The sequence below is a fragment of the Podarcis liolepis genome (genome assembly GCF_965112155.1).
Source record: "Podarcis liolepis genome assembly, chromosome: 11".
Lineage (NCBI taxonomy): Eukaryota > Metazoa > Chordata > Lepidosauria > Squamata > Lacertidae > Podarcis > Podarcis liolepis.
The window spans coordinates 33,647,306-33,935,663 of NC_139565.1; the positions used below are offsets into that span (position 1 = coordinate 33,647,306).

Sequence of the window (288,358 nt, forward strand, 5' to 3'; positions counted from 1 at the left end):
GGCCAGTGGGTGCCTGGTGCACAATTGCTTGGAGAACGCAGAAACCACTGGTCTTTTGGATGTGGTTGCTTGGATTGTGCACAAAGAATTTAGCGTGAAAATGTTCATGCATTCCTACTACCTTCTTTGAAACGAGATGTAAAAGAGACAAGGGGAGGGGCAAGCAAGAGTGCAAGGACTGAAAAGGTTGTTCTTGATCCAGCAAACCTTGATTCAGTGGAATGAGATCCTTACCCAGAGCCAGGAGTCAGCAAACTTTTTCAGCAGGGGGCCGGTCCCTCAGACCTTGTGGGGGGCCAGACTATATTTTGAAGGGGGGAAATGAACGGATTCCTATGCCCCACAAATAACCCAGAGATGCAATTTAAATAAAAGGGCACATTCTACTCATGTAAAAACACACTGATTCCCGGACCGTCCGCGGGCCAGATTTAGAAGACGATTGGGCCAGATCCAGCCCCCAGGCCTTAGTTTGCCTACCCATGCCCCAGACCATTGACTTGGAGAATGGGACAATGGGCTTATTGTGTAAAGCAGAGGCGGTTAACTTGTGGCCCTCTAGATGCCATTGTATCCCAACACCCATCAGCATGGCCAATAGTCAGGGAAGATTGGAGTTGTAGTCTAGCTCCAATCTGGGGGGGGGGGGGAAGGTTAGCCACCATGGTGGTGCAAGGGCCAGACAGTGCATATGTTCACTAAGACTGGCAAACTGTTTCAAAGACCAACCTTCACAAAGAAATCAACTAAGAAGGAAGGCAGGCATGACTCAGAAATACATGCACTTACTTAGCACAATGCCAAATGATTTTATTTTTTATTTTGTAATGATAGAGCACCTCTGCTTTGCAAAGTATATCCCCACTTTCAAATCCTTTGAAGAGTCTTTGTATTATTAGTTGGCTGAGCTGAGGTTCAGCAATTCTTCAGTTCCCTCTCCCCCACTTACCTTGATTTGTCAGCGAGTCTCAGGAATAACAGCAGTAATCCTTGTGCTGGTACCAACAAGATCAAAATGTCTGATCAAAATGTCTGTTGCAGTACAAATGGTGAAAAGCAGTGATAAAACCTACACTAGTGTATTTTTGTACAAAAGGACATATATATACTGTTTATTGAGAATAATCTCAGTTTACACAAGATTTATTATTTATATTTATATATATATATGGTATATTATAAAACAGATTTCATAAATTACCTGCATCTAATTGACTATGGTCAAATCAATTTCCCATTAAAAGTCAATCAAAAAAATTGACCCTGGTTAATCAGCTAAAAAGTTATTATTAGAAATGTAGAAAAAAAGTTATGAAAGTGTTTGCATCACTCAGTATTTGTTGCTCTTGGTTATTTGACTTGACTCATCAGTAGAACTTGACATTACATAGACTTAATTTTGAAGACATGCAATAAACAGAACATATCACAGTAGAGCAAAACAAGATTTCTTTGGTGAGCCAGAAGCCGATATATAAAAAAATTAACAAGGTTTCTAAAGTTCTTTCACAAAAAACCCCAAAACATTCACATTACACACCATACAAAATAGAATACAAATAGTGAAAAAAGTATTATGGGTATAGAAAAGGAAAGAAATGTACACTTCAAAACAGTGGTAGCTTTTTTATGAGAGACCATGATTCTTCTCAAGGTGATTTTACATTTCACAAAACTGGTCCCAGTCTGGGAACCCCTGGGCCTTTGTAAGAGTGAAGCTACTGAATGTGCAACAAAATGAAGCTATATATTGTTTATGCTCATTGTATACCTTTGGTGAGCAAGCTTACCTGCCAACTACCTCAGTCTTAACATGGAAGGTTAGCACACCTATTTCCTACAGCATGGTTCAGTTTTGCTTCTGATCATCACACAACAGGGCACCTGAAATGGGATATCACCACTCCTCTCCAACTCTGGTTTTTTGGCCAGACAGATATTGTGCATTATTGTCTTGAAGCTCATTTAATAAATGGCCCAGTTTCTTTTAGATTCCTCCATATTTTGTTTGCAGATTGTTGTACAGAGGAAATAAACTGTGTTAATCTATCATAGATTCACACATTATTTAATCAGTCTATGGTCACCACAAGTTCTCAGGGTGCATTAATTCAGCTGAAAGAGGTTTCAGGCAGTGGGAAACTGTAAACTACCTAGGGGAACATGCCAAAATCAGAGTTACTATTTGTTTTCTTACATTTTATCCTGCCTCTCTTCCATCATGGCACCTAGGGGCCCAGGAAGTCTTCCCATGCCTATTGAAGGGGTCCAGAGTTGCTTAGTGTCAGCAAAATGTGCCTTCAGACCATAACCTCGGACTTGAGAGGAAGCCCTTTACAAGTAAATAATCCACACCACTTGAGGCTGCATCTATATGAAATTCTAGCCGCACAACATTTATGTGTGAAGACACATTGCTGCACAAATCCAGGGCCAGTTTCTTGACTTGTGAGAGTACACATGAGCTCTGTTCACAACTATAGCTACATCACATACTAAACGTACACAACAGAATTGGATTATGAAGAGGTCAGTCTATCAGCTAGCCCTTACTGATTGATTAATGTTACCTTCTACTTACAAACTTCACATGTACTGATACAACTAGAATATTTTTCTTCTTTAATACGTTTTTGGAATTCAAAGAACAGAACATTTCAGATCTTTTCTTCTCTCCTCAACAAAGCTAAAAACAGAATATTGCAACTGGGGCGGGGGTTCTTTTGGGCCAGATAGGACCATACTTGTTCAAAGATCCACCATTTGTGCCTGACGCAGAGAGTGTACATTACATCCCTCTGCGCACTCCTGGAATGCCTATACTGCTTCTCTGATATCACCAGGCATCCATGCAGAGCAGACCCATTTTTGTGTGGTCAATTTTATCCCAGATAAAATCCAGAAATTGTCCTGTGTTAGACTTGATGCACAAGGCCAGATTAGAATGTCACACACTTGTGTGGGTAGTGGCAGCTTTGTAGGCGAGGAAGGCATACCAGAAATGTGGAGAGGGAAGACACACTCTTGCTCCCCAGGCATGGCATAGATCTGGAGATAAGATACTTCTAGCCCTTGAAAGTACCGACCCAGCCTAGCCCTTGAAAGTACCACTTTCTGCAATTAGTGTACCCCACCTGGCCATGGAAGATGAATCGAGAAGAGCTAAGGAGACATATCCCCTCCTTATACTAGGCCTGTTAGGCAGAAAAATCTACAATAGTTCTAGGAACACAGAGATTATTCACAAGTCAAGGTATTGATTGCTTACAAGTCACACAGCTCTCACTCATGATCCCATTTATTATATAGATATAGATATATTCTCTCAAGTCAAGTCAAAAACATTTGAAGCCAACTCTAGTTCTATCAAATGCATCAGGATGAGCTTGGAGGCTGAAAACAAGCTACCAAGCTATTTCAAGATAAAAAGAACATCCAATAAATTATATCAGTATGGCTTACTTCATTTATTTAGGTACGCTTCACAGCTGCAGCATTCATACACAAACATTCATTACTTTATAAAAGGATTAAAAATGGTTATATATATTTATATATACAAAATTATTTACTTTTTCGTTTGTTCGGGTTTTTTGTACAACAAAAGTTGTAGGTCTATCGTATCTCCATCTTAAAATGCAGAGAGCTGTAATGTAGACCCACGGTTAGTGTTGTAAAAGTCATCGTTAAAAAAAAAAGTGGCCCTGGTTGAGATTTATTGTATTAGCACTTATTATTGTTATTATTGTTATTGTTATTCCTACAGGCCCTCCTTGTCATCTTTTAAAAAAAAGTCCTCCAGGCAAGTCCCTTTTCAATCAGTGCCAATGCTGAAAAGGACGGAAGTCAAGTTCCACATTGCAGTCTTGTTCAGGGTTGTTCCTGCTTGCTGTGCTCCTTATGTGTAAGGTTTCAACACACAGTTCTCTATGGACCTCTGCTGGGAAAGAACAGCGTTCCTCTGCTACTTTGCTCATCTTCAGCCATTGCAACAGCCGTTTTCTCCCATGGTTACAAAAAGAAAAGAGAGAGCAGACTGCAATTTAAAATTATTTTCAGCCTGATGAAGTACCTCAAGACAAACAAACAAACAAAAAATGATTAAAGACCTCTGAGGCCAAATAGCCATAAATAAACTTGAACTTAGTGTGACATTTCATTGTATATACAGGGTTGCTGTTCTTTTAACGTAACACACATTAAAACACCATTAAATCATCTTATTTACATTATCATTGGTGCTAAAATGGAAGAGTTTTAATTATTATAGGACGCTGGGACAGGGACTCTAATGTTCCCTCATCAATGACATATGAACATTAACATGCTATAGATGGCTGGCAATGTCTCCCTTTTCGATTTTGCATTTGTAGCAATCACAGATGTGTGCTGAGAGTTCTGAGGTCCTTAAGTTTTCAAAAAAAATAAAAATGCTTGGTAATACTCCTATAATTGATTTTTAAAAAGGCACAGTTAAGTTAGGACTTTGGCTGGCATGGAAAACATCCCGCTTTTGCCAGAGTGTGTTCAGCGCCTTGAATCCTGCCATGTCCTGATCCAACGATGAAAATGTTTTGATGAATTTAATGAGTTTCCCTTTCCTGGTGAAGAATGTTTATAATAATATTTCTTAGAGTAAGTCCTTTGGAATGAGGATGCTGGAAACAAAAGAGAAAGAAAAGAAGGAAAATGTTGTAAGCATGCCAGCAAAACTAGAAGCATGATGAAGAGATGCACTGTGTTAGACACAGAACTCAGGTTCGGACATTTCCTGACCAGCATAGAGTCTTTGTGTGGTGGAGGAGAGGGCATGGAGGTAACATGGGTGTTCACACATTACATTCAACGAGGGTGCAGTCTGTGAAACTGGGAGCACAAATAGTTGAGCTACACACTCATACAGTAATGTATGTGTGTTGTTCAGCCAGTGTACAGTCTGTGTACCTGCCTACATAACAGCAGAGCTGTTCATATGAACAAGTGTACACTCTTTCACACAAATGTTTGTACAAGTGCAAAGACGGCTTGTACTGTATTCAGGGTAACCTGTGAACCATCCTAGAGTCACATGCAATTCGGGCTCTCTGTTTGGAAATCCCAATTGTGCAGATGTCCAATTTGCACAATTCTCCCACATCATAAAAATAAGACGATGGAATCAAATGAGCATCAGAATGGTCATACACCTGTATGGAACACCTGCATTAAATAACACTATCTACAGGGTAGAGTGGAGAGGTGTGTTGGGGCAGGGAATGGTCTCTCCTCCTCCATGCAAAGACATTTGACAGACTGGTGAGGGTCTAGCCTGAACCTTGCCAATCACAAATCCCTTTGCATAGGCAACTCACGATTCATGCAGGTAATTTTAGGCAAATCCCATCGTCCATTCCCTTGGCACCGGATGATTGGAACGTGGCGCTGGATAAAACCATCTTTGCAGTGGTATCTGATCAAGGAGTTTATTTCATAACGAGGCTTCATCTTCCCAAAAGTCTTTGCATTTTCTACAACTGGGGGCTGGCCACAGGCAACTAAAAGTACAAATTCAGACTTATTGTCAGTTTTCTTCCACACCATAATCTTGGACAAAGCTCCCTTCTCTCTCCAAAAAGCCCACTATTCAGACTGGGTTCTCATTCATTTTTAGAGAGTTTGATTAAAGGGGTGGGGACCCCTAGCCTTCATTTTTAAAAACTAAATTAGTCAATTGGAAGTATAACTTAATTTGATTACAACAATTTTCAACCTTTCCTAAATAGTCACTAGAAGTTTATAACATTGGAGGAAGGCTAGGAGGGCTCGTGTGAAATCTCACGGGAACATCGACGGCCGTTTGAGATGTTGTGAGAGCATCCGAGAACCAGCATGCTGAGATGACCTTGCCCCACAATCAAGGCACAGAGGTTAAAAGCTCTTTTCATGCCAGGTCTGCCTGGGTTACCCACCACGAAAGAGCTTTTAAGCTCTTTGTCTGATTTGGGGGGCAAGGCATGCCAGCTCCAGAAAACTAGGATTGCTCATGGGGGGGCAGTTCCAAGGGGGTACTTTGCATATAGGCATTTTTGCTCATATGAGGGACCCTTGGGACCAAACCCTCATGAGAATGAACTCTGCTCATTGAAGGATCTCACAAGTGGAACAACACAATCCTAAGCACATCTACTCAGAAATAAAGCCTATTGAATTCAGTGCTGAATTAAAATAAGTGGAGTTAGGATGGCAGTCATATGTCATTGCATTTTTCTCTTACACAGCTGAAACATGAAATTACAAGAAAGCTAAAGTTGGGATGAAGAATTCTTCTTAGAATGCATTCATTTGTTTCAGCACATTTTTAGTAATGGCATGGAGCCAGTTTCAATAACACAGCCAGCACTGATTTCTGCAGCACTAACATAGCTTGGCGTGCAATGAAATATGCTAGTATTCAGACATTATGACTTGCACACGTAAGTTCACAAGCCTGCACTTCTTGTGTATTTCATGTGGCAATTTGTGACCCTGGTCTGAAAATCTTTACCTGTTCCTTTCTTGCAAGTGTAGGTGAGATGATAATTGCATGGTACATCGTTCCACTGGCCATTCTCGTGCCAAATTATAACAACACAATCTTCTCCAGAAGAAAAGAAACTGTCTGGTTGGTTTGGTCTCCAGTTTTCATATTGCTGAAGAAGATAAAGGAAAAATACCAGAAGCATGGTTTAAGAGAAACTGAATTCAAGCAGGGCTTGCTAAGTTAAGGACCAATGAAGTGTAAATATTTCCTTCCTCCTCGTACTCCCAAGGAAAACCTGTCCTCTGAAGCTGCTATCTGCACTGGGAAGAAAATTTCCCAATAAGTCAATAAAGTGTTCCCTCCCAATGCAAATAGCAGCTTCAGAGGGGGGATTTTCATCAGGATCACAGTAAATGGGGAAGGGTTCTCCACCCATTGCTATTCCACTAATTATCCTTCCCCGAGTACCATAGCTCTTATTTTAAATTTTTTTGAAATGTATACATTAAATACTGTAAGGTAAAGGTAAAGGACCCCTCGATGGTTAAGTCCAGCCAAGGGGACTATGGGGTTGTGGCACTCATCTCGCTTTCAGTCCAAGGGAGACGGTGTTTGTCCACAGACAGCTTTCTGGGTCATGTGGTCAGCATAACTAAACTGCTTCTGGCACAACGGGACACCGTGACGGAAAACAGAGCGCACGGAAACACCGTTTGCCTTCCTGTCGCAGTGGTCCCTATTTATCTACTTGTACTGGTGTGCTTTCGAACTGCTAGGTTGGCAGGGGTTGGGACAGAGCAATGAGAGCTCATCCCGTCACGAGGGTTTGAGCCACTGACCTTCTGATTGGCAAGCCCAAGAGGCTCAGTGGTTTAGACTACAGCACCAAGCAAGGACACAGGAGCAGGAGCACCCAGCTGGTCTCCTGGCACTGATGATGCTGTGGCTGATTGAGAGGGTGAAAAGCAAGGCTAGGGAAAAGTCAGTGCTATAAGGCAGGTTGATCTGGCACTCCTTCTGCTGTGTTCACACAGTGCCAACCTCCCTCTCCCAGCAACAAACAGCAGGGGCAGAAGGCCAAGTGCCACTGCCATCCCCGTTGGCCACTCCCAATTGCAAAGATTCATTTAACATCACATTTAGGCCAGCCACTCCTCAGGGCAAATATGCATTTAGCATCACATTTGGGTAGGTCCTTAGTTTAGGAATCAGAAAGTTTTCAAATATATTGGAGGATTGTTTGTTTGACCTATTTTCTAATTTTTAAAGGTATGTTGCCATCACATCTTCTATCCCTCCCTGAAAATAGTGAAATACTTGTATTAATAACTGAGAAAGCTGAAATTTTAGTCAAGAGTCTAACATGGAAGCACCCATCAGAGATTTCCATGTGGACATTCTGTACTATCCAGTATGTACTACTACAGCCTTGTGTCTTGTTTCTCAATTAGCCCAGAGAGAGAAAATGCTTGCCTTGCCAAGATATCCCTTTTTCATTTCTGTAATGCACAGCATTAGAATATGTTTCAAAACATATTCAAAACATATTGGGAAAGATTGAGGGCACAAGGAGAAAGGGATGACAGAGGACGAGATGGTTGGACAGTGTTCTCGAAGCTACCAGCATGAGTTTGACCAAACTGCGGGAGGCAGTGGAAGACAGAAGTGCATGGCGTGCTCTGGTCCATGGGTTCACGACTAAACAACAACAACGTTTCAAAACTCTTTATCTGAATAAATAGGACTACGGCAGAATAAGTACTACATTGTACTATTCTTTGTCTTGCGTACAGGTACAGATATATGAGTGACCAGGAAAAGAGAGGGAGAATACTTGAAATCTTTTTAGCTTTTCTCTGTGGTGCTACAAAACTTTCATTTCAAGTAGAAATTAATGGTGGATAAAAATAAGTTTCTAGAAGAGCAAGAATCCTCATAAATACCTGGCACGTACCAGTCACTCTGTCCCTTAAATGGTCATAATGGCACAGTTCACAAGTGCTTTTATTTAATCTCAGTGCTTACTTCTTGGAGCTGGTCCACTTACATGCTTATAAAAAGTACAAATTGTTTTCCTTTAATTCTTTATCTAGTAATCCAAACATAATGTCTTTCTGAGAACATTTTACTAATAAAGTTAATGCATCACACAAAAGTGGTGCTTAATTATCCTGGCTGTGGAAAAGCGGGATATAGTATTTTGAATACTGTATAGTATTTTAGTGTCGTATTTCCTCCAGTATGTCAATAATAGCGTTTTATGTATACAGGCAAGTGAACTGTAGACTTCTAAATTGGGCTGCGTTAAAAGTATTGTCTGTGCCAGGCTATAAAACATTTTAATTGCCATAAGGCTAGGGCTACAGTCTTATGCTTACTTATCTGTGAGTAAGACCCACTAAACTACAGCGTCTTTTTTCCCTATATAAATATGCATAGGATCATTCTTTCCTGGTATCATGGTATAATACACATTGGTCTTCTAGGAGATTCTAACTAAACATCAGGAAGAACTTTCTGACAGCAAGAGCTGCTTGACAGCAGAACAGACTCCCTCAGGGTCCTTTCCAACTCTACAATTCTATCCCAAGCAATGAACTGACTTGCTTTCTAACCAGGTGCAAAACTCTGAATATAACTGCAAGAGTCAGGGCTTATTTTGCAAACCTCATCCAAAACTACTAAGTGACTTCAGTCACTCTGTAGCCAAGCCTCTAGGTAACACCTTTTCCTCCAATAGCTGAACATTCATTTTAGTTTCCATATGCTAGTAGGGGATGCTGGTGGTCAACTCCTGGCAGAAATGGCAGCCCTGGGATTTCAAGACGTTACATTCCAGCCAACAAAGATTCAAGAGCCTTTACATCAAGGGCCTGCAATAACAGCCGTGAGCCCTGGCTTGCATATGCTGCTGGCAAGGCCCTTCAGTCCCATGGAATGGATTTTGCAAGATTGCACCACATCCCCAGCCGTAACGTGCTGTTGCCTCACAGCTGATATCATCACTGTGCACATTTACTTTGGCTTTCTGACCCGCATGCTGCTTTTTACTAATGCCAGAACCACTTAACAGAGGAGGTTCCAGACTCCTGAAATGCTTTCTTAACTCTCCATGCTACACATATTGAACTTTTCCATTTCCTTATTTAGGCAAGCATCACTGATGGGGAGATAAGCCTTCAGAAACGGTTCCCTCGGCCCGCATTAAAACATGGCACAAGACAAGTGCATTGGGGGCTTGATTCCTCCTTTTACAAATATGGGTGGAAGTCAGGTTTAACTGATGCAGACCAGTTATTGGAAGATCCCAGCGCAGATGGTGCTCAGATGGCTCTGGTGAGGCAACTGCGGCCCTCCAGTTGTTGTTGGACTCCCAACTCCCATCAGTCCCAACTAACATGGCTAGTGACCAGGGTTGGAGAGAACTGTAGCTCAACAATATCTGGAGGACCACAGCTCATATGATCAAGGCAAGCTTTACATTTTGCCACTACCTGTGTGGCATCACGTGCTTCTTGTTGTTGGCATTCGTCTGTCTCCAGAGATAATTGAGCGCACATCTGGGGGTGAAGTCCAACTACTGCATTAGCAACACTGAAGTGACCTCCCCTGGGTGCCCTGCAGTGTGTATGGAGGTTCTGGGCTGCCTAGACAACAAGACCTCTCTTTTGGCCTTATTGATGTGGTCCAAAGAAAGCAGAGCAATATGTTTAGCATCAGCTAAGCTGCAGGAATTTTTGGAAGGCGGTGTGCAAGGCGCCATCCAGCTCTGCATTTGTGTAGAGTTTGCTCATGAACCTTTTCTTCTCCCAAAGATATCCTGCAAGGCAGTCAACATTTTCCTTCTCCAGGGGTACCAACTTGAATAAAATATTGGTGTGACCCAGGTAAGCCCTGCCGTGCATAACTGATCCCATCACACAGCACACATGCACTGTTTGAATGACAATGCCCATTAACTTTGGGAGGCCCGAGCCTCCTTAAATATTTTATGGGTGGGGTGAAGGAACTTCAGCCCCGAAGACTTGGCTCCTATGTCCTCCAAGATGTGCTACCTTCCCAGGTTGATGAGCCCCATCTGCCTCTCACTGCCCTCTACAGCATGTACAGAAAGTGTCTTCATAACTGTTAGACTGTCTTGCCCACCCAATCCGCTGGAGCCTGTCTTGGCATGCAGGGAAAGTCTCTAACTCACTGAGGGTTTGAGACCCATCAGCTACCCTCACCTGGTTTAGCCGGCTAGTCAAAACCATTTCCTGTGGTGTGGCTACTGTCACTTGCGGACAGCTTTTAGGAGCGATAGGTGAGAGCCGAGTGCAGGGTGAGGACCAAAGGTAGGCAAACTACCCCAAAAGCAGCACAATATACCCCCCCCACCAGAGGTACAACCCCTCCCTAGTAGGATGGAAAGTAATAGTAGATAAATGAACTTTCTGATGAGAAGAAAGGACCTCAATCTTTCACTAAGCTCCACAACTACAATCTGCCGCAAGACTTTAAGGGTTGGGATTTCGGCAACCCCAGTATCAGTTAAGTGATGCATGAGCAAGGCTACTAATGGGAACGTGATCCAGCTATATCTTTTAATAGATTTAGGTGAAAACGGACATCATTTCATGGGAGCTTCTCCTGGTATATTCATGGAAGTGTCTTGTGCAGAAGCTTTCAACTGATTTCCATCAACTAATTTCAACAGGGCTCATGCAGGCAACATTGCTGTGGTTTGTGCTCCATGTCTTTGTACTTTCTATTTTATTCTATTTCTGTATTCTTCAAATAACACATGGAAGAGAAACAGAATGTTTCATTTCCAGTTTTGGCACAGAACAATGTCTTATATTTTTGAAGCTTAGCCAGCCAAATGAACAGGCGGATACAAAAACAATACCCCTTTCCCAGTTACTTTCCAGCTAAGTTACATCTTTGTATAAATGAAGAAATAAAGTGTTATGCTTTAATAGATGAATGAAGCCATCAGCTAAAAGTCTCGCTTTTGTACTTAAATCAACCCAAGGATGATCCAGGTACAACAGCAAGCTTCCACAGATACAATGGCATGTGGGGATATGTTCTGTGTGTGCAGAGTGGTTCTGCTTGGGGTAATATACAGGGCATCAAGAATATGGAACAAAATGCACAGAGATCTTTACAGGAGTGATCCTCACATACAAGTGTCAACAGATGAGAACTGAAATGTGACATTGCCAATCTTCTAACAAGTATATACAACTTGTCCCTAAGATCAGCTTCCCTACCTGAGGACTGGAAAGTAGCCAATGTAACACCATTTAAAAAGGGGGGGTGGAGGGGAAGAGGACCCTGGAAATTACAGGTCACTTCACTTAATATTAGTCTCTGGAAAACTGGTGGAAAGCACTGGTAAAGATAAAACAGCATATGCCGAAGCAAAACCAGCATAGCCCAGGATGCTGAGCTAGATGGTTAGATGTTCTCAACAGATTTTTGGTACTTCCAGCTTTGACATCCATTTGAACCCAAGCTCTCCTGTACTCCATTTCCTGAAAAGCAAGTGGGTGCACGGCCGGCCCTACCATTAGGCTAACTGAAGCAGCTGCCTTAGATGACAGATGCTGTTGTTGGGGAATCCTGCTAAAGGGAAGGGAAGCTGGGTAAAATGGGGAGTGGTCATGGAAGCACCATGTTCAAAGCCCATTTCCCAATGCATGCAGAAATGGCACAATCCTATGGCAGCACATTGTCATCGGTTGAAGGGAAGGACACACTTTGCTCAACCTCTGGGCCTCCCCACAAGAAAAGAACAAAGCAATGGCTTGTGGTTGCTTCACCAACAGGGGCGTCTCTCTAAGTTGATTTGTTTACAAGCTTCAATTAATTAAATAGTTCATCAATACATTGAATTTGCAAGTTAACTGAACAAGAGTTCTGAAGCCAAAAACACACTGTCTTTGTTTTTTAGATGATGCAGATGTATTGTAGAAGGCACCAGCATAGAAGAGGCAACCCCAGTTTGGGAGAATTCCTCATTTAGGATGGTGCATGCTACCCATATTTTTCAAACAACCCTGTAAAGTAGGTTAAGCTGAGGAACATTAGCTGGCCCATGGTCACTATATTAACTTTATGGCCGAGGGTAGACTTAAATCTGCAACTCTCCAGTCCTAATTGGACATCCAAACTATAATCCCATGCTGGCTTTCACATAGATCTTTCTTGGTGAGATTCATTACAGGAAATTTAAGCTGCTTTCTGCATCGCCAACTAAGCACCACTTTCCAATAATTTATCATTCTTTCAGAGAAAGTATATACAGTAGTGTGGTCATTCCTTATTAGTTATAGGACTGTGTTCCTACTGCTACCCATTTCTATGGTATCTAACATTTTAGTTTCAGTTAAATTATACTGCTCCATGCCACAAGAGATACAGAAATCCTTTCTTGAAACTGCATTTAGACAAAACAAGATAAAAACAACAATTGGTTTTGTTAGCTGCTTGCTAAGTTTTGTCATTCACTCACGACGCACATCCAAAATATACAACTCTAGCTTTTCTTTCTTGAAATCTTTTGCATATATCCTAACCTATTCTGGCTTTATAGCAGCTTAGTTACTTGGGTAACCAATAAGTAATTCTCATGGCTCTTCAGTTGTTTGAATGTCGTCAAGGTGAATCTGTCCTGAACAGTATCTAAGCAATGCAATAGATACTGAATGATAACAGCTATCCCTTTTATCTCTGAAATCCCCACCAAGTGCCTGGGATCAATAGTTGGGATTTCACATTCCAGAGCAGTCAATGGGACAGAGTGTAATGAACCGCGACTAAATCAACTGCCAATGCAGAAAGCATAATTACTTGACCGTTGTGTGAGAATCCAATGAGCATCCAATATCAAGGATGTGGCTCTTTCTAATAAACAAGTCCCAAAATTAAGTAAGTAAGTCATTTAATTTTCAGCTTCTTTAAATGCTTCCTTAAGAGAACTGAGGTTTTCTTTCTCTTCCTTCCACTATCCCCTGGAAATTTTTTGTCTATGTGGGCAGGGGGAATGTTACAAGCCTTTCATAAAACCCAAGAAGCCAAGGACACCTTCAAAGCAAAGCAAAATAAGCCTAGCATTTATCAGTGAGTGCTTTAAAACTGAACACCGGAAACCTTCATTAACTAGTGTTGTCTTTCCCATAATCCCTCCTATCTATTAGGGGGAAAAACTCTTCCACTGAGGCAGATAAGACCTTTCAGGTTTTTATCTAGAAAGTGTGCTTCCTACACTGGTAAATTTCTTCTGAAGTTTATTTAGCTTCAAGTAAAGTCCTTCCACTGCCCACATGAACAGCTGGGTTGTCTGAAAGTTGGCCTATCAAGGGTGGCCTTAGTTTAGTAAGTTCAGACTGAGCTGATTCATAATGAGCTAAGCATGGCTTTGGTTCCACTGAAGGCAGCTTTTAATTAGTGTAACACTGCACATTGCCCATGGCACTTTTTAGATGTAGCAAAAACAAACATGGTTTTTAAATGCACACCTAAAGTGTGCAAGCTACAAACATTTTTATCAACGTGTACTATATAGGTGCAATGATAAGAGAGTCAAGAGACTTGTCAACCCAGAAATAGGTTGCAGTGTATTCAATGGGGCATCACAGTTTGCATTACAGGGGTAGCGAACCTGTAGCCCTCCCATCCCTGGTTGGGCTGATGGGATATGAAGTCCAACAAGAGCTGGAGAGCCACTAGTTCCCCAAGCCTGGTGTTTAAGATCAGTGCCTAAGTGTACCAGTTTGACAGATGTGTTTGTCTCCTTCACATGTTATTATGTACGTTCAAAAATCCTAAGCACACACAAAAACAGTGTGTTTAGGAGTCATGTGTTTGTACAGTGTAACCAGCAGGTTTTGCCAGACTTGAAAAAGTGTACAAACTCCACCTTCCCCTTCTGAATCAAGGCGGAGATGTTGCACAGAACAGAAGAGAGATATTCTCCCATCCCAACAGCTACTATTGACGAACTTATGTGTGCTGCCAATTCACACACAGAGGTGGGAAAAGACAAATGTATCATTGGAATTCCCCAGGAGGCTACAATGAATCAGGGGAGGATAGATCTAATCTAGTTGCATGGTTAAACGTGCCACTCCGAGTAAAAAAATAAGAGAGTTGATGGGAACGTTCAGAAAGCAGATCTGCATACTTTAATGCAGGACAGACAAAAAGTTATACAAGTCTCTACTTTGGATGTGCCACCCACATAAAATCTTATTAGCTCCCTCCTACTGGAGTCTGCTGATTGGACTAGGGTAAATATTACATGTGTACCTCAGGTACACTGAGTTTTGCACACCAGACACCTGAGAACCCTCCACATGAAAGGGCCTAACATGACTTATTAGGATGTGGGATACTATTAACTTTCTGACTGCATGCCAAATTTTAAGCCTGTGGATCTCTCAGCACATATATCTTCCGAGATATGTTTTCCGCATGTCTCACAATGATTTACTAGTATAAAAAAGTGCCTTATGTTAAAAAATTAAATAAAATGCTCTGAATTTTTATTTTGCTATTGGGGAGCAATCATTTGGGGATTTAAAGCTATTTTCCACCAAAACTTGAAGAGATCAGCTCAGTGTAAATGCTTATTCAGCGTCATGGAAAATCCCCACTAGATGGAGCTGTTTACTCGTTGCTGAACCAGGATAATAAACGCCCTTGATTAAAGGAGGTTAAGAGCTTTAATACACCGGAAAGATGTGATTCCTTTAGTGCTCAGCACAAATACCAAGGAAATCAATCACAATCTTCCCATTGCCTTCTGCGAGCTTCGTGTGCTTAATGGTATGGTGTCTCTAGCTGGGAGAGGAAACGAGAAGGAAGAACAAAGAGAGGAACTGGGTTTTTAGAGCAAGTCTTAATAAAATGCAGATTCAAGCAACTGGTTTTGTTACATCAGCAGTTTACAAAAAACAACAACAAACCATTCATCACTGAAGACTACACTCAAAAATTCCCATTTCAGACATTTGTGCCATAGTATCACAACAGGCAACAGGACCCACCCTACCATTAGACAAAGGGAGGCAACCACTTTAGGTGGAAAATACAGGGGAGCAGGCAGTGGCTACAAGGTGCTGAGTGACAGATCTGTGTGTCCCACACAGCCTGCTCTGCACCCTCTAAGCCCAGCTGCTGCCCTCTGTTGCGGATATGGTGGAGGATGCCGTCCTGTCACAAGTGTTGAAAGATTTGACGGCCACTCCAGTCAGCTTCTGTACATTGAATGGGATGGGGTGCCACCTTGCTTTTTGCCCCAGGCAGCAAAATATCTTGGGCCAGCCCTGTCAGACAATGAAGAAACAGCCTGCCTACCTATCCATCCTACACACTTTATGGGTCTCTGTGATTAAAATGGCTTTTCCAACTTGTCACAACTATAACATGAAAAACAGCAGACAATTCAGTTAGTGTATGTCCAGCTTTGCAAAAACATAATTAACAATTTAAAAAATCCGGTTATACCAAATGGCAATCATAAAAGCAGCACCTTGCAGCCTTTCCAAAAAAACAGGAAGAGGCCAAGGAAAGCAAGAACACTTCACAGTCTCAGGACAACCACCACAAAGGCCTGTTTTTCACAGCACATATTATTGGCTCACATGGCAAGGTTGGATCTGAAGCATGCAGCTGGTATTGGGAGATGCAGTCACTGAGGTGTATTAGTCTGAGTCTTTGAAGAACTGAGGAGGTTAAAACTAAGGCCTTGAACATTTATCCAATGAAAATAGGTACATCCTAAGTGGGACATTCTGGACTCAAATAAGAAACCGGGACGGCTTCTCTAAATCAGGGACGTTTCTGGAAAAGAGGGACACTTCCAGGCTAAATCTGCTTCTGCCTTCTAAGATTCATTTGTTCCAGCCCAAAGATTAAAAAACAAAGCAAAACGCCCATATATATATGCTGCTTGAAGGTAATGGGCTACCTTGTTTCACTAAGCAAAAAATACAAACAAATGCCTGTGTGAGTGGCGTCTTTACTAGTTTGAGCAAAATAAACACAATTTTGTCACCAAACAATATGTTTCAAGTAATTATAGTGGCAGGCTTTCCCCTCCTCTTCCTCAGACTAGGTCAAATGGGTATCTTAAATTGAAGCCGTACCAACCAAAAATGAAAATATTTGCTAAGTTTTAAAATCCTTTTATTCAAGGGTCCCAGGGGTCTTTGGCACAACAGGCTTTTTGTCTGCAGTCTGCCTACAGCACTCTCAAGCGGGGGTTGTTTGTTTTATTTAACTCTCCCAGGCAACTTTCTTCCATGGAAGGCTCACGGTCTCTCTCCCCTCCCCACCTTCCTTTATGCTCTCTCTGAAAGGGGCACAGGCACGGATTTGTGTAGGGTAAAACTGAAGAAAGAAAGAAAGAAAGAAAGAAAGAAAGAAAGAAAGAAAGAAAGAAAGAAAGAAAGAAAGAAAGAAAATGCTTTGTTCTTTTCGCATAAAGAACTTCTGTTTCCTTTTGTTGCAACATTGCCTCTTCCCATTGGCATCCTGAAAACCCATATTATAAACATGTGAAATGTGTCTGCATGGAAGGGAAGCGAAATGAGCATAGGTCTCTGGACAGTTTTAAAGTGGCAATGCGCCTGTTTCCTTGCTGCCAGCGAGCCAGGGGTGAGACACAATCTGGCTGCAGAGACCAGTCTGCTCGTTTAATAAAGCACTAATCTTGTGTAATGTGAGTGAGCTCACTGCCATACAAAGTACTAATTATCAGCAGCGTTTTCCAAAGGATATGAATAACTCCCCCCTGTGAGAAAGAGGCCCAGCGCACAACCCCGAGTAGCTGTAAGTAGTTAATCCATAACATGAATGGTTCCAGTGGACTCCTTTACAGCTTCGCCTGCTTGCAAAGGTCCCGAATAGCAAAATGGTAATCATCCAAGTTCAGTGGAAAATGTGCCAAAAACAATACCTGCTTTTTTTCTGTTTACATGGTTAGGCTTTGCTGATATCAAAGTTGGCACTCGCCAATCTAATTGAATTATTTGAAATGCAATTTCCCTACAAGGTTTTTAAACACCTCCTAATGATGTCTGAAGGGGGCTATTTACTCACGGCATGTGCGTATCTTTTTCTTCTTTTTCTTTTAAAGAATTCAAGTAATTAAAAGGGGGAAGCAGCAGAACTTTAGGAACTCAAACCTTAGAGACAGGAATTGTTTGATCAACAGATGCCCCTGTGTTTATATGATAAAGGCTTTCCCCCCAGTTTGGGCAGCAACCCAGGCTTGTCAAGACTTGAATCATAAAATTCCCATGTCCTTCTAAGGAAGCCCCAGGAAATCCAACAGGACTGAAATATGAAGAAACCATGGTCAAATCCTTTTGTAGTTCAGATTTCACATGGCACCATGGCTTGTACAGTGGTACCTCAGGTTACGTACTTAATTCGTTCCGGAGGTCTGTTCTTAACCTGAAACTGTTCTTAAACTGAAGCACCACTTTAGCTAATGGGGCCTCCCGCTGCTGCCGCGCTGCCGCAGTGCGATTTCTGTTCTCATCCTGAAGGAAAGTTCTTAACCTGAGGTACTATTTCTGTGTTAGCAAAGTCTGTAACCTGAAGCATCTGTAACCTGAAGCGTATGTAATCCGAGGTACCACTGTATAGGTCAGGGGTCTGCAACCCGCAGCTCCGGAGCCGCATGTGGCTCTTTTACACATTTGCCGCGGCTCCGGGGCGGATACTAGCGAGGGGAGGAGGCGCATTGTGGCTTGCGCTGTACTGGCTGTGAAGTCGCATGGGGGCGGTGCGTGCGTTAGTCACGCACCATCCCGACGTCACCTACCCGCCCGCCGTCAGATCGGACATTAAGGTAAGAAACAATATATGCAGTGTTATATTTGTTTTAAATGTCGCAATGGTTTTGCGGCTCCCTGTTTTTTCTCTCTTCGGAAACAGGTCCAAGTGGCTCTTTTTGTCTTAAAGGTTGCAGACCCCTGGTATAGGTAAATAATGACTTGCTTTAATTAGGGCTGCCATACATCGGAAGCACAGATTTTGGCAAAATTGCATAAGAATAACTCCAAAAATTTTGCAAAGAAAAAAGGGGGGGAGAGAGAGATCAACAACTTTGGGCAAAACTTAAAAAAAGCTCCTGAACAACTTTTATGTCCAACAGATAAAGACATTGGTAAGATTATTGTAATAATCTGCAGTTTCAAAAGAACATATAATCAAAATAGATGAATAAAAGAATAAGTTAAAATATGCAGGAAATGATAAAATAAATTTAAGGAACCGAAGAAAGAGGAAGAAGGAAGTCGAGGTTTGAAATGTTAGAACTATGGTTAAACTACTGAAATGTATATAAATGAAAATTATTTTAATAATAATAATAATATTAATAATAATACTTTTGTGTTCAGATTTTCACTTTTGGAAATATGGCAACCCTAGCTTTAATGGCTTGGCTCACGCACAGCACTAAGCCAAGTCTCAGCTCTGAAGCTGAGTACAGAGCAGATGGGAAACACTAGACAAGCAGCTCTAAGCAATGGTTTGCATATTTTACACCTGGAAGGTCACATTGTAATGTGGGGCTTATGGTTAGAACAAACCATGGTATGTCTAATATATTATGTCTAGACTTAGGCACACAGCTATTATTGCTACAAAACCTGGAACAAGGCGAATCAGGCTACAAGAGAGTCCAAGTTGGATCTGCTTGTGAGCTTTCCATAAGAACATAAGAGTAGTCCTTCTGGCTCAAACCAAAGTCTTGCTTAGTCTAGCATTCTGTTCTTTTAGTGGACAATCAGATGCCTATGGGAATCCCAGGAGTGGGACATATCTGGGGACACCGGGGATGAAACCTGAGACCTGAAATTCTTTTCAAAAGTGCTTGGCTCAAGAGTTGCAGCAAATTATGTCTTTACATTGGTAAGAAGTCTTAACTTGCTTTTGTTCATGAAGTTCAGTTCAGTTCATATGCAAACTCTTGCGGCAATTTTAATAAAGCTCCTTTAACACTAAGCATGAACCCTACAGAGAGAGCTATGTTTATATAGGAAGCCCTCCTGAATTCCAGACACCTCCAGGGTGCAAGATACTAGGAACTGCATTTCCCTCCCTCCCTCCCTCCCTCCCTCCCTCCCTCCCTCTCTCTCTCTCTCTCTCTCTCTCTCTCCTTTTTATTCTTGGGTGGTTTTCCCAAACTTTTTTTTTTTAAGCTTTTGAAAAACTTGAGGTATTACTGGTGAAATGCATGAAAGCAATTTAGTTTGGTCCATGAAGAATGATTCCAGTGTGACAGCTCGTGGTTGGCTCTGCAATGACCTAAGCATTTTTTCCTGCAAAGCTTTGCTTGTCAATGAGTCCTCATGGATTAGAAGCTTACTCCACTTACTGGAATTATTTTTGTTAACTTCATATGCATTCCAGTCAGGGTATGAAAAAAAAAAATGCAGTGCACAAGTCTGGTATTTTTACAGTTGTTAATTCTGGTAAATTGCCAACAGCTGATAATTTCCATGGGAAAAAGTAACCCAAGAATTCTGAAAATGAACAGGTAGACCCTTGATTCTTAATTACACTTCTCGTCTAACACATTGATTGATGAAGTATTCAGTTAACAATATAGCAGTTGATCCTTACTTGTACAAAGGCATTGTGCAAAGATACTACTACTGGGCAAAAGAGTGAAAAGTTGCCATTCAATGAAGTTATTGAAATGAAAACTTCACTGTATTTCAGCATGCAACTAGTTTCTCCTGATTCAAAGAAGTCTTCTCTCAAGTCTTGGTTCCAATGGGAATTTCAGGTGGAAGCTTTTTTTTAATAGGAACCATGCCCTCAGAGAACATATGTAGCAAGTCTTACAGACTTGTATATGAACATCTACTGATCTCTGATTCCCCCAAGTATCTCCTTATTTAAAAATGGGTAGAAGATTAAATTGGGTAGAAGAGAAGGGCAGCCAAGATGATCAAGGGTCTGGAAACCAAGCCTGATGAGGAATGGTTGAGGGAGCTGTGTATGTTTGGCCTGAGTAAGAGGAGACTGAGAGGAGATATGGTAACCATCTTCAGATATCTAAAGGGCAGTCACATAGAAGAGGGAGCAAGCTTGTTTCCTTCTGATCCAGTGGCTAGGACCCGAACCAATGGATTCAAGTTACAAGATTCTGACTAAACATCAGGAAGAAATTTCTGACAGTAAGAGCTGTTTGACAATGGAATGGACTCCCTTGGAGATTTTTAAGCATAGGTTGGATGGCCAACTGTCATTGATGCTTTAGCTGAGATTCCTCGATGCCCCTTCTAACTCTACAATTCTATCATTCTATGATTATGTTCTATAAATCTGTGATTCTGTATGCAATTCCCTAGACCCTAGCAATGATCAAACATTTATGAGCTGTAGTTTTTAAATAAGCTACAGCCACCAACTATACAAATATACCTGCTAAAAATTTCATTTAATTTATATTTTTATTTTCTTTAAGGTTCAAAAAATGGAAAAAAAAATTGATTTTTTGGGTTAAGAAACAAATTATTTCAACCAAAATTTATTTTTCTTCTAAGATTTGAAAGTAAGAGATGCTTCTCCACATGAGACAAAAGATATCACTACAGCTGGAAATTAAATATTGAATGGTTTGGAACAAAAGTACTATGCGATTGTTCTTGAGCTCAGGTACACCCCCCCAACTGTTACCACCCTGGGGCTTTCTTCCTCTGCTCATTTGCCCTTCCCAGTTTAACCAGTTGGAGCAAAGCTTTGTGATGGAGAATCCTTGGACTTCCAAAACAGCTGGACTAGATAATCTGTTTCCTCCAATACTATAAAACACGATTCAATTCTAAAAATATATATTGCCAGTTCTTGCCAAACAAATTGCCTTATATGGACAGCATGAGGAAACTGAGAACTTCCTCAATAACTTCATGAAAAAGATATGCACTGAAGCAACCCTAAAGCACATTCTATAATTTGCCATGGTAGTTTCCCATTAAAATGTTCTGTTCCTATGAAGAAGAAACCAGGAAAAGGAGAAAAACAAAAGCAGAAGTGACAGAAGAGAATTTCTGAAGACAAAGCTGACAGCAGTTGAAAATATTTCATTGTGCCAATTCATAATTTATTTCAGAACTCTGTGTTGGATACATTCATTCATTTATCTGTCTGTTTTGCCTACTAATTACACTTCCATATCCCACATTTTAAAATATACATTATCTTCTGCTTTTCCTCCATAATGGAGCCCAAGAACGTGTACAGGCAGTTTCCAAGCTATCACCCATCTAGGCACTGACTAGACGTATAAGCAAGGTTGTGCCTTTAGGCCAGTGTGGGATTATTCTTTCAGAGAGCCTCACAGTGACGTACATTGGATAACCCAGATGGGTGAAATCCATAGTGAAGTCCCTTTTGTTTGTTAGGCATCACTGCACTGGTTTCCCAGGGTGTGGCTGCTGTGACATTGCCAACAGCTTCTGGGAACCACAGGTGACAGCTGAGTGCAGGGTGGGGACCAAAGGTGGACAAACTACCCCAGAAGGAGCACAACGTGTCCATACCCCCGGAAGTACTACCACTCTCCTATCTATAGCAGGGATAGCTAACCTGTGGCACCCAGTGTTGGATTCCAGCTCTCATCAGCCTTGACTGCTGGTTATGCTGTCTGGGGATGATGGGAAATAGAGTCCAGCAACATCTAGAGGGTTGCAGGTTAGCCACTCTGGTATATAGAATAGCAGAGCTTTTCAGGAAAATACACAGTAAGTCATTGCTTAGTAAAACAACACAAGGAACTATCAGGTGAACTTGTTACTTCCTTCAGTTCTATAACCTGTGTCAGAATTCAGCTCAAAACATAGTGCACATTCATTAATTAGTTGGAAAAAGCTGTATCAAAATGTGCAGAAAAGATGTACAGTGGTGCCTCGGGTTACAGATGCTTCAAGTTGCAGATGCTTCATGTTACTGATTCCACTAACCCAGAAATAGTACCTCAGGTTAAGACCTTTGCTTCAGGATGAGAACAGAAATCACATGGCGGCACGGCGGCGGCAGCAGGAGGCCCCATTAGCTAAAATGGTGCTTCAGGTTAAGAACAGTTTCAGGTTAAGAACGGATTAAGTTCTTAACCCAAGGTACCACTGTAGTCTCGGCTCTTGACACCCTGCCAATGAAGAGGGCAAGCTTATATAGCCATGGTAGACTTCTTTGCTGCTTCTCATATACCCTAGTCCCCTGCCTTCCTCCTCTCCAAACGCTTGCACATTTCCACATCCCTTTAAATAAAAAAAAGGATGCACAGAATCGTAGAATTGTAGTGTTGGGAAGGATGGCAGGTTAAAATTATATTCATTGCAACTAGTGGAAGTTGGGACCAGTTCTCTTTTGCTGAGTGAGCTGGGAAGGCAGGAAGTTTACATAAGAAATGAATAAGAGCCCTGCTGGATCAAAATGAAGATCAGTCGAGTCCAGGATCATGTTTCCCACAGTAACCAACAATACATCTGTGGGAAACCCCGGCAAGACCTGAGTGCAATAGCATCTTCTGCTGTTATTTCCACGCAACTGATATTCAAAGGCATGCTGTTTAACACTTTGGGATGCATAAAATACTGGTCATGCTTAGAAGATATCCATTAATGTTAGCAATGACTGAATTAAGTTCTATTGATTTCAGTAGAACTACTCTAATCACTGCTAAATTTGGCTTTAATCCTGTTTGTATAAGCTGGAAAAAGCATAAACGTTATTGATTGTTTCTAAAGAAAAGAAGTGGAGGGAAGTGGTTAACAGAAAGGAAGAAAAAATGGGATGGAGATCAGTCGGAAAGAGGTCTGTTGGCAGATGTCCTTATCCTGCTCATCAAATGCCTTCTTTTCCTCATCTCAAAAAAGAAGCTAAAAATTTAACACTCGGGTTTGTTCAAAAGCCTGAATTAGGATTTCATTTCCTGGAGTCTGAAGATTGGTTCCATGCCATTCTTGGCTCTCCCACCCTGAGGTTTATCACATGTTTAATGCTGACTAGCTTGAAGACAGGCTGATCTTGCGAATACAATTCTTGGAGTGCTAGAATGCATTCAATCATGGGGGGAGGATAAACATGGTAAGTGGAGAACAAGGCCATTCAAGCCCACAATACAGACAGAATGTATGAGGCTTCCAAGAATGAGAAAAAAGGGGGTGGGAGGGTGCCCTGGGGAGAAACAGGCTCTCTCCTGCCACACGCCAAGAGAAACTGCTCCTCAAGGCACAATAAAGCACATTTGTTCCAGCAATAAAGTATGTCAGCAATATAGCACATTAAGAGAAGGAAAGAGTTGCTCCCCTTTTTCATTTTATACACTGTCACCTGCAGCAAATAGCAGCTCTTAAAGAAAAGGGTCCTTCAAACACATGCACACACACAAAGCCGCTCAAACCCTCCGGTAAACTCTAAATGGTAATCAATCAAGGCGGATTCTTCAGTGACTTCTTTCTGAAGCTGTCATGTGTGATAGTCAGAAGGGATGCCAGGACCAGACCTTTTCCTGGAGCCCTGACAACAGAAGGCAAATGGTCAGCGTAGCTCCAGGATCTGTGCACAGTCTGTGGACATGTTATTCTTCCACAGGCTAAAAATCATATATATATGTGTGTGTATATATATATATATATATATATATGTTTTCGTAGATTTTCACGGGTACAGGAATGCAGGTTTTGGTGTCTTCGGGTGTCTTCCCGTGTAAGAGTTGGGCTGACACCCCAACTCTTACACGGGAAGACACCCGAAGACACCAAAACCTGCATATATATATATATATATATATGCAGGTTTTGGTGTCTTCGGGTGTCTTCCCGTGTAAGAGTTGGGGTGTCTAGGCGACATTTCGACGAGGTCTCACTCGTCATCTTCAGGCTGGTGCTTTCGGCTTCTTGTTACTGGAACAGAGCAGGATCTCAGTGTTTGAGTTCCTATAAATACTGTTGAGGGGGTGTGGTGTATAGCCTCCAACGTTCTGGGCAGAGAGGAAGTTCCCAGGTTAGTGTGCCTTTTCTTCTTTTGTTCCTTAATTACTTGAGGGATATCTTGAGTGATTTCTTGAGTGATATTCTGAGTACCACTTAGGTGGGTCATTAAGTGTGGATTAGTTGCTAAAGCTTTCGTGTCTTGACCTCTTGAGCTTGTGAAGAGTTTTTCTGAGAAGATGGCTGTACTGCACTTAGTTGTGCTCTGGCTTGGCTTCGTGTATAGGGGCGAGCTGTGGTTTTGTGCCCTGTGCCAGCCAGATCTGTGTAGGGATTGCAGGGGGGTGCAGCATCCGGAGGTGCCACTATGGTTTGGCTACTGGATGGTGTCTGTAATTTATCTGTGGAGAGGGTCTGGGTTTGGGTCTGGTGTGGTTGATTGGTGATAGCGTTCTGTGTGCCATCACAGAACGGGAAAAGGGTATTTTTGACTTGGCTGAAACAAAACCCTGTTTTAAAAAGAAAGGGGCAGCTGAGTGAGCAGCAGTTTTATTTGCTTTACTTTTGAATTTATGCGGTATTTTGTTGCAAAGCATCTGCGCTTAGGTTGGAGAGTGAACCGACTTCAGTTCACGCTATTCCATCTGAGAATGTTCCACACCATCCCAGTTAGGGCCTAGCTACATGTGGCAGGAATAAGACGTCACTAGTAATCATGCTGTAGCTCTTAAAAAAATTAAATACCAGGCACAGGAGCAGGAATTGTTCCAAGGAGCACAATATGGGGTAGAGGGCAGATTTAAGCTTCCCCTCCCACACCTAGGTATCGGAGAAAATCCACACCACCACAGCAATTTGGGTTAGGATAAAATAAGAATTCACGTCAATGCCATTTAAGCCCTTAGAAAAGAACAGAACATGGAAGACTTCAGTTTCCAAAGCAGAATACATGCAAGGCAAGGACTTCAGTGTGGGACGTTGGGTGCCTATTCTTGTAGCTGCAGGTTGGCAGCCTTTGTGCAATGCAGCTGGGACTATAGGAGCCTCAGCGGTTTGTATTCATGGGGTCCACATGCTCCATTTCTCCCAGGAAATAGCTGTGTATTAAAGGCCCCAACAGAGAACACAGGAAATGTTAGTGCAAATGTTCACTCATCCAAGGCTTGCAGCTCACTGAAACACCTCAAGGACTGCCTCTCCCCATATAAAGTGACCAGGACTCTGCATTTATCATCTGAGGCCCTTCTTCGTGTGCCTCCTCACCATGCGGGATCTGGAGGGTGGCAACACAAGGGCGGGTCTTTTCTGCAGTGGCTCCCCATTTGTGGAATGCTCTCATCCAGGGGGAGGTTTGCCTGCCACATCTATTACAGGCACCAGCCAAAAAAAAAACATTCTTCTTCAACCAGGCCTCTGACTGATTCCACAGCCTTTTAAATGTGTTTGTGGGAGGGGGAGTAGTAGATAGGTAGCCGTGTTGGTCTGCCATAGTCAAAATAAAAAAATTCCTTCCAGTAGCACCTTAAAGACCAACTAAGTTAGTTCTTGGTATGAGCTTTCGTGTGTGTATCTGAAGAAGTGTGCATGCACACGAAAGCTCATACCAAGAACTAACTTAGTTGGTCTTTAAGGTGCTACTGGAAGGAATTTTTTTATTTTGACTGTGGGAGGGGGAGTTATTGATTTATTGTTTCTGTTTTTTAACTATTTCTTTGTGCTTTTGTCTCATGTTTTTATCTTGTGAACCACTCTTGTGATGAAGGGCGGTATATTCAGGTGGTTTGTGAAGATAAATGGTGGGCTGGGACTTCTGTGGAGAGTAGAAGTTGCGATTAAAACTTAGGTTCATTCATAGAAACTAGGGACTAGGGAAAGATCTAATCCAGGGGGCGGTAAGGTTTTCCTTGCCTGGGCAGAGATCCCTCCATGGGCTAGATCCCACCCCCCGCAATTTCCGGCGTTTGTGTCTGCGCAGGCGCAATTTCCAGAATCGCAAAAACGAGTCCCCGGTTTAGCACAGCGCGCAGGGACTCGCTGAGTGGGCAGCTCGGCTCTGGGGCCGGTTAAACAACCCCCATGGGCCACAAGTGCCTTAGGTTGCCGACCTCTGATCTAATCTGAATCCCTCCTAAATTTAAGCAAATGCAGCTAACCTGACGCCCTCCAGAAGTTGCTGGAGTACAACTGCCGCCACAATCTCTGGTCATTTGCCATGCTGTTTAGGGCTGATGGGAGTCTTTGTTTGGAAATCCACCGTTTGCATAAAGCCCATACAATGGTTGTGTATAAGCTACGTTTTTAAGTTGCTAAGGAAACAGCTACCACCATTTCTCTTACTTCGCCCTATTATACAAGCAAATGACATGTCTTTGTCCCAGGCATGCAATCTAATTCAGCTGGGTGGGGCAACAGTAGAAAAGAGTGTGAGCAAATGCTAAGATGGGATGAATTCAAGCATATGCCACTTTATTTTAGTTGGAGGTTGAAGGCAAAAGGGTTAAGGGAAGAGGTAAGTTCTGAGCTGGAATTTGAAAGAAAGACTGGACCAGGAGTAAGGAAAGTTATGTACAAACACGTGATGAATCACACTCATTGAGGCTCAAATCCAAAATTACCTTGGTATTATTATTGCCTGCCCTACATTACAATAATAAGAACATCAAACCATAGCAAATCAGGCTGGTTGTTTGCTAGGATATAGTTTTCTCCATTGTTCTCGCAGCCTGACCTATTTTCTTTTCTAAGAAGCAGTGTCACAAACAACTGAAACGTTTTCCAGATACTGTTTTATAGGTCTCTTACCAGCACGCTGCCATCAGTCCAGCGGAAGTCACTCTCATACATCTTATCGTTTAGGCCAATCCACTGGTAGTCATGCCCTATGCCTAAAAGGAAACAGAACCAGTGATTTTTTTTAACCAACTTTCCCATAAAAGGGGATTATCTCAAAATGAAAGTATTTTCATAGACTTGAATTAGCCTTCCTGTGTGTGCTTCAAAATGATTATTCTTTCACAAAGAAAATAAATGAATATCTGCAGCAGCTTTTTATAACTGAAATTATTTATTTTAAAAAAAACACATTGCCACCCGCCCAATGATTTCATATTTTGCTGCTGACTACTCTTAAAGAGTTGGATAGTTGGTTTGCTTTTCAGATGGCTGTATATGATAAAATACTTGACACTCGCCAGTATTTGAACAGGCTTGTGTAGTTTGTTACACGTAAAGAAGTAAAACTTCTCAATGCCCTTATGGTATCAGACTAATAATTTATCTATGAAAAAAGCAGGTGGAATTCGACATAGTACTAAGGCAATTGTTCCATCAGTGCATAGTGACAAATGTATTGCTCTGCTTTCCTTTGGACCACATCAGTGAGGATGGGGGGGGGGTCTTGTTGTCTGGACAGTCCAGGACCTTCATACACATTGTCCAGGCTTGTACTCTGAGGAAGTCACTTTGCTGTTGCTAGCACAGTAATTTGATTTCACCCCCAAAAGCACACTCCACTGTCTCTTGAGACAGACGAATGCCAACAACTACAAGCATTTCAGCAAGGAAATCTCCTCTCATCCCCTATTCCTGCATAGCCCCTAAAACTGTTCTAAGGCTTCCCCCAAGTTCCTCAAGAAGATTTGAGGAGGGTGTGTAAGAGGGGGAGAGGACGGGCAAGTGCAAATCCCCATGATGATAGTACTGATTAGTAGAATACCACCCATGGTCACTTATCTTGATCACTACTGTTGCCATTGGCTGTTATTTTTTACCCTGAATACAAATGTCCAATGACTGTGCTGATTTCACACGTACTGTGATCCAGCAACTTCAGTGCACATGCGGGTGCTCCATTGCATATTTCGCACCCTGGTGTATCAGGCTTTCCAGCAATTTAGAGTTGGAGAATGATGTGAGTAGATGACAGTAATTTAACCATTTTGTTATGTACCACAAATTGTATGTAGAATATTCCCTGGAAGAGGTAAAAAGCGTGTGTCACATTTGTATGAGCACATAGAAGTTGAATAATGCCCAATTGAAAACATAATATTTATATTTTTTTTTGAAGGGGGGGAAACCCTCACCCCATGCTGATTGTATTTTCTTGTTTAATATAAAAAACAGAAAATGCAATAAGCTACAAATACCGTATTTTTCGCCCCATAAGACGCACTTTTTCCCCTCCAAAAATGAAGGGGAAATCGGGGTGCGTCTTATGGGGCGAATGCCTGCAAGCCTCGCGCACCCGGCAGGAGGTCCCACCGGGTGCGCGAGGCTTGGGGCGGCAGCCTGTCGCCCGAAGCACGGGGAGCCCTCGGGAGGGCTCCCCCTGCTTCGGGCGAGTGTCTGCAAGCCTCGCGCACCCGGCAGGAGGTCCCACCGGGTGCGGGAGGCTTGGGGCGGCAGCGGACTGCTTGCGCGCACCTAGAAGCTTGGGGCCAGCTGAGCTCAGCCCGCCCCAAGCTTCTAGGTGCGCGCAAGCAGTCCGCTGCCGCCCCAAGCCTCGCGCACCCGGTGGGACCTCCTGCCGGGTGCGCGAGGCTTGGGGCGGCAGCGGACTGCTTGCGCGCACCTAGAAGCTTGGGGCCAGCTGAGCTCAGCCCGCCCCAAGCTTCTAGGTGCACGCAAGCAGTCCGCTGCCGCCCCAAGCCTCGCGCACCCGGTGGGACCTCCTGCCGGGTGCGCGAGGCTTGGGGCGGCAGCGGACTGCTTGCGCGCACCTAGAAGCTTGGGGCGCGCTGAGCGCAGCACGCCCCAAGCTCCTGGTATAGCGCAGCGATCCGCTAGCCCTGGGAGAGCCCCGCGGCTCTCACAAGGCTAGCGGACTGCTTGCGCGCACCTAGAAGCTTGGGGCGCGCTGAGCTCAGCACGCCCCAAGCTCCTGGTATAGCGCAGCGATCCGCTAGCCCTGGGAGAGCCCCGCAGCTCTCCCAAGGCTAGCGGACTGCTTGCGCGCACGCAGAAGCTTGGGGCGCGCTGAGCTCAGCACGCCCCAAGCTCCTGGATTAGCGCAGGGGTCCGCTAGCCCTGGGAGAGGCGCCCGGCTCTCCCACGCTAGCGGAGACCTTGCCGGCACGCAGAAGCTTGGGGCGAGCTGAGCTCCGCACGCCCCAAGCTCCTGGTGTAGCGCAGCGCACCTGGGGGGAAAATAAATTTTTTTCCCTTTATTTCCCCCCCCAAAATCTAGGTGCGTCTTATGGGCCGGTGCGTCTTATGGGGCGAAAAATGCGGTAACGAAAATGGCCACCATAAATATTTCCTTCTTAATTTTCCTAGTTATTTCTAATGTTTTACTGTGCCGAACTGGTGTGCCGGTTTTTCTTTCCAGGGATGCATATCCTCCTGAAGCAGTTTTTAGAAACATTTGAAAGGAAGGATGTGCCAAACGACTTGGCAGAAAATCAACAACCTGGTGACTTCTCAGAAGACAACACAAACCCAGAACGAACATGTGTTTTCTTCCAAGAATATATTCAGGGAATGAACATCTTACCCAAACATTAACACAGCTAATGATGAGCATTTTGAAATGAACCTCATGTGCATTAGCCTGGAATGAGAATTTGGATTTTCAGATAGCACCTGGGACTGCAACCAATGTCAGCCACTTGTAGTAGAATGCAAAGTGACTGATGCAGGCGTTCCTGCAAGCAATAGTATTTTTAAAGTGCCTGGAGATGAGACTGTCTAAACAGTGAGCCTAAAATAAAATTAAAACATTGGAATAAAATGCCTCACTTAATTCTTCTTCTAATGTCTTTTTCTCATGAACTAAATTCTTTAGGATTGTAAAAGATGAATCCCTCCAAAGATCAGCCATTTCTCCCACTCTAGCTAATGAGTTTGGCAGATCCTTAGAGCTGGGCTGAAAGGAACAAAGTAGCGGTCAAGGACAAAAGGTCCTGTTTTAAAAAGGATAAACGATAACACACATTTCAGAAAGCAAAACATAATAAAATAAAATATTTGGAGGCCTGGTTGATATTTTATTTTACAGCCATTTCCACTGCCTCCGCATCCTCAGCGTTGGATCAAAATGCCACATACGGTTCACAAAGAGCTGTTCTTCATGAGACAGGATGCTGGTCAGATGGGCTCCCTGGAGGCGGCACTCTCTCTCTGCCGCGTCCCACGTGCGCCGATGAGCAAAGTATTTGTAGCACTGCCCTTGGAACTTGTGCCATCCATAATCACAGGTTTCAGTATCTGCAACAAACAATTGCAAAACTCTTATTGTAAACATGGGTTGGCAATGCCCAGGGGCTGCCCATTGGCAGAGGCAACGCTGAAATGCCCAAAATGAAACATTCAGTGACAAGGGGACCAGACATTCTGCGTACAGAAACGCTCAAATGCTTCACTCAAAAAAATAAACTGAGTCTGTGAATAACATTTATGTAGTAAGTGTGTGCCTTCTGCAGATTGTTGTTTGGAAAATATTACATAACATCAACATTAAGGGGTGGGGGGAGACCATGGTGGTGAACAGCATAAAATCAGCAATAAAATTGCAACCATGAAACAAATACAAAATACATTACACATCAGCTTAATACACTGAAACAGCTGGATCACCCCTCAGGGTAAAGCCTGGACAAACAGGTGAATTTTAGGCAGGAGATCAAATGCCAGTGCTGTAGGTATCAGGCTGATGTTCACTGAAAGCATATTCCAAATAACATGATGCTACCACACACAAGGCCCTGATCTCAGTGAGCATAGAATGAATCTCAGGAGCAAACTAAGTATCTCTTTGATCTCCAACTTTGAAGAAGAAATTGTGCAAGACAAGGAAGTGGTCTGGAGAACTGAATTCTACTGAGGGTTAGAAAGTGAAGGCCCACTGGCAGAGATCACAACGAACTGACAGATAACCTTATTACACCCAAAAGCTCTGACCCATGAACATAAAGAGCTTCCTGAGGACCACAGCTCCCAAGGAAGTTGTATGCTTTCACCCAGGGGATTCTTCATCTGGGAACAACCTGGAGCCCCTGTGCTGAGCAAAGTCCAGGAACCAGCTAGATTTAGAGATAAGGCTACCAGTCCAGACATCAGCAGCCAAGTTCTAATGGGCTCTGAGCCTGCAGAAGTGACCGATGCCTTAAACAACAGATGGAAATGGAGATGTGCAAGACTTCGAGGAAAGATTCCTTGGAAGTAATGGTCTTCTCATGAGTAAGGTCTTCCTTCTGAGGACACTTCTCTTTGACAACAGTTGACAGAATTCAGCAGGACTTGGGCAATGCTATTCTACTAGAAATGTGCCTTGATTCTAAGACACTGCTTGCCCGAAATCAGACCTTGCCTGAGCCCTCATTTGAAATACATCTTGCCTGGCAAGAGACCTCAGACTGACCTTGGATTGGTTGCTGACTGTGCCCACAACAGCTCTGTTATCTGGAAGTTCCCTTGTGACCCAGGACCCAGCTAGGACAGCAACTAAGCCTGAAGATTTAATGACAGGCAGTGGCTCTCACTACACTAGAATCAGGACACTTTCTCATCTGAACAGGGTACAGGTTGCTTCTTCAGCAGAGGGAGCTGCTGCAGTTACATCTTCAAAGAAAGCTATTTGCATATAGAGCTTTTTGGATTTGGGCCATGGCTTGTATGTTTTCCAGATGCATACACTCAGCCATTAGCGCTAGAAAGCAGAAAGGAAATTCTACACCAGATGCCAGATACCACATTCCACGTGGAATTGCAAAAAAAAAAAAAAAGGAACAACCTCATCTGTGTCATTTAACGGCTTAGCTTAAAAGACTGTGATATCATTTTAACATTTCATAGGAAAAAAGACAGCATAAATGAAGCTGCAAGCCCTGCACACACTTGGGTGTCTGATCCACTTTAATTCCTTTAGCAAAACTATACCCTATGCTTGGTAGTTAAAGGTCACTTATTCCCCCCATTAACCATTGTTGAGTGATACAGTTTTAAACATACAGGGCTGGGAGGGTTTCCTGCACTCACACTCCATGACTAAACAAGCTCTAATCACAGCTAATGATCAAAACCCATTGTAATATCATTCAGACAACATGATTCACTGAGCAGAGATTAGCTGAGGATAGTCAGATTTACCCAAGTAATGTACATCTCAGTGAAGCCAGTAGCAAAGTTTCCATTGATTTAATTCATTCAGACTGTGGAAATAGATTTTGAAGCAGATAAAGGCAGAGGCACAGCTTTCAGATTTAACTGTGAAGAAAATTCATTCCTGATTCCTAACACTTTGAAAATGAAGACCCAAGGAAGTTCACTTCCATAATAAAAATGATGCATGAAGACTATTGTCAACTAATACTCAAAAACACTGCAGCCCACACCCTGACGAAGTTAGTCATGACTGTGAGTCAAGACAAGTGACATGGGCCAGCAAGCTGTACTTTTTCACATCTCCACATGTCTTCCTGATGCACATGTAAAGTGGTGTGTGTGTGTGTGTGTGTGTGTGTGTGTGTGTGTGTCTGTTGGTCTGTGTGTGTGTCTGTTGGTCTGTGTGTGTGTGTGTGTGTGTGTGTAATGTTTGTATCAAGTGGGTAAGGGAAGCAAAATCCCATCTAGAGCTGAGGGGACATGTCTTGGTTTTTTCTTGGAGGTTTTTCTTTTCTCACTCCTCCCACAACGAAAAAGAAAACCACTTTGCTGAATTTTCTCATATTTCCCTCTGCTATTTCTCTGTTATGATCACCATTTCCTCTCTTCCACACCACATAGACACACAATGCCCTGGGTATGTCCAGGGTGGAGGGTGTGAAGTCGCACTGTTGCCTCTTGAGGGGGAAAAGCCCCACACTGAGAAACTGTAGGAGAATTTCTCCTCTCCACAGAGAAATTCAGTGCATTGCCTGCCCCTGCCCAACTCCACCCTATTCCCCAACATCTCTGCCCACACACAGGATGGAGATTAATATTGAGAAACTACACATGTGTCAGATTTGGCCCCTCTTTTCCCCTATCTTATCATGCTGTGTTCGAATGTTTGAAGCACTTCCTACACACAAGCCCTAAAATCAGAAATGAGCTGAGTGGGCAGAATTATTATTATTTTTAAGCAACAGGTCACACTATGGGAGGGGCAATGGCTTTGTTCACCTCCTTTGTCATGTAAAAAAAGAAAAGATGCCCCCAGTTCTCAGTTGTCTGTATGTGAAAAGGGAAGACACGTGAATATAATACACATGGTTGCACACGTAGTTTGGTTCTAAATCTCATTGAAAGCAATGGGATTCGAGTCAGCTGCAACTGATTTGTTCCACTGGTTTCATGAATAACTTTAGTTGGACTGGGCCTGTGTGCTAGGTTTTAACATTGCAACAGGACACACAAGTTATAACTAGTGAGAAAGAAAAATTAGATCCAGGTGGATTTCTGGCCCTAATATGGAAGGGTCTTGTGTTTTTTCCCACAGCCTTCATAAAAAAACCAAAAACATTATTTGTGTTTTTCATTTTGGCAATGCGGTCTTTAAGAACTGATGACTGAAAATAGCCATGGAAAAAAATAACTGTTGTTGTGCAGTTCACAGATGCAAAGCTGGAGTACTACCTCAACAGAGATTAAGACCAGCCAAACAATAATAAAAAGGCCCCTGGAGGGGACCTTTTTAAATATATTAAATAAATTTAAGGGACTATTTTCTGAAGGCAGCTGTAAAACTGAAACATAAAATAATGAAATGCACGTTGTCTATCTTCACGTGACGGATGGTCCCGATAAGAACACACAGTAGAAAAGTGTTTGCATCAGCCTGTAATTCAATTTTGCTAAAGGGAAGCAAACATGAAGCTTGGCAACGTAGCACATTTTAATGGCTTCGTGTCAATTACACTGCCAGTACCGCAGAATCCCAGAGTGGAGTTGACAAGTGGCATAAAATTCCACTGCTGCTTTGGGTTGTGCCTGAGCCCTTTGCAGATGCGCTTTTTTAAAAACCATGCCTTGGGGCGGAGGGATGGTTCAAATCCAGTGAGGATTTACATTGAGAAAAAGAGTTCCATTCTAGCCTACTTCCTGACATAAGCAGGGAGAAGGGATATTTGGATATTTGGGGATGTTTCAACATATAACTTTCTACCAGCATTCCAAAATGGTACAGTCCCACTGCATCTTCTTTCCACAAGGTTGCACTCTACTAAATTCTGCCCACTGAAATGGATGTACCCAAGTTAACCATGTCCTTCCATTTGAATGGGTTTATTCTGAGCAGGACTGACATTAGTTACAACACATAGAATGGTGCTAATGTGAGGTCCGGATACAAAAAGAGGTCTTAGGTTTTTTTAAGTACCAAAGAGCCTGTTATACTAGATAGTCCATGAAATTTCCTGAATCAGTGAATAATTTAAATACAAATAATAATAATCCAATGTGACCCATGTGCATAGAGACGCTTCCTTTTACAACATTCTAGGCATTCATAGTTAAAATGTATTATATAAGAACTGAAATGTAGCTTGGCATGTTTATGGTGTTTTAAAAGCTGTTTCACTAAACCCAGGAGTCATTATAGTGCAGCAGTTCATTTTTATTTATGGAGGACGGGTGTTTTATATATTCACATCATCTCTTTACGATAACTTCAGCATGGATATTATTCTTCAGACGTATCTAAGTTATACTGTCTAGAGATTCTGAGCAGAGTTGCTTTAAAAAAAAAATTTTAGAGCTGTTGGCTTGTTTTTAACTGGTGCAATAATCATTTGACTATAACCCTTGTCTTGTTTTAAAAGTCCTCTGAAAATGCGAGAAAAGCAAAGTCTGAACCACAATTGCTATCAAAGTCACTGGGGTATAGTAGATAAAGCATTGGACTTAGACTGAGACCTAGGTTCAAATTGCCTTAGCCATGAAGTTTACTGGCAAGTCACTTTTTAGCCTACTTTACCTTAAAGGGTTGTTTTTAGGATAAAAACGGTATTACTTCATGGATGCATCTCTGATGTCCTTTGGGGAAACACGGAATACAAAATGTGGTAGGTAATGGGTAATTCCATTAACATGTCAACCTGCAGACCCATTTTTTAATTTCCATATATAATTAACATGTTCTGTATCATTTGAAAGATAATTTCCCAAAGTTCCATGATCTGGCAACAATTTTTCAAAATGACATTTTACACATGAGTAAAACAACCTGAAGCATGACATGCAAGATTACTCAGAATTTCTCTCTTTCTTTTTTTTAAAGTTTGGTTAAATACCTCTCTAAGAAAATAGAGAATTGGTTGATGATCCATCATTGCAGTGATATGGTTTTGCTTTTCATTTGGTGAAATGACAATAAATTTTATGTTGGGGGGGAATTCAGATGAGTTTAGGTCAGTAAAATGTATGTTACTTGACCATGTTATGTTAGTCACAAAAACACATACTTTTATTCCCTCAACAAAAGAAAAGAAACATACATGTTTTGCCTTTTTCTCTTCTTTGAGGTTCTTAACATTAATAAAATGTGGTAAGATATTAACTGAAATGTTCTTTACATGCAACATTTCTTGTGACCAACCTACCACCACAATTATGCATAAATGTTGCCATGTGTGTCATTTAAACCTCTTTCTAGGACTGTCATATTTTCTTCCCTGAGAATTTAATCATTATTAAGGGAGAAATCCTATGCACAAGGAACTGCCATAAAGCAAGCTGGTGCAAATTAAGCCGTAGCAAAGTTACATGAGATCCAAATTCTGGTGGAATCTACACACATATTAAAAACGCTATGAAAATGCTTTTTCAAAAAACATTTTGAAAAATACATTGAATTTGGCATAGCTCACTGTCACCATCTAGTGTCACATTTGCATATTGCACTTTACAACACATTTAAAATGTCCTATTTGCAGCTGTATAGCTGAGTCCTCTGTTCAACAGCATGGCTGCTGCTGCTGCTCTGCCTAAGCCTGGTAGAAGGAAAACGAGCCTTTAAAATAGTGTTATGCAGCAGGCTGGCAGGTCACATGGCTGAACTGAGCAGGCATGACATGCAGCCTAAGTCCCTCCCCCCTCCCGTTCCTGCCACCCCCCTGGAATGCCCCTTTTCGGGGGCTTACATTGGCCTTGGTTCAGCCAGCTGAGTCCCAGCTGAGCAAGTTGCACTTCTGTATCTTTCACTGAGCTAGGGACTTAATGTTGATCTGCTGCACCCTAAGTTGCCTATTCCAGCAGATCTTGCCAGGGCCTATTATATGTACCATCAGCGTAGATCATCTTACACAATTTTACAAAAGGAGACAATCAAGAGGCTTACAGTCTGAAAGATCAGTCAAGCAAGGGAAGATAGATATATCTTATTGCTTTTAGAAGAAAGGTAATATAATCATGTGCATAATATATATTTAGGAATCAGACACCCTTATTAGGTTAATTAGAAGCACCTATGGTTTTTAGAAAAGTGCAGAAATATTTGGCTACTAGATTCCTCACTGCCACCCCCTTTCTTGAAGCAGGCAAAAGCTTCTCCCGGGTTCCTCTCAGATGCATCAAGGAGGCAGATCTGTCTTAACCGACTCTCCCTAGGTAGGTTCATTCAGAGCAGAGGTGGAGAACAGTTTTGGCACCACAGGCCAAAGTTGATGTCAAAATCCCTTCTGCTCCCATCAGAGTGAGACTGGGCTTAAAAGGGAAGAAGAAGCCTTTGGGAGTCCCCTTTAAGCAAGACTATAGGCGGAGGGACTCCCAAAGGCTTTTGGAAGCATTTGCAAGCCTCCCTCCCATTAACATTGCAGTGAGATTGGACTTAACAGGGAAGGGAGAAAGAGCCTTTGGGAGTCTCCATCTCACTCTTTAAGATCGCAGGAAGATCAGGCTTAAAAGGGAGCGGTTGAGTTTGGGCACGTCTCCAGGTTGGAAACTGTAAGGCCCCTTGTTCTCACATCTAAAGGTATTTAAATGGGACTTGGGTTAGACAACCATTCAAATAAAGGATGCTTTCAAATAGAGGACTGTCTGCTATAAAGGAAGGCGCATGGCCACTCTAATCCCACTTTCCTGTCTACATGTTGTGCCCAGTTAAGCTGCCTGAAGAGTCCTGCTGCCAAGCAGGGTCCTGTGCAGACAAGCTCTAACTCCCCAAGATGGCTTCACTTCAGGGCCTGAGACGAAATGGGTTTAGCAAACATATACAGCAAAAGCTTGTAAATCTAATTTAGTCAAATGGCTTTCAGAAGTGGCATTGCTTCCCCCAGTCCTTCTCAGCTGTGGGAACTGAGCTAGAAGCTATTTCCAAATAGAAATGCTTCTTTCCTTCCCAAACTACAATGACTTCCAGAGCTGAGCCTGTGGGGAGGGACAAGAGCAATCACAAACATTTGGACAGGGAACGAACTCCTTTATAAAACGGAGCACTTTTGCTAACAAAGAAATCATTTATTTTCCTTAGGAAAAGGAGGAAGAAAAGAAAGGAGGAGGAAAGAAACCATCTCTGGCTATACTGCCCCAAGGAGGGTTGTCTACTCACAATTGCATCTGCGCAGTTTTGGCAGCAGGTTCACATGCACATCTGCATCTGGTAAACAGTGCAACGAAGGTTCAATTTTACTTAATGTTTTTATATATGTAAAGAAGACTTTATATAACACAGTAAGGCTGAGTTGTACTGCCAGGAAGAAATGGCGCCAAAAGCAAAACCTGAGCTATAGGAGCAGAGTGCAAGAGAAGAAAAAGAAGAAGACAGAGATGAAGGCAAAGACAAAGGAAGACCATAGCTTAAAGCACGCCTTCTACTTTGTTCCAACGGTCTTGAAATAAATATGCTGATTGTGTTGCATTTCTTCAAAATAACCACCCAATTAAAAAAGTCAAAAGCCAGTGTTAGATGCAGCCAAACCCAAAAGCAACATACCCAATCTATTCACACACCTCCATCTACCCACACATATACAACCTCAGCCACACACATCAATACCCCACATCTACACTGTCATTTTAAACTCCCCTCACCATCATTTGCCCTTTTTCTCATCCCATCCCTATCTGTGGTAGTTAGGGGGAGAAATGAGAATGGAACCTTTATCTAAGTGCAATTGCAAGGGACATACCATAATTGGAGTCCCCCAAAATAGGGGGCGTCTTATACATGGAAAAATATGGTAATTTTCAGAAGGTGGCAGCATGAGGGGAGGAGGGGGAAAACATTTTTCCCCTGCTGTCACCCAACCATCTCTCTACAAAAACTCTCCTCCCCATACAGTAATCAGGCTAAGAAGTAAGCTCCTGTTCATTTAATGGGATCTTTTTTAAGACTGCCACAGGGCTGAGAGAGGCTCTGGCCCTCTGGTAGCTCACCCCCCGTTTTACAATCTGATCTGACATTGAACACACTGAATCCAGTGTTAATTGCAAATAGACGGGGAACAGTATTCAGACAGCTTTTTCACAGATGAGGTCTACCCTATGGAGAAAGGCCGCAGCTCAGTGATAGAACATCAGCTTTGCATGAATAAGGTCCCAGGTTCAATCTTCAACATTTATAGAAAGGGCTGGGAGGGACCCCTGCCTGAAACCTCAGAGGGCTACTACCAGTCATTATAGATAATACTAAGCTAGCTGGACCAACAGCCTGACTCAATATAAGGCAGCTTCCACGATCTTGGGTTTCTCTGCCTATTGGAAGAGGTGAAGGAAGTGAAAGCAGTCAAATAGCAGGGAATCTTGATGTTTCCATATTTCAGTTCTTCCATCTCTTCCACTGTGACAACCAGGATTCACTGGCTAATGTCCCTTTCTTGGTCCTCATGTTCCCCCGCTAAGCTGATACTGACAGAGAAAATATCAACACTGGCTGAATGTCAACTGCCCTGCATACAATTACCTTATCTTCTTGGTACAACAAAAAGGTCACCTAAATCTTCTCTAATACAGTGGTGTCCCGCAAGACGAATGCCTCGCAAGACGAAAAACTCGCTAGACAAAAGGGTTTTGCATTTTTTGAGCTGCTTCGCAAGACGAATTTCCCTATGGGCTTGCTTCACAAGACAAAACGTCTTGCGAGTTCTTGCGAGTTTGTTTCCTTTTTCTTAAAGCCGCTAAGCCGCTAAGCCGTTAATAGCCGCTAAGCCGCTAATAGCCGTGCTTCGCAAGACGAAAAAACCGCAAGACAAAGAGACTCGCGGAACGGATTAATTTCGTCTTGCGAGGCACCACTGTATTAGTTCAAATGTTCACAAGCACTCAGAAATCCATTTGGCAAACAATTGTTTTTACAAGCCAACAACTAGTTCTAGGAAACAACAGAATCATTCACTCATGCCCTTTCGTGGCATAGGAATGCATGGTTCTGTACATTTTGGCTTTGCTTTAGATCTAATGAAATCAGGTTCATTGACATGTAATCAAAACTGCTTTCCAGACAGCGGTCCACATTTTCTTCCCCCATTGTCTGGTAGAATGGGCATGGGGTAGGGGCTGCCAATGAATGCCTTCCTGCGATCTCAAACCACTGCAGAACTTTCTGTGGAGGAAATTTAAATTCCAGAGTTGACTGAGCTGAGGTCTGTTTCAGACTGACAAACGAGGAAATGTTCACACTAAGCATTTCAAATACACTCTCCCTGGTTGGTCATAAAGCACAACTTAAAGCTACCATGAACTTCAGACTATTTCAGCGTTAAGGATTTGTTGCGGGAAGATATTTTCAGAAATATCCTTCTGCTGTAAAAACATGGGTCAAATTCTTGTATTAAAGAGGAGATTTCAGGAGACTTTTCCAGCCTATGCCAGACTACTGCAAAACTGAAATATAATGAGTGCTGGACCTAGTCCTATGCCTGAGGCTTCAACATTAACAAAACAAAAGCAAAAAAAAAGTCCCTTCAGGCTCATGGAATATTTTTAAAGCACTTGCAAATTCACAGTCTTTCGCCCAGTAGGCTTACGATGAAAGGCAATCCTGAAACATGCCAATGTTTATGTAATTATGCCTGGAAGACACTCTTGCTCTAGCTGTGAGTGAATCCAGTCAGAGCAAGATGGGGGGGAAATGGTATTTTCCTACATGTGAGGGTGAACGTAAAGGGGTAAAACCCACAACTTTTAAAACCTTCAGCTCATTTTTCATCCTGGAAATTTCCCTATTACCTTTGGACAGGCCCGAACCCATGCTGGAAGATTCGTGTTTATTCTGTAATACCACCTTTACAAATGAAGGGCAGGGAGGTAATGTTAAAAGAGTGCTGGAAAGCCCACAGCAACACTACGTAATTAACTTCTCCGTAGGGCCATTACGTTAGCCTGCTTGACCAGAAGACCCAGACACAAAAGGAAAGAAAAACATGGTGTCACCTTGAGAAAGGCTTGTTGAGTTTGTTAAGGACTCTCTCAGGTCTGCAGTGTTGGGTGTGTTAGCATTCACATGTATTACCATCACTGTACTTATTTTGTAAATGGCAGAAATGTCATATACCTTTTGAATTTCATGGCTTATGGATTCCACTGTTTACTTTTCTCTTTCTACACCAGGAAAATCTGTAACCCTCTGGATGTTTTGGGCTCCATCTACCATCAGCCCCAAACTGCATGGCAAATGGTCATGGATGATGGGAACTGTAGTCTAGCAACACCTGGAAGGCCACAGGCCTCCAATCCCATGGTTGGTGAACCTAAGGTCCCCTACATGGTGCTGAAGAACAACTGCATCATCTCTGCCCACTTGCCATACTGGCAGGGCATGAATCTTCCTTGGTTCATGGGAGTGAAGTGTTTCTCCACTGATATGATCTGAAGGACCTCATGTTTCCTGTTTTAATTCAAGCAGAACATTTCTAAAATCAATTCACATCACAATTCTATACATGCATTTAAAGGCCCATTGAATTTAGTATGTTTATTACCCAACAAAGTGGGTGCAGGATTGCAGGGATTATGGGAGTTGTAGTCCAACAATATCTGGGCACCCACAGGAGTCTCCCCTTCCCCCCCAAAAAAACCTCTACACCTGTGTAAACACACACAGAGAAGAAGAGACTTGCCAACTGAGGATAAGATTTATCTGATGAAGAGGCTTTGGTCCACAAAGTTATGTAACAATAAATTATTTTTTGTATTTTCTGTAGCAGACTAATACAGTTACCTTTCTGGAATCTGGAATAGCATCATCCAGGGACAGATTAAAGAACACAGATTAAAGAACCATATCCCAAACTTAAAACTTCATTTTTTAAACATCACTCTTGAAGTCAAATGTTGGAAACATAAGATGACAAACTAAAATCAAGCCCATAGGATTAATTTTCTACCTCGGTAAAAGAGACTACAGCAATTCCCACCCCCGCCCCCCAGTTATGACTATTTTCAGCAGGAAGGAGAAAGAAAGCAAAGCAACACAAGCAAAAGAAAATAAAAGCAAAGACAAATAATTATCCATTAATTGCCACCACCCTCCCAATAGAGGCCTGATTTGTTAGCAAATTTGCATATTTGATTCCATTGTAAGCACAGTGAAGTTAACTATAAATTTCAAACTGAACTCACCTTTCTCACAAAGAGCCCCAACGTAGCTTGGAAGACAAAGGCAAGTAAACGTATTGATGCCATCAATGCAGGTGGCTCCATTTCTGCAAGGGCTGGATTGACATTCATCAATGTCTGCCCAAGAAAATGAAACAGATATTTAGAATGAGGTATTGTCCTCACTTGCAATATAAAGGAAAGTTTACATGTATTAATAATGTAAAATAAATAATGTACATAAATTGATTTCAGATATCACAATGCATAAGGACCTAACGATTTTCTTCAACATTTGCACACAGAGTTCAGCAGCATTTACATCTCAGAATGTGCAGAACAATTCTAAACAAAATATACACACACCTGAACATTTTAAAGCATCCTGCATGACCGCTGGGTCTGTAACCTGCATCCTCGGTTTCTATCTCTCAGAACTTGTAGTAGTAGTAGTAGTAATTTATTTATACCCTGCCCATCTGGCTGGGTTTCCCTAGCCACTCTGGGCAGCTCCCAACAGAATATTAAAAACACAATAAAACATCAGTCATTAAAAAATTCCCTAAAGAGGGCTGCCTTCAGATGTCTTCTAAACGTCAGATAGTTGTTTATTTCCTTGATATCTGATGGGAGGGCATTCCACAGGGCCCTCCTGATATCTGATGAGTGCCACTACCAAGGAGGCCCTCTGCCTGGTTCCCTGTAGCCTCACTTCTTGCAGGAAGGGAACCGCCAGAAGGCCCTCGGAGGTGGACATCAGTGTCTGGGCTGAACGATGGGGGTGGAGACGCTCCTTCAGATATACTGGACCAAGGCCGTTTAGGGCTTTAAAGGTCAGCACCAACACTTTGAATTGTGCTTGGAAATGTACTGTTGAGGGAAAGAGTACTGCAGCTCATTCTCTCTCTTTTTTTAACCCTCAGAATACCTTTGTGATGTATCCCACCTACTCTAACCTGGGACCATGGAAAACTGAACTCCTATTCGGCTGCAATGGCTGCATTTCACATTATTGCGGTAGACATTGCCATCTGTTCCTACTGTCCTTGCCCTTTCATATCCTGGTGGTCATAAAAACATAATTGCAAACAGTAGGGGTTGTTTCTGGTGAAGGTTGTCCTGTGTCCCCCCAATCTATTATTGAGGTTGCTCCAACCCTCCAAAACAGATTGAGGGCACATGAGCAAGAGGAGAGGGAGGGGAAGTTCCGTTGCACAAGCAGAATTCCTTGTAAAATTGGGACAACTTCATTGGATACAAACATAGGAATCCCAGAGAAATTGGCTAATCCAAGAACAGTAGGATAACTGTTTACAGAGTCCATCATCACAAAGAGTCTTGCCATTACCACAACTGTTTTTGTCTTCATGCAATGTGACTGGCCTAACCAATCAATCAAATTAATAAATAAAAAAGCAAATTAATTAATTCATTCAGTGAATATGCTCATATATCAGCCTGCAATAATCACTCAGTTTCTTTTTAACTTCTCTTCAGCACATGTAGCAGTCTTACCTCCAATGTGCTACTAATCTGATATCTAAACTGGAAGAACTTTCAACAGGCTATTAGCAGCATTCAAACATTTGAGGCAGTTATTCTTCCTCATCCATTTATAAACACCAGATATTACCATTCATAAATATTTTTACAGGTTTTGCACGTGTATGAATTGCAGTTGATCATCCTAGTAGATCTCACAGAGATTTGCAAGTTTGTATACAAACTACCACATAAGAAAGCATACGGAATAAGGCACATTTTGCTGGTGTACTGGATACAAACTCCCATCTTCCCGTTGGCTTTTGTCCACTCAGCACAGTAAATTGGCACATGAAAATTTACTCCCATACACAAATTGCATTTGTGGATTTGACCGAAAATGGACAAAGTTGGTAAGCAAGCAAGAGTTGGCCTTGCTTGCTTACATCAGTCTGAGTCTTCTGGTACTGCAATACCATGCTCTGTTTTGCACATTGAATAATCAGATAATCAAATACCAACAAAGACTTTGCTTCTTACCTACTTCACACTGGTCACCACTGAAACCCGGCATACAAGTGCAGATGTAGAAAGTTTCACGTGGATAACAAGTTCCCCCATGCTGGCATGGATTACTCTTGCATGGCTCTTGGCCTGTAAAGTGAGTTCATTGAAAATTGCTATATTTTGCTAAAATTGCTTGTTGGGTGCTGACTCTCTTTCAGCAGAAAGACATTTCCTACTTTTCAGCTGGTTCTGTCAGATTTGCTATAGTTGCAGATTAGACAGAAACCAAAATCAATTCATCATAATATGCAGCAGTAATAGTAAATCAGCCATCATCCATGTTGGCAATGCAATCCTTACTCGCTGGTGAAAACAATTTACTTTCAGCAATATTTCATTTTCTTCAAATGACATTTTGTATTATTTTTGGCAACTGCAATATTCTACTGAGGATTTAGTTGGCATGACATGACAATTAATTATAGCCGAAAACAGTTAAAACATATGTGCACAGTGAGTGAAATATGCATTTATCTGAACGGGGTTAGTTTATGTGGAATGATTGGGTACACAGAACATGCATTCTTATACCACACGTCTTGTTTGTCATTCTGGATATTGTTTACATTCCATCAAGCCATAGTCTCATTTTGTTTCTTTATATGGTTATTGAAGTACTAACTGAATAAGAGGCCAAACCAATATGCATGTTTATACATTATTTCACATAAGATTACAAATATATAAGGCTCTTATATTATGTAAAATAGTATGCAATGAACCAATTTTGGTTCTGCATGTGATATTTGGACCAGTTCCTCATATGCATTATATCAAGATAGAACCAGGTATGATTACTTATGCTACATAAAAGTGCTTAGTGGAACTACTACAGCCATTTTCAATCATATCTATAGCCTTGCCATGGGAAGACTTCGGGGAATGTTTAAGACTATAATCTTTTACACATGTAAGCTACCAATATACAGAACCTCCATGGCAAGTCACTGTCACACATAAAACATCTTTATGACATGAAAGCAGCATCAATCAACAGGGAATCATATTTATATTTGATAATAAACACATTAAGAAGGTGTAAATCTGTCCTGTCATAAAGGAACAGATCATGCCCCCAGAGTGCCTCCTTTAATGATTTAATCACAAATACAAATAAAAAAAATCCTAAGTCTTCAAATTTATCTGTCTAGCACTATTCGTAATGCTTCCTGTCATGGTTGACAATGGGAGATCTCCACTAATGTCAAGGACTCATCCTTACATTTTAAAAACAAAACAACCACAAACTTTAAAAAGAACTTGAGACCAATAGTGTAATTTATCACAGCCATACCAAAAGTGCCACCAAGAGTACTAGGAAATCATCCATTTGTCATGTTCCCTCAACAGTGGGAGCTTATCACATGTAAAGCAGTTGTTCCAAATGCAGAAACCCACACCAACAGCAAATCCTATACATGCCTATTCAGAAGCCTCATTGGGTGGGGCTTATGCCTCTATAAGTGGGTATAGGATTTCAGCCTGAATCCCACCGTACCCCATGTACAAAAGAGTAAAATAAGAGAACTGATGCAGATTCAATGGGACAGGGAGAGAATTGCTATCCACCTCTTTAGTCAGGTGTGATTTTCTTTCATTCCAGGATTGGGATAAAATTGTGAATCCAGTCAAAATTACTATTAGTAAGACTCATTTTGTAGCCCCCTTTTGCACATAGGTATATCTGGCTGAAGACAAATATATCTGCATTATTATGACATATCAAAGTCTAATAACCTTAGAATATCTGTTAACATAAAAAGACTTGTTATTCTGTAAATATTCCAAAATTATTTCCCCATGTAACCCAAAGTTTCATGGCTCTCTCACACAATATGTCTTTTCTTCATGCAATCAGCCTTCACTGTTGCTGGACAATGAATGGGCACATGTTACATGTGAATCTGCCAAGCTTAGATACAGCCAAAAGTAATTGATGAGGGGAAAGGCACTTCTGCCAGCCATACCCACAAAAGATCCAATTCGCCTATTACATTTGTAAATGTGTCTGTGTGCTCAAAAAAGGTTGAGATTGCAAAGATTGATGAAAAATGTATTGTGAGACCTAACAGTAGTATCTTCAGAGTTTACTATATTGTATCATCAGGCCAATATTTTCATGTGAGTGAAGAACATTTCAGTAGTGGAAAATTTAACTCTTACCTGGTATCTGAACTGCTGTGCCTTCGACTGAACCCCCACCTGTGCCAATCAGGAAATCTGATCCATTAGTTACATCCAGAAGCAAAAGTGGTGGTGTTACAAGTTCAATGCTGTTTATGCCCCCTGTGGTTCTTGCCTGCTTAATATATTCGGGAGTGTTTTCAGAGCCTGGGTTTTTTGTTGCAGCATTAGAGGAAACAGTCGTTGGCTTCTTCTGCCCATCCAATGCAGTCTGGGTTTCCACAGTTGTGTCTACTGATGGAGGGGATGAAATTGGCCAAACATCGGCTTCACCATCAGTCCCAAATACTCCACCTGTTTTACTTTCATGTGGAATGGGAGACGGTGTGGTGCGTATCCATGGTAAGTCTCCATCAGCACTATTTTCATCTAACTGATTTAGCTCCTTCTCATGAGAAGTTTCTTCTTCTGAACTAGATTCTAAAATGTCAGTTCCTGGAACTATAAATGTTGTTGGCTTAGCTTCTTTTGAAAGAGACTCTCCAGGAGCAATGGTTCCTTCGACAATAATCACTTCTGTTGAACTTCCTGGCTTTTCCTTCATTTCTGTTACAGAACTAGGCACAGATTCAGTGGTCTTGCTTTCTGATACCAGTTTGGGAGAAGATGCTAATGGGAACTCGGTGCTTCCTGAAGACTCTTTCAGGGCAGGTTTGTAAGTTGCTGTGATGTCAGCACTAGCTTCTCTAAAGGTTTGTACTGGTGACAAATCATGCTTGTCATTGTCAACTGATGATGAAGTACTTGGCATTATGTCTTCAGGATACTCCGAAGCTCCATTGAGTAAATAGACAGTCACGGGCAACTTTGGAGTTTGAGTTGCAGAATGTATTTTTTCTGGATCTGTTTCTATGGATTTTGTGGCTTCCGTTTCCTTCATTCCTTTGTAGACCTCTTGGGTTGTTTCTTCAGACTTCGTTACACTTTGGGAAGCAAGTTGTACAGTAACTGTGCTTTCTTCAGATTTGTGTGTTGTCAAAGATTGCCATGGCTCAATGGGTAGGTATGGTGGCGTAGGAGCCACGAGTTTCTTTTCATCCATATCTACTTCTCCTTTTCCTGAAGAGTCTGCGGTAGAAGCAATTTCACTTTCATCAGCTATTGCTTGGTTGTCTGACAATGTTTGTAATTCAGCGTTGTCTTCTATTGTATTTTTGGAATCTGTATGTTTAGTTTCCAGCTCTAATTCTTTGTCCTTTTCATCAGTTTTGGAGCTGGTTGGCGATGACGTGGTAGATCTAACAAGAAGTGGCATAGTTGGAAGCAATGCAGCTATTTTGGGCAGCTCTTGAGTAACACCCGTTTCTGTTGTGAAAGGTGTGGCATCTCCTGAGCCCACATCATCTGATGTTGGTGTCAGATCAGATATCATGGGCTTGCTGAATATGAACTTACTGGTTACAGAACTCCCTTGACCATCTCCAAAGCCATCTGATTTTTCAACAGCTAAAGTAATTGTAGGTGTGGCAGTCTGAATTTCTGTTACAGAAGTATAAACGCTGTACATCGAGGGTCTCTCAGAGCCCACAGTTCTTTGTCCACCTATGTCTTCAATATTTGATTTCAAGTCATCAGCGTCTATAATTGTTGTTTCATCAGATATTATTCCATGCCCTACATCAATGAAGCTGGAAATATCCCCCGAATAATTCCTTTTGTCACCAGGCAGTGGGATAAGTTCCTCAAAGTCTTTTATGCTGTTTGTGGAACTTTCATCTGCAAATGTCTCTGAAAAGTCACTATCCGAGGTTGGTAGCATTTGTTTTTCTTCTCCGTGGGTGGGTGATGATACTAATTCTATTTCAGATCCATTCACTGCTTCAGCAAGGTCCACAACTTTTGAATTATTTTTGCCAGGTGTATGAGATGATGGTGTTACTATTTTTGGCAACTGGGTAGGTGATTCAGGATATTTTTCCATGGTGTCCTGCCAACCAGAACCTTCTCCAGATCCTTCGTGAATTGCTATTCTCATCATTTCAGGTTTCGAGGTGGGTTTAGGTTCTTTAGCAATTCCAAGAGTAGGCCTTCCAGGAACAGATTCAGGAACAGGAGTTGTGTCTTCATACATCACCACGTGAGAAGCTTCCTCTGAAATTCCATCAGTAGCTACCGATGTTGATAATGTTGTATTTTCCTTCTCCTGATAGCTATTTTCTAGGTTTTGAGAATTTTCAAGAATGAGTTGCTTTATAGTAGGTACTTCTGTGCCAATGACCCTAGTATCTAAGGTAGATGCACTAGGGGCTATTTTGTCTCTTCCTGCAAGCAACTCTACTGCTATAGTATATGGATATTTATTAACATTGCTGAAATCCTCATATTTTTCAGTGGGATATGTATCAGATTCTTTTATTTTTTCCTCTAAAGTACTTGCTTCTGAACTTCTAGGATGAAGAATGTCAAGACTTAATGTGCTTGCACTGACATTTAATATAGCAGAACTTATAGGCACAGTAGTAGATGGAACAGTAAAGATTGCATCTCCTGAACCTTGTTCTGAAAAAAATGGAGCATTACTGGTTGCCTTTTTTACTGGCTTGTACCCTGTAGACATGGAGGAAAGCTTGTGGCTGTCCTCAGTTGGGTAAGCATTTTGCGCCAACTGTTCTTTCTCTTCAGCTGCTGGTGAAGGGCTTACAGGTTCATCTGGAAATGTTTCAGACTCAATCGTGAGGATGTTATCATGTGAAGAGAGATTCTTTTGCACAAATTCAGTTCCAGGTGTGACATCAGTTTTTATTTCTTCTATGTATGGGATAAATGTAGAAACAATTGAAATTCCTGTCTGTCCAGTTAAAGGTTCTTTACTTTTAATGAAAGATTCTTGTGTTGCCACTCCAAAGGTCTGTACCATTTCATCTGATGTTTCAGCAGCATGTTCTTCATCAGAATTCATTTCATCTTCTAAAGGAGGGATTGTAGTAAAAGCTATTGTTTCCGATTCAGCTGGTGTTTCTCCTTCAGTGTTTGTAATTCCTGCATTCACTGAAGTGAATGTGGTGGTGTGATGACTATGTGTGTCTAACTTTGCAGGTACATCAGTAAACAGCATATATCTAGATGTCACGCTGCTACCTTTGTTTTCATTTGTTGTTTTTATAGGAGGTTCTGTAAAAGAATCTATGTCTCCAGAACCTTGTTCAATCAATGGAAATTTAGTATTTATTATTCTTTCTGTAGGACCACGAGTCACAAGTACTACACTACTTCTGTTATCTCCTGATTCCTCTCCAGAGCCCACATCCACCAGGTCAATTATCTCAGCAGAAATGGTTGGAGAAAAGTGTCCAGTGCTTTCTGGTTTGGCAGATTCCATTGTTTTGTTTATTAAAAACTCAGAACCTCTTTCTTGCAGAATAATGTTATCTTTCAATGGTGTAGGAATGCTGACAGAAAGGATTGTAGTGCTTCCACTTCCAGTTGACTCTACAGATGATGCCACACCAGATGTCTCAAACAAGTCAATTTTCTTTTCAGTCGCTGTAGAAGATGTTATCTCTTCATTGGATTCCAGAATAGACTTTTCACTAAATGGCAATTGCGTGACTGCATCCAATTCATGTTTTATAGGTCCTTGGTTATCAGTTATATCCTCTGATACTTGCACGTCAGTTTTAGTTTCCATGGCCTTTCTGTCTGATTCAGTACTTAACACTTGCATTGTGGGATCAATAATAATTGCATATTCCAAAGGTGATGAATCTGTGTTAAGAGTGTCTAGCTTCTTCACTTGTGTGTCTGTGCTTCCAGGTTGAGATCTCAATAGTAATGAACTCAATGTAGTAGCTATAGTGATAACATCTATTTTTTCAGTACCTGGGTCAATAAATGGGGAGTCAGTACTTACCACTTTGCTGGTGGGACCCCCCAAAAGAATGTCCATGCCAGGTTTCCTCCAAACATCTGTGGATCCATCCCCAGATTCTTCATCTACAGGAATTATCTTCTCTGTGGCCTCTTTAGTTTTGAGAGGTGAGGCATCTGTCACGGATACTGATTTAGTGAGAGTTATGGATTCTTGGCTCACAGATCTGACGCTATCATTACTAAACAGCAGCTTTTCTGCTTTAACAGTAGTTGAATACTCCTTGGTTGAGGAAATGGTGCTCTTATTCTCGTCCTTATCATCCCTCACTTCTTCGGCATTTTTGGTAGAGTTCAAAATCAATTTAGGAATAGTTTGGGTAGTAAGAGCTTCTACAGAACTCTGTTCAAGTGTAGAATTCATGTCTATATACAAAGATGCAGGAGGCTGGGAAGCACTAGGGCTGCTTTTTGTAGGGCTGTGTCTGCCAAGATCTGAGGAAATATCCTGAACAGGATTTTTTTCTGTTCTTGTCATTTTTATTACCGCGGTCGTAGGTTTAGCATTCTCTTGTTGAACATCTCCAGAGCCTTCTGGTATATTCAACAATCTAGGACTTCTGGTTGTTTCTATTGAACTTTCAACAGTAAGAAGTGCATCTGGTCTAACTGTTGATTTATATTCATCTTGTAGAACATTTTCAAGTGCTGTGCTGTCTTCTATGATTATGGAAGCAAACGTTGGAGCAAACGTTGTAGTAGAAAACCTTTCAGAAGCTTCTTTTGGAGGTGTTTTTACTGAGTGTGAAAAGCTGTAACTGTTTGACTCAGGCATGGTAGTAGAAGGGCCTGAATATTTTGTATTAATTACAGAGAAAATGCCAGGATGTTTGCTTAAGATTTGATGAAAACCTGTTTCAATTTGTGTTGATTTCTCTGTAGTGTCTGATAAAGGCTGGCCATGTAGAGATGTTATTTCAAGGATTGTATCTGTAGTAGAAACTTCAGAATCGCCACTAAAGGCCAGTTCCGTCATGATAGATTCTGCCGTTAGCTTCTGCGTAGTGGTTTCTCCTATAATTTCAGCAGATTCATTTGGCTGCATTGTGGCAGAGATCTCATTTTCAGACACTATGTTAGTATCATTGATGTGTGAAAACGTTACGTTTTTGGAATGTGGTAAACTTTCAATCTGGTCACTCCTTGCTTCTTCCGCATTTCTATCTTTAGGTGCTGTCGTCACCTGTTGCTTTCCATTGATAAACTGCAAAGCCGGTGGAGTTGTGACATCAGTAGTATTCTCGCAGTCTTCTTCGTCATCATCTTCTCCAAGATTGTATATTTCTGGGTAGAATAAAGGGTCCAAAATTAAAAGTTCTGCAGATTCCTCATCCGGCGTTGCTGTGCAGGGTTCATCTTGTGTTGAATCAGTATCTGTAGGGGGCTCGTCTATTTCATGATAACCAAATAAATCCCAAACTTCATGCACTGGATCTGCAAAGAAAGAGAGCTTTTAATAATATTTTTAGCAACTGGCTTGACATGGGCATCAACTGTCACAGTAAAACCAAATGCACTGAAAGGAAAAATAGATCAAATGCTCCCATGTGCTTCCATTAGTATCCAGCTATTTAAACACTCCTAATATTTCACTACCATGTTGTTGTTGTTTTTGTTGTACTGAGTCGTCCCTCCCCAAGTTTTGTGATAACATGAAATGAAACGAAATAAATATTTCAAAGTGCTTATTTAAACAGAGATACTATAGTCTACGAAGAAAGAGAAAATTGTCAACTATTAGGTGAATAAAGTATCGATGATATCACACACATAACTACATGCCACTGCAGTATGTTCTATAATAAACTAATCTTCCTTAGAAAGTTAGAAAAGAAAATTTAGAGTTTAAATATAGACAGCTTAGTAAAAATTAACAAATCAATTAGGTCTTCAAATAGTTCAGCATCAGTGTTTGAAGGGCATGGCCTTCTAGTGGCAGTACAGCATTCACTGGGAGAAGGATATAGCAAGGTGATAGAAAGATTTGAGACACTCTATCAGAAGCTATGGAGGGAAAGGAGATTGACAGTATCTGGGACATCTTGGAGACTATGAAGAGGTCCAGGGTGACTCTGTGAGCGATGATAGCATCTAGATATGTTTGGTCGGGATATGAAGCCAGTGGGTAGGTATGACTGCATTGAGAGCAAGATGGATGTGGGGAAAAGGACTTGCTATCTGGAGGTTCCTTTAATGAACTGACCAAGGTCACGGCTAACTGCCCTTGCTTTGCACACAACCTGCTTTATGGGCTAATGAAACTGAAGTAAAGGTATTACAAGCTATTTTAACATCAGGATTATTTTAGGGCACACCATTTTTTAATTACAGAGATGAAAGATAGAGACCTTTTCTCTAGTTTTGTCTCTCCAGCATTTTTTAATAAAATGAAAGTCTGGAGAGCTTTTATTGTAACTGAGAGGCCTGTAATACAAGGGAAGAAGCCCAAACCCTTCATACTGACTATAATTTTCACTCTGCCCTGAGATCTATTCAGGCATATCCAAATACAGCTAAAGTTCCCAGAACTGCTTTACCCCATGATAGTAGTTTCTTGGAAAAGCAGAAGACTGTGGAGTTGTCTTCATATACTGCAGTAAACCAACCAATCCCCCGAGGCTATTGAAAGCAATGGCAGCAAAACAAACTACCATGATGAGAAAAACTCAGGAATAATTTCCCCCCTTACCTAAACAATACCATCTTCAGTAATTCTGAAACTTTTTGTTTGTTTGTTAAACTCTCTGCTGCTGTAGTTCAAAACATTTAACCAATCAATTCAAAATTATAAACTGAAAAACTGGCCCCTCTACTGTGGGGCAGTAATGAGACTAAAAAAAATCTGGCCATTGGGTTACTTTTCTCACCTGGGAGACACATAGATTACTGGTTTAGTATAATTCATTTATAGTAGGTAATAACCCTGATGAAAAGCATCTGTTTTAGGCACCCAGAGAAGACATAAACATATATACATGTAGCCAACAACAGCCTACATCAAGTCTGCATTGATCTCCTTAAGCTTTAAAACATATAATACACACAAAAGAAACAATTTATAGAGATGCAATGCTCCAACATGATTCTGCTACAGATTTAGCATATTTAGATGATTTTAAAACCAGGTTCTCTTCTAAAACATTGAACAGTTGTTCACAACCTAACAGTTCCCCTGGGTGGATGGAATGGTATTGTATAGCATGGAGTTCTATAATATTACATTAAATACCTTCTTCATGCTACAGTTTTTGTAATTTGGCTGTGATCATCAGCTTTTCAGTCCTCATAGGTATTTGCCTTATGAACAGAGCTTGAATCTGTACCTTTTCTTTTACCTTTTTTCATTTTCTTTTGCTCCTGTCAGAGCACACATTACATCACCTAGGGTCCAGTTTCACTGCAGTTCTCTCCATTTGGACTCTCACTGCTTTGATCAACCTCTCCCCCTATAAAATGTATGACCACTGGAAATCTAGCAATCTGGTAGAGGGTTGGGGGACACCATCTCCCCACCACCACCACACACACACCCCTCCCTCTCCCTCACCTGGCTTGAGAGGGGCGGTTGTCAATAATTTTCAGTAGTCTCAGTTCTTCCCCAGATGAAGAGATCAGAAAGGCATGCAAGCCATCTAAAGGGTGTGTATCCATTCAGCTCTCATTTAGGGGATATGGAAGACTAAATTATGCTTCAGGATAATCCTGTCCTTCTAAGCTGGGCAACAACATAGATGAGGAATGGTCAGCAATTGCGGAACGATCAAGGTTTAGATAGTTTATATGGATAGCATCAGAGGGACGCAGGTGGCGCTGTGGGTTAAACCACAGAGGCTAGGGCTTGCCAATCAGAAGGTCGGCAATTCGAACCCCCACAATGGGGTGAGCTCCCATTGCTCGGTCCCAGCTCCTGCCAACCTAGCAGTTCAAAAGCACGTCAAAGTGCAAGTAGATAAATAGGTACCACTCCAGTGGGAAGGTAAACAGCATTTCCGTGCACTGCTCTGGTTCACCAGAAAGCGGCTTAGTCATGCTGGCCACATGACCCGGAAGCTGTACGCTGACTTCTTCGGCCAGTAAAGCAAGATGAGCACCACAATGCCAGAGTCATTCGCAACTGGACCTAACGGTCAGGGGTCCCTTTACCTTTATGGGTAGCATCAGCTTCAACTGGATGAAGATCTTTTGAGAACTGTTGGTTCTCAACTGTGCCAATTTTGGTCCTTGGCTTTAGCTTTCTATTGACTACACTATTTTCTTGACCTGCCATAGCTCTCTATAACCTTCCAGCTTTTACCTAGTAGAACTCAGGGTATTGCACATGATAAGAAGCTATATCACTAGACTATGGACCTTGCTGACCCTGCCACTGCTGACTTGTCAGTGATATTGTCAACTTGCCAGGAGGGGCATGATTATGCCAAAGCATCGTTTAGTCTTCCAAATTTAATGAATAATTGCTGTATGAATGCAGCCTTCAAATATCAATGATGAATTTCTGATCCCTCCATCTGGGGAAGAACTGAAACCCCTGAAAGTTGCTAACAGTTTTACTCCCTCTGGCAAGATGGAATTTGGAATTTGCCCAATGTCAGCAAGTTAGTTGTGGGGGGGGGGGGAAACATAGCTACCACTACATACACTTAAGTTAAACAAACCAAGCTATGCAAAAATTATTAACTTTTTTATTCTATTCTCCCCTCTCAGACTTATTTGTAAGCAGGCTGGCCAAAGTCAGAGTAAAAGTCAGTGTTTTTTGAAGTCCTGTTCACAATGTTTCCTAGCTGATGTATCCTTGTCAAAGCACTGTTATCTTTGGCTGTGGTTTAAAAGTTTAAGGAATATATTGCTGAACATTTTTCTGTTGATTCAGTCTTTCACACAAACACATTTAATCAAAGTACACTTTTTGTCCTCTCTTCAACAATTAAAAGAGAGATTTGGGGAAAAGAGAGATTTTGCAGCAGTAAGCCCTTCTTCTTCTTTTTAAGGACACATGGAACTTGTATAAAGCTATAAATTATTAGTCAACTCAGTTTCTTGAAGGCAGTGCTAAAGAAGAACTTATTTATTGTACAATTGGCTTGAAATGAGTTTAAAGTCAAGCAAGTTGGGTGGTCAGTCTTGGTATTGGAGTTTTTAGATTCAGTTACAGAACTGGTTTACAGCATTGCCTGTATTCCAGTAGAAAAGCATGGAAAAGCAGGTGAATGTTTTAATTAGCAGAATCTTCTCAAGTTCCAATTCTTGTCTGAAGGGCCCCATTTCAGACTGTCAGAATTGTTGGCTGAGACCAGAAACATCTGTGCAGAGTGGATGTTGCCAGAGGGAGCATCCTCACATTCTCCACTCTGGCTTCATCACAGCTTTGCAAATGCTTCTTCCAAGCTCAGAAAAGTCATTCATTCATTTCAGTTTAATGCATCTTCTGGCTCAGTGGTACACTGGCTCTTTAATCATATTTTGTTGACCTCCAATGTTTTAAATTAGCACCTCAGCAATATCCTCACTTCTGTCTAAATTATAATCTTATGCCATGTCAGCACTCTCAATTTTATTTTTCCAAAACAAGAAATGCAAAGCTTTTCACACCTGTCCTCCTTATACTGACAAATCTGGGTAGTTCTATTTGCACATGTGCAGTTCACACTTATCCGGGCCACTTACACACAGGTAGATGTGAACGAGCCACCATTTATACTGCATATCGCCAGAATTTGTGCGGAAATGAAACAGCTGGAAACAACTGGGAAAATGCACAATACAAGAGATGCAAGATGAACATAGAACCATTAATAGAATTGCTTCTTTTCTACCTTACGTATGTCAAGATTTTTCTTAGAAATTCCAGGAGATATATATTTATGAGGACAAATATGATGGACATTGAGTGCACAGGTGAACACTTTTGAACATGGGACAGGTTACTTTGGTCTGGGGTTATTTATACCAGCAGAGGTTAAGAATAATCTCTTCCTTATTTACTAAAGAGACCATTTATGGTAAGGACAATTATGTATACTATTGATAAGCTGCTTTCAGATAATATTACTGGTAGAACATTCAAAGAAGTAACCCTAGATCTCAAGGGAAATGGGGGGGGGGTGTTTTACTGTCACTTTCAGAGGGGTGGTGGTGGTTCTTGTTATAGAATTTAGCATTTCTTCCGCTTTCTTATGTCTTCCATTTCTGTTTAAAATTCATCATAGCCTTGTTTTTTATTATTCACTCATCTGTTGGCTGTAGATTTTCAATATGACTGTTAATATGGTTTTGGATTGTGCAGAATGGTTGCAATAAACTTAATATATATTTTAGGGCAGTTCTAAGAAAGTTTAAATTAATGCCACACGTCCTAAATGTTGACAATGGCAGTGCTATTTCTTTCTGCAGCTTTAGTTAATATTCAGCTGTCCAAGACTTTTATTTTTAGACTATAGTTGAAATCCTCAAACCGCTTACTCTGAATTGCAGTCAGTATAACTGCACTGGAGAAAGTGGCCTGAAGTAGCAGCTTATGGTGATTAAGTGAAAGATGTGTCATATATAAAAGTAAGTTATAAAACTATAAAGACAGCATTTTTTAAAGATTGTTCTGTCTCTGAATCTGCATGCATGTATACTGTGCAATTATTAGTACATGTAGTACAATTTTCAAAGACAAAAATTGCATTTCCATTGAAAATCACCAAGAGAGATTGATTTGCCATGCACTCGTCAGGTACTACAAAACTTCAGTTCTGAGAGTGGAAGAACCTTACAAGTTCCTATTCAATATTAGTTACAGGTAGGTAGCCGCGCTGGCCTGCCGTACTCGAAACAAAATAAAAAAATTCCGTCCAGTAGCACCTTAGAGACCAACTAAGTCTGTTATTGGTATGAGCTTCCGTGTGCTACTGGAAGGAATTTTTTTATTTTGTTTCTATTCAATATTAGTTTGGAATAGCTGTATTTCCCCCCTGGCTATGTGAGCATATTCCAAAGGGGCATCAAGTAAGGCCCAATTTCAATATTGACTATCCGAGCCTGCCACAGTCTGCACAAAATAAACTGAACCTTATGCAGAATAACTTTAGTCAAAGGGGAAGAGGCCCAATCCAAGCTGAGAAGACTATGGGAAAGTGTAACAAAGCTTGATCCAACTTGCCGTCTAGCTGGGTCCAAAGAGGAAACAATAACTGCACAATTAGGTATGTCCCTCCTTGAATTCTACAGCAAGTTCTGCCTGACCAGACTCTGAAAACCACCATCAAAACCCATTAAGGGGGGGGGGAAGGCTATTCACATAAATGTTGCTAATATAAAAGAGGACCTTTTCATACGTATGGGCACAAAGTAACTGACGGTTTCTTTGTTCTTAACTGCGCTGTGCTCAACCGAGCATTGACAATGATCAAGCATGACACTGTATTACTTTATTTTAGCCAGTGCCTAATTCTTTAACCACCTAAGCAGTTAATGAATGTGTCTTTAATCAGGGGTATACTGATTTGCCAAAAGAAAGACCTTGATTCTAGCATGCTCTCCTTAACTTAACCTGGTATTTTAAACAATCATTAAGTTACAGGATAAACCAAGGAATTTGTTAATGTTTATTCTCCCTTACTAAATGAATACTTCCACCTTGCCTTTTTTAGTCATGGGAATGATCCCATAACTTAATCCCATGTCTAAAAATGTAACCTTGGAAGAGTTTGCCCCAAAACTATATAGGTTTGCTGTGTGTCAGGCTTGGCAATAGCAGTGTCTTTCTTGGAAGTCCCCTCTTCCATAAACTGTTCCTAGCTTATGGTTTTAAGATCTGGCTTAACGAAGAAATCTCATAGTATTTCTTAGCATTAAACACACAATCCTATTCCGAATCATTATTTATTCACTAATATCAATATGCCAAAACATGTTTTCTTATGCTGCCTTCAATCAAGGAATTTTGCCCTTTTTGGCAAGAAAACTGTGAACACAGATGCACACCCACTCTCTCACACATTCTATGTGGGTATTATACCAAAACTATCTTTCCACTCTGGCAGCCTGCACACACCACTAAAAAATGAGGAAATTGAGGTTCTGGTGAGCTCAGCATCTTTTATATGGCATTAAATCTTGCCCTAAAAAAATCCTTTAATACTCTTTACAGTTCAGCATTGCATACAGGACTGGTAGGGTGAGATAAATACAAAAATGCATCCTTCAGTGAAGTGGTAGGATTACTGGGATAATGAAGCTTTAAGGATAAGTGAACTCAATAACAGGTCTCAAACCTTTACTCAGGTTTATCACTCCAGCCCATGGATTCCTCCCTCTGCTTGAACAAATTGGTTAGTGAAGACTCCTACATCATGTCTCCCTAATGGTTAATCATCTCCCAAGCAGGATTCAACATTCACTGACCAGCAGCACAAGGGTGAGAATAATGGTGGAAGAAAATGAAAACCCATGCAACAATTACGCTAGCAGAAGCTTCTTGTGCAGCCAGTTGTGCAAATTATTGTCACTGTCCATTTTCCAGGAAGAGGGTCACAGAAAAACCAAAGTCTAAATACCATAGTTCTTGTGGCTGGTTGTGCAACTATCCACAAATATCCTGGCTTCCTGCACTTTCTCTCACGCAAGCCATTCTGCTAGGGCCGCTAAGGGACTTTAACTTGGTGCTACAATGAACTCCTCCCTAAATGCTTACATGGCAGAAGTCAAAATGGCATTCAGGAGCATCAGCATCCTGATACTTAGGAATGCCCAAGTGAGCACAATCAGTTACTTATATATGTGCTGAAGACTGAAGTAGAAAGGTCAAGTAAGCCTTCTCAAAGCTAAAACACGTTGCACTTTACTGGCAGCGTTAATGGAGAATCCTGAACAGCTGGCTATGTGCTGAACTCAGAGGAAGGAAGTAGTCAGAAATGTATCCTTTCTTCAGCGAATACCTGTTGTTAATATCTCACTGGAGTCAAGGATATGGTAAATGTTAATAATACTTTAAAAATGTATTCATCATGTGTTGTTCAGGAAAACACTGCTGTCAACTTTACTGTGTGAGATTTATGCAGAATAAGACTATTCTATGTACCCTTGCTCAGGTGTAATTCTCCCAAGAGAACTTGCATCTGACAAATATTGTATAGGACTGGGCTTGAAATCAGCTCATTTCCTGATTAATCTGTCAAGATAAAAAATTGCACGGTGGAAAAAATATATTTATTTCATACTACCACCATTTTAATTTGAAATGAAGGGGGGACCAAGTTAAAATTGAGAGTAATGAAACATTCTTTCTCACTCTGGACTGTTTACATGTGGCTTTCCATGTGAAACTGAGGTAATGAAATTACCCACAAGCACTTTACTACCTTTAATATGCACGCATAAATTGGGCCTGACTTTTTAAAAAGCATTTATCAAAAGAACATGGTATCTCATCTAACATAGGTACTGAAAAAATGTCTGTGCTGCTAGTTCTCTAACAGTTATTCTCATATTTCCCCCCCCCCAAAAAAAAATGGGTGCCTAAAAATAGCATAATGCGACTAAGGATAACATTCTTGCAGGATTAACACTGCTATATAACCTAGTAAACGCCATGAAAAGAACAAGGGATCTGCCGAGGACAGTTTATTTGATCAACTGTGATTCTGACTGCTGGCTGTGTGTCCAATGGCCTTGTAAAGGTAACATTTGAATTTTGTTTTAAACGACTAAGAAGATACTTGGAACACTCAATGCCAAAAAAGTCATAACATAACTGTGATTCCCCATTGTATTCACATATATGGGATGTAGATCTGAATTCCTATATTGTTTGATGCCCAGAAGCATTATTAGGAAAATGATTTTTCTTGTCTAAATTATGCCAGTAAAGCTGAATGAATGAGTAAACCAACATTTGGATTCACAGCAGATAATAATCATGGACCTCACTAAATATTCGGTTGTAACTGCTTATGTCACAGTAATACACATTTATTCTAGATCTGTGACTCCATATGACCCATTCCCCCCTACCTAACCCCATAAATCATTGGGCATAGAGTACATTTTTTCATTTAGTAGGAGAGAGATAATGACCCACCAGCTTAGTTCCTAATATTTACTTCTCTAAATATAGGTCCTGTAAAAGTGGGTCACTGACTAGAACAGAACAGTCTTACTTCTCTTATTTCAAAAACGTTCCTGTAAAATATTTATTAGCTACATAGAGCAGTAATTTGTTTCCAGAAACTTGAACCCAAAATAAGTGATGTTACCTTTGCTTTGTAACTTTATTATGATGTTCTGCTGATTTTCCAAAAAGGGCAAGGCTAGATTAGAAAAAGGAGATGATGTTCCCACATTCACTCAGCCACTTCCCAATGAAACAACATAATAAACTTACAATGACAAATTAAGTCGTGACAACCCATTTCACCAAGGATCTCTTCATATGCCACCCCGTGGTTTCTTCCTGCAATGCTTAGCCGATGTCAGAAGCCTTACGCCACATAAGAAAAACAAATACTGTAGCTCAGCATCACCCTCCAGAAACTGGAAAGGAGTGCAGTGTGGTGCAGCTTCTCTGCAAGAATATAATGGGGGGCTTTGACAAAATCCTTACTGAAATCAAGATACACTACGTCCACAGCATTCCCCTGATCCACCAAGCTTGTAACTCTATCAAAAAAAGAAATGAAATTCATCCAGCATTACTTGTTTTTGAGAAACCCATGCTGGGTCTTAGTAATCACAGCATCCTTTTCTAAGTGCTCACAGACTGACTGTTTATCCTTTCTGTCAACCTGATGGTGATTTCAGGAGTGACAGACCTGGCAAAAGGGGAAGAGATTAAAATATGTGTGTATAGGAGATCCTATAAAGCTATGGTTTTCCCACTAGTGATGTATGGAAGTGAGAGCTGGACCATAAAGAAGGCTGATCACTGAAGAATTGTTGCTTTTGAATTATGGTGCTGGAGGAGACTCTTGAGAGTCCCATGGACTGCAAGAAGATCAAACCAATCCATTCTTAAGGAAATCAGCCCTGTGTGCTCACTGAGTGGAAGGACAGATCGTGAAGCTGAGGTTCCAATACTTTGGCCACTTCATGAGAAGAGAAGACTCCCTGGAAAAGACCCTGATGTTGGGAAAGATTGAGGGCACAAGGAGAAGGGGACGACAGAGGACGAGATGGTTGGACAGTGTTCTCAAAGCTACCAGCATGAGTTTGACCAAACTGCGGGAGGAAGTGGAAGACAGGAGTGCCTGGCGTGCTCTGGTCCATGGGGTCACGAAGAGTCAGACACGACTAAACAACAAATTCAGCTTAACTTGGTGGGGTTATTCATAGATGATGGATCTGTCTCTTTGAGAGGAGTGTTTTCATTTTACTATTTCTACTGCAGTGTTAATGTGCCAAAAATGGCTCTTACACTAATCACGCCTGATAAAGTACTGGACATTCCCTGCAATTTTAGCGCTTTCATGAGACTGGATGTGTTGAAATAGGGAGAAAGCGCTCAAAGTAGTATGCTATTAATATAATAAATTAGAGCTGCTGGTGGTGGCTGTAGTACCTCAATCTTTAAAAAGCACCATTTTGAAATTTCTATACCACTGCGAAATTTGTTTGAAAAGCAACATATACAAAAAGAGAGGAAAAAAGAGAAGCATCAAAAGCTTCTGCCCATACAAGGCTATTTGCATTAATGGTGCCAAATGCCACATTTGTTCTGAATTTGGTTTTATGAGTGTTGGCCCATTTGTTTTGGAACTAAAGTTCTCACTATGTCCAGCTATTTCCCCAGAGGTGACAATTAGCTAACATTTGCAGCAAGAATGGCAGGACATTCACATTTCAATAGTGCCTGAAGGAACAGATGACAAACTTTCCACATGTTCAAGAAGTGAAACATATTCCTCAATAGAAAACACATGTTAAGAGTTGCATCCATGTAAAAGGCGGAATAGGTCCTTCTCTATATGTACTTTGCAAAGGGCTTTTTTTTCTATTTCCCTATGAGAATAATGAAAATGGCATGATACCCATGAATAAAGTGACCATTCATTTGTTTCATAAATGCACAAAAAGCCATTAGGAAGCCTCAATTATTGTTTATAGGGTGATGAAGTTTCCTTGGCAACAATGCAAAAAACAGCAGAGACAATGTGTATATGATTTTGTTTCCTGGTGTCTACGAAGGAATCTGAGGAAAGATAATCATTCTTTAACAAGCTTCACAGAAACATCTTACAATGGACGGCAATGGACTATTGAGTCAATTGTTTAAGATTTTTTCAAATCTACAGTTTAGGCTGGCAATTAACATTAAGCAGTTTTCAAGCCTACAATTCACATTTTGAACAAAGGGCAGGAATAATCCATAATAGATGCTTTTCTCTCTTTCAAACACATACAATCGTTTCTCAAATAAAAAATGAGCTTATACTATCCCTGTGTTCACTTTGTTTAGAAAGGCGTCCATAGTGCTTGTAGAGCAAGTATAACAAGCAACAGGTCTTCCAGTTAGACGGATTTAACACAAAGTGGTTTCACTTGTACCAGTGAAAAAGTAAGTGAAACAAATAATACTTAGGAATGTGAGAGAGCCAAATTCTAATGTCCACTTCAGAACAAACTTATGTTCTCACTCACTCCACTTTACTTAGATTCTGATTCTTATCTGCTTTTTAAAATAGCAGTGGCCTATTGCCATATTCACCTCGGTAGTTAACACCTTTTTTTCAGATATCGCAGCTATGGTGAGTGAAAGCTAGTGGAGGAGCAAGATCTCAGCAGCAGACCCCCATCTCAATCATTTGTATGATTCAAAACAACAGGAACTATATGTTCATAGAGGTCTCTCCACTGGGAAGCCTTGAAAAGCAGGGTAGCCAATAGTGTGTGGATAGAGATCTAAACGAACACAGCTGTCCATTCATAAGTGCCATGCAGACACTCAACTGCATTCAGACAGATCCCTCTACAATATGTGAACTCATGCACCAAGAAGATCACCAGTAGGGGCACTTGACCTTTTAATTTAGTTTAACAAAGAAAGCTGTTCAGAAAATGTATAAGTCATGACATAGCACTGTTTGCATTGGTCCACTGTTACTAATTTGGAATGCCACTGGGCTGCTTATTAAAGCAACAAAGTAGCAGCAAATGTTGTCTCTCCCACCCCCTGTAAAAGGCCGAATTCAAGTCCTCTGCTATCTTACCTATACAGTGGTACCTCGGGTTACATACGCTTCAGGTTGCATACGCTTCAGGTTATAGACTCTGCTAACCCAGAGATATTACATCGGGTTAAGAACTTTGCTTCAGGATGAGAATAGAAATCATGCTCCAGCGGCAGTGGGAGGCCCTATTAGCTAAAGTGGTGCTTCAGGTTAAGAACACTTTCAGGTTAAGAACAGACCTCCAGAACGAATTAAGTACTTAACCTGAGGTACCACTGTAATGGTACGCCTTCTGCCCTCTCAAGAACTGTAGAATTTCAAGCAATCCCCACCCCCAGACTTCTCCAAAAGGTCTTCCAAAAGGCCACACACATGCACACACACACTTTTGTAGAAGACAAGCAGCACCATGAATTGGGGGTGATAGTCAACTCAAGCTGAGGTGAAATCCAAGTCTGACAATGGTAAAGAACTCCCAGGAGTCATTTCCTGTGGTAAAGCAGCAGTCAGTCACTGCACTGTGAGATAATAATGCAATTCTCCTCATTAAAGAGAGAGAGAGAAAAGAACTTGATCATTCAGAATATGAGAATTACTACAGCTGTCTTAGTGATTAACTAAGAAATTAACACTCACTGACAAGATGACAGCCTAATTACACTATGAGAAATACAGCTTTTAGACACAGAAAAGCTTGCACATTTAAAGGGAAAGCAGGCAGACAAAATCAAGTGTGCGTGTAGCAAAGCTAATACACTTGGAGCAAGGATTAAATCCCAACTGCTTCTCTATTAGGCTAGTTTTGCTTCGGCAGAGAAATTTGACGTGAGTCCTTTCAAACAAACAATCCTCCATGTGCCTTCTGATGCAGAGCATGAAAAGAGGTTCCATCTCTTTCCACATTCCCACACAAGCATTTATTTATTTTTTACTTTTCAAAATAAAACATCTATAAGCCTTTTCACGGTGCAAATATCAGCAATAAACAACAGCATCATTCAAGTCCATATGCACCAAACTAGCACTCACTGTTCCAAATGCTCCACATTTGATGCCCCAAATCTTGCTATATTGTGGAAATGAGGTCTCTTCCTGTATTCATCTTGTTTTGAAAGCCTCCCTCAGAAGCAATACCTAGTCTGCTGCCAAACATACAATTTTATGTCCACCAGTGATTTTTATTTTTAGTTTAAGTAGCTTCTCATACATCTGGTGCCACTGAAATCTGAGACATTTTTCATATAACTCTTAGGTTCTCACCATGTGACCTTTGATGTTAAGGTTTTTTAAAAAATAAATAAAATAAAAGTAAATACAATGTCCAATCTCAAAGAACAGTATTAGCCCTAACAAGGACACTTGTTTATTCCAAAGTTTAAGGTTATGTTTTAATCTGTGCATTCTGTGAAAGACTCTTACTTTCACTGAAGTTTTATACACTTATTACATCTTGGATGCAGAAAATAAGTGAAGTAAAAAATAAATGGCATGCTAAATGGCATTAAAAAGGCTGCAGTCCCTTTTCATAAAAGGTTGCGTTCAAAAAGTGATGGCTCCCTCTCAGCTTCAGACTGTTCGACAGCAGAAGGGGTCAAAAAACCAGACATAGCTGGTGTGAAACCTGGGCTCCCAGCAAGCCTTTCCAAGCATGCTAAGTAAACACTTTCCAATGCCTCCACAAGACGCAGGTGCGCAAATTATTCTCGACACAGACAGAAGTCATGTTTTCAGTATCCCCTCGGCTGCTGTTAAACAACAGCCTCACCTCAATCCCCCAGTATTTGTCAGCTCATAAAAAGTTTTATATGCTCAAGAAAAGTTCCTTTTTTCTTCTGCTAGTTCATTCACTCCTTGCTCTTGAATCATAACTCTCCATTACTGCTCCTTTTAAGCTGCACAGAAATGACGCGTATCTCCCCGCACCCCCAAGTATTGACGCAAGACGGATTCCACTTGCACAATACGAAAAGACTGTAGCATCAAACTGTTGGAGACTATTCCGTCCACCCTGTTGTATCATCATGTATTCAACAATAGTATGAAAGTTAAGTTATGGGATCCTGTTGAAAGAAATAACAGCCCCTGAGAAAACATAGCAGCATGCATAGCCATGGTTCCCTTTTTAAGAAAGTAAATTCCCAAAGGGTTGTCTCCCCATACACACATATTTTTGCTCATTAATTTGCACACCTGCCCTAGAACTCCTCATGACCCACACTAATGGTGTGCTTTATATATTCCTCATTAACTTGTACACCTGTCTCAAATTGCGTCAGTGCATGGTTTGCTTCTGCAATACATTTTCTCAGGAAAACCACCATATTCTAACACATATGAGGGGGGGAAAGAACCATTTTAATCCCTTCAGCAATATTATCAGCATATCCCTTATCAACATTTTTGTGAAGCTGCCAAAACAAAAAACGATTTTGGTTTTCAGCCAGATCTCAGTCAACCCCTTCGCCCCACAAGTGGAATTCTGTAACTACAACAGATATTTTGTACCAAACAATAATTGATATGGTGTAAGGAAAGAATAAATAAACTTCCAGAATAATTTCATGTTATGCTATATCAATAGAAAAGGCATGCAACATAGGGAAACAATCATATAGGTCCCAAGGGATCAGAAATAGAATATGGAGTTATAGGTTGTTTCTATGGTTCATGACATATACAAATAAATGCACACACACACACATAGGGTTGTTGCGACATATTCTTACCCTAATTTAGCAACAAATGGAAATGGGTCCTTTTTTACAATTATCTGGGGACATACAATTTTTCAGGACAATTTTTCAAATACTTTCAAGGAGTTTACTCTTTTATCCCTTGCTGGTGTCTGTCTTTCTGGCAAGCAGAATGTCCTGGAATGATGCTATGCCTTGACACAGCATTGTTCTGAGTGAGGTTCAAGGCGTGAGGTGGGGAATGGTAGTTTTGTTTCCCCAAAAAGCCTCATTTCCAGCAAACCTACTTTAGGTGTTAGCCAGCCACACATCCTAAGCCACCATTAGCCAACTCACAGAACTAGATTATACAACAACACAGTGTTCCTAAGCACCCTTCTCATGTGAGAGCATCATCTATAGACCATGTTTAGTTGTTTGGTACAAGGAATGACAGGACGCAGTGGGCGCTGTGGGTTAAACCACAGAGCCTAGGACTTGCCAATCAAAAGGCTGATGGTTCGAATCCCCGCGATGGGGTGAGCTTCCTTTGCTCGTTCCCTGCTCCTGCCAACCTAGCAGTTCAAAAGCACCTCAAAGTGCAAGTAGATAAATAGGTACCGCTCCAGCGGGAAGGTAAACGGCATTTCCGTGTGCTGCTCTGGTTCGCCAGAAGCGGCTTAGTCATGCTGGCCGCATGACCCGGAAGCTGTATGCCGGCTCCCTTGGCCAATAAAGCGAGATGAGCGCCACAACCCCAGAGTCGGCCATGACTGGACCTAATGGTCAGAGCTACCTTTACTTTTATCTTACAAGGAATGACATGATCAGGAACTTAAGATCAAGAGAGACTTCAAACACACTACCTACTGAAAACATCCCAAAGTTCTGGTCAAACATTTCTTTTGATTTATCTGAGTTAGACTTGTTACTGGGGCAGGTTGAACCACTTAGAGAACAAACATGAGAGGAATTGTGTTAGGTCTTTGTACTCACTCCGCAGCTTCAAGCCTGAACCCAGATCATGCGGTACCTTCGTGAGTGGCATCCATTTGGCCAATGAGGCCAGCTCGAAGGAAAGATCCAACTGGCTGTAATCAATGGTGTAATCATTGCAAGCTGATTCAGTAAAATAAATGCTAAAGCCCAACAATATGAATCATCCACCTGTGTTCCTTGGCAAAGTAACAAACTGGCAGCTGACAGGGATATGAAGGAGAGGGCCCAATGGAACTTGGTTACTTTCATCTCTATGGCACAGGGTCATAGCCTATCTTCTTGAAGCCTCATTCTTGCTGATAATAAATGTTTGAGAAAATTGCATGATGTTTTTGCTACTCAGGAATGATTACTACTGAATTCTTACTATAGTGTTAGTTACCCACCAGGTAATCCAACCAGGTAAAACTAACTAGTTTTAGCCCCACCCTCCCTTCAACACAGAGACTAAGAAGGAGGAAGCTGATAGGTTGTGAGGCAGAAGTGGGCATGTGGGGGCTGGCTAGAGAGAGGCTGAGGTTGGTGGGGCAGTCCCTCATTTGCCCTAACAGACCAGCCCACACTGGAAATTATAGTCTCTGCACAACTGGCTTGCAGATGCAATAATTTATTATGACTTGGGTAGAGGCCAGGAATCAATAATTAGCTTTGAGAATGGGATTCAGGGATTTCACGGAAATGGGGGAACTGGTAAGAGTCAAGAGTCTACTTTTGTTTGGCTGAGAGCTCCAAATAAATTACTTTCTGATGTAATTTTCAGCATTCTTTCAGTGAACTTGGTCTACCCACACATGTTCATTATGACACTATGTACAGCCAAGAGTGAGTGTGAAGTTCATAAAACAACAACTGGAAAAGAGTACTCTGTAAAGCTTATAGAAGTGCCCTACTGGTTGGAAAGAGTATATAAAGAGTAGTAAGGTAGAATTACATACAGTAAGCCTGCAACTTAGTTGCGTTTAACTTGTGTGCATTCAGCTTTATGCACGTGGCAAAAAAATAAAAATAGTAAGAAATTTAAATGGAGGCAGAAAAGGGGTGTGGTTCTGGGGGAAATGACTTTGGTAATCCCACTGACCTTCAAAAAATGAAACATGACTTTGGCCATTGAACCCAATTATTAGCTTTAGGCATGATCCCCGGAATGTATCCCCCGCATAAATTGCGGGCTTACTGTATGAAAAATTATATAAGACATGATATCCAATAAGCTTTCATTGCTATTTTCTCCAATAATGTTTCTATCTGACTTCAAAACATAGTTATCATTGATGATGTTAAAAAATCCCACAACGTCTCCTGTCAGATCTCTTTTCAGTTGACACATTGGCCTCTTTTCTTAACACAGAAGAAATCATATAACTTATTAGTGACAGTTGATATCTCTGTTCTGGATACCCACAAGATTAAAGCTGCATAGGCAGTGCCCTCAGCTAAAACAGAACAGAACAGAAGAAAACAAATGTTTGTTCTGATTACAACCTGGCAATTTCACACAATACCCTTTTCTTTCCCCAAATTTGATAGCACCCTTTGGCGTAAGCAAAGAAAAAAGAACTCACGCCTTGTTTAGCTGATAGCACTGCAGATGCCATTGTTAATAGCTACAGACTAATGGAATGTTAACACGCTCCAATGCCACACTCAGGAGTAGTAATGCATGGAGTGGAAGCTATGAAATTAAAATGCCTTGTTCCACAAATAATGGAAGTCAATTCAATGATTTGCTAGTATCAGATAGGAAGCTCTCATATATTATTGCTACATCCACAACTGATGATTTGCACATTTATATTGCCAATAGCTATTACCAATACCTCATTTCAAAAATATCAACTATTTCTAACATACAGAAGGGTAAGATAGTTTCATGCTCCAGACATAAAAGACACATCTTCCAGCACATTTTAAAACTACTTGCTATGGCCAAAGGTCCATCAGGTTGGGCATATGGCCCTGAGAAGCAAAGTCTTACCTGTATCATTGCCAGAGATAGCAACAACAAACACTTTTATGTCAGGCCTGCTTTCCACTCCTACGTCAGCATCTGAAGTAGAAGGAGCCTCTTCCTGAGACTCTAAAACCTCAGAGGGTGGTCCTGTAGGCTGTACAACCGCAGTAACACTCGATGATGTAAAATATTCTGTATCAATCTCTGGCTCTGCCGTCTTGCCTGTAAAATCATCATCAGTAGTAGTTTTAATGGGAGAAACAGATTCCTCAATTATTACCATGTCTTTACTCGTATCCTCGTCGGGTTCACTGTAAATTAAGGGTGGCTGTGTTTTGGTAATTAAAGGCTTGGATGGTGAAGTGGTCAGGGTCTTGTCTACTGGAGCAATGGTAGCTGTGGCTATGCCACTTACCACCGTCGGTTTACTTGTCACAATAGCCGAGAATAAAACTGGCTCCGTTCCTACAGCCTCTTCTGTCGTTCCTGAACCTTCTGGGCTATGAGTTGTAAGAGTCTCCACATGAGGTAATTTTTCAGTGACAGGAGCAGTAGCTTTAGTAGGAAAGGGACCTGCAAATCTAATTGTGGGTACATCCTTTTCACTTTCTGTGCTTGCCTTTCTGGGGGGAACACCCGTCGTTTTTAGTTCGCGTTCCGTGACAGCATCCATTCCAGGAGACAGTTCAGGTTTTGTGGCTGTTTCATAAACTGTTATTTTGACACCTGGGCCCAAAGCCTCAGTAGTTGCATATTTTCCTTCATATGCAGATCCTTCAGCAGTTAAGTCACTTTCAGGTGTCAAAAGCAATGTTGAAATCACTGCAGTAGTGTCTGGGACAGTAGCCAGTTTTTCCACAGCTTGATCTCTAGCACCAGGTTCCTCCTGAATAGCTGTTGTAGCCTCTGTTTTCGTACCTCTGGCGCCTGTATGAATAGTAACAGTGACCACATCTTTAGCAATTTTATCTACTGGAGTTTCAGAAATGAGGGAAATGCCAGGTTCTTCCTTTGCTGTTGCAGGAGTTACCATCTTTGTAAATATAATTGATTCTGTGCCTGATATGCCTGTTGAGGAAATAGTAGTGATTTGTCTGGGAATTCCTAAGTCTGGCTGATGCTCAGCAGAACTCCCTTCAGAAGTCCAGTCATATTTCTGATCGTCTGTTCCTGCAGTTTTTTCTTGTTGCATCTCTGGAGTAGGTGTTACTGTATCATGGTGCCTTGGCATGTCCTCTCTTTCAGCTTTGGGGAAAACCCCTGCCACTGTATCATTCACTTCTGTTGCAGTGGTTGTGGTCTTTGGAAACTCCACAGAGCCTAACTCAGAGCTAAATGATGTTTCATAGCTCTTTGTATATCCGGTAGTTAGTGGTATTTTGCTTTCAGATGAACTGACTATTACACCTGGTGTAGCTGTAGCAATCTCAGGTGAGAAGGTCTTTGACACTTTGACTACATCTGATTCTGAAACAGTGCTAGAGGCAACTGGCCTGTCATCGGGTGAAATATTGCCATTGTTATCGTCTTTTGTAGGTTCATGATGATCAGGGAACAGTTCTTTGGGGATGACAACGGTTGTCAGTTTTACGTCGCTTTTTGCTTCCATTGATTTTTTTGTAGGCTGGATGCCAGGATGTGTTTCTTCCTTTGTTAATGTAACAGAAGTTTTTGTTTCTACAGGTTCACTCAAGTTATTTCTCAGTAGAACGTCTACAGAAGTGATTATTGGTCCCACCTCTATTTGTTCAGTCTGACTTTCAGAGCTCTTCTCACTGAGGTCAGAGACAACTTGTGTGGGTGTGATCCCTACTAGGTCACTCGGTGAAGTATCTGTTTCTGTCACTTCTGATGAATCAGAAAAGTCTGTAACAGTCTGAGGTAGAACAGTGGATAAACTAACAATCTGCTTAGGTACCTTCTCTTCCAGTTTTGCCTTAGGCATTCCTTGTGTGACCGAAGAGATATGAGGATCAAGATTAGTTTTAGAAGCGATTTGTTCAGATAATAAATTGGAAGATCCGCTTTCCAAAGGTATATTCGGTTCAACAGTTGCAGAATCATTCGGCTTAGCTATAAAAAAAGACAATTAAAATGAATGTCATGCTTAATACAATATCTTAAATGTAAGAAGCATTTTTAATAAATTAATTCTGAACAAGCATCCTTTATCTCTACTGTATCTTTACTATATGCCAGTTGCTCCCAGAATGTATTTGCTGAGCATCTTGACCAGAAAGCAGCTGTAATTAAGCTAATTTAGTCCCACGTACTTCTATAGTAAAGCAATTCAACCCAATGTAGTTTAAATGAATTATGAACTCCTACTAGTCCATAGCAGTGACCTAAAAGTCTTGTATGTGGTAGTTTTCTGCTTATTGTAAATCGGTCATATGGAATCACTGTCACACAGATTCAAACTTTTTTCATGCTACTTCAAATGGGAATTTGCCCCTCCATGTTAAAATAAAAGCCTGTATTGGTTTGAATGGCTGATCATATGCTACATTGCTGGAGTTTGTAGACCTGGGTTCAATCCTGCTTAGCCACAAAGCTTGCCAGATGGCCTTGGATCGATATTTACTCTTCCAGCCCAACAGCTGCTAAAAGCAATGTTGTTGTTGTTGTTGTTGGTAAAATGAAATGAGGTGGCGCTGCTGCTCTTATGTTGATAAAAGTAATGCGTGTACCAGCACAAAATGGTGGTCAAGGCATCAACAACAATGATCTGAAGGTACTCCATACCAATGGGTACTGTCACAAAGAAAGCACTAGCTATAAGAACAAAACTGGATAAACCTATGTATGTTTCCCTGGGTTCCTTAGAAGCTGGGCAGGGTATACATGTGCTAAATAAATATGCAAAGGAATTTAAGTGGCTGCCCCATGGTCCACTGATCTGTGAAATGGCTCTCATTTTTGCTGACCTGAAGTTATTGTACTCCAGCTGCCTCCACTATCACATCTGAATTCAAACACTTTCTGCTTTAGTCATTTGTATTATACAGTGCAGTTCTCAAGGTAAGGTGGGACACCATTCCTAATTTGTATAGGCACCTATATTTTATGCATTATACCCTTTTTAAGCTTTAAAAAAGAGAGAGTAAAAATGTCAGATTCCACTTAGACACAACAAATAAAAGCCTCGGCACTTATTTCACTGTTTAAATTTCAACTAATATTTCCAGAAAATATTCACTCAGCACACTTCATCTACAATCAGGTTTCTCTCTAGTGGCAGCAATATATTAATCCAGGATTATTGCACCATCATTGAACGTTGCTTAATTAACAGCACAGTTCAGAAGATACAAGCTTTAAATTTCTAAATTTAACTTTTTTAAAAAAGAGAGAGAGAAGGGATGAATGAATGGATGTTAAAGCTGTACCGTCTCAAAGAAGATATTATCCGCATTTCATCTGCCTTTTGCTTAAAAGAAGATGACCTGCCCAGAGAAGGGTGTTTCCTTTCTAAAAGGCTCTGCTCCAGCTTTAACAGACTCCCTCGCTGTACAGATGTTTCACATTACTAAACTCCTAGAATCATATGTTCAATGGGATATCTTCTTTGTGCTCCTTCTAATGCAAGACATGAGGCAGTTTTTCCTAATAAAATATCCACATCTAATACAGCAAGAAAGCAAATTATCTCACCGACAGCTGCTTACATCAAAGTCTATCCTGAGTTCCTTTTTTTAAAAAAAATAGTGTTTTTTTTTACATTATGCACAACCTGAATGAAGCTGAGCAACTGGAAGAGGTTTCCATGCTTAAAAAAAATCCACATATTTCCTTTGTTTTTATATTAAAACAAACTTGTTCTTCATTGGATAACTTTTTTAAAAAGTTGGAGAATCATTAAATATTAGATCACAGAATAGTGTAGTAACACACTTGCTTCCAGGTTGCATACTGTGCAGTGCAGTGATTCTGATTAAGCTAAATAACATTTACCAAAAAGGAACAGATAAAACTGGGAGATAAGAGGAGCTGCTGCTTTAAAAGGGTCTCCATGATGCCTGTTATCTTTGTATGCAGCCATATGCATGGGAAATCAGTGGTCAGAGAAAATGGCCTAATTCCCAAAGCAAGCTACTGCACAGTAATTGCTCCCTGTCATAACACTGTGCCCTTTTTAAAAGTACAGCAATCCAGAGTGAGAATTGACATCCCCTTCTTCCCTCTGCAAACCCATGTAAAGATGGGACACTGAACAGTGTGAAATTATACCTCAGAATATACCAACCAAAAGGTTCAAGATGCGGAGCACATATTGGTTTGGAACCCCCAAGCACATTGGGCCACTTGTATAATCTAGAGTCACAATTATTGTGGTTATTAAATTACACGCCCTTCACTACCAGGTCTCAGGGCAGATTCTAGAGCATGGAGTGCCATGGTCGAGTCATTTCTGTCGAAAAGGGCCCATAGTTGGCTAATCATCAGGAGCTGGAAACAGGCACCCAGTCACCAAGGCCACCTGGGTTTCAAATAACAATGTTAGATCTATGGGTACCCCAAGCTATGAACCCGTACCATCCAAAACAGGCTGCCTTCCCACCTCCTGCACTCAAGAACTTGGAACACATAGAACTTCTTTCTGGCCCACATCCAGCCCATCTAGCACCTCAGCCAGCTCTCCTGATTCAGATAGACATATTGGTGACTGATCATTGTGCTTTACTGAAAACTGAGGGAGGGAGAAATAGCAGCATTCCTCCTTTTCTCATATTTCCCTCAGCTTTTCATTCTTGGTGGCTTTAGGGCCTGGCCTAGGGTTACCCAGAAAACTATTAGAGAAGCCCTGCGGGCTGGATCTCTTCCATCCCCTCGCCACACTACATTTTATATGTATGAACACAATGGCTACGTGCATTTAATGGTGAATTGTGGTTTATCATTATGAGAACAAGTCTAGGTAAGTCTTGGGCTCCTGCACTCCTCCTTTGTCCTCTGGGACAGCCACAAGAAGATTGGAAAGTGTTTGCTTCCATTTTCAATTAACCACAATTCAGCATTATGGACTGACCCCAAAGTGTATGCTTAACATTAACCATGGTTTGTTGATACAAGCCAGGTACGTACACTGAGGTTTGATGTTGGCTTGTTTGAGTGAAGCATAACTAAGGCTTACTGCAGTTTGCATGGATTTGGACGTAACACTGGTCAGTCAAAATCAGAAGAGAACGCTTCTGATCTCCTCCTCACAGCTGGTCTGGAGGGGTGGAGGGTGCAATCCTGACAGAGTTCCAGCTGAATCATGCTTCTCAGTAACACAAACGTCCCAAGAATTTCAATTACTTATTTGGCTGTGTGTGCCTAAAAAGTGTTTTCTTTTTAAAAAAAAAAAGTAGAGCAACTACAATCATTAATGATGTCCATAACTAGGCCTACATACTTAAAGGACCAGGATACTTGGGGTGATCTTCTACATGTGGTAACCCAGGACCAGCCCAGGATATTTTGCCACTTCCAGCAAAAAAAAGAAAATGTCTCCCCCTGCCCCACTGCCACAGCAATCTTTTCTGTCCCTGGTCTCCTCCTCTGACATCAGCCATCCTCCTCCTCTGCACCCATCCACCACCATGGCTGGGCACAGAGGTAGTGGCGGCAGCGGCAAGTAGCCACAGAGGTGGCGGCCATGGTGGCAAAGAGGGTGGCTAGGAGTGGAGGAAGCAGCTATGGTGGAAGGAGGATACGGAGGAGGAGGAGGAGGAGGAGGAGGAGGAGGATGCAGTGAGTGGTAGCAGAGAAGGTCAGATCTGCCACCTGACTCAACTGCCTCACCTTGCCTCATGGACAAGCAGGCCTTGCACTAGCCCCTTGTCTGCAAATTCAGAAGTTCAGAACTGATATTGCTTTGGGTTCCACCACCATATGAGGTTAAATTAACTACAAAAATAGAGGTTTTTCCGGTATTTAACTGAATCTTTAAATTCCTTCCCTAGGAAAAAATACCAGACTAGTTTTATTGAGAGTTTTAAGAGATCTGTGAAGATTCTGAAACATAGGAAGCTGCAATCAGGCCATTGCTCAATCTAGCTCAGCATTGCCTTGCATTGAATGACATCAGCCCTCCTGGTTTTCAGAAAGGAGTTTATCTTGAGATGCTGGAAGTTGAACCTGAGACCTTTTGTATGTGAGGCATGCTCCAGAACTGGTCGTGGATGCTTTTTAATCCATCAGGTTTGTGGAGGGATTATTTGTTTCTGTTTTATTATGAGATAGACTGTCCACAGTATTTTCTATTGTGTTGGCAGTCATGGCTGAAAAGCAGCATTAAAACCCCTAAGTAAAAGAAGGAAAAAAGAAAGAAAAGAAAGCAAACTGCTTTGGTTTTGTACACTTTAGCCAAAGCTTACAAAGCAATGGACAGACTGTGGTTGACTTCATTAGGGTTAGGTCTTAAGAAAGAGGAGGGAAATCTTCCAAAATACTCTTATGTCTGACCACAAAACCAGGATCCATTAGGAACAAATTGTTTTTGGCTAAAGTTGTGTTTTACTTTACTATAGTTAAGAAGAATCAGAATTCATTATAAGTCCCTCTTCACATTTTTCTTTAATGCTTCCTCTCCCAGCAAAGACTTTTTAATACACAAAAGGCCTTTTAAATAACAGTCCAGATTCAACATAAGCATTGCTAAGATTGTGCCCTACTGACGAGGGCAACAGAGGAAACTTTAGAAACTGAAATTATCCAACTGTCCCCAAAATCTGAATTAAGCCTTCTTGGTTGTACCCCCACCCCAGCTATAGAGCTCCTTGTCCAACAAGCTTAATTTGGACACCCTCCTCCTAGCCTTCAGGCAGCAGACAACTCTGCCCATAACATCTCATATTGTATGCTTTGATTTTGTGTGTGGTGTTTTATTGCATTGTTTTAAATGTTCTCTCTTTCTTTACCTTCTAACTTTTTTGCTTAGCACGCAACTATCATGTAGTTTTAGGGGGCAAAGAAGATGTGCTCATCATTCAGTTTTATATTGTATTTTAGTGTGTATGATTTTGTTCTCTAGACTAATTAGAGAACAAGATCATACACATTAAAAATATAATAAAATACAGAGAAACGTAAAATGTGCATGAACACAATGGTTCAGAAAGCCTTACAGCTGAGTGCTATATAAATTTAATAAATAAGCATATATATATATATATATATATATATATATATATATATATATATATATATTTAATAAATAAGTCTGCAGGACTTGAAATCTTTCTGCAGGGCCTGCTAGACAGAGCTGTTCCACCAGGCCTTTGGCCAAGGCACAGTCTGACCCCCTCCTTTGGTAATCTCATAGAACTCTAGCCCAATGGTTGCCATTAATTTGATTCTGAATTTACTTTAGAATGAATTGATTTTAGAATGTATTTCAATTACAGTGGTACCTCAGGTTAGGTACTTAATTTGTTCCGGAGGTCAGTTCTTAACCTGAAACTGTTCTTAACCAGAAGCACCACTTTAGCTAATGGGGCCTCCTGCTGCCGCTGCGCCACCGGAGCACGATTTCCATTCTCATCCTGAAGCAAAGTTCTTAACCCAAGGTACTATTTCTGGGTGAGCGGAGTCTGTAACCTGAAGCGTGTGTAACACGAGGTACCACTGTAATTGATTGTGATTCTATGTAAACTGTGTTACTTTGACTGTTGTTAGCCTCTCTGAGCCCGGCTTTGGCTGGGGAGGGCAGGATATAAATAAAATATTATTATTATTATTATTATTATTATTATTATTATTATTATTATTATCATCATCATCATCATCATCATTGGTGTTTTCTTGGAAGTTCAGTGGCACAGCAGCTGCTTTGCATGCAAAGGTTCTGGTTCAGTCTCTGGCATCTCCAGGTAGAGGTGGGAGAAGCACCTGCATGGAACTCTAAGGAGCTACTGCCAGTATAAATAGTACTGAGCTAGAAAGATGAATGATTTGACAATACAAACAGTATAAGGCAGCTTCTAATGTTCTGATATGTAATACTGGAAGCAATAATTCACTCATCTGCTGTATGAGCTATACATGCATTTGACGTTCACACCTCCATGCACAGAGAAGATGTACAAGTTCTGACTGATGTTATACGGGAAGTACAAAAGGTGGAAGTAACAAATCACTTGTACATATCTGCTGCTACCAGGGTGGTTTCTTTTCTCAATCAGAAACTCTTTCGACTGGCTTAATTTATGTCACTGACTACCAGATGGTCTAGACTACCAGGGGGCTAGACACTGCCATGATACCCTGTTAGGGAAACCCTCTATGACATTCTTCCTGGCTACTGTGACTAATAGCACAAACTAGATAGTCAGCAAGTTAAATGGGCTGCTTATTGTTGCTGGCATCTGTCTGTCTCGAGAGACAATGAAAGAATGTGAGGTCTTCTGATATTCAGGAAGCAAACAGGAAACAAATTCGTTAAATGATCAGAATACAGATTTGAGCAACAGGTGAGAAACTGTGAAGTGGAAAGAAGTTCCAGAGCTAGGACCACTATATTTTAGGTGTGCAATAGTGAAATCATTTTGGAACAATAGGGTTAGTAGTGTCTATAAAGGGCAAGGGAACTCTAGGCTCAGATCCTCAGAAGTCTTCTATTATATTTCGATAATGCCAGTGGAATTGGCTCCATACCCAAAAGAGAACATGAAAATGATTAGCATTTTAGAAAGCCCCGTGATTTCTCTAGGAACAAATCCATGATCAAAGTGGTTATGGTCAGCATTGTGAACTTCCCTTTTTTTAAAAAAAAACAACCTAAAACTAAAACTAAACACATATGGCATGATCCAAAAGAGTAAAGAGCATTTGCACATCTACTTGGGGCTTTCTTGGCACAGCCGCTTTCAGCTCCCAACATCTAAAACTTCTTTTTCACAGACTTGCTGCAAGTACAGAAAGCAATCTGGTAGTCCAGGAGTGAGAGAAACGAAAGTCAGAATGAAAATTATAAAGAAAAGCCCAGAGCCCTTGCACATCTGGTACACAGGGATATGGGGATCAGACTCACTATTTCAATTGCCTGCTTTTACTTGCCAAGGTCAAGGCCATATATATATATACTCCAGGCACTGCAATGTGAAATCAAATTAAGTGAGAGCTTAAATATAATTCCATTAGCGTTAAGTTATATTTTGGGTACTTATTAGAAGCATCATCCAGAAATAGCTGGACATGTAGGAGAAACCACTGGGGCTTTAGCCCATAGTTAAGCATTTGATCCCCACTCATATCAATGTGAGTTAAGAGCATCTAAACATTACGATTGTGTTTACATTAGTAGCAGATACCTTGTAATTTATCCTTACTGGAATTGGTTGTTCAGATTTTTTAAAAAAATTAAAATAAAATCAGGGCTTCAATTTCCTTAACTTAAAAGACATGTTAATTTTAAAACATTCATTTTGCTCCAAAGAAAGGTTTTACTCACAAACAGTTTCTTGCTGAGACACAAAGAAAAGGCTGTCTGCTTTGTTGACAGCAATGTTTGTTTTTTTTATAATTATTAAGACAGATGCCTTTTCTGGCAAAGATCCTGTGCTTTGCTGGATGTGAAAACACCAGCGTCTGGTTGGCTTCTCAGAGGCCTCCCCCCCCCCTCCCCGCCCCTCCTGATTTCCTGGCTTTGCTGGGAGTGACATTGCAATGCAAATCTTTACATCAATGGCTCCAGAATGGGGCAACTCCCTGAGTAAAGGGGTAGGAATTGAGCCCTCCACATTAGAGTAAATACATAACATGTGGCATAAAAGCAGAAAGGTTAAGTAAATGAGTACATCTCCTGCTCCAAAGCGAGGGGGAAAGGGGCACAGTAAAAGGGTGACGTCGTTCCTTTTTACTGTACGAACATCTGTTCTACAGACTTCAGGCGCTGCTGTTAGCTAGATGTCTTAGCCTCTGCTAGCTAGATATCTTAGCTGCATTTTGTCTTTCTGAGAAGTGAATGCACTGTTTTCTGTCCTCACCTCTATCCCCACAATTAACAGCCTCTAATGTGATATAGAAGGGACGCGGGTGGCGCCGTGGGTTAAACCACAGAGCCTAGGACTTGCCGATCAGAAGGTCGGCGGTTCGAATCCCCGCAACAGGGTGAGCTTCTGTTGCTCGGTCCCTGCTCCTGCCAACCTAGCGGTTCAAAAGCACATCAAAGTGCAAGTAGATAAATAGGTACCGCTCCGGTGGGAAGGTAAACGGCATTTCCGTGTGCGGCTCTGGTTCGCCAGAAGCAGCTTAGTCATGCTGGCCACATGACCCGGAAGCTGTACGCAGGCTCCCTTGGCCAATAAAGCGAGATGAGTGCCGCAACCCCAGAGTCGGCCATGACTGGACCTAATGGTCAGGGGTCCCTTTACCTTTACCTAATGTGATATAAATGGTTGCAATTATAAGCTGTCCTTTGCTTTTAATTCCAAAGGTATTCTTTTCAAAGAGGATTGGTCACTTGTCCAAGGAGTTGTATATGGGTATGAGCAGGGAGTGTAACAATTTAATAACGGGGGCAATCCAAGATGCCTGCACAGCTTGTTAAAGCACTCTTTCACATGTACAAAATGTTGCACTTTCCCTAGACATTGGCTAGCATTAGATGAACCTGATTCTCACCAGGTGTAATTCTCACAGGACACTTCTGTCCATGGAACAAAAGCTTGGACTTAGTTTACTTCTTAAGGTAGTCATGAAAACAATTAAAGCCACATAAGCAATCAAAGCAGGATTGAACCTTCCGCTCGTCAATTGGTCATCATGACGTGCATGTGGGTGGTCCTGCCCACCTCTCAAAGCTGGCCTGTGGGGGCGGGGGAGATAAAGATCTAGCCCACAGCACAAAGGGTTCCCCCACACCGCACCGCCAACACTAATGGGACAACTGTGTTGGGTACGACCCAGTACTGTACTGAGCAGAGCAGGGATTGCATGAGAAAAGAGAAAAGAACCAGACCCCTATTCAAGGCACTTAGCAGTTACAGCCAGTCCTCGTTCAATGAAACCATCAGACAGTGTGTGTGCTCGCAGCAATCAGGAAGAATCACAGGTTTTTCCTCAAAACTCCAAAGAAAGTAATGTTTCAGTCAAGCTTGTTAATCTACTATCTAACCCTTGGAAACTGCAATCAACCTTTGGGTGGCTGATCAAATGTTTTTCCAAGAGGTGGCAGATCACAAAGCCGAGGTTCAAGCCTATATCAACATTTCCTTCATCTCCACAATGAAATATCTATAGACAATGTTACTTCAGGAATTATTTCATCTGAGCTCCTTTGCTTGGTATGTAAAGCCTCTGTCAAGAGCAGCTTTGTTGCATGGCTGGTGGTGCCCATGACGGGGCAGTTCTCCCTTTGTATAATGCCCTCCCTAGTGAGGGATAATGCCTATCTCCCTCCTTCATGACTTGCAGGAGAAATTTAAAAGCATTCCGGTGTTACCCAGGCATTTGATGGCTGAAACACACTGTTCCTGGCAACCTTGAGATCACTGGCTTAGAATGCTTTTGACTGTTGTTGTTTTTTAAACACAGTCATACCTCATGTTACGTTTGCTTCAGGTTGAGCATTTTCAAGTTGTGTCCCACGGTGAAGTACTGGAAAGGGTTACTTCCGGGTTTCACCGCTCGCGCATGCGCAGACGCGCAAAATGACATCACGCGCATGTGCAGAAGTGGTGAATCGTGACCTGCGCACATGCAGATGCGGGGTGAGTTCTGCTCATGTTGCAAACGGGCCTCTGGAACGGATCCTGTTCACAACCAGAGGTACCACTGTAATGTTTTTAGTTCTTGAGTTTTTAATGTTTTATCATTACTGTGTCTGCAATCCTGGAGGAAGGGTCAAATAGAAATTGAACAAATAAAGAAACAATAAACCACAAGAAAGTGAATCCAGTAGATTGGCAGGTTATATTATGTCCCCTTTTTTCCCTTTAAAAAAATCGTGATAGTTATACATTCTTAAGCATTAAATAAACTTACGTAGAAAGCAGTAGGCATCAAATCTGCTGTCTCGGGGAGGGAAATATGTTTGATTCTCATAGCGATACAAGGTTCGCACTCCAAGCAAACCTCCGCCACACTGGATCCTTGCCACAGAAACAGGATAGCGCACACTGCCATCAGCCAACCAGCCATAGTCGCATTGGTCAAAGCCATTTCTCCAAGCGGCATGCAGATCACCAACAGAAGCGAGAACTGCACCGTTTGCCTCACACCGCTCTTTAGCTTCTTCAAAGGTTAGCTTGTTGGGAGAAGTGATATGGAAGACATCGCCTACAAGAAGAGAAACAAAGGACACCTTTACTTCTTTGCATGGGCGGCTGTGTCACATTCCTAAAATGTATTTTAAATGGGGGGGGGGGGAATTACTTCCAGGATTATTGTAATAATGAATTAATTATGTATATTTTTCCTTACTGGTCACACAGCTATAACTAGTTGGTTTGATGTATACTGCCATGAGCAGTGTGTGCATGTGCATAATACTATATACGGTAAATAAAAAATGGAACATTGACATTGAATTGGAAGCATGAATCTGCTGTGATAAAATGTGTTATGAGGATCTTCCTGCCCAGATCTCCCAATGTGTCTCTCCCCATTAAAAAAAGTATCCTATTCACGTAAATAAAATGTTCTCTTTGTCCATTCTTCCCAGCTGTCTCTTCGACCTTGGATCTCATTCCCTGAAGATTCAGGTCCTGTCCTTTCTTTCTCTCTCCCTCCACCAGATCCCTCCTCAAGTAACACGTTTTCCTGTAACATTTGGCTTAACTACTTAGTACTCAGCCCAACTATAACTATAACATCAATCATAGCCAACCTAAGTACCTGTAACTTCAGTCAGTCATTTACTCTTGTCCTTCCCTCTCAAACCCCATTCGTTTTGACTCTCTCATTGTCAACATTTAGATATAAGTTTCTTGCAAGCAGTAACATCCCTCCCTCTTCCTAAGAAACTTTGCAAAGTACTAGGCACCTTGATGGTACTGTACATATCATTCGTAGCACTGAATGTTATCACAACAATAAACACACGCAATAACATTCCATCATAGCATGACCAATGAACAGAACCTAAAAAGGGGGCATAGCGACTGGGATCACTGCGGATCACAAGAGGCAGAAAGTATGTTGAACCCCCACTGCCATCCTATCAGGGCCCAAATAATTTATCCAGTATAGCTAAATTTCTGCTATTCACTGCTGTGGGGAAATGTAACGTACTTCACTTGGGGTACACTGCTTCCTTATAAGCGACAGAACAACTCAGCCTCTAGCCTTGACAGTGGGTAGATCAGACATCTCAGAGAGAAGGAAGTGGGGAGCATGCTCCTGGGCTCCTTGCAATATACACAGAAGCCTTCTGTCTTCATATACCCTCCTCTGTCCATCATGATAATAGGCATCTTACTAACAGGAGAGAATAACAAGTGCCAAAGATTACTATAGAGGCACAGAGTGCTGGCTCCATATTTATGCACATGAAGCCAGAGATCCTGGGCTTTTGTCCCAAGGCACCTGACTAATTAAGGAACACAATGCCTCTGATAACAGGACACTATTTACTCAAGAGGACCACATCACAGCTGAAAGTTAAAACAAAAAACATAAAAAGGAAACCAACGCCAAGAAAACCAACGCTATATTTGCATGGCCATCCCATCATGTATTTTGTACAGATTCATGCTAATATGAACACCAAATGTTTGATTAGGTTAATGTGTCCAGATGTTGGCATCCAAACCAAGCAATTACACAATAACGTCTCAAAACTTCTAGCTTAAAAAACAGCTACTAAGCCAATTCCAGTTAATGTGTTGCCACAAAGAGGCAGTAAGGTCTTCAAAATACGCCATCTGCTTTGCAAGGAAACTACAAATCCATGTGTCAATATTAATCTAATCTGCATCTCAAGTGGTGTACACAGCCATTGCGACATGTTAACAAAATGAGCATTCAACGAGAACTAAACAATGGTTGTTTGAGGCTAAAAATGTTGAAACAACACTATTTAATTCTGCCAAATTGCAGTGGAATATATATGTTTTGTTCTCTTACTTTGGAGGATACATATGAATGTGCTTTCCAAGCCAATTTAACAGGTAATAAAAATGCTCTGGTCTCATTTCGGCTAGCAGTGGAATTGATGTCTGGTTTGGGAGATTCTTCATGTTTTATGAAATAATGATTTCACTACTGTTTGAGAGAGCATACTCCAAAGACTGTAAGGGAAGTCCAAAGTTGCAAACCTAAGTGCAATTATTTAGGGGGGTGGGGATCACTGAAATCAATTGCATCTTCTGAGAAAACATGTTTGGGGTCAGGGAGTGAGTCCTACTGAAATTGCTAGGATACATTTGAATACGGGCTTAGGTTAAAGTGCTGCTTGGGACAGGGTGGGGCTACGTTTCTTTCCTGACTTCCCAACACGGCACATTGCTGTTGGTTATCAAAAGACAATGGGAGACGCAAGGCAGCAGGGAGTTCAGCATGGTGTGGACACAGCATCAGAAGTGTTGGATTGGTTTTCTGCTGCCTTGCCTGTCCACCTATCAGCAACCAGCAGTGACGTATGGCCAAGAGAGCCCCACCCGCACTAGACCACCAGTTGCTTTAGGCTCAGCAGCTACATACAGCTGCATGTCAATCCTTACAGTCACTTCACTGGACTATATTACCACTTCAGACAAGATGCCAGGATCACAAGGTTAAGCTCCCTGCATATTTGATGTCTGACAGGCTAGGGCTTTTTAATGAGCAGGCTGTTCTTTCATGTACTGACCATGTACCATATCATAACCTCCAATATGAAGCAGCTCAAAACCAGGATGCCATCTTCCGGCGCTGAGGTCCCACATGAGTCAAGTGACCCACATGAGATCTCAGCCTCCCAAAAAGTGCTTTCTTCAGGCACAGCACCAGAAAAATACATGTTTTAGGGCACTGCGTAAGATAGCTGCCCCTCCCCCCAAAGCACTTTTCCAGGGCAAGTGTGCGGCCTGAAATCACACGAGATCACAGAGGCCATTTTGGCCACTGTCCTCTTGTGCGAAAAACAGAATGTTCCGGGGGGGGGGGTTCAGGACAGCTTGATGGGTATGCTATATGTGGAAATCTCTCCTTTACCATGGGAAATGGTGCAGTCCAGAAACAAGCTTGCAATCTCATACACTGTGTCTTATGATGACACACACACACACCCCTGCAATCTTCAGTTGTATAACCCAAGGGGATTATAAGATCTGTCTTGTTTCTATATGCTGCATCCCAGGCCACAAGTCTCAGAACGACTAAACTTTTAATCCTGACTTCCACAGGCGTAGCCAAGCTAGGGTGGTGTTTATCCACAGCTTCCCATTCGACAGCGTCAAGGGGAAAGATTATCTGGACCTTCTAAGCAACTTCCCTCAACAAGATTATGACTGTTAGTGAACTCAGTAAAAGTATTAAAAGTATAATCTCCAAAACCAGCTCTTATTCTCACCATGGCAGTGTTGCAGTCAACTTTTAAGTGTGGGGATTAGTTCTATCATACACTTTGAGGTGCTGAATTATGTATCTGCCTGAGCCAAGGTTTCCCAAACAAAAACAGTTTAATGTATCTCTCCCACATGTTCCAGAAAGACACAGAGAAAATCCATCTGGCAGGCTTGAGAGTGACGTAGCTCCGAGCATTAGAGCAATGAAGAAATACTTAGAAAGAAGTGGTGGGAGGGAGAATCAAGAGTTAAAAGTGGTCTGTAATGTTTTGATAGCTGGAATCCACACTGAGAGTAACTCAGCAAAATGATCCAGGCAAACACCAGGGCCAGGAGCAAGAGAGCTAGCTGTGCCCTGCAATAACAGGGGTGACATGGAAACCATGACAATCTTTGGATTGCAGACAGCAATGTGATTTCTGTTAGTTTTGGCCCCCTGTTTTAGGCTGATTGCCTCTGCCCCAGAGTCAAAGCACTCTAAGAATCTCCAGATTTCCCCTGTTGTGTGTATTTGCATTGCTCAGTTTAAAAAGCACCTGACTAAGCTGCTTTTTATTGCTGTTAAATGCAGCAAGATAGACTTGGCAGCCAAGCTTTCTCTCTCTCTCTCTCTCTCTCTCTCTCTCTCTCACACACACACACACACACACACACACACACAGATTCACCACAGCCTCGTGCCAAAATGCTTGAACTCCAAAGAGTTACCCTCTAGTATTCTATCCTCTGAGACTCAGTTCATATGTTTTGTTGCACATGAAATTTAATCAGGAAAGAATATTGTTGCACACCTGCAATGGGGTTTTGCCATTGGTCAGTGGCAGTTTGAATTACATCCAACCAGGGTCATTGGTATGTAGACCATCTGTGAATTGGTTTAAGCATGAGATTACCGTATTTAGGATCCTTCAGATAGAGGATCACTCCCCTAGCTGTACCAGGCATTGTGCTTCAGTGCACCTAACACTGTTGTTGTTGTTGTTGTTGTTGTTGTTGTTGTTGTTCCCTCACAGGACTCAATGCAGTTTACACATAAAATTGAGAACTGCTAAAAACATAGAAAATAGGGATGTGGGTGGCGCTCTGGTGTAAACCACTGAGCCTTGGGCTTGCCGATCAGAAGGTTGGCGGTTCGAATCCCTGTGATGGGGTGAGCTCCTGTTGCTCGGTCCCAGCTCCTGCCAACCTAGCAGTTCGAAAGCACGCCAGTGCGAGTAGATAAATAGGTACCGCTCTGGTGGGAAGGTAAACGGTGTTTCCGTGCGCTGCTGTGGTTCACCAGAAGCGGCTTAGTCATGCTGGCCACATGACCCAGAAAAACTGTCTGCGGACAAACATTGGCCCCCTCAGCCAGTAAAGCGAGATGAGCACCGCAACCTCAGAGTCGTTCGCGACTAGACTTAACTGTCAGGAGTCCTTTACTTTTTTAAAAAAACATAGAAAAGACTTATCCATATAGGGACTCTGCCAATCTCTCTGTTGATCACAAGCAAATCCAAATGACAGGCCAAATTGTTCAAATCTTTTCATTGTACCCTGCCTTTGGAATCTGACAAGGTTGAAAATCAGCCTACGAATGACCTGAATTCATTTGCTTTGGGAATCAATAGGCATACACTGGTTGTTTTTAATTGTTGTTTGATTCCATAAAACTGTGTCAAATTCATTTTTGTTAGTTTGTAACATTACTTTTTTTAACCCTTTTTTTCATCCTGTCTTTAATATGAATGGTTTCATCCTGATGCTGCTTGTTTGGCAGAGTAGTAATGGTGCAAAAGAAAAAATGCCCTTCTGCTGACTCCTGTGGGGCTCATCTGCATGCTTCTCTGCACACACATTGCACTCGGTGTCAACTTTGAATGGTTTCTTATATTCCTGAGTAGGCTCCCTGAAGCCAACTGAACAGCAACAATGCACACAGCTTAAAGTTTGCCAGTGATGATCCTTGTCCTAACTGTTTATTGGGAAGTAAAATCTCAGTGGGGCTTGCTTCCAGGTAAGTACAGTCAGCACGGCTGCCAAACTCACATTCGCTTTACGGCCCTTGTTTTCTCCAGAACTGAGGTCTGCAATTATTGTTCTTACCAATAGACTATTTTGCAACTGCAGTCTGAAGTCAACGAGTTTCCCTTGCTGTGTGGTGGGTTGTGAATACTCACTAACATACGTGTGTGTGTGTGTGTGTGTGTGTGTGTGTGTGTAAAAATCTGCAAGAAACATCTGGATTTATATTGCTTTTCTTGACTAAAAGGCGTAAAGGTGGATCATGGGGAAATATATGTTAGATTTCCCTTTACACTTCCATAAAATAAGTTTCCTACCACTCCCTTGATTACTTATTATATGGGCATAGTTTAATAGGATTTGAGGCAGGAGATTTTACATTCCATAGCTGTGTTTTGGATCGGCATCATCAGTGGGACATGGAAAATGGGCTTTTTTACAAGTCAGATTTTCCATTGGTTCCAGCCAGATATCAATACCATGTTTATCTAGGGGGTCAAACTAAATAAACATTCCTGAACTATTTGTTTACAAGTTGCCGAGAGTGGCTGGGGAAACTTAGTCAGATGGGTGGGGTGCAAATTAAAAATTATTGCTGTTATTATTATTATTATTCAAAAGCTCTACTTAGGCATTATTATGTCAATATGTTCTTTAAGCAGGCATATCAACAAAAACACCTCTGACAGACCACTCAGGTGCCCTTTCCTACCCCGTATTTGTTAATTAAGGAATTAATTAGTTTGCAATAATCACATTAAAGAGGAAACATGCAAACAGGGATCACTTGCACCCAGTTTCACAATTAGCTGCGCAGAATTCTGAATGTGAAAATATTTCTCTTTCTAATCATGCAGCATTCAAAGCAAAACAATTTGCCTTTAAGTCAAATTACAAACAATTATATTTGTGCATTTGAATGATTTTTACACTGCTCCTTCAGCAAAACTATTCAGGGCATTGCAAAATAAATAAAAGGCCAGTATGAAATATGAAATCACATATAAATGACCACCAGAGTAGAACAGTGTCGGGGAAATTCATGCAAATTGTATCTTTTCTTGAACAAAAGCTCAGCTCCTACACCTATAAATGTGGAGGTGATTTTTGAAAGCCCAAAGTCACAACACCATGCACCTTTGCTTGGGAATAAACACTACTGAATTCACTAGAACTTAACTCCAAGTAAGCATGCATAGAAACAGGCTATAAAAGGAGAAGCAAGGAGCTAAAATCACGTGTGCTTACATATATCTCACCCTGATGAATCTAATTAGTATGGTAAATTCACAACATATTTCCACATGCTCTCCACCCTGCTAATAATCCCATCTGGTGTAACACTTTGGCACTGGCATTTCACTGTCTAATAATATCCTTCCATCAGTTATTCTTCAGTTATCTGCATGTGCTCTCACTTAGTGATTAGTCCAACAATGACAATGAAATCGCTTATTGATTCGGATACTAGTAAACAATCGCGGTGACTCAGGTACGTGATGTTAAGAATCCAGTGGCATAATAACAAGTGCCAATGGCTTTCTTCACCAAGGTTTTCCCTACCTTGAAAAATCAGTCCAAAATTAAAATGCCTCCACCGTGAGGTTCCACAGGACACTATTTTTCCCTGAAGTTTTTTTAACACCTACATGTGAAGCTGTTAGGAGCAGTCGTTAGTTTTGGGGCATGGTGTCATTGCTACATTGATAGACAAGCAGCTCTCTTTCTCCATAATATATGAATCTGGAGATACTGTGCAAGCCCTGGACTAGCCCATGAATGTACTTATGGAGTGAACGAGGACCAGTGAATGCATGTTGAATCCTGGCAAGAAGGAAGCTCTGTAAGTGCTTCCTGTGTCCAGAAAGCAGGTCGCTTGTCTGTTCTGGTTAAGGCTGTCCTCCCTCTGAAGAAACACCTTTTTCATAAGAGACCCAAATGACCTCTGTGACCAGCAGTGTCATTTGCCAGCTTCATCTGGTATGCCATCTACAGCCGTAATCAATCCATGAAATGGGAACCTTGAGATTGGATTACTGCAATATGCTCTATGTGGAGCTGGCCTTGGGCCTGGTTCAAAAGCTCCAGCTAGCACAGATTGCAGCGACTAAATTGCTGAGGGGGAACGGGGGCAGATGGTCAATTCTTCTTAAACATCTGCACTGGCTGCCCACAGACTACTGGACCCGGTTCAAGGCACTGGAACTTTTTTCTTTTAGAGGATAAAATGAATACTGAGCTGCCATTGAAAGCTTAGGTCTATGCAAGGTTCACTACCATGATGTTTGGTTTCCGAAAAACCGCATATGCTTTAAATAAGCCCTCCCCATCCGGATTCCTCCAGATGCTCTGGGCTAAAGCTCTCAAAAGCTCTGACCATCGGCTATGCTGACTTGGGCTGATGCAAGTGAAATATACTTGGAGTCGAGAGTGGATTTCATGCTCTTTATTCAGCTCATAGTGGTGAGAAAGAATGGAAGTTCCCCCAGAATGTCTGCTTTATATACATTATTTACACAATGGGCCCCATGTGATTGGCTAATTCCGGGATTCTCCTGTAGGCCAATCAGGTTGCGGATTCACTTCCACCTGGAGCTGGATTGGGTGGCTCCTGTGGACTAATCAGAGTGCTGCATTTTGGATCCTATTCAACTCAGTACATAACACCAAGTTACAGTCCAAACCTTTTGGAGGGCATCAGGATGGGGAAGCCAGCATGCATAAAAAAAGATTCCGCTTACCATTTAAGGCTCCCACATAGCAATAGACATCATAGGTTTCATTAGGAAGACGATATCCATAGGTTCTGACTCCTTCCTTCCCCATCATGTCTCCATAGCATCCAACTCTTGGTTGCCTGATGGGATACCTGCAACAGAGTAAGTGGAAGTTTGTGAAGGTCACGTTTCATTTCCCCCCGCAGATGTACAAAAAAGTTTTAGGGTGTGCAGTCAAGAAGCAACTTGGTCCTCTCACCGAACGGTCTGATCGGACAACCAGCCCGCATCACACTGCTCAAAGCCATCTTCATAGGCTGCTTTCAGCTGATCAGGGCTTGCTATAACAGCACCATTCTCCACACAAGCCTCCTGAGCCTGCTTGAAATTCAAGGTGTACCTGCTAGTAGCTGCTCGGTAGTGAAACACAACACCTGCAAAGAAAGAAAAACCATGCTGGTCACTTGCGTGTCATCAACATCTATCATTATTAATAATATTAATATTATCATCATATTGCTGATGAAATTATACTAGCCTCATTAAGCAGTAAGCTTAGAAATAACATGGAGGAAGGATTTTAAAACTTCAGATTTTATTCTACATCACCAGGAATGTGGAACTGAAAACTAAATTTGGTTGACCTATCTTTTGCTCACTGTACTAATCTGTAAGATATGGGTTCCATTAAGTACTATAGTTAAGTACTGCATTTCTGCATTTCTGTTATGGCCTACAGCCAATGTGGAAATAAAACAGAATTGGAATTTTACCCTACTGAAATTTCTTGAAATAAAATAGACTGTCAATTTTCTATCCTCCACTCTGCAGCCCAAAAGGAATAGACAATAGAGCTGAACATATTCTCTCAGTGTTTGGGTTCAAAGCTTTCAGGCTCTTCTTAGATTATGTATGGGACTTTAGAGGTGTAGGAGTCTCATAGCCACCCCTGGAGTCCCCATCAAGTTGAGATTCAGTGAAGACAAGTCTTAGCTAGAGGACATATTCTTCCATAGCTGTCAACGTTTCCCCGTTTTTAAGGGAAATTCCCTTATTCTGAATAGAATTCCTCGCAAGAAAAGGGAAAAGTTATGTATTCTTCTCCCAGTTGAAAGATGGGCATATGTTTAAATCTGAAATGAATAAAGATACTTGCATTTGTAGACAGTGCTGTGCTTTATATGGCTGTGCAACAGCTATCTCGACATTTTCCATAATGAATAATTCCATACAAATGAGAAAACTTGTCAGACAACAGAAGTTAGAAACAAGGGTTTCTTTAAAGAGAAATAATGTATCTTCCACGATAGGCTATGTCACTAAACGTACATTGTAATTTTCAGAGACACTCTTAATTGCCTCTAACTGAACGCTGTTTGGACAGTTTGCAGAATTTATTTTAATTTTTATTATGACCAACACAAGAATAATGCACAAAACATTAATGCACTAGTGTAACTTTTGAAAGAATGCATAAAATTCAAGCCCACTTTGATGTGTAGGAGGTAGGAGTCATGCCAGTTCAGCAACTTAACTGGCTACACAAAAAGCAAAACTGGGGGAAATGGTCTTATATTCATAGAATCATAAAGCTGTAGAGTTGGAAGGGACCCCAAGAGGGTGGCATGTAAATATTTCTATAAATAAATAAAAACCATTATCTCACACCTTCCAGTGCATTTTCCTATCACCTTCTTTACTGCAAAATTGGGGAGGTCTGCTGCATCAGACTGCTAAATCTACTCTAACTGTGCAACCTGCATTTCATAGCAAGTGACCAAAGCCCACTCTAAAATACCACAGCCTGAAGCAGCCTCAGAATGTGGCAAAATGTCCTTTCTTCTGTTATGTGTATGTCTTCTCAATAACCTTGTGGCCCCTCCACTGTATGCATTACCTAAAGTGTTCTAACTCAAATAAACATTTAAACATGATTAACTAGGTGCAAGATTGCAACCCAAATCTTCCTGAAATTAGCAGGAGTTAGGCGTGCTTAATGGGGATACAGCATTTTGCTGTAAAACACCCCTTACTGTTTCCATGAATTTTTATGATAGGCTCTCTCCGTCGCTGAAAATGTGGAATGATTCCATAGAACACAAAGTTATTCCAAATGTATAATTCATCAGAATACCGTTGGGTTGCTAACATTTGGTCAAACAGTACTTGGAAGAGGCTTATGGCTTGGCATGGTCTTAATGTTATGAGAAGATGGCAGAAAGCCAGTTACATTAGGTGTTTACCACCCTGGAATTTCCCACATGCCATTTAAACAAATTTACAATCCCTTTCTCCACCCCACTCCACCCCACCCCACCCTCCACACAACACAACTATCTAAGTAACAGCGATAACAATGATAATATTACTATGAATAGCATTCTGCTATTATTTGATATTGAAACATTCATAACAACACTAATTGACAGAACTGCCATGCAGTGAAAAACCTTGACTCTGTTCCTGAAGGTTAAAGGTTCAAGACTCAGTGGGTTCCATAACAGATGGCCACCCCAGTCTAGACAGCTGTAAAAGAAGAAATTGATCCATTGCTTCACGTTAAGAAGTGACAATCAGGCATGCTATTGCTTATTTCTCTTCCCTTGTGAACAACAGACCACAGCAACTGGTGTCCAGGTTAATGAACTGGAAAATGGCTCCAGATAGACTTTGGCCACAAATAGGTGAAGCTATTGATCTGGTCAGCTTGCATCTTGATCTTCATTAAAATGTAATTTGCCAGCTAATTTGGATTTGTGATGCGGCACATTCCCAACTTGATGCAACCCAGTTTCAGTCTGTTATGCTCCACTGCTGCAGAGATACAAATGAGACAAATGAAGCAACATTTTCCCAGCTTCTTTCTGCCAGTGATTATTACCCAAGGGCAGGTATGCTTCCAAGGGGCTGAGATAGCGTCTTTTAAAATCTAAACAGAAAGACAGCTTAAAGCTTTCTGATATCTGAGCAAGATGGAATTAAAAACTGGGAGCATTCTGTTGGAACAGCCTAAGCATGTTCTCTAGATGATTACAGGAACTTGCAGAACATATGTCCAAATAAGGATCAAGCTTACATGTGAGGTGAAACATCCATGATGGAAACTCAAGAAATCTTTTTAGTTTACCAAAGGCAGCTGCAGCAGGACCCTGATTTGGAAGAAGGGTATTGCTGTGGGGGCAGGATACAAAGAGTCTTTTATGCCAGGTTTCATATCTCCTACCACTTCCTTCCTTTTATTTTATTAGTTTTTATTTCACTTATGTTGCAGGTGAACATGCTGCAGAGTGCAGTGTTGGGCTGGGCTGGGCGATATCTGGTTTTCCACATTGTGATATATCACCAGCTAAACATCACAATATACTGATATATCATGATGTCTGAAATAAGGATGGAGCTATGTAGAGGCACTGACTGGCTTCACAGTTTTCCCCGCATCATGATTTTTGCAGAGTACGCACTCACACATCATGATTTGCAATGTATTGTCAGGTCAAAAATTATGAAACTAATATCACAATATGGACTTCAAGACGGTTTTGCACGATATATCGATATATCACCTGGCCCTAGTGAAGTGCCAGTGCAAGTCTGTTCACCTCCCATCTTAATTTGCCCAGATCTACTCTATACATTTATGTAAATTTGCATCATGGGCCTTTACCACAAGTCCTGTTTATTGCTTTGCAATGTCTCTGATAAGCCCATGCCCCATGATGATTCCCTTGACTTACATCAACCCCTGAAGCTGCTCTTACCTACAGAGGGGGGACATTGCGAGCTTAGAGTGCCATCCTAGACTAAGGTTACTGGATTTTTTTCAATGAATCTGGGACACTTTTCAACTTCAATGGATTTTGTATGGGGATTTGTAAATCCGGGGACTGTCCCCAGGAAAAGGGGACGTCTGGTAAGCTAATCCTAGACATAATTGCTCAGAAGTGGGAGTTTTAATCCAGCAACATCTGGAGGGTCACAGGTTCTTGCCCTGTCCCAAAGTTTTCCCTTCCATGGCTGAGGCTCCACACCACCAATTTAAATACACCCAAAATAAACTGTAGTGAGCAATACAGTGGTATCTCTGGTTACAAACTTAATTTGTTCTGGAGGTCCATTTTTAACCTGAAACTGTTCTTAACTAGAGGCGTGCTTTTGCTAATGGGGCGTCTTGCTGCCGCTGTGTCGCCAGCACACGATTTCCATTCTCATCCTGGGGCAAAGTTTTCAACTTGAGGTAACTCTTCCAGGTTAGCAGAGTTTGTAACCTGAAGCGTTTGTAACCTGATGCATTTGTAACTTGAAGTACCACTGTACTCACAAAGCTGACAACGCCTTGAAGCAGAGAGGCAGTGGCAAACAGGGCTGCTCTGTGACTAGATGAAAACATTGGCTTGACCTGCCCCTGTGCCTGATCAACAGAAATCAGCAGAGGACGTTGATGGCAGTGATGCTGTTAAAGTGACAGGGACTGACAAACCACTGAAGTGGCAAATTATGTCCTATAACAGTAAGGAAAGTCAATACTGAATGGTCCAAAAATATGAAAACATCCAAAGCATTGTTCCATGGGTGCTATGCTTTCCATTGATATTCTCAAGGCCCTCGCCCAAAGTTGGAGAATCTCAGACTGGAATGTTATGAAGTGCAAAGGGTCTGCTGCTGTAGCATCATGCTGGTGGTCCGTTCATAATAGAGCAAGGATTTTGTTGTAGTTTTTTGTTAAGTGTAAACTTGGTTTCCCCCCACTATGTAACATCTAGAGGTGGGAAACTGAACACCTTGTGCACTGTTATCCCACTGTTTTCAGTGAGTCAGAATCCCCCAGAGAGTTCTCTCATGCATGCCTCACTGATATAAATGGGAAATGAGATTACCCTTCCTTCTCCCCAAGACAGACAGAAAGACACACACACACACACACAGAGAGAGAGAGAGAGAGAGAGAGAGAGAGAGAGAGAGAGAGAGAGAGAGAATTTTCTCTGTTTAATGTTAATTATTCCAACTTGCTACCAGATCAAATTCAAATGAACAGGCTAATATCCGTGAAAACAGCCCTTCCCCTATATTAGTCAGAGAGACACAAAGAAGGCTGATCTATTACTGACACGTTGAGTTAATGAGGTTTTAAAAGAGAAAATAAAAGCTATATATAAAAATAAAAGCTATATATAAAAATGTCATCTGCCACTGCCATCTCCTGGGAGTCTAGACCTAGAAAAATCTTTTGAAGTTGTTCTGAAATTATTGAGTTTTCCAAGGGACGTTTCTTTTGATTATGTGTTCTACTTGACATGAGTGATATATTGAGCACTGCAACTTGTGCCTGGGTAATGCTGGTTTACAAAGACAGCTGGAAACAAAATGGAACAGTCAGCCAAGCTGTCCTTTAAACTGATGACAGAGAAGAAAGACACAGTTTGATCCTCAATTTATCTAAAGGGTAACAAGGAACAGAGGCAGTATTTGCTTTATTGTTGTATACTCCCTAGTAGAAATCCTAGAACAAAAGCAGCAGGGTCTGTTCAGGCATAATAGTTTCTGCCCAATAAACGATGGCTGTACACTTTCCCTTTAGTATCTCCCCAATCACTTTGCTCGTGCATCAGACTTAAAAGACTCCCAGTGCTTGTTAAACCACGGTTTCCTGTTATAATCAAATCAGGAAACAGTGGTTTAATCTCTACTTACTAACTGCAATGAACCCAGAATCAGCTATCCTTAGTCCTAACAAGCAATTGAAGGGAGAGGGGTGATGGGGGAAGATGACATGTGGATACAGTGCTCAATCTTGGTCAGCAGTTGTTATGTCTGACACAACATACAGTTAATTTATGGAATTCACTGCCACAAGATATGGTGATAACTAGTATCTCAGGTGGTTTTAATAGGGGATTAGACAAATCCATGAAGGATGGGCCTACAAATGGCTATATGCAATGAACAGAGCCTCTAGGTTCAGTATGCTGCTAAATAACATAGAATCATAGAACTGTAGAGTTAAAGGGACCATTAGGGTCATCTAGTCCAACCCCCAGCAATATGGAATTTTCTTTATGAATGCTAACTAAGTTAAAGCTATGTAGGCTCAGGGTGGCTTCTTACTTTTAGCACACTCCTTTCTGTGGAAAGGCAGCATACAAATAAAATTATGATATATCATTATACTTGACTGATTTGAGGCAGTGGTTATCAATTTTTATTTTGTGGATATTATAGGACTCTTTAGTCCACAGCACTGATGCGCTTTTCAATTACAGTGCTCACCCCTGAGACCATGCCATCTGTCACTGAGCTAAATACCTCTCCCCATTTAATACTGCCATCATGGCTTTCCATAAATTCAATTTTATTTTCACCCCAGTAGCCTTGATTAATTCTGGTTAACTCCAATCACTCTGTTGAGGGTAGACTATATGCTTCTAGCTCTCCAGGCCAAATAATAAAGATTAGAAATATGATGCTATGCTGTGTAGCCTTGGAATGCAAAGGAAACAGACAAGCATATTTTGTTGCATATAAAAAGTCCCATCACTTATCAACCAGTTTGATGAAACGAGGGAGCTTAGTTGATCATTTGTGGTGAGTAATGCTTCCCATATTATTATTATCATGAGGAAGACATATTATCTCATTTCTGCACGCAAACACCACAGGCTTAAGAAAAACAAAGGGGGAAGTTCCCAGCTTGTATTCAACTTTGACCATCTTTTGTGACACAATCCTGATTCCTGCACAAAAAGCAAATGGGAACCTTCCCCTCATTTTCCCAGTAAAGTTTATACGATGGACGGATCAAGAACAGTGGCTAGAGATGTTGCAAGAGGTGGGGACAACACCACTGGACAGGGTTGGAAGTTAAGAGTAGTAGCTATGCAAGGGCACAGAAACAGAACATGGAGCACCTTGCCTCCTCAAGGAGCTCATTTGTTGTTCCCTTGCTGTGTAGTCAGAGACCTATATAAGAGTGCCAGGAAGAACAGACCTGGGAATTTTTGCAAGAAAAAGGACCCGAAACATCCTTCACTATATTTAGCCTTCAGCGTTGCATTTAGCTTGGTTTGAGTCATCTGCTTTACTCTACTCAGTTCTTCCTTGCCCCCAGCTATGTATGATGTGGATCATCTTGTGTGCTTCTAAATGTCTGCTTTTGTAGCACTATCATCTAGATTACATTATACATGTGATGAGGGCAGAAGAAATGTTCATATTTGGGGTTTCTGCATGCCGGTTTAAGTACTATAAATCTGGTCACATTCCTATGACAATAAAAATGATGAAATTTTGGTTTTATTATGCACCATGCAGTCATCTTTAAACTCATTTTTCCTGTATGAATTTGGCACCATAAGGAAGCTACTGTGGTGGTAGGTGTCAAAAACGATGCCTTAACAATTACCTGTGATTCTTGCATTGCAGGGAATTGGACTAGATGGTCCTTTGGGTCCCTTTCAATGCTACAACTGTATGGTGAGCAGTAAGAGACCCCCATTCCCTGACCTCTTGGCATTCCCTCAACCCATGGCCTGGCAGCTTTAGTCACACTGAAGTTTACATAAGCAATGATGTTAACTACAGTTAATAATAACTAAGTCTCTCTCTTAACCAACAGCCTCAAACTTGGGACTCAGCTATACAGCTGCAAATAAAATGTTTTAAGTGTGTTTTAAGTACAATATACAATGTGACACTAGATGGTGATGGTGAGCCTTATGGAAAATTCATTTATTTTTAAAAACGCTTTTTTAAAAAGCATTTTTGGAACATTTTAAATATGTATGTAGATTCCACCTTGGGCATCACTTCCTGGTAAAAAGGACTAGTGATTTAAATACAGTGATGAAGCAGTATTTAACTAATATTCAAGCCAAATAAGAGGAGGAGGAGGGTGCCATCCCATGTCCAGTTCCCGATCTCTTAAGCACTGTGGAGAGATTACAGCATTACATCTGATAAAAGTGACAACAAGTGATGGAGCCCAAACTGGGAATATTAAGAAGTATCATAATAGACAAGAAAATAAAAGAGCAGAGTAAGAGCAGGGTCTGCATTCAATGAATACAGGGGTTGCTTTGAATTTAGGGTGGGGAACCATCTCTCTTTCAAAGAAAGGTGAATAAAAGGAAACTCAGTATCTGGGAAGAAAGCAGAAAGTACTTCCAGACTGTCACTATTTTTGAGTAGGATTCGATCACATACTGGCATATTCAGTTTGTGAAATTATAACCAGTTAGTAGACCTTTCTACAACAAACGTGCTTTCCCCAAAGATCAGAACTTTTCCAATATCAATAGCAACAGGGGGAAAAACACTGGAAAATGTGGGATAACACTTGCTTTGATGCAACATCTTCTAACCTCCCCAGAAACAAATCAGAATGAATGGTCATTAAGTAACTGGTATCGTCACTATGCAAACCAATCAGGATGGACGCTCAATAAGCAGATGGTCTGGAAGCACCCAAAATCAAGGCAGGATCAGCAATCCGAGGCTTTGTGGTCAATTCTGGCCAAATACTAAACAACAGCTGTCTCCCACCATTGCTGTCCAGAGGCAAAAGATGGAGATCAACCAATGCCAGTAGCAATAGGACTTACTGGCAGACTACTTATGACAATAGAAGGAAAGGCCACACCCACCACACTCCATTGTCTCCTTAGACTGACTCTCCCAGGAAACTAGAAACAGCAGGAGTAGAAAGGGAGGCTAAGAAGATAATTGAGATGTAACAGTATCTTGCCGGCAAACGGGAAAAGCTTTGCGAAACATATTCAACATGCTAGTTCATTCATATATAATGATTCATTTTGTAATTTGAAGCTGATAAAGCAGATGAACAAATACAAAAGTGTAGTCTTACCATCAACGGCTAATGAGACAACATTTTGGGTATCTTCAATTCCATAGATGACATCGCAGCGGTAAACCCCAGCATCGCTTGCCTGCAATTTCTCCATAGTCAATGATGCATCACCAATGTCTTCCCAGTTGCTCGGAACAGACACCCTGTCTTTGTAGCCTCGCTCTAGCTTGACTTTCCCATTCTGGGCCACCAAAACAGTGGTTTCTCTTAGATCTTTTCCGCCTTTATCCTGTTCGATCTTTGACCACTTAATCCGGAAAAGTTCATTTGAACTGTAGTAGTTAGGCAAAGTAGGCAAGGTCGAAAAGAAGCAAGGGAGGATGACTTTTCCAGAGAGCGAGCCCTTCACCGGTGGGCTTTTTTCTGGAAAAGAAAATAGCATATAAGTGAGCTGGCAAAAGCTGATCTACACAAAATCAACAGAGACATAAAATTCAAGCAACAATAGCCCCCTTCTATTAATACAGCTGAAAGTGTGCAGCAATTGGTTGATTCAAACAGCTGTCTGACATGTCACATTGGACCATAGTTTAAAACTTTGGTTATCACTTATGGTTTATTTGAAGGAAACAAACCATGGCCCCAGGTTTGGGCACAGCCATAGGAAGAGAAGTGGAGGAGCATATTGTTTTAATGGCTTTTAAATTGTATTTTTGTATTTTATTGTCCTGTAAATTGCTTCAGGACTCCTTTGAGGCATGCAACATGATATATACATTTAATAAAATTAACATCTGGAAGACTGAAAGTTGCCTATCCCTCTTCTGAGTGAGGCCCTGTATGACAAATAGAGCCTCATAAAACCCAGCCACTGAAAAATATCATTGCGTTTAAAATATGGAATCTCAGTTATGGGGGGGGGGGTCCCCTTTACAGGAAGGAGTCACCCCAGGATAGCATTTCTATGTAATATAAACAGCAACCCATATACATCGGCATTGTCACTTGTTATCTTCTCATCATCCCTTTTGTCTTAAGTCATTAATTTAAATCCTTGGAGCAGGGCAGTCACTCAAACCCCTTGACACATTAAAAGAATGAGTACACAGCACATAGCCCAAGTTCTGCAACCAGGAACTGTGTGACTGTGGGAATGGCCCTACATGCACAAGAATCTCCTTCATGTGGGGGGTTCCTGACCACATGTGTACAGTCCCTTCCCACAGCCATCCTATCTGAAATACAGCAGGAAGAGTGGCCAATGGGTACATTGATGGCGGCGGTGAGAACCAGCCTGCACAGCCCAGCAGCTCCTGCACAACTCTTACGCTGCGTGAAAGGGTCTGTGAGAATTCCCTCATATTTGCAGCATAAGAGACCACAGTAACAGCAGCGATATCCAATGGCCAAGCCTAATTTCACTGAGCTCGATACAGGCTGGTAATGCAGCCCCTCTTTCCCATGGGGAATGGCCGGGACTGATACAGATTGAAACGAGGGTCCCTTCCTCACTCTCTTCCAGCAAAAGGCCTTGTCTGTTTTGAAAAAATGGGAGATTAATTCATACAGGCGGCAAGCATTTTAGACTCGTCCAAATGGCGCGCTATTGCCAACACATGGATCCTTTTGGGTCCAGAAAAGGGAAGAATGGGGGCAGAAAAGGGAAGAACAGAGTGGGGCACACTTATGCACACACTGCCGATATCACGCAGGGGCTGGGGACGGAACCACCATGCGAAATTATTGTCACCTGCATGAATTAGTTTCTTCAGGTCCCTTTATTAAAGCTTCATGTGTGTCAGGCTCCCTAGCAACACAGGGCAATATCAGATGTATGTATATAAATCATACCCAAGAGCCCTGACAATTGCCATTTCAGCACCATTCTTTGTCCCTTCGATCAACGGTCCGTGGCTCCGTGCAATTTTTAGACAGAGGTCTACCTCATGTGCTCACCTACTTCCTGGGCTCAGTAAATATTTTCAGCAGCACTGGCTCCTCCTGTGACTAATTTCTCCCTTCCACTGCCATGCCCTGTTGGTTTCTCCAACCTGTGCACAGGAAATGCCTACAGGAACTATGGATCACTAGGAGTTGTAGTTCTTGAGAGGGCATGACACAAAGGAGGACATACTCTCCTTTGTGTTTCAAACTACAAATCCTCTCTCTCTGACTCCACATTTACTCAGTAATTGAATGCAGACGTCAAACCAGGTGAAAGAGGTATATTTTGCTACAGATATTATACACAGTGATGGTTGGGAGAGAAGAAGCATGATGTTGGAGTTAAAACACACAACTCCAAAGACCGTTTCATCATGTTTTTTCTCTATGCGTCAGTGGCGGTTCTCTCATTCTCTGGACAGCCTAGGCCAGCGACTCGCTTTTCAGAATACAATGGTACCTCGGGTTAAGAACTTAATTCGTTCTGGAGGTCCGTTCTTAACCTGAAACTGTTCTTAACCTGAGGTACCACTTTAGCTAATGGGGCCTCCTGCTGCTGCCGTGCAATTTCTGCTCTCACCCTGAAGCAAAGTTCTTAACCTGAGGTACTATTTCTGGGTTAGCGGAGTCTGTAACCTGAAGCGTATGTAACCCGAGGTAAACACTGTATTACTTGTTCTACCCTAACACTGTTTCCAGAAAATCTCACAAGATCTGGATATCATGTATGAATACATGGAAATAAGTTTGTATAAACATCTTCAATGCACCATCTACTAGTTAACTTGTTTTTCTCCTCACAGAAATGGGCATGTAGCCCAGGCCTGGCCTCCCCTGGAGCTCTGGGCCTGGGTAAGCCAAATGTACCCACCCATCCTCTTGCTTGGGCCCTGCTGATAGTGCACAGATTTAAGTTTGTTACAGAATAAACTAGTGGTGCACTCCAGTAATGTCGGACTGCAGCTCCCATCATCTCTGATCACTGGCCATGTTGGCTGTGGCTTGTGGGAGTTGTGATCCAAAAGATCTGGAAATTTGGTTCATGTACCAGGCTCTCATCCTGACCTTTTGCCAGGTCGAGGTTGGTTTTTATTCTAAAATCGTGGTGCTGTTTTCTAGTGTATATAAGCAACCACTCTGGTTAGAACTATCGTATTGTTCTAACTTTGCACACTGCATTGCTAAGGTTTGCGCAATGTTTATTGAGACTCAGCAAAGTAAAATTTTAAAAGAATACATAATCTAGTAATTCTAAGCAAGTGTCGGTTTATTTTTAACATTTATCTAGAGGAAACAGCCACATTCCCATTATTTCCAGAAAAACACACTCCAGGCAACAAATCATTGCCTTTTAATTATTGCCTTTCCAATCTAGGGGCTTAACATATCACTGAAATAAAACACCCCACGGCATTTTATGGGAGAAGGGCCCAAAGAGGAAGTGAAAGCACGTGGATAGTCCCTGCTTGATTAAAGGACTTTTACAATGGTTTTATACATCTCCAGCTGCAAACACTTTACTGCAAAATGTTTCCATACAACAAAAGAATATCCTTAAGGGTAACGCTGGCTACTGTTCATCTAACCTGCTTGCAGCATGTCTGGAGACGAAACTTTACATTTGCTAACACTGAATGCCAACCCTTAATCCCTCATTAAGTTATTCAATGCGACTTGACAGCCCTGAATACAAAAGCGAACTTCGTCCTTCCTTTCTTAAAAGCCGATTCAAAATGAATTAATGTATTAATTCAAAACAATTGAGAAACGTAATATCTGTGCACTAGTGCTGGCCACCAACAGTGCTAAGCAAGAAATGAGCACTTCCGACACCTGCAAGTTATTTAGCTGTTTAGGAAACAGCATTGCTTGCATGTAGTAATAGCCAGGGATGTTTTATAAATGCTCATTTTATGTGTACGCTGAGAAATACAGAGCAGGTTGAGAAGATATTGCATACTAAGATACACAAACGAGAATACAGTGGTGCCCCGCAAGACGAATGCCTCGCAAGACGGAAAACTCGCTAGACGAAAGAGTTTTCCGTTTTGGAGGTGCTTCGCAAAACGAATTTCCTATGGGCTTGCTTCGCAAGACGACAATGTCTTGCGAGTTCCTGCTGGTTTTTTTTCCCTTCCCCCCCCCTTTTTCTAAGCCGCTAAGCCGCTTATCAGCTGATCCGATCAGCAGATAAGCCTCTAAAAGCCGCTAAAAGCCGCTAATAGCGCTAATCCACTAATCCTTCAATGGGCTTGCTTCGCAAGACAAAAAAAACCGCTAGACGAAGAGAATCACAGAATGGATTCTTTTCGTCTTGCGAGGCACCACTGTAAAGAAAACAAAGCACACAGGGCCATGATGGGAATCACAAGCTGTTGGGAATCCCAATTGGGGAGAGTATTGTTGCATTCATTTTTCATATTCAACTGGTTGGCCTCTGCGAGAACAAGGTGCTGGAGTCAGTAGCATAGCGTGGGCAGTTGCCCCGGGTGCAAATTTGTTAGAGGCACAAAATTCCTACACCCAGTGCTGCCTCAATACAGTTGCGTGTTTCCCTTTCTGGGCTTTGTTGAAAACGGCTTCTCCACGCGAACCAGGAAATGACCTTTCCAGACAACGGAACGACTCTTCTTTTCTTTTCTCTGCGGCTGCAACCTTCTGGGTGACATGGATGCCATTAGCCGTTGAATGTGCATGTGTACTCCCAGTGCTTTATTTATTTTAGGGGAAAAGGAACTGGTATTCACCATGAAATTGTTACAGTAAGTGCTACACTTTTAATATTTGGGGGAGGGGGGTTGCAAGTACTGCATACTCTTGAGTACAAAGCACTGCATGCACCCATCTTCAAATATCTGAAGAGCTGTCACATGGAAGATGGAGCAAACTTATTTTCTCCTGCTCTGGAGGGTAGGACTTGAACCAATGGCTTCAAGTGACAAGAAAGGTAAAGGTAAAGGGACCCCTGACCATTAGCTCCAGTCCTGACCGACTCTGGGGTTGCAGCGCTCATCTCACTTTATTGGTAGAGGGAGCCGGCGTACAGCTTCCGGGTCATGTGGCCAGCAGGACTAAGCCACTTCTGGCGAACCAGAGCAGCGCACGGAAACGCCGTTTACCTTCCCACCAGAGCGGTACCTATTTATCTACTTGCACTTTGATGTGCTTTCGAACTGCTAGGTTGGCAGGAGCAGGGACCGAGCAATGGGAGCTCACCCCGTCGCAGGGATTTGAACCGCTGGCCTTCTGATCGGCAAGTCCTAGGCTCTGTGGTTTAACCCACAGCGCCACCCGCGTCCCTTTTGACAAGAAAGGAGATTCCCACTAAACATCAGGGAGAACTTGCTGACAGAGAGACCTATTTGAAAGAGGAACGAACTCCCTAGGGAGGTGTTGGAGTCTCTTTCATTGGAGGTTTTTAAGCAGAGGTTGGGTGGCCATCAGTCATGGACTTTTTAGTTGTAATTCCTGCATTGCAGGGGGTTAGACTAGATGAGCCTCGGGGGTCCCCCTCTCAACTCTACAATTCTACGGCTCTATGAAAACACAACTATAACAAATTCAATAACCATCAGTTGCTCTTTCATGATACACAAAATCAGTTATGTGAAGCAACAAGCTCATAGTACCCAACAGTAGAGTCATCCACAATGCATGATGAACAAGCCTTCTGTTCAACACAGAACAAAAAATGACAGTGTAGCCATATATATATTCAACTATTCCATAATAGGCAGCCCAAAGTAGCTTTCCCTGGGAGTTCTTTCTGGTCTAGCTTTCAGATTAATCAACCAAACCTGTAACTGGGAAGAATTGGGGAAGGGGGGATAATGGAGTTGTGGGGGGTTTTTTGTTTTGTTTTTTTGTGTGTTTTTTGCTCCTGTAGCAGTTCATTCTCCCAATTCAGGAATGATTTATTGCCCTTTCTGCTGAAGTATCCATTTTAATTGGCAGAGACTTCTAGAGATAGGATGTTTCAAAGCAAAATAAATTTGCCTAAACCATATGTTCAGCTTGGCACTGCCACCTCTCCTGAGAAATGGGGTGCCGGAAATAATGATGCTTGTTTATATTTCGTGCAAATATTTGTTAAGGTCACTCATACACATTTAAAGTAAGTCTAGAGATGAATAAGAAAACCTTAACCAAATACTGTAGCATGAAATTGGCCAAATTAGTTTTCACCAGCACATCAGAAATCCTGCTTAGCCTTTCAGAGGAAGAAAGAAAGGAATGGAAACACTAAGCGATAGTTCACATGTCCAAAAATGGGTGAAGGCTTTGCAAGGACATGTGCTCACTCTCACAAAACACAGCAGTGTCGAAAGATGTGTAAAAATGCAGTGTACACTAGGGTGATCATTTATGCATCGCCACCAAATGAGGACACAGATTTGCATAATATTTTCGTGTACATATTTATATGTCCTCCACAGATGCAAATTTAGAAATAATTACCATAATTTAAATAGAAATATAATACATCTCACCATAATGAGGAAGACTAACCAGGTGACCTGCATGCCTACTCATTCTGCTGGTCAGATGCTAACGGCTGATGGGCAACTCCAAAGTGCCTGCTCTTTCTTTTGAATGTTTTTAAATCTTTAAACCCGACAGACTGCGCAATGCTTCAAATTCTGGCTAGCCCGGTGTACAGTGGTACCTCGCATTAAGAACTTAATTCATTCCAGAGGTCCGTTCTTAACCTGAAACTGTTCTTAACCTGAGGTACCACTTTAGCTAATGGGGCCTCCCGCTGCCGACGCGCCGTAGCCACGTAATTTCTGTTCTTATCCTGAAGCAAAGTTCTTAACCCAAGGTACTATTTCTGGGTTAGCGGAGTCTGTAACCTGAAGCGTCTGTAACCTGAAGCATCTGTAACCTGAGGTACCACTGTACAGATATTTTCACTGCATCTTGCCACGCAATGAATGTCTATCTGAGCAAGATCAGGGAAACATCAAAAAGCTTTCTGGGGTGGGGGGAGCTTTCCCTAGCAGGGCGAGCAGAATCAAGGAGAGGCGACCAAAGTCTGCAGAGTCAAAAATCTAAATCACAACGCATGAGGAAGTGAGGAACTAGGGCTGCTGTTTCAGCAGAGGCTGAGACATAACAGCTACTTTCTGAAAGCTAGATAAGTGCAAGCAGGCCACAGCTTCACAGTTCTGCAGCATTTATCATCATGCTGGAAGCACTACTGAGCCAAGTGGGAGAACATTTTTTAAAAAAAAAAAATGTGCTAGAGGCTCAGGAAGAAAGACCCACCAGACAGCTGCTGGGAGGTAAGCTTGGAAAGCTGGCCAACAACTGCCGAGACCCCAGCTCAGAGCATGCTTGCAAGGAAACCTAAGAGAATTGTTCTGTCAGGTAGTAAATCAATGGTTTTATGCTGCTGAAAATCACTGCTCTGGAGACAGGGGCTGGGAACCTCCAAAAACTTGTCCCCGTAAAAGTGTCTTAGGAAAACAGTTCTTTGCAAGTAGACCTAATTCACCGGTGTCTGGATCACTTGAAGACACTGAGGAGCAGCTCCTCTAAGAGGAAAAGTTACAATGGTATGGGTTACTTAGATTAGAGGTAAGGACAGCAGGACATGACAGGGGTGTATAAAACAAACCTCTCAGAATAGTGAAAGGTAGGGTTATTCAAATAAGATGATTGACATAAGGAGCCGAGGCGGCTTCTGTCAATCAGTGATGTATCGGAAAAATTGGGGCTATTGGCGGGCGTGAGGATGTGAATAGAAGAAACACCTACCTTCTGGAATGCACCCTCCAAGGTAATTCATGAGGCAGACTGTAAAGACCTTTACATCATAGAGTTGCAAGGGACTGCAAGGGTCATCTAGTCCAACCCCCTGAAATTCAGGAGTCTTTTGCCCAAACCAACAACTCCAGGATTAAGTCTTATGCTCTACTAACTGAGCTATTAAACTCATATATGCTTACACAAGCTATCCTGGACTGTTACTTTTTATTTTTGGTTAAGTACTCTTACTCAGTTTTATTTTCTCATACACCATTGTGTTTTGTTTTTGTTTAGTTTCTGGAAAATTTTATTGAATGTTGTTTCTGAATGTATATATTTTTAAATGTAAACCAATTACAGCAGTCTTCGAAAATCAGAAGGGCTGTCAGCCAGAGATAGAGCAGACTTGAGCCCCATTGGCGCCATACATTTAAAGCACTTTAAACAGTCATGGCTTCACACACACACACACACCCAAAAATCCTGGGAACTGTAGTTTGCTGAGGTGCTGAGAGTTGTTAGGAGATCCCTACTCATCCCATAGAAGTGCAATGCTTAGAGTTTCTTGTTTAAAAGGGTCGATCATTAAACCACTTTGTGAATTGTAGCTCTGTGAGAGGAAAAGGGGGCTCGGAACAGCACTCTTCCCAAACTAACACTGTTGTCATACCCTCCAACATTTCTCTGATGAAAATAGGGGCATCCCATTCCATAATGATAATTTTACTATTTATGCCCCACACATCTTACTGGGTTGCCCCAGCCATTCTTGGCAGCTTCCAAAATATATAAAAACATAATAAAACATTAAACAAACTTCGCTATACAGGATTGCCTTCAGACGGCTTGGGGGCTGGATAACTCCATACCCTACAAATGAAAATAAGGACGTCCTAAGGAAAAGTGAAACATTCTGGGATCAAATCAGAAACTGGGATGGCCTCTCTAAATCAGGGACATCCCTGGAAAATAGGGACACTTGGAGGATCTGTATTGTATAGCCTGGCAAGTATAAGGTTCTACACCAACCCCCTCCGTCTTTATCTATGAATTCCGTCCCATCACTGAGGGAGCCAAAGGACCCCACTCTTTAGTTAATGTGCACAAAACATATTGCAAAACAATCACCTCTTGAACATGTGGTAATAGTCTTCCACCCAGAGAGCTAATGCATTCAGTTGCTAGGCAGTTATAAGAGCTGTTGAGCTGTTTAATTAATTTAAAGGGAGGTAGTTATAGGCAGGGATCCCAGAGAAGCTATAAATTCTATATCCCACCTCCTGGAGCTCACAGTCACATTTTTCCCCTCTACACTGAATAAAATCTCTTCTCTTTTTTGACCTCCATCAGAATCACAGCCTTCCCGTATTCAAAGGACTCAGACCTCTGGGTTAAAAATCTGTGCTGTTAAACCTCATCTTGTTATCCATTGCAAAAAAATGTCTTTTTTTTTTTAAGATGCTCAGCACTTGAGAGGCAACAAAGACTTTTGCTATGACCATAATACCAACATACTTCATCTCTGCAGAACTTTGTCTCTGAAGCATGTATCTTAGTGTTAAGGTTTTAGTCTTACTAAAATTATTAAAAGCTGCAACTGGATTTCTTATGGGCAGTGCCAATCCTGTACAGTGGTACCTCGGGCTAAGTACTTAATTCGTTCCAGAGGTCTTAATTCGTTCCAGAGGTCCGTTCTTGACCTGAAACTGTTCTTAACCTGAAGCACCACTTTAGCTAATGGGCCTTCCTGCTCCCGCCGTGCCGCCAGAGCACAATTTCTGTTCTTATCCTGAAACAAAGTTCTTAACCTGAAGCACTATTTCTGGGTTAGCGGAGTCTGTAACCTGAAGCGTATGTAACCTGAAGCATATGTAACCCAAGGTACCACTGTATGTGTTGGATTTGTGACCATTTTGCTTATTTGCCTTCAGTAGCAGTAAAGCTCTGCTGGATGAGATACAATTGCCTCTGGTCTATTTTGGTAGATCCTGCAATGTGTTTAAGTTTTTATTCTGCTAACTATATGTTGGTTTTTATCTCTGGATAAATATGAGTAGAATTTATGACCATATTGTTAACTATAATAAATATAAATCTGAGCAACTCCCAGCCCAATGATCAGCTATGAAGGCACAGATCCATATGTGCTTGTTATACTATAACCAAAATAGAAAAACCTTAGAGAAAAACCTTCCACAAATTAATTACTCCAGGATATTGCAATGCCAGCTTGCAACCCAAAGATCCGCCCATGTCTCTTCAACAGCCCCATAACTCCCAAAAGGGATATTCTTCCTGTTCATGGAAGGCACTGTACTTGTATGTAGTCATGTTTGAGAACTATTCATCAGTGCTTTGTGGTCCAAATACACTCTAAGCACTATCACAAAATTCAGATAAGTGTGAGCTCTGAAGGCTATCTATGTTTCAATGAGCACATTAGCCCAGCAGACTAGATTCAGGCCACTTTATATCAGAATTCACAAATTTCCCAAGCATTCCTAATCATGTCTAATAAACCATTGAGGTATATCTTGGGTGAGTTTACATAGTAGTGTTCAAAGTCATTTAAACTAGTCTTCATTGCCTCATATTTTGATACAAAATTCCATAAATCAGTTGCACTTTGGGTGAAGAAATACAGCTTCCTTGAGCGAAGTAGTAAATGAAGCAGGAAGTCGCTGAAAGCAATCTTGGCTTCCAGGTGACAGTTCACATCATACAATACATATGCATGCAATCATCAAACGTGATGATTTACATATGGAGGACTAGGACAACATTTGCAAAGGGCAACAGAAAGTCCAACAAACTTATAGTTTCAGACCACATACAGTTTTTCCACAGAAGAGGCTATTCTTTTCTATAGTATCTACAACAAATGTTTTTGAAACGCACAGCTTCCCTCAATTTTTGCAATTCAGTTTTGAATATGTAGAAAAGAACAGCCCCTTAACTACAGTACTGTGTGAACCTCTTCTTCCCCTGTCCAACACACACACACACACCCCTTAGGTACACATAATGGGGTCACCAGCTATTACCAACATGGAAGTGCCTTCTGTGCAGGACTTTCATCAGATGTAAATCAGCCCTTAGGATCACCCCGTCAACGTATATAGATTGCGAGAGCAGATCTGCAGAAATATCCAGGTCTACCAGCAGAAACGTGCATGAGGTTTTGACAATGAAGGTAATAAATTGAATTCTAACAAAAACCTTTCTGTTCTGCCAGATGGCTTGTGGTCTGAGTTTGTACAGTAAAGAGAGGGAGGATGTAAACCAGGCATGGTGAAGGATCAGTTACTGTTCAGGCTCTGGCTGTAAATCATGTGAAACTAGGCAAATGTACATTCCATCTGCAGCAATAATATTTAAGAGGGCACATGCATCTGAATGTAGTAGCATGAAACACCCACAAACACATCAATACATGCTTCTTGTTAATACTCACTGGCCCTTTCGAAACAAATACCATAGAGCTAGAGGCAATAGCCATTCCACCCCTGAGGCATCTACAAATCTCTTGACCAGGGCCGGCCCAAGACATTCTGACACCTGAGGCAAACCACAAAATGGCACCACTGCGCCAGGGGAAAGGGGGCAGGTGAAGATTTACAAAAGGAACAAGTTGGGAATGAGTATATGCAATCTGCAACAAAGGGAAGCCAAGGTTGCATTCAGCGACTTGCTGCCATGTGTACTACTTCATTCAAATCAACCTTGATGGTGGGAATCAAAGCAGAGGAAAGGGTGGGGGAGGGGGACTGTGGAAGGTTGAGTGGGGTAGAAAATGAAGGGGAGCAGAAAAGGGGACAGCAGAAAAGGGGGAAAACAGCATTCCCTTTAAATTAGGTGAGGTGTAAGAGGCATACGTTAGCTGCTGCCTTAGATGAAATGGAGAAATCATGGAGTGTTGAGGCAGCTTCTAGGCACAGTATTGATATGTTGTGGTTTATTCCAACTCCACAATTCTATGATTCTATGATGATGCCATGAGAGGAAAAGAGAGAGGTGTAGGAGGAGGCTATATCTGGATAATCTTTCCTCCCCCATATGAAAGTTTTGGGGCAAAACCCAGCAATTTTGAGCCTCTGAAATGAGGCTCTCAAACAGATAATGTGGCACCGCTGCCTCGCTTGCCAGTTGCTCCCAAAAAGAAATTAAAGCAGCCATCACAAATGCTTAACTATGGTTGAATGCAAATGAGCAGTGTGCTAGTACACGCTGCTCAAAAGTCCCTGTGTTTGCTCTTCCACCACTCCTGGACGTGCTGCACTGGGAGCAACAAACCACAATGCTTGGCATCCAAGCCCAGGCTCGTGCTTAGTTTCCCCCAAATGAACCACAAGCAGCAGGCCAAGAACAAACCCTGGCTACCACTTGTGCTTTGTTTGGAGAGAAACAAACCATTAGTCTAGGTCTGAATGACACGGCAAGCCAAGGCTTGCGGTTTGTTGCTCCCAGCATGGCCTGTGAGCAAAGTGAAGAGGGGACTTTTGAGTAGTATGTCCCAGGACATGGCCCATTCACATGAAACCCTGATTAAAGATGCAATTGCTTAATTGTTTATCATGGTGTGGAAACCAGGCCAGTGATGAAAACCACTGATAAAATTACAACAGCAGTCGTCCTACAAAGAGCCTTATTATTTTCAATATAAATGTATTTTTGTTGTCGTAATTGAAATGGTAGATGGTATTTGCACATACCAGGGGAAATGTGGCAGGGAGGTTTTAAGAAAAACTGGGTTTTAATATGGAAAAATATGAAAGTGTAAGGCAGGTCAATTAATTTTGATTTTATACATTCTTCTTTCCTGTTAGGGGATTACACCCAGTTGCAAATATTTAAATTATGCCTCCATTTACGTCACACATACATTTAGCTTGCTATTAAAGGTACCACCTTAGCAACAGACAGGGCAAATCATGATGGAAATCTCCACCTAAGTGGAATATATAGTCCATAAAAGTCTGTCAATGGTTTAATCCACAAACCAGTTGAACCAACTGAAGCAACGTAAGGTACAGCGTTCTTTACACAGAAAACACTTCTGTGAGGGAATCACCATGCAATCTCTGTGTAGATGGTCACATGTGAATAATCATGTAGCAATGCGCATGTGTGAGATCACAAGTTGTACTTCTTTCCAAACAGCAATATTGTAACATCTGAAGTCACCATAATCCAGTCTGAGATTAGGCTGGAATCCTATGCTTATTTACCAGGTATTGTCCTGTTGGAACCTAGTGGGAAATGCTTTGTACTGTAAATCTAGGAGTTCTGGTTTAGCTACAATCAACTATTAATGCAGTACAGTGGTACCTTAGGTTACATACACTTCAGGTTACATACACTTCAGGTTACAGACTCCACTAACCCAGAAATATTACCTCAGGTTAAGAACTTTGCTTCAGGATGAGAACAGAAATCATGCTTGGGCGGCACGGCAGCAGCAGGAGGCCCCACTAGCTAAAGTGGTGCTTCAGGTTAAGAACAGTTTCAGGTTAAGTACGGACCTCCAGAACGAATTAAGTACTTAACCTGAGGTACCACTGTATTCGGTTTGCCAACGGACCAGAAGATAACAGGCCTGGTTGATGTGTGTGATGTGCAAAAGTTGGCGTATAATAAAGATAACCATTATCTCACTTCACAATGGCTGCACAGCAAACTGCTCTTATAGGCACAGCAGCAGTGGGTAGCTAAATAATTGACAAGCAACTAGCGTAGGCTAGCACCCCCTCTATAGGCCAGGCATAGGCAAACTCAGCCCTCCAGATGTTTTGGGACTACAACTCCCATCATCCCTAGCTAACAGGACCAGTGGTCAGGGATGATGGGAATTGTAGTCACAAAACATCTGGAGGGCCAAGTTTGCCTATGCCTGCTATAGGCCATTCTGGGTGGAGCTGGTGGAGGTTAGAGTCCAACAACATTCTGAGGGCACCATGTTGTCTGCTGCTGGTCTACAGTGACTGACAACGACTTCTCAAGGTTTCAGAAAATAGTCCCTCCTAGTCCTACTTGGAGGAATTTAGGAATGTCTGCATGCAAAGCATGTACTCTACCACTGAAGAACAACATAGGAATATAGGAAACAGACACATTGGTCCTTCTTGCTTGGTACTGGCTGGCGCTGGGTCTCCAAGGTTTGCTGCAGGGTTGTCTCCCAGTCCTACCTTGAGAAGTTAGGGATTAACTTGGGACTTTATTCAGCTCCCATTCAGAATATTAACTAGCAGTTACATGAGGAACAGAGTGCTCTCTCGCTGGCTAATTCCCCCTGGGAATATAATCTGAGAAGAGCACTGTCATCTATGTTCCCAACAGGAACTCTTGAACCTTTGCTAGCTCTTGCATGGTGCTGAAATGCTTCTTTGCCCCAACATCGTAGGTTGATAACGGCACAAGCTTTTACTCCTTAGTTATTTTTATTGTCAAGCAGCTGTTAAAGGCGCATAGGAACCCTGTCCAAAAAGGGGCGGGGAAGAAGTGGCAACCCTAAATAAATAAATATACAGAGATTTTCCTTCATTTCTGTGTAACTAGGAGCCATCAGGGCAAAGGAACTGCACACACAAATGCACATTAAAGTTATGAAGGTCAGACTAATTGCTTTAGAATAATTGCCATATTCCCACTGCCACAAAACATCAGGACAACTTCTCCAGTTCTCACAGAAGCCAGCTTCAGCAAATATTCCTGGTCCACAATGTCCTTACCTTTGTGAAGTGCACCTGTTATGGCTAAGGTCCAACACATCCATAAGAGATTTTTTAACATCTTGACCTACAAAAAATAAAAACACAAAATAAATTAAATGTACTCTGCTGTGGTCTAATAAAAGCTTCTAAGTAAATACTTGATCTGGTAATTATATATATTTATCAAATTACAGGCTATTTCGTTGTCTTTATTCTAGCTCTTTAGACAAGTGGTTCTATCCAGTGCCTTTCCATCCTAGTCACACAGACTGCAAGTGACAAGCGCCATTAACATAGGCGTTTCCCCATAACCACATACGAGGAATCTCTCTTCTGTCATTATGTTTGTTATGGCTGATGTGCGTATAACCTAAACATAGAAGTTGAATGGTGCTTCAGTATATATGGAATAATTGACAGTTTCATTTATTAATCAATTAAAAGTCATATTATTGAGTTTGATTGATTAATTGCAATTAATTAATATCCTTTAATTGGGGGACAACCCTCTGCCATTTTTTGCTTCAGGTGCTCTAAGTCACCATGTGTCAAGGGTGGTGAAACCCAGACTAGCTCTCTCTTTCATGCTATACATTTAAACCACTTACTGGTATATAGCACACAGCTTCCCCCAGAGAATCCTGGGAGCTGTAGGTTATGCTTCACAGAGCTACACTTCTCAGTGCTCTTAACAAACGACAGTTCCCAGAATTCTCTGGGGGAAGGCGTGTGCTTTCAATGTATGGTGTGTCCAATACCTTCATACTTCTGCATCTATCTTCTGACACTCTCCAATAAAGGCGAATGTTCTCCCTTCAAATAGTACTTAGCAGTGGAAACTCACACTCCACCAACAAAGCACCTTATAAACTGTGGCTAAATATAGTTTTGTGCTTGGTCCACTACTTAGGATTCCCTGCCACTTGCCCTTCTTCTGGACCTTGCCTAAACACTTTACTTTTTCCATCTCACCACTTCCTCTTTTTTCTTACTCCACAAAAAGAGCATATTTTATTTTGAAATTTCTATACTACAGGGAAAATGAGAGAAGCCTGATACCTAAAAACCCGACAACAACAGCAGCAGCAGCAGCAGCCAGACCATAGTCATATTCTGAAACCAGCTTTGTTGGTTTATGTACATCAGAGATGGAGAAGCTGTAGCCTACTAGATGCTGCTGAACTACAACTCCCATCATCCTGGACCACTTGCCATGCTGCCTGGGGCTGACAAGACTTTAAAAGTCCAACCAAATCTGGAGGTGTACAGGTTCCTCCCCTTCAGCCCAATCTAGATGGACAGATCAGGAGAGGCAGAGAAAAGGACAGGGGAAACATGATAAGGAATATAATGAGGAAGGAATTAGTTAAGACGATCAGTTTCTTTCTCTCTCTTTCTCTTGGAGTTTAGCAACAACAGTGAAGCAGAGGAAGAGCATGATGGTGTTTCCAGAAAACATTTCCTTCACATTCACTGCTGAGCTTAGATTTCCTGTATAACATGATCAGAACTGCAGGAAACAAATCACCCACATTCATCACTGTCAAGTAGTATTAGTAATGCAGTGGTAGTTAATTTGAGTTAAGGGAGACCTACAAACCCAAGGGAATCCTAAAACAAAGGACCTGGTGGTACACAACTAAATTTCTCCTAATTAATAATTTTTCTGACACTGGAATTTTGATAGTTGAGCCAATTAGCTGCCCTTCCTGCTATCTCCACTCTCCTGCGAGTCAATCCAAATGCAATTCCTCCCTGCTGGAACAAGTCTTGATGTGTCTCTCTCTAAATTCTGTATGGCTTTGCCAAAACATGACACTTGGATCACTCTTTTAAGTTCTGGGGTGCTATATCTATATGGGGGAATGGGCTATTCCTTTTTTTCTTTTTCTTTTGCTATGGTAATCCACAAGGGCAAGTTTTGTGTTGGAGAGAAGTAGCTATGTATACTGTACTGCAGTTTTTAATGGGTATGGACAGAGACTGGAAAACCAGGAGTTAGGGCTTGGGAGGCATAAATCTCTGGTCCATAGTAAATGGAGCCCAAATGCTAATCTCAGAACCAAAAATGCATATAACTCAGAGTAGTAGATTGCTGCTGAAAATGTACCAAGTTCATGTTACTTTCCAAATTTCCTCTGTCCCCGCTTCACACCATTGGTTGTCTCTGGCAGGGATGAAGAGGACAAAGACTTTTTTTGTTCTAATGCTGTAAGAATACCTTACCACCAGAGCTAACACCAAGACAACAAATAAAATTGACTGCAAGACACAGCATGACATTCAGTGTTGTATGCCAGAGTTATTTACATCAACACCAGCCCACCAGCCCCATTTTGATCCATGACCCATGCACAGACATTCCCCCAAACAGGGGTGTCTAACAACAAATCCTCCCTCCGGTGGATCAGTACCAGTACCATACCCTCCAACATTCCTCAGAGGAAAATAGGGACATTTCTCACTTCCCAACCCCAATTATTCCTCCCCACGCCCTGCAGAACATTTCCTATCAGAAGAAGGGTGATTGCTAGCACCACCAAACCAATGGGACACAGCACCCAGGCCCACCACCTCCATTATTTGATAGATTTACAAAAAGAAAAACACACCCCAACAAATAAATTTTAGAAAGGGGCAAGACTGGGCACAGATAAACAAAGCATTTTTAAAAAAGCATCAGAACTCCTTCTGCTCTGCTCTGCTCTGCTCTGCTCCCCCTTTCTTCCCACCCAGGGCAGCCTCTCCTCCTCTTTGCCCACCTCCAGCAGCTGCTACGAACTGCCCAAGGGAGGAGGCTGGCAGCGGCAGCCATGGAGAGGCCATGGATGCTCCTTCGTAGCCACTGCAAGCACTGCTTGGGACAAGCTCCATCTCCTCCTCCTCCTTCAGCTCAGTGGCAGCAGCACCAGCAGGGAAAATAGGGACATTCTGGGATCAAATCAGAAGCCAGGATGTCTTTTGAAATTCCAGGACAATCCCTCGGAAATCAGAACACTTGGAGGGTATGCGGTACAAGAGGTTAATGCTGAAACTGTGGAACTGTGAAACACCCCTCTATAGCAGATGGCAGAAATGATCTTCTCCATATAGAAGCCAGGGTGAAAAGCCTGGGGCACGATCCGTGCAAAAACTGTGGTTCCAGTTGACCAACCTCTATCCTCAGTTACTATTCTAATTGGATGTAACGCATTGCCGTTCATTGCAGTAGCACCCAGAGTAACTGGTTTTTAAATTGTATTCCTAGCCATATACTGGGAGAACAAATGCACCATATAGTGGTACCTCGGGTTACATATGCTTCAGGTTACATACGCTTCAGGTTACAGACCCCGCTAACCCAGAAATAGTACCTCAGGTTAAGAACTTTGCTTCAGGATGAGAACAGAAATCATGGCACGGCGGCGCTGCAGCAGCAGGAGGCCCCATTAGCTAAAGTGGTGCTTCAGGTTAAGAACAGTTTCAGGTTAAGAACGGACCTCCAGAACGAATTAAGTACTTAACCTGAGGTACCACTGTATTTGAGTCTACTTTTTAACCAGGTGCCCATAAGCCCTTTGGACAAAATGGTAGGCTCTTGTTGCAGCTGGAAGAGAAGATGCCTAAATGGCAGTCTGTATTTCAACTCCAGTTTTCACTCAGGAGTCTTTCTCTCATCTTGCTTTTAAAGAATACAATTTCCTGTTTTCACATGGTCGCTCTCACCCTTAACACATTTATTACGTGTTCCAGCTTGAAGAAAGCCAAAGCCTTAGGTAAAGTCAACATCATTTTTAAAATAATGTGAATAAAAATCACAGGGCATAGCTATACATTTTTAATATGGGTGGGTTTTTTTTAAAAAAAAACAATTAGTCAAACCGCCACTCCAGTTCATTAGCAGATAATAAGAAAACTTCAAATGTTCAGAATGACTTGGGAATCTAACCTCTGAGGGTGAATTTTTATTAATCCTGTGTAATATTAGCCAGCCGATTTCAGTAGCAGCACAATACATTCAGTGAGAAGGCATATTAAAAAAAGAATACTCCTGGGGTACTTCCCTCCTATTCAGGTGACTAGGCTGCGGCTGACCCAGCTTATTTCTAGGTCATTTGGAAGCAACCCAACCAGAATGAGGCAAGAAGTTGAAAATGCTGCATACTCTCACCCCTCTTCAACATATTGCCCTGCCAGTGGAGTTGGATGGACCCTGAACACACAGAATGCATGTGAAAGCTTCTTAAAGTGACCTAATTTTGATAGACAGATACGGGGCCTATCCAACCATTAGGCAGGGCGAGGCTGCTTCCTCAGGCAGCAGATGTCCGCAAGGCAGCACTTCTATGGTCAATCTTCCAGGGAACATGCACCAATGGGCAGAAGCATTCAAGCATCGCCAGTAAGTGGAGAAGTTTGTGGAGAGTCCTTAGGGCCAGACAGAGCTGTGTTTGGCCCAGAGGCCTGATTTCAAGCCACCTTCCGGTCAGGGTTCAGGACTGAGGCTGCCTTAGTTGATTATGTCTTTCACTGAACAAGAGGAAAGGATGGGTATGATCCATTTGATTCTCTTGGCTCTCGTGCTGAGGATCACTCATGCTGACATTCACACATTGAATGTCACTCTAAGCCATGGTTTGCATATCACAGCAACAAACCATGAAGGAGCAGCATGCTTATGCACATTCTTCAATCACCTTCCTTTCACTCTGCCCTGTCTACAGCTGCAAGAAACAAGCCACAAGGCTTGCCTTAGTGTTACATGTGAAATGGTCTCATGGTTTCCTACAAAATGAAAGCAGTAAGCCAAGAACAAAGCTTAAAGGAGGAGTGGCTGAGCAGCATGCGCCATCGTGTTGCTCGATCATGGTAAGCCATAAACTATGGCTTTTCATGTCATGTGGCTACGGCACATTATGAATGCACACTTTGGGGGGTCTACAAGCTGGAAAAGTACAATGTGTGAGGCAGCCTCCAATGAGTAGATGAGCAACCGTCTGCATAGCTCTGAGAGAGCATGCTGCAATTTCAATCTCGTATCAAGCCAGTGTGTGCACAAAAAATCTGAGCAAAAGAGATTCAAGGAGATGCTTCTTGGACAGAAACATGTCTGAGCTTGGAAAATGAACAGGAACAGCGTCTGTTAAGAGCTGTGACTTTTCCCATCCTTACGTTGCTTGTCAGAACTGTTTGTTCCTTGATGGAAGGAAGTTTTGCCTGTCCCCTGCTCCTTCCTCCGTTTTTCAAAGTCTTCTTGTTGTGATCAAAGATGTAATAAACCCTTGCTCCTTGGGCCGCAGAGTCTATCAGAGGCTTGTCTCTTCCTGTTCATCTGCTGTTGCTGCTGTGAAAGAGCCCTGGGGATCTCTATTCACTTAGAAGAGTCTTACTCCTTTTTTCAGACACAAAATGTGCAGAGATTCTAATCTAATCCTCCCCAAAATAGACATGCAGATGTTGTTCCTTCTGGTTTAATTAATGGCTAAATCCTACCCCAAGTATTTTATGTGAACTGAAGTACCGCAACAAGGTTGTAGAAAAAGTATAACAGGAAACAACCTCTACTGCTAGATTTGCTGAATCTACTTCAAATAACTACATTCATTCAAGCAGAAGGCTATAGCACTGTTTACTTTGATGCTTATATCAGGATAGTTTTGCCTTCCCATTTCCTGTTTCCAAAGGTTGGTGTCATTTTATCCATTCAGTTTGTTTAATTTACATCCCATCTTTCCTCCAAGGAGTTCAAAGTATCATACATAGTTCTCCTCCTCCCCAGGTTATCCTCACAACAAACCTGTGAGTTAGGTAAGGGTGAGATTGACTGACCAGTGAGCTTCATGGCAGAGTGGGGATTCAAACCCTGGTCTCCCAGGTCCTAGTCCAACAACCTAACCACTACACCACACTGGCAGCTAGACTTGCTCACTAGTGACTATGCATAGGATTGTAGTCTTGGTCTTTGAGAAGCCATGGCACTCTGGCATGTTTCTTGTTTTTAGTGAAGTTCGGATGGAACTATAGCTCAGTTGGATAGAGCATGGTGCTGTTAATGCCAAGGTTGCAGGTTTGATCCCCCTATGGGACAACTGTGTCTTCCTGCACTGCAGTGGGTTGGACAAGATGATCCTCAGGGTCCCTTCCAACTCTACAGTTCTAAGTTGAAAAGCCCAAGTCTCGGCATGGACTATATGGGCATAGACTCCAAGCGACCATTTCCTTACTATGCCCAGCTAACAAGCTATGATGGAAATTATTGCAGCAGCCCTAACATATACTTGCACTTTGTATTGTTCACTATCAACTCATCTCCCATCTTTTGAAACTCTCTGCTGGACCGTTAATTGCTGAACACTGATTAGTTTCACCATAAACGCTGCTGCTTAAATATTCTCCTCTCGGTTTAATTAACTTTGCCAGTTTCACCACATTACTGCCAGTTGATTAATTGCTCTGTTGCTCACAGTTGGTTAATTTCGGCCATATTCAATTAATCATAGTCTCTTGATGAGCTCATTATCGCTTGCTATGGACTGGCTGCCAGAACCTCAAAACGACTGACTCCCCCAAGGCACGCTTTGGTCCTTGCTTCTGTCTCTTCACACCATACTTAAAGTGTTCTCTGAAAACTTCTGAAAGGTTTGTGTCACATGGAAGAAGCCAAGGAGTGTCACACAGATCTACATACAGAGCAGAAACCTCCATAATTTCTATCTCACCAAGTAAAAAAAAAAAGAGCTCACCAGCCATGTGTGGAGCCAAGCACTGTCAACCTTCTGTTTTTGCTGCTTGACAGGAGCTGCAGAAATGAGTTATTGGCAGGCCTGGTAGGCTGTGCTCAAATTATTGGGTTACATCTTGTGCAGATTTGATGTGTGGATGTCGGGAAGTCAAGCCCTAGATATCCATTCTCCCCGTCACATATATATATATACAGTCATGTGAGGGAGGGGGAAGTGTGGATGGACCCTGGTTAGCTCAGTTGGTTAGAACGTAGTTCTGATAATGCCAAGGTTGCAAGTTCAATCCCCCTATGGGACAGCTGCATATTCCTGCACTGCAGGGGTTGGACTAGATGATCCTCAAGGTCCTTCCAACTCTACAATTCTATAATTCTATGGACCCACTGGCCTGTCTCCTCTTGCAGCTCCCTGTCACCTGCACACACTCACAGAAACACACAAAACACTGGTATTCCAGGGTTCTTAATTAGACAGAGAATGCATTCAGACATGGGCATTATTGCATTAGTTTTCCTGGTTACAATGCTAGTGCTTCTATACCAGTTTCTAATGTTCCTTTTACACTGCATTACCCAATGTGTTAAGGAACTGTGGCTTTTTCATCAACATACTGTACTGCCATGTCACGCTGAATTTCAGTGGGTGTGTTGTGACACAACAGTTAACATCACTGGACATGTTGCCACCCATTACACACATGTGGGCTACTGTTTCCCAGTGAAAATGTCAGGAAAGAACTGTAGTCAAGAATATTACCCCAGATTTCATCACATGGCACGATCCATGGAAAACCATAGGAAAATTACAGCACAAAGCTCCCACGATTTTCTAGGTTAACGAGGTTGCAAATGGATTTTTTTCTGGAAGCAATTAAAACAGAATGAGTGCTTAACTTCCATTGAATCCCGATTTTCAGAAGCTGCTTTTGCAACATGTGAAAGAGCACATGAAACACAGAAATTATCCAATAAAGAAATTGAGAACACAGAATAAAGTGTCATCTGAATGCAACCAGAGACTCTGCACAACTAAAGCAAGGAAACATTCAGTCACAGATGGACCTAGCTACCAGTAGTTTGTTCCTGCTCTAAAGGGTAGGACCCAAACCAATGGATTACAATAAGGGAGACTCCAACTAAACCAGAAGTGGTCCAACACACAGCCCATGGGCCACACGTGGCCCGCAAGGCTGATTTTGGGGGCCCCAGGGAGAGTACTGGGACAGGAGCCCTGGATGTGCCAAGGTGGTGGCTGCCTGCAGCGCCAGCAGTGCTCAACTCCACCATATTGTGTGCGGCTCTAGCCTTGCCAGGGCAGTCGCTGTCACCAGCCCAGGTGCTTCAGGGGGAGGATGGGCAGCACAGCCTGAGACCTCTGGGTATTGGGCGGAGTATATATATTCAATAAATAATAATAATAATAATAATAATAATAATAATAATAATAATTCTACAGCATTATTATTATTTTGCTGTGAGGCAAGCCAGCCTAGCAGACTTTTGGCCTGCTTTGGATAGATGGGTGGGTGGAAAGGGGTTCCTTACTCAGACCCTCCCTACATTCTAGAGCAGTGTTTCCCAAACGTTTTTGGGCAACGGCACACCTGTTTACTGAAAAAAAATCTCGCGGCACACCACCAGTAAAGCCCCGCCCCGTGACGTCAGCGCGCAGCGTCACGCCGGGAGGGACGCACAAAAGTGAAAGTTTTTTCCCTCGGCAGCTCCTCTCAGCTGCGCTCAATCCGCCTCGGAGCGCAGGAGCGATGCCTCTCTCTGGCTCTCCCTCCGCGCAGGCTGAGGGAGGGAGGGAGGGGCGTGTGTGACCCGTCTCTGCTGGGAGACCAAACCCAGCGAGGCAGAGTCGCGCGGAGGCGCCCAGGCAGCGCTGCCGGCTGCGAGGAGGAGCGCCAGGCAGCAGCAGGAGGCGCGGCCTCTCCTCGCCGCCGCCGCCCCGCCTCTCGCCGCCCGACTCGCCCGCCTCCCTCCAGGCATCTCGCGGCACACGAGGCAACGTCTCACGGCACACTCGTGTGCCGCGGAACACCGGTTGGGAAACACTGTTCTAGAGACAGTCCCAGATTTACAGAAGCCGTCCTGGTTTCTGATTTGATCCTGCAATGTCCTGTTTTCCCTTAGGAAGTCCCTTTTTTCATTGGAGAAACGTTGGAGGGTGTATTCGTAGGAGTAGAATGCCTTGCCCAAGGGCAGTCATTTGGTCAAATCTCTCTCTCCTTTTAGCTAACATGTAAAAAAAAGCGCCCCAAATTCATATTAAGGCAATGCCTTCCTTAGGCCAACTAGAATGTCACAAAAAGAGTGTGGAAGCTTTTGAGTTCTCCATAACTCATCATACTATGGTAAACAAAGGAAGTGTGAGGGAGAGAGAGTTGGCTGGTGGTGAAACATCTGGCAGCATCTGGTCTGATGAAGAGTTCTGAAGAACTCAAATGTTTGCACACAATTTTATGGCATGTTGGTTGGCCTAATAAAAATATTGCTCTACAGTGGAGTTTGGATTTCTTTTACTTATGGGCCAGTACAGTTCCAGTGAGTTCCAGCTGGAAAAAAGCTCTGGTTCTAGCATCTCTCAGGTGGGCACCATTGCCAGTCTAAGAGGACAAGGAAAGTGTTCGTGGTGAGTTCAGACACCATTTTTCCTATAAAAATACCACTGCTCCTGGGTATTGATATTTTAATGAATCTGTCCATCTCCACACCAGACATTTAAAACACTGTTATACTATTTTAACAGTTGTGGCTTCCCCCAAATAATCCTGGGAGATGTATTATGTAAAGGGTGCAGAGAGTTAGGAGAACCCTAATCTCCTCACAGAGCTACAATTCCCAAAGTTGTTTAGAAATTGCTCCCTCTTTCCTAGGGAAATTTGGAGAATTTAGCTTGCTAGGGGGAATTTCAGCTCTCCCATAAACAAATGACAGTTCCCAGGATTCTTTGGGGACAGCCATGCCTGTTTACAGTGCTACGATCCTGCTTTAAATGTAGAGTGCAGATGTAGCCTCTAAAGCGCCTGGAGCAGCCTTCTTCAGCCTCTCCAGATGTTTTGGACTTCAGTTCCCATCAGCCTCACCAGCACAGCCAAAGGCCAGAATGCTGGGAACATTTGGAGGGCCCCAGGCTGACAAAGTCTGTCCTAGAATATCTGCTCTCCATTCTTCAAGTGGGTCAAGTCTTTTTAAAAAGCTGTTAACAAGAATCTTCAAAACTACACAATAAAACTATTCGGATTCACCCCCCATCTATCGCCAAGTTGCTAAATATTCCTAAAATGTGCAAAGATATAATGAAGTATGGATCTTTCAAATGCATTTGCAGGGACACCTGTTAGCCGCCACTGTATTAAGAATCCTTCTGCAATAAGGCTGGCATGCAAAAACATGAATGTGCTGGAGGAACATCAGATTTAAATATTAAAGTTTGAAATGATAAGATACTCTTCCCACCCACCCCCAAAATTGTATCAGGGACACTCTTCCCGTTTTATGTGACAAGGAAATAGGAAGGATGTTTCAGATGATACAGAAAAGAGATGTCTACTGTATGTCCAGTGCACACAATCAGTTCTGAAAAGAGAAACCTATTTGAAATATTCCAGCACTGCAGGGAGTTGGACTAGATGACCCTTGTGGTCCCTTCCGTCTCTACAATTCCATGATTCTATGATTTAAAGAGACAACAAATGTCCAGCTCCTAGGCACTTTGTTATTGCACAAGGTTTGTTTGCAAGCACTCAGGTCAGCTTCAAATGGCATTATGTTCTCTGCTGCAACACTTGATGCAAACATCTCTTTTCCACATTGTGTGGGATATCCCTGAATGATGGAATATCTCAGAAGATCCGAGGATAAAGAGGTGTGTGAAAGCAATCCCACATGTTCACCCTGTTTCAGTACAGGGAGGACCAAATGATGATGAATACTGGCTTGCTTACGGGGGCCTATGCTGAACTCTACGTTATGCCAAACTTCTCCGATTCATATCACCGTCTGTCCCCATCTAGAAATAGCCATACACTGAGGCAGTCATCATAACATTCATGTCGTTGCAGCAGCAGCAGCAGCAGACATCCGTCTCCTTTCCTGCTAATCCTGCACCTGGAATGTCCCTCCATATAGAGAGCTCTTTCATTCTGATCATCAGCGGGAACATGGCCATTGATAGGCTGCCATGGGATGCGACAACATCGGAACTGGAGGGAGTCTACGAAAGAGGACTGCTCCCATCTCCACACAAAGGCACTGTCTGATCATTCCATCCCTGCAGGACTCCTCGTTTGCATATCTACCCAAGTGGTTACACCATTGCTGCCTATCCATCACTGAGGCTCAGTCCACCCAGACAAATGGCAGGTCCCCCTTGAGTTCCCAGCCTGGCATCTCTCTCAGCAAGGATTACTGAGAAGATTACCTGGGTCAGTGCATCCATCTTGACCCCTGGTCCTATTTGCCTTTGCACTCTGGACTATTTCAAGGTGTTTATTGGCCTCCTGTGATGTTTGCAGACTAGGACTTAACACATGATGATAAATAAGTACTAATGACTAAATCATATTTATGTACAAAGTCAGAGTCTGCATGGAGAACTGGGAGGGGGAGCAAAGTAGAAGAAGAATCTCTGTGCATTTAGAAACCCGCTGCCATGGCAGTGGAGGGTCATTCTGAGCCCATAATTTCCCATCCAAATCCTAGCATGACAGGGTCACACATTTGTGCACTTTGTGCTCTGTGGGGAACATGCTGTCAGGTTTGATAGAACTGATGCATTGCTTTGGAACACTGTGGTGTGGCTGAATATGGCTCCCTTTCAGCTTCCCCCCCCTTTGGAAAAGGGAGGTCTTGTGCCCCTTCCCTTCTAAACAGGTAACGAGTTTCATCAAATTTGACATCATCCAGCTGTTGGGTGTCTAGGCCATCACAACATACTTAGGGTACCCTTGAAATTCCAAGGGGGAGTCATGAAGCCCATTGACAGAGGGGGAGGCAGAGTCTATCAAGGAATCCTGAAGGCTCCAGACAGAGTCACAAGAAAAATTAGGCTCCAGAGCTTGGTGCAGGGAGGATGGAAGCAACATCAGCTGTGGAGAGCAATTCCAGGGATACCAGTAGCAAGGATGAGTTGTTGGGAGTGTTGCAATGGGTCTCTGTGCGACTGCTTGCAGGGCCTGTGTGTCTACATGTGGACAATTGGGGAATGTCAGCTGAGAGGATGTAGTTTTCCCAGGGTGACAACATGCCTTTGAGAGCTGGCAGTATGTGGATAAGATGTAAAGGTACAATTGGTCGGGTCAGAGCACTGGTACATAAAAGGCAATTTATGATTCAAATCTGCCCTATACAGGCAAGCTGGCATCTTAAGGAAGATGACACAAAATATATTGGTTGTGCTGCCCTGATATTTTCTATAGTACTGTATCCTCATTCCTCATGTTCCCCAGGCAGCTCAATGTACACAGCAAAAACAAGTGGGGTGGGGTGTTGCCATATCCCTGTGCTGTGCAATACATTGATCCTAACCACTTGTTGTAGAACAGGCTCAAAAGACAAGCTATGTTGGTTTTCAAAGCCAAAGAGAGAGAAAAAAAGCATTAACTGTGCTGTGATACTTGAAATTGTACTGGGATATATTTAAACATTTTTCACATGGCCCTGCTATTCTGAAGGCAACAACCTACTTCACTGGCCATTCCCAATCCCCACTACAATCCAGTTTTAGAAGTGGACTAAGACAAATCAACAACAAAAATGTCCGTCGCTGACGGTAAGTCAGGGTGACTAGATGGAGCCTCCAGATTCAGGGGCACTATACCTCTGAGTTCCAGGTGGTGGGGGATTAAAACAACGGAAGAGGGCTGTTGCCTGCTTCCCCAAAGCATTTGGGCGGTCCCTGTGGGAAACAGGATGCAGAACTAGACAGACCCTTTGCTTGGTCTGATTCAGCGGGCCTCTCTGTAGCACCCTGCTTGTGGTTAACGCTTAGCTGGAATGAAATATTCAACGCAGCAATAGAGAATTTAAAATAATTATTTATTTGTCAGACAAATAAATGAGAGGCACAGTGGTATATGGTTACCAAGCTCTGGCCTGGCCTCCTGCCATTATGGCCAGCACTTATATTCCCTTAATCCAGCCCCCTTTGCTCCTCCTTGGGCTGCCTCTGTCCAATCAGCCTGGTTGGATTTCCTATTGGCTGATTGCTATAACCAATCACAAAAAGATACACCCATATCCTTCTGTCCTTATAAGGAACACAAACAGCTATATATTGTTACATCTATAAATGACAAATAAGTAGTAATATATCTTACATGTGTCTCAACAAGGAATCTTAATTACCAGCTCACCTCTTGCCCTTCCTGCCCTATTGCCTTCTAAAACAAATGGTTAATCTTAAATTTTTATCTTAAACATATGTCAAGGATCTTGAGTTTTACATCAACATTGAAAGATATCCTTCATTTGAAGGTTTCTAAACAAATGTCTGGCAGCTAATATATCAGGACAGCATTTGATGGCGTCTTCTTGTCTGGCAAGAGGCTGGACTGGTGGCTGACTTAATTTCAAGATAAATACAACTCTTCTAGCATTTGTTAAATCCTTTGCATAATTACCAACATATTTAATACACAACACAGATAGCCTCTTAAAAGGAATAAGGCCTTTTTAAAGTAGAGAGAGAAAGAAAGAAAAAAGAACTCAGTTTAGAACAGTTTCAGAAGCAGCCTCTTCAGTTTACATCTCCCCCTTTCACCCTCCTTTCCAGCCTCAAAATAAAATAGGAAGAAGCTTCTTTTTCCCCAGCCAAGCCAGTTGCCTTTTCTCTCAGTTTAAGGAAGAAACAGCTTTAAAAAGACTTCCCAGCTAGATGCTTTAAAAAGACTTCCCAGCTAGATGCTTTTTCTCCCATTTACCTCTGGCCTTAGAAAATACAGCTCAAGGTTTTAAGAGAGGCCCATGGTATCATTTTACTGGGAGGCACATTGGCATTTTACTATTTACTCATTCCTAATCATGTTTATCTCTGCCTTTGTTATCTTCTATAACATGTAGGGTCAATGTCATTACTCAGTCTGTAATTTCAGCTTTTACGACTTTGAGAATTGCTTTCTGCTATCAATCAAAAAGGGGGCCCCTTGTCTTAGGAGAATGGCCAAGGTTTTCTCTGCCTGGCATTGAAACATTTGAAAATCTACTTTTGAAAATCTAAGCCCTCTTTAATATACAAGTCCTGATCAAACATTAATAAAATGCAGGCTTATGCCTGATGCCTCATTCCCCCCTTTCAAGCTCAAGGACCTTCATCCCAAGTGTCCTTGATAGCTTGACCTTCATCATATTCCTGAGGTAAAGCTCTGTATAGGGCCATGATATGAGGTAGAGTTTCATTTGAAACCATCTTGCTAATTGTACTTCTAAAACATGAAATGATACATGGCATCATACATAAAACCATTACCACTACTGTCAAGAAAAACAAGCAAGACAATAGTATCCCTTTGAGTCCTGTGACATTAGGTAACCAATTGGTGAGCCATCCCATATCCCATCCTTCCCATGTTTGTACTGGGACATGTGCTATATTCTCCATCTTTGTGGCCAACACACGGATTGCCTCACCATTATCTGAAATGTTAAAGCAACAGGCATTCCCTGTCAAGTTCAAGACTCCACATAGGCCTCCCTGCTTGGCAAGTACATAATCCATTCCCATTTTCAGCTGCAAAATGGCGGCTCTACTTTCATCCAATTGTTGTGCAATAAGTCTCAAACTCCGGGCCGTTGCATTGGTTACAAGTTCCACTACTGCTTGCAATCGAATTATTCTGTTTAGATTATAAATAGGATCCCGTGCCCCTTGTATGAGCTCACCAGGATTCCAGGAGGCAGGATCATAATAGGCTATAATGCGCTCTGGTGGCCAATCATCAGTACCGCTCCAACTTTGGGTACTTCCTCCTGCTATATGAGAAATATCAGCGTTTCTTCGTGTTCGCTTGGGCAAATTAGTAGGCATAATCCACATTGGTGGTAATACCCATCCCAGGAAACAAGTCCCACTCCATTTGGAGGGGAGTTTCTTGTATGCCCATTCTCCACATATCCACCACAACCATCGTGTCTGAGGTCTTTGGTACGTGGAGTACAGAAGGCGAAATAGCAAAAGAGGTAGAGAGTTCACAGTGCAGTATGTTAGATTGCCTTTTTCTGTCACAGTTATGTTCCATACCACTTTCCATGCATGAATAAAAGGAGGTGCACAGGGCAAGGCATCCCGAGTTCGATAGGTAGTATCGTGTGCCCAGGTATTCTTAATATTATCCCAAGTATAGTGACAATGAGAAGAGCCTATCATGGTAGAATCAGCTGCATCTGATGATTTATGTACACAGAATTCCCCTTGTACAGGTATAACTCGTAATGGTTTAGTTGAGTTCCATCCGGGAAAATTCTGTACTTCTGTCTGGTTTGGTATTTCGCTTACCATACCAATGGCATCTAATGGTATCGGTAATAAGGGCATACCTCCCTCTGAATCATCTGGCCCAAGAGAGCAAACAAGGCAATTGGTCCTATTTGCAACATTGGCTACCATTTCAGCTAAACCTACCCACATATTGTGGTCATGGTGGAATCCATATTTAGTCAATTTGGCCAGATTCAAGGACCCTTCCCCTTCCCAAGGGATCAGGATTAATAATAGAATCATGTTGATGTCTAGCATATGCATTCCTTCCACAAAAGATTACCTTATAGTGATAGCAAATAAATATTAGTCCCAATATAATTCCCCCAGTGACAGAAATGGGGAACCACCAAGACCAAAACATATATCCCGAGGATCCCCAATGAGTAATATCTCTGATAATTGTTCCACAAGGGGGTGGGCAGTCAATTAATTGTGTAAGAGAATCTTTCCTTTCACAATCGCTGGTTCAGATGCTCCTCAAGCTTCAGGCGTGCGCAGGTCAGCCAGCTTCCAGGTTGTGGCTGCAGCAGGCCGGTCGTCTAATGTTGCCCGTGACCTAGCCCGTTCCTGGTAGGGCTAGATACAGGGGTTTTTGGAGAGAGTCAGTTTAAGAGGATTAGAGGGGTCACCTTTGCACGTCCAACTGCCTTCGGACTTCTTCAAACGGGAGTGATGAATCCAGGGGGTCACCTCAGCTACCTTCACCGCTGTTGGAGTAGAGAGCAAGACGGTGTAAGGTCCACGCCACTTAGGTGCAAGTGGATCACGTTTCCACTCTTTCACCCATACGCTATCGCCAGCCTGGAACTGATGAATCGGCTCGGCAATGCTGCACGGCGTGCGCTCGAGGACCCACCTGTTAAGAGAAACAAAAACACGGGAGAGAGATTGCACTTGTCCCTGTGTCACATGGTCTCCTATTTGTTTAAGATCAGCTGGAATATCCTGAACAAAGGAGGGCGGTCTCCCATACAGGAGCTCAAAAGGTGACAACTTAAGTCTTTTTGTGGGTGCACACCGAACACGAAACAGTGTTATGGGTAACACATCTACCCATCCCAATCCCGTTTCCTGGGTTAATTTTGCCAATTGGGTTTTCAGAGTCCGATTCATTCTTTCAGTTTTCCCTGAACTCTGAGGCCTATAGGCTGCATGCAGTCTCCATTTTACTTGTAGGACTCGACATACTTCTTGTACTACTTGATCAATGAACGCTGGCCCATTGTCACTTCCAATGCATCTAGGTAATCCAAACCTCGGGATCAATTCAGTGAAGAGTCTCTTAGTTACCTCTCGTGCCTTTTCAGTTCGGGTGGGAAAAGCTTCAACCCATCCGGTAAGAGTGTCTACAAACACAAGGAGATACTTGAATCCCTTAGAAGGGACCAGTTCTGTGAAGTCCACAATTAGGCTTTCCATGGGGACATATCCCACATGTTGGATTCCAGGAGGTTGTACCGGTCCCTGCCTGGGATTGTTTTTAGCACAAAGAACACATTTCTGTGAAATGCAAGTTGCTAATTGTGATAGGTTAATAATATACAACTTCCGACTGAGACTCTCTCTGGTTGCAGTACCGCCAAGGTGAGTAGATTCATGATAATTTCTTACAATTGTGCCTGCTAGATGATGAGGTACATAAATCCTATTGTCTGGCAGGATCATCCAACCGTCCTTCACAACTGCTCCTTCCTGTTCAGCCCACTTCCTCTCTTCTGGGGTATAGTGAGGTTTAACTTCTTCTGGATCTACCTCTGGTATGAGGGCTGCTATAAATCCTCCCACAGGCTTTTGGGCTGCCTCTCGAGCTGCTTTGTCAGCAGCATGATTTCCTCTGGTTATTGGATCCCTTCCTCGTCCATGACCTTTGCAGTGCATTACAGCAATCTGTTCTGGAGCCCATACTGCTTCTAACAGGATTTCTACTTCAGGTCCATATTTCAAGGCCTTCCCGTGGGCTCCTATTAGACCTCTTTCTTTCCATAGAGCACCATGTGCATGCAGGGTTAAGAAGGCATATTTAGAATCAGTATAGATGTTTGCCTTACATCCGGCTGCCAATTGCAGAGCTCTAGTTAAACCTATAAGTTCAGCTTTTTGTGCTGAGGTGCCAGCAGGCAAAGCTTCAGCTTCCACAACTTCCTCATTGGTGACCACAGCATATCCTGCTCGTCTGGCACCTTCATGCAGGTAACTGCTACCATCAGTATAATATACAACATCTGGATTTTTCAATGGTTCATCTTTCAGATCGGGTCTACTGGAATAAACTTCATCCATTATTTGGAGACAATCATGTGATTCTTCATCATCTACCTCTGGTAGGGGCAGCAAAGTCGCTGGATTGAGCATATTCACTACTCGTAGATGAATCCTGGGATTTTCACACAATAGGCCTTGGTACCTAGCCATCCTTGGGTTCGTTAGCCAATAACTACCCTTATATTCCATGAGTGTCAAAACAGCATGAGGTACATTCACATACATTGTCTGGCCGAAGGTAAATTTATCAGCTTCTTTGACAAGGCTTGCAGTGGCCGCTACTGCCCTTAGGCATGGAGGCCATCCTTTTGCTACTGAGTCCAATTGTTTTGACAAATAAGCTACTGGACGGTTCCAACTTCCTAATCTCTGGGTCAGGACTGCCGCTGCAATCCCATTCTGTTCATGTACATACAGCTGAAAGGGTTTTTCCGAATTAGGCAGTCCAAGGGCTGGGGCCTCCATAAGTCGTTGTTTGATAACTAAAAAGGCTTGTTGCTGCTCAGGTCCCCATACAAATGGGTCCTTTTCTGCACCTCGAGTGCTTTCATGTAAGGGTTTGGCCAGACTGCTGAAATCAGGTATCCATAGTCTACAAAACCCTGCTGTTCCCAGGAATCCTCTGAGTTGTTTCCTTGTGGTAGGTTCCTTGATAAGGCAAATAGCTTCTTTCCTCTCTGGCCTCAATGCTCGTTGTTGGTGTGAGATGTCAAAGCCCAAATATTTGACCTTTTCTAAACATAACTGTGCCTTTTTCTGGGAAACTCGGTAGCCAGCTTGCCAGAGCAAGTGGAGCAGTTCCTCTGTACCTTCTTTACAGGTATCAAAATCCTTTGCTGCTAGTATAAGGTCATCTACATATTGCAGAACCACCTTTTCTCCAGGTATTGAGGGGTAACTTGTTAGATCCTTCGCCAAGGCAGTGCCAAATAAAGTTGGGGAATTTTTGAATCCCTGGGGCAATCTCGTCCAAGTTAGCTGGCCTTTTGTTCCTGTCAAAGGGTCTTCCCACTGGAAGGCAAATATAGGTTGGCTCTGTGGTGCCAGCCGGCAACAGAAGAATGCATCTTTCAAGTCCAATACAGTAAAAAATGTTGCTTCTGGTGGGATCAAACTCAGCAGGGTGTATGGGTTTGGTACATTTGGGTGCAAGGTCTCGATAGCCTGGTTTACGAGCCTCAAGTCCTGCACTGGCCTGTATTCATCTGTCCCAGGTTTTCGAACAGGCAAAAGGGGTGTGTTCCACTCTGATTGGCAGGGCTTAAGCAGACCATATTTTAATAGGCGGTCCAAATGTTTCTGGATGCCCTCTGCTGCTCGCCGGGGTAAAGGATATTGCTTTACAGATACAGGGGTAGCCATAGGTTTTAAGGTTACTACAATTGGAGCTATATTCTTGGCCATTCCTGGTGGGCTATTTTCGGCCCATACTCCTGGTGGCACCTGTAGAGTTCGGAGGAGCTTGTTTAACTCTGTATCCAATGTGGGTTGGACTTGCAGGGCTGACATTAGGCGCCATGATTGTTCCTTAGGTACGGAGAGGGAAATTATTCCTGCTGCCTTTGATGGCAATTTCATTTCTGGACCTCGAGGAGTGAAGGTGATTTGGGCCTGCAATTTGGACAGCATATCTCTACCTAAGAGAGGTATTGGACACTCAGGTATATATAAAAACTGATGGGTTAAACGATGTCCCCCAATCTGGCATTCCAAAGGTTGGAGGAAAGACCTCTTAGCTGACTGACCAGTGGCACTTTTAATGACTACACTTTTGGATGCCTTTTTCTGCAATAGTTCTGGGAGTACTGAGTATTCAGCCCCAGTATCAATCATAAAGTCTATTAAATGGCTTCCTAATTGGATCGTGACCGTGGGCTCCTGGAAGCCTAACTTTATGGAGTCCGGTCTTTCCTAGTCTTGGGTAAAATCCTCCTCTGCCAGTCCAATGACATTGTCCCTACTCCGTCCTTGTCCAGGTCTCTGATATCTTCCATCTCGGATCATTCCCCGTCCCCGTCCCTGGTTTCTTGGGCCGGAGCCTGGGCCTGGGCCTGGGCGTACTTCTTCCAACCTCAGGGGTTCAGGACATTCCCGCTTCCAATGACCCTCCTTCTTGCAATTTGCACATTGATTCCTTCCCAGTGGTGGATTCCTTCCCCGCCCTCTTCCTCCATTTAAGGGGCGGTAGTCTTGCTTCACTGCTGTGGCTAGCATTACCATCTTTTCCTTCTGCCACTTCTTCTTCTCTTGTTTCTCAGCCTCATCCCTATTCCGATAAACTCGGCGTGCAATGGCCATAATTTGGCTCATCAGCATCCCTTCCCATCCTTCTGATTTCTGAATTTTCTTACGAATGTCAGAAGCGCACTGGGCCACAAATGTAGCAGTAATCATTCTGCTGTTTTCAGGGGCTTCAGGGTCAAAAGGAGTCCATATACGATAGGCTTCTTGCAGCCTCTCTAAAAAGTCTCCTGGACTCTCATTTGGTTTCTGTTCTACTTCTGAGACTTTAGACATGTTAGTGGGCTTCTGGCATGCCCTGCGGATACCTTGCACAAGCGTCTGGCGGTAGGTGGTAAGTCTGGCCAGGTGAATTACATTGTTTGGATCCCAATTAGGATCTTCCAAGGGAAAGTTGTCTTGGAGATGACGGTCAATATTAAAAATATTTCCCACTCTGGCCTGCTCACGCAAATATATCTGTGCCTTTTCAATTATGTCTCTCCTTTCCTCAGTGGTGAACAGAGTATTCAGGAGCTGGCGGCAATCTGTCCAAGTAGGACTATGAGTATTTATTATTGAAGTCACCAAGTCCATCATAGCCTGAGGTTTTTCTGCGAAAGATGGGGTGTGTGTTTTCCAATTCATCAGATCCGTAGTTGTGAATGGAATGTACTGGAGGGTCGACGTTCGAGGTGGCCTTGGTCCAGGTAGCCCGTTAACCAGCACAGGCTCCTCAAGTGCATCAAATACTCTTCTGAGAGGGGCTACTACGTGATCTTTCTCTTCGCTTTGCTCTAGGGGCCTTAAATCATAGGGGATGGTATTTGTCCCAAGGCGTTCTTTTAGCAGCTTTATACGCCTGGCTGTATTGCTTGCTGACCGATTAAGGTCTCCCTGTAACTTCTGTAATAATTCTCTAGGACTTGGATGTACAGGAGTTTGGGGTAGGCAATCAGTTGTTTCACTAAAAGAGACTGTAGATGGAGTTCTACTGGGACTCACAGATGGAATAACCACTTCTGCTTGGGCTTTATTATAGGCCTCCAATGCCTCCTGAAGATATTTATCATAATCTATCAAGGAATCAAGTTCTGTGACTCCAGCCCCATTATTCATTCCACTTTCTTGCCTTGGGGTTACAACTGGTGGAGTGTTTGGATTAGGCTCCCTTCGATGTGGAGCATAGGGTGGAGGTGGAAGCAGCTCTTCCTCTGGTCCCTCAAAAATGGGTTTGAGTTTATTTGGCAAGATTCCTTTTCTAGCTTCGGCTTTTACAGCCAATAATTTGCATCGTTGGACTTTGCATTCCCTTATCCATGGAGGATTTTTATTTAATGTGCTCAGCCAGGAATCTATATATGAAAATTGTTCTGGGCACCCTCCAATTTCTTTGGCGATGTTAGACCAAAGTTTGCTTACTAAATTTATATCAAAAGTTCCTTGAGATGGCCATTCAGTATTTTGCTTCGGCCACTCTAATTCACATAACGTTCTCAGGCGCTCTGGCGTCATTTTGACTCCATATGCCCCTGAGAAGGCTTTCTTAAAATTATTTAACATACATTCAAGAGGTGTATTTTCCCCTTTTGAACCCCCAACTCCCATTGTATGGCCCTGTGAAGTATCCACTCAGTCACTCACACACACGCTTCGTGGGGTTTCTTGCCCAGATGGAGTCGCCTCACTGGGAACCGAAGTACTACCCACTCCACACTCAGGTCAGCTACAGATTGCTCTGTACTTTCTCACACATACAATGCGCTGGATACTTCACCACACACTACCTCCCAACTTCCCCTTTTCCCCCACCAGACCACCATCTGATATACCCAACCACCTAGCGTACTCAGTTCCCACTTACTGAGACGCAGAAGTTTGATCAAGACTTCTCTTCCTCCCAATTAATTGGAGGGCCAAAACCCCTTAGTGCACTTACCCCTGGTTGGTTCCGTTTCCCCCCGGTCCGTCGCCGCCAGTGAGCAGGGTATCAGACAGACGAGACTTCTGCGTTCCCCCTGGAAAAATTTACCAGTGCGCGCTTGGGTAAGCAGTTTAGAGATCCTCTCTCTTGTACCCTGCTCAGTAGAGCGAAGGGGCTGCGTTCCAGCAGACCACTTATCCGAGTCACAGGGCACCATAAAATGTAGCACCCTGCTTGTGGTTAACGCTTAGCTGGAATGAAATATTCAACGCAGCAATAGAGAATTTAAAATAATTATTTATTTGTCAGACAAATAAATGAGAGGCACAGTGGTATATGGTTACCAAGCTCTGGCCTGGCCTCCTGCCATTATGGCCAGCACTTATATTCCCTTAATCCAGCCCCCTTTGCTCCTCCTTGGGCTGCCTCTGTCCAATCAGCCTGGTTGGATTTCCTATTGGCTGATTGCTATAACCAATCACAAAAAGATACACCCATATCCTTCTGTCCTTATAAGGAACACAAACAGCTATATATTGTTACATCTATAAATGACAAATAAGTAGTAATATATCTTACATGTGTCTCAACAAGGAATCTTAATTACCAGCTCACCTCTTGCCCTTCCTGCCCTATTGCCTTCTAAAACAAATGGTTAATCTTAAATTTTTATCTTAAACATATGTCAAGGATCTTGAGTTTTACATCAACATTGAAAGATATCCTTCATTTGAAGGTTTCTAAACAAATGTCTGGCAGCTAATATATCAGGACAGCATTTGATGGCGTCTTCTTGTCTGGCAAGAGGCTGGACTGGTGGCTGACTTAATTTCAAGATAAATACAACTCTTCTAGCATTTGTTAAATCCTTTGCATAATTACCAACATATTTAATACACAACACAGATAGCCTCTTAAAAGGAATAAGGCCTTTTTAAAGTAGAGAGAGAAAGAAAGAAAAAAGAACTCAGTTTAGAACAGTTTCAGAAGCAGCCTCTTCAGTTTACATCTCCCCCTTTCACCCTCCTTTCCAGCCTCAAAATAAAATAGGAAGAAGCTTCTTTTTCCCCAGCCAAGCCAGTTGCCTTTTCTCTCAGTTTAAGGAAGAAACAGCTTTAAAAAGACTTCCCAGCTAGATGCTTTAAAAAGACTTCCCAGCTAGATGCTTTTTCTCCCATTTACCTCTGGCCTTAGAAAATACAGCTCAAGGTTTTAAGAGAGGCCCATGGTATCATTTTACTGGGAGGCACATTGGCATTTTACTATTTACTCATTCCTAATCATGTTTATCTCTGCCTTTGTTATCTTCTATAACATGTAGGGTCAATGTCATTACTCAGTCTGTAATTTCAGCTTTTACGACTTTGAGAATTGCTTTCTGCTATCAATCAAAAAGGGGGCCCCTTGTCTTAGGAGAATGGCCAAGGTTTTCTCTGCCTGGCATTGAAACATTTGAAAATCTACTTTTGAAAATCTAAGCCCTCTTTAATATACAAGTCCTGATCAAACATTAATAAAATGCAGGCTTATGCCTGATGCCTCATCTCCTCCTGCTCCCACCTAAGACATTCTTTGTCTGCTTCATGCATGTGAAGCAAGCAGTTTCATTGGCTGTCTTCTGAAGCTGATGTCATAGCAAACTAGGAAAGTCTCCCGCGGCACTCTTGGGGTGGGGGTGGGGGAACAAACCAGCTAATCCTGGCAATTGCTCGCAATGGTACCTCGCCCCACGGTGGCCTCTTTCCACCTGCGATTGCCCGTGTCCTCCCCTGCCACCCCCATTCAGCCAGGCCATGTCGCTAATAAAGCAACCCGCCTTCCGTAGCCGCTGTTGCAGACGACCTTAATATTCCGTGAGCGTCTCCGAACGCCAACTCCCGGGTCACCTCTCTGACTTTCAGCCCTTCTCTCCCTCTCTCTTTAATTCTTTATCTCCCTCTCTCTTTCCTGGCTCTTGTCGTCGTTAGACAAAAGGCGCCGGGCAAACTGCTCCGCAGCAGCTCCTAACTTCACACGAGACAGGCAAGGACAAAGGAGGAGCAAGACTGCCTCCCAGCTGAACCTCCTCAGTCCACGTGGCTCCGGGAGAACCAGACCTCCCAGGCTCCCGCTCCCAGGCAAGGGGGGAGTACGCAGGAGGCGACGCCCAGGGCGCGCCCCCCACCCTCACCACCCCAGGTCCTGCTCTGCTATGGGGAGTGGGAAAGGGGCGCATTGTGGATCCCGGATTTATTTTATTTTATTTTTAACAACAGCTGGCTGGGAGTGCTCAGCCTTTTTGCCAGATTCCTGGCTCCATCTCCATTGGGAATCAAATCCGAAATGTGACACGGTTCCTTCTGCCCCCGTTCTCAGAGGCGGGACCCATCTTCATCGGAAACTGCATTTGTGCAGAGAGTCTAGGGGGAGTCTGTGGGGATCTCTTCGCCCTTTCGCGCCCGACCGCTCCGGAAGAAAAGCGGAACAAGACTTTTCTTTCTCTCGCCAAAGAAACGTGGGATTCGTTGTCTTGGAGCGCGTCTTATTACGCATCACTCCGAGGCAGGCAGCTAAAAGCCTCGGATCCAGAAGATCCCAACTGGGGCTTCTTATCACGTGTTGGTTTCGTTTCCATTTTTGAAAGAACGAGAAAGGACTCGGGCCATTAAGTAGGAAGGAAGCAAAGATTCGAATCAAGGGAGTCCGCGTGGAATAGGAAAGGTGGTCAGAGGCAAGACTAACGGAAAGGTTGGGGGGCAGCTGGGGTTCCTGTTTCCAATGGTATGCTCCTCGCTGACATAAGACTAAGCAACTCGGGGTCTTGTACCCTGACGATACTCTGTGGCAGGGACTCGGAGCCGGTGGGTGGCCCGTCATCATTCCTGCCCATTGGTCATGCTGGTGGGAGCTGGAGTCCCGAAACATCTGGAGAGATACAGATACCGCTGCCTGGCTGCATGAAAAAGTAAATAAAGTCTGCCGGAAAGACTTGCCTCCTTACTTGAAAGCCCGATCCCTACTTCCAGATGTGTGCAGCAGGAAAGAACGCGCCCCCCCCACAGCACCCCCTCCAAACACACACACACACCCCGACTATGCTCAAGGAGTCAGTTCCCACGTGCATGCGGCTTTTTAAATCCAGTGTGTGAACTGGCTCCGCTGAAAATAAGAGTTATCTCCAAAATGCTAGGACGTGCCCGGATGTGTGAATATTCTCTTTGTGAACTGCAAAGGCTCATTCATTCACACATGCAAAGGCATCGCTAATCGCTTGATGCAGTCATCAAACTAGTCCGGAGTCCACGCCTCTGTATTATTACTTTTCACGTGCTCCAGACTTTCGCTCCGGCATAAATAAATAAATAAATTCATTGTGAGATCCCTGGCTCAAATTAAGCCGGTTCAAACGGAGCTTGAATGAACTGATAAATTATCTTTTCGTTACGATAGCAAAATTTATTCCCCACAACATTTGTGGTACGTACAGAACGTTTATTGCCTACGGTAATAACATTCCGTTCCAAGTTCAAGAAAAGTTGCGCATGGAAAGGAACCGTAAAAAACTTGCTAAATGATCGGGAAGACGGCTAGAAGGCATTAATTGGTGGTCTCTTGTGGCATTAAGAATCCCCGAGGTAGCGCAATGCGTGCAAGTATCGTGTTCTCCCTAGTGAGAGAAGATGCTTGCCCAAGAATACTTGTGTGAATGAACTTTCCCTTCCCCGCCTCCAGCCTTCCTTCGCAGTTTCCCCAGCAGGGGGAGCCGGGGGTCTATCAAAAAAGCGTCCGATTCCTAGATTTCCGACTTCGGGGTGGATGAGGTGAGCGCTCCGCGCTTTCAAACCTGCCCTTTCTACGTCCTGGGCTTTTTAAAGCGTGGTCCATCGGAACCCGAAAGGGACTGGAGCAGGAAGCTGCAAGCGGCGGAGCCCTCTTTGCAAAGCGGCCCATTCATTTGCTCAAGCAAGACTTCCTGCAAAATGGGGAAGAAGAGATTGCGTCCCGGACCCTGGAAGGAGGAGGATGCGCGGGGGCGTCTTTGGATGGGCTTTGCCCCGCAGCTCCAGCCAACTTTTTAAAAAATCTGCCAAAAAAAATCCCTCCCCCCCACACACACCCGGACTGGGAGGGGTGGGGAGTCTGTCTAAAAGAAAGCAGCTGCGCTGGGGAAAGAAGCAGTTCCTTGCCGAACCGATGGCGATGACATAGACTTTTCCTGCCGTGGAGAAAATCCTGACCCGCCGCCGCCCCACCCCCAGTGACATTTTGGAGCCCGCCAGAGGGGCTGGCGGTGGCTTGGGAAGTTGCACATCGCTCCTTTTGCACAGAAGAAACCCCGGAGGAGCTTCTCCCCCGGACGCAAACTCCCTTGTGCAGAGACACAGGCGCGCACCAAACGCAAACCCGAGCGGGGAAAGATTCTCTCCACCCCGCCCGCCTCCTCCTCCTCCTCCAGCACGCCTGAAACATAAGCAACCGGCCCGAAGCAGACAAAACAGCGCTCCATCCTCCGACACAACGTTTCAGTGCACGAAAACAAAACTCTTACTCTTTCCATCCCCTTCCCCCCCCCCGCACCACCACCACACCCACCCTCAGTTTTTTCCATGTTGCACATTCGCTCTTTCTGACCTGCCAAGTCTGAACTCAGTTCTGGATGGAGTTGCCTCCCCCTCGAGATGATGCGTTTTGCAATCTGGAGCAGTGGGTCAAGATTAAAGTTTGGGGGTTGGATTTCCTCCCCCCCCCCTTTAATCTCCCCCTCCCTCCCGCTTCCTCAAAGAGTTCTAGCCTCTTGAACTCCTTTCCAGCAACTCCTGTCGGAAATCTGGGTAGGAAACTGATAGAGACAGACAGACAGATGCCTCGCCGAAGCCTTCCTTGAGCATTCACGTTTCTTTCTGAACCAAATGCCGATGCAAAGGGAATTCCGGTCACTTCCCCAACGCTTTCCTGCTTCACCGGAGGGGCTTCCCCCGCCAGTTCAACGTCCCCATTTCTCTCCCCGCACACTTTAAAACACAAAAAAGGTGTCGGTAGGTGAGCAGGAGAAAGACGGTGGGAAGAAACGTGGAAATGTTCCCCAAGACCAGTTGAAGCCGGCTGGGGGTGCCAAGGGGAGGGGACGAGGGGGAGACCCCCTTTCCTCCTGGTCGCCTACCAGTGGGGCTGGAGGGTTTGTATTCTCTTTCACCCCCTTCTCCCGGGAGATCTCCCGAGACCCCCACCCCAACCTGAGGAGGAGGAAGGCTGCTTCCCAGGAATCCCCCAAGCCACCTCAGCGTGGCTGGGAAGCGGTCTCTCATCCTCGCCACCACCATCCTCGCGGGCTGTTCAAGCCCATTCAGCCGAACCTGATCAGTGCAATAATCATCGTAATAATAATGAAACCCACCCGGCTTTCTACCACCTCCTTCCTCCAGCGCCGCTTTGTGCATTCAAGCCCCTACAAAGACTTCTCTCTCTTTCTTTCTTTCTCTCTCTCTCTCCCCCCTGCCATTAACCGTTTGAGAGCCGCCAAACTCCCAACTCTACCTTGCCTGCCATTCAATTACTCCGGCCACACACACTTCCTCCATTCTTTTCACTTTTCTTTGTTCTCTCTCTCTTTCCCCCCCCCTCCCCAGAACTTGTGGTTCCCACCAAAAAAGAACCCTTTTGCTTTGCGCCCCAGATCCGTAGATTTTCTTTTTCTTTAAGTAACAATCCACTCCTTCCGCCTCGCCCCCTTTCCTCTTTCCCCAAACTCTTTGTTTCACAGGTAAACTGGAGTGGCCACAGCAGCGGAATCCTAGATGGTGGGAACCTTCCCCACCCGACAAATGCAGAAAATTAGAGGGGAGGGTATAGTTACCTTTTAAAGCAGTTTATTGCAGAGACTGGGGAAAAAATCAAGAAAAAAAGAACGATTGGAAAGGAGCACCAAAAAATAAAAATAAAAATCACAGCGTGCTTGTTAATCCAGAAGTGCCCTCATGCAAGCCCTGGGCTTCTTAGTCGCTGGTCCAGGCTCGGGAGTTTTTCTCCTCGTGACCCCCCCGGTGGTGAACACCTGATCCCCGGCTGTGGAAGTCCGGCTTGGGGAGCTGCAGGCACCCAGATGCACCCAGCCCGCTTTCCCTGCAAGTTCAAATGCGGGCTCCGCCACCCATCATTATTATATCATGGTACCGTCAGCGCTCCAGAGGAGGGGCCCTGCCCTGCCTCTCCGAGAGGAGGGCTCTTCCCTCCAGCGCAAGGCGAGGTTCGCCAAGGCAGACGAGCCCCGAGCCAAAGGGGGGCAGGAGGAGCAGAGCGGCGGCGGCGGCGGCTTCCCTGCGCCCGCCTCGCCACTGCCCCCTCCCACAGCCTCCTGCCGGACTCAGCAAGTCCCAAGAGGCTCGGCAGAGCGCGGCCTCCTTCAGCCCCTCGCCGGGGATGCCGGAGAAGCGACCGGGAGGCTGGAGCAGGGGACCTTCCCGCCTTCCGTCGCCCAAACTGAGAAAGCAACTGGTTTCAGTGGGACAAGGATGGAGACCCCCCCCCTCTCTAATATGTGCCATAGAGCATTCTGATTAACTAATTTTTATTTTATTGTATTCATAGCCCATCTTTCCTCCAAGGAGCTCAAGGGTTCTCTGCCTCAATTAAACCCCACAACAGTCCTGGGGGTCACCCCCTGAGCTTCATGGCCGAGAGGGGATTTGAAGCTTGGTCTCTCCCAGGCCCTAGTCCAACCCTCTTAACTACTGCACCGCACTGGCTTTCTAACCAGTGAAACGCCCCCTGTGGTGGGGTGTGGGATTTGGGGGTGTCGTGTGAACCCCTCCCATGGGAGGATGGGTTACAAACTGTATAGGGGTGCTCTTCTTGAAAAAAACATCGCCCCTGTTAAATTATGACCCCCAACCAGCCACTGTCCTGGTGGTCCATCTAGCTCAGTATGGTCCACACTGACTGGTAGAAGCTCTCCGGAAAGGGGATATTATCCTTTCTAGGATTTCTAATTAAACTGCTGTTTCCTGGGTTGCCCAATATATCTGCAAACTGAAGGAAAGCCTGTGATAAGGACAAAGTGCATTCTTCAAACATATCCACAGCACTTTATTATCTTCATATATCTGTGATGCGACTTAATGCAATCTGCCCATCTTATAAAGACAGTAACTTGCCTCCAGTCACTCAGAGTTTGGACTGGTAGGGCTTTAAACTGAGATTTCCCAGGCTTTGTTCTAAAAGTAGGGTTGCCATATTTCAAAAAGTAAAAACCAGGACACCCCAAAAGTTGTTTTGGTTTTTTTAAGGAAAACATGGACGTTTTTGAGCTTTCAATGCCAAATAAGCGTGATTTTTCAACTTACTCGCTGAAGATCTAGGACAAAGCGCTAACTTCCAGAAATTACCCCCAGATGCCACTTCCGCCTTTAAAATCCCAGCAATGTTTGGGAAAATCCGGACATATGGCAGCCCTCTCTAAAAGCCATCATCGTGGTGGCAGGCATGTGTGTTGTACTGACACTAGCTTTCTTAGCAAAGGGTACATGAAGTGTAAAGGGAGATGAGCATCTTTGTGTTGGCTAGAGCTCATGGGAGTTGTAGTCTGAAACAACTATAGAGGGCATTAAGTTTGCAAAATCTGATTTAGGGGATTCTGTAGCTGAACCATGCTTTAGTTTGTACTGGTCACACATACATGAAACTAAGGTTTGTTCAGTTATTATACATTGTACATGCGGAGAGGGAGCAAGACTGCCCCCTTCCAGCCCCATCTCAAGATTCCCAGGCGCGAGAAACCGGTCCCCCTCCAGATGTTTTTGAACTACAAAAGGCATCTTGCCTCATCATTGGCCATGATGGGTGGAGCTGAGAAGACCTGGAGTCCAAAAGCATCTGGAGGTTCCCCACCCTGACTTAAGATGCTTGTTTCCCCCCAACATCCACACATTCACCAGATGGGATGCTTATCCATTTGCTTCCTAGAAATATTTGTTTGTGGAACAAGACTGAAAACTGGTTCACCCGATACAAAAGAGCTCCACACAATGCGCCTCAACTGTTCCAAGGGATACATTCAAACAAAGAACTACGGCATGTGTGAACCAAGGCCTCCACAGATGCAGGTACAACTTTACTGGGAGAAGATAAATGTGTGAATACCAATAGTAATAGTGGTGGTGGTAGCAGCAGTAGTAAGTGGAAATAATACACTTGAAAGAGTTAAGTGTACTGTATCATTGTAATGTGGAAATCTCTTAGCATTGTGAAAATGCTTCTACTAACACACAATAAATATGAATAGGCAAGAAATGTTCTCTTCTGCAGGACACAAATTTATAATCCTAAAAAACAAGCAACTGGCCAATGAAAAACCATCTCCCAAGCCTCCTTTGTAATCTTCTCATGCCAGTAAAAGAGTAACATCCTAAACCCTCTCTCGCTTGAAGGGAGTTTTAAAGAAAAATACATTTGTAATTGTTAGCTTCATCCCTTTCTCTGCCAGAACTGTGGACAGTCCAACATTAACAGCTTTTCTCGCCAGGGGTGTTTCCCTCTGAGGTTTAGCAATCTCCAGCCCTTAACACTGGGGGGGGGGGGGCTTTTATAGTGTGATGTGGTCAGCTTCCCTACAGAGCTGATGCCTTCTGTTGAAGGTGGCAGTGGGTGCTCCTTTTCTCAGTGTGCCACCCCCTTTCCCATGGATATTCATGCTTCCCCCACCCCACCTTGCCCCGCTGATTCATTTGGCCTTGTGGCTGGATTGTTTGTTTCCCCTTAATTGCACTTGGAGAGGCTCACGCTTTTTATTTCTTGGCCTAGGGAACGTTGTTTACAGCAAAGGTCAAAGACTTCTGTTTTACATCATTTGATTCTGCACTTCCAGGTTTCTTGGATGTGCAGTAAGGTCTGGGTTTTTACCTTAGGGGGAGTAGCATGATTGTTACTTCCCTGCAGTTGCTACCTATGTCATCCCAGTAAAATTAAAACCGCAAAGTCATGTGGGAGGGGCTGGCAAAGTTGTTCTATCCCATGTCAATCTGGCCCCTTCCAGGGGGTGGGGCGAGGCTGCTGTAGCAAGTCACCATGTCATTATCCCCTCCCACATAATCTCTCTTTTAATAGGACCAGGGTGGAGTGGGAAACAGCTATGGGGGAGCATGAGATACGTTGCTCATGCAACGTAAGAACTGGCCCTAGAATGACTGTCTGGCTCTATTATAGGGATTCCCACTGAGGCCACATAGTAAAGGATTGGTTAGTGCTTCCATGTGTAGGCCTGCACTTAATTATTCTAAAAAGAGAGAGTTAAGACTGATACTGTTTTCTATCGCTGCTGCTAGATTTTCTGCTTGCCGTTAAATGTACTCCTGATCCCCTTTTCTGCTTAATTCCTGTACTTCACGATAAGACAATTTTTACACTTTATGATTTCCAGAGGAGCAGCCGTGTTAAGCCTTCCACATCAAAACCAAGAAAGTTGGAGCCTTGTGGCACCTTAGAGATTAACCGATTTATTATGGGAAAAGCTGTCATGGAGTACAGTCTACTTTATCAGATGCACAAAGTGTTATCCTGAGTCGTGGGTAAATATATATATATACCAGGGAAGTCCAACTCCCAATAGACTGTGATCTACCCATTGTCACTGGATGGACCAAAGTTGTTGAGCTTTTTGGGGGGAGAGGGGATCACTGAGGGGCCAGGGATCTACCAGGATCTACCAGGAACACCCTGTGATCTACCAGATGATCATGATCTACCTGTTGGACATACCTGAATTATATACCATGGTTGGGGGGGGGGATCGTAAAAAGTCAGGTCAGAGTGAAATGACATGCAGAAAAGTGCAGTGATAATTACATACTTAACAATGGTAATTCATAAAACATCTTTTGATGGCACAGATATCCTGGCATTGGTCAGCTAATTAACACATATAATGTGCTAAAATGCCTTTGTTTTGGTTAGATTCTTTGTTCTTGAAGGTCATTTACATAGTGTCCTGGAAAGCAGAAATGCCCCCAACCCTGCTTTTGAATACTACTATTCCTGATGTCAGATTTGTGCCCATTTATCCTTTTGCACAGTGTCTTTTGCATGGCGTTTGTCCTATGTAGAATGCAGAAAAGAACATTCCTAGGAGACACTGGCATAAGGAAGAAGAGTAGGAGAAGAAGCATGTGATGTTGTCAATGATATTATTAGGTTCTGTAATAGTGTTGTCAGAATATACACAGTGATGACTTAAAACACAGCTAGGTCATTCTTTTTCTCATTTTGGACTGAAGCTGGTCTTGGGGAGAAATGCATCAAATTGCAAATGGGCTGTGGCTAATGTCTTGTGTATACCACTTCCTAAAGCAGTCGTGGGAGTGCATTGGATGCAGAGAAAACAAGTGTCTGCTCAGTTAGATATGTGGAAAGAGTTGGCATCTGCAGTGATTACATTGTTGCCACTACTACTGTGTTGCTGTTTGTTGCCGCACACTTTAAGTTGACTTCTTGGGACAGAGTAGGGGATTTGGAAAATAGTATACCTTATTGACGCTGTGAGTTAAACCACAGAGCCTAGGGCTTGCCCATCAGAAGGTCAGCAGTTCGAATCCCCGCAACGGGGTGAGCTCCCATTGCTCTGTCCCAGCTCCTGCCAACCTAGCAGTTTGAAAGCACATCATAGTGCAAGTACATAAATGGTACCGCTCCGGCAGGAAGGTAAATGGTGTTTCCGTATGCTGCTCTGGTTCGCCAGAAGCGGCTTAGTTATGCTGGCCACATGACTTGGAAGCTGTACACTGGCTCCCTCAGCCAGTAAAGTGAGATGAGTGCCGCAACCCTAGAGTTGTCCGTGACTGGACCTAATGGTCAGTAAAGGGGTCCCTTTACCTTTACACCTTACCATTCTGGCATCAGGAATGGGCATTGTTGGGCATTTGCCAGTGCTCTGCAAGGAATCAGCTATGTACCTGGATGTCATGCCTCTCCATCCGTCGCTCTTCAAGGAAGTGAGCATTGACAAGAGCAAGGGATGGAGCCATTTCTCCCACTTTCCTTGATCTTTCCCAAATAATGGATTGGGTCCCCCCAAAAGGGAAGGAATTGAGCAGCAGTGGTGGCACCAAGATGGCAGGCCCACTTAGGAATGGGGGTCCATTGAAAGCAACTTGCTCAAGGTCCCCCTCCCCCACATACCTGAAGACAGCACCAAACTACCCAATTGTTTTTGTTCAATAGCATATACTACAAAAGTTCAAAGAGTGTATGCAATTAAGAGGTGCATACTAACCCTCTAAATCCTAATATTCCATGAATATTCTGGAAAACATCTGCACCTTACAACTATTGCAAAAATAAAATCTAGCACTGAACCACAGAGATGGAATGTGCCTTGAAAGTTCAATAAACTCTAAGCAAGCCTACCTTTGAAAAGTAGATGTACTGTGATACAGAAGGCAGCAATCGTAGGTTGGTGAGGTGGAGTTGGTCACTTGGCTTCTCAGCATGGAGGTTGCTGGTGGTAAGAGGAGGGGCAAGATTGGCAACAATGTGCCGCTCTGCCCTGTGCCACTGACCACTACAGCACTGTTTGGCAAATGGTACAGAATATGCCGCTGTCTCGGGCCTACAATCGCATTACATATACAACAGTCACAATATAAGAGAAAGCTCTGGGTGATCCGCACATACCACTTTAAGAATATTTGTGAACAAGAGTAAGCCAACCAGGCTCCAAGCTGCACACAAGTCAATTTAAAGACACATTTCCCTTCCAGGCAGATACAAACTCTTGAAAATCCAAACATTTAAGGTAAATGTGACATTATTGAATGCACATTTGTCTAATTTTGGTGGCTTCCAAACTATTTCTCCAGAGAGTAACATGCATTTAGGTAAGACATTCTGAAGCACGCTGTAATCACAGGAACAATGTGTTGTGTACCTCTAAACAGTGTTATTTTTCTAGAAAAAAAGAGGTGCTGGAACTCACAATGAACGCCTCCCTCGTTCTTATAGAATGGCAATGGCGCTCACCAGAGAGGTTCCAGAACTGAGTTCCCACTGAAAAAAAGCCCTGCCTCTAACCATCAGTGAAGCCCATAACACACTGGCCCTTCCTACACCTTCAGCTCAGAAGCTGCTCTAAGTTGTGGTGACTGTGTGGCCATAGACAACAGTCAGCAGCCACACAATGAGGTCACAGCCACTGTGTTTTTAAACAGGTATCCTGTAATTCCCGGTTGTCTCTTTCAATGAAAAATTATTTTTTAAAAATGAAAAACTCAAGACAATTTCATTCATTCAGCTCTTGTGGTTGCCACAGAAGCTGTGGCATGATGAATCAGAAGTTTTGCTTCCCTTATTATATTTTTACAACACGAGAGTTGCTTGGAAGCAAGCATCAATACTGTGGAGGAAATAACTTGCATTAACTCTTTCCTGCAAAACGTTGTGTGTGCAGATTTAAGGGTGGGATCTGTACATTATGCAGCTAATATGGAAAGTCGAGAAAAGTATGGGTCTGAAACAGGGGTCTGCAACCTTTAAGACAAAAAGAGCCACTTGGACCCGTTTCCGAAGGAAAAAAAAACCTGGGAGCTGCAAAACCATTGTGACATTTAAAACAAATATATCTTCGGAGCCGCGATCTGACAGCGGGCGGGAAGGTGACGTCGGGACAGTGCGTGACTAACGCATGCACCGCCCCCATGCACCGTCACAGCCAGTACAGCGCCCGCCACAGTGGCGAGTGTCGGGGCGCACAATGCGCCTCCTCCCCTCGCTAGTATCCGCCCCGGAGCCGCGGCAAAGGTGTAAAAGAGCCACATGCGGCTCCGGAGCCGCGGGTTGCAGACCCCTGGTCTGAAACTATTTGCTGAGCTGATATTTGGTTTCTTAATACTGCTGTGAGACACTCCTTTGGGCGGTGTCCTCTGTTCTCCCTACCCTCCAATATTTGGAGTAAATCCCACAGGATTTACTGTATTGCCTTTGGTTGCCGTGTTCTGCTTTTCATCCAAAGAACTCAGCGAATTGTCCAGTCAGTTTCCCACTCAGAAGGCTTACATGGCCAGCTTGTGAAGTATGGCAGTGTCATGTGCCTTTAAATTATTTTCAGGGACATTTACTGCCTTCACATGCATCACTCAGAAGGAATTGGTTCAAAACTGTGGCCGTGGTATACAACAAAAGGCATATCTATCTGTCTGTCTGTCTGTCTGTCTGAAACTAATTAAGAGCTTCTGCTTCTTCATTTGTCACACACACAAAAATGGGGCTGACTAATACATGAGTGCAAATGAACTCCTGCTCTCACAAAGTCCTGTGATCTTTCAGAAAGGCATTGCAAATTACCCTGGCTTCCTTGTAAAGAATGGAAAAGTTTCTGCTGAGGAGTCAAAAAGTGCTCGAAGACTGCAGTCACTGCAACTAGGGATAAGGACAGTGATATCGCTTGCTTCAGCTATAACACCAGGTCAACCATACAGTAAGACGAGGCAGCTGGCTGGAGTGACACAAAGCCAGCAGAAGCACAATCCAGTGGTCACCTGGTGTGCTAGAAGCAGCATAGGAACAGGCATGGGAACCAACGCCAAGGTTCGTGTGGGCTTCAGCTCCCACAGTAAAATATTTGAGGGGGCCGGGCCCCCACAAAGTTGATGGGCATTCCCATTCAAATGGTGTGTGTGATCGATTATGTGGGGCAGGGCTTACATGGGCCCCCACAATATTTTATTCAAGTTGACACCCCTGTGAGGGGCTCTTGCATTGCTCTGAACATGCCAGGCCCTCTATGCAATCTGAAGGGGGTGCTTCAGAGTCTTCTGTAACATCTTGGGAGTAGGGGGGAGGAAGGCAATATCCACTGTTGATCCTTTGTACCCCAAAAAAGTTCTTGAGCCTGCAAGTCAGCCAATAACATAGAAAGAAGCAAGATTGGAAATGCAGTCAGAGTAGTCATGGAGATTGCACTAGAGGGTTACATATGGAGAAATTTCTTCTTCTGCTGCTGCTTCTTGGAATAAAGGTCAACATGAGAGAAACAGTTTCGGTCAGAGTGGCAGAGTTACCCCAGAAAACAGAAGTAGTTCCATACGAGCATTGGGCCTGATTTGATTCAGCATATCAATTCTTTAAATTATGTGAACTGGGTAGGGCATTCACAGGTCCAGAACAAATTCCAGAGGGCATCTGATTGACTCCAGAGCTGCTGCTCTAGCATTTCCCTGATCATTTTTAAAGAGGTTTTTTGTTTGACTTCTGAAAAGCTTGAGGTTTACCCAAGCCTGCTGCTACACCCCGTGTGTGTGTGTGTGTGTGTGTGTGTGTGGTTTTTGCCATCTTGACTACATAATAAGCAATGATGCTCACAGCTTGAACATAAAAAGAGGGAGTCATTTAGCAAATAAGTAGTTGTCTGTATCAAGCATGTTTTATACATGGTAATTGTCATAGCACTTCTTTATAATTTTACAATTGCAATGAAACCGTACAGATACCTAGGAGAATGGTGTTCATTTGCCCTCACTACTGAGGATATAGTTGCTTGTACCTGTAGGAGGACTGGCTGCTGGGGGCCTGAAGGGCCCCGCCCTTGCCTCTTTCCACCTGGCTAGGGGCGGGGCTTGACAGGCTTCACAAGGATTGTGGCTGCTGCTTAGTACCAAGGACTCCTCTTTTGAATTGTTTTTAATTTTTATCTGTGTTGTTTTAGATGAGATCATCTTGGCTGTGAGCCCTGGAAGACCTGCACCCTGCCTTGCTGGCCCTTTCCCATCTGGCCTGGGAGAGTGGAGTGCTGACTGACTCCAGCTACAAAAGCTGAAGCTGCTGAACAGATTCTTGAGCTGGAGTATTGTTTACTGGGGGGGGGTGTTGAGAGAGCTGTTGCTGTTATTTAGTTTTACATCTTATGATTTATGTGGAAATTGTTTCCATTAGATTGTGTACTTTTTGATGTGTTTTATTTATTGTTTGTGACTTGTTATGTTGTTTGTAATTATGTAAATCTTGTCATGTTGTAAGCCGCCTTGAACATAGTTTCAACTATGGAAAGGCGGCATACAAATAAAATGATGGTGATGGTAGGAGGAGAACTTCAATGATCTTGATCACTACTGTAGTCACACATGCAGGTGCTCACATGGCCAGACGGTGGCCAGCAATGCATGACAGAACCAGTGTACGAATGACAGAGTCCCCAGGAATATGTGGGCCTCCAGGATTTCAGTCAGGGGATATCCACAGCCCTACTAGGGGATGCCAAGAACTGAACCTGAGACTTTCTGCATGCGAGGCAGATGCCATCCCACAAAGCTTCCCTTTCCCTACAGATGTACACTTCTGCTACATGGACACGCATAGGTTTTTGTGGAGGTTGATGCCATGTATTCAGTGAAGACCCTACACAGTCCTTACCCTTCCAGACAGTCTGTTCAATGAGCATTCATCTTGATTTGTTTGCAAGGAGATTAGATGATGTTGTGTCAAGCAAGTGTTGCCCCATACTTTCCATTTTCACATCACTATTCTTATTGCAAAATGCCCGTTCTTTGGGGGAAGCGTGCTCATTTCATAAGAGCGTCAAATCAGCCTGAAGTTTTCCATGATGTCATTGAATCCCACCCCAAAATAGTGGTTGTCTGGAAATGCCCTGTGTAAGTAGAAACTGAGTTTCATGTTATGTGTATTAACCAAAGGTAAAGTAATGATTAGTGATAGCAGCCCAAGATCTAGTGGGTTCTTTCACACCAATATGTGGAATCTATCCCTTCTATTATGCTCTTGACGTCACTGTCACCCCAGTTCCCTGACCCACAACCTCCTCAGCCTCTTGACCTCCTTGTTCCTTTTTCTCAGCAGCAACAGATAGTTCCTTGTCTCTCAACACAAACCTTATCTTTTCCCTTTCCTCACACCAGCTGCACTGTCTGTTTTTGTTATGGCTCTTTCATCTTAGCAATTAGGTTGGCTACTTAACATGCCATGACATCACTGCAGTTCAGCAAATGCCTGGTATGGAGGAGGGCAGCTGGGAAGGGGAACTCACAGACAAGTGATAGCTAGCCCCATCTACAAAAAAGAATGGGTCTGTGAGCTTTGACCTGTAAAGTTTTTTGCAGATCAGGACCCCAATTTATTCTGGAATGCCTCTCCTGATATGAGCCTCTTCAGATGCTTAGATCTTCCTCTGAGGGAGGCTCAGGGTGCTGACAAAGGGAAGGACCTTTTCAGTTGTGGCTCCTGTCTGTGGAATATTCTCCCCAGTGAGCGCCATCTGGCGTTTTCATTGACATCAGATGATGTTGGCCCTGTATGGATGATGAAATAAAATAAAAAACCCAACCAGCATTGATATTAATCTTGCTAGTCAAGTCGGTGCAAGAGGTTTGCACCTTGAAATCTCCACTATTTATTTATGACCCAGGGAAGCCTGTGTGGTTTACTCCAGATGTTGTTAGATTCCCACTATCAGCCTCAGCCAGCATCAAGAAGTAGTCAAACAACATCCATAGGGTACAAGATTGGTTGGAAAAGAGGCAACCAAAGTCTGACACACTTGAACTCACTCCTACCTACAACTTTACAGATACTCATGTAAAACAGTTATTCAAAATGTGTATTTTGAATAATGGTGTTAAGTTCTGTGCAAGTGATCTATATGCATTTATCCCACAGATACATTACTTCCAAATAAACACATACATATTGAATGCTAACTTTATTTAAAATTTCATCTGTCGTGACATGAAGTAATTTTTAAATGCAAGTTAAATAATTATTCAGTTCAGAGCAAAGCAGTTAGGCAACCAAAAAACGTTCCACTTGCTAGAAAAATAATAAAATGTGGTTCTCAGGATAAAAATCCTGAGATACCCATTTGTCCTGTAACATGCTGGCATGTCCACAGAAGGTAGAAATCAACAGACCCATTTGCTGACAAATTGAGAGCCAACATACAGAAGATGCTAAGACTTAAGTCATTTTTATTAGGCACCCTGAAAATGTCTCCAATAAGACTGGCCTCTACTTTGAGCAACATATCATCAATTTTTAAACTGGTAAGGTTATTAACTTAACTTTAAAATGATTCTTAGCTGCTGGTCAGGCCTACAAAATGAAAGCCCTAGAAATCAAGAAGTTAGCACTCTCCCCCTTCATATGTGCTTATTTGCTTTATTTTCCTCCCAAGCATTTCCAGACAGGGCCTGTTCTGTGGACCCTTTCCTGAGGCCCTATCAGCTGCTGCGCCTAAGCACAATGTAGCGATTAAAGGAGAAACCCTCAGCCTTCACTTTGAATTTCCTTGCATATGTTGGCTTAAGCCAACCCCTTAACCTTTCTGCAACATAGTTTTTGTGTGCACGTTTATGAAGCCTCTCTCTCCCACCGCCACCCTCCTTCGACTCCCCCTTCCTTCTTGACTGTAGATCAAACACTTCCATGACATATGGGCAAAGTATTTGCCAAGAAATTGCTCTTCTCACGATGGGAAATTGCAGCCCCGTTCCTCCCTCGTTTCACACACCATACAACAATGTCCAGCTCTCCCCACCCCCCCACCCCAGCAGCCCTTTCAGGCCATGCTGGGAGGAGAACGGGGATGAATGGGGGTAGTTTCGCCTTGCCACCCTCAAGGTCTTGTTTTTACAAGGCGATCCCTATCCTGCCCTCTGCCTGCCTCCCCTTTGCCTGTGTAATACGAAAGACATCTCTAACCTCAGTCATAGGGGACGAGGGAGGGGGAGACGTCGTGAAAAGATATTCATTATCTTTACAGTTCCCTTAATAGCTAGTCCCAAAGGCCTATTCAAAATATCATTAACAATGGAGCTCAACAGAGGTATAAATGTCAGAATATGACCAGGGTCAGACTCCTTTTTTACAGGCTTACGCCTCCCTTATTACGATTCTCATGTGCCTGTTTTATTCTTGGCTTTCCACTTCTGCATCTTAGTCACACAGCTTTTGTGCTTCCAATTGCATAGGCGGGTGGAACACCTTTGATTTTGTGGCAGTCCTGTAACATAAATAATGTGGTCTCAATCAGTGGGGTGCCCTTAATTTTGGTTTTCTTCTTGGAAGACGCCTGTGCGTGAATTTGTTTTATGTGTGGAAATCAGTGCATGCTGACCAACGAACAGTCTTCACCGTATGGCTGTATTCCGATGGCATGAGTATCAGAATGACCAGTAGATTCTTATCTGCTGCAGCCTTCATCCACCTTCACAGCTGTTGTAGCTGTTGTAACATACCACTTGTTATCTTCTGCTTGGTTCTGCTATTGAGGACTTTTTGGATCATTCTTTGTTTAGCTCTTCCCCCTTGACCTTATCGCCTTGGGTGACCCTACTGGGTCACCATGGCCTGTAGAACAAATTTTATTCCAGACTTCAGAACAAGAGAGCATGCAGAACTACTTCTTCTTCTTCTTTTTTATAAGTGGATATAACACTACAGCTCAGCCAGGGGTGCCAACTTGAATGAAATATGGAGGGGGGGCAGATATGCCCTGCCCCATCGATCACATGACACAGTGCATGGGCACAATTTGAATGGCAGTGCTCATGGACTTTGGGGCAGGGTTCAAATATTTTAATGGGGAGCTGAAGCCCTGTTATGTACGGAGCTGAATCCTAGAATAGGATCCAGAATGCAGCAGTCTGATTGGTCTGCAGGAGCCACCCAATCCAGCTCCAGGTGGAAGTGAATCAGTGCCCTGATTAGCCTGCAGGAGCAGCCAATCAGGCTCCTGGAGGAGGTGAATCCGCAACCTGATTGGCCTACAGGAGCAGCCCGGAATTAGCCAATCATGCGGGGCCCGTTGTGTAAAGAATGTATATGTAGCTAGACGTTTTGGGGAAGTTTTCATTCATTGCTACTATGAGCTGTATAAAGAGCTTTTTCCATAGGGAAATCACTGCCTATCTACCTCAAATAACTACTGATTTACAAGATTCCAATTCGGTTTTGAAACTTTTTAACCTTCTTACAACAAACCTTACCACTTTTTTTACATCACCTCCTCAAAAGGCGAAAGTGGCGCATTGCAGTGCTGGGGCCCCTTGGTTTAACACCTCTTGCAAACAAGCAAGATCCCTTCTTCGTTCCATCTATAATGAATACAAAAACTCTAATGCCCAAGCTCTACCATCCTCCTATTTACAAGCCAAAAGAGCATACAAACAGACTTTAAAGCTGGCCAAACGCGAGTGGCATCAAAAGCGTTGGCGAGCCTTGATAGCGGCCTCTAGATCCTGCAGACCACAGGAATTTTGGGCTCTGATAAACATAAGAGGAAGGAAGTACCCACTGACGATTATCCCTGCGCCCACATGGGAAAAATTCTTGAGTAAATATTTCTCCTTGGCAGAGGAATCCAACTCATCCACGGAATTCCGAGCCGACCATCTACCTTTGTGGCCCTCTACCGACCCAGACCTGATAATGGACTTGATATTAGATCTGAAAACGGGCAAAGCCCCCGGGCCGGATCTAGTCCCTGCTGAGGCTATTGTTGCGCAACCGAGGTGGTGGGCTGAAATTCTGGCCAAAGTCTTTGACGCAATTAATTCTACGGGGCTTATCCCTAGGTCGTGGAAGGAGGCCGTGATCGTGCCAGTCCATAAAAAGGGTCCCCCTGCTGACCCGGAGAACTATCGGAACATCAGCCTTTTGTCTATCATCGGGAAAATCTATGCAAAATTTTTGCTGTCTAAGCTGTCTCATTGGGCAAACGACTCAAATCTGATTGGCCATGAGCAAGCGGGCTTTAGGAACAATTACTCGACCTCTGACCATATGGTAATTATGTATCATCTTGCCAGAAAATATTCTGCCCCGAGGCGGGGGCGCCTATGCGTCGCTTTCATAGACCTAAAGGCCGCCTTCGACAGTATCCCAAGAAACTGTCTATGGAAGAAACTAGAGAGATGGGGCATAGATAGAAGACTGTTATGGCTTATAACCCAATTACACCACGGGTCGTCGGCTAGAGTGAGACTCACACCTGCGGGAAACCTATCCAACGAGGTCCCAATAAATAGAGGTGTGCGCCAAGGCTGCATTTTGGCTCCACTCCTCTTCAACCTGTTTATTAGCGATATGAAGCTCTTCCTGAATGAGTCTCAAGCCAACATTCATGCCCCCCGCCTAGCCGATTTTCGCTGCCCTTTGCTCCTATACGCCGATGATGCAGCGATCCTTTCCTACTCTAGAGTCGGTTTATGCAGAGCTCTAAAGATTTTTGCGGCTTATTGCAAACTCAACCATCTGACAATTAATCATGGGAAATCTAAAGTCCTGGTCTTTACCAGGTCTCGGAAAACTTACAGCTGGAAGTTAGATGGAGTCCAATTAGAACAGGTTTTCAAATTTAAATACCTGGGAGTCTTTTTTCACTACAACCTAAGCTGGAAGCCACAGATACAGTATTTACTAAACAAAGGGAAAACAATACTTTATGCTCTACTCCATTTTTTTGCGGCTGACGGAGCCTCCCACATCCCCTCTGCATTGAAGGTATACCACGCAAAAGTGGTTTCCACCCTCTGCTATGCTGCCCCGCTCTGGGCCCCTGGGTCCAATTTAACATCGCTGGAGACATTGCAGAATCAGTTTCTCCGTCGCCTCCTGAAACTCCCCATGTGTGTGAGCAACGCAGCCATACGTCTGGAGTTAAGGATTGCAACATTGGAGACTGTCACCTGGAAGCGAGTCTTTGGCTATTGGCTGTCCAGCTGGCATAGGCTTCCCGACCATTACCTTTTTCAGTGCCTCTGGCGGGACGAATTTGTTAATCCGTGGGTAGGAAAAATCCATGCCAAACTTCTGAGCATCGGAATTTCCCCAGCGGACTCCCTAAGGATGAACTTACGCTCAGCTAAAAGCCTCATTGAGCAAAGATTAGCAGACATTGAAAATCAACACAACCTTGCCAGAGGTGGGGGTGTCTGCTCCCCCAGGTATCACGGAATAACCCCACCACTTGACCTTCCATCATACATGTCATCTCTTTCATCAGTACCACACCGACTTGCATTTATTCGTGCAAGGTTCAATGTCCTTCCATCGAACCTGCTGAGCCACATATTTTCCAAGGGTATGGTGTCTCCGCTATGCGTGTGTGATGGGAAAACTGTTGAATCTCTTCCACATATAATGTTCAACTGTCCCCTACATAGCATAGCCAGGACTAAATTCCTGGGCCCTGCTTTACTGCGCTTGGTTGGCAGGCCTGTCGAGTCACACGCCGCACTGCTTTTGCAGGATACAGATCCTTCTGTTACTCTGCAGGTGGCGAGATTCCTGAATGCGGTTATCTCACACGCAAAAACCACCAAAAAACAACAACAACATCAAAATCTAATCGGACAGTTATGATGAGAGTGCATGTCGGATCTCGTCTTCAGTTTTCCTTTCCTGTGAACCGTCCCTTGGAGCTCTCCGGGCCACATCCTGTTATTTAGCTCTGCCCAATGACCCACCCTTGCATCGCAGTGTTCACCTTCTGTTGTCAGATATTTCGGTTTTTAAGCCTTTGTGCTTTTTATGTTTGTACATATTTTATGGGCTAATAGCCGTAAATAAATAAATGAATGAATTCATACTCAACTCCGAGTATATTTCAAGCCCCCTCATGCCCTAGAAGTTGGCTCCTATGAACCCAGGTTTGGCAACACTTCAACACAAAAGACCACTTTACGGAGTTCTGTACAAACTGATATGAATAGAAAGGTTTTTGGGGGGAGGAAGAGAGTTATTTTTTCTGATATTAATTCTGTTCTATAATGACAAGTTCAATATGTTCCAGGGAGCTCATTCTTTCAAAATACTTAAAGAGTGGGAATTCTATGTAAATGTGAACTAGTGATGTCTAGTTCTATGTAGCAACTATTGTTTTCATCCAATGTGATTAATTAATACAATTCTCCATTGATAAATGTTCATCTTAGTAAGAACAAATTAATTAAAACTTAACAGACGATACCCACGGTTAGACACACTGTTAGTAGATCCATTACAATTGATACTTAGATAAGTTAAGTCTGTTGATTTTAATGCATACCACCCACGACCTCCTGCAGTGGCTGCACCCAGATTGACATTGGGCCCCTCCCTCAACATTTTGCGCTGATTATTGTGGCCCTCACACCATACATTTAAAGCACATGGCTTCCCAAAATAATCCTGGAAACAGTAGTTTGTTAAGTTCACTGGGAATTGTAGCAGTGCAAGGAGTAAACAACAGGTCCCAAGATTGGGGGATGCTATGTGCTTTGACTGCATAGTGTGGGTATGAGCTGCATAACAGCAAACAAAATTTGTAGTGCTGACCTTTTCTCTTTCTTCATGTTCTATATTTCTGTTTTATGAAATTTTTAATGTTGTAAGCTGCCCTGAAAATGGGATATAAATGCTGTAAAAATTTAAAGATTGGTTTGTTTGCTTTTCTTTCATGTGCAGTACCCTAGCCCGGCATGTGCACTGCTGAAAAGTTATATATTACTTTCAACTAGTTATCTCAATTCCCTTATTGATGGTTTAATATTGTATCAATACAAACTTTGTTGCCTGTAGCCAGAGGCCACCACAATCACATGGAACACGATGTAGTCTGTGTGTAATTTTATTTTGATTGGTTGTGTTTTCATCTGTATTCTACTGATAGTATTATCTGCTCATATGTTCAGCTGAAGGAGCCAGTGATTTTGTGAATAATAGTGTCAGCATTGGATAGCCCTGACAAGTGCCTTTATAATTTTTAATCACTTAGACAGAGCTACGGGTACACACTAGTTTTGAGATGATCTTTTGGTTCTAGTGTGTTACTTAATAGGAAAGAGAGGGGGACACACTAAATATAGCTTTCCTTCTAACTATTAGTGGTAGCATTTCCCCCCTCAAACTGTATATTAACTCATATTTTCCCCAAATTTCAAAAAACAATTATCAAAATTCTGCTGACACAAATTTATTAAATGAAGCAGTTAAAAGACATATTTAATCATCAGATAAAACTTATCAGCTGACAAGCTTTATTTGACACAGTCATGAAACTTGGAAGAAAAAATAACTACATGCAGGATGCTATTGCGTCAACCCAACTAGCCTTTATCTTTGTGTGATTAGAGAGAAAAGTTCTCAAGCCAAGGTGTCTATGAATTCTAGAGGTCTTGTACCTTACAGGACACTCGGCTTAATATCTATCCCAGAAAAACTGATGAAAAGTGTTGTTGAGGATAAATTGGCCAAGCATACAAAAGAAAAAGCCTTGCTGAAGCAGAACCAGCAAGGGCAAGTCCTGTCTCAAGAACCTATTAGACTCTATAGACAGAGATGATCCAGTTGATACCGCGTACCTCGACTTTCAAAACTTTTTGACAAGGTACCTCACCCAAGACTCCCGAATAAGCTTAACAGTCATGGAACAAGAGGAGAGGTCCTCTTGTGGATCAGGAATTTCTTAAGAAGTAGAAAGCAGAGAGTAGGAATAAACAGACATTCCTCCAGAAATGCAGAAAAGTAAGTCCCTCAAAGAACGGTATTGGGACCTGTGCTTTTTAACTTGTTCAAAAACAATCTTGATTTGGGAATGAGCAGATGGCCAAGTTTGCTGATGATACTAAATTTTTCGGGGTCATTAAAACAAAAAGAGATTGCAAAAAAGAGCTCCAGAAGGATATCTCCAGAAGGATAACTGAGTTAATGGGTGGTAAAATGGCAAATGCAACCCAGTGTGAACAAGTGTAAAATGATGCATGTCAGTGCATAAACTCTTAATTTCACATATATGCTCATAGGATCTGAACAGTGACTGACCAGGAATGAGACCTAGGGATCATTGTGGATAGTTCTATGGAGGTGTTGATCCAGTGCGGGGCAGCTGTGAAAAATGACAGATTCCATGCTAGGGATCATTAGGAAAGAATCTAAAATAAAACTGCTGATCATAAATACAAATCTATGGTGGCCTGCCTAGTTTTGCTGCCTCCTTACCACTCATACTGAAACATTGCTTACCGGGGTCATGTGAGCTTCTGGTAAGATCTTGTGGGATTACATGGAGGCCTCCAGAAGCCTCCACACAACCTCTTGGGGCTCTCACAAGATCTCCCCAGAACCCAGAAGCCATCGCAGTTGCTTTTCTGATGGCTGCAGTGGTGTACTTGGGGAGGCCGCCCCTTGGATTCTACCACCTGAGGTGGCTGCCTCTGTCTACCTCAGAGGACAGGACACCCCCTGGGGAACACATCTGGAATACTGTCTACTGTTCTGGTAACTTCCTCTCAGAAAGGATATTGTAGAATTGGAAAAGGTTCAGAAAAGGGGAATGAAAATGATCAATCAGATTCTAGTGAATTATGATGTGGAATACAGAGAAGTGACAATGACTGTCTGATAGGAAGTAATACTAGGGTCCTGATCTACAAATATAAATGTGTTGTTGAGCTGTATGGGGAAATCCACAAAGGAGAATGTCACACACACCACCATTTTGTGCTTACGGGATAAGATGGGATCCCACTGGATTAGGGTGACTGACAGTTGTGGATGGCTTGGTAGAGGAACTCGCTTTCCATAGAGTCTTTTATTATTATTTGCTTATTTATTTAGTACATTTATAATGTACCTTTCTTCCATTGTGGAACTCAAGGCAGTGTACATGGGCCACACGAGTGGGTCACTATTCAGCTACTGAACAACTCTAAACCTACACAATGTACCTTCAGACCATGCCCTAAGAGGAATTTGCTCTAAACAAAGTGATGGGTTTTGATCCTGTAGCTCAATAATTCAGATTGCAGTATTCCCCCCCCCCCAGATAGTCCCTTGGAGTTTCAGAGGGAAATAAAAAAAAGTCCTCTTAAGGCTGTTCTGCCCCAGCATAAATGTTGGTAGCAGGGTCTTTTAGAAAGGTTAAAAATCATTCTGAGGTCCATGGGCTGAAATTTGGGCTAGTGCTCAATTGCATCTTAGTCTGTTAGTGGTCCACTGTCCAAAAGACCATAACTTCAAAATCATTTGCTTAATTGGTTAATTGGTTTGTTGCTTTGAAAGTTTTCACAATTGGACCAGATAATTGGACACATGCTAATATTGTGCAGCAGTTACTTTTTCGAACAGCCTGACTGGAAATCAAGTAGCAGACACGAAATAATACGCTGGTTGGTATAAGAAGCAATGGCACTTCTGCCTATCTCTGTGTCAGGTATAAATGATAGTCTGTTTGGCCGGTATAGAATTTGATCTGTATATTTAAAGAATAGGCCTTCTGTAGTTTATAGTGGGAGTCTTTAGAGAAGGGTTTAAAAGGTCACATGCTACCAGTTTCCTTCTGCACACCGGTCTGAATGGGAACAGAGCACAATCAAATGAGGGAGAGAAACTTATCACTATCAAGAGGTCCCAGTCACAGTGAAGTACTGTGTTAATCCTTACTGTCTCAGACTTCCTTTGATAAATTTCACCCCGGGCTCATATTATTTTTGTTTTGATAATGCAGAGACTGCACCACAAGAGTTGACGCAGAAGTAATACTGGACAATCAATTGCGGGTTTGTTCTTTCCCCTTTTACCTCATGCAACCAGACTTTCATAATTTACTATATAATGTTACCGCAATTGTGCAAATACTAAGTCTGGGTCCACACTGATAGGGAGGGCTCTTGAAACCAAGAAAAGCAGTGTGTCTGTCAGTAATCCTTTCCTGAGCCTCACTCTGCATCTGCTAAATGTTACAATAAATGGGAACTCAGTCCAAATATATGAAACTCAATGGAAAATGACTGTAGGGCCCAAATGAACTGGGAAATCCTCCTGCAGAAGCCCCACTGAAATAACTTACAAATACCAAAGGTTCCCAATCCATCTCTACCATATTTAATTTATTGGTCTTGTACCTCTTCCTTTATCTTTTGTTCACAGGTTTGCTTGTTTAAGTTTGTTTTTGGTCCCAGTCCAAAGCAGGTATACGTAAAAATATGCCCTTGTTATTTCGTTCGCTTCCATTGGGGAGCTTAAGGTAAAGGTACCATTAGGTCCAGTTGTGGCCAACTCTGGGGTTGTGGCGCTCATCTTGCTTTATTGGCGGAGGGAGCCAGAGTACAGCTTCCGGGTCATGTGGCCAGCATGACTAAGCCACTTCTGGCAAACCAGAGCAGTGCATGGAAACGCCATTTACCTTCCCGCCAGAGCGGTACCTATTTATCTACTTGTGCTTTTGAACTGCTAGGTTGGCAGGAGCAGGGACCAAGCAACGGGAGCTCACCCCGTTGCGGGGATTCGAACCGCCGACCTTCTGATCGGCAAGTCCTAGGCTCTGTGGTTTAACCCACAGCGCCACCCGCGTCCCTTCTATTGGGGAGCTTAGAGCAGTTTAAACATGGTCCCTCAGCTGATCTGCCTTCCATGTTGTCTCCAAGGCCTGAACTACTTCACTTAAGCAGTAAAATTGTGTCAAGAGATTTCAGACCACTCTCTGATCTTAGGTCCAGTTCGCAGAAAGAGCTGGTGTGTGAATAACCTTACACTTCAGGTGCAGGGTAGCTCAGTTTAATGTGGAAGAAATACATTTGGAAAAGAGGGAATATTTAGTCATAGAATGCAATCTGGAGTGGAATCCAGGAACTGTTGTTTAAATGTATGCCTTTGTCATATCCACGGCCCATTTTTCAACAATGGTTTTCAAAGCAGGTGGTAAGTTGTTGGCATCCGCCTGTCCTGAGATGCAAGGGAGTGTGCCTCTGGGGGTGAAGTCAAACCGCTGTGTTAACAGCACCAAAGTGACCTCTCTGGGGTGCAAGCTGAGCAAGTGTATGGAGGCCCTAGGCTGCCCAGATGACAAGACCCCACACTCAGCCTTGCTGGTGTGGTCCAAAGCAGAGCAACACATTTGGTACCAGCTTGGCTGTGGGAGTTGCAGAAAGGAGGCATATAAAGGCACCATCCAACCATCTTAGGGCCTCCAGATTTGCATAGGGTTTGTTCCTTTTCTTCTCCCAAAGATATCCCACAAGGCAATGGAAGTCTAGGATCAGACTTTTCCTTCTCAGATTTTGTAGTGCTGACCACTCTTAGCATTCCACTAAGTGAAGACACAGTAGATGAAATCTGGGTATTTCCAGAAAATTACCTTTGAAAACTGGGTTTTAACGACTTTGGGTTGGGGAAATAATACCTACATAAATTAAGGGAGCTGCAGGGGATGAGATTTTTGTCCACTAGGTGGTGCTTTATCTCTTACATTACCTACCATAATTATAATGCAATTATTTGAAGCTGATAAGGATTATCAGCAACTCTTTTATCTAGGTAATAATCACCACTGTGTTGCTGTTTTGGTAACTGGGCAAAAGGCAGAGAGGCCACTAATTAAGGTCTTATGCAAAGCTATGTTTCTTAGATTAGAGTATCTGGAAATTGCTCACCGACTCAAACTCTGTCCTTCAACTGCCACATTAAACACAAGTAAAGCCAGTGTTTGGTTAAGTTAGAGTCGCAAATTACTCTGTAGATTTACTAATTTCTAAGGCCTGGATTTTACCTGTAATTCACCCAGATGTCCCTACAAGACCAGGCAATGTCTGTGAGAAAACAAGAGCAACACCATTCATGAGGAAAACCTCAACCTTAGCTTTCAGAGAGTTGTCACCAATTTCTTTGGCTGGGTTCCTTTGTTTTTAGCAGCTGCAGGAGAGGCAAACTTTCAGCAGAGACAGCCCCCCACCCCCACCCCCCGCATGAATGGAGCAACCCAAAGTGTGCTAGCCATAGTCATTCCTGTATTAGCAGAAGCCAGGATCTCAAATGTTACTTTATTGATTGATTCAATTTCTAGGACTCTCCATCCAGACTTGAAGCAAGGGGAGGCGGGGATGCCCTGCCCACATATATACAATTAACGTGCAGTTAAGACATATGTTGAAAACCATGTTCTCCTTTTACAAAATACATGAGACAGAGATTTAATTTAGAAATATTTCACACTTTGCTGATTTTATGTAGAAAAGCTTGCTTGAGAAGTGCTATGCTAAAAATGAAACAGCAGCGTTTACAAGCACGTTTGGGCTGTACCCAACACTGTTCTGCTCATGCAGCAGATTTCTGCTTCTTCAGAAGAACTTCCCTCTCCTCTGCCCAGAAATCTCCCAGCACCTTCTTAGTCTGCTCCAAAGGGTTGGGAGAGCCTGTCGTGCGAGTTAAACTCTACTTGGGCAGCATATAAACCCAGTAAGTTCCTATACTAGATTTCATATTTTAGCATTTTATAGATTATTACAGTGGATGCTCAGGTTGCGAACATGATCCATGCGGGATGCACGTTCGCAACCCGCGTCTGTGCATGCGCGGGTTGCGATTCAGTGCTTCTGCACATGCGTAAAGCGCAATTCGGCGCTTCTGCCCATGCGCAGCCATGAAACCCGGAAGTAACCCGTTCCGGTACTTCCAGGTTTTGGAGGTCCATAACCCAAAAAAATGCAACCTGAAGCGGCTGTAACCCAAGGTATGACTATATGTTATCATTAATACTGTGTTTTCTTATAGGGTTCTGTAACACAGAGAGAGAATGGGTAATCCAGGCAAAGAAGTGCTTAATCCTGTTTCCAAGAAGGTGACACTCCCTTTCAAAATACAGTCGTACCTTGGATTCTGAACACCTTGTAAGTCTAATGTTTCGGCTCCCGAATGTTGCAAATCCGGGAGTGAGTGTTCCGGTTTGCAAAGGTTCTTTGGAACCCGAACGGCTTCTGCAGCTTCCGACTGAGAGCAGGAAGCTCCTGCAGCCAATCGGAAGCTACACCTTGGTTTTTGAATGTTTTGGAAGCCAAACGGACTTCCAGAACGGATTCCATTCGACTTCTGAGGTATCACTGTACAGCTGTGTCGTTTGGGCGTCTTCTGTCACCTATAATTCCTGCTAGATCTCTAGGTGGCAGCTTACATCCAAGAGTACTTATGCACAGCTAAGAGTGGCATGCAAACTGCTCCCATTCCAAGAAAAGGTCGACCTGGCCATGGTGACGTGTGCCTTCAGTTTCATAAAGATTAGATGGCTCTAAATAGGCTTCATATGTGGCTGACTTAGAAAAGTGAAACTTCAGCTGTTTCAAAAGGCTGCAGTGAAAGTCTTGACCACAGCTGACCCTTTGGAGCATGTGACTTCTCCATTATAGTGTCCAAGTGGTGGAACTCCCTGTCCCAGGAGATCCATCTGTCCTGGCCATGTTTCCTTTCACCACCTTTTCGGGATGCAAAATATTGCTCACTCCAATGTGTTTTCCAATTTTTTTAAATTTATCGCTAGAAAGTTAGATAGATAAAATGAAACACATGCAATATATTTCTGATTATTTTAATTTTTGAATTGTTAGCTGCCTAGTTCATTCATTGAAAACAGAGAGGAGGGATAAAGAATGCCCTTGGAAACAAGAATAGCAAATGATTTGCCTGAATCTTTTTGGTCCAAACCTTAGTAAAAGTCACCTTGAATGAAAAAGGGTGTATGATGCCTCAGAAAGAAATACAGTACAATCATTAGAGAAATAAGCACTGTTGTAATGGAGCTATGGAGGACATAACTTGCTGTCTTAAGTGGTAGTAGTAGCAGTAGTAATAATAATAATAATAATAATAATAATAATAATAATAATAAGGTTCAGAAACAGATTTTTCTACCTCATTTGCGATTTAAGAAGTAGGCCTGAGACTCTCCAACATAGTTCATGGGTAGTAATATTTGTCTTGTATGCTTTATATGTAATGACAGGTTGGGTTTGAGTTTGGAGCACTATTTTAGGTACAGGAGAGGCTTCCACTCAGAACACGTATCTGATCTAAAAAAATATTATAAATAAACAAATATAGGTAAATATTTCTTTTGGTATTTTGGAAATGTTTAGCATTTTCTGGAGACCTATAGCCCAGAAGCTATAGTCTGATCAGCTATATGTAGTAACTTTTAGAGGCAATCATTTCTTGCCTTGCTGTTAGCTCAGGTAATCAGACTCATGAGACGTTATTTTGAGTGTTTAGTGAAAACCTTAACTTTATAAAACAAAGCAAATAATTTCCAAAAGCATGAAGTGGAACTTGCAAGAACTTCAACCTTAATAAATGGAAATTGACACCAGGCAGGCAGTTTGCTGTACTCATTCAGAGCCTGCTTAAAACTTTTTTTTAAGACAAACCTATCCAGATATGTTGAAGCTGCATGTGTTTTATTTCTTCTTTTTTAAAAACTACTGTTGAATTTAATCATCTTTTGAATATGTTAATACCAATTTTTACTGGGTGGGGTTTCAATAAATTTTTATTTTATATTGTGGTAAACCACTTTGAAGTTTCTTTCTTTCCTTTTAGTCAACTGGTATATTCATTCTATTAAATAACTAAAGTAAGTAAATATGACTAAAGGATGTCATCCTCTACTTCCATCCAAGTAAACGTGCTTAAAATCTAGATGTGACAATCCATAAGACTATGGTCAGATCTGCACCATACATTTTAAGCACATCCCATGCATACTCAAAGCACACAGCTTCCCCCAAAGAATCTTGGGAAGTATAGTTTTCTTCACACAGAACTACAATTCCCAGCACCATTAACAAAGACTAGTTCCCAATATTCTTTGGGGACTATATGTTGGATGTGCTTTAAAAGTATGGTGCGGATCTGCCCTAAGCAAAAACTGGCATCCAGGTCTAGAGTCCGTTATTCAAGAGACCTGTAAAGTGGTACCTCGGTTTACTAACTTAATCTGTTCCGGAAGTCCGTTCTTAAACTGAAACCATTCTTAAACCGAGGCATGCTTTCCCTAATGAGGCTTCCGGCTGCCGGTGCCCTTCCACTGTTCGGCTTCCGTTCTTAGACAGAGGTAAAGTTCACAAACCGGAACACTACTTCTGGTTTTGCGGAGTTTGTATACCAAATCATTCGTAAACAGGGCTGTTCTTAAACCAAGGTACCACTGTATTGTTATTTTAAAAGATTGGTTGTCACGAAACATGCTCAGCTATCCCTGAAATAGTTACCTCTACTGCTGGAGAAGCCTGTTCATAAGATTTGGCACAGTTTACAAGGTTTACTCATTACCTTAGGTACATATTATGTTACTTGAATTTGTCATCAGTATCTCTTCTTTTTCCCTGGGCAAACTTTTTTTTGGTTACTCTAAAAACAAAGACCCCCCCCCTTGACTCATAATTTGTGTTTGAGTTCTCACACTGCATTGCTTACAGTATCCCAGGGCACTGATGGAGAACAGGATCCTATTCCATGTTGACGTGTTCCCCCAGTTTCCTCAGAGTTCAAATACTTTTGATGAGATGACTGTTTTCTTTTTAGGGCTTTTTTTTTAAATTCAAGGCACATTGCTCATTCATTCCCTGCATTCTATTTGTGGCTTATCATCTTCAATGAATGAGCCAGCATGGCAATCAACTTTAAAGTTATTTTCAGTTCAGATTTAAACGAAGATCTGAACCTGACTAAACTACAGTTTTCTTAGGGCTGGTTCACACGTGTATGCTCATCACTTAAAGACTTTTTGGTAGTGGCGCCCACCCTGTGGAACGCCCTCCCATCAGATGTCAAGGTTCAGGTTAAGAATGGACCTCCAGAACGAATTAAGTTCTTAACCCAAGGTACCACTGTAGTTGTTTATTTCCTTTATATCCGATGGGAGGGCGTTTATCGCATTTTTAATATTCTGTTGGGAGCTGCCAATAGTGGCTGGGGAAACCCAGACAGATTGGCAGGATATAAATTATAATTTATTAATATTATTATTATTATTACTGCAGCATCAAATGGCTGTATACATGAATAACTGTGCCACTGCATAACCAAAACTGAAGATAAAATCTGCCATTTAACTAATCTCAAGGCCACTGAAGACAGTTCTTCCATACTGTACATTCACTGATTTTACAGACAGTGAGAGAGATTGTGGCCCTGACCTCCACATGTCTGCTGGTCCTGCCCTTCTCCTGACTTTTACACATTTTGTAATGTCTGCATATAATGTCTTCAACGTGACTGGGAATGCTGCACGATTAGGGTTCCCAATCATGTGGAAGAGCTTATGGACATACAGCTGCATATGCGTAGAGACACTGTACATATCTATCACAGAATGTGCAGAAGTTGGGGGTTAGTCCCCACTGCACACATCCAGTGAACACATGGAGGAAATGTCTGAAAGGCTACAAACACTGACTATGGTTTCCAATAGAGTCAGTCCACACATTCAGTATGCATCATTGACCACCTGTTCAATAAGCCAAGGCATGAACAAACCTTTTAGTTGCACATGCAGTCCCTTTGCTCCTTTGCATGAGCAAGTGAACCAGCAAACCAGGAAGCATTCCGTTAACCATAGTTTCATATTTCACTCAAACCAGGAAACTCTGCTTTGTGGCTTTGGAACAAACCAGGACCTGAAGCCTTGACTCGAAGATGGCTTGTTCCAAAACTGTTAAACATAGTTTTCTGGTTCAGAAGGAACTATAGTTAACTGAAGACTGCCTTAGATGGCAAGGAAATCTGAAGACTTCCTGGTGGGTTTGCTCCCTCGTGGAAAGGAGCAGATTGTGTGGCTAAAAGGCTCATTCATAACTCAGTTTATTAAGCTGAGTTATGAACCACCAAACCAGTACATAATGTATATTTACGCGTGCCTTATGTGATAATTAAAATATACATAAATAATAGTCCTGTGGGTCTCTTAAATGTACAGTAATAACATTAATATGGTGCTTTTGATTTGCAAGAACCTTAATCGATTACATCTTGTTGAGAATTACAGCTATTAGGTAAGATGGCTCACTCAACAGCTAGAAAACTGAGAAATCATAATCTCCTCTGGGTTTGGGGCTTAGATACATTGCACACACACCAACCTCATCTGCTCATAAGTGTTTCCCTATTCATTTCAGCAAAGGGGGAAGTTCCCTACACATATTCCTTTGTGTAAAGAGAGTAGCATTGAGATGAATGTTGTTCTGTTTTATGCTTTAGTCCTTCTCTTCCTGCAAAGGAGCTCAAAAGAAACAACATACGGTTTGCAGGCAGTTGCCTATTAGGGCCAGATCTGTTTAGCTTCAGCAACAGCAGTGCAATGTGGACCTTGGTTCTCTGGGTCAGTGAAAAAGCCCACTTACCCAGAGCTGTGTATCTGCTGGAAAATATGTGGGGATTTGTTTGGCCATTTACTTACCTGATTAGGTTTATATATGGCTTTTCTGTCAACATAGGACAGCTTACAAATAAATAGTGGCAAACACAATAGGCATGATACAGAAGGAATAAAGGCAGTGGCATAGGAAGGGGGTACGGTGGGTGTGGGCTGCCCCAGGTGTCATCACTGAGGGGAGTGACCGCAGGGCCTGGCCTGCAGTGCGCCTGAGCCACACGTCTCACCTGGGGAGTGACGCAGTGGCTCGGGCACCTGCAGGCTCCGTGCTGCCTGAAACAGCAACGTGGGGCTTGCGGACTTCATGGAGGTTTTACGCAGCGTGCTCTGCCCTGGTTTTCCCCGCCCCGTGGGTGGCTTTCCCTGCTCCCCGAGTGCAGGGCATTTGCACCGCCCTGGGCACCCAAGCAGCTAGCTACGCCACTGAATAAAGGAACACGGTGGGAGTGTGAGAATAAGTGCATTCAAGTTCTTATGTAACGGCTGAAGACTGACCATGTATTTCAGGGATGGGCAAGAATGTTGTTAGACTCCAGCTCTTATCATCTCCAGCCAGTATGGCCAGTGGTCAGGGATATTTGAAGTTGCATTCCAGCAATATCTAGAGAGCCATAGGTTGCCCATCACTGCTGTATCAAATAGCCATTATAGGAGACCAATTGAGGAGCAGAGGTGCTAATGGCTGTTTGTCCCAGCCAAACCAATGGAAATATCCCACTGTCTTGCCTCACCCACTGAGGACTTTGGACCAAGAGGAGTCTACTTTATTTTCTGTAATGCATACACAGCTCATTCTTCACAGGCTAAGTCACATATTCAATTAAATCGTCTTGGGATTCCTGTCCCCACCCTTGAGCAAAATAGATAGCACCCCTCACAGACTGGTAGGGGGTTCAGTTCTTTCTGCAGCTGAACACGTCTCATAACAAGTATTGGGCCACATTTAGGGTATCTGTTTCTCTCATACTATGAAAGCATTTATCAAGCAGCTTTCCTTGGATGCGCTGCTTATGAAGACATATGGCAGCTTTAAAGATTAGCACGACTATAATGGCACAATACTTTGATTTAGTCCCTCTGCTTGAAAATATTTGGTTAAGTGCCAGCTCCAGCTATATATCTTTGTTCAGTATTGCTGCAAACATTCAGCCAAAGCAAAAGGGAATGGGTTATCCAATAGGTTTTCTCATGCCTGGAGCAAAGGATGTCATCTATTTATACTTCTGCATCTAGTGCAGATGCCATCTGGCTGTATTTCTAGATTATTCTCTCCCACCAGTGATGCTTGGTGAAGAAATAAAATGTAGTTTTCGTATTTAGACCTGGGATAGATTCAGGAGTGGAATCGTGCCTGTTGGTCTCATCCCCAGCCCTCTCACAGAGGCTACATCTGTACTGCACTCAACCACTTCAGTCTGTGGAACTGGCGTTATATCAGGTACCGCATAATACTCGTTGTACAGTTCTAAAGAATCAATAATTTAGTGTGGAAATACCTATACTTTGAAACTCTCTGCCTACTGATATCCAGTTATATTTGTTTATGTGTTGGAGCTGCGCATGGGATCAGCTGAACACACTGAATGGTGAGGCAACGCCAGTGCTGTGGTCTCATGCTACCACGCCACCCAGTTATTGAACACAAATATATATCCCAAAAGTGATTGAGCCAATCTGTTTTGTTAACTGAGGAGATGCAGTTTAACGCCAAATAGGAGTCTGTTTAAAACAAGCAAACAAAGAAAGAAAGCATAATACTGGACATGCCACATGCCTAAGACCTCAGATGTACCTGATGAAGTTCTTTGTCTCCTCGCCACATTTACTTATTCAAGGAGACGAGTGAAGCCAATACAAGCCTCTTCCCTTAATCTCAAATCTAGTCTCAGTTATAAAGTCTTTGAGAAATATTTTAATTTTTCCAACATAAACAAAATAACTCAGAGTGTAATTTTCAAGTACTTAAGTAGAAGTAAGTATTTGGTCAAAGGAGTGTGAATATTCTATTTCCACACAAACACACTGAAAACATGAAAATATTGGGGAATCACTTCTGAGGGAACAGAATTCCTGAGAATTGGTGTTATGATGCCAAAAGCACAGGTGCTCAAGTCAAATCATGCTTTACCCCAGGACATGAAGCTAGGAATTGTATACATATCTCCCTAAGGGAGCTGAATACAAACAAGTGTACTAGGTCAAGAATATCTGGTTTGCAGCCCAGAGGAGGAGGACTGGAGGGCACAAAAGGAGCCAGGCAGGGCATATGATCCCCATTATAACTTAGATGTTGGATGGAACTGGCTAGACCCTTATCTGAATGTGAGCTGCCATTTTCCTCTTCTTTAATCAGTGAGTATTCACTCAGAGTACAAACTGCAAGGTTAGGACCTTTAAGCAAAGGTTATGATAATAAACCAAGCCCTTTCATGAACATGGGCAGAAAGGGGGCCTTGGAAACCACCACGGTATTGTAAACAACCAAATGCAAGTTTACTTTAGTGACAGATCCAGATAAACAGAATAAGGCAGCTGTAAAAAGAATTCCCACTGAAAATGTGCAGTTTTCCACAAACTAAACAGATCTCCAATAAAGAAGCTACAGATTATTTAGATGCTGCAAAGAATCTTCCTCCAGGGTCCTTCAGATTTTAAGAGGAAGAGATACACAGAAAAAGCATGAAAACCCATATTTAGTCAAGGAGTCCTATTCAGTGTTGGCTACACACACATGCTTCTCTATCAAATAAGCCTGAAATTGAAAAGCTACCCTTTGTAAACATGGATTAGCTCAAGCATGCAAAACAAATTCCCAGCATTGAAATTAATTTCTACAATATTGTGAACTAGCAATGCAATCCACAGAACTCAGCCTCAAAGTCCAATCAGTGGGAATTTGGAGCGAGTCACTTCCTTATACTAGAGCAGAGATCCAGAGTTTCTCATTTTTCACCATAGTTCTCATAATTTAGGAGCCATCAGCCACACTGCAAAAACTCTTCCTGGCTGTTCCTACTTCCTACACGGCTGAGTGAGATCTCAGGAACCAGACTAGGTCAGGTATTTCCACCATTGTGCAATGCGATATACGTATTTTAAATGAATTGTTAAACTATTCGTTTAGTGATGTAGTGATATTATAATTATGCATTTAGACTGGGGTTTTTTATATATATAAGTTACTATGAGCATAAATCTGTGGAATATTCAGCATGTAGATTGTTGGCATCTATCTGTCTCGAGAGACAATGGAGTGCGCCTTTAGGGGGTAAAGTCAAACCTCTGTGTTAGCAGCACCAAAGTAACCTCCCCAGGGCCTAAGCCTGGGCAGTGTGAATGGAGGTCCTGAGCTGACCAGACAACAAGATCCCCCTCTTGGCAATGGTCTTGAACCCCTGGCCTGCCTGGCGGCAAGTCAGTATGTCAAGTCCCTAATCCAGAATCAACTCACGTGTCCAAAGTCCTGCAGAGATTCTGGAGCATCCAAGCTGAGAGCCATCAACATGGGCAGCTGAGCAGACACAGGCATTCAGCTCTGCTTCCTTTCTATACTTTGCATGCTGATTGCAGCACCTGGGCTTGATGAGGCATGTGACCTTCACCTGTTCTGAGCCTACTCCATACCTCCTCCCAGAGCCAGTGAGCCCTACCTGGCCAACTAGGGAGCTGGGCTGTGGGCCCTTGCCTGCCTCAGCCTCCTGGGGCGCCCCACCTGCTGCTCCCTGTGCTTCAGAGCCTGCCATGCTTGTGGAGACAGGGGTCCCTTTGGTGATGAGTCTTGCTGCTCTGCTTCCTGTGCACTAACCCCCATCCCCTAGTCATTATCCATCACCCTCTGAGTAATTCCTACACCAACCTCTCTTTCCTCATTGCCAGCTTGTCCCGGTGTGTCCCAGTCACGGTTGCACCCCTTGCCAGGATCTCCCTCCTCCTTCCCATTGTCCTGCCAGTTCATGATCTTGTAGGGTTTACCCCTTAGCCTTACTTCTCCCCAAGATATCCTGCAAGGATCAAGAGTTTTCCTTCTCCTAGATGGGCTACCTTGTTGACAAGCCCCATCTGCCCCTCACAACTAAAATATACATGACAAAATGTTATTATTTACTGCGCAGCACAATGAATGAATGGAACTTTATTTGCGTCAGCCATCAGCCATAGCAACAAAGAACATTGTGATATACACAGAACAAAATAAAAAGTCGATTATATAAAACACAGTTTAGGGTCCTGAATCAGCAGTCAAACAGTGGACCTTATTCTGATTTCCTCAGCTAGAAACCTTGCAACCTTTGTAGTCATCTGCTTCTCTTGATCTGGAGCAGCACAATGTTTGCCCACAAAATTTGGCAGAGATGCTACTCTGTTTCACACATTCCCTTGTGGGAAATGATTTCTAAATTCAACAGACCAAATTAACTAACATTAGTTAAGATGGACTAAATGTTACCTCCAGATTCCAAAGCACTTCGTTAACAAAGATTAGAATTCCCTCAATAGTTCTTATTCATGATGAATGCAACAATACTGGCAGACGTTTGTGTCTGTAACTGTAAAAATGGAGTATGTGCCAGTTATTTGTGGCTAGTCACAGTTTCCAATGCATTTCCACCGCCTATTTGCATACAGTATGTGCCTCTTCTGTTCCGTGGTCATTGAAGGATGTGCTTTGGACACGCTGAAAAGATGCTAGCTGTGTAAAGTGAAAATTACAGTATGAAGTAAACCTAATTTGGCTACCTGTTTCCAAGGCCCTGGGAAATAGATTTGGTATCACAAGATCTCAGAGAATCCTTATAATATCCTCAGTGTCTCCAGCTGAGGTCTTTCTGTTTGCAGTCAGCAGACACCACCATCTGGGCATGACTAAGCCAGTTTCACACCAGATAAGCCCAAGTGATATTTTTGTTCACTTCACAATGAATTCAGATTTTAATGAGCTAGTGTGAGAGGCAAACAGCAAATTAGACACTACAGCCACATATCCCCCTAAATTGCCAGGGCTAATAAGGAGAAAGAACAAAAGCAATAATCTCCCCAACCAACAAAGCAACAGATGAGAAGTGAATGGGCAAGCCCTGGGGATAATCTCTTGCTTTTGTGACTACAATTGTATCACTGTAATAGGTAGTGAGCCTGGCGTGCTCTGGTCCATGGGGTCACGAAGAGTCGGACACGACTAAACGACTAAACAACAACAATAGGTAGTAATTTGGGAACATGTACCTTATGTGCAACTTCCACACTAAAAAATCACAAAGTATTTCTGTGTACAGTATCATTTTATGAGCCCATGGGGTACAACTTCCTCTGGAATGGAAAGTAGCAACTGGTCAGCTCTACCTATCATAGATGAACAGCATTCACATGAAGTTAAGTCTTATATTTTGCATAAGCAATGGGGAAAAGAAAGAGCTGGAATTTGGTTCATTTGTCAGGATTTTAGCATTTTTAAAGCAAAGAGCCATTGGTAGGGTTGGAATGTTTAACTGATCAATCAGTTCTATTAATTGACTAAAAAGGTGCCCAGAAGGAATTGAGCGTAAGATTTTGTGCAGAAGTCCTTTAAAAAACTGCAGGTAGTTAAACCATTTTAAAAGTGGCATTCCCCTTTTCACTAGCATGCCTCTTCTAAGATAAAGGCCATAGTGATATATGTGCCCATTATCTAAAAAAACAAAGGAAGTATGTTTCCTGCTTCATAGTAATTGCTTTTACCCATGAGCAAATTTAGATTAATCAACTAAAATTAATGTGATTAAAAAAGTAATATTTCTTCAATGGGGTGATGACACTAGTTATCAGCTCTGCAAAATATGGTTTTAGGGAAATGCTCATGAAACATAGTTTGACCCAGAGCATACAGGTGCGCCAGCTGCATTTCCCTTGGTGTAAGAGACTTTGCTTTCTGAGTCACATGCCTGGGACAGGAATGCTCACTTCAGTAACACGCACTCTAAAATGCACAACCCAAAGTTTATTTTCATAGTTCTAACTACTTTTTTCTTAAAGGGCTTTCAAACTATGGATTTAGAACACTATTTCCAGATGTACTATAACCTCATTTATTTATTTTTGAGATTTTATCATCTACTGACTCACAAATTTCCTGCTACACCTATTTGGCCCTAGGAAACCTACATCAAATCTTTCAGGGGCGAAGTAGGACACTTGATGCAGCCTGTCCAAGAAGCAGAGGTGGAAATACTTGCATCATCTCACAATGGAGGCAGCAAGAACTGAACTACATGTCCAAAACTGTTACTGATGCAGATGTCCTGGGAACATACCATTTCCGAATGTGCCATCTCAGTGTGCAGAACCAGTTTGTTGGCCAGCGGTAGAGATTCGCTGAAGACTAATTATATTGGTCTGAAACATGGGGTGTGGCTCTGTCTCCTTCACTCTCCACAGATGACCTCTTAGATTCAACATTTGGTATATAGTGATATTTTAATTCCACCCTCCCATGTCCTTGATTCATTCATTCTTGCCTCCTCCCACTCTGTGTGCATTCTTGGAAGAGGGGAAGACAGAGCTGCTGTTGCTTCAGGCACCTTCCCCTTTGCTAGTCCACTACTGCCTTCATATGAAGCACTCCTAGGTGTGCTTTCATCTCTCCAAATTTAGGATTGCTGGCAGTAACAAGCTAAATCACAGTTCTTGCTAATGAAGCCCAGATAGGAAATAAGAGGTTGGAAGCAGAGTACAACTTCAGTTAGGATACATCTAGTCCAGAGATGGGAACCTGTGGCCAGATGTCATTGGACTCCAATTCCTACCAGCCCAAGCCAGCAGGGCCAACAGTCAGGGATGATGGGAGCTGTAGTCCTACATGATCTCCAGTCCTTTTTATTGTATCACAACAGGCAACCAGATGTACTGAAAAGGTCCACAAGCAGTGGACAAAGGCAATAGCTAGCCCTTCCATGCTGCTGCCTTCCTAGCAAATGGTATTCAGTGATCGCTGCGTCTGATAGAGGTTCTGTTGGATTAATGGCCTAATAACCCTTGATGCATATCTCTGTTGAACTGGTCTATTTCCCATTGAAAGCCCTCTAAGCTCATAGCCAACACTCATTAATTCCTGGTCATGAAGTCTAGCACTTGCTGCATAATTCATAAATCTACTCATCCAATGAGATTGCAGCCTTAATTATGCATTATGGGAAGAAGTATTTTCTCTTATCTGTTCTGTATCTATTGCCAATCAGTTTAGGTAACCCCTGATTCTTAGCATCGTAGGAAAGGGTAGACCCCCCCCCAATTTTCTCAATACGATGCATCATTTTTTAACCTTGATCATGTCCCCATGTAGTCACCTCTTCTCTAAAGTAAAGCATCTCCTTTTAGTTAGTCTTTCCTAATAGGCAGCTCAAGTCCTTGAACATTTTGGCTTCCCCTTCCAGTCCAGAATGAAAACAGGTAGCCACTTATACACCTGAAGTTCTTAGCATTTGTCCCTGACGATGCAGTGGTAATATTACAAGAGAAGAGGGTAAAGCAGAATCAGTACATTCATGTTGAGGACTATTTTTGCATTCCAGATTTTTGCCTAAAACACATGGGGCAATGCCCTGAGATTTTTGTCTGTTCAGCAGGGGACTCCTGCTGCCCTCCAGACTTCTGCATCAGAGTTGTTCCTGACAATGCAATTCTTGGGAGACAAGGGAGAGTTAAAGATGAATCAATAATTTAATTTTGAGGACTAATTTTTGACCTGAGATTTTTGTCAGTTCAACAGGGGACTCCCTCTGCCCTTCCAACTTTTGTTATCAGTGTTGCCAGCAACAAGTTATTCATAAACAATGACTCACATTTCCACCTTCCCAACTAAACACTGATTTCAAATAATCTCTTTTATTGATGATTTAAAATATGACTTTAGGAAACAAACTACTGAAATATTTTTCTTTGTAACCCTGTTGATATAAATGAGGGGGTGCATAAGAAGGTGCTCTTGCTCAGCTTCCCCTCCTTTTTCTGCTGATCATATAACACCCAGGCATTTGATAGATGAAAAATATTTTTTTTAATAAAATTTTTATTGATTTTACAACACTTTTAAGAAAAACAAACAAACACTAAAAATGACAAACATACACGTATAATTTCAAACATATTTTCATAAACCTCTTTTCTTGGACTTCCCCATACCCCCCCTCTCTGCATCCCAATGTCCAAAATTCAACTAGCAACTCCCAATTGTTACTTTCCAATCTTTATCATCTTAGTCCTCTTTTATAGTCTAGCCTTGTATCCCTGTACCCTTTTGCTTCTGAAAACCACAACATTTTAGCATTCATCAAGTTTATAGTAGTCCTTAAGATAGCTTTTAAATTTTTTCCACTCTTCTTCCACCGTCTCTTTTCGTTGGTCACGGATTCTGCCTGTCATCTCGGCCAGCGTCATATAGTCCATCACTTTCATCTGCCATTCTTCCACAGTGGGTAAATCTTGTGTCTTCCAATACTTTGCGATGAGTATTCTTGCTGCTGTTGTGGCATACATAAAAAAGATTCTATCTTTCTTTGTCACCAATTGACCGACAATGCCCAAGAGAAAGGCCTCTGGTTTTTTAGGAAAGGTACATTTAAGTACCTTTTTCATTTCATTGTAGATCATTTCCCAGAAGGCCTTAATCTTCGGGCATGTCCACCAAAGGTGATAGAAGGTACCTTCAGTCTCTTTACACTTCCAACATTTATTATCGGGCAAATGATAGATTTTTGCCAGCTTGACTGGGGTCATGTACCACCTGTATACCATTTTCATAATGTTTTCCTTTAAGGCATTACATGCCGTAAATTTAATACCGGTGTTCCATAACCATTCCCAGTCAGCTGACATAATGTTATGTCCAACATCCTGAGCCCACTTAATCATAGCCGATTTAACTGTTTCATCCTGTGTGTTCCATTTCAACAGCAAGTTGTACATTCTAGATAAATTCTTAGTATTGGGTTCTAACAGTTCAGTTTCTAATTTTGATTTTTCCACCTGGAAACCGATTTTCCTGTCCTGTTTAAAAAATTCCATTATTTGACGATATTGGAACCAATTTTCTACTTTATGCTTCAATTTCTCCTGACTTTGTAGTTTGAACTTATCTCCATCCTGTTCTAAAATTTCCCAATACTTCGGCCATCCGACCTCCATATTGAGCTTCTTCACTGCTTTAGCCTCCACTGGTGACACCCATCTAGGGGTTTTATTTTCCAATAGATCTTTATATCTTATCCAAACATTAAACAATGCTTTTCTGACAATATGATTTTTAAAGGCACTATTAACTTTATCATACCAAAGATATGCATGCCAACCAAAAGCATTATTAAAGCCTTCCAGATCCAAGATGTCCGTATTCTCGAGGAGCATCCATTCTTTCAGCCAGCAAAAAGCTGCTGCCTCATAGTACAATTTTAGGTCCGGCAGGGCAAAACCCCCTCTTTCTTTAGCATCTGTCAATATCTTAAATTTAATTCGGGGCTTTTTGCCCTGCCAGACAAATTTCGAAATGTCTTTGTGCCACCTCTTAAAACATTCCATCTTGTCAAGAATCTGCAAGGTCTGAAACAAAAATAACATTCTAGGCAATACATTCATTTTAATTACTGCAATTCGGCCTAACATTGACAATTTCAAATTTGACCATGTTTCTAGATCTTTTTTAATTTCTGACCAACATTTTTCATAGTTGTCCTTGTACAAATTCAGATTCTTAGATGTTAAGTAAACCCCTAGATATTTCACCTTCTTTACCACAGTCAAACCTGTTTCCTCTTGAAATTTCTCCTTTTCCATATCTGTTAAGTTTTTCCCTAAAACTTTAGTTTTTTGCTTGTTCAACTTAAATCCAGCTACCTGGCCAAACTGTTGTATTATTTCTAAAACCTTTTTCGTACTAGTGTTTGGCTCTTGCAAAGTCAATACTAGGTCATCTGCAAACGCTCTTAACTTATAATGTTTAGCTCCGACCTGCACACCTTTGACCTGCTGGTCATTTCTTATCATGTTCAGCAACACCTCCAGAACTGAAATAAAAAGTAATGGGGAAATCGGGCACCCCTGTCGTGTTCCTTTTTCTATCTTAAGTTCCTCAGTCACAACATTGTTTACAATCAGTTTAGCTTTTTGTTCAGAATATATTGCAGCCATACCATTCTCAAAACCCTGGCCTACCCCCATCCCATGAAGATTCTTCCTCATAAAACTCCAAGAAATATTGTCAAAGGCTTTCTCCGCGTCCACAAAAATCAATACTGCTTTAGTGTTTATATTCACCTCTAGCTTTTCCAGAATGTCTATTACATTCCTTACATTGTCTGCCAGGTGTCTTTTAGGGAGAAAGCCTGCTTGGTCCTTATGAATCTTCTCCATCAAGACTCTTTTAAATCTTTTTGCCAAAATGTCTGCAAAAATTTTGTAATCCACATTAAGGAGTGATATTGGGCGGTAGTTCTTGAGTTGGGTCTTTTCAGTCTCTGACTTTGGTATGAGTGAAATATACGCCTCTTTCCACGATTCAGGTGCCCTTTTTCCCTCAAGGATCTCATTACAAACTTCTCTTAGTGGTTGAGTCAACCATTCCTTCAGCGATTTGTAGTATCTGGAAGTCAGTCCATCTGGTCCCGGAGATTTGCCCAGTTGCATATTCTGAATGGCAGCCTCTATCTCTTGTTCTGAGATTCTCTGGTTCAAGTCCATCTTACTTTGATGAGAGATGTTTTGTAATCCATATTTTCCAAGGAATTTGTCTATATCTTCTTCATTTTGCGGGCCTTGAGTGTAGAGTTTTTTGAAATAACTTAAAAAGCTATTTCTGATTTCATTAGGTTTAGATATATTCTTTCCATCCACCTCTAGGCTTGTAACTGTATTTAGTTTCTGCCTTTTCTTCAGTTGCCATGCCAGAAGTTTGCCACATTTATTTGCTGATTCGAAAGTCTTTTGCTTCATTTGCTTTATCTTCCATTCAATCTCTTGGTTCATCAATTCCATATATTGTGTTTGATATAGCTTGATCTCTCTTAAAATGTCCTGAGATTTTGGTTTTGTTCTTAATTTTCTCTCTCCTTCCTTTATCATTTCCAAAATCTTCTCTTTTTTCTCATTTTGTTTTTTCCTCTTTATTGAATTTTGTTGAATCAAAAATCCTCTCATAACCGCTTTACTTGCGTCCCAGATCACTCTTTTCTCCACGTCGGTCCTCAAATTTATTTCAAAATAGTCTTTTAGGGTCTTTTGGGCCTTCGTGAGAATCTCCTTATCTCGAAAGAGGGTGTCATTCATTCTCCATCTAAATTGACCAGTTATTGTGAGTTTCATCTCCATCTTCACGGCGTTATGGTCGGAGCAAGTTTTTGGGCAGATTTCCACTTTCTTGATCTTTGGGGCCATTCCACTAGTAACCCAGATTTGATCGATTCTGGTCCAGGTCATCATTGCTTGGGAGAAGAAGGTTCCCTCTCTCTCCAGAGGGTTCCTTGTTCTCCATATGTCTATCAAGTCCATATTTTCTGTCATTTCGAAAAAAGTCTTAGGGAGTCTCCCTTCCTTGCTAACTGTTAGTCTTTGTGCCTTGTCCATGTTGGTGGAGACCACGCCATTCATGTCTCCCATGATTATCATATTGTAATCCAGATAGTCAGTGAGGGTTTCATGGAGTCTCTTAAAGAAGTCAGATTTGCCTTCATTTGGTGCATAAATTCCAACCACTAGAAATTTTTCTCCTTGTATTTGTATCTCCACTGCTAGATATCTCCCTTGTTCGTCCTTGAATATCATTTTTGGAGCCCATTTCTCCTTCACATATATTACAACTCCTCTCTTCTTAACTTTGTCTGATGAAATAAATTCTTGTCCTAACCTTTTATTTATAAGTAATCTCCTGTGGGCTCTGGTTATGTGAGTTTCTTGTAGGCATATCAAGTCCAGTTGTTCTCTATTCAATATATGAAATACTTGTCTTCTCTTCAAAGGCCCATTGAGCCCATTACAATTCCAACTAAGGAATTGCAGAGCCATCTTGCTATTTTTCTGAGGCTCCTCCAACAGCTCCAAGTTGTTGCTCTTCTTCTGATGGTGGTGGTTTTTGTCCAATCGAGAGATTCAGAATATCCAGTGCTCTCCTCTGTTCTGCAAGTACGTCCACAGTCCCCTTCTGTAGGTCCTCCTGGTATCTTGCCAAAAATTTGTCTTTATCTTGAATTGTCTTTATTTTCACCTTCTTTGCCTTGTAGTCAAATGACAGTCCTTGTGGGAATTCCCACCTGAAGCGGATAGAATTTTTCTTTAGCAGAAGAGCTAAGTCCTTGTAGAAGTTTCTTAAGTCCAGAATGTATTTTGGGATGTCTTTAAAGATCTGTACAGCTGAATTTCCGATTTGCAAGGCCTTTTCAAAGTGTAATCCTAGTATTTTATCTCTTTCCTCCTTGGATCTGAGTGTGATCAAACAGTCTCTCGGGGTCTTTCTGTCTTGCTTTTTACCCAATCTGAAGGCAGTCGTAATTTTGAATTCGTCTTCCTCAAGGTCCCAGCAATCCGCAAACTCCCGTGTCAAATATTCCACAAGGTTATCTCTTTCATTCTCCGGAATCAGTCTTAATTTTAAGTTTCTCTCTTTCCTCTGTAACTCCCACAAGGCCAAAGTTGCATCATGCTCATAGACCTTCTTGGCGATCGGCTCTAATTTCTCCTGTGTCTCTCCCGCAGTGGCTTTGGCCTCTTCCGCAATTTGGCGCGTGGTGGCGTTTTCCTCCACCAATTTATTTATAGATTCTGTATTCTGGTTTAATCTTGCTGAAATTTCTGTTAATTTTAGTGTATTCTCTGAAGTCTGTTTTGTCAAAGACTCCAGAGTTTGGTTTATCTTGAGCAGGGCGTCTGTCACAGCTTCCATAGAAACGGCTGTTCCTTTGTCTTGTCCTGTTGTTCCTGCTGATCCGGCTATTGCGCCTGAGATTGAGCCTCTTTTCTTTACCTGTTGCTGCTGCAGCTGTTGTTGTTGTTGTTGCTTGGTCTTGGCTCTTGTAACTATCTCTTCTTGTGAGCCACTCATGTCAAGGTCAATTCCCACGGGATTTATTCTCCCTTGGAAAATTCCACTATCTTAGGCCGTGCCGGACTTCACTTTATCCTCTAGGGGGAGCAAATCAAAATGGCCATAGAACAAAATTTCCAAATACGAAAACAAAGGAGACTGTCCAAGATGTAAAAAAGGAGATTAACACAGTCAAAGTCAATATTACTAAGAACTTGTAATTTCAAATTGCCACAGTTGCCCAATTTATGCTGTTTCTTCTTGTATTATACAGTAGCCAGGCACTGTGGAGACTTTGTATCAAAGTATCACTTCACAGGGAAAAGTCAGTTCAGTGTGCTAAAAAGGCAGACCGTTTCATGCTTTCAGATGGGTGAGACAGCAGAGGTTTTTTACTTCCAATAGATCATGCAGTTATTGATCAAATTCACCTCCCCTCAGCCCTGCTAGCTAGAGGGGAGATCAAAGGTCTAAATGTCCGGTTTAGCTGATCAAAGAGCAGGTTTAAACGGATGCAGGTTTAGAGCTCCGTTGCTTTCGCTTTCATGCAGTCGGGGGGAGGCAGACTTCCTTTGTTTAAATCTCCCCCGTTTTTAGCCCAATTTTTAAAATTTAAAAGGTCCCGATTATTTTTCAGCTCTTACTCACGGGGATTCAGTCCAAATTTCTTTTCAGGAAGGAATCGGCGCTCTCCGCTTATGGCGACGCGGCTTCACTTCGCAGGCTGGGTAGCGACTCTCAGCACCGCGCTCTCTCCCGATGTCGATCCGTAGCCTTTAAAAAGGCTCTTTCACGGTACCGGGGGGCGCAAAGGTGCCCACCGAGTCTCCTTGTTCTCAGGCTTCAGCGCCTGGGATTTTAGGGGTCCCCCGCTTGCCGTAGCGGGTAAGACCCGAACTTGCGAAGCAGTCCTTCTCCGGAGCTCGGAGCTAGGACCGCCATTAAGCGCTGGCACCGACCGGAAGACCCTTGATAGATGAAAAATAGGTTGACATGAGAGTAAATGCTTGTTACTGAATGGCCTCTGAGGACTTCAGCAGCTGACATGTCCCACACTACACTGGGGAAATCCTAGTCCCCAAATGTATATGAACACAGAATTCTTACATATTTCAAGAAAAGTACTCAGATTTGTGATATGACAGCAATCTTGGTGTGGAGCTAGACAACATCCATGAAGCTGCATGTTGGAAGATTCGGGGCAGAGCTACAATTTCCAGAGTTCCCTGTGAAGATGGATCAATTGTCAAACCATTCTGGGCACTGTAGCTTTGGGAGGAGAATAGGGGTCTCTTAACAACTCTCAGCACCGTTAACAAACTGCAGTTCCCAGAAATCTTTGGGGGAAGCCATGACTGTTTGAAGGGATTGTGTGTCTTTCTACTAACTCTAATGGAGATGCTATTCTGTGGTGAAGCTGCCAGGGCAACATTTACTTCTATTCAGCCCTTTGTCAGCCTATCCCATCACTCTGTGTTTTTTGTTTCATTATATTGCAACAGGAAAGGTTCTGGCAGCAGAAAGGTTGCTGTTTCATATCTGCCTATAGCTCAATGAAAAGGGTGGAAATGCAACAGCGACACACTGTTATCCGCAGCTCTGCAGGCGAACCATGTGTCAAGATCAAGTGTAAAAGAAAACAGCTTACATTGCATCTCATTGCTGAGTTGCCCTCATAAATCAGAATCACTCTCACCTTGACTGATGCCTTCCCAAAGTCAAATGGGAAGAAGGAACACACTTAACCTGATTCATTATTGGGAAGACTGCCAATTTGCCAGGGATTTCCAGTGCCCAACAAGTGTAAGGAAAGAAGAGGTGATTTTTCTTTCTCAGCAATTATTTCCATAAATCACCCCTGATTAACTTATCATAAATGTTGCTCAGCTTAAAGATGGCAGCTGCACTCCTTGTCTGGAACCACATTACATTGCCGGAAGGATGGTGACTTCCAGGTCTCTGAACAAACTTAAGGATACCTTTGAAAGCAATTTCTATTACAGATCTGAGTTTTGTAAACAAACTCCTCCGAGAGACCCACACCAGTTGAGGAAAAACTAGAAAGCCTAAAATCTCTTGCATATGCATTCTTGGGATCTCTAGACTTCATGATTCATGGCCCAACCTATCAGAACTCTTCCATAGAAAGCTACAAAGTTTAGGAACAAGATTGAAACACAGCTTCACCTTTTTCAACATATCCAGGCCCTGGATATCCATCAGACATGTGTTCTGCTGTCTGCCAGCCCTGAGTGTTCATTTTGCAGGGTCAGAGGGAAAGGGGAATCACTCTGTTGATGTTGCTAGGCAACCCACAGCCGTCATCACCAAATACCCAGTGCTTTATTTCTCAAAACCTAGAGGCCCCAGTTCCTGGAAGCCAGGTTGTTTGGGCCAGAAGACCTCTTTCCCAATCTTAGAAGTGAAACAGCTACTTGGGGCTGCGTGGCGATAAAGGGAAGCCGTTCTGTGTGTGCTCAAAAGGATCCCTTGCATCATTAAAATCCCATTTTAATTCACATATTTGAGAGTTGAGCTTCCGAGCATGAAAACAGGATTGAGGGCTGAGCTTTGTCTCAAAGTAAGTCTTTGGGGCACATCAGCATTGTGGCCGCAGTTGCCTAGCAGAAGGATTTCTTTTCCAGGTCTAGCAATAGGAAATAAGCAGGGATCATCACGGAGAGAAGTGCATACCACCACAGCCAGACTGAAGGGCAGTCAGACATGCACAGTGCTCAGAGCAGTCCAAGCCAGGTCTCTCTTCAGAGCAGGGCTCAAACGATGGAGAAAAGGAGTTGAGACCCCTTCATGAAATGTAACCCCTTCACCAACAATTTTAGCTAAATCATGTCCCCAATAACCTTCTTTTAAAAAGCTAAATTACAAAATTCGGGGTTTAAAAAATGAGCATTTGATACTGCATGATTAGTACACACTTGTATACTGGTATTAGTATGATTAGTATACACTATCTCACTCAAGCTGCTGGGTAGCTAAAGCTCTCTGGATTGGTCAGATATCTGGGAATATAACAACATGTAAGCATCTGTGTACTGCAGTTCTCCTGAAAGCATCAGCAACCGGATGTACAAGATGACTTAATAACACCGATCTGTTCCATCTCACTCTCTCAAACACACGTCACAGACCTTTCCCCCTTGTTCCAGCGAGGCAATAACAATATCCCCAAACAGCTGATCTTCCTTACTGTTCCAGCCAAAGCTAGTTGTCTTCTTTCTTTTCAAGAGACTTCTTGTGAGCAGAATTAGAGTGAGCAGGGTTTGTTTTCATGCAGTTCCTTTCCAGTGCTGAGCAAATCTCAAGAAAACTGACTGCAATCATTTGCAGATCATTTTCCATCCTCCTGCATCTGTCTTCCAAAATGACTGCTTTCACGAACCCAGACATAATTTTTTTAGAGTTACCTTTGCCCTGTTGAGTAGTACCTCCAGGTTACTGTTAAAATAAAACTAATATTTAAAACTACACTTTAATCGTCTTGTTAAATGAAAGAGAACATTGTATAAGCTTAGCGGGGTGGGGAGAATGGAAACACAAGGCTAGAGGGAAATACAAGGGCAAAAAAGCTTTGATCCAATACAGGATTCATGCTCAGCCGGAGTAATCAGAACCATATGCAGAAACTATGGGACTTTCAGCTGCTCTTTAATTAAATAGCATAAAAATGACTTGACATCATTTTGTGTACTGGGGCACTTTGCAGAAGTGCTTTATACTAGGATAAGTAGCCTTATGGAATGTCCTCCACTGGTTGAAAAAAAGCAACAAGACCCCAAGTACCTTGGAAACTGCTGAAATCAGTGAGACAATATATCAAAGAGGGACATGAACTAAAGCAAGTGTGTGTGTGTGTGTGTGTGTGTGTGTGATAGAGAGAGAGAGAGAGAGAGAGAGAGAGAGAGAGAGAGAGAGAGAGAAAATGAACAAATAGACAACTATTGGGTTGACCACAGAGGACTCTTACACCTCTTAAGTGTATAAAATAAACAGGTTCCACTCAAAAGGTAAACTAGTTTCTAATCATTTCCCGAGTGGTTCTGCTTTATATTTTGGCTTATTGCATCAACAGGATTTCTTTGAAAATGATGGGAAGTTTGGGTGTAAGACTGAATTCACAACATTTGATTTTACTTATCTATAATAAACCTGCATGCATAATTTTAGCCCGTATACACCCAATTTGGCACATCTGAGTGGTTTTAATTTGCATTTGGCCTTTTATATATGCTGTTAAATTTATTGTGTATGCCAAGAAGGAAGGAACAATAAGCTGAGGGTGACAACGTAAGAATCAAAAACACATGAATATTTTGCATCAAGAGACAGATTTGGAATTTGTCACATTTGTTTCCTTACCTTTCTTTCAAGGAGCACTTCGCCCATAAAATAGGTCAGGCAGAAACTGGAAAAGGGAAGGGGATGTTTCGAGTGAACTTCATGGCAGAGTGGAGATGGAACTAAAGTGAGGTCAACCTTCGCCAAGCTGGTGTCCTCCAGATGTTCTGGACTACCAGCCCCACCCAGAAGAACATCAGCTCAGCCTCTGGTCCAAACTATCTGAAGGACACCAGATTGGCAAAGACTGACCCAAGCCAAATGTTCTGTGCTGAGAAATCTTGACTCAAAGGTTGGGACGGGCAAAGAAGAAGAAGAAGAAGAAGAGGAGGAGGAGGAGGAGGAGGAGGAGGAGGAAGAGGAGGATGAGAGAGAGAGAGTACCCCAAACAAGGGGCTGATTTCAGTGAGAGGGATAGGGGGAAAAATCCCCAGGATTTTAAGATACAGAACTTTTCTGGCCATACTGGTGGAAGATTCTGTTTTGTTTAGTTCATTTTTGCTGCTTTCTATTAGTCATGTCGGAGCTCCTTGTTGTGGTCAGATAGTGGGAACCATTTTCTTCCTCATAATGATTGGGAATTTTACTACTGCCTTTGCTAGGCCACTTTGGGGGAGGAAATGGTGGCTGGTCAGTACAAGAAACAACAAAAACTGAAACCTGCCCTCATTGTTGCTGACAAAAGTAATCTTGAAAAATATCTCTCCCCACTTCATTTTCATATCCTGTGAATGGGATTACAAATCCATGGAAGTGCATTTTGCTTTGGCACTAAAACAAACCCACAATTTTCTAGCCCAAAGTCAGACTCTCCACCACTGGCTATAAAAAATAGTTTTTAATGGTTTGAAGATGATGCATATAATCTCTGTACATTTCGCATTTAACGGTAGAGGCATTGATAAAAAGTCATGAAAACTGTATATAGCTGAGCAGATGTTTACACATAAAGCATTTTTAAAAAGAAGGTATGGCTACAATCCCAAGGAAAAAGTTGAGTTGGATGCAGAGGAAGTTAGTCACAACTATAATCTATGACTAATTTCCTCGGGATCCAACCCATTTGAGATTCCAGGATGGGCAAACGTATGGAGTTGCAGCCAACACATGTCCAAAGAGTATGAGTAAAAAGTAAAAGTGTGTTTTCCCATTATTTCCTAATTAAATATGGTTATACATTGGAAAGCATCTACAGTAGGGAGCACCTGGTTACAATCTACCTATCTTTTCATAACATACACTCTAATCCTTCTTATCCCTTTTCAGCTTTGCACACTGTTTATAGAAAGAGTAGCGTTTTTCATCCATATTTCTTATTTCCATAACGGATTCAGTGTCCTATTTTCAATTTTTTTTTTGTTTCTTCTTCTTTGTTTAGTCCTGTATGCCTTAAGCAAGCTGCACTATTGTTGAATTTGCAGTGCTATAAAATGTGGCAGCAAATGTCAAACTGAAAAAAACAAAGGGTTGTATTCAACTAACTTTTATTTTCAGTAGACTCTGTGAAATTAATGTTCTCTAAATTAGCCATGGCCAACAACATCACTAGGTCTACTCTGAGCAAAGGTTAGTAGATGCCCATCCAAAACAAATTTAGATTAAAAACCCCAGTGGGTCCAAAAGAATTGAGAATCATAAATGTGTGACTGCTAAAATGGGAGTTCCATATAGCAACTATAATCTTTGTTAATTTTGGCATTTCTCTTTCTTCTTCCAAGAGTTGAACTGCACCATCTGCTCCTGTAGCAACTAGCATCGATTAAGGCTGAAACGGACACTGTTTTCCAGAAGCGTGTTTTGTAGTAAAAAAATAATAATGTCTTGTTTCTTCTGTGTTGTTTGGCAGTACCTGCAAAAACATCTACCTATTCATCTGCACTACCTTCTCTTGCTCTCTTTCACAAGTGACTTTGTTTGCCCCTGAAGGCGTTGTCATAGAAAAACTTGCCCTCTGGAATAACTTCCGCAAGAAGAAATGATACATGTGAGAGGTATAGTGGGAGGCTGAAGTTATTTGGTTTTGTTCTATGCTCCCTTCTGTTCATTATTTATTTGAGACTTTTGTTTATCGCCTTTGGCTAGTAGGTCCCAAAGTGGTTTGCATCAATAACAATATGAAACAATGGTGCAGGCTTGAGCAAGATGTAGCAGCTTAGACCACGGCATAACTGGAGCTAATGATGATCAGCCTTCACCCTGGGACTTTTAAAAAAAGTGGCGCCCAAGGAGAGACAGAGAGGACATTGGATTCCATAGCAGAATGCTGCAAATTAGAAAATATTTGTCAGCCTTGAATTTGGGAAATATCTTACGGCTATCTATGAAAAAGTTATAGACTTTTAATCCCTTTCTGCAGGGATTGCAGTCTTAATCCCCCCTCACTGTTTTTATTGCTGCCACTTTGGTGGTCTGGTTAATTTTTCTCCCTAACCCCCAAGGGAAGATCAGCTTCCCTCACACAAATCAACTGTAGACAAACCCAGCTTCGAAATCTTGAGTGACAAATGATGACCACTAGGGGGATCACACACAAAAACTTTATTAGAAAAAGATAAAACCATTGTTAAAAATGTTCTCCGAAAGAACAAATAGCCCCCCCCCCCTAGATAAAAATATTCTTTTTGAGACAAATAATTAATTGGAGATAAACAGCTTGTAGTGAGGTCATAGTCTTCTTCCAGATTGGTCAGATATCATCAAAGAGGTCTTCAGGATCACCAGTGTTTTTTTCTGACTCTGAAGGCATCTCTTTCGATGACGGCTGCTTGTCTGACGATTTTGGAGGAGAATCAGCTCTAGAGATTTAAAGCAGAGAACCTTTGTGAAACAAATTTATGTTGGTTATTTTTAAACCATGTTAGGTGAAGATACTTAAAAGGAAAGTTTAGTGTCTTTGGAGACTGTATTCATTTTTAGGAAGAAATTGTGCTCATATTTGCTACTTGCTCATTTGCGGCAAAGCCAGCAATGAAAATTATTCAGGTTGCAGTAGTTTAGTTGTCACTTTTCCATTTGAATCCCCCCTCTCATTTTCCTCAAGATGCCAATCCAACCTGTGATGCCAACGTAAAGAATTAAGCAGAAGCAAGCAAGTAAATGGAAAAGACAGCTAAGCTGTATTTAGTTCAGTTACCACTGCATGGCATAGCTGGAAATTGGCTGGAGTTCCCCCCTCATTTTTCTCGCATGAGATTTATAGCCATTTTCTAATATTTTGACATTAGGAGCAAATTCCTAAATTTCAAGGTCTTAAGCTCTACCTTCTGCCTTGCCAACAGTTGAAATATCAAAACCAAACCAAAAAAACCCTTACAAATAGGAAAAAGATTTGAACTTTCAAATCTAGAGAGTGTATTTGGGCCTGTTGTGCATATTTGAAATCCTTGAGAAGCATGTGTTTAGATATTCCCAATTTCTTTCCCTTCATTGCTTGTCTTTTAATTACAGCGGTTAAAAAAAATATCTGCAGTTTACTGAGAAATGTAATAAATCCTGATTCATAGAGTTGTTAGCAGGTTGATATAGTCAAGCAGCTGGCACAGGAATTGCATGATCCAAACTTCTGTTATGTACCACACAAGTAACTTATCACATAAGCCAGGTATTCCACGCAAACCAAGAGATGTGGGCAATCATAAGGCCCTCTTTGGACAACCTCCTCTTACTTCTCCCCAGGATCTGAGAGTAAAATGAGACTATGCCAGCCAGCCACACTCCCAACATCAGCGCATCCATCTAGCCACACCCCCAGCAGCACCTACCTGTTTAGCTCAAGGAAGCAAATGGTATGAAGGAACAAGAGGCAGGGGAGCCGACCTGGGCCCCAGTTTATGGGTGCCCGGTGCACATGACAGCATGTTGTCATGCCCGTGCCCTGGCCTTGGAACCTCGCAAGACTTCAGACTTGACTTCTGGTGCTTCGTGAGGCACTGGAAGTTGTGTTGGGGGCTCTCTGGTGAGCACCCGCAACAATTTTTTGTGGGTGCTTGGGCACCCAGAGCCCTCTATAGTTGGTGCCCCTGACAGGAGGTCACCACCTTGCCAAAGCTAAGCAGGCATGAGCCTAGCCAGTTCAGGTGGGAGACCACCAGGGAAACACATGTATATCCCTGTGGGTTCCATGACAGAAGGCAGGGTATAAATGTTAGAAAAGTAAGAAATAAAGAGACCCTCATATCCTCATACTACTTGCACAGGGGCTTCCATCTTATATCTTGATTCTGAAGCACAGATGCACAGATACCAGGGGCATGGACAGAAGGGCATGAAGAGGCATTGCTCTTTTCCCCACACTGTTACAATACACAAAGTGTTTTCTTAAACATACAGTAAGCAATGGAATCTCCGTTCTCTGGCTCATACAGTTTGTGCTGCTACCACCACATTAGTTAAAGGAGCTTTGTGAACTCTATGACATTTAGCAGGATTGCCAGGGAACCAAAACTTTAAAATACATCCCCAAATCAAGGCGATTATAGTCCCACCGTGGTTTTTCCAGTGATGTTTTGAACATTCCCACCACAGATGAAGAAAGTCTGCGTTGGGAGTGTGCCAGAACTTGAGAATATGTCTGCTTGGGGAGTCCCAGGTTGAAATCCATGCTCACCTATAAACCTCACCGGGTGACATTGTGCTATCTCTCAGACAAACCTAAGGTTGTTGTGAGGATAAAACAAAGAGAAAGAAGTACACACACTGTGTTCATCTCCTTGGAGAAAAAGCAGGATAATAATGTAATGAAAAAAGAATTCTAACTTCACCACAGTTTAGCACCCTCAAATGTGAAGCATCAACTCTGTTTATGAGTTGTGTGAATAATACAGAGAGCTGAACCACAAATTGAAGGGAAGGTAAGAGCACTGATAAGTATTTGTTTTCTCAGCTGAGAAGGAGCCACACAAAACTGAAAAAGCAGATGTGAGACATCTGAACAGACAAAGCAAAGCACCCACTAACTATTTAGTGTGATTGAGTGCCTATCCTAATGATGAGGTGATACGACAGATAATGCAACTTAAATGCTCCTACAGCCACACAAATTTCAGAATTCTGACAACAAATTAAATATTTCAAAGCTCTTGGAATGTTTACCTAAAACTCAGTTACATGTTAACGTCTATGTCCAAAGTGATATGTGCTATTGTTAATAATACAGGGAATAAACACTTTGCCCTTTTCCTTTTGAAAAAAGAAAAATTCAGATTGGAGGCTGAATTTGCCAAGACTTTATATAAGATCTACATATGTGTAGGATGCTTGGTTTTTTGCCAGTGCTGGCACATCCATCATGTCCTAGGCTGTGCTGACATATTTACTGGGGCTTTGTTCTTAAATTCCCAGTGTGGGGTATATTGTAGCATGGTTCACGTATTAGGAAATGTTTTCCTAGAAATTCTAACAACTACACTGGAAAACTACTTGGATTTGGTTATGCTCTATGCTCTATATAAACTTATCATTAGTTAATCACTCCCCTGTATGAAAATGATGGGGAACTGACATGTTTCCCACTAAACTTTGTGTCTCCCAGGGTGAGAATTTCTATGTCATGTTTTCAGATACTATGGGAGTTCCTTCACCTCCTATCACTGTGCAGAGCAACATATTCATGGTAGTGGTTTCTTCTATGGGAGGGGTGGGGTAAAATACTCATCACCATTGTCCTGGATGGTAATATAGTCAGGAAGATAGACATCCCTTCATTACATCATGACATTAGTAAAGGGACCCCTGAACATTAGGTCCAGTCGTGGCCGACTCTGGGGTTGCGTTGCTCATCTCGCTTTACTGACTGAGGGAGCCGGCATACGGCTTCTGGGTCATGTGGCCAGCATGACTAAGCCTCTTCTGGTGAACCAGAGCAGCACACGGAAACGCCGTACCTTCCCGCCGGAGCGGTGCCTATTTATCTACTTGCAGTTTGACCTGCTTTCGAACTGCTAGGTTGGCAGGAGCTGGGACCGAGCAATGGGAGCTCACCCCGTCGTGGGGATTTGAACCGCCGACGTTCTGATCGGCAAGTCCTAGGTTCTGTGGTTTAACCCACAGTGCCACCCGCGTCCCTATCATGATATTACTTAGCTGCTTAAGTCAACCTGGTAGCATCTAGCAGTTGTTGGACCCCAACTCTCATCAGCCCCAGCTAGCCAATGGTCAGAGAAGATGACTGCTGTAATCCACAACATCTGGAGAGCACCTTGTTGGCTATGGCCAAGTTGAAATTATCCAACCAGTTTAATTTTTGTTATTGAGATGTTTTGCTTCTTCAAAATCATGATCATTTTTAAGCCAAGCAAAATCTGGATGAAATCCTGGGCACAAAGGGGAGGAGGAGCTATTGGTAGGGCACGAGATAGAAACACTATAACCCAGATGAAATGGGAGGGGGTGAGGAATTTCCCTGGGTATATAACAGCACAGGCTGGCTGGTCTCTCACTCAGTATGGTTGAGATGTTTCCTTAAACTTGGCTTTTGTGGACTAAGCTCAGGCCCTGCACCATCGTGAAGTTCTCAAGACCCAACAGACCCCTAGAAACAGTCTTGTAGGAGTGCCTTAACAACAAAAACTTTGTGGCTTCCTGCACATCTCTCTGTGAGCAATACTTTGTGACCAGACATGGAATGAAACAAAAGAAAACAAAAAGAGCACAATTATTTTGATTTTCTTATAAAAAAGATAAAAATTACATTGCTGAATGATGCAAACCTCAACACAGGAATCAAGACCCACAAAGATTTAACTAGGCACAGTTGGTTGCCCGCTATCCCAGGGGTGGACTTCAGGCTTTCAAATTTCAGCTGCACCCTGTGCAAGGCAAAAATTCGGCAATCCCTGCTTCTTATCTTCCATTTTGCTCAATTCACTATGTCATAGTTGCAGTACCCTGCAGCACCCTCTAGGCTCAGCGCCCAGTGCGGCAGAACTGGTTGTGCTGCTCTAAATCTGCCTCTGCCAGCCCCCACTTCTAACTTTGTCACATGACTAGGAGAGAGGAGCTTTTTAAATGCATGTGATGGTCTGGGAAGGAGGGAAGTGTGGGAATATGGCGGGAGGGAAGAGTTTACTTAATCGTGCATTTTAGAAAGACATTTTCAAAGAAACTGGGCAACTGAATGGTCCAGAAGGAATTCAGCACTCATTACCCAGCATAAGCGTTTGGCAGAAGTAAAAACTGCACCTGCCTTTATCAGAAATACAATCGGCATAATGCATCTGAAAAAAAGATCTAAAGGCACTAATTCAACAAATCATATGTGCATGTTCCAGACTGAAGGCTTCACGATGCTCACCATTTGCTGCTTTCAATTGTTAAATTACATTTAAAATTGAGGCCAGTGTTTTTGTTTTTACAGAATTAACTGTGATCTGCTTGGATATAGCTTGGCTGGATCATTTAAAGAATGATAGCTATTGATATATAAAATAATTTAACTCACAAATACATACTGGACAGAATGAACCCATCTTAATAAAGATCTATTTCTTTTCTTAAACTAAATTTAATATTGTAAAAATAAGTGGTGGCAACAAGTATATTCAGTTTAATATTATTACATTAGGAGAATTAACAAAGTGATATATAATTATTATATGTAGTCAAAATACATTTCTGCCTGCTTGTCAATAATTCAAGTTTTGAGAATTAAATCCATATACCATTAAAAAAAATATTCACAAGCCTGAGGTGAATTAACAAGAGACATACATTCCTGTGGTTCATTTACACTTAAGCTCATTCCTGCATAAAGGAACTAGACCACACATCTAGACTGAGAAATCGTTTTACAGCCACTGTCTCAGTAGGGAGGGGGGAAAGGGATCTGATTACTTAGTCAAAACCACAAAAAAGTATATACACAGCACAAACGTTTGGGTTTGCCTAGCATTTTAGACAAGAGTTTTTACAAACCCAATACAACATAAACTATCCACCAATATTGCAATATTTTCTACTTTGTCTTTTTAAATTATATTTACAATGATGTGTTGGTGCTCAATACTTTCTCCCTTCCAGCAACCCTGCAGCAGCTAATAATCTTGAGCAAACTCAATAATGTTGGTCATTTCGCTCATGATTTCTTATTTAGATACATCACTATGGAATGCCTTCTTGAATACACCCAGCAGCCACTATTGATCTGTCACCTCTAGTCTAGAATGTTTATCTTGCTGAATTGGGGGAACAAATGTTTGAGGGAGGGCAGATATCGTCTTCAAAAAACTTCACCTTTACATTAAACCCCACCATCAAAGTAGCTGAGGTGGTTAGTTCATAAAGACCACACTAGAAAGCCCAAGACCTAAGTTTAGTATACAAATGCCTTCTATCTGGTGGTTGCGCTGAAACGGTCGAGACTCGTTCACTCTAAAGCTAAGGCACCTGAGACAGCGATGTCTCAGGTGCCTCACCTTCTCCTGGCCCTCAAAGGCCAAGTAAAAATATTGAATCCTGGATATAGCCCCAAACTCCTTCTACATAGGAAGTGCTAAAATGTAATGTTCAAATCCCATGCATTTGAATGAGAGGAGTTTGTTGGTTTCACAAGTGGCTCTCAACAGATAGCACCATTAAGAACTTGCAGTGATTCAGATACTGTGGTAATTTAATTTAAGTGGACGTAATCAGTCTTACCTGTTTGCTTCAACAAAGTAAGATTTAATTTGGCTTCTAAAAATGTAACATATTTTTTTTTAAAGGTGAATTGATTATGCTCCCAACTTTCTAGCTTTCCAGGAGCCTCTGGTTCATCACCTGTGTATTCTCATTCATATCGGACAAGTTCAGGTAGCTTCTCTCTCTCTTTTCTCTCCCCAAATGAGCATTTCCCCCTACTATCCTACAATTCTATATAGAATTATTCTAGCCAGGTCATGAAATGGATTTGTGCTGCAATCACAATGATCAAACAGCTTTCATCTATTTTTTAGCTAGAGATGAAATCAAAAGGCTAAAAAATCAAAAGGCTAATAGCTACACAGTAGGTAGCTATTGGCAGTCTCAGTTGTTGGTAGCATCAAAAAAGCATGCAGACCATAATTGGCAGAATAAATACCTGTTTGGCAGGATTCTTAGCCACATAAAGCCAAGAGGCAGGGGAAACTGAGTTAATATTCATCTTTGAAGTATCTGAAGAAGTGTGCATGCACACGAAAGCTTATACCCAGAACAAACTTAGTTGGTCTCTAAGGTGCTACTGGACATTTTTTTTAAAAAAATAATATAAATTTATTCCATCTTTGAAGTGTGATAGAAGTGAAGATCCTTTTCATGCCTGTGTGTTTTGTCCTTACAATGTTTTTGCCACCTGTCTGTACAAGTTCATTGATGAGGTCTGTGAAACTGACAAAGATTCAGCTCTCTGGATGAATGAATTTAAATATTTCAGGATCAAACAATGATTCTAGAGCTGGGTGCCATCACCTTACCAAGAGATAATTAATTCCATAGCTGGACAGAAAGGACAGACAGAGCAGAGGTGAGTCTTCTCTGGATGTTAATATACACCAAGGAATGAAGTACCAGTCTAGTTGCAATTCAGAGAGCATTCCGCTGTCAGTTCTTCCTTTGTTTGCAGACAGGAAACCTGCTTCCAAGTTAAATAATTTACACTTTGCAAGTTTATGAAGAATTCATTGCGGCATTCTTGGCAGGAAGTTGGACTGATCGACCCTCAAAAGTGATTGGAGCCCTTTGCAACGCTAAAGCATGCATTTGTCCTAAATGGTATTTACCAACCCTACTGATTTTGAAGCAAATGCATGTTCAGGACTGAAGTACAAAGCAAATTAATGAGACTGGTATAAAGAGAAGTGAGGTGTTAATTGAAATTCTTTCTTTCTTTCTTTCTTTGACACTGGAGAGACTTTAATTTATTGTTTTATTTTGACTTTTATTGCTGAATCACTATAAGCTGTCTTTAAGTCTGTTTCTCCCAGAAAGTAGCATATCAATGGAAAGATTGATAAATAAATAACACACAGGGCATATGTAGACCAGATGCAACCCGTGTAAAATAACACAGTGTTACCCAGATGAACCTGGGAAGCACTAATGTCCCATCTCTCTTGGGTTATTCTTCTCTGAAAGCCAGTGCAAGTTTCAACTCCCTAATCTTTCTCCCCCTGCTCCCCAGCTCTGGACAGGGGAACAGGAAGAATGGCTGGCAGACATTTGTCAGGCATCAGTTTCTCACTTGAGGCTTTCGCTTTCCCCTTCCAAAGGAGAAACAGCAATTGTATGTTTATGGTTCAGCATCACAGGGAAAGCTTTCATCTGCTGTCTTTCATTAACTAGGTGTGTGCGCCACTATTTACATTGCAAAGCTGGAATTCAATATATATGCTGAAAAATATGAGATTTGAAAACATGGCATAGTTCACAGACTGAAATCATTTAGCGTTTTTTAAAAAATCAAGACAGAAATGGCAGAAATTAACAAATTTTACTCCCTACAGATTTTTAGAACTCTAATTACAAGAAAGGTAATTGTAACAAATGCAAAGAGCAGAATCTAAGTAATGATATGATTATTATCCCATTAACATGAAGTACAAACATATATTTAAAATCAACGAGAAGAACTTTTTCTGAGGATAAACTCATATGTAACAGTTTTCCATATGTCTTTCCTTTTAAAAAAAGATTATCTTCTGTTTGATAGCTGTTGTTATGGCATGGAATATCTCTGCATCTCCATCCCAAACCAGAACATTAGCACAACATTTTCAGTGTTGCATTTTTGTTGTCATCTGAGCACAATGGTACCTCAGGTTAAGTACTTAATTCGTTCCGGAGGTCCGTACTTAACCTGAAACTGTTCTTAACCTGAAGCACCACTTTAGCTAATGGGGCCTCCTGCTGCCGCTGGAGTACGATTTCTGTTCTTATCCTGAAGCAAAGTTCTCAACCCGAGGTACTATTTCTGGGTTAGCGGAGTCTGTAACCTGAAGCGAATGTAACCTGAAGTGTATGTAACCCGAGGTACCACTGTAGTGCTGTTTGCTTCTCATGTGACAGAACTTATCTCTCTATTTGTGTGCTACTGCATACATCTGCAGAAATAAGTACCTGGCACGTGTGATCGCTCAAAAGCTAATTTTGGGGAAATAGCAAAACTATTTTTGGGATCTTTACGGGAGATGATTAAGCTTAGACAGACAAAATTGCACTGGCTTCTATAATCTTGCTGAATTTGGGGCATTTAATACTGAACAATAGTGATGTTCTTACTCTGGAGACCACACTATCACTACATTTGTTATAATTTTATATATTTATAATTGAAGTATGCAAATATAATACAATTACAAGCTACAAAAGGGTTTTATTTTTTGCAACATCAGATTCCCACTGGCCCTGCTTGCATTTAACAGAAGGCAGCACACCTTCCCACAGAATTTCCAATTACACAAAAGGGTCTATGTAAGAGTCATGTTCCGGTCTGATGCCAGATCCCACAGAGAAGGGTAAGGCTGGAGGCAGGTTGCGTGAAGTTGGCAATTACAGAACCACAGAGAACTCCAAGTGAGAAACCCACCCTGATAAAAGGTTGAGAGCATTCTGATGCTTTGTAAAGCTCCTGCTATCAGACCAAAGGCACAACCTTGAGGCTCCTTCACAATGCTTTGCCTATTCCTGCAAGTGGTGTGTGAAAGGGGTGACAATTTACAGTGGTACCTTGGTTGTCAAAAAGCTTGGCTCCCGAACAAATCGGCTCCCGAATGCCGCAAACCCAGAAGTAAGTATTCAAGTTTGTGAACGTTTTTTTGGAAGCCGAACATCCAACGCAGCTTCTGCTTGAGTACAGGAAGCTCTTGCAGCCAATCGGAAGCTGCGCCTTGGTTTTCAAATGGTTTCAGGAGTCAAGCAGACTCCCAGAATGGATTAAGTTTGAGAACCAAGGTACTACTGTACTACATATTGGAGTTTTATAAATGTCGGAAACAAACCAAGGAGATAACATGAAAAACTAGGTTCCTTTTTGCAGACTTATAGAGCAATTCTTGCCATAAAAACTTGAGGGCCCATGTACAGTTAATGCCATGTATGGCATATGGAATCAGAATGGGGTGTGTTGCAATGCACCTGCAATAGCCCTGAACTGGTTTTTCATTTGCGCACAAGGATATTGGTGGGGTCAGAGGCAGGTGGGAGTCTGTAACATTCCACACATCATGGAACTTTTTATTATTGACACTGATTCCTCCAATTCTAAGTTATGCTCTTAAGCTGCAAACTGAGAGCATGGAAGCTTCTACGTAGGCATTCCTTAAAGGCAATAGATTCCTTGATCTGTGAGAGTGCTGGCTCTCCCAGACTATTATGATCCTGTGGCTGGGCTTTTTACACAATCTTTGGAATCGCGTCATTAAATTCACAACCATGAGACAGGTTTTGAGTAAATAGCACTACTGAGTGGTGTGCATTACAATAGTTCTGTAGGGATCACGACAGTCTACTTTCAGCAACTGAATCAAATATTAGCTCATAAAAAGCACTGGTCTGAAAAACCCAATCAAACTTCATCACCAGGAGGTGGTTCACAAAAACTAGCATATTAATAATAGGGACTAATTATATCCAGGGATTTCACTAATCCAGCTATGTCCTCTAAAGCATACGGGAATGAGTCTGATATAAAGTCCATGTAACTCTCACTGCTGAACTCAGTATTCAGGGATTCAGGGTATGTGTGTTGATTCAGTGAGAGGCATTTAAGAACTTTTAGCATGTTTCTATGAAGTTTTGCGGTGGCATATAGAATACAGATTTATGTGGGTTAAAATTACTAATAAATTCAAGGCACCCAGTTCTCAAGACAAGTTATTACTATGTTTACAATTTTGCTGGAAGGAATCTGGAATGCCAACATGTTGATCCTAATTGTAATAATTATTTACTTCCTGGATGACTAGCATGTCAGAATTAGTCTAAAGGCTTGCTCTTAAGGCACTGAATTTAGGTGGTCTATATTATTTTCCCCCATCTGCCACAAAACCTGGGATACTTCATGCATAATCTCTTTTGTTGCTGCAGTACTATTTCTGCAGGAGAACTTTACAGAAATTATTATTCTGTAAGGATCGGTGGGGGGCGGGGAGGATATCAGGAAGCACATTCATTTTGGATATTCACCACTCATGGAGGTATTCATTTACATCCTGCAATAAGACGTACCTATTGACTCAGTTTGCATGTAAAACTAAACCAAACCATGGGCTCTCGGAGAGGAAATTGTGGCTGCTCCACTCTTCCTGCAGTCCAGTTCTGTCCTCTTGCTGCTGTGCTACTGTGAGCTAAGCCATGGTTTGGCATAGCACATTGTCCAAACTTCAGCTTTTGATTTGTCTCCTCCAGACAAACCACAAGCTGTAAACAAATTACACATCTTGTTTACAGCTCATGATTTTTCTGAAGTGAGACAAACCATGAGCCCAGGTTCAAAGAGTATGCTAATCCAAACCATGGCTTAGTTTGCAGTAGCAGGAGGACTGTGGGAGGGACCAGGTGGCCTCACTTTTCTCTCCAGGAATCCACATGTTCATGCCAAGTGATATCTTGACTTAGTTTTATGTGCAAATCAGGTTGTTATGAGGATTGGAGAATCAGCAGCAGTAAACAGCAGCAGTAAACTTTAACATTAAAAAGTGTTAAAATATGCATTCAAAACTATTTTTCACATCTATCCATTGGAGCAAAGAAGAGATGTGTACAAATCATAATCAATCAGTCCATTATACCAAGTACAGGGGAACTTTCATAAAACTACCATCAATAGTATTGGCTGGTGAAATTGGCCGCAATTCTTCCTCTCCTCTCCTCTAAATCATTCGTAGTAGCCAAAACAGCAACAAAAGAGTAATGTGTTTGGTAGACAAGAGGTTTAAGGAAATGAATCGAGAAGCAGTTGCCAGCAGACAGCAATGGCTAAATGTAGTCTCTTCTAGATAGGAGACAGCTGTATTCCTTAAATCTATGACAGACAAGCCTACTTAGGATTTCTAGCCATGCAGATCTTCTGATTGGAGATGCATGTGACAAATGTTCTAGAAGCAGCTATATTGCAAATTTTGATATCACAGAGAGGTAGAACAGGAAGATGGGCTACAGAAGCACAGTGCCAAACCTGCATTCATGCAAAGGAAGACCACCTGTTCTACAACAGCTCATCTTGAGTATTATGACAACCACCAACAAAATCTACCAGAAGATCATGTATCTATTTAAATGTATTTACAGAACAAATACGTGCCCTTTTCGGACATCTGATCCATGGTGGGCAAATGAGTGTAACCAAAAGGTTGGGAAACAGGGGTCTGAGATCCAGCCCTTTTCAGTCACATTCAGAGAAAAATGGCTCCTAGTCGTACGGGCTATGTATTACTTCCAGGACCAGAGGCAGTTTGCCTCTAATTATCAGTTGCTGGAGAACACAAATGCCTGATGGTGGGCTTCCATTAGGCATTTTGTTGGCCACTGTGAGAACAGGAGGCTGGAATAGATGGACCTTTGGTATGATCCAGGTAGGCCTTTGCTATTTTTCCCCCACAAAGGAAAGTGAGCCCGCGTAGACGGCGGTCGACCACTATCACCCGGGGATCGACCTGTCGATCGCAGTCGACTGGTTGGACATCCCTGATGTATACTATTCATTTTTAATGTTGTAACTGATGCTGTGTTTGCTGTTTTTGCACATTTATAATATTCAGTGTAACCATGCATGTTCCTTGGAGATGCACATTGAGCCAGTCTGCATACAACTGCACATGCAGATTGTTCCATGCAAACGTGAACCTTAGTCTTTAGTCTTTGCCAACTGGCCACTTGGGGAAACCTAGCATTACTGCACAATACTACATGGCAGGTTGCTGCAGACAAATGGCTTGCCAGGCAGAGAGAGCTACCATGCAGTGTTAATTTAATGTAAGTATGGCTTTAGCTTTGTTCATGTGTAACCTCCGGGGTCAATGCCAGTATCATCTATACAAAATATTTGCAGGGCGGAAAGTCAAAGAAAGTGGGAAAGGCCTTTGTCTGTTTTCAGATGCTGCCTCTAGGCAGCACTCCTTGGAGAATATGCTTAATTTAATAGTTTGCTGTCATGTTTTCTTGACTGATTCTTTACTGAATAAAAGACAATAACTGTTGTCTAAATGTCCCTTATGTACACAGTTGGGATCAATACAAGAGCAAGAGCAAGAATTAAATCGATATGAGAATAATGAACCAAACTAACTCTGATTAAATCAACGAACATAGGAGCATCAGACCCCCCCTTAGGTACCTGTCTTGCTTGACTGATTCAAGTTAACAAATCTCTGCATAGCTGAAACCCTGAGGCTTTGCGAACTGTTTACTCTATATCCAGCAAAGATGGTTCTGTTAATGGGGAAGAAAATGTATGGGTATCTTCCCCCCCTTTCCTTCCAACATTCTTCAAGAATGACATTCAACCTAGCATTTAAAACACAAATCTAAGCTTTTATAAAGGTAGATCTCAGTAAGGCATTCAAAATGCAACAACTCAGGGATAAAGCTAAGTTTTCAGTCTCATTCTTGTGACAGGGGCCGACTTCAAATTGGCAGATCAAGCCTTGCCTAGTATAGTACTATGGGAAATGAAAAACCTCTATGAGCTATTTCTTTAAAACAAAATTCTTTGTGCTGCTGAGCCATGTAAACTTTCCTGTAAAAACATTATGATAACCCATGGGGTCCAGGTGCAGAATCCTCTCATCTCCTGGTGCAACGTAATTGTATTTTCTGTGCTTCCTTTCATTATTTGAGCCATCACAGAACAAAAATATCACCCTCCAAACTGTGATTGCTATTCTGAGATTAGGGATGCTCTGACAACCCATCTCTCCGCAGACTAAGCACAAACCAAATCTTCAGGTTACTGAGGAACTGAAAGACTGCCAGGAATGAAATATTTCTCACTGCATTTAGAGAGATAAAATAGGTAAAAAGCTATTTACTTTGTAGAAATACGCAACTTTCTAAGGAAGGCAGAACTCTTCATCAGGCAAGTTAGAAGAATACTTAGGTCTTTGCTAGGTAAAGAGAAAAGCTATTCTGAGGGGGAAAAATCACTACTGACAGGCGGTGGACCAGCAAAAAAAACACCAACTACCCCAACTCTCAGCACTTTGTGTGCTCCCTATTCCCTGAGACTAGTACAGCAGCAACAGTTGGTCTGTTATGAACTGCTTGTGTATAGTTACCTGGAAATTCCCAGATTTTACATTTCCTGGTGTTTGTGTTTCTTTGGCCACATTAAGTCCTCAATCTTCCTGTCTTTGCTCTTTACTAACGTGGTTCCTGATGATGCACAAGCAGCTGAGTCAGAAATTCTAGCTTTTCCAATATGGAGATATGCCAAAGCTTGTGAAGACCCAGCAGGAAGACCCAGTCCAGGGATTCAGAATGTCTTGCCTAATCGGTTATTTTGCCTTGGCTGAAAGGCAGGCTTGCTTGTGCTATGGCTTTGGGACAACACGAATTACAGGCCATACAATTTAATGTCTATTGCTTACTCATCTCACAATGGTGGGAACAAAATCCCAGGGAAACCAAAATGGTCTGAGGAGGATAATTTACTGCTGTATTTTTGCTGGAACAAAACTTCTTCCTTTTAAGATGCTTTCACGTTAGAACACTATTTTCAATGTCTGGAACAATTTAAACCAAGTTCCACTCTGCAATTCAACATTTCCAAAGGAATAAGCCAAATAAGCAGACAATAGGTTTTCTTAAAAGATTCTTTTAAAAATAATGTGTAAATGTAAATCCAAAACCTTTATGCTAACACTCTCTGGAAATCAAATATGCTGATTAAACTGTGCGCCTCATGGATTGAGGCACTTTTGCAAATGATTTTGCAGCTGAAGGAGATGAAAATGTTTTAACTAATCTGATGATATGACATATCATTATGAATATTATGAACCTTCACTATGTTTGTGAAAGCCATACAAAGATCCTAGTGCCTTTGCTGAGACAGAAGAAAAATAAATGTAGAATTTAACCAACAGTTACAAATGAATAGTTAACATATGGTGGTCAACCACATATAGCATAAAGTGGTCAAGGCATAGGCAAATATTTGGATTCTACAAATTTGTTAAAGAATACCAATTACCTTGATCTAATACGGGTACTTCACATTTTCCAACTTACAGAAACTTGGGGGTACTGTTAAGTCAAGGAAATGGCTGCTACTGTTCAAATCCAATTCTCTTTACAGCTGCTTATATTTTTTTTTAGACAAATAACCATTCCAGTTATGAATGTCCGGTATCAAACATTCTGGCTCACCTTGGTTGCAACTGCCAGAATCCTTGCACTTGTCATCACTGGAAGCTCATGAACAATTACCCACTCCCTTCCCCATGTCTGAAACTAGAAAGGATAGCAATGGCTTTTCAGTTTGCCCCAACACCATGGAATTTGCTCCAGCAGGCAAAGGGACCTTAGCCTTCTTCCCAACTTTGAAACAGTGGAGGAGGCAACGGTGAAGACACAATCGCAATGGAGGAGGCAATGGTGAAGAGACAATTAGCACACAACTCTGCAGCTGCAAGACTGAGAAGATGGCTGAGGTTCATCACACCCTCCCAAGGGCAACAGCAAACTAGCTATGGAAAGAAAGTTGCAAGATCCTGATCTAGCTCAGGACCCAGAACGTTTTGCATGCATAGCCTGCGCTCTGTCCCACAGCAACACACCCCTCCCCACCCAGCATTTTCCTTTCACTTCATTGTATGAAAGCATCATGGCAAGGAGTTAATTCATAAACAAAATAAATACTGATTGAACTCAATGCACAATTATACCAAGCACCAAACTGCGCATTATTTAGCTGTCTGTGTAGACTTCTGTTGCTATGCCGCACATAGAAGCAGTTTAATTTCCCTCGGGGAATTAAGAAAGGATAAAGACATTCAGACATTTCTGGTCTGTAAAACTCAAAGCGGGAGGACAGCTCAGAAGTCCAAACCACAGAGCAGAAAGCACCCCATAAAATAGAAATCAGACCAAATACTAGCAACAGACAAAAAACTCTAATTATATATAACTAAACAAAGGATGGTGAACATGTAACGTTCAATGGCATTTGCCTGCAAGCTCAGGGGAAAGCACATTATTCATTTTATTTCATGTTATTTTTTCACTGAAAACTTTTAATAATTATGGGTCGGTGGGTGTGGGTGTAACGACTATAGTGAGAAAATCAGTAAGAATGCAGACATTCAAACTGTATGGAAAGTTTGATCCTTGTGATATATTAATAGAATCCACACCATGAAGCTAATAAATAGGTTTCAAAAAGTATTATTACACAGGAACACCATGTATCATAGAATTAAATATGCATGTTCACGCATAAACTAATATAAGCCTATATATAGCTTCCTATTATATAACTAATATAAGCCTATATATAGCTTCCTATTGGGTGTATTCAGATGCAATGGCAAACCATTGTTTACAGCAATCCAGGAAAGTACTTGATCTCTACCCCTTACATATGGAAGGAGGAGAGGAGGGAGTACACTAGCCCAGGGTTGCTTATGTTCATAATAGCAAACAATGTATTGCTTTTATATCTGAATGCAGTCACTGAGTTTTCACTGGCTATACCTCATGGTCATACACACTGTGCAGATTGTTATTTATTTATCTATCACACAAATCAGATCCTGCACCTGTGTACGGTTTCAGTGCATTCCCATTTACCATTTTCTGATGCTTATCTTTTTTATATAAAAAAAGAAAAAGAATAAAAAGAATGTATTTTGTACTTGGAAATAGTGGCTGCAATTTAATACATTAGTGATTTTGTCTGTTACCAAATAAATTTCTGCATTTCTATTTTGGGGGGTGCTTTCTTTGTTCGCTGTACATTTTGGGTGAGGACACCACAGTAGCAGCATAAGCATGCAGCAGAGATTTGCATATTATAATACAATCCGAAAAAAATGGAGAGAGCTTTTATGTCATATCTCTCTGGAAGAATAAAAAGCTTTACTCTTAGATAGTAAATTTATGCTAATGACACCACGGCTCATCTAAAATGAGAGGGAGGAATGAAACACTAAAGTGTCAAAAGCTAGCTGATGGTGACCCTGCAGGCACATGCCACTGATCAACTAATTACTATGATTCTGAAGGATGCCCTAGGAAACAGCAAGTGGTTGACTGCTGGGACAGACATGCTGAATCTTTAAGCAGCTGAAATTTGCTGAATGAGAATTTGTCATTGTCTCTTTTGAACGAGGGTGGGGCGTGTTTATTGCCTGTTACCTCAAGAAGCTCTCACATTTATTTTATGGTTATGAAAAAGAAGCCACCGATTTATGTATTCATTCTCTAATTATGAAAATCACTCACAGTCTGAATTCCAGTTGTTTGGCAATCAATTGATCATTCCTCCAAAACAAACAAACAACATACAATTGGGTATCCGGTCCAAAGGAAAGCATTTATCTCATACAGAATGGTAGTTATTATATACACCCTGTAAATATAAACCTATCCGAAATTAGCAATCTATACCTCACCTTCAAGACAGACTAGGTTGGTAGGTATTTAGGACAAGGCCTTTCCTGTAAGGAGTGCCCCAATTGTGAAATTTCCTCCCCAAGGCAGATAGGTTGGCCAACATCCCAGCCTAGCCTTAGGCAGGCCATAAAAGCAGTTTAGTTTTACTTGGCTTTCAGTGGGCTTTAAATTCTGCTGTATGGCTTTGTATTTTGATTTGTATAGTTGTTTTAATTATTGTATATAACCCTTGTGAGCACAAAGGCAATCCATAACTATGTTAAAGAAAAGAAAAAGAATTCAGGGACAAGTATGCTTAAGACCATTGATTAAAATGTATAGGATTGGCCTGGGAAGACCCGAACTCCTTTGAAGGTGAATATGAATGGCTAGAAATATATATATACTTTTGATTCCAAAACTAATCTTAACATACAAATCCAGTCTCCCAGGATAATTGCTGTTGTTTGCATCCACCAGTCTCGGGAGACACTGGAAGACTTTACCTTCGGAGGTAAAGTCAAACGGTTGGAAAGTTACAGCTGTGGCAGCAAAGCCTGATACAGGAGAGACATGCTTTATTGCAGGTGGGGCAGATGAGGGCATCCAGTTTTGCTGCTACAGGTTATTCTTTCTGCGCTTCTCCCAGCGATCATTCCTCCTCTGGTCACTGCTGTGGATACATCATCAGTCTGTCTCCAAGCACTGACGTCGTCTGCAAGGGATTCCCGTATAGTGTCTTGCATGGACACAATCATCTTGTCGAGCTTAGGTAGGAATGCTGTCTTGCTGAGCAGTTTGAGAGGCCGTAGCTCAGTGGAAAAGCATCAGCCTTGCTCCTACCTGAAAACCCATAGAGCTGCTGCCAGTCAGTGTAGGCAGTACTGAGCTAGATGGGCATATAGTTGTGTTGATGGAGAACTGACCTTCAGGCCTATGCATTCCCACCCCAGTTCCTGTTGCCCAAGGTCTTGCACAGAGTCTGACTGCTGAGGGGGGAAGTAGTTCTGAGAACACCCTAGTGACCATGCAGGTTTTGGTTCCTGGAGCTCCTCCATCTCTCCAGGGCATCCCTTCTGTGTCTGCCTCATGGGAGGGATCTTCTTCTTCAGGTACTGTTTGTTCACCCAGGCCCAGAGCTATTCCATCTGATAGCCTGGTGGCTGAGTGGCTCTGGCTGAAGCAGCTTGGCATGTCAGACAATGTCCTGGCTATGCTCCTGGTCTCCAGGAAGAGTTCCACAAATACGTTCGTATGGCTCCTCATGGAGGGTGTTTCTTGACTAGTGCAGGAACAGTGGGAGGGACCCCACATTTAGGGAAATGGTGGACATCCTGTGGTTCCTCCAGGCAGTACCCACCTCTTCTGCCAGAAACTGGTCATATCCAGTGCAGGGGTGGGTGCTGTGTTCTGGAAGTTAGCCAAGGGCCTCCTAAGGGAAGTCCACATTGTCCTCCTGTTTTTCACTGTCCTGTACACCTTACTTGTTTAACTGTTCTTTGCCTCTGACAGTGTGTCTCTGTCATTAGTAGCTCCTAGGTGTTTTGGACCTGGAGTGGTCGGATGTGGTATATGAGGTTGAGGGGTCATCTCTGCTCTTCCAGACATTCTGGGGGAGAGGGAATCCCTCTCCCACCACGAGAATCATCAATTTGGACTCTGCTTGACGCTTCCAAATCACTTCCTACCCAAAGTCATATTGGGGCATGATTTACAACAGCCTATAATTTGCAACTTACTTAACTTTGTGGGCTAACAGGGTAGAAATCATTCTTATAGACTGGTTTTATTTTATTTTCAGCGTAGTGAAATTTGGAGCACTCTCTCTCTCATACAAATTCTAGCAGCGTAATTGGTTCTATTTTATCCCCCTTTTAAGCTACAGAAACAAAAAGCAAGGGAACGCGTATGTGAGACTGGATTGTTTTACAGCTCTATTCATTTTAATTGCCTAATTTCTCCCCCATCAGCATTCTTTCAAGAAAGATTTGCTCCTCAGTCAAATATGGCATGTGCTAGAACCTAATACAAAGAGGTTTTTCACAGCCAATAATAATACATTTTGGAAAATGAGTTCCAACGTGCTAATAAACCTTTAAGTACAGAAGTGGCAGCAGTGTCTCTAATAACATATGATGTAAAGATCAATTTGAATATCAAAGAACATATTGAAATACTTTCAAAATTGCTACCATTCAGTCGGTATAAATGGGAAGGGGCCAAAATCTAATAATGATTCTCCCCCCACTTCAGCACTTTCTACCCTTTAGTACAAGTAAAAACACACACAAATTATTTGAAATTAACAGGCTTTACAGGGAGACGAGAGCCAAAAACTGAACATTAATTCACCATTATACAACACTTGGTTCATTGTTTGTGCATTGAAACAATCTGTTCAAAAAATGACATCAGCAGACTTCAGTAAATAGCTGCACTTATAAACCTTTTTATCTTATACATAAGGCATGAAAGAACAAGGTAGGAACATTTGTGAGGTCACCAGCTGCTAAGGAGGAAATGTAACAAGCCCATAGCAACTCCCAGTCTCTTGTGCTGGAGGCAAAAGCATCCCAAGTCACTCCTGGTCTTTTTCTGTTCCACCCACAAAGTCACCCTGGACTTTGTGTACCATAGATGATTTGAGTGATTTCTGTGCTGGCACAGCATCCAGTCAAGGATCATGGTTAGTGTGTGGTAGGCATCTCATGCAGATGACCTTAGCAAACTTGAATAGATTTCTAAATTTTGCTGTTACACATAAAAAAAAAAAAAGCAGTTTCATTTTCGGCACGCTGCCATACATCCTGAAGCAGCAATGCTGTTTACAGCTAGATGTGCTGAAAAGTTATTAGGAGATGCTGTTCATTACAGAACAGTGTTTCTTCCCATTACATTTTTTTCCTGCCAACGCTCTGGTGAATCGACATGGTGTAAGCACATGTGTAGCTCACTGGCTGGTGGCATGTCTTTCTGGCTTCAAAACACAGGGTGAGATCCAATGCTGCCATCCTCCTTGCAGAACAGCATCAGATCCAGTTGAGGCATTGTAAGAGGAGACAAGGCACATCCCTCAGATTCTCCCTGTGATACCTTCCATGCTGCTCCGGAGGGTCCCCCGGCCCTCTGGAGGGTCCCTCTGGTTGAGGCTGATGGGAGTTTGCAGCCCAACAATATCTGGAGGGCCATAAATGCTCCACCCATGGCTTACATAGAAGGGATACTGGAGGTGGAGAAGTCTGGAGGGGACAAGATGGGAAGGTGGGGAAGCCAAATGGAACTGGTAGGGAGGAGTAAATTGGGCTATCTCCTTCCCATGGCTGGCCTAAGACTTTTTGATGATGGAAGTGGAAAGTAAATGGCACCTTCTCCCTACACTTCCCAGTTAAGGAGAACAATAACCAAGACATAATATCTCACAACTGCCTCCTCCTGGCAGTAAAAATAGAACAACAAATTAAATTGCTACTTTCATGACATCCAAAATCAGATGCTTGAGGAAGCCTCCTAGCTCTGCCAATACCCCCTTCATAGTGAGTCTGGCTACTTATGTTTTCCAATGAAATACCAGAATGGCATAGTGATTCTGTAGAAATCAGAAGCCACTGATTCCTATTTGAGAGCTAAGCAAGGTATAACATAGACAATTATGTGATCAGAATCTCCTGTGTTGTCATTTTTCTTTTCTTAGCTAGCAGATGTCTTCTTTTCAATTAGATGTGAAACGAGCAAGGCTGCCTAGGTTAGCCAAAATGTTTCCATTTGGTTTTAAAAAAGAAAAGAGAGTCCTAAAACTGGGAATGAATGCTGTGAATCCAGCACACCATCTACTTCATTTTAACTGAGATAAATTCATCTCAACATTTAGATTGCCCAGAGGATGTTGGGGATCCACAGTAATTCTGGTTCTGCAAATTGGGTGCTAAACAAATGGGGTTTCATGGGATTCTGAACTCACCAGTGCTACGGGCCAAGCTTATCAATGCAATGCAGCAGGTTGGGAGCATATAAGGCATCTAATAAAATGGGGGATAGAGAGTGGAAGACTCAAGCAGGCAGCTGCCCCCAGTATGCAATAGCCTGTCTGAACCTGATAGCCGACTACAGCCGTGCTTATTGGATAATTCTCACATTTCTAGTGTGTACATGAGATGATTTACATTTCTCCTTCAAACAAAATGTTTGCAAACCATTTCCCAGCAGCTGGTTAGGCTATGGCTCCTACTGTATAATGGGTCTGCTGTTGCATAACGTGTGGAACTGTTATTAAAAGGTTGGTAGCGCTGCCAGCTATCTGTAGTTGACGGGCTCATGGCATGTGAGAGGGGCTTTCTTGTGATGGCCCCCCAGATTGTGGAATGCACTCTTATGAGGTGTGTCTTGTGCCATCACTGTATGCTTTTTGATGATTGTTCAAGATGCATTTCTTTAACCAGGCCTTTGGTTGAGGATATGCCTTCACTCCTCCGGCATTGCTGTGCATTGCTCTCTGCTTGTTTTGCTATTCTGTTACCTGCTTTTGAGATTTTAATTTCCAATTTTGAAAAAGATTGTACTTATTTTAATGGCAATATTTTTTAACCTGCCCTGGAAGAATAACTACAAAAAATAAAATAACCAACATAGTATGGGTAGACTTCTCACACAATTTTTTAATAGCCAGCCTTGGTTTTCAGGGCCCTGGATAATACCTAGTTTATATTCACAAAAGCATATATAAATACATAACTATAAATGCTAAGGTGCAATTATTTGTTCTTGATACATCAAAAATATGTGTACGGCAGGTGTAACAGCACTAGTATGAAGTTAAGTGTAACAACACTGACCTTACTACTTTACTTTTATATCAATCTACACACACACACACGCACACTGCTCTGTAGCCCAGGAATCCAGACCTGGGCCTGAGGTTCTCAATTCCTGTACTAGCTCATCACCAAATAAGCTCAGTTTCCTACAAAAAAAATACCTATCAAACAGGAATGCTTTATGAATGACCTCTTACCCAAAATGGGCAATGTATTCAAAACAGAGGCCTTAACATTTTATCTGGTGGCTTCTGTCTATGTTAGAAAGTGGGGGGTTAAAACATGCTTAATGCATGCCATCAGTTCTACAACATTGTAAACAAAATGGAGGAGGGGGGCAGAGAGGGAGATATTACTTTAAAAGCCCAGTGGGAAATACCCACTGCCAGAAATATGTTAGCCATATAATAGTTTTATGCTGCTGTATCGTTATTATGCCGCACTTTTCTTTCACCACTAAGGGTGCTGTGTTTCATTTTCAGTAAAGATTTATTGATTCCCAATTGTTTGTGAAGGGAAAATGTGACATTTATGGTTTTACGCTTTACTGAGATACTACATACTATGCAGAGGATGTCATTAAAATGCACTGTATTGTTTGATTCTGTCATGGCAACTGCAGTATTTTCCACATGGAGATTCCTAAAAGCACTTACTAAATCCATGTCATTTCTGCCACAATGAAGATGGTCATAAAAACTAAAGAAACTGTCCTTACCGTGGAATTTTAAGAACTTTTCATTTTTTGTAATTAAAGCAGCATATTAATCTCATAGAGTGGCGATTTAATGCAAAGTAATGCTATAAATTCTAAGGTCTGTCGTTTTAAAGATTTATCCTGTTGAAACACAAACATATTGTTTACGCTTGAAATACATATTTTGCAGCTAGCATTTCTGCAGAGGGTAAAAAAAAAAAACTAGATACGAAAATCCAGCGATATAAACTCATGCAGAATATTTTACAGTTCATAGCAAATAAATAATAAATATTTTATTATTTTAATTCTACTTTTCATAGATTTGCAAGTTTTATATTTAGGACATTCATTGACAAGCTTCCTTTTCAAGCCTGAACACAAACGTTGAAAGAAACTTAAGCTAACATGACTTCTAGTAGTATGTAATTGTGACAGCTCCGTGGATGTGGTGGGGCTGAAAAAAAGGACATGAAGTGGATGATGGCATCCCTGACCACTGGCCATGCTGGCTTGGGCTGATGGGAGTTGGAGAGCCACAGGTTCCTCCTCTTTGCTCCATACTTCAAATCACTGACACCATTCTGAATCAAAGCAGGCAATGATGAACTGGCAAGAGAAAATGCAAACCATCTGATGCTACAGTGGTCCACTGAAGGGTTTTTCAAAAGTAATGATGTTTGAGTAGGATTTGTAAGGGTAGAGAAAGGTGGTTTCAGCTGCAGGAGGTTATTCCAGATATAGGGAATAGCATACACAAGACCATAAAAGGAGCCAATGATTGTCCTAAGCTACTCGGTAAACTTGCTTTTCCATCATGGCCTTCTCTTAACCACACCATTTGTTTTCAAGAATGATTATTCCAAAATTATTGCATTAAGTCAATCTGCTTTAGTGGTCAGTTTAAATGATAGCATGATTGACTTTTACAAGTTAAAGCATCATCTCTACAATTGTTTTTACACTTAGTGCATGGAATAAATGTACAAACCACACATTTCCTAATGCCATGTAAATTAATGTATTTTGAAAATCTGCAGTAAAGGCTCTATGACATCTTCAGTACCAATTTTTAATCTAGTTATTTGCCTTGTTCTCTATATCCCTTGAAATCCTTCTTTCTGAGCTAAATATAGAAAAATACAGACGCACAGGATGGATCACTTTTGCTAGCTTCTTTCATTTTTATCTTGCATCTTTCCCAAGTTATCATATTAGCCACACTCGAAGGGTTTAGTCAAAACGTATCAGACTATTCTCCTACTCTGACCCATTCATTTGTATCTTGGTATAAACATTTTAAAGAGATACTGGGCTCTTCCATTTCATTGCTTTAGACTAGCAAGCTATATTTCCCCAGGCTGACCGCTGTATCATAATTGGTATGAGAGAGACAATATGTGTGTGTGTTTGTGTAATGGATGACCTTGCTATGACTTAAGGAAATAATAAGATCCCCCAAGGAAAATGTACAAAAGCCTGCTGATAATACCACAGCAAATAAAAATTCTGAAGGACAAATATACCTCTTGTCAGAGCATTAACATTAACAGTATTTTCTCCTTAGTCTGTTATTTGATCTGTACCATGCTAAGTGTGCTAAGTCTACTTTTTTTCTAAAGAGTAAACATTCAAAACAGAATGAACCTCAGTGTGTTACTTTTACCATCCCTCTACGTGTCTAGAAAATCTTAGCCTCTATCACTAATGCACATTTTTGTTTGCAATAGCATGGATTTATATCTACACTATTGGAATCTGTTCTTTAGCACCCTTCACTTGCCTGTGTTTTAGGGGTTTGTGGGGGGCAAGCTTCCCCTGCTTCCCTCTTTAACACTGCTGTCAATAAAAAAAAATGACATGTTTAATAAAGAAGTTGCTTTCTTGGTCTCCCTCCTTCCACCTGCCTTGCCCCACCCTCTGGCCCTAGGAGTCCTCATAAGGGAGCTGTTCCTGGAGGAAGAACTGTGAGGGGAGAGACTCCATCAGGCAAGGCCTCCTTCCACCTGCCTTGCTCCACCCTCTGCTTCTCAATGTGTATTGTATTATGTACTGTGGCTTGCCGTTTTATTGTTTTATTGATTACAGTTTAGATATTATTGTAACCTTTGAGTGGATTTCTGTTTAACTTTTATATGTTGATATTATCATTTTATACTATTCAAATGATTGTTAAATGTTACCTTTTTTTGATGGAGGTTGCCTATTTAAAAGTTATTATCACATTTTTGTTTTGCACTAGATTATAAAATGTACATTTTTTGTTTCTTCAGCTTGTAAACCGCCTTGAGTATTGTAAGATAGAAAGGCGGCATACAAATTAAAAATGATGATGATGATGATGATGATGAAGGGAAAGAGCCATAGCTCAGGGGCAGAGCTTATGCTTTGTTTACAGAAGGTCCCAGGTTCAATCCCTGGCATCTCAAGGTAGGACTGGGAGGCTAAAATTCTGGAGAGCCACTACCAGACAATATAGGCAATACTGAACTAGATGGAGCTAGGCGAGTCTGGCCAATGGTCTGACCCAACATAAGGCAGATTCCTCTGTTCCTCAGTACAGGGGTCTGGTACGCTAAGCCACTTGCAGCTTTCCCTTTAAGTGCCATTTTGTTGCACCTTCACCCAGATTTTCTCTAACTGGACAATTTTTCTGAATAGAGTGTGGGGGCCGCTTCTGCTTCCTACCTTCTGTAACTTATCTGGCTTTACATTTTGGTAGACTTGTCTCCGTCTCCACACTTTCTCCCCTACTCCCCCACCCTCTCTTAATTCTGCTTCGCAGTTTAGTGAAATCTGGGCAGTCCTTCACAAAGGTCCTAGAAACGATATACAGCTATAGATGTGGCGGGGGGGGGGGATATGGAGAGCACACACTGAAGCCTTAGCCAGCACGTAGGGGCTTACATTTGATAATTGCAGTGGCTAAGACAGGAAACTAATTCAGACAAACTAGACCACGGTCTTCACAGTTGAAAGCTGAGATAAGTCATTTAGAACTGAGCACTGGAATGAATGAATATCCTCTCCCACAAAACCTCTCCCTGAAACATGCAGCACTTTATTAACTAGGAATTAAGAGCTGGATCTCAGCGTCACTCCCATGTGCCAGGTGTTCTGTGTAAGTCATAGCCGCTCCAGTTTTGGCTCCTATTAATTTTGACAACAAAATTGCTTCTATGGCAAGTAATGTTTATAAATCTGGGGAATCAATCTCAATGTTCCAGAATCGTTGGAAAGAAGGCTGAAGGAATACGAATGCACCTCCGCCCTCTACCAGAATTCAACTGCACAAAGCCCCAAGGAATTGCCAAATGTTCATAAATTCAGCAATGGCAATACATGGCTTAATATTTTGCTTTCAAATGTCCTAGTTGTCATTCCGGCTACCAATGCAGACTGTCAAAAGTAGGGCACGGGGGATATTATTACAGTTAGGGCTTACACTGCTTGATTAATTTTCTGTTATTGGCGAGGGCTGCATATGGGATTAAATTATTCTGGAAAAACTACTTTCTTCCCTTTACTTTTCATCTCTCTCATTCAACAGGCAATAATGAGCTATCCATTTTAACACTCAAGAAATATAAAACCTGACAGCAATTTAATTCACGGCATGGCAGCAAACTGCTACTGCCATGCTGCTCTTCAATTTTCAGCAAAGTAACGCATGGACTTGAGCTATAGGATGCATGCAACATGATGATACAGACATTAGCAGTACAATCCTATGTATGCCTACTCAGAGGTAAGTCCCACTGAGTTCAATGGGGCTTACTCTCAGGTGAGTAGGTACAGGATTGCAACTTTATGAGGCCATTTTATCAGGAGAGTCGGCTTGGTTTCAGTTTCATGATAAAAATGAAACAACTTAAAAATCAAGTCTACCAAAAAAGTCAAAACCAAGTGAAACTTATTTAACATTTGAAATTGTATTTTTTTTAAAACATTAATTTATTACTACTGTATTATTGCTACTGCTGTTAAAACATACATAGCCACTCATCGATAAATATTCATGGTGAGGCTACCTTTTTCATTTTCAATGTAAAACTCAAGTCTTGAGTTCAACTGCACAATGCCAGTTTCATTTTTGCAGTACAGAACTGAAAAAAGGAAGAAACTTTCATTGAGTACAACACAAAAACTATGCAAATTTATAGAAAGTGAATCTAATAAGAAATGTTGGCATTCAGAAAGAAATTTAAGAAATTAAAATCATATGTTAAGTTTAAAGAACTAATGATTTTGGAAAACATGTCCGTTAAAAATGCCCTTCCTGTTCAAAACTTTAACTAAAATAAAAATAAGATTTATACAACATTAAATAATGCCTTGTACAAGAGATAACTTTGTAACATTTGTCAAGCCACAGGGGGGAACTGAATGGCTAACTTTTGCCTCACACATAAATACAAACTGTTCACCTGGAAAAGGAGTGTTTCCTATAGACCAAACTCTTTATTGGACTGTCATTGCGAATGTTTGAACAGCAGCACAAAAGTAAGGACAATGCTAAATCCGGTAGAAAGGAAATGGTCTGTTATCAGAGAACTATTGATTGCTTCCATGTCATGATCTTCTTTTATTCAGTTGTCCAAACAACAATGCCTTGGCTGTACAAAAAAAGAAATAAAGTCCATTCTTTGTTTCATTTATTGCCTGGCTTTCACTTTGCTGATTTTATAGGTCATTGCAGCACTTGGGAGAATCTTATCAAAGCCACATTCCTAGGTGGGTCAGTAGTTTGTTATATGACAATAAAAACAGCAACGCAGAAAAAATTCCCAAGCCCACTGAGGATAAAAACAATTTATTGAAAACCCCCAAGAAAAACCCCAAGAAAATAAAGCCTGAAGTATCCACCTAGTGCAGTAAAGTCAGAGTAGGATCTTCCAAAGCCCTTGCAAGTGAAAAGGCCTTCTGCCCTCAACCTCAGAGAATGAGATATAAGAGATACTGAGAAAACAGGCTCTGAAGTTAATCTTAGTGTATGGAAACATTTTAGACCTATGTATCAAATGGCTGTGCTTTGCTACAAGAGCATCATCATTCCAGAAGTATCCCTATACCACAGAAATTTTGATCTGGCAACTTCTAGAGAGAACCAATCTTTTCACAACAAAAATTATTATTTTTGGAAAAAACAAGCACACCTAAGACACTCAGCTAAGACAATATCCTTTTAAAATGGGACATACATACCCCAGATGTTGGGCAACAGCTCTCATTGTTCCTGACTTCTGGCTGGGGCTGGAGTTCAACAACATCTGGGGGGCTCTAGGTTCCTCACCCCATGTTTTAAAAGAATAGACAATAAGAATAATTTGTATGCTTCAGTCTTTTCACCGTGAGTCTGTGAGATTAATTTCTGCAAAATTTAAACCCTAGTACTTTATTCAAAGCAGTGAAACAGGTACTTGAGGCACTATGAAAGGTTTCCTAAGATTAAACATGCCTAAATGTTTTTGCTGAAGTAGTAGAAAGAAAACTGCTGTTTGGGAAAGAACAAAACATTGCTTGTTTAAATGGCACAGTGTCACCTGTTTTTAAAACTTCTTTTTGTTAGCTGGAATTCCATTTCAAATATTGGTGACTTTTGCTACCCTGCTTAGGTTCCATGCTTATTCATAAAAGGGTAGCCTACAGTTATAGCCTGAAAGGTATAGGGCCACTTCTTAGTTTGTTATGTTTCATGTGACTATAGTTTCAGATGCTTTCCATAAAAACATGGGTAGCCAGAAAAGAGTTAACCCAGCTTTCTGCATAAGTAACAATACAGACCTTATCCTCCCATTTTAATTCATTCACTCAAGTTGGAAGCAGAAAACATGAGGCAATGGAAGTATTCAATAATACAGGTCATCTGCTTAGCAGAATGCCAAATTCAGCAGCAACTAGAAAAAATGCAGTGTCATAACAGCTTGCCAAAAATTAAATGTGGACACTCCTGTGACATTTTTGTCTGGTTTTGTGCTTAGACGTTCTGGAAACCTTGCTACATTTAGATACCAGGGATCTCTACATTCTCACATCTATAACTTGACATGGTCTGCAGCCATGGCAGAACCCACACCTACCCACTTTCTTGATTTGCCAAGGGACATTTAACAAAAAAAGAAAGAAAGGGAGATTAGCATCACAGATGGATTAATAGAAGAAATAAGAGTATTTACTGTTAAGTGCCTTCACTAACTGAGACAGATTCAAATTATTGATAACACAGGTATTTTAATAACATGATTTGATGTTGCATTATTTTTTTGCCAATACTGCAGCAGAGAGCTTCAAGTGCTTTAGAAGCCACCTGAGTCATACAGCTGATATTTCAACGTCTCCTATGTATTTCATTGTTTGATTGGCATAAATTGTAATTGTAACGAATAAACATTTTTCTTTCTTTCAATTAGAAATTGCACTAGCAGATCAAGGGGATTGCCATAGGTTTCCTGTCTCTCCAGACCTTGCCAAATTGTATTTGGGACAATCTGATGATCACTGTAAGTGCAACTCTACTTATACGGTGATATATCTCCACCTTTCATTTAGTAAAACAGTTAAAGAGGCAGATCTAAATATGATTGAGAACTACATCAGTAATGCAATTGCCTCATTTACCCTGTGAAATGTAGTCTAACACCCATACCCAGCATAGAAAGCATAAGAAAATTGGGGAAAGGGGTTTACAAAATTTAAAACAGTAAGTTTTTTTCTTTTTTTAAATTACCTGGGTTAAATTAAAATTCAAATTTCTTAAAACATGGTGAATCCTAGCCTCTTACAATTGAATTATATCTATCTAAAGGTGCCTTCCCACTTGTGGAAAGCTCCTTTGCTCATGGAAAGGCTGGTTCCAACCTAGCAGACTGTATTGCTTCATTCAGTGAAGTGTGAATTTTGGATGGTTGTGTTTTGGCTTGCATTTTATTTCAGAAAGTGCAAATTAGGTAACTTCACCTTTAATGTGAGATTAATTATTTTCCCCCAAATTCCCTAAGTGAGTGACTAGCTAATGGGTATATAATTTATTACCACCACCGCCACAAATTATTATACAGGTTTCTACGTGAATCAAATATTTTATTTCCAGGCCTTTTTGCTTAACAGCTTGCAAACAAAAAAATGCTGGGTTCTACCGTATTTTTCGCCCCATAAGACGCACTTTTTCCTCTCCAAAAATGAAGAGGAAATCGGGGTGCGTTTTATGGGGCGAATGCCTGCAAGCCTCGCGCGCCCGGCAGGAGGTCCCACCGGGTGCGCGAGGCTTGGGGCGGCAGCCTGTCGCCCGAAGCACGGGGAGCCCTCGGGAGGGCTCCCCCTGCTTCGGGCGAGTGTCTGCAAGCCTCGCGCACCTGGCAGGAGGTCCCACCGGGTGCGCGAGGCTTGGGGCGGCAGCGGACTGCTTGCGCGCACCTAGAAGCTTGGGGCGCTCAGCACGCTCAGCACGCCCCAAGCTTCTAGGTGCGCGCAAGCAGTCCGCTGCCGCCCCAAGCCTCGCGCACCCGGTGGGACCTCCTGCCGGGTGCGCGAGGCTTGGGGCGGCAGCGGACTGCTAGCTTCTAGGTGCGCGCAAGCAGTCCGCTGCCGCCCCAAGCCTCGCGCACCCAGTGGGACCTCCTGCCGGGTGCGCGAGGCTTGGGGCGGCAGCGGACTGCTTGCGCGCACCTAGAAGCTTGGGGTGCTCAGCACGCCCCAAGCTTCTAGGTGCGCGCAAGCAGTCCGCTGCCGCCCCAAGCCTCGCCCACCCGGTGTGACCTCCTGCCGGGTGCGCGAGGCTTGGGGCGGCAGCGGACTGCTAGCTTCTAGGTGCGCGCAAGCAGTCCACTGCCGCCCCAAGCCTCGCGCACCCGGTGGGACCTCCTGCCGGGTGCGCGAGGCTTGGGGCGGCAGCGGACTGCTTGCGCGCACCTAGAAGCTTGGGGCGCGCTGAGCTCAGCACGCCCCAAGCTCCTGGTATAGCGCAGCGATCCGCTAGCCCTGGGAGAGCCCCGCGGCTCTCCCAGGGCTAGCGGACTGCTTGCCGGCACGCAGAAGCTTGGGGCGTGCTGACCTCAGCTTGCCCCAAGCTTCTGGATTAGCGCAGGGGTCCGCTAGCCCTGGGAGAGGCGCCCGGCTCTCCCACGCTAGCGGAGACCTTGCCGGCACGCAGAAGCTTGGGGCGCGCTGAGCTCCGCACGCCCCAAGCTCCTGGTGTAGCGCAGCGCACCTGGGGGGGAAATAATTTTTTTCCCCTTTATTTCCCCCCCAAAAATCTAGGTGCGTCTTATGGGCCGGTGCGTCTTATGGGGCAAAAAATACGGTACTCTTCAAGAAGGGTGACACTCCTTCAAAAGGAATACATTTCCACTGGGATGGCAAATATTTCACAGCTAACACAGCATTCATTTTGGACCTCTGGAACTGGCTCAGATGTTGTAGCTCCGTTTCTTTCATGTTAACTCATTCACAGCTCTGTAATTTCACAGCACATTACCTCTAGTCAATTAAGCAGGTGAACAGCCTTATTGTAACCCTTGTGAGCCTACCCGTGTGAGGAGCAATAACAATGACAGACTTTCTCCAGAGAGAAATCTACTCAAATTCATATGGGCCTGACCTGTTTGCCAGAGAATAAAACACATGGGCCTGAAGGAACCTTTCTTTTTTTTCATGATAGGATCCAAATTCAGTATTTCAGAGAACTCTAGTCTGAATATTTCTGCACCATTCAGTCTCTCTTACTGTATATTGTTTTATGGCCCTAATGTTTTACATTAAAGAACCATGAGATACCTACGCCTGTGAGATTACTTTATATACATTAGATTGACAGAATCACTTACTTATGAATAGTTTAACAGCCTTTTAATACATTTGAAATTAGAAACTGTGCCAGTTTATACAAACAGAAGCTCTGAACTATATTTTTAAACATATGCACAGAATATCTCTGTTACACTCAAGTGGCTTTCTAATAATGTACGGCCAATGTGTTACATGTGCCTTGCTGAATGGTATCCATGACTTAGAAAACTGTGAGCAACCAAAATGGCCACACTGATGTGTGTTGTAGTCCCAAACATGTTTGTCAGAGAATACAACACAGAGGTTGAAGAAGTTTAACCTACATTCCTCCCGGATGAGGAAAAGTACATTTGTTTTATTGTATTTTTAATGTTTTGTTGGAAGCCAGATAGGTGGGATATTAAAAAAGTAATTTTATTATTATTATTATTATTATTATTATTATTATTATTATTATTATTACTACTACTACTACTAAAGATCTACTTTTTTCATTTTCCTTGCTTTAATGAATTGCACTAAAGAGATCAGTTTGCTTGATGTTCTTTGGGTGTTCTGGCAGTCAACAGATTTTTTTCCTTACTACATTAGGCTCCTTAACCAGGCGCTGGCACAGAAACTACCTTGGCCACCCTTTGTTGTGAAAGAGATGGGGAAGTGTGACACTGGTTCTTGATCTTTCAGTCACTTGATATCAAGGAGCATAGTTTTCTCCTGGAGCGGCTGTCTGAACTGGGAATGGGATTCCACCTGGCCACCCACTCTCTGCTATGCAAATTCCCCTGAGAGGCTGTTCACAAGATATGGATGCGGTGGGGGGTGGGGCACGGCCATGGTCACTTGGGATGGGGGAGAAGAAGACAATGATGCTGTCGATCTCTTTGTGTTTAGTTCTGGCATATTTTAACACCTCTGCCAAAAAAATTTGAATTTGCGGCTTTGTTGAGTATCAAACTAATTTATTATTTTTCTTTCTACTAGTTTCTCAATAGAACCTTTACAATAAATCATTTTCTAAATCAGAGTTCCATTTTACATAATTGAAAATAGTTAGCTGCTGTATTGCTGGTGGCAATGCAATTTACCAGAAAAATAAATTCTGTCCGATGCATTTAGTACTTCCACAGTGTGATCAAATGTTTGCGGTATGAAAATTATCTGATGCTATTGACGTGAAACATAATGAGTATCCGAGAGCCATCACATCATATTTAATAAAAACGACATGAAAGGTTTACCCAAAACTCACGTCCTCTAGCTGGTTTCTATAATTGAAAGCATGCTATGCTGCACATTAAACAGAAAAACCCAAATTACACGGTGACCAGAGAACACTCACAAGTTAGGTGCAGCCAGAGAGAGAGACACGACAGTACAGGTCTAGCTCTGTGGCCTCACACTATAGGGAGGAATTAAAACCATGAATGGAAGATCACCCCGTCCCCATTTACAATACGTTACTACTATATGAAAGCTTTACAGTGCAATTCTTTATGTATATTTCTTTGTATGTCCGTGGTGGCTGGTTCCCCTTGGGACTGGTAGGGCAGAGGTCAGGGAAGCCAACCATAAATGGGAGTCAGAGCCAAAGACAGGCAGAGCCAACTAATTCCACTTTTGTCTCTGCTGAGCTTCACAAGTGCCCAACACCAAGAATCAAGAGGAGGAAGGACCACCCCCTAGACTGGCTCTAAATAAGCAGGCAGGCAGGTGGGGCTGGCTAGAGGCAGAAGAAGACAGGTGGGGCAGTACCGCATTTGCCATAATGGACCAATCTCCACTGCTGTACATCTATTTAATTTTGAAGTTAGTTCCAATCCGTTCAGTGAGACATACCCCTACATAAGTGCACACAGGACTGCAGATATCAATGCTACACATGTTTACTCAGAAGTAAGACCCACCATGCTCAGTGGAACTTACTCCCTAGGAAGCTTACGTAGGACTGCAGCCTTAGTCTGATATTTTCCCATGATGTCTATCTTCATCACGAGGGCTGAACAGAGGAACATGGCAATGTAGGCTCTTGGTCAACCTGCCTCTGAAGCATTAACCTACCAAAGTATATCATGAAAAGCACCAACAGTGCCTTGTGTTATCCTGCTAGGACTGTTGTAAGCCAGAAAATAGCCTATCTCCTGAGTTTACACTAATAAAACTCAGAAACATGAGGAGTTAGGATTCCAACGTTATTTATGATTCACGAAATTAAAAGACGCCTGCTTCTTGGGAGAAGAGCAATGACAAACCTAGACAGCATCTTAAAAAGCAGAGACATCACCTTGTCGACAAAGGTCCGTATAGTCAAAGCTATGGTTTTCCCAGTAGTGATGTATGGAAGTGAGAGCTGGACCATAAAGAAGGCTGATCGCCGAAGAATTGATGCTTTTGAATTATGGTGCTGGAGGAGACTCTTGAGAGTTCCATGGACTGCAAGAAGATCAAACCTATCCATTCTGAGGGAAATCAGCCCTGAGTGCTCACTGGAAGGACAGATCGTGAAGCTGAGGCTCCAATACTTTGGCCACCTCATGATAAGAGAAGAATCCCTGGAAAAGACCCTGGTGCTGGGAAAGATGGAGGGCACAAGGAGAAGGGGACGACAGAGAATGAGATGGTTGGACAGTGTTCTCGAAGCTACCAGCATGAGTTTGACTAAACTGTGGGAGGCAGTGGAAGACAGGAGTGGCTGGCATGCTCTGGTCCATGGGGTCACGAAGAGTCGGACACGACTAAATGACTAAACAACAACAACAAATATTAGCTGTATTTCTGCCCCAATTGGGGGGTTAGGATGGCAGCTTGCAAAATCATCAGTTTTATGAAGTAACGGGGCACCATAACTTCTCTATTAGAAGCATACTCAAGGATTTAAAGAGGTACGCATTATCACATTTACTGTGGCCCTATCACAATTTCAAAAGGTCTGATAGCCAAGTTCCACTACTTTTCACAGGCTGGGAGTATGCATTGTGACAGTCTGTAGCAGTTGCAGCTGTGAAATGTGCTAGGGGCAAGCATTTTTGTTGTTGTGAATTCTATTGCTGTTAACAACGTTATCTGACCAATAGTACGCAAAATCTCTTAACTGGTATTTGAAGCCTACAGTATGTGTTAACGAGATGAAAGCAAACTAACCATGGCTCCAGTTGAGAAAATGTTTGATATAAATTGACTTTTAGTGACTTTTTTGTGGGTTGATTCATTTTCCACATTGATCAAAAGGTCGACAACTCTGAGGATCCTTTCCTAAAAAAGGGCAACAACTTTGGGGTTCCATCCCCCAACAAAGGTTGACAACTCTGGGAAAGGGGGGGCGGCGCCGGAGGGATCTTTGCACCACAGCACTGGATCTGCTTAAGACGGCCCTGTGGATTACTCAATCTTCCTTGGGTGTCATCAGTATGCTTTAGGGACTTGTACCTTATGCTTTATTCTTACCTCCACCTTCGGCCTCGAAAGTCTTTCCCACACTGAGGGGTCCACTTTTCTCTCCTCCTTTGGCAGAGGGAATATCCAGCAGGCAGGGGAACCTGGAATTGGATATCTGCCGCCTTGCTTCTTCTTTCTCCTTTTTAATCAGAAAGGGCTTGGATCCATGCAATCCAGCTGCAAAGTGGGGACCCGACACCTGCACGATTTCCATTGCACAATCTCCCCTGAAGCCCCCCTCCCCAACACATAAAAGTTGTGCATTCCCAGTGATGGCAAACAAATGTGACCTGCAGAGCTGACTACAAAGACCATTTGCATCCCTGGGTGAAGATAAAGCACACCTGTGGGGATAATACAACACATGGGCTACCATAACTTCTCTATTAGAAGCACACTCAAGGATTTACAGGGGTACACATTATCACATTTACTGTGGCCCTTTGGGCCGCTGCCACACAAGGGTACAACCTTTTCAAATATTCAGCATTTAGAATATGCGGGTACAGAAGTGTCTCCAAAGTAGAAGACAAATCTTTGACACACAGGCATTCATTAAGGTCATTATCTACAAAATTGGGCAGACGTCATCAGTCGGGAATGCCATTCCTCCTTTCAGTATCAGGAAGAAAAACCAGTGGGGTGTTCTTCTACGCTGTCATGTTGGCACTGAACTTTCATTTCCCCCTATACTTGAGTACTCTCCCTGCTCCAGCCAGTTTCTTGCCCAGCGTTGACTAGACCTAATTCTGTGAAGAATATATACTGAAGCAGCTCCTGTGCATCCTTCAGTGTGCTGTGCCTGGTAGCTCTGTCTGTGACCCCATGACCAATGCATCATTAGAAAATGAGTGCTTTGGTTTGCTAGGCAGAAATGCCCCTGCAGGGATGAACTAATGTGCTATGATGTACACCAGAGGAATTCACCATAATGAAAACAGTTACTGCAATACTTACATTCTACTTGTAAGGACAAAGGAAGCAAGCCAGACCCACCAAAACATAGACTCAGAAATACAATAAAGCACATATTTTCCTCATATAAATTAGAACTGATTTAGAGAGGCAGTCAGCTGAGAAAAATGTATTCAATTTCCCCCACATTTCATCATTCTTATTCATGTAAGCATTCCATTAAAAAAGGAGCCCTGAATGCTTCAGAAGCAAAAAAAGTGGGTATATACTGAATGCAATTGTGCTAGGGGGCTTTACTTAGGATTACTTGTGTCATGGGATCAAGGAAAACAATGCATATTCTTCCTTGTTCCATCTATTACTTCCTTCCATTATTACAGGCTGCAGAAATGGATAATGGTAGGGTAGAGATAGCCAATGTTTGCAGGACAAACGGACAGGTCTGCCTACACACAGACAGCAGCAACTTTTGTCTCTGTAATTGTACATCTACCTGTAATTGTACATCAGAAGGTTAGTGTGAAATGGGGTGTATGTAGATTTCTGTGAACTACTTTGCCTATATCCAGATACCAAATAGATTGTCACTAACATTTCACTCTTGTAATTGTAAACAAATGACCAAAGAGAGATTATGTCTATTCCCTGTAAGAAACTGCATTTGTGAACTGATCCTTTCACTGTCCATGGTAGTCATCATTCAAGACTTCTTTTACTTACATACAAAATAAATGGGTACTATATTGTGTGTCAAGGATCAGGTTAGCTGCGCTTTGGACTAGGAAACTGCTGAAAAGAAACTGAAAAACTTCCCTTCCTCCATATTTTATGGTGGAATCTTTACAGTGCAAATTTGGGAACAAAAGAGTGAAAATCAGTCCTCTTGAAACTGGATAATTTTGCAGTGCAAATGCTTGCAAATTCAAAGCTGTATTTTCCAATCAATAGCACCATGTATAAATCAGGGAAATGTCTATAATGTCCAAATTACCACCCCAGATGTAACATTTACTGGCTTAGCTTGCATTTTTTCATTTTGTGGGACTGAGTTTTACCCAGTTACAATGCATGACACAGGTGTGGCTGGATAAATATTTGAGTTGATTTCAGTAAACCTATTTCATTCACCTGCAAGAAATTTGTACGACACTTGAGGCCTAAAGCAGAATGACGTCCCCACTGAAGTGTGCCTCACCCAAAACTTATATTTCTTCAGATGCCTAGTAAAAACCCAACTCTACCCCCCCCCCCCCGCTACCAGGTTTTTAGAAGCTGATGGGTTATTATTTGCCAGTTGCATTATTTATGAATATGGTGTTTTGCTTTATTTGGTAAAACTCCTTGTGACCTTTCTTTGGTGAAGGACAGCATAAAATCTCTTAATAAAGTAAATAAATAAATACAACAAACCCTTGTTTGCAGTACTGTTTTAGGCATTTAGGCAAAGGTTTCCTCCAACAATGGTTACCTGTGTTAAGTTGCGACAGAAGCACACTATGCAGGTTCTAAAATACCCTTTAAATTACAATAACTAAATCTTTCTAAAGTGCAATGACATGCTAACATACAGGTTTGAAAGAAAATAGGGGGGTTTTTAAAGGGGGGGGGAAGAGTGACCGTAGTGTAAACTTCATACCCTCGCTGGGCCACGAAAAAGGTTGATGCCTTTTTAAGTGGCATCCAGTTTCACAGAGTTAAACCTTTCCAGTAAAACATTGCTTCATGTGAGACAGTAATACCAACATCTGCATGGCCCTCTGAGAAAGCTGAAATTCAAGATAAGCCCAAGCTGCTGCTACTTGAATCATTGATGGTAGCAAACCACATTTTAAACAAAGGTTGAATTCAGTGTTTAAAAATGTGAGCCACAGGCAATAAATTAGGCAAAAGAAGAGAAAGAATCCCAAGGGAATTCATGATGTACTGCAGACTTGCCATGCTTTTAAGGAGGCAGGGGGTTATCAAAAGAAAAGCTGTTTACATCCACACAAGGTTTTGAAGAAAATCCTAGGCAACTTTAGTGAGACATTTCCCAAGGAGATAATATAGACTGCTGAAAGGAGGAGGTACACACAGCACTGCACTTAAATTTCCCTCGAGAACTTCTTGGTAGAGAAGGTCAATGTCACATCCACAAGGAGGGAAAACCCTAATTTTTATCCATCAGGTTTTCTCTAACCACGGAGAGTTTCTGAATCAGCTCCTTCCGTTCCAAGCGTAATTAGGAGAAGGTGATGTGATGGGGGTGAGAGAGAAAGAAGTTTCTTGATACGATCTAGCTGAGTATTGTAGAGGCTTACTGGCAGTGACTCCCAATGTTTCATTAGAGCTGGAAGGGGCCATGAGGGTCATCTAGTTCAACCCCTGGCAATGAAGGAATCTTTTGCTCCACATCAGGCTTGAACCCATGATCTGAAATTAAGAGTCTCATGCTCTACCATCTGAGCTCAGACAGGGATCTCTCCTGGCCCTACTTGATGCTGGGGACTGAAACTGGGATCTTCCACATGCAAAGCAGATACTGTGCTGTTTGCATCTCACTAAATATAAGACTCACTAGGTGAGACCAAAGGGACGCAGGTGGCGCTGTGGGTTAAACCACAGAGCCTAGGACTTGCCGATCAGAAGGTCAGCAGTTCGAATCCTTGCGACAGGGTGAGCTCCCATTGCTCGGTCCCTGCTCCTGCCAACCTAGCAGTTCGAAAGCATGTCAAAGTGCAAGTAGATAAATAGGTACCGCTCTGGCGGGAAGGTAAATGGTGTTTCCGTGCGCTGCTCTGGTTCGCCAGAAGCGGCTTAGTCATGCTGGCCATATGACCCGGAAGCTGTACACTGGATCCCTTGACCAATAAAGCGAGATGAGTGCCACAAGCCCAGAGTCGGCCACGACTGGACCTAATGGTCAGGGGTCCCATTACCTTTACCTTTTTAGGCGAGACCACTGCACTGGCTGTGCCTGATGAGAATTCTATAGGCTCCCCTTGACACAAGCAAAGAAGACTGGTCAAATAGGCAAGAAAGGGAAAGAAGACCTGCTAGCTGATTCTCCCCTCTGCCCCTATTTATTTTCACTTCTTAGAGGCCAGTTTCCCCTAAAAATCAAGGGGAAATGGTAAGGGCAAAAAGACAAGAACATAAAGAATGGATCAGTCAGCAGTTACTTCTTCACTGCATATTTGATTGAGCTTTCTTTCCCTGTTGGTGGGGGAATCTTCCAAATTCTCACATGCAGTTAGGTTGCTTTCATGTGATAAGATTAATGCCTACTTGGGCATTATTCTTGTATAATATTCTAAAACAGTTTTCATTTTAAGACTTCTTTAACCCATTTATTCATCCTCCCAACTACGGAGCAATGTCAACCTTTAATGTTCAGTTTTACAGATGGGCGAATTGACGCAGAAAGCAGCTTACCCAGGGCCACCCAACAAGTCTGGACCTGAGCTAGGGGATTTGAACCGAGATTTCCCAGGTCCAAGTTTAGCAAACGATTCATTGGACCACACTGCCTCTCAGATCCAGATGCGGTATGAGTCATGACCCTTTAAACAGGCTGAAAGCTCTTTCCTGTAGATAGGCTAAATTAATCATGTGTATTTACTAGCACTGAAAATGAGTCAAATTCTTTGAGTCAGCATTCAAAATCCAATCTCACTCCATTCTAAGGCTCCTATTTTATTAATAAAGAGGTATAGCTAGGGCTATGATCACAAAAACCTTCACTGCTTTCACTCACCTTCAAGACTATTTTAGCCTATTGCTAGGTATTCTGCCTCCAGTATTATGGCTTTCCTTTTATACTGAAATAAATAATTTGATATCACTTGATATGTTTGAACTATTTCTGAGCCATATGTGCATGATGATGCAATAAAATTCCAAGCTACTGCTATACTATTATAAATTCTGTCATAACACAGTCACCAATGACACTAACTTAAATGTGGAGTAAAGAGTAAAACAAAACAGATGTACATGGAAAGTAGCTGCTTGCTCAAATAAAGCTTTTTGCAGCAATCCATAGCAATCTTCATTGGGAAGTGGCACCTCTAATACAAATAGTAAAAGTAAATCCCAACTAATCTTAGGAAATTGTCTCTTGTTGATTTGTTCCTGCTTCTTCATAGACAATTTATTATTTGCAGAATGCTGCAAATTATAGTAGAATATCATTTTCAGAACTGATTTGCTACAGATTCTGAAGGATCGGTTTTCAATACTAGTGTCAGGCCTCTCAAGAATCTCTGATATACACACTGCTTCTGTTCCCCAGAGATCATTTGGAAATGCTTTCATAAGACAGCAGGGATATTAACATAACCATCTTCCAAGACAGCACCCTAAGGCAATAATCTTATGCACCATTAGGCTGCTTGAATCCCAGTGACTTCAATGGGCTTTAAGTAGTCTGACTGCAAACGGGATTTCAGCCAACCAACGTACTTAACTGCTTCTATTATAAGCATACTGAAATCTCTTCATGAAGTGCATTGCTTTGTTTGAACTGCAGGTTATTAAGAACTTTGAACCAAATTAAATAATATTACAACTTTTGGTTTATTTTCCCTGTTATTTTGGAGGACACTATGGTTTCCTCATTGCTTTCTTTGTGCCATTAAAAAGGACAATTACGGTACTAGCGCCAGGCCTATGTACAGTACAGTACACTATAGTAGCATGACAGGAAAGTAAATTACATGGGAAAGAAAGCCACAAGGGAAAGAATACCACAACATGCAGGAACTACAAATATAATTAGGGGGGAAGGGAGCATGATAAAAAAAATCCCCATGAAAAATATTAAAATACCTCAAAACACCTGAGATCCATTATCTAGCTACTAGTCATGCTGGTTAGGTTCTACCTCCACTGTCAGAGGAGGCACCTATGAATACCAGTTGCTGGAAACCACAGGAAGGAAGAGCCTTGCTTGTGGGCATCTTGCTTTTGGGCCACTTTGAGACCAGGGTGCTGGCCCAATCTAGTTTTACAATTTAACCCCTGTGTTGCAAACAATAGTCAGTAATATCCAAGGCTGTTTTCAGCAGATAAGAATCCGATATATTGCTTCTTTCAGAGACTTGCATAGTCTTCAAAGACTTTCAGAGACTTATAAGACTTATGTTTATTTGGTTTTATGTTTTCAAGAGAATCGATTAAGAGTACATATTTTGTGATCTTCAGAGATTCATAAGTTTTCTGTTTATGTGATTTCATATATTTCATATTATATAAAGAGTGTATATTGATATTGTATCATTATATTTGGTCATCGTGTTGCCTTGGATATTACCCATCTATTTTTATGCAGATATCTATTTTTACGTAGATATTACTACTTTAACGCAAACAAATTAATACTATTTTTTATGGCTTGACCTAGTAATTGGATTTCAGTCTTAATCAGTGGTTTCCAATCTTTTTTTGGCCTGCCTCAGCTAAGTATCTCTAAAATCCTGACACACACACACACACACACACACACACACACACACCCCGTTACATATAATTCTTATTATTCAAAAAGTGAACTATTCATGTGGAGGAAGCCTAAAGGCCATTAACTGTTAAATACTCATTTTCAAATTGCCCCCCTTAAAAATCAACACCCCCCCCATGGGGCATGCGCCCCACGTTGGGAACGACAGGTCTAAATTATCCTTAAAAGTCTATGTTATCCTTAAAACTGCGTGTTAGCCCTATTGAAAATGCTGGAATTTACTTTGGTGCAAACATGCATGGATTTGTAGCACAGTCTAAATCTAAATTCAATATGCTACAAACGGTACCTTTGGCAATTGATATAAATACTAAACCATTCTTACCTTTTCTTTGCTGCCGTTTGGGACTCGTATAACGCCACTTTTGGTTCTGCCCTTGGAACATTTCGGGCCCGCTGCCTTCTCTTTCTACATGGTGCAACATCAATAATATCTGGGCTACCAAGTAATGAGTCTCTTCTGGGTTTAGCTACCAAAGAGAGAAGAGGTAGAAAATGACAAAATAGATTATCATTTATGGGAATGTTAAATGACTGTTTTGCAAGTTGCACTGCTCAGCACATAATTTTTCAGGCAAAACATAAATACACTCCATACACCCCAAACATAGTAGGTGCTAGGAAGTACTCTTCATGACTAATAATAGCATCTAGGTGTTTTCTACCTATTAATAAATATCCACATTCTGCTATATCTCCCAAATTCAGATAATGGAATCCAAGTGAATCTGGTTTTACGACGAGTCTAGCCATAACATTTGTATTTGGTAGTTGGAGAATTTGGAAATATTTTAGATTTTTGAAATCATAAAACAATGCATTAATCAGTTAATGATAGCTCTATTCACTTGCTTAAACTTCTTGGTTGGATCTACTGTTTCTTACAGCAATTTATTTCAGAATGCACAGGCCAAAACTTGAAGAGATCAAAGTTTGCAAGAGAAGAAGACAGGAAATTCATTCTCCAGATTTGGCGGTCTTGTTTTGCAAAGCAGCTGCATAGCGCATAATGTCATTTTTATTCCTCCCTAGGTGAAAATCTTAGAGCAGGTTTGCTTTTTTCTCCATTACTGTTTCATGAATTGGACCACTGGATGGGCCCAGTATTTACACAGTACTAATAACACAAAACTTTTAAAGGCAGATTGTGTAGTTGCATTCCTATACAGGCCATACAGTAAAAATAAATAAATACAAGGGTATTGCCTCAGATTTTGTTGCTGCTGCTGTGTTTTTCTTATAAAATTTAGGTTGAATGTGTTGGGATTCCTATACATTACACACAAAATGAATAGCTGGTTTGGACACCCAAAGAGATTACAAAAAAAATACTCTTAATATCCATTTTTGCTGGTGCAAGGCATTAAGAATACGACTTTATCAAAACGTCTAGAAGCTTGACTATCAAATACTTTACAAATCTGTGATTATATAGATATGGCTATATTCCTAAACCCATCAACAGTGGCTTAGATACAATTAGCCCTTTCTTGTTTGGGCTAGGAGTAGGGCTTCTCTCATTTTCTTGACTGCCCACCACAATTATAGGTCTTTCGTGTTTCGGGCATGATTCTAGATTTACAGAAGTGGGTGAGTGGAAGCAGGGTGGGGTGGGGGGGACTCCTGTCGTGTGTGTATGTGCAGAATGCTATCCATGGTTCTTTGGATCAAAGCCTATATTTCCTATTCCAAAAAGGTTTGCTTTACTTAGATAGACTCCACTATAATGTTACATAGAACTTGTTAGGCAGCCAAGCTACAATTCCACTCACAATCTTCCCAAAGATCTTAATTAATTCAGAGAAGTGCTTGCTATTAAGAAAGATTTCCGAAAAGATGCATTACTTTTTATAGCTAATAATAAACTTTATTTAATACCTCCTCAAATGAACAATGGGACTTCAAGGGGGGGGGAATGAAGTCAAGGTTATATGCAGTTAAAACCAGAACAAATGCTTCAAGTTGAGAATTCACTGCCTCTCAAAAGTGAAGGCACGATTCCACTAAATGTTTTCCTGTTGGAAAACCGCCATTAGAAAATCTGCAATGACTTTGCTTTTAGATATATTGTCAGGTCTGCAGTAAAGAGGAGGGAGAGTTTTCATGTATGGAGAGAGATCCAAGAATCCACTTGGATAATACGATAATTTACCATGGAGTGTTTATTTGTGTCATGATTACCTGAGATAACTGGCTCTAGTACAACAACTGGATGGTTTATGTTGCAGCAGCCAGTAAGATGCTCATGCCACTGCAATTTAGAGTATATCTCCCAAACCACTTCAGCAGCACTAAATTTTGATTGGAGGGAAGCGGTTGGGTGGGGAGGGAGGAGGCCAACAATGGCAGATAATGAAGCATGGCCAGTGGCCATGAAGAAAGCCGGTGAAAGACCATTTGAACTGCGCTAAAGCTTGAACATAACAACAACAAGTTTTGGGCTTTTCAAAACACTTCATATACAGTATTTCAGCAACTTTGACAAGGTAGATCATTATTATTATTATTCCTATCTCTATAGCGCAGGTGGAGAGTCTAAAAGACAGTGGTTTGCCTAAGACCACCTAATGAGTTCAAGGCAGATGAGACAGATACAACCTTTTGCATGGACGTGAGCACAAACACAGAGCCAGAAAGGAGAACACACACACACACACACACACACACAGAGAGAGAGAGAGAGAGAGAGAGAGAGAGAGAGAGAGAGAGAGAATTATAGAAAGTGCTGCAGAATTCTAGTCTGGGTGTATTCTTAGGCACAGTTCTGTGCTTGGAAAGTAAATGGTGACATTCTACTTGCTGAATAATCACATGCAAAGTTGCATGCACCCAGCAGGGTGGCCATCTGTCTTACTTTGCAGGGGAAAGTCCTCTATTTGACAGGCTGTCCAGTCCAAGTTTTGGAGCAAAGGGTCATCAGTATGCTGATGCAATGCAGCTCTGCTTCTCCATAACATGTGACTCAGAAGAGACTGTGAATGATCTAGAGTCTAGACTGTTTTCTGGAAGCAGTACTGGAGTGGATGAGGGCCAATATGATGAGTCCAGCCCTGGAAAGACAGAGGCACCATGGGTGAGGAGTGGTTCCCATATCTAGGAGATAGGCCAGTTGCCTGTTTTGGATGGGGCGGCAGTCCCTTGAAAGAACAGGCATGGAGTTTAGGGGTGTTACTGGATCCATCTTTGTCGCTGCAGGCTCAGATAGCCTCAGTTGCCTGGAGGGCCTTTCACCAGCTATGACCATTCTTGGACATGGTTAGTCCAGTTGCAGTGATTTATGCAACTGTGACTTCAAGTCTTGATTACTGCAAGTAGCTCTATGTGGGGCTACCCTGGGACCTGGTCCAGAGGCACAAGCTGCTGGAAAATGCTGCAGCAAGACTGTTGATGGGGATAGACTATTGCCAGCACCTAACTCCAGTGTTCAAAAGCTTGCACCTGCTGCCCATAAGCTACTGAGTCAGGTTCAATGTTCTTGTATTAATTCTCCCTTAACAACTTGGGTTCAGCATACCTCAGAGACCACCTAATCCCTTGTATCCCTGCTCAATCACTGAGATCTTGGTGAAAGTCACTGTTAGCTACTTTCATAGCACAGACCCACAAGGAGCTGTGTGCTTCGTATTGTGGGCTGAAGTTTGTGGAACTCCCTTGCAGTTGAGGTTAGATAGGCTCCCTGTTGAACTTCTGGCACTGAATGCACTTAAAAAAAATTCCACCAGGCTTTTAAACTGAATTCTGATTTTATAGCTTCAACTCATTTTTGCAGTATTGCATCTTCTATCTGTAGCTTAGAGATAGTTATGATTAAGAGGTATACAAATGGTTGAAATAAATAAAAGGGGGGAAATATAAGAAGGGAGAGAAATTGCCTATAAATAGCACTTGGACAGAAGATGGAGGACCGTAGACAGGTTAAAGTCTTTCCCATTTTGGTAAGATGTATTTCTAGTTAAATTGTGGTAGATTTGCATTTATACTTATAATAAGCATATGCAGATTTCAGACAGATCCATTTCCTCTTTCCTGCTGGTGCCTAAGTGCCCACCTGTACATCCTTTCATCTGCTATGCAGATTTAAGGCTGGATGCATGACCAGAAAACCCCCAAAACTGGGAGGGAGATTTTCCTCAACCAACCTCACAGGGAAAGGCCCAACAAATTTCACCTCCACGTATACAGTGATATAAAAGTATTATTGGGAGAGGATCTACTCTCTCTCTCTCTCTCTCTCTCTCTATATATATATATAAAGGTAGCTTCCTCCAAAAGTAGACTTACTCGCCTCCCTTGCATTGGAGAAGAGAACTCTTGGATCCAGCAAACTGATGCTTAGTTATAGTGATTTTTTATTCATTAAAACAGGTGTGAGGGACCTATGGATGTCCAGATGTTGCTAGATTACAACCCATCATCTCTGACCACTAGGCATGCTAGACAGATTCCCCAGCCCTAGTTCAGTGCTTTATGGGGAAAACATGCTTTTAAAACCAATAATATTAACAACAGTGACATAAGCTGTCATATTGTCAAAATGAAACATTTAAGATATAAAATGAACCCCTCTCCTTTCATCAAGAAAAAAAAACCATGATGGGAACTTTCAAAAACTTTTTGGCTACACAAAAAATGAGGCTGTTTCACAGTACAATGAAAGCTTTATAATAGTGCTTTAAAATCTCTGTGACATACACTGGAGGTAAAAGATCCATTACAAAGCTGCTGAAAGCTGAGGAATTATAATTTTGTTATCTGAAACTTCTAGCCCACAAGTTGATTCTCTCCTCCCCCCCACCGTTATTTTATTTAAAATGGTTAGCATAACTAGCAGTGACTACAATGACAGTAGAAACATTTTCTTGATGCCATGTTTTGACAAACCAAAAGTTGTTGAATGATAAGACGTTCATTAATATAGTGCCCAAAATTAAACATTCCCACCCACCATAAATTTCTAACTTATAAAGTTCATGTTTTCAATGCAGCTTTGCCAACTTTATGTTGCAATCTGTCCAGTGACTAGATTTTTTATTATAATTAGAATTATTTATAACCCAACTTTTTCCGTGACAGAACAAGGCAGCTTACAGATAAAAGTAAAAATGCTAAAAACATGGAAAATGCAATCATTAAAAACAATTAAAAGTTGATAGAATTAAAACTATATACATATATGAAATCTATTAAAACAATACCAATAACTACAATAAAAATAGCACAGAAACAGCCCTTTCATTAAAAGCATCAGTTCCCAAAAGCCTGTTGGGACAAGAAAGTCTGTCAGTGGAAGAACAAGGAGGGAACCAGTCTAGCTTCTCTAGGGTGTTCCAAAATTTCAGAGCAGCCACTGAGAAGGCCCTCTTCCGCATCCATATGAGGGTGGAGGGACCAGGATATGGCCACCTCCAAAGATCTCAAAGCCTGGGCAGGTTCCTATGAGAGAATACCCTCATCCAGTCCATTACTGATACCAGTGTAGAATCAAAATGGCTTCCTTTGATTTCGGTGGAAAGGAGAAATAGAGCTGGTGCCATGGAACCCCGAAAATATGGACAATCTTTCCCAGTGGTTTCAGGTAAATGTTAAATAGCATGGCAGAACCCTGAGGGACCCATAGACCAATGACCAAGGTGTCAAGCAAGAGTCCCCCTGCACCACCTTCAGGGTTTGCCCCTCCAGGAAGAAACAAAGCCACTGTAAAACACTGTCTCCAAGTCTACCCCAGCAAGGCGGCTCAGAAGGATACTATGGTCGATGGTATCGAAAGTCACCAAGATGAAGAACCAACAGTGACATGCTCCTCCTGTCCAATTCCAATTCCATCAATTTAAACTCAATGTCAAATGCAGTTTAAAGTAATGTACAATCACAGAAATAAGGTGGGTTCTAAAATATACATATCTCTTCCCCTTTATCATTTGCATCTAATTATTTACTTGCATTTCTTTTTTATTTGTATGACTATAAAGGCCTGTGGGAGTATACTTTCTGAAGATGTTATTTTTGGATTAATATAGGAATAGGAATTTTAGCTATTAACAAAATTTTGAAACTTTAAAACAACGTAACTTAGCTTTAGTTTTACCAGTTTCTGACAAGATTAAGAATGTGTATCTACACATCTGAGAGATTCCTTATTTTATTTAACAGTCTGCTTATTTACCAAGGTTAATAAATGCTTCCTCTATGCAGAGTCCCACTTAATTTGCTAGCTTACAAACATTAATTTCTACGTACTCTTTAATCTCTTGCCTGTGCCCCTCAAGGAAAGTCCCACTGGTTTCCAAAGCACAGGTCATTCTATGCTTTCCCAATCATCATATTTGAAATAATAAATCTTTTTCAGGCCTGAAAGAAAGCCCAACTGAGCTGTCTGACTAGAGGGTCAAATGTCAGCCATTAGGAGGTCATGCCCTGATGCAACTCAGGATTCTCATTCAAGAAGCTGATCACTGCTTTGCTGCTAGCTTACACTGCTGCCTATTAAGGCTCATTTCTGGGCTCTTATTTCAATCTCACCTAGAAAGAAAATAAGTGTGTCCCAGTGATTTACTCTTTCATTGACTTTTTACTACCAGGACACCTGTTATTTTCTCCAAACTTGCTTTTACTCATAATAACAGAGCTATGTTGATCTTGCTGCCCAAGGATACCAAAAGACAATTTAACAAACACCACTCTAAAAGGAACCATGTTCCAATACTCTTAAATAAAATAAATCACCAACTTAACACCAAAGCAATTAGACTTTGCATCTTCTCTCAGAACTGAATATTAAAGCTTATTTGAAAGATCACATTAAAGGCATATTGCCATTTCTGAAAGGTAGAGCATCTGCTTTGCATGTAGAAGATCTCAAGTTCAGTCCCCAGCATCTCAAGGTAGGATTGGGAATGTCTCTTGCCTGAAGAGCTGCTGCCATTCAGTACCAAGCTAGCTGGACCAACCAACTGACATGGTATAAAGGAGCTTCCCATGTTCCAGATTTCTGTCTACTGGTTTTTGCCTTTCTCTGTGTTTATATACACACACACATGCACAGACTTGTGGAATATACTTTACACATCTATACCATCAACACTTATTCCATAATAAATTGGCCAAAGGTACCCCAATATTGTTCCAGCTCCTCATCAATATCTAGTGGTATTTTTAAAAACAAATTTTCAGTGGTTTTTAAACAAATACAATAACCATTAAACACACATCCAGCAGTACATCTAATGGTGTTTTATCCTTTGTTTCTAGACATACACTTACACATTCAACATTCAAGTATATTATTTAACATATTCTCTCCAATGAGAATATTGAGCGGTTGGTATAACAAGGTCTTGATTTTGGCTGTTAACATAGTTAAAGGGGCCTATGTGTCTTGGAAGGTATATTATTTGTTATGTCTTTAATTGCCTCCCTGTGTCTGGTGCAATGTTCAGACATTGCTGTATCCAAGATATTATTCTCCCATATATTCAGGGGTATTTCAGTGTGGTTCTTTCATCACTGAGCTATCACTAATCGTGCTGCAGTCAGTAAGATGCCTCCTAGTTCTCTATGGAGCAGGGTGGAATCTACGTCTATGTCCAAAGATAGTAGGGCTAAGGCAGGATTTAGAGAAAGGGGTTGGCCTGCAATTGCAGATATGATGGAGAATACTCTATTCCAAAAAAAATTAACATGGAGGCATTCCCACCAAACCTGAATAAATGAACCAACCTTTCCAAAGCCCTTCCAACATAAAGAAGAAGGGAGGGGTTAATTTTTGCCAGCTTGACTGTTGTCTACTGCCATTGGAGGATAACCTTGCAAAAAGCTTCCTGTTGCAGTTTTCTTCCCTGTTCTTGACTATCATCATTGGCTGCTGCTGGTGATGGAGGGAAATGCAGTCTATCATAACAGCAGGAGGCAAGTTCTGTTAGATATTGTGAAGGAGGTAACTAGATGCACAACTATTATTTGCAATGGCAGCTGAATGTTCAGTGTAGTGTCTAATTTGGACCCTAGAGCCATGCAATACTGGTGATTCTCTTTTCATTCCTAGAATGCCACTACTTATTCTTAAGACAGGGCTACCCAATATGGTACCCTCCAAGTGTTGCTAGACTACAACTCCCATAATTCCTACTAATTGGCCATGAGGCTGATGGGACCTGTGAACCAACAAGCTCTGGTGGGCACTATGTTAGCTACCGTTGATTTAAGGGTAGAATTATTTAAGGGCACAGAATTATCAGCTAAAATCAGAATACTCTAACAGCTAACTTCATTTCAGCCCAGCAGTGGTGCTTTTATTCTTCTGCACAATAGATTGTTCCAGATGACGTCATCCAACAAATAAGCAGTGTGCTAGTGCAGAGGGAAGCTTGCTTTGTTAAGTACAATGGCTTACACATAGTAAATTTAGATTTTAAAATGAAGAAATCAACCAACCAAGTCTTTCCAACTCCTGAAAATGCAGTAAAGCTACCTGTGAATAAGCACCAGATATTAGCCAAGTAATGAATAGAGTGCTTTTAGTAGTAATTTGTACCAAACAGCAACACTTAAATGTTATGAGAAAGAATGACAAAAAGTAGGATAAACTACTCTTTGCGGATCAGAGATCCGAGGAGCATTTTGCTGAAAGACAGCTGTAACAGCCCAGTCTGAGTAGCAAAGTAAGTAAACAAAATAAAACTGCTTCCCAGAGTGGCTATGCTTTGCCAAAGAAAGCAGTCAGGTAAGAGCTATAAACAGCTGAGAGACCTGTAAACATTGCACTCTAATTTGTTCTGAACACAGGAGAAAGTAAAATGATTTACAAAGATCCTTCCAATTCATGCTATGCACACATTGTGTCTGTTTCAAATCTACTTAAGACCAAACGTCAGAGGACTGACATTGCCTCCACATTATTTATAGGTTTAAAAATTAATTCAAGAGCAATTTCCTATGTAAAGTGCTAGGAAGTCTTTATTTCTTTTCTTGAAAAGGCTACTATGTTCTTGCTAATTTTATTCACCATAAGCATTTGGTTTATCGCGAGAGATATTGTAGTGTCAGTATACGGACATTTAGGAAGGTGGTAATAAAGATCTTTTTCTCTGCTACAAATAATGAAGTTCTTTAGGATTTACTGTTATAAAAGTTTCCTTTCTTCACTTCAGTCTTGTGCAAAAGAAATCATATACTCTCTGAAGGACTGCTCAAGTAAGACATATACTTCCAAATTCTATCTTTATTTTTGTTTAATGTGTAATTGTTCAGTAGCTGTAACAGTAACAAACAAACAACCATAGCATAATAAACTAGAATGGTTTAAATTTCAAGAAAGGTACCTTTATTAGTTTGTGGTAGTGAAAAAAGAGTCTTATGGTAAAGACTAACAAATTTGTTAAGGGATAAGCTTTCATGGACCACAGTCTACTTCATCAGATGATATATATGCTGCACATAGACACACTCTTAGGGAAATAGTGTCTCTATAATATCAGCCACTGCCACCTCCTCCCAAATTTCCTTGATTATGGGATTTCTTACAAGTAGGGAAATCTCTGGTCTCTTCAGCATGTGGCCCTCAGAACATTGCTCAGAAGGGCCCTTGGGCTTAATGTGGCCCTTGGGCTTAAAATGTTTCTCCACCCCTGCTGTAATCTAAGAACACAACTTCTGCTGGATCATTTCCATTTTACTGGAGAAATTCCCATTGGTTTCAACACATTTGGCTTCTGCAAAATATATTGATGACCTGGTAGTTAAGGGGTTCAAACCATTTGGAATACAGAATTAGACTCCCCCCCCCCCCTCTTTTTTGGTAAATTACAATCACTAAATATCCTCTACCTATTGCTAGTTAAATCAAATGCCTGGAACCCTAATGTGAAATAACAGCACCCCAAATGCTATTTTAATTGATGAAATTATTTCTAATGTAGAAATAAAGAAACCCTTCACTTCAAGTACTGCATACTTTTGTTTCAATATTTCCCACTGTTACAAAGCTGAATACAGAGCTCATTGTGTGTGCTATTCTACTATGCCAATCCACCCCCTAAACCCAATTTATACAATAAGCCCCAAAGGCTGCTACTAATAGCAGCCTATGTTGACAGGTTCAATTTTTTGAGAGGAGGAGGAGGGAATTGATATGGTTCCACAAGAGTGAGCTGTCTTTCAAATGTCTATTATATTGCAATATCCATCTGCAGAAAGGTTTTGGAATTAACAGCTTTGGTCTCCTACATTTCTGTCCATCATGTGAAGCTATAGATAATGAACAGGCTATTCCACATTTGCCACGAGAAACAAATGTGCAGAGCAAAGATAGAGCAATATGGAAACCTGAACTTAATTTATTTTAAGAACAGCAACGTTCAGAATACTCTTAATTTATTTTAAGAACAGCAATATCCCAAACGTCCTGCTACTTTAGAACCTGGTTATATTTTAACTTAATAAAGGAGGGATAAAAATATTATTCATATTTCTTCCAGCCTGCCTGGTCTTACAAAGCCCTTGCACTAAGTTTTACAAATCTATAACACCATATTGAAAGTGTGTCTGTCATGCTATGCAGATGCAGGGGAAAGTGTCCTGGGGAGAGCTTTTCATCATGAAGATGAAAGAGAGCTCCCAGGCCTTTTGGAATGAGACTTACTGGAACTCAGCAAAAAGACAGATGCTTCCTTTTTAATGGCAATTATTACAATACTCTGGCACAGCATTAAATCCATTTCTGATCATTTTCATCTCTTAGAAATTAATCAATGCCGCCTCCCCCCCCCTTTATATAAAATTGTATTTTTTCAGTACCTTCCAGATTGGTGTGTATTCAGTGTCCGCTAACAGGAAGGGAGAAGTTTTTGTTTTTTAACTTAAGAAGAATTTCAGAAGTCAATCATTAGAAGCATCGTGACTAGTTTTGTAGCATTCACATCATAAGAGCACTTCGATAAAATAGCATATGCGGATCAGACCTCAACATGAGGGTAATCCCAGTAGCATGTACAAATCTTAGTCAAATAAGGACTGGAGACAGGACCGGCTCAATACATTTTGCTGCTTGAAGCAAAACAGAAGGTGTTGCATCCTGCCACTGCCCCTTCCGCCACTGCTCCCTCCTCCTCTTTTGCCACTGCCTGAAGTGACTGGAGGCAGCCCAGGAAAGGCCCAACATACTGAAGGCAGCAAGGGAGACAAAAGGATGCTGGAGAGGAGCAGGTGGTGGCAGCAGCAAAGTAGTCTGCCTGACAGCTTGGCCTTCATCATAAAATATTCCTGTAAAATAAAAGGCATGCCTGTGATATCTTTGGTACAAACAATTTTATCTACCTCACCTGCTGCTGATGTGGAGGGCTGTGTTGAATTTTCACTTTCATCATCAGTGCTTCCGTCATAATCTTCTGTTTCAACTTTACTTTCGGATGTAGACATGGTGTCCCTGTAAAAACACAAAGGCATTTCCTTCTCATGCCTTTAAAATACATTTTAAACCAATAGATATGACATCATCATCTGCATATGCAGCACAGTTGAACAGGTATTTGAATTGTATTAATTGGATAAGGGATCTAAATAGAGACCATTATTTGTGGTGTGACACCCCTTTTGCATTGATTCAGATTTGTCATGGCCAATGTATGATGCAATAAAGATATCTGGATTGGATTGGATAATGAAAGTTTTAGACAAATCTGACCAAACTCAGGTGCCCTAACCATTTTTCTTTGAAAAAAATAATTACTGTATTTTTCGCCCTATAGGACGCAATTTTCCCCCTCCAAAAATGAAGGGGAAATCTGGGTGCGTCCTATGGGGCGAATGCAGGCTTTCACTGAAGCCTGGAGAGCGAGAGGGGTCGGTGCGCACCGACCCCTCTTGCTCTCCAGGCTTCAGGAAGCTATCTGCAAGTCTTGCAAGCCCGGCGGGATGTCCCGCGGGCTCACAAGGCTTGCGGGCAGCAGCCTGCACCCAAAAGCTGGGGACAGCGGGGAGGCGCAGCGCCGCCACCCCGCTATTCCCCAGCCTGATCTGGGGGGGGGGAGAAGCAAGCCTGCTTCTCCCCCCCCCCCCGCCAGCCCCACAAGCTGGGGGATAGGGGGATGGCGGAGCACAGCCACCCCGCTATTCCCCGACCTGAACTGGAGGCTGGGGGGGGAGAAGCAAGCCTGCTTCTCTCCCCCCGCCAGCCCCACAAGCTCGGGGGATAGGGGGATGGCGGAGCACCGCCACCCCGTTATTCCCCGACCTGATCGGGAGGCTGGGGGGGGGAGCCTGCTTCTCCCCCCCTCCAGCCCCACAAGCTCGCGGGATAGCGGGGCAAGCTGTCCCTGAAGGCAGAAGAGGGAGACGGAGCGCTCCGTCTCCCTCTTCTAGCTTGGGATGGTTGTGCAAAGCCTCTGCAGGGCAGTGCAGTGCGCTGCCCCACAGAGGCTAGGGAGGCTGTCCCTGAAGGCAGAAGAGGGAGACAGAGCGCTCCGTCTCCCTCTTCTAGCTTGGGGATGGCTGCGCAAACCTGGGGGGGAAATAAAAAAATTTCCCTTGATTTCCTCCCAAAAAAACTAGGTGCGTCCTATGGGCCGGTGCGTCCTATAGGGCGAAAAATACGGTATTGTGATTCCTAAGTTTAGATAACATTTATGGTGGTTACATGTTTTTTTAATTATGTTCCTTTCCAAATGTATAATAAGTGAAGTGTGGTGAAGATTTCACAAAAGTCCTTTAAGTTGACAGTTTCCAACATTTTCATAATTGGGACTGACCTTAGTCCTAACCTCCAACGAAACCCATTTCCTCCCCGTATATACGTTTTTAGTCATTCTCTGCTGTCTTTCTCATTCTCTCTTTTCCTTTTCTCCTTTTCCTAACTCTCCTCACTTTCTCTCTGTGTTTCTCTGTTAAAAAAACAAATCCTTAAAAGATGGTGCTGCTGCTGGTGTGACCCACTTTAGGTCAGGGCACAACCCAGCTGTGGGTCCTGACCCAGCCACTGAAGGTCAGTGTTACTATCATCCGTCTAAAGGCCACTTCACATACAATAGTTATAGCAGATTCTCATTAAAAAGTTTAGTACGTAATGTGTGATGTTGCTAAAACAAAGAGAAAAACAAGGACAGAAAGGAAAGGTAAAATGAATTCTAAGACTGGTTGACCTGATCCACACCTCCTCGATTAATTCTGGGAATTTCAATATGAACCTATTTGATCTTCACCATCCACATTAAATCACAGATTGGAAACTAAGCTTTCAGATTTTGCTCTCCTCTAAATTTTTCAGTGAATTTCTCCGTTCAAAAAAGTACCATCAAATGCATTATTTTAGGATAAAATACATCAAAATACATTGATGTGTACTGTGAGGGAAAAAAAAATTTAGAAATTTGGATTGCGTGAGGAAATACATAAAACATATCTAGGATCTTTGTGCTTTAAAAACAATACAGATAAATATGAAAATGAGATGAAATGAATGTGTTATGAATGAACAGATGGGAAAGTACACAGAGAAGAAATATACTGATTTGTCCACCCTTAGTTACAACATGATTTCTTCTCCCCACCCTTATGAAGTCACAATAAGATCCTGAACACATTTCCAGGAAAATACTATGCATAATAGTAAAAACAAGGTACATGCAAAATTTGCAATGTGTGCCTGTTTCTGTTGCATTGTGTGAAACAAGCCAGAGTAGGGTATTTTACTTTATACCCAAAATTATACAAGCTTGATGTTTTCAAGGTCATCTGCCATTAGAGATGGTGATACAGCTTCAAATCCTACAAACGCATTCTTCTACAGTCCCAATTAGCTAACTCAGTGGAAACAAAGCCCCACTCTCAGTAGGGAAAATAGCCCCCAATAGCTCCTTTCGTCAAGTTCAGATTATTATTAACGAGCTCTAATACTTTACTGCATTTACATGGAATAAACTTTTGCTAACCCTGATCAATCTCTGTTCTAGCTAAGTCTTAGCCATTCCATCATCACAAATATTTTCAAGGAAAGCCCAGTCTGCATATCAGGTATCTCATTAGCTAACACTTTTATCCTTCTTTTAAAGCCAGGATTAAGAAAAGACGGGCAGGCATGCCTGTGATATACAAAATGTTTGACAGTTTCAAATGAAGATTCAGATTTACTACTTTGCTTCTAGATGGCATTAATGAGACTGAATTGCAGAACTGCTAAAGGTGCCTGCACTTCAGAGCTCAACAAAGTGATTTTTGCTGTAAGATCATTCTGCTAAAGCTTAGATGAGTCAACCAAACTGAACCACATTTATTTTAAGCATGATGCTTAGTAGCACAAAGAAATAAAGAGTACCTTGCTTGTGTTGTTTCCAAGACAGCTTCTTCAGCTTCTTTCAAACTTTTCTGTAAGTTTCTTATCTTAGCTTTCTTTTCATTGAGGACCAAGATAAATCTTTTATAAAGTTCCATCTCTAGTTCTTCTTTAGCTTCAACACATTTTTGTAATCTTAAAAACGAAATGTACATTTCCGTACAGTCAGCTTTATACATTTCAACACTTTCCCCCAAAACTTAGTGAGAATATGCAAGAACATATGTTTCAAAGAGGCATTATCCTTATTCAATCTCCAACAAGAAGTAGTGTTAGACAGTCCTTTTCTATACAAACGTACAGTGGTGCCCCGCAAGACGAATGCCTCGCAAGACGGAAAACTCGCTAGACGAAAGAGTTTTCAGTTTTGGAGGTGCTTCGCAAAACAAATTTCCTATGGGCTTGCTTTGCAAGACGACAATGTCTTGCAAGTTCCTGCTGGTTTTTCCCCTCCCCCCCCTTTCTAAGCCGCTAAGCCGCTTATCAGCTGATCCGATCAGCAGATAATCTGCTAAAAGCCGCTAATAGCGCTAATCCGCTAATCCTTCAATGGGCTTGCTTCGCAAGACGAAAAAACCGCTAGACGAAGAGAATCACAGAACGGATTCTTTTCGTCTTGCGAGGCACCACTGTAGTGGAGTCTAAAATATTCTAAACATGATTTTCTGTTGTATAAGTCTTAGATCCATTGATACCACTGCTTACAGAAGTTAAGACACTATCCCACTATCTAGGTAGTATAGGTAGTCTGACTGTATGGAAAAACTAAAAAAATTCAGAAGAAAATATTATTTTGAATTATATACCTATCATATGGAAGTTGACAACTGGACAACAAAAATGAACTCCAGGTGCCCTAACTATGGCCAAAAGACTAGAACTGATGAATTGGAGGGGGGGGGGACTATGTTCCCTTTAACCAATGGATTGAAGACATTACAGCATTTACAACATATGAACAGATTGCTTATAGATACAGACTTTGTTTGGATAAACCTACTGCTGTTTGGAATGAGTTTATACAGAGTATAGCAGGTTATTAATAATCATATATGTATTAGCACAGATAAGCTTTAAAAACTTCAAAATATTAATAAAAATACAAATGTACATTTCATGTTTATGATAAAGAGTAAGGGAGGTCTCTAAATTGTCTTAGATGCTTACATCAAAAGCATGAGGCATGACAGCAGCCTTCCAAGTTGACCCAAGTGGAGAAACCAGCTCCTAAAATTGAATGTGTTGCCATATTATTGGGTGATATTCAATGTTACTCTGAGCAGGCCCACTGATTTCACCCAGTGTCTATAAATTTAAAATTTAAAATTCTGGTTTTTTGTGCATATTAAACCATAAAGACCCAACATATTAAGCTTATGAAAAAGAATGTATTTGGCTCTTTAGGTCACTAGCCCAGTTTAAAATATTAGCAAATATAGATTGTACCGCTTTATAGATTAAATTCCATAATGGGAAAATAATCTTATGAACTATTAATACAGTCTGCCTTGATGTGTTCAACAGCTGATAAATAATTCATCTAATTTAAATGCAAATGCAAATGGCTGTGTATTATTAGCATGTAGATCAGCTCAATAACTCTTAAAAGAAAGATGATATGTACTAATCAACTATAAATCAAACCTCAAACTCTTTAGCAGGGGAAATTGAACAGAAACGGTAAAATGTTAAGATTAACAGTAAAAGGAGAATCCTTACACATTTCATTGGGGAAGCAAATTTTTAAAAAATGTTTCAGAAAATAAAGACAAAGTGATGATTGGAGTTTTTTCCTATTCTGTAGCAGCAAGGTTCAAAAAAAGTTCAATCTTGCTTACACATCAGCCATAGGACCTTATCATTTGCAGAAAATACGTCTACAACTGCTTTCAGTAAGAAACAAAATCCATACAAATTTCTGAATTATAGCTATCTGGAGGATAACCAAAGCTCAGCAGATGGAAGTATGCTTTCATTATTGCTAAAAGCAACAGATTTAAATTAACACCAGCAGATTCCTGGTTTAGCACGGAGTAGTGGCATGCAAGGATTATGAAAGTCACAAAAACCAGGCAGCTTCTTTTTCACAGAAGAACAAGCTCCACCATCTTAGAAGGTGACCAAATACTTGTTGCATCTAGTATAAGGAGGGACATTTTACATTTTACAAAATTTAAGTTTGCAAGTGTTACTTTCATCCTTTGTTGCCTTATGTCCTCATTTTATTTGTATTGCTCTCTCCTTTTTCATTCCAGTCTGGCTTCAGGCTTCCTCATGGCCCTGAAACTGGCTTGGTCACCCTTGTTGATGATTAATTGGGAGAGAGATGGGGGCAGTGCAACACTGCACTCTCTCCTTGATCTCTCAAAACTGTTAACCACAGTAGCCTTCTGGAGTGTCTCAGGGGGTTGGGGGCCACTGAACCAGGCAGAGGGCCTTCTCGGTAGTGGCGCCTGCCCTGTGGAAGGCCCTCCCAGCAGATGTCAAGGCAATAAACAACTATTTTACTTTTAAAAGACAACTGAAGGTGGCCCTGTTTAGGGAAGTTACAGGTAGGTAGCCGTGTTGGTCTGCCATAGTCAAAATAAAAAAATTCCTTCCAGTAGCACCTTAAAGACCAACTAAGTTAGTTCTTGGTATGAGCTTTCGTGTGCATGCACACTTCTTCAGATACCAAAGAATCTGAAGAAGTATCTGAAGAAGTGTGCATGCACACGAAAGCTCATACCAAGAACTAACTTAGTTGGTCTTTAAGGTGCTACTGGAAGGAATTTTTTTATCCTGTTTAGGGAAGTTTTTAATGTCTGATGCTGTATTGTTTTTAACATTCGGTTGGGAGCCACCCAGAGATGTGTGGGGTATAAATAATAAATAAATAATAATAATAATAATAATAATTCTCTAGTTTCCTTCGTCAGCAGGAGATTCAGATTGAAGTATCATCCATATGCAGATGAAACCAGCTCTATCTGTACCATCTGAATCAGGAGAGACAGTTGAGCTATTAGGCCAGTGGTTGGAGGCAGTGATAAGATGGAAAATGGGCCAATAAACTGAAGTTGGAAGGGACCTCGGGAGTCATCTAATCGAACCCCTCTGGAATGCAGGAATCTCAACTAACACATCCATGACACATGGCCATCCAACCACTGCTTAAAAACCTCTAGGAAAGGAGAGTCTACAGTGCAACCTCACAAGGGAGTCTGTTCCACCGTCAAACAGCTCTTACTGTGACAAAAATTCTTCCTGATGTTTAGTCAGAATCTCCTTTCTTGTAACTTGAAGACATTGGTTCAGGTCCTACCCTGTGGAACAGGGGAAAACAAGCTTGCTCCATCTTCCAGTTGACAGCCCTTAAGATATTTTAAGATGGTTATTTTAAGACCCTTTATCATCAAAATAGCCATTATCCATCCTTACATTAGAAGTACAGATTACTGCGGCTATTTCATTGATATTAGAATAAAAATCAAACCAAGAATATCCTATGCAGTTTATTTTCAACTTACTGCTCTTGCACATCATCCAGATCACTTTGAAGTCTTTCATTCTCTTTTTGCAGATGCTCATTTTTTGAATGAAGTCCTTTTATGCAGTCTAGGCAATAGCTAATCAGCTCACTAATGACTTCTGCCGGACCTGAGACTTTCTGTAACATCAGCGATCCGAGTCTAAACTAGGACAAAAAGAAACAATGAGTTACTTAGCTAGATAAGGTCAGGATACCCATTTTCAATCAGGCATCTTCAATGGTCACTCTACAAATGCTTTCCTGTTACAAATGACAACAGCAAGAAGATAGAGCTTGTATACTGGTGAAAGCTTTTCCTTCCTAGGACTTGATCTGAAAGGTCTCTACTGATATTTGAAAATGGACATTAGAGCAGGGATTAGTTTCATTTCAACTGTAAATGGAACTCCAATAAAACACAGATTGTGTGCTGCCTTCCGAAATAGAAGTGCCATAAAATATGGGACTTTATTGGATCTGCATAGGATAAAGCTATACCTCTCAAATCTATAGTGGTCTAATACAAGCCACAAGAAATTGCATGTGCATTCAGATCCATGCTTACTGATAAAGTCATTGGGAAACTCAGAATGTATTAATAAATCAATTTATCAATCCCAAAAGCTTGGGACAGTAGGCATTGAATTTTTTACATTTTATCAAGAGTTAAGGTAATCCACTAGCGAAGATGACAATGAGGCCAAACTTAGATTCACAAAATGTTTAGGAGCATGCATACACCTGCGTACCCCCAGAAAAAAGCACTGCCTTTAGCTAATTTAAGTTCCTACGTCACTTTTTCTGTCATGGGTATTTGCCACAGCATCCGCGACTGGACCTAACGGTCAGGGGTCCCTTTACCTTTACCTGTATCAATAATTTAACTGTACCAATAATAAGCAAAAGTGAAGTCAGGTTGCACAAGAGTAGTGAGCATGGCATGACAGTGAGAAGGGAGAAACACTGAAAGGCTGGTGGGGACGGGGGAAACTGGCAGTTTTAAACAATGGTAAGAGGTTTGAGTAAAGTACTGTGGAATATTTGAGAGCTCTCATGAGGCAGCTGAGGAATGGAAGAGGGAGTAGTTTGAGTACAGTGAGAAGGGAGAGAGATGAAGGTTTTTGTCCTTTTAAAGTTATTGTTGAAACCATATTGTTTTTGTTGACCCTCTTTTCCACTTACAGAGCTAGTTTACTGTTTTTCTTTGAAATAAATATTCAAAAACATTTAACCCACTGATGCCTCGATTAATGTAATTTTATTGGTATCTATTTTTATTTTTGAAATTTACCAGTAGCTGCTGCATTTCCCACCCTAGGCTTATACTTGAGTCAATAAGTTTTCCCAGTTTTTTGTGGTAAAATTAGGTGCCTTGGCTTATATTCGGGTCGGCTTATACTCGAGTATATATGGTAAGTTCTTAACCCGAGGTGCCACTGTACAACATGTAGGTGGTTCACAAATTTCTTTTTTTTCTGATGTCCCAACTCCTCCCTTTCTTTCCCCAGTTAATATTTTCCCCCAAGACAAATTTCACTAATTTCTGCACATTGCTGAAATCTCTACAGATCAATTCATATCTTCCTACTGCCTCCAGCTGTTTTCAGCTATCTGATTTTGTACCATGTGCAAATGTAATTACTTTGTTTCCCACTTCTCTTTTCAGTCTACTAACATGACATTTAACAAGAACCCAACACCAGGATTTTGGTGGTCCAGTATATATATTCCACTGACATTTCTAAGTGGATCCGCTGGGGAAATGGTGTCTCAATCTGAAGTCCCCCACTTTTTTAAAAAATAATACCATTACATAACAGGGACACATAGCAAAGCAAGTAAGAGCAGAATCCTATATTCATGTCTAATAAGAAGAAAACGTTACTGAATTCAATTAGGCTTACTCATATGTAAGCAGCTATAGGATTACAGTATAGTCTAACTAGGCATGCACCAATATAGCTTGTTTGGAATTGCCTCTCTACCTGGATTTCTAAAATCCTGTATCTTTTGCCTAGCCAATCAACGACTTCATTGAGCACTGATGCTCTTTGGGCGAAACTGGTATCAAGCTTCTTCTGATAACATTTACCTTTTCCAAATACTAACTTTTCCAATTACTACAATTGCAATGATATTTGGTTGAGAAAATTCAGCAAATTACAAATCAGTCTTACACCACAGGGTGTTGGGTTTTGTAGGTTTTTCTTTCCTTTGCTTTGATCTTGGTTTGTTCAGAGTGAGCAATTGTATTATACAATATAAAATACTAGATCTCTATACCAAATTGTTTCCAGGCTCTATCCGCTGGATGACATAGGGAGGAAAAGAATGGAGCAAAACAGGAAAAAGAGGGTGGAGGGTACATTGGTGTTTTTTATATAAAAACAACATTTTTATTGGTTTTTAAACAAATACAAATAAAATAACCATTAAGCATTTATCCAGCAGTACATCTAATGGTGTCTGTTTTATCCATTCTCTCTAGACATTCACTTACACATTCAACATTCAAACATATTACTTAATGTAACCTCTCCAATGAGAATAATGAGCGCTTGATATAACAAGGTCTTGATTTGAGGCACATTGTTCTGATCCATCGCATTATCAAACCCTCATCTAAGGAAGTCCCCATTCCCAATAAGACTACCTCCCCACCAGTCCCCAAGAAGTCTTCTGTACCCTTAATAGCTTCACAGAGAGCATAACATTCCATGGAGTTCAGTTTCTGCCATAATTAAGATACCAGGAAGAGGAAGATCTCACCTGCAATATTCTGCCCTCTACATAAATTACTGTACACAGAGATAAGAAACCAGCTCCAAACACCCCAAATAGATCCTTTCCTATTCAGTAGCGTATTATATATAGTTTTCTTCATAATGAGCCAACCATTGCTTTTATTTATGCGGAAAACCTCGCTCGGGATGTCAGAATTCGAAGGAAAAAGGGGAATGGGAGTGGAATTTGCTGAAGTTCACTTATTTGTGAGGTGGGGGGGGGATGTGGACCAGCAACATGGCAGACAGTTCGAAATAGAGACATCGTTAGTGCAGTTGGTTCTTCTGTGAGGGGAGATAGAAGAGTTAGAGGCAGGATAAAATAAGACTAAGAAGGTAAAGAGTAACGTTTTGAATGCAGTTAAATTTTATTTGTGTTTGCAATAAACTACTCTTTGTTAACTTAAGAACCTGACTGAGAATAAGTGATTTACCAGGGAGGACCTGGTTGGTGGCAGCGGATTAGTGGTGTACAGGTCAATAGTCCGTGAGACAACTGGGGGCTCTGTACGCCACAATGCTCTATTCCCCCCCCCCCAAAAAAATGAGCTGCTGCTGCTGTTGTATAGTGCGGAGAAAACCATTTCATAACATTCTTTATAAAAAAATAGGAAAATATATCAGAAATGTTTGGGTACATAATCCTGCCTCAACAAGGACTTTTTTTTTAATCACAATATATTTATACCCCACTTTTCTATGTAAAACACTGAATGCAACTGATACATTTCAAATAACAAAATGCCACATCAATGCAACAAGTTATGAGGCGAGAAACTTATACAATAAAAGCATTATATCGTGTTTTTAAAATCACTTTCCAAATGTTCCTGTTTGAAATTGACACAATGACAAACTTGTTTTCACAAAACATCCATCTGGAAAACATTATGCCATTTGATTTCCTAAGTTAATCAGTCAGTGGTCCTGATACGTGTTTTTTTAAGCTGTGCCATCACCATCTCCAGGGATAATGTTCAACAGCAACCATGTCATTGCTGGGTGCGGCAAAGAACCCGTGTTATTACGCAACACACTTACAAAAAAATGTAAAAGCTAAACTAGCCTTTAGTCTGAAAATTCTGGAAAGAAAGTAAAAAAGTCTAAAAACTTTGGTTACAGTATTCTAGGTGTTGCATCAGCAAAAGCGGAGCTGGGTTATAAGGGGTTTGTTTTAAGACAGATCATGGATGTTTGCGTGGTTTCCTCATTTTCTCTTTCATAGGAAAGCTAGTTCGTTCGCATTTAAAGAGGGGATGTGTGTTCTGAACATGGGGCGGGTGGTGGTGGAAGTAAGTCTATCAGCAGCTGGACCTGCCTACTCCATGAATGGCCATCTGAACAGAGGCTGCATATGCACATATTCGTGTAGGCATATTCATGTAGGCATATGCCTACATATTCATGTAGGCTTCCTAGAGCAATTGTTCAGAAATTACAATGCATGCGCATGGAAAGGCTGGGCCATAATATCTCTCCCCACAGAACCCCAGCATTTGTTCATCATCCCCCTCACACAAAGTTCTCTAGGCCGCTTACAATGAAAGCAGTGTAAATATATAATCAAACATAAAATCAAAACCAAACAGGTACAACAAAAAGAGCGCACACAACATTCCCAATATTAGCAGAAGGCCTTCTCAGTAGTGGCGCCTGCCCTGTGGAACGCCCTCTCATCAGATGTCAAGGAAATAAAACAACTATCTGACTTTTAGAAGACATCTGAAGGCAGCCCTGTTTAGGAAAGTTTTTAATGTTTGATGTTTTATCGTGTTTTTAATACTCTGTTGGGAGCCACCCAGAGTGGCTGGGGAAACCCAGCCAGATGGGCGGGCTAATAATAATAATAATAATAATAATAATAATAATAATTACTATAGCAAACAAGAGGCTCAGACTACAAAAGTGGCTTAGAAGGTCTAACAACGTTTTATCCAGCTTGCTCAGTGGCTGGGTGATATTTAGCAAAGGGGGAAAGACCCCAAGCATGAGTACTGTGTGAGGCTATAGGGGCATCTGCATGTGACATCTCCTTCTCCACCCCTGACCTTCCCTTATTGGGCAGGAAGGTCTGTGGTGGTGTGTGTGTGGGAGAGTGAGAGAGAGAGAGAGAGCACCCTGTGTAATCTGGGTTCCTGTTTGCAAGGTGCACTGTAACTGCATTCAGCCAAATCCCCTTATAATACTCCTTCAATCAACAGGAAGGTCAGTGATGGAGGAAGCAGGGCTGGCTGGCTGGCTGGCATGCACAACCCATGGACAGAATTGAAGCCGGGGTGTAGGAAGAGGGGGTGGGGTGGGGGTGGTCCGCCCTGGGTGTCATCCCGGAGGGGGTGACAAAATGGCATACCGTGGGGGGCATAACGCGGAGTGACACAGTGGCTTGGGGCCCCACACTGCCCAAATGGGCAACGTGAGGCTTGCGTCCGCCAAGTGGACTCCGTGGGCAGCTCACTGTGGCACCCCCGCCCTGGGCGGATCAAGGATCACTGAAGCACCTCCGTGCATGGATCGCCCCACCCCCGCTGCTCCAGGTGCCAGAGCAGCTAGCTACGCCCCTGAATTGAAGATTACTCAAGTAGAATTTCAGAAGAAGCATCTGGCTTGTATGAGAAGGCACAAAGATGGGCCCAGATTTAAGTAGGAAGTAAGCAGACAGATGAAGGCAAGGCAAGCTAGTGAGTTACCAGCCCTGGAAGGGCAAGGGAAACTCTCTCCAACACACCTAACCACATGCTCAGAAATGGTGACTTTGGTTTGCTGCTAATTGCCTCAGCAAGATGCAAGAGGCAAGCTGTTAATGTTTATTATACTCGCATGGGAGTGTGTGCAAGCCTATCTCACACCCCTAAATTAGCCCCTTAGGTGAAGTGGAAGACTCTTGTGTTGAAGAATGAATAGACTGCCAGGCCAGCTAGCTTCCATATATCAGAATGGAAACACACCATTTTATTTTTTGCCTAAAGCAGCCTCAGGCAGTCGCCCCTAGCCTTATAACAGGTGTAAACAACCCAGTTTTCACACAGGCCTCTCAAGGTTGCCAAATAATAAGCAGTCAATTAACAACATCAGACCATCAACCGTCACAACCAGAATGTGAGCTGCAGAGTTATATAAATATAGATTTGTGCTTGCTATCATGCTTGCAGTATGCTGTCAAAGTACACAAAGTTGGCAAAAGTAATAATTAAGACTTCCAGCACTTTTAAGAAAAGCAACAGCACACCAACATATGATGTAGTAGCAGCTACATAAATAGGAGCATGTTCAAACTACATCTCAATTGGCCATATTTATAAAAAGGCAAAGCCAGACTGATTTTTTAAAAAGCCTTAATAAAACACAACTGAAACGTCTAGCATAATAAATGTCAGGTATGCAGAGAACATGTCTTGGGAACTACTTCCCTTTCAGGTGTTGACCTTTTCATTTGAGAAGTAATGGAAACTATATAAAGTACCTCTTAAACATACCACTGAAATTAATACGGCAGTGGTGTGCAGTAATTTAAACCCAACTCCTTTTGAATATACAGTAATCAGAAAGTGAAAATCTCAACCATTGTGGAGGCTTTTACATTTTTGTGTTTTGGTTCCTAGCGTGGAAAGTCAATGTATACCCCCGTGAATATGAATAAGCATGAGATAATGCCTAGACTGAGGCAAAATATACATGTTTCTAAATTGAGTGCTACAAACAATTTTCCAGTATGAGTAATAACATTATGTTCATTTCAAATAACTATAGCCTGTTTTCTTGGTGCTTTCTACTGGGCTCCTCCAGGAAGAAAGGCAGAATATAAATTGAATTATTATTACTAAAATTTTACAAAATCCTACTGAAGTTCCAAACTGCATCCAGCTAGACTTGTCAAGTAAATTATGTATAAATCACCTATTAGCAAGTACAAACCTCTCTAAAGACTTTAGCCTTAAAGTATTAGCGTTCAGTATTATTAGTATTATTAATAACATTATTATTTAATTTTTAATCTTATTTTTATACATTTTTGAAAATTTTAAAAAATATTTTGACAAAGTAATAATCATAAATAAATAAGAATAAAAATGTGCACCCCATCACCGAGACCATTCCATTGTAACTATCCAACCCCCCAAAATTTCAACACCTCTTGTGATGGTTTGACCCCTGTCCATTTTAACAGTACAAATTCTACAAACGCCCTCCATATCTCCTCAGAATAATTTCTCCTGCATATTCCCCATCTTACCTTAATGACACATTCAGTATTATTTTAAAGCTTTTGAATCATCACTTTCTATATTAATATATTGGGAAGTTCATGTGTAAACAGTTCAATAATCTATATGGTGGGAAGATTAGGAAAGATTCTGCTTTATTGATAGAGACTCCTTATCCTTGCAGAAAAATATTTCTGCAACCCCAAAAGCTAGCTGGCACCAAGGACTGCAGATGGACATTGCCCTCATACTGGTAGGAAATATCATGGTGAGTGGACAGTGAGAGGAAGTGTCTACTGTTATAGTTTTACAGTTTCTATAGCCTGTCATCAAATCTAAAGGCAAATATTTTCTATCGGTCAGTTTTGTGTGAGAAGGCTATTTCATAGGAGAAGGAGGAAAATGAAAGAACATAGGAAACTGGAAGGCAGTTTTTGGAATACATAAGGAAAACATTGCCGTAAATTGGTTAACATGCAATAGTTTCTTCTAGCCTACAAAGCAAAACTAATTCAATACACAATATTAGGATTGTGTCATAAAATTCTCTTGAGGAAAACTGGGAGATACTTCACAGTGAAACAAGAGGAAATTCTGGCAACTATGAAAACAACATTTCTATCAAAACCAATTGGATAGTGCTAACTGTGCAAGAGGTCAGCAACAGTTTTCCTTACTTAAACAAATATCCTCGGCTAAAGATAAACTTGAATGCAGTAAGATTGTGTACCCTTCTCTATAGTCGATTACAAGTCTACTTTGCCACTGTAAAACACAAGTTTTCAGATTCTTTGTTTTGAAGGGGAGAAACAGTCCCTGAACCTACATGTAACATACATGCTTAATATAACAGCCAATTCTTAGGTTTTCTTAATGCACCAGTTGTATCTTCCATTCATTACTTCTCTCAACCTCTCTCTATTTGCTCATTAGCCTCTATACAGCACAAGTGTGCTAGCTACCGGTGCTAATGGGAATTTTAGTCCAAAAGATCTGAAGGATGCCAGCTTGGAGAAGACTGTCTTATGTTAAACAAGAGTAGCATGTCCAGTATAAGAGGAATGCACTCTAACTTGATTGGGGGAAAAACAAATTTAATTACTTAAATAAAAATTAGAAGGGTGATAACTTAGCAAATTAACATGTAAGCATTTCTTACTATATAATGAAAATGTACAAGTGTCATCATACAACAGTTTGCTTGGCCACAGATGGGTGGCGATGCAAACTACAGTGGAATAAGAGGAAGTGAATGAATGGCCCAGGCAACCTGCAGCAGGACAGCCTGCTCTGCTGGCTCTCTTGGTTCAGAAGTGGGTAACTTTTGGCCCTCTAGACATTGTCTAATCAGTCCCAGCCAGCATGGCCAATGGTCAGGAATGAAGGAAGCTAAAGTCCATAACATCGGGTTGAGGAAGGCTGTGCTAACATCACATATAAACATCCAATCTGGATGGTCGCAGGTTCCTTATACCTGACTGATGTGCCATCACGGCACTGTAGAGAAGGAGTGGGGAAATGCATAATGCCACGTCACGTTTCTCTCACTAAAAGTTACAGGGAGACAACGGGGGATATCATGGCACACAATACTGTTTTCAGTGACAAGTCTATGAATGGCATCACGTATTTCCCTTTCCTGAAACACAGGGTTTGAATAAAGAGTGTCATGAGGAATGATCAACAGCCGTTCACGCAGTAAAAAAGGAGTTTCGTTGGATGTCTTGCCTCCAAGACTCTGATCCCATTTAGCTTTCAAGATCAGAATATGCAGTCACAGTCTGGCAGGATATAATGTGCTAGTAAGCCAGCGTTATCACTGTTTCCAGAGACGTTGCTGTTCAATTTCAGTGAAGTACACGGTGGTATTTTGTGGTAACTATGTAAATAATGACCCTGCTGCCCAGCACCTAGCCATTAATGGTCATTAAAAACAAAGATCTAATTCAACCTTAGTACAATATCGGCCACCACACAGATGAGAAGTATAAACTTCAGCTGAAAAAAGTTTAAAAGCATTTTGAATCAGTGCAATTTCAGAGGGGGGTATATATGTTTACAATGCCTGGCCATTAAGCAGCAGTTACAGAAAATCTGTGATGTCAAGGACTTCATTATATTTGTGTGTGCAAGTTGAATTACAACAGCTGTGCCAAGGTTAACAAAGGTGGTACCCGAGGGAGAGTCATTTCATTGATTTATTTATTGGGGGCTTAACCTAAATGTATGTTGTATACAAAGTACACATTTGAGAAAAACTGTGTCCAAACTTTTAGTGTTTTACTCAGATCAAGTTTTAACAGGAAACATTACTTTACTTTTTCTTTCATCTGCATACAGCAAAAGTTTAGAAAATAATCATTTTAAGTTAATCAACTCAAGCCGTATTTTGGATTAGTGTACCCTGGTTACTACATACATAGCACAAGAAGACTGAATGCTCACTTCTGCAACTGCACTCTGAGTTACAAACAACTTGACAGAATCAAGAACACATCCTCTGTGCAGCAGGGTTCACATTTCCTCTACTGTGGCAAAGTTTTCTATACTTCTTTAGCAAATGGAATATCTGTTTGGGAAATATGCCTTTTCTGAAATGGGGCCGCAGAAAATCCTGTTGCACGGTTATTTGCAAGGAAGCTCCACTGAACTCAGAGGCATTTACTACTGAACAAACAGCCATTTGTTTGAGCGAACACCTCATGTAAACGCTCCCTTTCTAAAAATGCTTTTAGCGTCAACAATGGTCGTGAAAAATCAGGAACATCCAAAGCACAAGGTTGAAGCCTTAACACCAATTTCCCCTTCCCCTTGTCTCTATTGCTGTTGGAGCCTTTAAGAACTGCCTTTGAGAACCTTTAAGAACCAGAATATGAGAGAGTGGAGGAGCAGGAGACGGCATCAGCCGAAATCTGTTTGCTATTTCCTGCTTGGCTCTTTTTAGGAACTAGCTGCTAGTTAATATTATTTATTAATACTGTACCTGACCACACTGGAAAGTTTTATCAGATCTGACTCTGATTTATTATATATTTTTAAAAAACTGATAAATAACATTGATTTAGATGTGTTTAAATGGTTGATATTTAATAATGAATTTAAAATGTCAGGCAGATTTGTATTATTTATATATAGCCTAGGGAGCAACAAGCAGCTCCCGATTTTACAGTCCACACAAGGTACTCATATGGGGAAAGAAATCTTAAACTGTGAGCGACCTTCTGGGAGCCAGAGGGGGGTGGAGCCAATCACAAAAGTGGGCAGAGCAAAGGTTGTGACTCCTACCTTTGTGTGACATTTTACACTCCAGCCATGCAAATAGCAGAGACTTCCACATGCCCAAATACATACACCTCTCTCCATCCTCCTTTCACGAAGGCAACAGGCATTATCACAGTTACAGAACACATTCCAGCCAATCGAGAGCATTCAAGAGGGTGGCCTCTGTGAGATGGTATTGTCTGGAGATAGTCCCAAGGGCCAAACAGAAAGTACTGGAGGGCCACATTTGGGCCTTGGATTCCCTGACCCTGTCTTAGATGTACAACAATGCCAGCCATTAAAATAAATGTAAAATCCTAAAATATTTCTACTGTCAAATATTTGTACTGTTAAATTAGATAATTTAACTTGGACCTGGCTACTTGCAAGGCAAAAAAACAGTAGAACCAAAGTTCATTAAGGCTTAAACAAACTGAAAGCTATGCAGTTGCCCTACATACCAAAGTCCTTGGTATCAAGGAGTCTGCTGTCTTAATACAGTTCAATTATTCCACATTTTGCATCATGTTTTCAGCAGCTACTCGCAGAGAACGTAACATCTGGCATGCTGAAATGCGTTTTAAGACACACGTGAAACATGGTCTTCCCAACAGGACAAACGAATGAAGGAAACTTAAATTGCTTCCATCTCAGAAAGTTGATAATGGTACGCATGATATTAGGGAAGAGCAAAACATTTTTTCACATGCAAACAGCCCCAAACCATTCCAGGGTATTCCTTTAAACAAATGGAATGTGAGGAAACCCCATCATCATAAATCCAAGTGGCAGCAACTGTGATTATTGCAGTGTCTGGAAGACATGCATTCACAACCACATCCACAATCACAGCATTGGCAGTACATCTGTGCCTTGCACTCTTACAATATGATTTTCCACTTCTTTTCCTCATGTCGGGGGGGGGGCGGCATTTGAAGCGCAATCTTATTCAGAAGTAAACCCCTTTGATTTCAGTGGGGCTTACTCCCAGGTAAGTGGGCATAATTTTGTGATCTAGGTCAGTCGATATTTTAACTTGCCTAATTACAACAACAGGCATTTAAATTGAAAACGGTAGAATTCCTTGGGGAATATTCATTCAGGTATATGAGCTTCACCAAGCACTAGAATGCACGTCATTAAAGTGAATTTTATTGGGCCAATTTAAGTTTGAAAGAGCTTTGCAAGATTGTTTTCTTTCTTTATAAGAGCCAAAGTCTAATCAGCACTAGCGAAAAAGTAAAAAGTGATCTGAAATGAGTAGGTCAATGATGAAAGCTTTTCCACTGCTCCTCTCCAGTCTGTGACTAACCTGGATAGGTCACTCTATGATGGACTAAAACAATCCATACTCCAGCATTGCTACTGGCTTCTCTTCAGGAGCAATATTCAGCTCTCTTTCTACTAAGGTAGACTAAGGACAGAAACATAGGTAATAATTACAGTGGTACCTCGGGTTAAGAACTTAATTCGTTCTGGAGGTCTGTTCTTAACCTGAAACTGTTCTTAACCTGAAGCACCACTTTAGCTAAGGGGGCCTCCCGCTGCTGCCACGTGATTTCTATTCTCATCTTGAAGCAAAGTTCTTAACCTGAGGTACTATTTCTGGGTTTGCAGAGTCTGTAACCTGAAGCGTATGTAACCTGAAGCATCTGTAACCCGAGGTACCACTGTACTATGTAAGTTCTTTTTTTAAAAAAAAATGATATTTATTAGAAGTTTAAAGATTACAGAAAAAAGAAAAAAAGAAAGCAATAGAAAATTTAACAGAACATACCTTACAATACATAAAAAGAAAAACATAGAAGAACAATACACCAAGACAACAAAAAGAAACAAAAACATTAAAACACACATCCAATATTCCATATCTTTACCTTTCATTTACTTGTTTCATCGACCTCCTCACACCTCCCTTTTTTGTATTCTAGTTCAAGTAGCTATTTCAGCAAATTCTTTCCATCTTTCTCAATTTTTGTTCTATAATTTATCTTAACAGTCTAACCTTAAATTTTTCCATTTTGGCCCATTATCAATCAGTTTTTACTTAATTCTTTATTACATTTCTGCTAAAGCCATATAGCTTCATTCCAGCATCCTTCTAACATTCATTGTACTATGTAAGTTCTTAAATGATTGCCTGTTTTAATTTCTTTGATTCTTTTAGTGCTTGATTTTTGTATTGGGTGGTGGTGGTGATTTATTGGTAATTATTTATTGTTTTCATTCTTTTCGTCCCTTCTGCAGTAGCATTGGGCAAGAAATTAAAATAATGCTCCATCTAATGCAGGGGTAGTTAATCTTTTTATACCTACTGCCCACTAATGTATCTTTCTTGATGGTAAAATTTCCTTACCACCCACCAGTGCTTGATGGAACGAGGATTCAGCTTGTGCCATAGAACCCCCTACTGCCCACCTAGAACCCTGAAACGCCCACTAGCGGGCGGTAGGGACCAGGCTGACAACCCCTGATCTAATGCAATGCTTCACCATGTCAAGTGACACAAGACATCCATAAAGGAATGCCTCCTTGTGCAACTATCAGCTCCGCAAGATAGGCTTGATTCACAGCTTGATCACAACAGAAATGCAGCATTCAGCTTTAAATTGGGAAGCCCATTCTCCACTCTTCTCTTGCCCTTTCAATCAAGCAGTCTCTTGGACAATGTCATGACAATGCTGACTGGCTACAGAAACTTTTAACTCAACTTCCATACAAAGATTTATCCACTAGGGTATTTGCACCATTGCCCATCCCCTCCAAGGTTTTTGCAACAAGGAAGTAGCAGGTGACATCACAAGATCACACAGTGAGTCAACAAGTAAGTAATGAAGGGGAAAACTGTATTTTGGACAAATACAAACCTGGGTGGAGATTACCGTCCAAGATTTTTTAAAAATATTTTTTTCAGTTTACAAAGCTGATACAATTCATGGGTGCTGTCTCGTTACCACAGCAATGCACAGTCTGTTTACTTTAAATATTACAGCTTAAGAACATTTTTAGAAAGCGTTTCCCCCCCTGCGCAATCGAGCCAAAGGGAACACAAAAGGCTAAATGCGTGAAGAATTAGTGAGATCCAAAATGAACTTCAGCCAATCCCACAAGCTTTCAGGACGAAAAAGCTGAACTGCAGCTGTTCTAGCTTAATGCAGGGATATATTGACCAACATGTTTCCACTATCATTTTCCCAACTTAAAAAGAAAAGAAAAAGAGTAGCAATATGCAGGATGCAGGCTGTAAAACAGTAAATGGCGGGGAAACATTTTTAAAAATGTATACCCAAGGTAGAATCAATAGTTATTTCTTTCAGTTAATTTGTAAAGGGTTGTTGGCAAAGTGCGGGAGTGGGGGGAGAAAAGAGGAAATCTGGTTCAAGGAGCAGGAAATGGAAGCAAGGAGTTTGGAAAAAACAGGGATGAAATTAAAAGTTTCAATTTCAAACTTTTAGACAATGCAATGTTAAGGCACACTATATTACATGTGTAGTTTCTCTTTGCATTGGCGGCTTTTATTTATTGCTCACTTGCTTGCCTCTACCCTTCTCAGACAGCAGCCAAGTTAGCCCTGGAACAGGAGACAAGACTATAGCCCTGGCTCCTTCCTATGGCCAGGCCCACACATCCTTCTGTTTTCACTCAGGAATATCACAAACACTAGCTGCCTTGATCAGCTGCGGCCAGGGGCATAGGAAGGGGGGGTGCAGGCCGCCCCGGTTGTCATCCTGAAGGGGGTGACATTCAGTGTGCCCCGCACCACCCACGACTCCCCCAAGCCCAGCGAGCGGCAAAGCTGTAGGCTTGGGAGTTGGGGGGGCACCAAATGTCACCCCCCTTCAGCCTGAAGAGGGGGTGACATTCAGCGCAGGCCCCCCCTCACGCCAAGATCGGCCCAGGTTGACTTTCCATGGCAAGAAGCATTGCAAAGTATTAGAATACAAAACATCAACATGCATTTGAATCTGTGTCCCGCCCCTGTCACCTTGCAACATACGTGAGATTACATTGTATGTGATTTCAGATTTACGCACAATCCCTGCAATCAAAACAACCTGGAACTGCTTCAGCATGAAAACTCCTACCTTTCTGAAGCTGGTGCACTAGGAAAACCCAGTGTGGGAAGAGCTTTTAAGCTTTCCGCCTTATGTGCATTTAATTTGTGCAATTTCAGCTGGTTGGCTACCAAGCACATAAAGCTGAAATCATGCAAGTTAAATGTGTGCCAATCGGTAGGTTGGTGGTTCGAATCCCCGTGACAGGGTGAGCTCCCGTTGTTCGGTCCCAGCTCCTGCTCACCTAGCAGTTCAAAAGCACGTCAAGTGCAAGTAGATAAATAGGTACTGCTCCAGCGGGAAGGTAAACGCCGTTTCCGTGCGCTGCTCTGGTTCATCAGAAGTGGCTTAGGCATGCTGGCCACATGACCCGGAAGCTGTCTGAGGACAAACGCTGGCTCCCTCGGCCTATAGAACGAGATGAGCGCTGCAACCCCAGAGTCGTCCACGACTGGACCTTATGGTCAGGGGTACCTTTACCTTTTAACCCTCAGAAAAATGAAAATAAGCCAATTTCAGTTTTGCCTATTAATGCATGCATATGTTAACCAAAGCAGAGGTGAGTAACCTGTTTCCCTCTGGATGTTGCTGGGCTTACATGCTCCATCATCCCTGACCATTAAGAGTCCAGCAACATTTGAAGAGCCACAAGCTTCCTACTTCTGAATTGAAGAAAAAACTTGTTTTAGTATATTTAACCTTGTTCACAGACTCAGCACTCTTATTTGTTTATTTGTTTATCTCTTTATTTACAAAATGTATATATACCACGATTGTATCCTGAATGTAATTTACAAATGTTTCAACAGACATCTTCAAATAAGAACAAATTGCTATTTTTCAAGCACAAGTCTGAGGCTCTGTTTCTTCCCCTTCACTTCCATTTCAATGAATTAGTCATGCTTTATCAGCTTGCCCTCATAGGACATTCAAGGACAGGACATCTTGTTATCAAGGCCATAACATTGTGAAATCCTAAAGTCAACATATATGAATAAACTTTTTTGTTTCATCATCCAAATCAGACTCAAGTTCCTCTTCCAAAGTGCCAAGGTTCGTAAGAAGGCATAACGAGAGATTAGAAACCTCTGGAAAGATCCCCACTGCTATCCCTAGACTTTGATCCATGGTCTGTAATATTTTCTCAAGCAGAGAAAGTAATAAAAGTTCTGATAAACTGCAAGAAGTTCTGTGTAACTATGACTGCTCTCATGATACTTGAGCATGGAGTTTTTACTGTGCCAAGCACTTCCACTGGGCTCATGAAAGCATGATCTTGCTCTCTGGTCGTAGGTGTCTAAAACAAGTTTCCAGAAATGAAAAAGTCACCGAGTTCACAACGCAGTAAGAACCGCTAGAAAACATGACTTTTTGGTATATAAATTATTTGGCACCCGATATAATGTTTTGCAGGACGCTGTTATAACAAGAGCAGATTTCTGCCCTCTGTACTTCCAAGTAGCATATTCAGTATCACATCCACAATAACCTTTAATCTAATCACATTTCTTCCTCTAACATGTTAATGGCTAGTCCATTCATGATAATGTCCTGGTTCACACGTCACATGAAGCCATAGTTTAAACAATGGTTTAAAGTGATGAGCAAACTGGGCCAATTACACACAGCACTATTGCCTTCAGGCAGGTTTCAGTTCCATTTTCTCAAGGATGCCTATTTCCCCCCCCCCCCCCCAGAAAGGGAGAGATGCAACATTCAATAATGAACCTGAAATATGCTTTCGTTCCCTGCTCCTTGCGAGACCCATGTCTCTCCTGAATTATGAATTTGCATGCTGTCGTGCACTGGCTGGCTGCAGAGGAGTGGTGGGAGGCAGCAGCTGGGGAACCCCCTAAGGGAATGGTCAGGGGAAGAAGGCTCAGAGTCAGGATACTGGTGGTGGGACAATGACGCACGGTCAGAAGGTCACAACTTGCCAGTGCAAGCTGGAGCTGATGAGAGTTCTAGTCCAAAGCAGCTGGAAAGTGTGAGGTTGACAAAGGCTACTAAAAGTGGTCTTCATTAATTATTAAGATTCTTTCCATCCCTCCTTTCCACTAAAATTAATACTTTTACTGAAACATGTTTTACCACATGGGAAATGAATGAACAGTATTGAGTTTCCTTTTGCACTCCCTTATAACATGTAGTTTTAATACATATGGACCTCTTCACATAACTGCTTCAAACCTTGAAACACTGTTGGCATTTGTCTGTCTCAAGAGACAATGGAGTGCACCTCTGAAGGTGAAGTCAAACCACTGGAGAATCCCAGTCCCTCTGCGGCTACAGACCAGTAACTCATAACTGCTGCCTCTCATGTCGTTTTTGCTGCAGTAGCAGAACCAAAGTGACCTCTCCAGGGTTCAAGCCTGAGCAGCATATATGGAAGTCCTTAGGCTGCCCAGGCAACAAGACCCCCTCCCCCTCAGCCTTGCTGATGTGGTTCAAAGGAAAGGAAAGCAATACATTTGGCACCAGCTTGGCTGCAGGAGTTACCAGAAGGAAGCATATATTGCGCCGTCCAACTACCTTATGGACTGTGCTCCGGATTTGTGTAGGATTTACACCTTTGCCTTTTTCCCCCTCACAAAGATATATTGCAAGGCAGCGGAGGTTTCAAAGCAAAGTTTTCCTTTTCCTAGATGGGCTACCGTCCCAGGTTGCCCCTCACTTCCTTCTACAGCTCATGCAGAAACTGCCTTCTTGACTGTTGGACCCACTATTGGCCTTGTCCACTCAATCCACTTAAGCCTGTCTTCACATGCAGGGGAAGTCCCTAACTGAATGTTTGAGATCCATCAGCTACCCCTGGTATAGGAGGCCAGTCAAAGCCGTCCCTGAGGTGTGGCCGCTGGCTCCAAACTCACACAGGCAATAATTTTGTGAGTCATCCAGTTTGCCCTCACTCTCTGCTTCTGGCACACAACCAGTTGACTGACAGTTTGTTTTACCTTAGAGGAGAGTGTGCTATTTTGTGGTGTACATTAGGAACATGCCTATGGACAGAAAGGTTAGGACTGAATCAAAGGACAGAACTTCCCTGTTTCTTACACTACTAATGGCTGGGACCCTGAAAAAATGTAAGACAAAAATTATCCGCATGGCTAGGCCCAACACTTTAGACCTGTGAGCAAATTTTGGGTCAAAGTATTTTTGTGTAAGGGTGGGCGGGTCATATTTTAAAAGACCCCATGATTTCTGGTCAAACTCCATCAATACTAAACCAAGCTACTGTTCCTAAAAGGTGGAGTCCATATGACATTATTTGAACAGAGGACTGTCCCTTAAGTGTATGCTTCTAAGTAATACCAGAACAATAATACAACTATCAACCTATTTTGTAAAAAGTGAGTATCATGCAGAAAGGTAATCAAGGGCTTGTGGACATCATGCATGACCAGACTTTCCTTGCCCCCACTATTATGAATTGGTTTCAAAACTCCTCTTTATTTTAAAGTAGTTTTCAACGTGGGAGGTTCCCTTTGCAGGGTGGGGGAATTTTTCTGGATCACAGCCATTACCACTGGAAAACTACAATGAAATTTTATACCAGCAGGTTGTGAGAAACGCAGAGCTGAACAAGGACCAGCATTAAGCCGATACAAGCATTCACGGATGACAATTACTTCCGTTTTATTTTTCCTTAAGTGCTTTAATGTTTTGGCCACTGTCCAAACTATAAAATCCGATATGAGTAAGTCCTCTGCCCAAAACATCTTTAGCAGCCCACCCCCCACCCCTCGCCAACTTAGAAAACTATTGTGCGGGGGGGGGGGGGGATTAGAGGAGATTCAAGCAAATGTACACTTAATTTCTATCCTGGCAATGTACTTGCTACATACTTGTTGTCCTTGTTGTCTATCTCGAGGAGGTGGCCTTGATTAAAGCTCATTGTTCAGGAAACTAAATACATGTGTTTCTAGATAGCATAAATATACTGCAATGACTAAACAACATTTGAGGAACACATGCAGCACTGGAAGCATGCCAGGCACAAACCTTTGTGCTTAAAATGTTATACAAATACTGTCTGGCACGTCTGATTTAAATTACATGGCAATTAAAATCCACAAGCTTTCAATATCCCTGGGTTTAACCCGTCATGGCTATCATCACTACTCTAAAGGCAGCATTAGCCCTAAAGGTCTTCTTCTGGTCACAGATGACTATGAATTTCCTTGCCTGGTTATGATCAGGCATTTAAAAAAGATTACTTAACAAATAGAAAGATGTTTCCCTTTGGTTTAGTTTCTGGTTCTTAAGCACAGAAAGTGAACACCACAACCATGTAAGGTAACTGGGATTGTGACCGCAAGCACACCTTTAAGTTCCACCAGCAAAGCAACGTGGGACATTGCAACTGTGCCAAATATGGGTAAAGTGGGAGCAGACACAGAGGGAAGCCATGTTGTATCAGAGCAAAAATAAAATCCCAAAGCATAATACTAAGGGAAAACATATTATCACCAGATGCCAACAAAGAGCCATAGCCCAAAGAGATACCACAGAGAGCAGGCAGACACACACAAATGGCAATGCCATGCTATCTACCAACCATGGAAAAAAGCTGACAAGTTTTGATATGGACTTACCCCTCTGATACCCACATTTACATGAACACCACATAATTCTCTGGCACCATCTGCTTCACATAAAGAGGCAATGAACATTCTCAGCTGCCATGTGCTGATGTAGCAACAGCACTCAGCAAGCACCAACAGAATAACATGAAGTTTGCCCCCCTCTCCATATTGGAGGGATCCTAGCAAGCGCTTTCTCAAGAACTTAGCTAATTGCTTACATACTCCTCAAAACTGTATTTCTCTCTCTCTCCATATAAATTTTATGCTCCAAAATATTCATTATTTTCATATCATCATACAAAAATGTTGTTTTATGAGGAGTATGAATAATGTTTGCTAGTTTAAGTTTCATATCAACAGCTGTTAAATCTTTAGGAAATTATCTGGCTAGGAGTGCTTTTTCCCATCTGTCTGATAAGTCAGAAGGCCAGATGCAAAGAAGAGTTGCAAACTTAACATAAAAGCTTTTGTTGAAAAAGAATGAACTTCAACCCCATCGACAAAACCTGCAACAAGTGGACCAAACACCATAGCTAAGAGATTAGAGCTAGCAGACTGGGGAAGCTGGATTGAAAAAATACTCTTGGTCACATATGCCACCTAAACATAAAAGCCAGGTCCAGAAACACCAAACACGAAAAATTCCCAAGCTATAAACCGGATCCTTCAATAAATCATAACCACAACCAGAAGTTCAACTGGCCACAAATCACTAACATCTCAGTCATATCTGGAGTGAGCTCGTCCACAGGTGTTCATCTAACCCATTACTGACACCAGATACCAGATTCACTGAACCACCATCTCACTAAGAGACACGTATTTCTGACACTGAGCTCCAAATCCCTGTCCAGTAAATTGTCCAGTAGATATTAAACAGTGAAAGAAAAATGCATAGCTTTGAGATGGAGCAATAGTCTCTTTGTATTCAGTTCTGGAACTTAAGTGGAAACATTACAAAACAGTGCTCCCTGCTCCCAACCCTGTCAGGTGATCCAGAAAAGTCTATGGTCAATGACCTTCCCACAGCAGTGTCAATGCTTACTGGGATGGTGCAGGGGATGGGCAGGGACACAATGGCAAAGATTGTCGCCAAATCAGTTTCTGCCCCCAAAACAGATAAAAAGTCAAAGTGAAATGAGATCTGATAATTAGCCCTATCCAATAATTAGCTTCATCCAAAGAAGCCTGTAGTTGACATACCACTATTCATTATCTAAGTAAAGGTAAAAAGATCCCTGGATGGTCAAGTCCAGTCAAAGGCAACTATGGGGTGCAGCACTCATCTCGCTTCAGGACAAGGGAGCTGGCGTTTGTCCAGCTTTCTGGGTCATGTGGCCAGCATGACTAAACCGCACAACAGAACACCGTTACGGAAACCAGAGCACATGGAAATGCTGTTTACCTTCCCGCTGCAGCGGTACCTATTTATCTACTTGCACTCGTATGCTTTTGAACTGCTAGGTTGGCAGAAGCTGGAACACGGCAATGGAAGCTCACCCCATCACATGGATTCAAACTGCAAAGCTTCTGATAGGCAATCCCAGGAGACTCAGTGGTTTAGACCATAGCGCCACCCACTCCCTAACATTCATTATATAACTGTGCTCATGAATGGAATTACTGGATTGTTAATGAGGAATTCCTGAAAACTGATATATGTAAGGCTTTAGGAAAGGTTTTACATTTAACTTCTTTCAGTATATTAATTATTCATGGTAAACACCAGGTTTTTAATGAGGATTGTAATTGTCATTTGCCAGATGTAGAGGTTGTTGATATTTGACAATATTCCCAGGACATTATATGCTGGGCCATGGCCTATGTACATAGAATCAGGGCCATTTTTTTAATTTAAATATCATTCTAGTAATGGGAGTCAGAGTTCCAGCTATCAGGAGATTCCTCTGAGTCTTCTTATGCACAAGGTATAGCTTCTCTGGGAATCCAACAAATGGCTACAAAACAAAACATCACTGGTGTAAAACAGTTTTCTTAGATTAGAAATATAGTAATTACTCTTGAAAAGTTTTTAATAATTTAGGTAGGTAAACAAGATGAACCACAATGTTAATTTACTTCACAATGTTAATTTAATTCACATGCCAGATATTTCATTTATGAAATCTCACTACAAAATAGTATGATGGCCACCAGTTTAGATGTTTTTGCAATATAGTACTAACTAATAACTGTACAAATTTACAAAGGATGGCTCCATCAATGGCTGTAAAGATAAGGCTTGAAGTGCTGCCATAATTTTTGGACTCGAAGCTTGCAGTATATTTCAAGAAGCAGCCACTGGAGAAGGGATTTGGCTACAACATGGTGAGAATTTTACCTTGCACCTCCACCTTAGAAGCTGCTGTTAGCTGCAGAGACAAAAATGCTAAGGTTTAGGAACTGACACTGCTAACCAGAACTATGGTGAATTTAAATCGGAGATTTGGCAGAGGGGCAAAGAGCAAAACCGTCTATAGTGTGGCCAGAATCCAAATAGTCCTGGAATGACTTTTATGATACAAAAAGACCCTGCATACTATTCTCTCTTTAGTAGGTGCCTTCTTAAACAACAGCAGCAGTAGCAGCAAGCAAGCAAATAAACAAACAAGCATGGCACTGATTCAAAACTGCCCCCACCCTTTTATCACCCTTTTATCATTCTCACATGTCTTCCCTAGACTCCCATGTTTGTAAGCAAAAAAAATTAAGTTCTTTTTGAATCCAGCCATAAATATCATAAATATGACAAAATGCCCTGTTAACTGTTCCAGTTTCCCTGCTTCTGTTAACTGTTCCAGTTACCCAGCCATGCCCTTGCCAAAGCGTACTCCATTCCAGTCTTTCTACCTGATTTCTGATCCCCTAGAGCTAGACCCCCCAGTCAGCATTTGGTGGCCACTGAGCATGCTCACTGCACAATGGGCTGTTTGGGGGAATTCGCTTTAGAGATTCACTTCCTCTTCCCCATACACATGCACATCTGGGCTCCCCCAAACATGCTGGGTTCCCCAGAGCTTGCACATGGGTGGTCCTGTTTTTTTTACATATGCATTGACTATCAGAAATAGAAGCAATGAGGATTTCATTTTTTGTGCAACCAATAAATTTAAACATTTGCCTTTATGAATGTGAAATGCTAGAAATTCACAGTTTGAGCCTGCAGCTATTTCCATAGTATCTAATAGGGAATGAGTTCCTTCTCTGAAGATGCCGAACACTGGCAAAGGCAAATTGTAGGCAAAACATTTTACGTCCTGTAGGTTTATATTTTTTAAAAAAATAACAATATGAATGATGTGGCGGAGCAGTCACGATGCACTTGATGTTCCATAATCATCTCTTTCTTCTCTTTCTCTCTTCCTCCCTCTGTGGAAACCAAGTCTTGTCACCAGCCCATGATTTAAAGATTTTCCTCATGACAAGAAGTTATTTTAACTCAGCTGAACAAGAAAATGTAAACACTGACTTGAAATATCAAGAGCTATAATGCCCAGCATGCATCCCAAAACAGGAAAGCACAACTCAGAGACTTTGGGTCCTTGACATTACCATATGGGAAACTCTGAAATGCACACAAATTCTATTTGGTGATGGTGCAGAGGGATATGTGAAAATATACGCATGCATATAAGGTGATGCTATAATCCATTTGAAAATTAAAATTATCCCTCTGTCCTGTGACCTGTATTTTAAGAACACACTACAAAAAAGATGGACAAGCTGAAACAAATTATGTGGGTTTCTTTCTTCAGCCTAGTAAATCATGTCGTTTTTCGCATGCTGACAGAACTTCATTGACTAAAATTTTAGCAATGTTCTTAGGCGGGGGTGGAGGCAGAAAGAAAATACAATACTTGCCACCTTATTATACAGAAAGGTTTGCTAGCCCTCAAATGCTGCTTATCAAGAGGTCTTTAATCAATTTAATTGCCACCTCCAATGAGAAAGTCTTGCAGGAGTCCCATTTATTTGTTATATGCAGAGAGTTCCTAGCTGAAGTACTTGGAAAGATTTACTTCCAAGTGGTCACCTACTTAGATCAAACAGTAAATCACTGACTCTTGTTATGGTGTTTGTTTAGGTGGCAGCAGTTTAGCTGGCCGAGCCTCAATGGCCCCTTACTGAGTTCTCAGTGTGTGTGGCCCATTTTGCTCTGCAGCTGCTTTGACACACAAGCCCTACTGTGTACCAAGCCTATTGTTATTTTAATGCAATTCTCAACAGTCTAGTTTGCCCTTACCAGTCTAAGAGCGTTTCCAAAGAGCAGCATGTTAAAAACTCTTAAGACAAAAGACAGCTGTCTTAAGAGGCAAAGTCATTAATAATTGGTATTATATAATTTAGTGGCTTCAGATGCAACTAATACAGATCTCTAGTATTTTCTGGTATACGAAAGCCTCGTGTCCTTTGGCTGAAAGTTCAGTGGACGTAGAACAAAGCATTTCACAGAAACAGAGGCAGTGTTATATACTTGTTCTATTTCTTCAAAACATAGTTTAAAACGCACAATAATTGATTTGAACATTACTTTTGGCTATCAAACTATTATGAAGTTGTAACATTCTGTCTATAGTATAGTAAATCCTTTTCTTCCATGGGAAGAATAATTATTGGTAGAAACTGCAACCTTTCTTTATTAATTCTCTACACTGCACATTAATATCATCTTCTGACAAACATCAAATACAATTTCACAGCATCCCACATATATCTAGGATATCATAATCAGAAAGGCAAAGGAAGTTATCTTTTGCTCTATTCATTAAAGTCAAATAATAATAATAATTTATTGAATTTATATACCGCCCTATACCCAATACAGTGGTACCTCGGGTTACATACGCTTCAGGTTACATACTCTGCTAACCCAGAAATAATACCTCGGGTTAAGAACTTTGCTTCAGGATGAGAACAGAAATCGTGCTCCGGCGGCGCGGCAGCAGCAGGAGGCCCCATTAGCTAAAGTGGTGCTTCAGGTTAAGTACAGTTTCAGGTTAAGTACGGACCTCTGGAACAAATTAAATACTTAACCCAAGGTACCACTGTAGTCTCAGGGTGGTTCACAGAACAAAATCAAAATATAAAACCACAAAACAGGAACCCCCAATTCCTAATCTATTTGAGTCTCATAAAAATTTTAAAAATTAAAAAATTTAACTGCCAAGAAAGAAATACAGTGGTGCCCCGCAAGACGAATGCCTCGCAAGACGGAAAACTCGCTAGACGAAAGAGTTTTCCGTTTTGGAGGTGCTTCGCAAAACGAATTTCCTATGGGCTTGCTTCGCAAGACGACAATGTCTTGCGAGTTCCTGCTGGTTTTTTTCCCTCCCCCCTTTTTCTAAGCCGCTAAGCCGCTTATCAGCTGATCCGATCAGCAGATAAGCCGCTAAAAGCCGCTAATAGCGCTAATCCGTCAATGGGCTTGCTTCGCAAGACAAAAAAACCGCTAGACGAAGAGAATCACAGAACGGATTCTTTTCGTCTTGCAAGGCACCACTGTAAGTTCTATTGGTGCAGCTGTTGGAGATGTAGATTTGAATGTGACTCCAATTGCACAACTCAGTGGGCCCAGTGTTGAAATCAACACTCACAAGGCATTGAAGATCAAATTTTAGGAGGACTAGCTTGAATTGTGAATTGACTCGAATGAATTGTACTTCACTAAAACATCATTGCTTGGAAGATTTTTCATGTCTGCCCCATGTGTGGGCTAGCTGTCACAGAATTATAAATTTCTAGGATGCAAAACACCTAATTAGGTCATGAAATGCATTTCAATGCCAATGCAAGACTGCTTCAAGGCGCAGATTTTCCAATGCTTTGTCTAGTTTATTGCAGAATGACTCAAACTAAACTACCACTATTTCCTCCAGCAAGTATTTCCAAAGACATACAGATTTTGCCAACTGTACATGTTCCCCAGTCAACAGCCCTTATTTTCCTTTCCTTTATTTTAACTTATTACATCTAATGTAGTAGATAAAATTAACTGGGTTACCTTGAAATTTTCAACTAAAGGAGGCCCATACTATGTTATGTTCCCCAGACCCCCTTCCTGATTAGTATAGTTATGCAAATTACCCACATGCTTAGCGGGTTAACTTTTAACAACATCCATCCTGTTACGAAAAATGTTAATACTTCAAAAGCGCAGATAATGCCACTGGTTAATGTCATCACCACTATACAAGACTGTCCACCTCAATCATACCTAGATTTCCTTATCTAAATCCCCATTGAACCATGAAGCAGACTGGGTGGCCTTGGGCAAGCCACTGGGTTGTCATGAAGATAACACACACAAATGACAGAATACAAATGTGATGAGTGATCCATGCGACGGTCATCTCCAGGCTTGACTACTGTAATTCGCTCTACGCGGGGCTGCCCTTGAAGCTGTCCCAGAAACTCCAGCAGGTACAGAATGCTGCAGCGAGGCTCCTCATGGGGTCTCTGCCATGGGAGCATATTCACCCAGTGCTTTTCAAGCTGCACTGGCTCCCGGTGGAGTACAGGATCAGATTTAAGGTGCTGCTTTTAACCTTTAAAACCCTTCACAGCCTAGGACCCTTGTACCTACGGGACCACCTCTCCTGGTATGCCCCACAGAGAGCTTCAAGGTCCATAAATAACAACACCCTAGTGGTCCCAGACCCTAAGGAAGTTAGATTGGCTTCAGCCAGAGCCAGGGCCTTTTCAACTCTGGCTCCGGCCTGGTGGAACGCTCTGCCTCATGAGACCAGGGCCCTGCAGGATCTGATTTCTTTCCGCAGGGCCTGTAAGACTGAGTTGTTCCACCTGGCCTTTGGCTTGGAGCCAATTTGATTCCCTCCCTCCCTCTCTTTCTTTTTTCTTTTCCTTCTCCTCCTGCAATGAGGCTACATTTTAATATTTTAATGTTCCATTATTTTAATGTTGTATTTTATTTTTGTTTTTAAGTTGTAATCATTCATCTTGTTTTTATTATTGCTTGTAAGCCGCTCTGAGCCCGGCCTTGGCTGGGGAGGGCGGGGTATAAATAAAAAATTATTATTATTATTATTATTATTATTATTATTATTATTATTATTAGAGTAAAAAATAAAATACAAATTAGGTTTTTTTAAAAATTGTTACCCTGGCTTCTCATTCTTGAACACATTTATGTGGAAGCATGGTCTATTTTTATTTCAGCTGTAACCAGTGCTGTCCCTGGACCAGGAGAGCTTAACCACAGTAATTCTGGCACAGTTGAAGACAGGAGGGAGACCCTGTTAGTATATCACATCTCTGCTCTGCAACTGGTTGACAATTTTCAACCAAGCCAGGTTCAATGTGTTGCTATTCATATATAAAGCCCTTAACAGTATGGGACCAGTTTACTTGTGGGATCGTCTTATCCCATATACGCTCACTTGACTGCTTCAGTTTTTGAAACTGATATTGTATCAGGTGCCACATAATATGCATTCTTGTAAGAAATCAATATTTTAGTCTAACAGCACCTACACTTTGGAAGTCCCTGCCTAATGACATCAGGCAAGCGCCATCGCTGTACTCTCTCATGGTTGCTCAAAACATTTTTGTTTAGGAAAGCCTTTCCAGACATATAGAAGTTACATGTGTTTTAATCTTGTTTTCAGCTTATTGTTGTTTCCAATTATTTGTGAACGTTTTTAAAAATATATCTGTGACTGTCCTTTACTGAAAATGTTATATGTTATTGTACATGGGTTTGAGGCTTTATTACAATCAAGTGGTAGATAAATTTTGTTGAAATAAATAAATACATACATACATAAATAAAGTCAACAGGACTTATTTCCAACAATGTACACTAAAGAGTGCGGCCTGATCTTATTACAGTTTTCACGCAATAGTCTTGATGAGCACAGCTTCCCAGGTCTAGTCTGCTTGCCTGGTAAGCCACCTTTTGGAACCTACATGGTTCAGTGAGACTAGAACTATGGGAATAGAACTTCAGAAAGGAATCTCAGTAGGGACAAATATCAGGTTCTACACTTAGGTTTGAAGAACCAGCTGCACAAATATAAAATAGGAGACACTTGGATTGCCAGTACTACATGTGGAAAGGATCTAGGGAGTCTTAGAAGACCCCAAGCTTAACATGAGTCCAGAGCGTGATGCAGCAGAAAAAAAGCTAATGCTATTCTAGGCTGCATCAACAGAGGTAAATTGTCCAGATTAAGGGGACAGTATACTTTATTCTTCCTTGGTCAGACCACACCTGGAGTACTGTGTCCAGTTCTGGGCACCACACTTTAGGAAGGATATGGACAAACTGGAATGTGTGCAGAAGAGGGCGACCAAGATGAACATAGGTCTGGAAACCAAGCTTTATGAGGAACGGTGAAGGGAATTTGATAAGTTTTTCCTGGTAAAAAGGAGACAGAGGAGAAAGGATAGCTATCTTCAAATATCTAAAGGGCTATTACATGAAGGATGGAGCAAGCTTGTTTTCTCCTGCTCCAGAGGATAGGACCCAAGCCAATGACCTCAAGTTACAAGAAAGGAAATTCTGACTAAACATCAGAAAGAACTTTCTGACAGTAAGAGCTGTTTAACAGTGGAAGAGACTCCCATAAGAGGTGGTGGACTGAGGCCATCTATCATGGATGCTTTAGTTAAGATTTCTGTATTGCAGGGGATTGGACTAGATGACACTCGAGGTCCCTTCAAACTCTACAATTCTATGGTGCAGATAGGTAGTTATTTCCTCAAAAAAAGTGCCTATTTCCCCTGAAACAAACACATATAAGTTTTCCAACATAAAAGTAGAAAGCATAGGGCACTGTTGGGAAGGACAAATAGAAGATGGTAAAACGGCAGAGGAAAGATTTCTGATCTTTCTCCCTCTCATACGTATCCACAGGTATCACATTGGTGTCTATGGCCTGAGCAGTTGTTTTTAAGTAAAATAAATAGATGAAGCATTAAGGGACAAAACTACATAACATTAATATCATGTGTAGCTTTGAGTGTGAGTTATTGAAGAAATGTTAGTGACTAAAAACCATATATAAAAGGTTTACCATCAGGTCTGAAAAAAATTAGAGATCTGGAAAGCCTCTGTTTACCTCATGTGATAAATATTTTTATTTATCAATGTTAGTAACTTACAAGAAACTTCTGTCATTTTTCAAATCATGCCAGATAGCCTAAAAGCATTAAATTAAATTCATTCAAATTATGTTCCCAAGAGGAGGGTAAATACAAAGCTACATTATAATTTAAGCCGTTCCCATAGCTTTCATTGTTGTTGCCTTCATCAGAGTAACTATATAGCCTTTTACTCCTTGGGATTCAGACAATAACTCAAACTTAATGTATGTTTAACAAAATGATTCCTTGCTTTACTTAAATTTTGGAATCAAAAAGTCAAAGAAATCCTTATACTGATTAAAAACAACCTAAAATAAAGTTTAAGGAATTGCTGTGCAGTGTCCACTATATTACTGAAGATTAATGGTCTACTATACTGAAACTCTCTTGGGAAAACCATAATGTAACAATTCTTAATAAAGCAATACTTACAGAAACATCTTTCAGATTCTTTTCATAAGAAAAATTGAGGCACTCTCCATCCACTCCTCCTTTAGAAATATCAAAATTGTATTTGTCTGCCAGTCCTCCTTCAAATAACAACACTTTTTTAAGCTCTCCAATGTATTTCTCTCGTTCCATTTCCATGTCAGCAGCTTCCTTGGAAATATCTTCCTCAGGCACTGTTGGAAGATTCCATACACATTTTTGTCACAATGCAGTTTCTTACAGGATTTCTTCAAAGTACAGAATAAGGCAAGACATGGTTGGTTTTATATTCCATCCCTTATCACATTCTGTAATTAATCAAACACTTTATAGGTCAATTTATTGCTGCTGACTGCTGAAGCAAGTAATTAAAAATCACCACAATGATTCAAAAGTTTCTAAAGCTAAAGAAATATGAACTGCCTGATGATATCCAGGTAAGGCACACATAAACCCACTAAAATAAAATTGTTTAGGTGCACATAACTCTGCAAGGATTATAGCCTGAAATCCAGGATTCGAACCAAACCTCACAGGATTAGAGGACCTTTCTAGAGAGCTCAGTAGTATTTGAATCAGCTCTCCTCTTTAATGCTCCTTATCTTCTTTTTTTTAACATTTACAACTCAATTTAGTTTTTGCTCGCCCCATCTGAAGTTACGCTATCATTTCAAAGCCCATTTCACAATCCTATGTTAAGGAAAGCATCAAACCAAAACATGTGGATGATTTGAAGAGTAAACAAGTACGCACTTTGGCATTGGTCTTGATAGCGTAAGCTCAACATTTCTACTTAGAAGTAAACACTACGGGCTTAGTAAACATATGCCTGGGATCAGATAATTTGATATCTCCCTTTTATATTCCACTGCAATGTATTTTAATGTTATTATTCAATTATTTTTTGTGCTCCTTTTCTTTCTTAACTCTTACACTCAACCCAATTCACAAATAAAGTTAGGTTTAGTTCAACAGGTCTTCCAACACCAGCATGTACCGCCACCCAGATTTCAACACTGATCCATTTAAGAGCCATCCTGCACATTTAGTGATCCTTGTAGTGAGCCATTTCTCCATGGTGACACCCTGCACATTCTATTAATATGTATCACCGCTCTTCTTAATGACTAGGAGTCAGGGCCAGTATCAGCACCCGACACCCTAGGGCAACTGCTAAGGCCTCAGCCCCACAGCAGAGTCGAGCGCCAGTATCTGGTCCAAGCTCCCCTTTAAAACATCTGACCTGACAGTCGAATCAACTGCCGTATTAATTCTCCAGCTCAGACATCTAGCTGTCAAATTCATCTCATATAATGCTCTTATATAGCAGGGGTGGCCAACTCCCAAGAGACTGCAATCTACTCACAGAATTAAAAACTGGCAGTGATCTAACCCCGTTTTTTTTTGGGGGGGGGGGTTCAGATCCAAGTTGTTGAGCTTTTTTAATGGAGGAGGAGAGCCACATTTGGGGGGAGTTCAAAGTTTAGCTGTTGGCCATTTTTAGGGAGAAAGGGGGACAGCCACTCACCAACAGATCGCTGGGGAAACAAACAGCCTCACTAAACTCTGTGCAACAATGGAGGGTGGGGCTTTACCAGTGCTAAGGAAAGGGACCCAACGAACCTCCCTGGGGTCTACCAGTAGATCGCGATCGAGCTGTTGGACATCCCTGCTATATAGCATCACTCTGGGGCATTGTGGGAAATTGTAATGGTGGTTAGACTGAGCTGCCAAGTGCTGTTTGTAATACAGTGGCCAGGTAAACCCAATGGGGCCAACTGACAAATGAAGAGGCTCCTCAAAGGATGCATTGTCCACAGTGTTAGAAACTGAGATATGAAAGCAAGGAGCTAAATGGCACCTTAAACCTAGGCTATGTGTACAACAACAGAATGTCTAGAAGTGCTTTTAAATAAGAATACAAAACTGAAAATGAACAAACTACAGCTAAAATATTATGTTCATTTTTCATATGGTCTTGTTCTTCCCATGCCAACCCCCTAATATTCTTAAGAGGGTCTCTTCTCCAGTCTTCAGGGAATAACTGGAAGTGGGGAGGCAGAAAAGTCATCCTTTCCTTCCACTCTGCAGTTTTAATCTGAAATCTTAGGTGCAGTACTGCGCCCAGAGCTCAAGAACTGCTCATGCTAATGAAATTCCCTGTCACAAAATGCGCCTAGAACAATGGGGGTTTTGAACACTCTTTGTCCAGGGCCATCTGACACCTGGTAAAAATTTCTGTTTTTATAAGCATCCATAGTTGTTATGGAAATTTTCAATGGCTAAGTATTAATTAGGAAGATTAAATGTGTTTGTTTTATACACGCAAATTTGCTTTTTCTTCTTTCTTTTTTCTGTATTTTCTTCTTTTCTTTTTTCTTAATTGTTTTTTCTTTAATTTTCTTTTTGTAGTATGAGATTGTAAATTCTTTGTATAAGTGTGTAATTTAAATTAATAAAGATTATTTTTTAAAAAGGAAATTTTCAATGGCATCTGTAATTCCCACAACAGTTTTGCAGAGTAATACTATAGATGTTAGGGATTGATTAGCTGCTTGTGCGTAAAAACGTGCTCCCTCAGAGTTTGTGCGACCCCACAAACCTCCGTGTGTGACGGAGCTCCTCAGACATGTCTGCTCTAGTCACTAGTAGTGTCCGACAGTGGCTGTCTGCGGAAGCGTTTCCAGCAAAGGAGCTCCTTAACGGAAACGCGTCTCCTGGACTCACGGCGTGACAGTTTCCGGCGAGGTGTGGGTCTCCCTATGGGAGACTCAGATACCTCCCCACTGTTCTCGCTGGAAGCTTCCCTGAGCCCTCCCTCCTGCTCGCATTCCCTCAGAGACCCACTCCTCCCCCTGCTGGTCCCTGCTTCAGCTGTTGAGTCTCTTTCTTCCTCCCTGAGTCCCTCCACCACCTGATGCTCCGATGGCAGTTCCCTGACATCCACCTCCCCTCCAGGGCCCCCCTCACCCCCTCCCATTTCCTCTCCCCTGGGAGGTGAAGGGCTAAAACCCCGAAACGAATCTTCCTCATCGGTGGTGGCAAAGTATTCCCTTCGGAACCTCGCTACAGGCTGAGGTTTACGTGGGAACCTCTGATGAAAAGTCTCTATTAAAACTTCGTCATTGACATCCTCTGCCCTAACCCAGGTGTTTTCCGACTCCGGTTCCCCTTCCCACATTACCAAATACTCTACTTGATCTCCCTTCCACCTGGAATCGAGGATCTCCGCTACATGGTAGCTGTGTTCCTTCTCCTCCATTGCTGGTCCCCTAGTGACCCTCCCTTCACTGTCTCCTCTATACGGTGACAGCAACGACCTGTGAAAAACTGGGTGCAGCTTCATGTGGTTCGGTAACCGGAGCCTGAAAGCCACTGGATTGACCTGCTGCATGACTTCAAACGGACCCAGCCTTTTGGGTCTTAATTTCTTACAACCTCCTTTGAACGGCAACCCTTGGGTTGACAGCCACACCTGGTCCCCCACCCTGATGCTTTCACCTTCCCTTCGGTTTTTGTCTGCCTGCCTCTTATATTCCTCCTTAGCCCTGTTTAAGTTGAGTTGGAGCTGGCGATGGATCGCTTCCATTTCTTCAACGAACTGTTCTGCAGCTGGAACGCTCCAGTTCTCCCCCTCCCCCCCTGGGAAGGCTCTGGGATGGCACCCGTGATTAGCCAAAAAGGGGCTCATCCTCGTGGACACGTTCTCTGCATTGTTGTAGGCAAATTCTGCCAACCCAGCTTCTCCACCCAATCATTCTCTCTGTCATTAACATAACACCTCAAATATTGTTGGAGAACCCCATTTGCTCTTTCCGCCTGCCCGTTGGTTTCTGGATGACGGGCCGTTGAAAAATTAACCTCTACATGCAGTAAGCTCATGAGCTTCCTCCAGAACCTGGAAGTAAATTGTTTCCCTCGGTCTGAAACCACCCTCAAGGGGGCGCCATGCAACCGAAACACATTCTCTACAAACAATTTGGCTGTTTCTTCTGCTGTGACCGCATGTGAGCAGGCTATAAAGTGGGCCATTTTAGTTAACAGGTCTACTACAACCATGATGGCTGTTTTCCCTCTAGACCTTGGCAGATCAGTCATGAAATCTATTGCCACTGCTTCCCACGGTCTTTCAGGTGTGGGCAGTGGTTCTAATAAACCAGCCGGCGCCCGCCTCTCCCCCTTGGCTCTTTGGCATTGTTCACACCCTCTCACATACTCCCGCACATCTTCCCTGACCTTGGGCCACCAAAATTCCCTGGTAACCAGCCACATGGTCTTGTGTTGCCCAAAATGCCCTGCTGTGGGGCTATCGTGCAGCTGCTTGAGTACCTTCTCCCTCAATTCCCCTTCAGGTATATATAACGCTCCCTTATAATACAATGCCCCGTTTCTCTCCTCAAAACCACCGGATTTGTCTTCCTCCCTCCTGAGATCCCTGAGTTTGTCCTGGGCGTATGCATCCTGCACCGTACCCTCTACCAATTCCCTTTGCCCCACCAAAGTCGCCCCACACACCCAGCGGTCCTCTGGAATGATATGGGTTTCTTCGGGTGCTCCCTCCCCCTCCAAATATTCAGGTTTGCGTGAGAGAGCGTCCGCCCTAACATTCTCTGGGCCTGGCACGTAACAAATCTCAAAGTTAAATTTGGAGAACTCCTGGGCCCATCTCAACTGCCTTTGGTTGAGCACTCGCGCAGTTCTCCAATACTCTAGATTTTTATGGTCCGTGCACACTTGCACCTTATGTTGTGCACCAACTAGCAGATGCCTCCATCTCCGGAACGCCTCATGAATAGCAAGAAGTTCTCGGTCGTACACCGTGTAGTTCCTCTCGGATTTGTTCAGCTTTCGCGAAAAGAAGGCACACGGTCGCCACTCTGACTCCTCCTTCCCCGGCTGCAGAAGAAGCACCGCCCCTATGGCTCTGTCAGATGCGTCTGTTTCAACCCTTAGCTTCTTTCGTAAATCCACATGCAGAAGTTGTTCTTCAGAGGCGAAGGCCCTTTTCAGCTCCTCAAACGCTCGCTCCGCCTCCGCCGTCCATACAAACTTCTTTTTACTGCTGAGACAGTCAGTGATGGGCGCCGTCAGATGGGCGAAGTTGCGGATGAACTTACGATAAAAGTTTCCAAACCCTAGGAACCTCTGCACATCCTTCTTGGTTTTGGGTGTTTTCCATTCCAGCACTGCCTGTACCTTGCCGGGATCCATGGCCAATCCCTTGTCTGACAGGCGGTACCCCAGGAATTCCACCTCCTTGGTATGGAACCGACACTTCTCCAGTTTGACCCACAGCCTGTTGGCTTGCAGTCTGCTCAACACTTCTCTGACGTCTCTCACATGTTGCTCCTCATTCTCCGAATACACCAACACATCATCTAGGAAAGCAACGCAATTCTTGTAGAGCAAAGGGCCCAGTACGTGGTTCATAAAAGATTGAAAACACGCTGAGCCTGCTTGTAATCCAAATGGCATAACGAGGTATTCAAATGCCCCCAAAGGGGTAAACATGGTGGTTTTCCATTCATCCCCTTTCCTTATGCGTATCAGGTTGTACGCCCCCCTTAGATCCAGCTTTGTAAAAATCTTTCCCTTCCTCACCCTGGTCAAAATATCATCAATTCTGGGCATAGGGAAAGCCACCGGTTCAGTCACTGCATTTAACCTCCTAAAATCGCATACAAGTCTCGGCTTGTCCGCGTTTTTTTTGTCCACAAAGAACACTGGGCTACCCCCTGCTGCTTTGGACTCTCTGATGAAGCCTCTCTTCAGGTTCTTGTCAATAAACCCTCGCAACTCCTGCATTTCTCTGTCTGACATGGCATACAACTTGCCCACGGGAAGCTGTGCTCCAGGGAGTAAATTGATCTGGCAATCAAAGGGTCTATGAGGTGGTAGTTGGTCAGCTTCCTTCTCGCTGAACACGTCGCTGAGATCTGCATACTGTGGTGGTACCTTCACCTTCTCCATTACTTCAGTCCCTGCTAGGGTGGCTTGGGCCCCTGCTGAACCCTTTTCCCCTTTGCAGTGTTCTAAGCAATGTGCTGAACCAAAGGACACCACTCTTTGATGCCAGCCAACCAGCGGATCATGTAGAGCTAGCCAGCTCATTCCCAAAATAATGGGAGCGCCTCCCAGGGTGGCCACATTAAACGCTATCAGTTCTGTGTGCCTTGCCACCCTCATTATCATTGGGACAGTCTGCAAGCTGACTCCTCCTCCCAACAACTCCCTGCCATCAATCGTGGTCACCTGCAGGGGGTTGCTTAAAGGGATAGTCTGTATCTGGTGTTCAGCAGCAAACTCCTTGCTCATAAAATTGCAGGAGCTGCCTGAGTCCAATAGCGCCTTTATTTTTAGGGGGTGCCCATTTTGCAGCTCTAGCGACACTTCAATCACTAGAGCAGGTCGAGGAGCTTCTGGCACGGGCACTTTCACTGCTCTTTGGCCTGGCTGCAGTGCCCCGATTGTGGCAACCAGGCGTTGGCTTTTACCTGCTCCGTTCCCCCCTGTTCTCCCCCCTCAACAGCTCCCACCATCCCTTGCCATTCCTTCCTCTGGGGGCAGACTCTGGCAAAGTGGCCTGGCTGTTGGCAGAGATAGCATTTCCGGGGGCCCTTTCCCTCCTTCTTAGCCCCCTCGCTGGTTTTTGAAAATGCGCGCGCGCGCGCGCTGTTCCGATTTCCATCGGCTCTGCCGGCGGGAAAGCTGGCTCAGGAATGTCTGGAATGCGGAACTCCTTCCAACGTTCCCCTCTCCCTTCCCGCCTCTCCAAGGCTCTTGCCTCCTGCCGCGCTCCTATGGTCAGCGCAGATTTGGTCAGCTGATCCATAGACTCCGCCCTGGGGCTCCGTGACAGCTCGTCTTTCACCGCCGAAGAAAGACCTTCTTCAAATAGCATTTGAATGGGTGCCGCCGATAAATCCCAACTCAGTCTGTGAATCAGCATGGTAAACTCAGTCCAGTACTCACGGACAGATCGACTTCCCTGCTTACAAGCCATTAGCTGTCTGCGCACCGCCCCTTCCTCAATATCGCTGGAAAACATGATATCCATTGCACGAAAGAACTTCCTCGTGTCCTTTAGTATGTCATTGTGCGTTGCCATTAGGGGTCGAACCCAGTCTCTCGCCCCTTTCTCAAGATGCCCAATTACGAAAGCAACTCGCGATTCCTCATCAGGGAATTCATCGAACTGCACATTAATGGCATATTGCATCTCTGTCCTAAAGGCATGGTAATCCTTGGGGTCCCCCCCAAATTTTTGCACCAATCCTGGTACCTTTCTGGGGAATTGAGTGGCTCTCCCCTTCTTGTCTGCATCCTGAGCCCTTCTCTCCTCCAGCCTCGCCGTCTGCAGCGCCAGTTGGACCTCCAACGCTCGGTATCTATCTTCCAAGCTTGGACCAGCTCCAGCCCCCGCTCCTCCGGTTCCGGTTGGTTCGCTCATGATGCTTTCTCTTGCACAGGCAGCGTACAGAGACTGTCGGACTGCTGTTAGGGATTGATTAGCTGCTTGTGCGTAAAAACGTGCTCCCTCAGAGTTTGTGCGACCCCACAAACCTCCGTGTGTGACGGAGCTCCTCAGACATGTCTGCTCTAGTCACTAGTAGTGTCCGACAGTGGCTGTCTGCGGAAGCGTTTCCAGCAAAGGAGCTCCTTAACGGAAACGCGTCTCCTGGACTCACGGCGTGACAGTTTCCGGCGAGGTGTGGGTCTCCCTATGGGAGACTCAGATACCTCCCCACTGTTCTCGCTGGAAGCTTCCCTGAGCCCTCCCTCCTGCTCGCATTCCCTCAGAGACCCACTCCTCCCCCTGCTGGTCCCTGCTTCAGCTGTTGAGTCTCTTTCTTCCTCCCTGAGTCCCTCCACCACCTGATGCTCCGATGGCAGTTCCCTGACAATAGAGTACAATCAAGCAAGAAAAGGAACCATGGGAAAATGGCTCACAATGAAAATCAGATAATGTGTAGATTATTGATGTCCATTAATCATTGGGAGGGTGACAAGCATTAGGATTTAGCAACTTGCAGCCACCAAGTATGATGATCACCAGAGCAATTGCTTCCCACACTTGGGAGCACAAAACAGGCATAAAGGAAGAACCCACAAACTGACTTACTTTACATACACATATGTGTAATACTCTTCCTGCCAACAAGCTCTACGAGGTCACTTCAAATACTCGACATTTCGTAAACCACTTAATCTCTAAAGCTATATATGCAGAACAGTCATTTATATCCAGGCATGAACCAATAAGACATTTGAGATTTCTCTTCTGTGTCACCCCATGAGTCAAGCCACTGCTCAGTTTAAAAGGAGATTGCCCTGTCAACTCTGGGTAATTCAGTGATGAAAACCTAAAAAGAACACCATGGCTCTTCCTCAGTTTCCCTACACACATTAGGTCCATTAGACTGCAACCTGAATAAATGGAACAATGGCAGAAGTGATCATTAGGAGCTGTGGGGGTTGCAAAGGGTCAGCAGTATGCTGATGACACACAGCTCCACATCTTCACAGCACCTGAGGTAGGAAAGGCTATGCAATATCTAGTCCACTTCCTGGACTAAATGAGGTAGACTAAATGAGGGTCAATAAACTAAGTTTGAATCCTTGGCAGATGCAGGCACTGCAGGTGGGTGGTTCCCATGTCCAGGAAATTGGTTGGTTGCCTGTTCTGGACAGGGTTGCATGCTTTCTGAAAGAAAAGGTTTGCAGTATGTGGCTGCTCATGGATCCATCTGTGTTGCTGGAGGCTCAGGTAGCTGCAGTGGCTAGAAGTGCCTCCAACCACTGTCCTAATCCCCTGGCCTACCTGGCGGCAAGTCAGTATGTCAAGTCCAAAGTTCAAACTCCAGGGGTCAAGCCACACAAGCAAGGTCCAAGGTCCAGAAATGCAGCCCAGAGTCAATACAAGTAACCAAATCTGAAGTCCAACGGTCAGGATACAGTCCAGAGTCAAACCCAAGGTGCAGTCCAACAGCATCCAAGTCAAGGTCTACCAACACGGGCAGCTGAATAGACGCTGCCCCTCAGCTCTGCTTCCCTTTTGTACTTTGCATGTTGATTGCAGCATCTGGACGATGAGGCATGTGATCCTCACCTGTTCCAAGCCTCCTCCAGCTGAGAAATCACACACCTTCTCCCAGAACTAGTGAGCCTCACCTAGCGAGCTAGGAAGATGGGCCATGGGCACTTGCCTGCCTCAGCCTCCTAGAGCAGCACTTCCGCTGCTCCCTATGCCTCAGAGCCTGCTAAGTTCATTGAGACAGTGGCTCCTCTACCTCTGGTGATGGGTCCTGCTGCTCTGGTTCTGGTGCACTGACTCCCATCCCCCTCGCCATTCTCCACTATCCCGTGAGTATTTCCTTCCCTATTCCTTGCTTGCCCCGGTGTGTCCCAATCTTGGCTACACTCCTCACGGGGATCCTCTTCCTCCTCCCTGTCATCTCACCAGTTCATGACACCTATTGCTGGTACACCAGCCATGGGTGTTCTTCAGCAGGGATAGCGTGACTGTAGTGTATCACGGATTGGCAAGCAATGCACTCTGCGTAGGGCTACCCTTGAACTTGTCTCAATAGCTCCTCCTGATGCAAAATGCTGTGGCAAGACTGTACCATCAGCACAAAACTCTAGTACTTAAACTCTTGCATTGACCATCTATATGGCACGAGGCCAAGTTCAGGATTCTGGTATTAATTTACAAGGCCCTTAACAACTTTGGTCCAGGATATCTTAAGGCCCACTTGATACCTTATATCCCTGGCTGGCTGCTGCTGAGGTTTTCAGGAAAGTCACTGTTTGTGGCTTAGCCTTATAGTTCAACACTATAAGTTTTGAAGTTTTGCTTATGCATTTGAGGCCTGACTATGAAGAATCTGGGGGAAGTCTCATTTCACATATACCATTCTGTGCACTTGTTGCAGAAAAGTGAGACAGAAATCCTTGAAATAAATAATTACATAAATAAATAGCATCTGATCATACATCACCTTTCCCAGTCCAAGCCGATAGGCCATCACTGAGTACTACATCAAAACCGGCGCCCAAATCTTTTTGCCACGCTATCTGAAGAAAATAAGTTGTGCCTGGATCAGAAACAGGGCAGATGCGAACAACTTTCTTCTCCATTGTTCTCCAAAAGGCTGTTTAGGAAAATTGAGAGATGGAGGATGGGGGGGGCGGGGAGAAACAATATATAATTTAAATCTATTCCCAGTTCAATGAAGAGGAACAAAATATGAAATTGGCAAGCTACGCTAACCACAGCTCTGTGAATTAATGCAGATAATGTTTCAATTTCTCTATGGGACCAAATAATTTAAGCTTCCTTTATTTGTCCTGTAGGAATTTAAAATCTAATACACAAAACCTGCATGGCCTCCATAACCTGAAAGAGATTGTACTATACTTTAGAATAAATATTCAAGTGGGGTGGGAGTACTAAATATAGTTCACTTGAGCCAACAAGTGGAGGAAGAGGGACCTTTGTGTCAGGATTCTTACCTCTCCCAAAGCTAAGCACAACTATACACATGTGTGCAAACCCATAGGCAGTGGTCACTGCTGCTCACATGCATCCCTGGATCTAAGTCAACAAAGCCTTCTGCTCTTGAGCAATGGAGACGTTCAACTCCAAATGTTAACTTAGAAAACAGCTGCATTGTAATAAAAAGAAAAAGAAAAAAGTGAGGAGCAATTCACTTAAAATAATGCTGAGGGGTCTAAAGACTATAACCATAACAAAAATCACAACTGGAACTCATCAATTGGAAAAACATGTTTGAATTCTAAGTGAAAAATCAGTCTTCTACTCTTGATTGAGCATGAATACCCAGAGTAACCAATGCAAAGCTTAAAAGCTTAATTACACATAAGTTCCTTGTTTATTTCATTTATTTAAAAGTTTTTTATCAACTAAAGAAGCAGTGTAGATAAAGGGGCAAATGGGGGGGAGCTTTTGATAGAAGATTATGGTTAAGCAAAGAAACACCCAAGATAATTTGACACAACCCACCCTGTAAAAATTCACCACACCAGCTCATTTCAGGCCTGTCAGAAATTAATCTAGGCTACAGAATGCAATGATATCATCTTCAGTGCATGCCAAACCTAGAGGCATCTGTAGATCAGGTCCTCTCTCTCATTCCACAGAGACATCAAGGATCTGATTCACTGTGGAAGTCACAGTTTGCACTGGGATTCCGATGATGCAGATGGCCTTTGAGCCTGCAGGGCCCAGACAGTATGGGGGCAGGACGGAGGGGGAATACAAACTTATAACACAGGTCCCCTTCAGTGCACATCATCCACATTACAACCGTATTTCAGCATTTGTTCCTAAAACACCCAGTAGCCTATTGTAATGCTTGTGAATACTTCTGAAAATGTTTAAATAAACAATTAAAAACAGTTTGCTTCTATTTGTTACTGAAAGAAAAACACACATTAAAAACTTCACAAGTTCTTAAAAGCAGCTTTTGCAAATTTCTGATATGACAGCCAGTTGAATAATAACTGTTGGGATTTTACTTTTACAACAATATCACGGTTTAATTAAAGCAGACTGGTAAAACCCAAATATTTTCTAGCACTACCTCATTTAGATGCTATTGTAAATAAGACCCATTTTTAATCCTATGATAAGCATCTCTCAGGCAGTAATAGCCAGATGGGAAGGAGTATCCTGGAATGCCTTTAAAGATTCAATAAAGCTGCTTCTGTAGTCTGAAGATACTTGCCATCTCTGGAAAATTAAAGCACTCAGTCTCTATGTCCCTTCATTAATACAAAGAAACGCTTTAGGGAAACTGATTGATTATAGCAACAGGAAAGCCAGCATTTTTTTCCTAATGGTTTGAAGAATCATATTACATATCAACACCTCACCATATAACTGCTAAGGAAGAAAGATTGGCTTGCAGGTGGGAAGCACAGAGTTCCACCCCAATTTGTACATCACTGGCTGTATTGAAAGCATCAGACAGTTGACGATTGAGCTGCTCATCTTTAGTACTTTGTGTCTTTTAGTGTTGGCATCTATGATCTTTATTAGGCAATGCTTCCTTCTGGGTAAGAATCAGCTGTTGGCTGGCATGTAATTAGTTGGAGTCTACTCCACGAACAATGACAGTCCACATTCCTGATGAATAAACAAGACACTTTTTTAAAAATTAGTAGACAAATGATTTTGTACACTGCTTTGGACAGCACTCAGGCACAATACAGAAGCCAATTTTTAGGTTTCCTTCACTGTTCCACAGAGTGTCATTTATACTTCGACTCCAGCTTTTCCTTTCTGGCTTACAGAACTGTCTTTTGAGAGAGTGATTGAGGGAGAAAGGTTGCAGCAGCAGGTGTCTCAAACCTCTGCTATTATACTTTGGGAACATGCAGATCTAAAAGAAAAAATATTACAACTCTTGAACAATTACATTTACAGCTTGATCCTGTCCACATGGCACATAGCCTTAGCTGATCTTGCCATGTTTCAAGAAACACATGAGCAGTAGTGGAGGCTTGTCCGTAAGGGCTGCCTGTTAGCCCCAGTCTGCCTCAACCAACCCTCATCTGCCTGTCCACTTACTTGCAACCAATGCACAGTGCACTTCTAACTAGCTTTCTCCACAGCTCATTTTGCCCTGGGAGGAAAAGGAGCACAGCAGTGCCCCTCTCATTGGCTTATCAAACGAGCCTTCCTTCTGCTAGCCTTAGAGCTTGGGCCTGACTGGGACCTCTAATGTGGATCAGGGCAAAGAAACACATCTTGACTCCCCTCTACAGTTTGGTCCCTCCTTGTAAACCAATATTTCAACCCAATGCAAAAAAAAAAAAAAATCTGCCAACTTTTCTGGTCTATTCTGTATGACAGCAGAGTGTTTCCATGCCAAAATGTCACCATTATTCTGCATGGTACCTCTGGTTAAGAACTTAATTTGTTCCAGAGGTCCGTTCTTAACCTGAAACCGTTCTTAACCTGAGGTACCATTTTAGCTAATGCAGCCTCACGCTGCCAGCGCATGATTTCTGTTCTCATCCTGAGGTAAAGTTCTTAACCCGATGTTAGCAGAGTCTGCAACCTGAAATGTCTGTAATCCGAGGTGTTTGTAACCCGAAGTACCACTGTACAGTGGTACCTCAGGTTACATACGCTTCAGGTTACATACGCTTCAGGTTACAGACTCCGCTAACTCAGAAACAGTGCTTCAGGTTAAGAACTTTGCTTCAGGTTGAGAACAGAAATCGTGCTCCGGCGGTGCGGCAGCAGGAGGCCCCATTAGCTAAAGTGGTCTTCAGGTTAAGAACAGTTTCAGGTTAAGTACAGACCTCTGGAACGAATTAAGTACTTAACCCGAGGTACTACTGTAATCATTTTTGAAGCAGCAGGCAAAATTCTTGCAAACCTTCTATCACACAGGAGCCCCACAACCATTCACTCATTCCTGCAGTCAGGATGTTTGAAAAAAGCCTGTTTCCCCATCACTCCTGAGGGAATTCATAGCAAGAATCTCTGTTACAGTTGCTATTGTGGCACCCACACACCCCACACCATCTACCCCAAAAACTATTCTCTACAGGTACTCCCTGACCACCATCAGTCAGTGTGCCTCCTTCCATCTTAGAAGTGAAGAACACTACCCAATAGGATGCTCATAGTCCTACCTCCGCTCAGCAACGAAGAGCAAGGAAAGCAATGTCCCACTGGGAATGCTACCTGGGAATGGAGGAAATACTAGCAAACCTAGGGAACCATTAGTTCATTGATCCCAATGCTGATTGTGTCTCCTTTCTAAAAGGCAGGAGATTCTGCTGAACGACATGCTGTTGCTGAGTTACGGGCCAGAACTAAACATGCTCAGTAGAAGAGAAGCCAGTAAGAAGATTTGTGTATGTCCTAGGTGGCAAAGAAACATGAGCATTTCAAACTTGCAGGTCAAGTCTTTAAAGTTTTAATTTGCATTTACAGGTTAAATTTATATGAACAGAAATGGTCACTGATGGCTGCAACAAAACAAAGCAATGCTTAAGCTAGCTTTCTGGATCTTAGCTAATGTAAACCAGAACAATTCATGGTACTCTTGACTTTATGGAAGAATAGCC

The 288,358-nt window shown here is 42.1% G+C and overlaps 2 protein-coding genes and 1 long non-coding RNA gene across 9 annotated transcripts in view; 1 reads left to right on the top strand and 2 right to left on the bottom strand.

Moving 5' to 3' along the window:
- Positions 1–3,452: 3,452 nt before the first annotated feature.
- VCAN (versican) lies at positions 3,453–140,070 on the bottom strand. Of its 5 annotated transcripts, none has more exons than XM_083465109.1 (16): positions 139,607–140,070; positions 112,183–112,249; positions 97,817–98,182; positions 89,219–89,393; positions 88,984–89,111; positions 80,736–81,029; positions 68,790–70,838; positions 46,108–51,429; positions 43,918–44,031; positions 41,920–42,033; positions 37,910–37,957; positions 30,493–30,651; positions 27,247–27,329; positions 6,524–6,668; positions 5,352–5,534; positions 3,453–4,658 (listed from the first exon to the last, which is right to left on the bottom strand). In XM_083465109.1, the coding sequence occupies exons 2-16, from the start codon at positions 112,241–112,243 to the stop codon at positions 4,528–4,530; spliced, it is 9,372 nt and encodes a 3,123-aa protein (XP_083321235.1). In that variant the 5' UTR covers positions 112,244–112,249; positions 139,607–140,070; the 3' UTR covers positions 3,453–4,527. The 5 variants fall into 5 exon arrangements, with proteins under 5 accessions (XP_083321235.1, XP_083321236.1, XP_083321237.1 ...); XM_083465110.1 differs by lacking the exon at positions 139,607–140,070 and adding an exon at positions 138,385–138,405; XM_083465111.1 differs by lacking the exon at positions 37,910–37,957.
- A 45,066-nt stretch (positions 140,071–185,136) lies between these two features.
- On the bottom strand, positions 185,137–284,916 carry XRCC4 (X-ray repair cross complementing 4). 3 transcript variants are annotated; one of them, XR_014517082.1, is made up of 9 exons: positions 284,765–284,916; positions 284,251–284,403; positions 274,253–274,443; positions 245,827–245,993; positions 242,300–242,452; positions 239,313–239,416; positions 228,323–228,470; positions 221,592–221,759; positions 185,137–187,108 (listed from the first exon to the last, which is right to left on the bottom strand). XR_014517082.1 is itself a non-coding variant. In XM_083465512.1 (8 exons), the coding sequence occupies exons 1-8, from the start codon at positions 284,793–284,795 to the stop codon at positions 187,000–187,002; spliced, it is 1,053 nt and encodes a 350-aa protein (XP_083321638.1). In that variant the 5' UTR covers positions 284,796–284,916; the 3' UTR covers positions 185,137–186,999. The 3 variants fall into 3 exon arrangements, 2 of the variants coding, with proteins under 2 accessions (XP_083321638.1, XP_083321637.1); XM_083465512.1 differs by lacking the exon at positions 221,592–221,759 and having other exon boundaries at positions 228,323–228,467; XM_083465511.1 differs by lacking the exon at positions 221,592–221,759.
- Positions 273,357–288,358, top strand: part of LOC310688804 — a 16,812-nt gene continuing 1,810 nt past the window's right edge. Inside the window, exons 1-3 of the long non-coding RNA XR_014517199.1 lie at positions 273,357–276,784; positions 282,157–287,374; positions 287,615–288,358. The exon at positions 287,615–288,358 is cut by the window's right edge and continues 1,810 nt beyond it. This is a non-coding gene — a long non-coding RNA (uncharacterized lncRNA). The remainder of the gene's footprint in view (positions 276,785–282,156; positions 287,375–287,614) is intronic.

Coding starts and splice junctions, on each gene's coding strand:
- VCAN (XM_083465109.1), bottom strand. CDS start 112,243: ATGTTAAAAAATCTCTTATGGATGTGTTGGACCTTAGCCATAACAGGT. Junction 89,394..97,816: donor TGTCTCATTAGCCGTTGATG/GTAAGACTACAC, acceptor CTTTCTTTGCAG/GTGTTGTGTTTCACTACCGA. Junction 44,032..46,107: donor CACAGCAGTTCAGATACCAG/GTAAGAGTTAAA, acceptor CTCACTTTACAG/GCCAAGAGCCATGCAAGAGT.
- XRCC4 (XM_083465511.1), bottom strand. CDS start 284,795: ATGTGTATAGTTGTGCTTAGCTTTGGGAGAG. Junction 274,444..284,250: donor ATCGGCTTGGACTGGGAAAG/GTGATGTATGAT, acceptor ATCTTCCAACAG/TGCCTGAGGAAGATATTTCC. Junction 228,471..239,312: donor GCCCTCCACATCAGCAGCAG/GTGAGGTAGATA, acceptor TTCTCTCTTTGG/TAGCTAAACCCAGAAGAGAC.